General features: G+C 42.5%; 4 protein-coding genes across 8 annotated transcripts in view; all 4 read left to right on the top strand.

Moving 5' to 3' along the window:
* Positions 1–2072: 2072 nt before the first annotated feature.
* NUDT7 (nudix hydrolase 7) lies at positions 2073–12495 on the top strand. Of its 2 annotated transcripts, XM_084861319.1 has the most exons (4): positions 2073–2196; positions 5408–5561; positions 9968–10126; positions 11818–12495. In XM_084861319.1, exons 1-4 carry the CDS (start codon positions 2165–2167, stop codon positions 12184–12186), a joined length of 714 nt encoding a protein of 237 aa, XP_084717445.1. In that variant the 5' UTR covers positions 2073–2164; the 3' UTR covers positions 12187–12495. The 2 variants fall into 2 exon arrangements, with proteins under 2 accessions (XP_084717445.1, XP_084717446.1); XM_084861320.1 differs by lacking the exon at positions 9968–10126.
* A 33974-nt stretch (positions 12496–46469) lies between these two features.
* On the top strand, positions 46470–188048 carry VAT1L (vesicle amine transport 1 like). 2 transcript variants are annotated; one of them, XM_084861365.1, is made up of 9 exons: positions 46470–46829; positions 69945–70074; positions 74059–74274; positions 105317–105459; positions 115497–115600; positions 117670–117725; positions 121520–121714; positions 183665–183799; positions 185496–188048. In XM_084861365.1, the coding sequence occupies exons 1-9, from the start codon at positions 46603–46605 to the stop codon at positions 185592–185594; spliced, it is 1305 nt and encodes a 434-aa protein (XP_084717491.1). In that variant the 5' UTR covers positions 46470–46602; the 3' UTR covers positions 185595–188048. The 2 variants fall into 2 exon arrangements, with proteins under 2 accessions (XP_084717491.1, XP_084717492.1); XM_084861366.1 differs by having other exon boundaries at positions 46471–46829; positions 183665–183748.
* A 31812-nt stretch (positions 188049–219860) lies between these two features.
* CLEC3A (C-type lectin domain family 3 member A) lies at positions 219861–227457 on the top strand. The gene is made up of 3 exons (XM_084861372.1): positions 219861–220036; positions 224654–224737; positions 226368–227457. Exons 1-3 carry the CDS (start codon positions 219922–219924, stop codon positions 226757–226759), a joined length of 591 nt encoding a protein of 196 aa, XP_084717498.1. The 5' UTR covers positions 219861–219921; the 3' UTR covers positions 226760–227457.
* A 34451-nt stretch (positions 227458–261908) lies between these two features.
* The window catches only part of WWOX (WW domain containing oxidoreductase), a 914792-nt gene continuing 888342 nt past the window's right edge, over positions 261909–288358 (top strand). For 2 of the 3 annotated variants that reach the window (XM_084861369.1, XM_084861368.1), the window contains exons 1-4: positions 261909–262319; positions 266619–266683; positions 267469–267526; positions 269175–269353. In XM_084861369.1, coding sequence (XP_084717495.1) covers positions 262213–262319; positions 266619–266683; positions 267469–267526; positions 269175–269353 — 409 coding nt within the window. In that variant the 5' untranslated portion in view covers positions 261909–262212. The remainder of the gene's footprint in view (positions 262320–266618; positions 266684–267468; positions 267527–269174; positions 269354–288358) is intronic. The other variant, XM_084861367.1, reaches the window with a different exon arrangement.

Consider the following 288358-nt stretch of genomic DNA (forward strand, 5'->3'; position numbering starts at 1 on the left):
GAAAGCCATCTCCCCCACTTTGGCCTCTTGAAACCCCATCTGTTCCTCAAGTCTACCTGCGTGCCAACTGCAGCTCAGTGGATGGCATCAGCACCTGGCTCCACAATTCACCTGCTGTGTGGCCCTGGGCAAGGCCCTCGGCTACACTGAGCCTCAGTTTGCTATTCTTCAAACCGAGGATTCAATCAAAGGATGTCTAAAAGACAAGAAAATAAAATCCCCAGAAATAATTTTTAGTCCCCAATTCAATCCTCTGAATCACTTCCCCTCCCCTTCTCCTACAGAGCTGAGAATGCACTGTGCATTACTAGATTAAGTCATGTTTATTATAACCCCCAATAGATGAAGAGGTCTTAACGGTCAAGGCATCACCTTTTAGACATGCCTACCACATAGTAAGCATGCAATAGATATTAGAGGAAGGGTTAATTTATCTCCCTCATTCATAATCAGAGCCATATAATTCAGAGGTCAGTTGCTTCTGAGAGGTGATGTTGAAACAAATGAACTCAGAGGTCAGAATGATCTAACCTTGAACCTCTGCTGTGTGAACTTAAGACATTTTTTTTTTATTTCCTAATTTGGAAAGTGAGGTTGTTGATACCACTATAGAAATAACCCTACTTCATAGGGTTCCTCAGAGGATGAAGTACACAAATGTGGGTGCGGTGCCATCATTGTTATTATTAGGCTGTCATCAAGCTTTTGGTTTGGGCTCACAGCCTTGGCAGACTCGCTAGGGGAACATCTAAGCTCAGTGGTTTTAGAGATATTGGGAACTGTGGCCCAACTGTCCCACCACCCAGAGTCACACTGTGAATTTCACAGTCCCTAGGCAATTTTGGTTTTATGAACCCCTTCCTCCATAAAATAATAATAATAATAATAATAATAATAATAATAATAAATTCTATGTTATGATTGAATTTAAATTCTATGTATGAGCAGCATAAAATAATAAATCCAGCCTGATTACATTCATCTTTATGTAATCATAAAGATGAATGTAATCAGGCTGGATTTATTATTTTATGCTGCTCATTATTATATGCATTTTCTTCTGATTTTAAAAGAAATTAAAATGAAAACATTGTGGGTTTCAGGCATTGCACCTCCTGTAGAGGACAGAGAAGTCAGCCTGGCCTTAAGTCTCTGAAGTCTGACCTCCGAAGGGTCAGCTCCAACTAGGCTCCCTCTCACTGGCTCTTCTCAAGCCCTCCTCTCGGGTCTTTGCACACCATGGAGTCTTCGCACAAATGTGTCCTTCTTCCTAGAACTCTCTCCTCTGCCCCTTCCTTTCCCTTGTTCACTTTCCACACATACAGAATCTCCTCTGCACAGATCAGTGGTCCTGACCCCCATTTCTGATTCAGCAGCTCTGGGACGAGACTCCGGAGTCTGTATTTAACAGCACCCGAGTGGTGCTGATGCTGCGGTCCTGAACTAACCGCACTGGAGACAGCTGCCTTGGAGGTCTGTCTGCCCTGTTTCCATTCTCTCTGGTAAGCCGTCTCTGATCTGATTTGGTCAAGTTTCTCCCACAGATGTTCTCCAAGGACTAAAGGCCTCTGCTTTATCTATGTAATTTTCTGCTCCCAGTCTCTCTCTCCCATTTGACGGTAAGCTCCACGTGCCTTTTTGCCAGCTGTGGGATTTGTGCCCAGCACATAGTAGGTGCTGAGTAAATGCGTGACAGCTTTTCAGAAAAATGGAACCAACTTAACCTCCTAGCAACAGTAGTAAATACGAGTGTCAGAATCCTCTCAACTCACCAGCACTGCATTTTCCTTTTTTCTCTCCTTTTTTTTTTTTTTTTTTTTTTACATTTCTCAATTTCAGAATTCCTCATATGCCCTTTGTTCCAAGAACAGAGCAAGGAGCAGGGCAGAAACCACTCCCTGGGACCTGGAAGGCCCTGCATGAAGCTCCGCAAGCCCCGCCCTCACGTGTCGCCCCGCCCTGATGATCCGCCCACGGGGCCAGACCCCGCCCACTCCCCCACGCCCCGCCCCATCTCCATCTCTGGACTTAGGTCCCGCCCCGTCACCGGCTCTGGCCACAGGCCCCGCCCCTATCCCCTCTCTAGGCCAGCTGCCTTTGCGCATGCCCGGCCGCCCCAGCACCTCCGAGGAGTCACCCGCTGGAAACAAACTTTCCCGGAACAATGTCGCGACCCCGTCCTCCGGAGACAGTCAGGTAAAGCCTCCCCGGCCCCCGGCACTCTGAGCCGGCTCTGATGTGGGCGGGGCCGAGCTGATCGCGGGCCGCGGGTCCTAGGGGCTTTTTACCCACGATGGCTTTTGCCGAGCCCGCACTCGCTGCCCTCATCTACTTGGCCGCCGGCAGGGTCCAGGGAACTCTGCATCTTCTCCGACCCCAGGCGGAGCCTGGCTCTGGCATCTTGAGTGAACACCTGTCATTATGGGTTCCCCGCGTCCCCCAAGAGCAAGGCGTTCCCCTGCCCAGCCGTTTACGTCTTCTGCTCCAGGCGCCTCCAGAGTCCGACCTCTGGAACCCCAGCTCGCACTTGGCAACCCAGGGTTCAAGTCCTCCGGTGGCTACTCCCAGTCATGGCCTAGGTCACAATTACATAACCCTCTGGTTCTGGACTAGATTAGGCGCTCACCTCGCCGGACTGGTGTGAAGATGAGAAGAGAAAAGCAAAGCAAGAGTGTGGGATAAGCCCATGCTCAGAACCGGGTGGCTGCTACTTTTCTGTTAGTGTTTTTATGGTAATTATTCCCAGGATCAGCCCCTAATTTGGACAGACACATTTTTGCAAACTTAGCATCTGCTGGGGCCTTTTCAAAGCCACACTGGGCAGGCCCGTTTCCTCTTCTGGATGCCTCCCTTCTGATTCCTTTTAAGCCTTTGGTCGTTATTTTGCAGTTCACTGTGGTTATCCCACCACTTTTAGGGAGCATCTGCCAGTAGAAAGAGGCATAAAATAGCAAACACCTCCCACAAACAACTGCTCATTTAATGATGGAGACATTTATGACAGTAGTCATCATTCATAGGCCACTAGCTGAGTACCAGCCACCATATATGAAATATGTCATTAAATCCACATAAATACTTTCATACATGTCACAGATGAGGGGAGGGGAGCTCAGGTCATTCCTAAGCATTTTGAAACCAGTTCTAGCTGTCCTTCACATCTGATTTTGCCCACTCTGCAAAATTGCCTTTCCCATAGAAAAATTACAATTAAGCTGTTGGTTTATTGGGTTGTCGAGAACAATGTGCCACAAACTTGGTAGCTTACAAAACAGAAGTTCTGCTCTTCACAGTTGTGAAAACTAGAAGTCCAAAATCCAGGGGCTGGCAGGGCCATCCTCCCTGCCAGGTTCTCGGGAGGACCCTTCCTGGCCTGTGGCAGCTTCTGGTGTTCCCTGGCTTCTGGCAGCATCACATCCAGTCACTGCCTCTGCTACACCTGGCCTTCTTTCTTCTTAACTTTGCAATGATCTGACCTTACAATGTCTTATTTAGTGTATATTTGCCTCTCCGTATCCTCTCCTCTTTTTATAAGGACACCAGTCACTGGAATTAGGGCCCACCTTAAAACCAGTCCTAAACTAAATACATCTACAGAAATCCTGTTTCCAAGTAAAATCAGATTTGTGGTTTAGGGAGGACACTATTTAAGCCTCTACACCACATGTGTCAAACACAAGGCCCGCGGGCCAAATCCAGCCCGCCAGGCCTTGCAATGTGGCCCGCACCACGCTGTCATCACTGCACTCCGCTGTCAGTTTATGACATTGTCAGTTTATGACTGTTCAGTAAACCATTCGGCCCGCGATTTAGGCTGGATTTTAGATTTTGGCCCCTTCTCTGATTGAGTTCGACACCCCTACTCTACACAAACGAGCAACAAAATAAACCATTCAAAAGGACCCAAACAAATTTACAGTCATGGATTCAGAGCACCATTTGTGGTCATAAATCCCAATACTCTATATTCTCAAAGTGTGTTCCCCTGGTCTGCAACATCATCATCACGTGGGACTTTGATATAAATGCTAGGTCTCAGACTCCACCCCACACTTACTGAGTCACAGTTTGGGATGGGCCCAAACAACCCTCCAGGGGATTCCGTTGCTGTTAAAGTTTGGGAACCACTGTTGAATATTTGATAACAAAAGGAATGCTTGATAACATGATATAAAGGCTAGATTAAGAGAAAGTTCTTAACTTTACAATGATCTGACCTTACAATGTCTTATTTAGCAAACCTGTTTTACCTGAATATAGTTACGGATTTTGATAATTAACTATTGCTTTGTTAAAAAGTATTTTACTATAATTTAAATTTAGTTTTCAAATGAACTTGTGCACTAAACTGTGTTCTTAGTACATAGTTCCATCCCTCACCCATGGTGGATACGTTCCAAGACCCCCATGAGATGCCTGAAATTGCAGATAGTACCAAATCATATATATATATATATATATATATATATATATATATATATATATATATATATATAAATATATATATATGGTCATGGTTTTTTTCTACACAGAGTAAGACAATGGTTGGCAAACTCATTAGTTAACAGAGCCAAATATCAACAGTACAACAATTGAATTTCTTTTGAGAGCCAAATTTTTTAAACTTAAACTTTTTCTTACACCGCTTCTTCAAAATAGACTTGCCTAGGCCGTGGTATTTTGTGGAAGAGCCACACTCATTGAGCCAAAGAGCCGCATGTGGCTCGAGAGCTGCAGTTTGCTGACCACAGGAGTAAGAGGTTAACAATGATAACAAAGTGGAATGACTGTAACAATATACTGTAATAAAAATTATGTAAGTGTGGTCTCTCTCAAAATATCTTATTGTACTGCACTTACCTTTTCCCTTATGGGAAGCCCTTTACATCTCCTCTTTGGCATATCAGAATTGCCAGCATCATTACTCTTGTGCTCTGGGGCCATTGCTAAGTAAAATAAGGGTTACCTGAAACCAAGCACTGCGTCTGATCACCACGAAGGCTACTCAGTGACTAATGGCAGGTAGCATAGACAGCCTGGACACCTGGATAAAGGGATGATTCATGTCCCAGGTGGAATGGGGTTGGGCAGGGCAAGATTTCATTCCCCTACTCAGAACAGTGCTTATTGAAAACTTATGAATTGTTTATTTCTGGAATTTTTAACTTAATATTTTTGGGCTAAGGTGAATTGTTGTTTATTGGAAAGTGGAACTGTAGGTTTTTGCCTCATTTTATCTTGCCGAAAATCATGTGATTTTTATTATTATTTCTGTCATGTTATTGAAAAGTACACCGAGACTCAGAAATGGTAAACCTCAAGATACTCAACAAAGCAGAAACATAGGCAGGACAAGATTTTTTACTATAATGCTGGTACTATAATGTTTGACTTATTTCCCTTTTAGAAACAGTTTGATAGATGATGCTAAGGCCCGCTTAAAACAGCATGACGTTGGGACCAGATATTCTCACTTGTCGTCTAATAAATATTCCATCCTTTTACCATTGTTGGCTAAAGAAGGAAAACTTCATCTGTTGTTCACCCTCCGGTCAGAGAAGGTAGGTGACAAGAGGTTCTGCCATTAAAGTCCAGGGACATGTGAAAACCCCACGAAATGTTGTCACTTGCACACATTTTGAGGCCAGAGATTCCCAAATGGACTTTCAGAATCGTGATGTTTGATAACATGGCATTTTGGGGGGAAACTTTAGAAAGAAGAATAAGTAATTTGGAATACTTGTAGACTTGGGTTTCTTAACCTTGGTGCCACTGGCATTTGGGCTGGATAATTCCTTGTTGTGGAAGCCGCCCTGTGCATTATGGGATGTATGTTTTGCATAATCCTTGGCCCCTTCCTACTAGATGCCAGTAACACATACTCACACACCTTTGTGATAACCACAAATGTCTCTAGAGTTTGTCTCCTGTCCTAGAAGGAATGGGAGAAGGGGAGACAGTTTGCCACTGTTTTAGACCAATCCTGCCCCAGGTATAACGTGTGAAAGTTCTGGAAAGTTCAGTGAAGTTAACAGTCTGGGCCCTGAAGCTGTCTGTCCCTGTTTGAATGCAGGCTCTCCTTGTCAGCTGTGTGATTCTGTCTTACTTAGTTCTCCTCTCTGTGCTGCAGTCTCACTTGCAAAAGGAGGACAAAATATTAACACCTGTCTAATAGGGCCGCTGTGAGAATTTCACAGGGTAACAAATGTAAAGCTTCTAAAACAAGCCTGGCACTTAGCAAGGATTCGGTAAGTTTCAGATGTCAACATCATTAGCGCCATTAGCAGACAGACGTAGCTTGAGGTTTTTAAGATAACTGTTCAACTTAAAAAATATATTGGGCTGGGAATGGAGTTTCCCTGGGTACACACCCTGGGTATGGTCACTGTCCCTTGCTGTTAGGGGTATTTCCCAGGAAAAGTTGGGAAGCAGTAACTTCAAATTGTCCAAGTACAAAAAAGAAAATGGGCCATAATAAAGTATCTTTTTATGCAGAATAACCAAAAGTATTTCGAAAAAGCAAGTTGAAATATCAGCTGAAGTTTCCTGGATTTGGTATTAGACTTGTGTGGATTCTTTCCTGTCTGGGTCAGATAATGACAATCAAGTTTCCAAGGGGAGATACTTAACATGGAACCAGGGGATCAGGTCTGTTCCCAGCTCTGCCGGGAAATACAGCAGAAACTTGCTTTTTTTTTTTAAATTATCAGTTGAACAATCTTGTAGAAAATCTAGACAAGACCAAAATGGGTCTCTGATCTCTGTTTCACCCAGAGTAACTTTGTCTATTGACTATTAAGTGAGAATCATCTTAGACCATGAACTCTGACATGCAAAGGTCACATTACAAAAAAAGTATTTAAAGCTAATTAAATTGAACTCTAAGCCTGTCTGGCTGTGAGGGCAAGAAATTCCCTCAGGCATTACCTGAGCTTGTCTCCTCCCTGGAGTCAGGCAAGCTGGGCCCAGGGATTTCATCTCGGTAGATGGGGAAGGCGGTGCATGTCATCAGTCCCTCCAGCGCAAGTGTGAGCTCTCCTGCTAGCTCTGGAACCTGGAGCCAAATTCTCTCTGAGCCTCAGTTTTCTTCCTAAAATGGGACTGAAGACAGTGCCTAGTGTTATGAGGGTAAGGATATCGCTCTCCCTCCTCCTCATGCTCTTCGCTCTTCCTTCTCCTCTCTCTCCTCTGTCATAGTCTCTCCCCTCCCTTCTCCTCCCCTCTCTTCTCCTCTCCTCCCAGCCCTCTAGGTCTAGGACTTGAAACAGGCAAGAGAAAATTCAAGGGGAAAAAAAAAAATAGATGAAAGTCTAAGGAAATTAGGCTGCAACCTTATTTGACATTTGAGTAGAATTCCATAAGGTCTTACTTAATAAAAATACTATGCTTTTTACAAAAAAAGAAAGAAAAAAAAAAAAACTTATGCACTTATATAGGGCCCTTTCTGATCCGACAGTTTGTGAATCATCAGTTTTATGAATGTATTTCTTTGAAACAGCATGACATTTTCTTACGAGTATTTAAAATAGGCATTAAATCAGGCCTATATTTCTGTCAAGTCCGATGAGTCCCTGAAGGTGCCCCTGTCAGTGTGTCAGTGGCCCCTCGCTGCTGAATGAACTAACGCTATGGAGTCAGCTTCCAGAGGTGACATAGCATTAGGTCTCTCTTACGCATTTGGGTGGTGAATGGTCAAGGCAGTAGAGACATGTCCATCAACCTGGTTTTCACCTACACTTATATCTACAATTGATGTGAAAGCAGGTGAGGTTTCTGTGTATTGTAGCAACTCCTGATTGTTACTGATTTTTTAAATGTATTTTTGTTACTGATTTATTAACAGAGAGGAACTTTAAACTATTTTCTTTCATTTTTAAGAAGCTTGCCCAAATGGGACTTTAAACTGTAGAACATTACAAAATTTATAATGGCATCTTACATGGATATATTGGCCCCAGTGCTAAAAATGCCTGCATGACCTTTTGATTTAGCTTCTGCATGTCAAGAATTGTCCTTACGAGTTCTCATTAATAAATATTTAACATGGGCCAGGCGTTGTGCCAGGCACTTCAACCATCTGCTCATGTGACCGACTCCCTGAGGACAGACATTACCCGCATTGCACACTATTGAGAAGACGCAGACCCAGGACCCCTGCTGACCTTGAGATCCCCCCCTGGACAGTTCAGGAGAGAAAGGATGGTGGGCACTGGCGGGAATGAGTCTGAAACAAATTGAGATCATGTTTGCTTAGAAGTTTAGTCCTGCAGAGGAGAGAAGCGGGGGGTTGTGTGGGGGGCTGGTTGTGCTCCTCCATCCCAGGATAGGAAAGAAATCATTTTAAAGACAGAGCTTTTTAAAAGAAGGGAATTATTCAGGATGCTACAAATGAAGACACAGACGGTCCTCCTGAAGTCAGGGAGGCATGGGATCAAGGATATATGTGGAAGGGGCTTTGCAGGGAAAGAGGCTCCTGTTCCTTTAGTCTGTGCAGAGGTCAATGCTGATGACCACATGTTCTGTGTAATGTCTTAATAAATGTACGGTGCGATGCTTAAGGGCATGGTTCTAGAATTAAATCCTGGTTTATGTTCCAGCTCCATTACTCACCCTATGTGAAACTGGTCAGATTATTTAACATCTTTGGACTTTAGTTCCCTTATCTAACAGTGGAAATAATTCCCAGCCATCGTGGCTCAGTGGTTGAGCGTCAACCTGTGAACTAGGAGGTCATGGTTTGATTCCCAATCAAGACATATGCCCCAGATACAGGCTGGATCCCAGTAGGAAGTGTGCAGGAGACAGCCAATCAATGATTCTTTTCATTGATGTTTCTATCTCTCTTCCTCTCCTTTCCTTTCTGAAATCAATTTTTAAAAGTATTTTTTAAAAAGTGGAAATATTATAGTAGCCTATATGTCCATTAATGGGAAGATAAACCAATTACAATATACTGTATACGTACAGTGGGAAACTATTGAGCCATAAAAAGGAAAAAGGTACTGATATATGGTACAGTGTGGAAGAACTTCAGAAACATGACACTAAGTGGAAAAAAGCAGATGCCGAATATGCAGGAAGGTAAATCCATAAGGACAGAAAGTAAGGGCAGGGTGGGGAGGCAAGTGGGAATTCACTGCTTGGTGGGTATAGTCTCCCCTTGGGGTGATGAGAATGTCCTGGAACTGGATGGAAGTAGGAGTTGTATAACACAGTGAATATTTTAAATGTCACTAATTATTTAGTTTAATTTTATGTTATGAATTTCACCTCAATTAAAAAATAACTTTTATAAAACAGCTTATATAAAACTTCTGACGACTCAGTGAAAAAAAGTCCCTGTGAAGCAACATAGTAAGCACTTAGTAAAAGTTATCTATTGATAGCATCGCCCTTTTCTTTATCCTTTCTTTAAGCCTCCACCCCCCATCAATGTAAATCTGTTTGTGTGTGAATGGTATTAGGGGGAGGGGCAAATAGAGAAAAGTCAGAAGTGAGAGCAGTTTTTAGAGTTCATTTTTATAAAAATATTCAAGTACAACGTGTTTTCTGCTCCTGTTCTTTACGTATTTCCACTATTGTAAGAATTGTCCATAGCATAGCATAGAGCAGTGTTTTTCAACCTTTTTTAGGCAAAGGCACACTTGTTTCATGAAAAAAATCACGAGGCACACCACCATTAGAAAATGTTAAAAAATTTAACTCTGTGCCTATATTGACTATATATAAAGTAATTCTCTTGAATAGGAATCAAATAAACACAAAGAAAGTATTTTATAATTACTTTATTATGAAATATTAAGTAAACAAAATAGTGAAAAATTATAAAATTCTTGTCTTGTCTGCACCTACGGCACACCAGGAACAGCGGTTGAAAAACGCTGGCATAGAGGGTCAGTAAGTGCTTGTTGAGTGCGTGGTTCCCACATTGGAATCACCCTGTGCTGCTCTGTTTCTCACTGCCCAGTTGAGACGGTCACCTGGAGAAGTCTGCTTCCCTGGAGGAAAGTGCGAAACCACGGATGCGGATGATGTGGCCACGGCCCTCCGGGAGGCCCAGGAAGAAGTGGGGCTGTGTCCTCATCAGGTGGAGGTTGTCTGCCGCCTGGTGCCGTATCTGTTTGATGTAAGGGCTGGAATGGAACTGGGTTTCTTGAACTCGTGAGCTCCCAGTGCACCCACTGGCTTCAGGATGGCCAAACTTGACCTCTGAGAGTGTCGTCTGTAGAGTGAAGAGACTGATCCTTGTGTGGACTTTGCCCTTATAAGCTAAGAAGCCTTGGGCAAGCCCCTTTTCTTATCTAGTCCCTTCCCCCATCCAGAAATGAAAGGGGAACTTCATCAGTGGTTTTCAAACTGGGTGCTGTGGACTCCTATACATACTTCTACACTAAACCCCAGGCCTCCCTGCCAAAATTCCCAGTAGAATCTTTCAATTAACAACAGTCTACATTTATTTGCAAGCAGTTGTGAAGGTAATAGAAATCCCACCACATATAAATATATGAGCTATGTAAAGTAGTTCATATATAATTTTACATATATATATGAATATAATTTCCCATAAATGGGAATATGCCACAATATTATGTTATTTTTCTATTGATAAGATGACTTTTTCTATACTGATAGGATAAGTTATCGCATTTTTTAAGGGGCATATTATCCCACTATTAGAGGCCCTGTGCACAAATTTGTGCACCAGTGTGGTCCCTCGGTCTGGCCTGCAGTTCTCCAACATCCTCCGAGGGGTCTCAGAGTGTGAGAGAGCACAGGCCAGGCTGAGGGACCCCACCGGTGCATGATTGGGGTTGGGGAAAGACTGTGGGAAGGCTCCAGGGCGTGTCTGGCCTGTCAGGCCAGTCCCCATCGGCTGGACCCCAGCAACAAGCTAATCTACTAGTCGGAGTGTCTGCCCCCTGGTGGTCAGTGTGCATCATAGTGACTGGTCGAACAGTCCAGTGGTCAGGCACTTGGCATATTAGACTTTTATTATATAGGATATGGCTATACTCCTAATTGATCTACCCTAAATGTCTGTCAGTTGAAGGGTGTCACTTTAGAGTTTTGGGCTATTGCAAATAATGCTTTAGTCTAGTGCAGTAAGTCCTTACTTAACATTGCCGACAGATTCTGCAACTTTAAGTGAACAACATAACAAAACCAATTTTACCCTAGGCTAGTTGACATAAACCAAGTTCCCACAGCATCTCATCAATGTTATAATGGAACGAGATTATTAGAGGACCTGATGCATTTGTATTTTTTCTCACTGGTAGGAATATACTTACACAACTGCAATGGCTAAGTCAGTGGGACCACAAATTTATAATGCCAAATTGTCATTCCAAAATATTGTGCCTTTTTATGTTCACAAAATATTTACAAAGCTATCTCACAGAGGCTGTGGGTAAGGACCGGGCCTCCCCACATTTCATGGTAACATAAAATTTACAACTGTAGCAAGTTCCTCCTGCCCTGCCTATCTTATGTACTGATTACTTAAGCCTTTCTTCTTTTTTTCCTTTTTAAATATTTTTTATTGATTTCAGAGAGAAAGGGAGAGAGAGATAGAAATATCAATGATGGGAAAGAATCATTAATGGGCTGCCTCCTGCATGCCCCTATCCCACTGGGGATGGAGCCCTGACAGGGAATCGAACTGTGACCTCCTGGTTCATACGTTGATGCTTAATCACTAAGCCACGCTGACCATGTCAGCCTGTTTTCTTAGTTTACACGGAAGTGGCATGACTTTCACATTTGCAACAGTATCTCTGCACTTCTTAATTTGTGTATTTTGTTTTCTGCTTTTAGACAAATACATTTATAACGCCAGTTGTAGGGTTCATAGACCACAACTTCCAGGCCCAGCCGAATCCCGATGAAGTGAAGAAAGTGTTCGTGGTGCCTCTGGACTATTTCCTGCACCCACACGCCTACCACCAGAATCAACTGACACAATCTGGTCATCATTTTATTATTCATTGCTTTGAGTACACAAATCCTGAAGATGGTGTGACTTACTACATCAAAGGACTAACAGCAAAATTCGCTGTGTTCATTGCCTTAATTATTTTGGGGGAAAAACCCACCTTTGAGGTTGAATTTAATCTCAATGATCTAGCATCATCCTCGGAAGAAATCTTCATGAGGCTTTATAAACAAGCACCAAGCAAATTATGATTTATGAGACCAGCATCCAAATAACTATCTAAGCAACTTTCTGTGTGCTTATCCGCGGAACAACAATAACGCCAGCTGGTGGAATTTGACAGGTGCGAATATTTTCCAGGCAATATGAAGATAAAAACCTTGCCTTATTTCCAGTTGCCCTCTGTTATCTAAAAGAGTAAAAGTTTTTCAAAAGTGGAAAATGTGTTTATGGTATTGCATAATTTCACCCACAATATATTAGCCCCACTTTTCTTACACGGGTAAGAAAATGTATCTGGCACACAGTAGGCACTTAATAAACATTTATTAAATATATAACCATGTAGCATTTCTCTTATTTATAAGAGGTAATATTTCGTTCTGTCTGATGTTACATATGTCAGCAATTTCTGGCTGGCCATCAAAATCTATTGTCCCTTTATTACATGGCAATAGAGTTGAACCTGAGACCAAAGCGCCTAGGTAGAAATAGCATTTCCCAGAATACTTTGCAGGCAAATGTGGCTCTAGAACTGTCTAGGCTGATGGGATGTGAATGAAAGTTGACTTTGCAGGTCATCTCCAATTTAAGAGATAAGCCAGCCTCCCTGGACTCTTTTCCCCTTTCCATGAGCTGTGGCATGAATTTATCTGGACCCCAGCTTTGACCATACAGATGAAGACAATTCCTAGCAAAATGGCACCACCAAAAGATCATAAGAGCTTGGATCTCTGAATGAGTGGAGCAAAGCAACTTGCCACCTTGGACTATTCACGTGGGAGTTGGGACTATTGTATGGGAGAAGAATAAATCCTGTTATCTTTCTGCCACAATAATTTGTAGTCACTTTGAGCAGAGCTATAACTCTAAATATAACGCTTGAAAATGACCAGGTAGAGAGTCACCCAAACTTGAGGTGTTATCCAGCAGTTAGAATTGGGATGAGTTGTGACATGTAACATGGGCTCTGTGACAGGCACAGGACACCCTTGGGTGTTGGTGGGGCTCAGCAGGCATCATCCAGAGCAGCTGTAATGAAGGGTATGCCTACCAATTGGGGGACATGATGTGTCTATCTCAAGATGCTGAGAGCAGGAAAACACTGATATGCCCCACATCAAAAGTCACAAAGACAAACGTTCTGAACTGCATGCTTTGAGATCTACCACTTTTTACCCAGGCATCCCCATGTATCATGCCTTACATTTAACAGGAATTTCTTAGTTTATGGTATTAACCATCCTGCACAAGGTCAGAAAAGCAGGTGAGTAAAGCAGCGTAACCTGGATTGTCTGCTGGCAATTGCCCATCTTATTGACTTACTACATTTTTAGAAAGCCAAACCATTTTTAATAAGACTGCAATTGCTGAAAACAATCATGTTATAATAATGCCGTAAGCCCATCAATCAGCCATGCGACTGCCCAGTGCTGCTGAGCTTTTATTTTCTGAGAATTGGCAGAGGAAAATATCTGAGCTGCTGTTTTAGACCCATAAGTGTTGAAACAGCACAAATCTGGCTCCAACCATGAAAGCAGATGTTGGGTAAGGTTCCCATTAACAGTCTGTAACAGAGGCCTGCATGCACAGGCCTAAATTGTCTCTGAACAATTACAGAGCCATTTGCAAATGTGTGCTTACAATCTGACAGCAGTGTAATTGCCGGGCAGATTGTTGACCTCTCGAGCGGTGCAGAAAGTTGCCTTTCTAAACTGCTGTGAACTCCACAGACCTGCCTGGTTTCTAGGAGGAGTTGGCCTAGCCGAAGTCTACAATCTGGATGACACTCGTGGCCACTCAATTTAAGGAGCTAAATATTTAGTGATGGAGGTATTGTCTTCCCCTCCCCCCTCCCTTTTTAATGGTGTATTTTATGACATCTATGTCCAAGGTCCTAGTTAAACATCCTCTGGTTAAAAGGAGCAGAAGTCTAGAAAGTCTGGCTCAAATAAAAGAAAGTTATTGGTAGAGTGCTGATTCCAGGGAATCTACACAAGTTGGTCTCTAGAAGCATAGCACTGGGCAGTGACCTCATCAGCAAAAGGTTATGAACCTCCTTCACTTTTGCCTCCTGTTACATTGTGACAATAACTATCTGTTTGGGTTGATTGAGGTGGACATTGAAAATCAACAGAAGCTCATTGATTCAGTCCTCAGCTCCTTGGCAAAAGCTTCATTGGGCCTTGTTTGGGTCACCTATGCACACATCTCCCTGAGTTACCTGCGTTACCAGGCTGTGGGGTTAGAGCATTTCTCAAGTCAGTTAGGAAGACAACTCAAAATATCTATTCTCTCCCGTCCCTAAAATCTGTGAATTCTGAGAATTCTGCCATCCAGAAAGCTCAAATCTCTCCTTTGCATCCCCACAGCCTCGACAAGCAGGTGGTTAAGACCCCTGCATCTGCAGTCAGAAGGCCTGGGTTAGAATCCCAGCTCCAGCATCAACCTATTCATGGACCTTAAGCAAGGTACTCTTCCTCCACAGGCCTCGCCTCAGTGTCCTCTTCTGTAATGTGGGAGAAATACACTTTTTGTTTAGGAATGTGAAGGGGGGTTAAAGGAGCTAATATATGTGACTCCTTTAAGCATGCCCAAATGCTCAGAACAGTGCCTGGGAAATAGGAAGGGCTGAATTACATGTTAGCAAGTGGCTATGACATTATTATAACTGTGGCATTTGTTATAACAATAATAATAATCACTGTCATTTCTCTAGTTCAGAGCATGATCATTTTCCTATACACAGGTTCCTGATCGCACTTGGTTCACAGTAATATTTCTCACAGCACATCCAGGCCAAAGAAACACATAATTTTTTTTTGTTAATGATATTATATTCAAATAATTTAATGAGTGTTTATGTCATACTAACGTGATAGTCCTTTGAAAATATATTGCATGTACATTGAAAGAAAAAATATTTATTTCAGTCTTAAATAACTGCAATTTCTCATTAGTTGTGCACCCCAGGTGGGCACACAAGTAATGGAAGATTCAGATACAGCCACGTGATAGGGATAAATACACAGTCAAAGAGAGGTGGGACACCTGCACAGATTTGGGACTCAGGGAAGACATCCCAGAGGAGATGGTGGTTAAGCTGAGCCTTGATGCATAAGGAGATGCCATCCCAGGTAAGTAGGATGGTGGTAGTGATAATGGGGACTATTACACATCTGCTTCTTTGCTTTCATTATTTTATTTAACCTGCACAACAAATCTCAACAAATAGTGAATATTATTATTATTCCCATTTTTAGATGGGAAAATCTGAGGATCAGAGAGGTTAAATATTTTCCCATAATCACACAGCAGAGCCACATGTATGCATTTCAAAGTCCATACTCTTTCTACCATATCGACTTATTCCAAAATCAGGCTCTTTTCATAAGCACAGAGGCAAGACTAGAAGGTTAAGTGTATGTTTCTCCAGAATCACTATGGGTGCAAGGAAAAACAATTCACACCCTCATCATGTCCTCCAGCTTATTCAGCTGGTGTTGCACACAGTGAAATGAGTCATTAGCTAGGATGATTTTAATTAAAATGGACCATACCAATTAATAATTTAAAGTGCTGGCATACTTGTTAATTTAACAACTTTGTGCATAGTGCCAACTTTCCAGTTAAAGAACTGAGATGGAGAAATATCCCTCCATCCCTTAGACAAGATGATTAAATATAATTCAAGTCTTTTCCTTGTTTCCAGTTGGCTTCTTATATGAGAATAGCACAAGGTTTTGATAAAATCGCTGGAATGCTCATCCCAGGTCCAGCTGTCTTACTTGAAGTCCTTAATGGGCTCTGTGTGCCTCTTCCATTCAGAATTCTTGATTGCCCTCCCATCATCCCTCAGCAACCTCCCTCTGCTTTTCACTATTGAACACTACTCAGATTTTAAGAGTCAATCCCTCTATGCTCACTTCTCCAATCATCCCTACATTATAGCATGGACACTGCTCCATTCCACCCCTCTGCTTATCTGTTTAATATATGTACAATTTTATTCCAGCCATGACCCTGGAAGGGACAGATCCACAAACCATGAGACCCCTCAGTCTGACTTCCCCTGACCTGTGGTGAATGGGCCAGGGATCAGTGGTCAACCCAATAAACTAGATGCCAGTAATCTATGACTTGTGTGGTCCACTTAAATAATTGAGCTTAGCCTATTAGATTTTCCAAAGAATTTGAACTACGCCCAAAGATAATATGTGTTTGGGAACTATTTTGGCCATGTGCATGCTGATGAGGAAGCCCAAGAAGTCAGTTTCAAGGTTAGTTGGACAATAATTGGTGGAAGTGTGTCTTTGATCTAGGCACTAGGTATACTAGAGATTCCACCAGCTACAACTGGAAGAAGAAGAAATATTTCCTGAAGCAACTTAAGGTCTCATATTCAAGTCCATAAATTTTTATTTTATTGGTGTAGCCTTGGTCTAGTACTCCCTTGACTTTAACTTTCCTCATTTTTCATTTTATATTTTCAAGACTTTATTCCTTACTTCATCATGATTGTCAGTAGCACTTTAGTTTCCTTTCTTTCCTTTCACTTATTTCCCATGTGAATCTTGAAGTTTCCCTTCTGCTTATTTTATTCTGCTTTCTTCATTCATTTGTGTCTCTATTACTTTGCGAACAGATTCTGCTCTAGGCTCATTTCATCTCCTTCCACCAGCCTGGGGTTATTCTTCTAAATCTCCTACATCCCAAGGAGCTCATAGAGCAATCTGAGACATAACCTACAGGTATTTTTTTTCTGACTATAAATCTGTGTGGCTTAACATCAGATCAAATAATAAACTGATGATAGTTTTTCTAGAACTCGTAACCTGTTGTAAACACATATCAATTAGCCCCCTGTAGTTAATTGAATAGTGGCCCCCAAAAGATATGTCCAATTCTAAACCCATAGTACTTGTGAATGTGACTTTATTTGGAAGTAGGGTCTTCATAGATGTAATTATGTATCCTAAGGAGATATCATCCTGGATTTACTGTGGGCGGTATATCCAATGACTGGTGTTCTTATACAAGAAAGGAGAAGGAGATTTGAGACAACCAGACACAGAGACACAGGGAAGAAGGCCATGTGAAAAGAGAGGACAAGATTAGAATGATGCTGCCACAAGCCAAGGAACACCAGGAGCCACCAGAGATGGAAGAGGCAACTCCTTCTGTAGAGACTTCAGGAGAAGTGTAGCCCTGGCAACACACTGATTTTGGACTTTTGTTGGAGAATAAATTTCTGGAGTTTATTTTTAAAATATTTTTATTGATTTCTGAGAGGAAGGAGAGAGGAAAAAAGATAAAACATCAATGGTAAGAGAAAATCATTGATTGACTGCCTCCTGCATGTCCCCTACTGGGGATGGAGCCTACAACCAGGCATGTGCCCTGACGGGGAACTGAACTGTGACCTCCTGGCTCATAGGTTGATACTCAACCACTGAACCATGCCAGCTTGGTAAATTTCTGTAGTTTAAAGCCACCAAATCTTCAGTAATTTGTGACACCAGCCCTAGGAAAAACTAATTTCCCTCACTTCTGAAACCACCTCTCATTTAAGGAATAGCTTTTTCATTTTGTCTCAGGATTAAGATGGGAACACTGCACTGTTGACTGTCCAGGGATTGACACCCAGCCCAAACTCAATGCATCATAGTTCTTACCTCAGTGGTTCCCTCGAGTTTAAAACAAGCAGCACCAGAGTCTGTCTCCCTACTCCTTGGAGAACATCCTTGGGTGTTCTCACTAACTAGCTTAGTTGCCATATTGTAAGTCCCATGAGGGTAGGGGCTGCTCTTTGCTGGCACTCCCAGGGCCTGACATTGTCTGGCATGCAAAATTTCCCAATGTTTCTGATCTCAGTAGTTCAACCCAGAAATCTGAGTTGTCCTTGACGCTAACCTTTGCCCTCTATAGCAGATACATTGCATTGAGATCTAGTCCATATCCAACAGCTATTCTTATATCTCTGTTTCTGAAGAATTTTTCTAAATCCATAGGTTGGAGGTGATCCTAGAACAGCCCATAACTAATGACTAGTGGAATTTGGTATGTCAATAGCACAGTTTCTTTGCCCCTCAGATGAAATAATTTTAAGGCACAATTTTTAACTATTATACCTTCAGTTGTCCATGTTGAAAGCTGGCTTAATACCTCACTTTTTAGAAGCTGCCTGCCCCACTCCCATACCAATATGCCCATGTATTCCAATACCTTACTTGAATCTTGTCTCAGAGTTTGTTTCCATATAAACCCAAACTAAGATACTCCTATATTCAAACTATCACCAAATTGTATTAAGTTTATCTTCTGAATATCTGTCAAATCTAGTTCTTCCTATCTCTGCTGATGTGAACTTAGTTTAAGTCATCACAGACTTCTGCAAAATATACATATATCTGGTAACTATTGTTCTTAATCATTTTCCTCTATAGCTATAGTTATTTTTTTCAACATTTATATATGATCGTGTTTTCTTTGAGACACCTTGATGGCTTCCCATTGTTCTTATTTTTTATTTTTAAATATGTTTATTATTTCAGAGAAGAAGAAAGAAGTAGAGAGAGAGCCAGAAACATCAATGATGAGAGAGAATCACTGATTGGCTGCCTTCTGCATGCCCCAAATGGGATCAAGCCTGCAACCCAGGCATGTGCCCTTGACTGGAATCGAACCTGGAACCCTTCAGTCTACAGGCTGATGCTCCACTGAGCCAAACAAGCTAGGGCTCATGTCTCAATTTTACCCTAGCCACATATTGCCATGCTTGGCAAAAAATAGGTGCTTAACAGATATTAAATGAAAGAATAAAACTAAATAAAAAGGCAGCTATTTTTCATCATATAGCCAATTCACTAGGCTGAGAAGAAATTCAGTCTCTTCCCGATAGCTTACCTGACAAATGTCAGCCTAAGGTGACCAACCTTGTTGTTAGTCATCTCCTACTTACTGCATAAGTTGTATAATGTGCTCTACAAAGAATGACACGAATGAGCAGCTTTTATCTTTAACCAATTTTGCCTTGTAACTTATTTCCATACCTAGCTGACTTGATGAGCTACTAGAGATAAGAATTCACCTGCAGTCCATACACAAGTCTCCACTTTTCTGAGTTTAGGGCCCATGCTCCTTCACATCTAGAATACATTGACTTAAATCCCTATTGTAATTTAGGGGGATTTGCATCTCTTCTAATCACCTCTGGTTGAATTTCTAGCTTCAATGAATTTTAGTTCTGTATTCTGTGTTTTGAGGTCTTCCCCTACCCCTTAACTCAAGTGCCAACCCAAATCCAGGACAGAACCTGCTTCTGATTTTTTCCAAGACTGCCTTTCATATAAATCTCTGAGTGATTTTAGTTGGAGACATAAGGGTGTCAGCCAGGTTAACTTACTTTGAAGCATGAAAGAGCAAAACAAAATTTAAATATTGTGCTTTCTTATTTTTCAAGGTTCTGTCCATTTCTGCCAAATCCGGTTCCAGGCTGATGCTGTATTCCTCAATGCTCTTGCCCTTGTCTTTCTCTTCACTCTTTGCTTGCACTACCAAAGTGGCACTCATTTATTTGCAAAAGAGTTGTCTCTACCTATTTGACTTCTTACCTCTCATGCCCACTAGGACTCACCTTCCACATCCAATAAGCCTTGCAGTGATGTTTTCTAAATAAGAAGAATTTATGTACACATGGTACATTGATTCCAATCATACTTTTCCTTACTCCACTGGGTCTTTTTTCGTTTGTTTGTTTTTGTTTTGTTTTTTAATGAAATGACAGTGTCAAGTGAGGACAACCTTGTTTGTACAAAACCCATGGGTGCTATATTGGAAACACACACACACACACACACACACACACACACACACACACCAAAAACCCTACACTTATGAAAAACACATTTTATATGTCAACTTATTAATCTTAAAGGAGATAGATGAGCCTGAGAAATGATGATGGGAGTGAATTATAAGATCAGAAGTTGAACTTGATATAAGAAGCTGTATTTGAGGAGTGGGCAAAGGAAGACAGGGATAGGCAGTAAGGATCAGGCTGGAGAGCAAAGCATGTAGGCAAAACAAGGTAGGAAGTGAAGAATTTATATTAAAGTAGTGTTCAGGACAACTTTTAGAAGAGGGGTAGTGAGGGGAATAACTTTGAAACAAATAAAGATAACATTGGGTCACCAGCCAGTGGAAGTGGGCATTGGCCCTGGTGTTGCACATTAATATATAGGTGAACTTGAAGACATAAATCAATCTTTATGAATTTCAGGTTCCTTATGTGTAAAGCAGATTTGAACTAGTTGGTCTCTAAACAACTTCTACTTCTGAAATCTCTACTCTGGACTTTTTCGAGACATATTTGAACATATACAAGTACTACAATTTAAGCAGTTTTGCTTAATGTTTTATAAAAGAAAAATCTGAGGAAATGAAAAGAATTGCCTATTTGTCTACTGTTTGAAGCATGTGGAGAGTTCATTTTGTGAAAATACCATTTTGGGGAGATTAATTAAAAATTCTGACACTCAAAGCAGGGATTTGGGGCAGGACTGTACAAGTACAGACCTCTGGGTAGAATTAGACAGGCGTTTAAACATTGAACCTTATTAGGTATATAGTTAGGCATTAAGAAGGGGACATTTGGAGCCAATATTCCAAACCCGAGTGCTTGGTTGGCTTTGTGTGTTTTGTTTGAATTACTGCATGTTTAATAGGATTTAGCTACAGTGCCTTTGCTTAACAATCCGTTTCCTTGGCAATGCAATCCTCGGAGGGACAAAGGCCATATGGAAAACATGGGTCATTTGTAATTTAGTAACTGAGATGAAAGGAATAGAATTTAATTCAATGTACATCTTTGTATTCCCCATACACACAGTAAGAAAAATAGTGACCAACACATGGTAGGCATTTAATAAATGAAAAGTACTATAATTATAAAAAGTACACAATATGTCTTGTATTATATGATGCCCAAACATTCTCTTTCAAAAAATTATTAGACAAAATAACTACTCTTCTCAGTAGTTTAATAGGCATCATCCTTGATTCTGCTTATGTTCTCCTCCTGCATTCACCTACAGTCCATATTCATTTAGCATCCAATTCAGACCCCAAATTCACCCATTTCTCCCCATTTCCCCTGTGACATCTGGACTCAGCTACCTCCCACTGAGATCTACAATAGCCTTCCAACTGTCCTCCCCTTATTCCTACTCTAGCCTGCTGTACTCCGTCCTTCAGTCAACACGTAAAATGATCTTTAGAAAACATGGGTAACATCCTATCACTTCATGGCTTAAAACCATCTAGTACCTTTCAATTGTACCTATAATAAAGTTCATCTTTCTTTCCTGGCTGGCTGACAAAATTAGCACATTCTGGACCCTGTCTACCCCTGACTCCTCTCACTCTGGGTCATTTCTCTGGTTTCATTCATAAACTGAAATGCATATGATCTTCCTTCTGTTCCTAAAACATTTTAAGATCCTCTCCAAGATAAAGCTTCTGCACAAGCTGTCCCTTCTCCCTGGATTTGCATGGCTGGCAGTAGTTTTATTATAAATTTTCAGCATACTTCTCTTTTCTGGGAGAGTCCTACCACAGGCCACTCTCTGTTACACACCCATATTTTCATTTTCTGCCTACCACTTCTGTATATATTTTTATATTTTTATCTGTTTGTTTATTTGCTTTCCCCCCCTTACCCATTAAAACATAAGTTCTGGGAGTGTGGGAATCCTTTATTATACTTTATTTTCTGCCATACATAGGTCTTGAATAGATAAATGAATTAGTTTTATTGAAAATAAAATGGTTATGTCATTTTGCCACACAGAAGTAGGTCAACACAATAATGAAATCACATCAATGATTAGGTAAAATAAAATATTCCTAAACACTTCAATATTTTTTAATATTGACAATTTCACTAAAAGATAATTTTGTAATTGTGTATGCATTCTAATTATGTTTTATAAGTATTAATGTTTTCCTTTTTAATGTCTAATTTAATCCAGCTAATTATCCCAGCTCTATATGTGCATACATTAGGAAAAAATGGGAACACCCTAAACACCCAACAATTTGTGAACCATTCATTTTTATTTAAAAAAATTCTTTATTGTTGAAGTCTTACATGTATCTCCTTTATCGTGAACCATTTAAACAAATTATAGTAAATGATAGAAAAGTATATACTTTTGTTAAATAATTTTATTCATACTTCTCCATTTAGAAGAATATTCACAAAAGTATTTAAAATTCTCTTATTGGGAAGGAGGTTGGGATTATGACTATCCTTTAAATCAAAAACCTTGAGTGGCTATAATATAAGCAAGGTTTGAGTAGAATGAGAGTTTTTCCCCCAGATAAAACAAAAACAAACTAATCCCTAGGTTTATAAAAGATGAAAAATAAAAATTTAAATTCAGAAACCAGGACTTTCAGCTGCAGGATTCAGCTGGGGTGAGGAGATAAAGGTAATCCTTGGTGCATCTTTGGCAGGCATTGGCTAAGCTGATGGCTAAGCATGCCTGCAGCACCATGATAGAATGTTGATGACCTTGAGACCTTCTTCCCTTTCATTCTCTCTCCTGCACCATTGCTTGCATGCTCTACTATAGCTTCCTTCAACATCCCCCTCCTCCCCAGTCTATTATTATATATTCAAGTACCTGCCTTACACATTGGTCATGTGTAAAACACTCAGAGAAGTTTAAGGAAAATTTCAAATATAAGGAAGGTCTGTGACCGCTCTCTGTCTTGGGCATTAATTCTTATCAACTAATTCACATGGGGGCTGAACCATGTCCTGGGAAAGTAAATTGAAACTTGCCAACAATAGGGTCCAGCAATGTGCTGGCATGTCAGAGCTTGGTGGGGGACCCCACTGCAAGCAAGCTGCCAGGAGAACCACAGGGTCCCTGGAAGAAAATCAGCCTGGAAGGAGGAAATTCTGGGCTAGCAGACTGAGACTGGACAAAAGCACCAGGAGTTCTTTGGAATTTTTGAAAAGGGGGATGGTGGTACAAGATGAACAGTGAGTGCTGCCTGGTTTCTGCTGCCACTTCACAGCGCCCAGCGTGTGCAGCCTCAGAGGAGAAACACATGCCCTCAGAGAGCCGACTGTACGAACCCTGCAGGTTCTGACGTGCTTGCCCCTCACTTGTCTTAAACAATGTTGATGTATATCTATCCCAAGACCATCCCCTAAGACTGGTTCACCAAGATGCGGGAAGGGGTGGGGGGAGAGGGGAGGAAGTACCTTGCAATCATGCAAAATGTCAAGGCCACTCAACAGTCACAAGCATCCTGAAGACATGGGTGTAAGTTATGGCCGGCTGTGGGTAATTATTTGAAAAAACTAATTATTGTAACTAAGGAAGAGTCTGAGACTTCACATGCAGAAGACACTTGCTTCTCATTCCAGAGATTTTTAATATGAGACTAAGAGCAGGTCCTTTTGTGGGATACATAGATGTTGAGAACCTTCATTCCTCTTTCCACATGGATGAGGCAACTCTTTCCCTGTGGCCTCCTCTTCCACCAACTCCTACTGGAAACAGGTGGGTCTAAAAGGACCCACATAACAATGGAATGAACAGTATGTGTATTTACAGAGCTCTTTCATACTGCGTAGTTGTCCTGGTAATGCTAGTGCGAGACTGGAACAGTCCCGCCATGTGAGTAAGGTGGCTTGGTGATGTTCAAGGCTTGCCTCAAAACACAGGGCTGCTTTGTGACTGAGCATCGACCTATGAACTAGGACAGTGTTTCCCAAAGTATGGAACGCGTACCCCTAGGGGTAAGGGAAGAGTTACGCATTGCACTGGAGTTTGGTGGGGATATGCACTGCACCGTGCTTAGCTGCGCCTAATTCTACGTTCTCATGAGTACAAGGGGTACTCAGTGTTACAAAAATTATAGAAGGGGTACACATATGTCAAAAGTTTGGGAAACACTGAGCTAGGAGATCACGGTTCTGACACATGTCTGGCTTGCAGGCTCGATCCCCAGTGGGGAGTATGCAGGAGGCAGTCAGTCAATGATTCTCTGTCATCATTTAATGTTTCTATCTCTCTCTCCCTCTCCCTTTCTTTCTGAAATCAATAAAATACATATTAAAAGAATACAGGGATACTTAAGCGAGGATAACTATAGCAGAACTGATTCTCCAGTTCCACCTACGTCAAATTTCCCATGAAAGAGGAGCGAGATCAGGTACATCATGGTAGGACTCTATAGTAGCTATGTTTTCAACATGCCTGGCATATTTTCCTATCTCCTTAGGCCAACTGTCATGAATAAACTTCCTGTCTACAGTGTCTATACCATTATTTCTTGCTTAAGCTAGTCTTTATTGGGTTTCTGTCCCTTTCAAGGAACCCTAACTTCAAATGTATTAACAACCAACATCTTTGACTTTTCCCAGACACTCCTATTGAGGTTCCTGTCATAGATCCCAGTGCTATTTTTCCTGCCAAGACACCAGAATTTATAGACATTTTAAAGAACATTATGAAAATAGGGGATATGCAATACTAGGCAATATTAAGTTCAGAAGACCCTTACGAGTAATGTTAAGCAAAAACACTAAGCAGATGACAAAGTGGGAATAGAATGTCAAGCATTCTATCCTTTCCTGTCCCACTGCAGGCAATCTGATAAAATTCATTAATTTTGCCTCCCAGCTAAGAACACATCAGGAGATGAGCTTGATGAACTTTTTCATTACGGCCATCCATATTTGTAGGGCAGGCAGTCCTTAAATTAACGCTCATGCTCTGCTAGTTGGGAGGAAATAAAGTTGTGTTTCTGGGACCAAGCTCATTAAATAAATTCTCTTGGCTACAAGAACTCAGACCCCAGGGAGAGCTAAAAATAAACAAATTAGATTATCATGATCGACTCGCATTTTGCAGTTCATTTTTCTATACTATAGAACTTCCCTCTCCAGCTCTGCAGTTGAAGCTTGGCTATGTTGAAGAGAAATGAACTATGCTGTCTATTATTTATTTCTCAATTTATCCTCAGTTACTCGAAGGTTTTATCAATAAAAATTAGATCATTAAGGAGCCAACATATTAAAAAAGCAATACCAAAATGCATGGGTTATAGCATTCTGTTGTCAGGTTTAAAGCACAGAGGAGAGAATCCACCCCCTCCCTCGGCATTTCATTTACATACTGCCTGCGGCTGCTCTGACTCTACTTGGATTGAGTTCAATATTGCCTCAGAGACAATCACAGGACTTGCAAAATATTGACTCTTGACCCTTTAGTAGAAAACGTTTGCTGAACCCTGACCTACATGCTTTTCCAGCATCATTTTCCTATTTAACCCTCTCAAAGGCTGTCAGGTTGGTTGATGCTACAGTATTTCCATTTCCACTTTACAAAAAAGAAATAGAAACCCAGAGAGGATTACCAGTAAGTAACTTCACCGAGTGAAGCTGGGCTCAATCCACTTCTAATGGTAAAAATTCATTATTCTTTCTTTCTTTTTAACAAAACCACAGCACCAGTGTAGCCATTCTCATGACGAGGAGATCACCAAAGCCACAGACCTGGTGGAGGGTAAAGGACACGGTCTCCCTCAGTGGCTGCTAGTCCCATTCTAGTTTTGAATCTGCACTTTCTTTTCCCATTTTATCCCCGTTCCTGCCCCTGGGACTTGCTGAATGCTCTTGGCTTTCCTGATAGAACTCTACAAGCATTTCTCAGTCTACTTTCTTCTCCACCTGCCAACAGAAAGAGGGCGCCCAACAGAAAGAGGGCGCCTTTACTTCTCCGCCTCTCAGCCCCACACTCTACGGAGGACGCCCTCGGCCCACTCAGCATTCGGACTGTCACTTTACCTCAAAGGATGTCCTGGCAAAAGCTCTCAGCCTGGGTCCTGGCAAGTCCAGTTTCAATCCCTGGTGACATGAACATATTTCATTGGGGGATTTGAAGATGTCCATTGGGGTGGACCCCAGACATTACAGAAAACAGAAAATCACTGCTCTCTCTTCAAAGTCCAGCACCACCTGTATATTATTGATGATAGAAAAAAGATGGTGGAGGAAAGTAGGAAAATCCCCACTGATTTTGGAGTTAGGTAATTCTGGCCCCATCATGGCTGACCCCATGCTGATGTGGCCAAAGTTCTTCAATCCCGTGAGACTCCACATTCTCATCTGCCAAAGCAGCATGAAGGTGCTACTCTGCAGGCTGTTGGAAGTGATGGGGGCAATGAAAGTGAGCAGCCTCTGCAGGTTGCCCAGGACCAAACCAGAGAGGGTCAGGCCTGCATTACCACCATTTGTCCACCATCCAGAACTGAAATACCATGGCTGACATGTACACATAAGGAACCGTTTGACATTAAAATTGGGTCTCAAAAGAACTGTTGGCCCAGAAAGAAACTCACTACAGACTGATTCATTTGCCTTTCAGCATAACTATTATTGCTTGTCTCATTTTTGGTTCTTATATTTTTAGTAGGACATGATCTCACTCAGCTAGGGGAAATGATGAACAACATAGACTGATGAACAAGAACAGACCCAGAGATAAGGAGCCATGGGTCAGACTGTAGGACCTCAGAGGGAAGGTGAGAATAAAAGGGAGAGATCAACCAAATGACTTGTGTGCATACAAATGAGCTTAACCAGTGGTCAAGGACAATAGGGGAGTGGGGCATGAGTGGGGAGGAGTGGCGGATGAGAATGGGGGATGAGGACAAATATATGATATCAATAAGAAATTTTAAAAAATTCATTTAAATGGTAACAAACAAACAAAAAGTGAGCAGCTTCCAGACCCCTGACCAAGCAGGCACTGAGTAACCACTATATTTTCCCCATTCCAGGTCCTCACTGCATGACTCCTGCCCATCAGACTTCTATCTCTAGAACAATGTGCCCACAGCGGCCTCTCTAAAACTCTACAGTTTGATCACTGTACTATTGCTTTACATCACTGCTCTCGAATCCATTGCTACTCAAAGCCTAGTCCCTGGGCAAGCAACATGGTCCTCTCTCCAGAGCTTGGGAGATACACAGAACCTCAGTCCCTTCGTGGAGCGGAATCTGCACTGTAAACACATTCCCAGGGATTCTTGTGCATACTGGAGCCTGAGAAGCACAGCTCTGCTTCATCATCTGCTGTCATTACCATCTGCAATGCTTGTTCTCTAGTATATGCTATCTGGTGTATTAGGTTTCTATGGCTGCTGTAACAAGTGATAACATATTTGGTGGCTTTAAAATAACACAGATTTATTCTCATGGACTTCTGGAGGCCAGAAGCCCAAGAGCAGTTTCCTGGGTTGAAACCAAAGTGTTGGCAGGACCTGGCTGCCTCCAGAGGCTGCCAGGGAGAAGCAGTACTGCTGCCTTTTCCAGCTGATTGAGCAGCATTGCTTGGCGGTGGCGCTCCTCTCCATCTTAGAAATGACCAGCGCAGCAACTTGCTTTAGTCTTCACACAGCTGTGTCTCTCCCTCTGCTGTATCCTGTGATTATACTGAAGACCTAGCAGTCCATCCATGATTCTCTCTGGGATATAATTTGAAGTTTCTTAACCTAATCACATGTGCATAGTCTCTTTTGCCATGTATGGCTATATTCACAGGTTCCAGGGGCTAGGATATGGATTTTTTTGGGGCCACTACAGAGTCTATCATGCCTTGGGTCTCTAATTTGGCACTTAGTAGGTTCAGTAAAGGTTGGTTGACATTTTTTATTTATTTGGTGAATGTCATACTTTACTAAGTATGTCATTCCTGGAGATGCGTTTATGGAGACAGGCAGCTAAATAATTGACTGTAATTTGTCATAATTATTTATGAGCATATCCCTTAGGTTCATGTGTTTTCAATGGAAAAGGTAATTAACCTTCTAGGGTTCACAAAAGAGGTTAACCGAGTCTTGAAAATGAATGGAAATGTGGCATGTGACTGAGATAGGGAGAGACAGTCGAAACAGAGGGGGCAGCATCTGAATAGCACAGAGACACCAAAACAAAGCCTATTCAGGGGGCTTTAAGCATGAGGGGAAACAGAGTGTAAATGTGAAGCCAGGAGATCAGAGGATGAAGCAGAGAGTCCATAAGGAGCATGTTAGGGAAGGTTTTGAGTGTGTCACTAAGGAAATTCTGCACATCGACATAACCAGGAAAGGTTATTTGCTAACAGTGTGGAGGCTGTTTTGTAAAAGCAAGGCACAACTAAATTACTGTTTCAGTTCCTGGTAGGTGTTTGATAAATATCTGCTCAATGTCTCTCATTTGTCCCATTATGCTTGAACTGCCATAGGAAAAGGGACCCAGAATAACAAGATGTTCTGTTCCAAGCAGATGCCACTCTGATCTGGGCTGGGGACACAGCTGCTCAGTAGTAATCAACATGCCAGTTGCTATTTCAATCCTTTTTAACTCGAGAGGGAACGCCAGGTATTAAATGGGGACAGAGCTCTTGGCACAGCATGCCTGGAAGGTACCTCGATTTCCTCCAGACAAGCTCAGCCTGTTCTCTGCTGGGCACTTAGGTTCAGAAGGTTGGTGCTGGTCTTAGTCAGCTGCCTTCGGAATGGGCATCACCAGGCAGTTCTGAGGTCAGCAGAATTAAGGAGCACCAGCCCAGACACCTGAGCTGTCCTTTGGTTGTCAGATCAGTGGACCATCTGTTTCAACATAGGCAGCCAACGATTTTCCTGGCTTGTCTAGAGATGCAGATGATGATGATAACAATGACCATTTGATCACTTACTGTGTGCCTAGCTCTTGCTTTACTTGTTTCTAATACTGTGGAGTATTACCCACACTAAGAGCTTATGCACACATATGCTTGTAAACATTCCATCAAACCACCCTGAGTGCAAGCACTATGGCACCTTCTATTACATTCTGCTCTGTTTTATTTTTTTTTTTTTAATGTTGGTCATCATGCACAAAATTGACTTAGTTCAAGAGTAAAAGGTGAGCATTATTTCTATTATCCTAGCAAAACAATAAAGGGTGAGGTGGATTAAGCAACATGCTCAAGACATCACAAATCTTAATCTACTACAAACTCCATGCTCTTCCCATCATGTCATCTCTCATCCCAAATCAGAGTCTCTGCTATTGGGACAAATGTCTCAGTGAAGTGATGACAACAACCACAGCAGTGACATCAATAGCTTAGTGATAACAACCGCAGCAGTGACAGAAAAAATAATAATAGCTGACACCTTTTAAGCTCTGATGACACGGTAGCCATTGTGCTAAGTGGAAATGTTCCGTGCCTACCTAATTTAAATGATGGAGAAATAGCATGACAGAGACAACATAATGAATGCAATGGGATGTGTACTGAATCAAGCACTGGAGGTTTTGCATTTGCTCAACACTCATCATTGCTTCTACTAATCGATTCTTGTCTCAGGTTACTCAACTGTATTCTCAGGTTACTCAACTGTATACGGAGATCAATGACTCACCTGACACCAGTTAACGACAACTGTCCCTCCCATTAGTTATATTAAGAATCAAAAGCACTAAAGCCCTTTGTAAACTATACAAATGTCAGTTCTTTACTTGTTTTGCCTTTCTTGAAAGACCCACTTTGCAAAGAGGTTGGAAAGATGCAAAGCCCTCAGCTTTGCCCTTTTATCAAAGAAGACAAATATGAAAGTCATAGTGTTCCCTGCTTCAGAAAAAGGACAAATACAACAGGGCATTTTGCCAAAAAAAAAAAAAGGGGGGAACTTGCTTCTTTCCAAGGTAAGTGATCTCCTGGCTATCATGTACCTTTCAAGCAGGGGCTTGTCGCTTCCATGCCTCTTGGGATGTCCATCCCTTAACTACTGTGCCACACAGGCCCTGATGATAAACTCTGGGATTTAATTTTGGCTGTAGCCTGTAGCAGCTCATAGAATGTAGTATATTTGCTATCTCACTAATCCCTCCAAGTCTCAGCTTCCAAAGCTATAAATTGAGAAAATGGTGGTCTCTTCTTCCTGGCATAGTTGTGAGGGTCAGCACCTTAATAGGACATATGTGATAATGTCATCGCTATCTGAGACTCAGTTTCCCCATCTCAGGGCTGTTGTGATGATGTCAGGAGGGGCTGTGTACACAGTCCCTAACACTGTTCGTGGCAGTAAGAGTGGCTCAATATCTCTTATCCCCCTTCTTGGCTGGGAAAAAGGGAACCCTCATTTCCTTTTGCTTATTCTTGGGGCTCTCTCTGTGCCAAATGATTTGCTTTGCACATAGTGGGCTCTTGGTTAGTATTTGTGAAGAGAAGAACACCATTTGAGGAGCAAGTTAACCAATATTCCAGAGGTGTGAGGGGCCGAGGCTATACCAAATCTCCTAAAGTAGGTTCCAGAAGAGGAAAAGATGTCACAGGAAGTCAACTTGCTGCTGGTGAGGAGTATTCAGGAGGCAAGAAGGTGGGATACTGCAACCAGGATATGAAAGGTTAAGACTCACCTCAGGCCTCCCTGAATTCATTCATTCATTCATTCATTCATTCATTCATTCACTAGTGAAACCTTTCTTTTCCTTCTTCGAGCTTATTAAACCCAAGGAGAAGTTTCATCTTTATTACCACCATCTGAAACATCACCTTGGCCAGCCTCAAAGGCCTTCACTCCAGCATTCCAAAGAACCAGTCATGAGGACTGGCCACCCTTGCCAGATAGACTGCAGAGCAACAAGCAGGGCCAGAACTAATGCAGCATTTCCTCTGCACACAATCCCATGCAAAGCATAGGGCATGGGGCCAGCTGTCTGCACTCTAGCCCCCTTCTTCTCACCCTTGCTATGCATCCAAGGGGAAGTCCTTTACCTCTCTGGGTAGACGATAGTATGCATGCTTGTTAATATGTAAATATGACACAGCTGTGGAAAAGAAAGGGAAAAAGGACAAATAATGTTTTCATGAAGTGACTAGTGTTATTTAATGTCATGGCAATATGCCCAAGGACTAAGTCTTGTGTGTGTGTGTGTGTGTGTGTTTGTGTGTGTGTGTGTGTGTGTGTATATGTGTCCCACACTTTGGGAAAACCTGCTGTAAGGTAAGCCACTGTAGGGACAAGACTAGAGGCAGGAGAGTGAGACACACCCCTCGAGATGCAAGATTTAAGGGGATGACCCAAAAGTGATCTAGGTAAATAATATTCTAAGGCGTGATTTCTAGAAATTGAAATGAATGAGAAAATCCACAGCTGGAACATCAATATGTTAGTAAAGACAGGATCCACCCCAGTGTTTGCACAACTCAGTCTGGCTTGCCTCATCCTAATCCTGAATCTTTATGTAGTAGTGTTTGCTCTTAGTACATATGGCAGTAGTAGAACTTTTCACATCTAGAAAGTACTCTTCAATTCCCAAGACATTATTAGCATCCTTCATCTGCCTTCATCTGCCCTGTGGCCTCCTGCACTGCCCCACCAATGCAGAGCCCTCTTTGCACTCATGGAAAGGTCACTTCTAGAAGTTGGAAGGGAAACAGCCCTTTAATTTAGACTCTTCATTTCCTACTAAATTCACTCACACTCATTCACTGTAACAGGTTTCTACTGGTTGACTTATTTCTTTCTTATGTATGAAAGGAACTGAAGGTCTAGAAATCATTGTTCACCATGTGCCCAGAGAAGCAAACAAAGAGGAAAGGAAAGAAAAGCAAATGTTCGGACAGAAGCATAGAGGAAACACCACAGTCTCCCAGAGAAGGAAAAAACACTGGTCTGGGTCCCAGACTTCTTCCATGTTCAGCTCCCCCATCTGCCCTGGTGTCCCTCCAAACACCACCTCGCTTTCTCCTTAAGCTTTTTGTTACAGGTTTTCATTTCCTTTCAAGAAGACAGATGCAATGAAAAAGCCAGGCCCACTTTCACAGTCAGTCTCATTAGCTCACCCAGCACTCTTCATGGCTTCTTGTCCTATTTGGTGTGAAATTGCCCCTCTCCCAACCAAGAGATGAAAATGAATTACGGAGTTTGTAAAATGTGCCAAATAAGTATCCCTCACTGCTTCCTCTGCTTATGCAAATCAGCCCAGGGCACGGACAGATGCACTTGTGCAGACTCCACAGCACAGAATCCTTGGGACTGCTCTGTGCTTCCTGAGCTTCGAACGGAGTGACAACACACACCAATGAGCATTCTTCAGCTCTGAGAGACTGTGATTCTCGTGACCAACTGACGCATCATTAGGGGCTGAGAAGTATTACTGTTTGAAGAAGATAAGTCTGGGGATTAGTGCTTCAGACAAAGGGTATATAAATCCCAGTTTTGCCACTTATTTGCCGTGTGTTGTTGGGCAAGAAACTTAGTCTCTCTGGATCATTTAAACTCGAAATGTTTAGAGTAGGAATAATGTCTTCCTGGCAGGAGTTCTGGGAGAATGAAATATGGTAGTGCAGATATGAAAGGGAAATGAATTGCGCTCCACAAACTGGGTGTAAGAAATGTCACATTTGTTTCTCTGAATAAAATTGGGCCTACTAACCAGCCTTCTGCATCTCAACAACAAACAAGAAAGTGAAAACAGAGGAAAAAAATCTATGGTGATCCCTCTCCCCAGTAGGATGACAGGAACACAACCATCAGATTTCCCTCAACATGTGAAAGCCCTAGAGGTCTTCCAAAGGGCAGAGCATCACTTGGGAGGCTCCTGTCCTTGCTGATAGTGCACTGGGAGGAGTTCTTTATTGCTTTCACCGCATGGCTGAGAGCAAGGGCTTTGCAGAGGCTGAAGGTCCTGGTGCCTGGAGCTCAGCCTCTTTATGAGCTTCCTCCCCATAGCCACTTTCTCTGATGCCTGTCCCCTCTCTGGTGCCCAGTGAGGACATGGGATGAAGGACCCATCGCCCCTCCCTCCCTCCCTCCCTCCCTCCCTCCCTCCCTCCCTCCCTCCCTTCCTTCCTTCTTCCTTTCCTGAAAAGGAGCCTTGGCCTCTCAAAGCCAATCAAAGGACTGAACTCTGGGGAGTGAAAAGCAGGGGTAAAAGTGCCCCCCAGAAGATCCCTGGGCACCTGGGTTACTGCTGGTATGGGTTTGGAACCAGCTGATGTGGTGAACCCCAGGTTTTTCACTTCCTTAGTGAGGTGCACCTCAGTTTCTTGTAAACAGAAATAAAACAAAGATAAAAGTACACTTTCTACCTCACAGGATACCATGTCAATTAAGGAAATGATATATATAAAAACATAAAAACATCATACATCACACATCTATTCACTTAACAAAAACAACTTCTTTCTTCTCCCATCAATAGAGCTGGGAGGGAAGATGTATGCTGGAATATATATTTTCTTAAAGTATGTAAGTATAAAAGCAATACATATTATTGGTAGAAAAATTATAAAGTACATATCTGCAAAAAGAATAAAATTTTCAGGATATTCATAAAGTCACCAACCAGAGGTAAATCACCATTGAGACCTTTCTTGGTATTTTCGGATCTTAACATCAAGTACAAATGCACACGTGTAGGTAGCACTTATCCATGCTCCTCAACCTGCTTAAAATATCCTGGTCTTGGTAATATTTTCAAAGGCCCCCTGGTTTTCAATTGTATGGCTATGAAAAACAAATCTCTTATCCCGTCTCCTGTTGTTAGAACTTTAGGCTTAGACTATTATAATTAATGCTGCAGTAAAAATGCTTAGAGCAGAAATACTTGCACGTCTTTAATTATTTCTTTAATATATCTTTCTGAAAGGGAATTGCTGAGTCAAACGTTTACATCTTCTAAAGGCTTTTGTTTCACTTGCAGAAATTCCCCTCAAATGCTTGTACCACTTCCAAAAACACTCCATACAGAGCCTTTGTCCCAGGCCTACAACTGCACTGGGTTGTAGTACCAAAGACACACACAGTGACACACAAATACATTCTCACACACTTTTCAAATTTACTTGCAAAAGAAAGGAGGTCAGTATATAAGTTTGTGTTTATTTCAGCCTACCTTTTCAGATGCTTCTTGCTTACCAACTGGAACATTCTTAAACTGCTGCCCTGCCCAGATGCTCTCTCTTGGGCCTTTTCTATGAATAGGAATGGTCTTGTCTCTTGAGCCGTGTCTCTCTGAAAAAATGACTTTTACTTCTGAACATATGCCTTCCCATAAAATCCCAGGTTAATCCCCAGATGTCCAAAATTATAGATGGAAAAGTCTTTAAAAGATTATTTAGCCCACCTGTTTGCAATACTCTTCTTATGGGAATAATTTGCTTTGTACACAATTAGATAAATTGACCTGGAACCCTAGAATCTTTTTATTAAAAATAATTAAGCCTTCATTAAAGTCTAGAGTATTAACTGAAGTCAATGAGAGCTGCTGCTCAAACCGTCTTGATTAATAGATTTCCTCTGAGTTTCATTTCTGGGGCAAGACTGTGGAAAGCCAAGTTACCCTTGAATGTTCCCCGGGCTTGTATTTCCTGTAGAATGCTTGGTATTCTGATAAACGCCGTGGTCTTATGCCGACATGTTATTTCTCCAAACCATGGCTGAAGCTTCAAAATACCTTTGCTCGGTCTCTTTCTCACAATAAGTGGAAATTTTTCTGCTCTATCCTAAAACTTGTACTTCTCTCCTCATTCCTGCTAAATCAGTGTCCAATCTATTCATGTTCAGGAGCTGAAGACCTAATGTAAACTGTTTCCTTTCCTCCCTTGCCACCTACTTCGAGCATAAACTCAATGCCTGTTCTTATTCACAAGTAAACAAATAAGACAGGACCCTGGCCTTCTAGAATGAGATATAGCAACAGGCACGCAGAGATAAGACTACACTGATTTCTGTACTAAGCACTCTCCATTTCCCTATTTTTGGAACTTTAAAATACCATTTTAGTTGAGCACCCCACTAACTTTCAGGGATACGTTCACTAGACTGTGACCCGCCCAGCAAATGTTCCCTTTGCTTCTTTAGTTGTGAAACCCTAATGAAAAAAAAAGCAAAGGGAAAGACCAAATGGGCCTTAGTCACCTTTTCTGGTTGCCCAGCATCTCAATCTTCTGCCCATGTCTGGGGGATGCCCCACGTTGAACCCAAGTCCCACGCTATAACCCATTGACAAGATGTTGCTTTGCCAGTTAGGATGCAGGCTCATGGTCCAAGCTCCACTAATCAGATTCACACCCAACCTGGGCTTTGCAGCAAGGTAGCAGAGAATTGATTCTGGTGATGGGTGGCTGGAGCAGTAGTAGCGTGTCAGGATTTTAGTAACAACAGGGCAATGGAGTAGCAATGGTACCCAGTGTCTGCTCTTGGTGATGGAGCACAAGCTGAAATGTTTCATGTTTACTAGCAGTGTCCTCACCTCAAGGGTTTCATGCATAATTTTGCTGTGGTCTTAGCTGCTTCCTAACCTCTACGGTTTCTGCAGGACAGCAGAGCCTAGCTCTCTAATCTTCCCAGGGCCTCTGTGAGCTACTCATCACCCCTCCAGTAAACTCCTTTTATATGTTCAATCAGCCAGTTTCATGAAGAATCTTGACTGATAAAAAGACAATACAAAACGAGACATTTATGTCATGTGAAGACCAAATAACCTCATACCTATACAAGTTACCTTTGTAGCAGCTGGAATATAGGAAAGTGAGGAGAAATCCAGTTATAACAGGATATTATGGGAAATCTGGATTCAAAATAACCTGCCCCTTGGAAGTGAATACCATATTTATGTTACGAAAATTGACTTTGTTTAACCGAACAATACTTCCCATCACTTTGAGCTATTGTTGTAATTTTTAATTTTATTGGGGTTTTTCACTGCTTAAAAATGTAATATGTGTGTTTTGCTTTTTGGGGACTGTTTATAAGAGCTGTAAGTTTAAGGATATTGCAGTTGAATTGTGCTCATGTAATTAGTATATGACAGCAATAGTTTAAACCAATATGCTACAGCAGGTGCCAGCCCTGTTCAACCCAGATATCCGCAACACTCACCTCTGCACTCCTACAGCCTCGCCGAGAGCACCTGCTACTCCCTGCCTGAGGGCCTTTGCCTCTGGGAGCCCTGTTGGCCAGACAGCAGGGCAAGCTGTACCTTCTGAAACGTTAATGCTCCTGAAAGCAGAACAGCCCTCAACAAATGACAGAGGGAGAATGATTGGTGCATAAATATCCTGGCTTTATCAATGCCCACGTAGGAAAACTGAAAAGCATATTCTACACCAAGCTTGTCAAACTCATGGCCTGTGGGCCACATGCAGTCCACGGCATGTAAGAAAACATTCATTTTATCACTGCTCTTGTTCTATTTTATACTATACTTTTCAAAATAAACCTATGTTTCTAGGAAAATGGAAGCTTGTGTTTTTTGTGGCTCACGTACACTTAAACCTTGTTTACTTGGCCCATGTTAGCCTTTGAGTATAACATGCTTGTTCTACACTCTCTGCTGGAGTTTCCCATGGGGGTGAGTCCCAGGTGACTGACCACTTGCTTACAGGTTCATCCTTCAGCCATTTCCTTTCATTCCCCATCTAATGTTTCCACGCCACTACCAGTGCTTCCTGGGATGCTCTCCCACATAAACCCTATGGACGCACATCCTAGTCTCAGGCTCTGCTCTAGGGGAAGTCTTTTTTTTTTTTTAAAGATTGATTATAGTATCACATAATTGTTCTCATCCCCCCAATCCTATCCCAAACCCCTCCCTACATATGCCCCCACCCCCTCGTTGTCCATGGCCACTGGCCAGGCCCATATGCATGCACACAAATCCTTTGGTTGATCTCTTCCCCTTTACCTCCACCCTCCCCTACTTTCCCTCTGAGGTTTGAAAGTCTGTTCGCTGCTTCTCTTTCTCTGGGTCTGTTTTTGTTCATCAGTCTATGTTGTTCGTCGTTTCCTCTAGATGTGTGAGATCATGTGATCTAAGAAATACCCTTGTAAGAACCTAAACTGAGACAAGCCATAATGGTTATGCTGAGAGGCAAATGAATCAGTCTTCTAGGGGAAATCTTAACTGAGACACCTGCACACCTAGAGCAGCACCCCCTGTGTTAGGGGCTGACAGGGATTGCCTCCATCGCTCATACACCTGACATACAATTTGATTATTTCCAAGCTCCATAGGCTAAGGCAGTGGTTGGCAAACCATGGCTCGCGAGCCACATGCGGCTCTTTGGCCCTTTGAGTGTTCTAACACCACTTCTTCAAAATAGACTCACTCAGGTCAAAAACCGACTTCTGGGCATGGGCCACGAAGTTTCAGTGACACTGTACATGCACGCCCGCATGTGGTATTTTGTGGAAGAGCCACACTCGATGGGACAAAAGAGCTGCATGTGGCTCTCGAGCTGCGGTTTGCCGACCACTGGGCTAAGGGTACAAGAAGCTATTGGAAGAGTGATTGCTACCCAGCTTGGGAGCAGAGCTAGCAGGTGGGTGTGGTTCCTCTGGGCCCCTGACCTGCTATGGACACACCTGCTATGACACCGGAACACAACGTCAATGATTTGCTTTGCTGCTGCTCTTGTAGCCTCAAACTTGCACCTAGCATCAACATGCGCTGCGAAAGCAAATGCTGTGAACACCTGGCTCTGCTGGATGAAACTCAGCAGCCCCCAGGCCACAACCTCCTTCTGGGGATGAGGGGGTCAGGATAAGGTCTGCCCAGGAGTCCCTAAACAACGTCCCTGCCTCTCCCTCCCCAGGACTGCAGAAAGCTCCTTCTCTGTAGCAATTTGTTTCAGCCTGCTACAGGTCAAGGGAAGGAGGAAGGACGGCACAGGAAGGCAGCCTGAGTGAGTGGTGACTCCCACTGCCTAGAGATAGGGTGAGAGTTGACATTTGCAGTGATGTGCTGAGTATTGGAGACTTTTGTCTTCATTACCCTCATGTAGTCTCTGTTCTGTTCACCCCCTCCTCCATCCCTGCTTGTGCTGCTCAGAGAATCAGCCTCTCTCCACAGACCTCATCCTATAGCCTGCCTCTGTGGGCATGATTGAATTGAATCTTTAAGGTTAAAAAGAAAAACGTTGCTCATGATAACCAGGCGCATCAGGATAAACAGGCGCATGCAATGCCAAAACTCAAAATCAATATCTGAGAGCCTGTTCCTATTTGGAAGGGCTGTGGTGAATTAAATTAATGCGCATCCTTTGATTTTTCCTTCAACAAAATATGAATGGTCTCTAAAACAAAATCACCCGGCATGATTTAGTAGCCTTCTAAAACCAGCTCCAAATGTATGCAACTGTCTGGAAGGAGGCCCACACGACACAGCTTTCGAATGCATCCAAAGGACACACAGTCCTGCAGGTTGGAAACATTCTCCTTGTGTGTGCTGTCATCTCGGTAGTTATCGTTTCTGATCAACGTCATTTCTGCAGGGAGAGGAGCCCTTGTGCCAAGCCACTGCCAACATTGATGGCTGATGTGACCTCAGCTCCGGGCTGGAAAGTCCCCTGAGCATTAATTAGTCCAAGTATCTGCTTTTGCCACCTAGAACAAGGACATTTCCAAAGTCACACAGGCAGCAAGTCAGAACTAAAGGCTGCCTTCCTTGCAGGATCTGAGGATCCCTGGCTAAGAATAGGATACCTCAACTTGGACATCATTGACATTCAGGGCTGGATAATTCCTTGTTCTGTGCATTGTAAAATGTTTAACAGCATCCTGCCCTCTGCTCATTGGGTGTCTGTAGCACTGGTGCAGACAACCAAAAATGGGTCGGTAGGTTGGAGCATCTTCTCATGCACCAAAGGGTGGCAGGTTCGATTCCAGGTCAGGGCATATACCCAGGTTGAGGGTTTGATCCCCTTTTGGGGCTTGTGTGGAAGATTGATGGTTCTCTATTTCTCCCCACTTTCCTCTCTCTTTCTCAAAAAAAAAAAAAGGCAATAAAAAGATTTTATAGTTTTACACAGTCATTACTCTGAAACAGTCTCAACCAACTAGATATGGGCCATTAAAATAATAAAGGAAACAAAACTCTCAGGAAAATCAGCTCTTGGCCCAAAACACAGACATCAGGGAAATAAAAGACTGGGTTAGCTGGAGGGTTCTTTCATGCTGATTTGTAGTATTATGATGTGTCAGCTTATAAGGGGGGGGAAAAAGTGATGGTGATGGGATGGGCAGCGAAATTCTCCCACTTTCTGATTTCTCCTGGACTCCACCTGAGGAGTAAGTGCTTTGTTTACTTCTGAACCTGAATTTTACATCCCCATCCATCCCATTACTATTATTCACAATGATGTATAGCAAAGTACTTTGGGGAGAACACAGCTCTCAGCAGCATTTGAAAGAGGCAGACAGCACCATTGTAGAGATGATTCATACAAGATATCATATAGCTGCACACTAGGGGGAAAACCCCAGATAATATTTAGGGAAGGGGGGTAAAAGAAATCACTCAGAAATTATCTTTTAACATAAACAAAGCTCCAAAAACATAAACTACTTGATTTAAATCCCCCCTTCAGTCCTATGTGGTATCTTCTCCTTCTCACTTGATATGTTTACCAAATGACATTAAACAATTGACAAGATTATCTCTCTATGGATAACAGCCAGTTATGGATAAAAGAATAAGAGCAGGTGCAATGTTTCTGATTCTATTTATACACGATCGGGTTCCTAGAGAGCTGAGGCAGTTCTGAGTGTCTTTAAGTCATGAAAAGAGAACTGGGGGTTTCCTGTGAACTTGTTAAGAAGTTGAATTCTTGCAGAAAGAAAATCCAATAGTGTGAAAACTTGGAGAGAGGAGAGAGAGAGAGAAAGAGAGAGAGCAAGTGAGCGCAGGCCACCCCGGGGCACAAACCTGCAACCTAGGTAAGTGCCTTGAACAGAAATGAAACCTGCAACCGTTTTGGTGTGTGGGACAACATTTCAAGCAACTGAACCACCCACCCAGTGTGGTAAAAACTCTCTTTATAAAGTTGTTGAGAGGGTGGCATTGAGTCCCAGAGGTTGAGATCTGTGGATAATTTTGTGCTTTCACGAGGCACAGGAACTAGCCTCCATTCTCCACACAGTCTAACATTCATTTGTTAAAAGCCTCTCAGTGGCATCTGCTAAATGGCACTGCTATACCTCCCAAAAGTATCTCTCCTCTTCTACATTAATTATAGAACCCTGATTTTTCCTGGGAACATTGTCACCACATTTCTCAGCCTCCTCTGCAACAGCATGTACCATGAGAGTTTTGTAGATGTACTATCAAGGGGGGAGGGTGTGTGTGTGTGTGTGGGGACTCCTGAAGTCGCCTTTAAAAGAAGGTGGTGGGCCTTTCTCCACCTCCACTCATCTCCATCCTTCTACTTGAAACATGGATTATGGCTTTATTTTGAACCATGAGAATGAGGGTCGATCCTCTATTTAGTTGATGTAGCAATGGAAGGAATATTGATTCTTTATGAATTTGTGGGGCTTTCATACCATCCTTATGTCATCTATCTTCTTTAAACCACTTTTTAAAATTAGTTGCTGAATCTAATACTTTACCATCACTTGCATAGTGAAGGCTCCCCTGACCCTCCAGATAATACCTAATATTTCCTCTTTCTAGCACTTACCATCCTAGTAAATGATTGATTGATTATGTGAGTTTTTGGTTTAACATCTGTCGCAGGGACTGTTGATGCTCTTGGAACTCACCATTGTCACACACAAAATCCAATGGCTCTCAACTGAAACACCTGCAACTCGTTTCACACAGCTTGGGCTAGATGTCTATTTTCAAACAGCCCGTGTATAGGACAGAGCAGAAGAGGTAGATGAAGGACCCTTCAGAATCATCCTTCAAGCCAGTACTGACAGAGTTGATGGATACTTCATTTACCTTGCCTCTTTCTATTGTTGTTAACCTTCCATTGATTTTCAGAGAGAGTGAAAAAGAGTGACAGAGGGAGGGAGGGAGGGAAGTTTGGGAGAGAGAGAGAGAGAGAGAGAGAGAGAGAGAGAGAGAAATTGATTGGTGCTTCCCACATGTACCCTGACTGGGTCAGGGATAGGACCTGCAACCGAGTTATGTGCCCTTGTCCGAAATTAAACCCATGACCCTTCTGTCTGCAGGCTGATGCTCCACTGAGCCAAATAATATGTTGACCCTTCATTGGGGTACCTTTGAGGTATGCTTTACAGTAGAGCCATCTAGAGTTATCCTACAGGATTTAACCTGCGAGATTATACACCTTGTGTTGACTTCTTTCCCTCTCCTGTCTCATTTCCACAGACTCCTGCTTCCTGGAATCATCACACAAATAACACTCAGATCCTCGAATTAAGAAAGGGTTGCTTTTGGGGAATCCAACCTAAATTGATATATTGAGTGCCCCCAAAATGAACACACACTTTTTTCCCCCTGATAGTTCAATTGATTTTTTTTTTTCAGATTTAACCCATAGGGTTCATAATTATTCAAACTGTGTATACATTTTGGGGAACACCCCATACATCTACTTGATTAGAAAACTATCTCCATGAGGACTGAGAATATGTTTGTCTTTTTCACCATTCTACCGCCAGTACTTAACAGTAAGTAACCCAAGGTCAGTATTCCAAAGGTGCTGGATACCTTCTGGTTCACATTATTCCCACTCTGACACATCTGCAGTTCGCTGCTTATGACTGGTCCTACGATATCAATAGACAGTGTATTTCAGCTCATTCAGCATGAGCTGCACACCTATCCAGTGCTTCTCTGAAGATAATGCTGTGCTCATGGCATTCATGCTCCATTATCTCTTAAATTGCATCAACACAAACTATAAGAAATTGTGCACACATCCTTTGATATGAGCCCCTGGATTTTAGTAAGCAGTTTCATTGCCAGAATCTGCTGCCTCTCTCCATTACTGACCTGCTAAATGTGTCTCCTTCCCCTTGACCTACTCTATGTCATTTCTTAGAGGTATAGCAGAAAAGACATTTTAGCATGGTGGTTAAGAATCCACATGTTAGAGTCACTTCAAAACCCAACTCTGCCACTGAGTAAATAGGTGACCCTGGGAAAGTTACTCAGTTTCTATTAAATTTCTGGCTGTGTAAACTAGGCATGATAGTGTCTATGGTACAGGATTACTTTGAAGATTAAGTAACATATGTATATGTATAATAAACAATTCTCATTGTGTTCAGTAAACTACAATAGGTTTATAAGTAAGGGATATAGTTGAAGACACTGAGTGTCTGCCCCAGGTAATATATTTCTCTGGAAATTATTCAACCATCCTAAGTTATTTAAAATAGCATATGAAAACTGTTTCCTATATATTCTTATTTAAATACCTAACCTTTTTTTGGTGACACTCCCCTAAGATGGCCAACACCTCGAGGGATTCCTGAATTTGACCCTCTACACTCCTCTCACAGGCACTTACACCTGGTCTCTGATCATATACAAGTTAATCGAGCTGAGCTTTAATGCTGTTTCAGGAGGAGTGGCCACCGTTTCACATCGTCCTACATGTAAGATATTTTGCAACTGAAGCTCCAAGTGAATGCCCAAGGAATCAATTTTATAAATGGAAAATAGATTTATTGTGTTTGTTTGAAGAGATGCCTTGCAGTGTGGCTCTTACCACATTCCTCTAGAGAGGAGCAGATTTGGGAATACTTAACCATCCAAATAGTGGTATATGGCGCTCAGAAGAAGTATTCCTTCCCAAGCAGCACAGACTGCAATGTGTTTCCTTTCGGTTGTCGTGACAATCAGCTGCATACCAATTATAACTGGGGGTTTGTAAACAGCCAGAAGATTCCCTTGGAGAGAGCAATTACTAGTATATTCCCTTTAACACACTACAGGGCAAACACTTTCTCTAAAACATGCTGTGTGCTGTGTGCAAAGTAGATTTACTTTACTAATGCTGAAGGAAAACCTTCAAAACCAAGGCAAGGGATCTTGGGGGGACAGAAACATGAGAAGACCAACATAAGAGCAGAGGACATAAAAAATACCATGGAATATTATCAATCAGGGGAAGAACTGATTTGGCCCATCCAAATAAACATGCGTGGAAGTTGTTAAGAGCATCAATTTGGAGTTGGTTTTGTATCTGTCCTACTACAATCCCTGTGTTCCTTGGAGCATGAAAACTCGCCATGCGAAGGCTCAATTTCTTCTTCTGAAAAGTGGGAATGATAATGCTTACCTAATAAGGTTATTCTAAAAATCAAATTACAAAACAGTAGACGCCCCCAAAATAGTACAACTGGTGACCCCATATCCCCTTGGAATTCACCATTACCTATATAGATAGATAATGGCTTCCTACTGAGAGCACCTGTAGTTCTCTGCTTGGGGGTTTTATTTAAAAAAAATATATATATACACACACACACACACACACACACACACACACACACACACACACATGTCGATTTCAGAGAGAAAGGGAGAGGGAAAGAGAGACAGAAACATCAACGATGAGAGAGAATAATTGATTTGGCTGCCTCCTACCCGCCACCCCCCCAACCCCCTGGGGATCAATCCTGCAACCCAGGCATGTGTGGAACCATGATCTCCTGGTTCATAGGTTATCTCTCCACCACTGAGTTACTCTGGCTGGGCATGCCGGGGGATTTTCTCATCCCAGGTACATGGGGTGGGGAGAAAGTGCCAGGGAGTTAACACTTCCACAACAGACCTTAGCCAATCATGCAGAAAATATAGTGATGGATACCCATTTCCTCATTCCTCTCGCAGGACAACTCTGAGGCTTGTTCCACTCTGCCTCTCATGGGTCTCCTGTGGGTCTGAGCCCCGTTTGTTCCAGTGGGAACCTGCTCAGGAGTGCACCTGCATTGGCTTCTGTCACTTCCCTGTCTCATGGTCCTACTTCCTAGTGGGAGCTCCTTGGGATTACCTCCAAAATAAGCCTCTGGCACTCAAAATCTTGATCAGGATAAAGTCCAACCTAACACAATACTCAACAGGCTTAATAATTTGGACACTTGGGTTTACAGTAAAATGTTCAATTCGTTAACCAAGCCTTGTCTATTCAGCTTCCTTTCAACCCCTTCTATCCCATCCCACAGCTACTGCCTCCACTGAGGCTCTTCTTGCTTATTTATTTTTTCCTGCACCACAGTCTCTGATCGACCTCCATGCTTCCAGTACCTCTACCATCTAATCCATCACCCACTTACTACCAAAGTTATTATCCTAAAATACAAAAGTTATTATCCTAAAATACCAAAAATATTATCCTAATGCCAGTCCCTTGCTGTTTTAAAGACTTCAGTGGTGCTCATTGCCTCCATGATTATGTGATATCCTATATAATAAAAGAGTAATATGCAAATCTACCAAACAGTGGAACAACTGGTCACTATGATGCACATTGACCACCAGGGGGAAGATGCTCAACACAGGAGCTGCCCTGTGGTCAGTGTGCTCAGCCACAAACCAGGCTGAAGGCTGGTCAATGCAGCAGCAGTGGCAGGAGCCTCTCCTGCTTCTGCTGCAGCGCTAAGTATGTCTGGCTTTGGCTTAGGCCCTCTCCCCATGGGCATTAGTCACTATCCTGAGAGGGCTCCTGGTCTGCTAAAGGCACAGGCCAGGCTGAGGGACCGCTCCCACTCCCTGCAGTGCATGAATGTAGTGCACCAGGCCTCTAGTATTTTATAACATGGTATGTAAAATCCTCAAAATATGGTTTTAAACAACCTTCCCACTTCATCTCCATTGATTGCTACACACAGGCAATAACTCAGCTCACACAGAAAAAGCCAGTGTTGTGTCAAAGCCCTATTGCTGTCACCTTTTGTTGTGTTTGAATGTACATGTGATCTTCCCTGTCTGAAGCATTGGGCTCAACCTTCGTGGTCAGCTCAAACGTCCCCTCCTCCATGAAGACTTCACTCCCTGGGCAAGTTGGTGGTTTTCCCCTCTGGGTTCCCACTATAGCATCTGTATTCACGGACTCATTTGTTCATATAACGGGCATTTTCTGAGCATATTCTACTATAAACCAATCATGCTCTAAGTTTCAGGGAAACCATGCTGGATAAAAGGCAGAAATATGCACGAAGATTACAGATGGGAAAAGGAAATAGACCTTATCAGGAAATCATATAAAAGTTTGTTACTCACTGCCATGAGTTTACCATAAAGGATGCTAACCCAACCTGGGGGTTGCAGAGTCTTCCACAAGGAATGGGCACTTGAGGTGAGAGTGGAGTAGGAGTTATCACCAGATGAAGGACATGGAACATAGGTCCCAGGCCTGGGGACAACTGGAGGTAGGAGGAAACACAATACATGTACTCTTTGAGGAATAGAAGGTCAGGGTGTATAAAGCATAGAAGCATCAGGGAAATGGAGAGAGAAGAGACACTTACACCATTCATTAGGAGTGTCTGTTTGTGGGCTGTGTCATCCCTGCCTCACGCTCCCAGAATGAGCTCCTCCAAAGTAAGGACCATGTGTCACTGAAAATCATACCCACCCAGCACTTAGCACAATGCAATGAACAAAATGAATGTATCCACTTGATGGATGAGAGTTGAGGTTCAGAAATGTTGAATGCCTCGCCTAAGATCCCAAGGCTGGCAGAGGCTACACAGTAACCAGAATATGCATCTACCATTCCTCAAGTATGTTTCTTATAAACTGGCACAAAGCAGCCCCCCAACTTTTTTTCCTTGAAAACCCAAGTTTTTCTGGGAGTTCTTTTTCGAAGGGCTCTGTAACAAAAATAAAGCATAAAGCCAGTTACTGGTGTGTGTGTGTGTGTGTGTGTGTGTGTGTGTGTATGTGGGAGGGGGAGTGAGAGAAAGACAGGGAGGGAGAGCACAGGACGCTTTTTATAATGGCCCGAGATGATGCGGGGGGGGGGGGGGGGTAGGGGGGTGAGAATAAGACGCTCTTAGTGATGCTGAGTAAAGACCACCCTCACTGACCCTGGATGTCCTGAGCGAAATGTCTGAGTTTGAACTCTTCACATGGGTGAGTGGGATCTCTTGCCTCCCGCTTCCAGAACCTCTCTGCACTTCCAGCCGGGACCGGTGGTGTGGGAAACAGCCCAATTTCCCGTCTCTCCCGCAGATCCCTGGGAGAGGAGGCAACCTCCTTTTGGGAGGCATCCTCCAGGCCCAGACATTCATCTCTGTCCATTTCAAGGCCCCGAGCCTGAGCCGTATATAACCAAGTACTGAGCCTACAACGAAGGACACAGTGGCTTTTCTGCGTGTTTTATTCACAAATATTGGGGGGGAAATCTGGCTCTGGTGCTGCAATCAAGATCCTGATTTGAGACTGGTTCAGAAATTGGAGTTGAGACTTCCTTTGGCAGGAAAGTAAGGAGGTGAGCAGGTGCGGGCGCAGCTCTTGTGAGGATTACGGCGGAGGCTGTGGACCGCGGCGCTGCTCGCGGGGGCTGCAGCCATTGCACAACCGAGCACCCCACATTCAACAGGAGGGACCGCGGGAGCGGACCTCCGAGACCCCGCAGCCGCCGCAGCCCGCGCCCTCGCGCCCCTGCGCCCCCCGCACCATGGCCAAGGAAGGCGCGGAAAAGGCGGAAGAGACGGAGCAAATGATCGAGAAGGAGACAGGCAAGGAGCCTGCGGAGGGCGGCGGCGGCTCGCACCGACTCGGGGACACCCAGGAGATGCGCGCCGTGGTGCTCGCAGGCTTCGGGGGGCTCAACAAGCTGCGGGTCTCCAGGAAGGCCATGCCCGAGCCGCAGGACGGCGAGCTCAAGATCCGCGTCAAAGCCTGGTCCAGTATCCGCGCCTTTCTCGCTTTCTCTCTGTGCGCGCTCGGCGCTCCCGGGAGGCGGTGGCGGAGCATAGTGGGGCCGGGGACCGGGGGGCCCTGCCGCGGGCGCCCCACTCCGCGCCCTGACCCTGGTCTCAGAGTCTTTCGGCGGCCAGCCGCCGCTGATGCTGGGGAGGATGCTGAGAGGTGGCCCTTCTCCTCCCCAACCAGATCCAGGGGTGACCAGGGGAGACAGCTCCCGGGAGGGGACGCGAGGGTGGATGGTGGCATCCGGCACTCTGGGTCTTTCGCTGCGGGGGAAGCAGCCAGGATAGTGTGTTTGATGGTAACATGGTTAAAAAAATAACTGTAACCGTCGGCTTACTGTGCACCAGCTATCGTTTTTAAGTTTTATGTGAGCAATTGCATTTAATACTTCCTGGGACCCAGTGAGTTAGGTGCTTTCAGCATCTCCCGTTACAGGTGCGGAAACCAGGAGGGAGGGAGGGAGGGAGGGAAGGAGGGAGGGAGGGAGGGAGGGAGGGAGGGAGGGAGAGAGAGAGAGAGAGAGAGAGAGAGAGAGAGAGAGAGAGAGAGAGAGAGAGAGAGAGAAATTTGCTGGAGATCATCCTGTCTCCGCTAAGTGCCATGGCCAATCTTGGTCATTGATCCTTGTCATCTCTATGTGACCTGCTGATGGGGCTGCTGACATGTGTCCTTTTTCCTGCTCCTGCACACCTCCCTCCTTGAGGCCTGGGATGGGAAAAGGAACTGGGAAGCTAGGGGAAAGGAACTGGGAAGCCAGAGTTAGGTACCAGGCGTCTAAGCTTGGTGGTAGTGGTGCTGGTATGTGTGTGGGGAGGGGGCGGGGGGAAGAGGGCATTCAAGCCTGAAGCATAAGCCTCCCTCTTCCCCCGCTAGCATCTTCTGCCTGTCTCTGAGAAGGGAAAATCCCAAACCTGATTAATCTTCCCTGAACGCCCGCTCCTGTCTTGGATGGACTCATCAATCTGAGTGACCTTCCCTTCCCCACTCCTCCTGGGGGAACTCCTTGGAACCAAAGGGATGCCAAGTGGTGTGTTTAAGACTCTGGCTGCAGTCACTATAGGATCCTTCCGCTGCAGTTCTAGGGGGAGGGCTCACCTGGAATGTTTCCTGGCCCCAACCGAGTTCCATATGCAGCAGCCTGGGAAGCTCTCAGGGGAACTTGCTGTTAGCACAGTCAGATGGCATCTCCCTTCCCATCTACTAGTATGTGTTTTAAATCCCGCAACAGGCACTGCTTCTTAACACAGCAGCCAGCTCAACGTTCCCAGAACCTGGGACCATGTCTACAGGCAAAATAAGTAAATAAATAAAAAGGGAAAGGAGATTCCCCTGCCTTGCTACTTGGAGAGCAGACGCAGGTTTCATTTGCCAAACTGGAAGGCAGCCGGTGAGAGAAGCAGGGGACTGGTCTCTGGTTGGCTCTGCATACATGATGCTGGTCATGCCTGATTCTCAACAGGACTCTTGGGTTGGGCCTCTCCCTGGGGAATTCAGGGCAAGGAAAGCAGCTTTTGCAAACTGGGACTCCTATATAGTTCCATTTTGTTAACTCTTGACTTGACCAAACTGATTGATCCCTGAAGACAAAGCTTATGTGTCTGACCTTTTCACAGAGAAATCTCCAGTGCATGGCACAGTACATCCTAAATAAGTTATCGCTGAATGAATGGATAGAGAAAAAAAAATGCTTGGAGGGGGGTTGTTTCATCATTACTTTTCTTCACTTGCTGATGGAAGAATGTCTGCTTAGTAAGATTAAAATCATGTATATTGATAATTCACCTTCCATAACCACCAATCAAAAATATGTTGTGTGTGTGTGTGTGTGTGTGTGTGTGTGTGTGTGCGCGCACGCACACGCACGAATAGGTATAATTTATGACTCTCCATCCAAATTGAGATTGGTTCTAGGAATCCGTGTATGTATCCAGGGAGTGAAAACGTTGAAGCTCCTTTTTGAAGAAAAGGCTGTCATCTGTAGTGTCAATAGGTCTGGGTTCTCCAGCCTTATGCTAAGTGCATAAACACTGACAGGCGCTGAAGCATTTTGAGATAATAAATGTCAAGATGAAAGCTAGGAGATTGATTTTTCAAAGCCAGATACACAATCCTGTTCTTCATTAGAGCTGTATGCATGTGTGTACACACACATACATACACACACACACACACACACACACACACACACACAACGGCAACCACTGCAGATCCTTCACCCCAGTTGCTCAGAAAGCCAGCCAGGGCTGGGGAGCCTTTGGAATACAGGATAGCAAAGGCCCCAGATTGATTTCCATTTCACTAAGCTGGAAGCAGAGTTTTGCAAGGGGGGGTGGGAATAGGTTTTTGAAGATTGCCTGCTAGGCCCTTCCTCCTTTACTGGGCTGGGATTGGCTGGCCAAAGATGCTCATTGATCGTAAGTTTAGCCTTGAGAGCCAAGATGACTCATTCTGTGTTTTTATGAATCAGTGGATGGCCTCTTGGTTGAAGGTCCCCCTTTTATCTGCTCTCTATTTTTAATGGATAAGCTTTATGCTTGGGAATAAAGCCTAGTTCATCTGAACTAGTATTCAGACCTGGTATTCAGAATGAAGGTCCAAGTTGGTTTCTGTATAAATTTGATGGGCATGGAAGAGAAGGGGTGGGGGAAATACATATTATATCTCACTTACACCCTCTCACTTATGGTCCAATGAGATAGGTATTAATGGTAGAGCAAATTGGGGCTTGGAGATGTTGAGTAATTTGCCCAAAAAAAACATCACACAGATAGTAGAGTTAGGATTTGAACCCTGGTCTGTCTCTCCTGTTATTTTCCTTTTATTTTATCTCTCTCCACGGTAAAGCCACGAGAAATGTGATTTACTTCTCCCGACCTCTGGCATGTAAGCTTGCTTTCCCTTTTTCCGTGCATATAGCTCCTTTGATCTTTTTATGTCTGGCTTAAGGGAATGCTCTGTGGCTGTTTTCAGAGCAAAATGGCTTTCCTCTAAAGTAGAGACATGTGGTCAAATACAGCTCAAAAAGAACCAACTCAAGGAGCGTGGGGTAGGAGGTATAGGAGAGTTTTCTGTCTAAATTGTTACAAGAACATTAGCTCTCATGGGGAACTCATTTTATCAACCATTCATTGAACAAGCTACATGGCGAGTGATTTAAGCACCAAACTAAAGCAGCACGATGCCTTTGGAGGAAGATGGGCCGAACGGAAGGCAAAGCCCCACCACCTTCTATCTGTGGACCAATCTCTTACCTCCTCTGAGCTTTCCATGCCTCGACTGCAAAATGGGGATAATAAGATGGATTTCATGGTATTGGCTGGATCAGATGCAGGAAAGAGACTGACCCACAGTTGGCACTGAAGAACCGTAGCTATTGTGACTGTTGTCATTTCTTGGTGCCTTGATAACTTAGAGGCTATCATTTTAATCACGTATATAATTAGGCAACATCATGTCACATCTGCTTAATGATTAAGAGTTAGATCTTTCTAGACATGAGTCCCAGCTCTGCCACTTGCTAACGGGGTGTCTTAGGCCTGGTCCCTGGAAGTAGAGCCTGTGACTGGGATTTTTTTAAGTGGCTGATTGAGAATGGGAGCAAGAGGAGCAGGGCAGGGAAAGAAGCTAAGTAAGGATTTGGTTTCATCTGGATCCCATTAGGAGTTCTCCAGCATGAATTGTACCACGGAGCTAATCTGACCTAGAGAGCTAATCTGACCTAGAAGCAACAGAAGCATTTTGTACCCTCCACTGCTTGTCCTTCCCACTTTCTTCGGTTGGTTTTGGACTGCGGGCTACTTCCTGAGTCAGGGGTATCCTTTCAAGCAGAGGTGGCTTCTGTTTGACCAAGGGCAGTCCCCCTTTGAAGTGGGAAAGCGGGGAAGAGGACTGCTCTCAGGGAGCAACCAGCACTCCCAGCAGGTGGATGGGTGCACTGCCTAGTAAAGGGGATGGGGTGAAGCACAGACTGCGTGCCCTCTACACTGATGGTTAACCTTGAACAGGTTGCTTACTCCTCTAAACGTGAGTTTTCTATAAAATGGAGATAAACATAGCACCTTCCTTTATAGTGTTGTAATGGAGTTTAAATGAGATACTATGCATAAAGATCTTTCTGATGATGCCTAGCACATAGCAAGTGGTCAATAAATGATAGCAATTAATATTTCAACTATTATTTTTTGTTTCCATAGACACCGTCTATAGTTTATCATTCACGCTGGGACTCTTTTGGAAGGGGCACTAAAATAATTGTTCTGGGACTACAGGAGCATGGTCCCTCCTAACTGATAAGGATCAGATCGATGCCTTTGTTCTGAGCAGTCTTGTCACAGGAGAGCTTCTCTGGGGAAGGAGCTGGTAGGATCTGGGGCAGAGGGTCCCAGGTGGGGCTTCAGGAATGTTTTTAAGTGGCCATTAACAAGCCTTGTCTGGTTTGTGGCTCAAATTGGCTTGTGGTGGAAAGGCACTAATGGATTGGGGACGTTTATTTTCCCAGACTGATTTACAGCAAGAGGCTCCATGAAACCGCTGGAATGAGACCAATTGGATGAAAAATGGTTCCAGCCAGTCATGGCTCCATTGGTTGATCTGAAAATGGGCTGAGGGCAGCCCACGCTAGAGGAAAGCCAACAGATTGATGGGACCCTATATATCATGAGGGTAAATTATATTGGAGATACGAGAAAGAACTAACATTTATTGAACCCTTGTTATGAGCCAGGAACTGAATTGCCTGTTATATACTCTTTGTTTCATTTTATCCTAATGGCAACTCCATAAGACCGGTACTGCTATCTCCATTTTAAAGATGGGGAGCTGCCATTCAGAGGCATGTCAAGATTGCTAACTACTAAGTGGACAAGTGGCATGATAATCCAAGTCTGCCTTGCTCCTGGCTGCTTTACATTTGGGAATTGGAAAATCAGAGACAGTGACAAAGGCGAGAGAGAGAAAGAGAGAGAGAGAGGACACAGACAGACAGACACAAAGGCTGGAATCAGGAATATATAGAGAAAAGTGTTAACTAATAAGACTCAGAATTGTACAGTGACATCTTGCCTCAACCCTTCAAAATGAAATATGTTTTTGCCTGGACAGCGAGGCTCAGTGGTTGAGCATCTATCTATGAACCATGAGGTCGCAATTTGAATCCCAGTCAGGGCATATGCCGAGGTTTTGGGCTTGATCCCCAGTGTGGGGTGTGAAGGAGGCAGTCGATCAATGATTCTCTATCATCATTGATGTTTCTCTCCCTTCCTCTTTGAAATCAATAAAATATGTTTTTTTTAAAAAAAGGAAAAATGTTTTAAAAATATATTTCTGCATCACATCCACTTTTCCTCCCTTCATTTCTTAGGTATGGGATGTTCCTGGGATTCATCAAGGATCAAATTGCTATGCCTGTTGACCCAGAATACCCATGCTGATTAAACCCAATCACCACTCCTGAGATCCACTCAAGACATTCGAGCTCCTTCCTCTGCCCCCTTGGCCTCAATTGGGCTATTGCTGCACTGGCAGCCTGAGCACAAAGTGGCCCCAAACAACACAGCATTAAACTGTCACTGCTAGGTCAATCCAAGGAAATGCAGCCAATATGATCTTCCCCATGTTTATGAAATAAATAAATGCAGTACATGAGGTTAAGTGGCACAGAGGCTGTAAAACTGAGAAATTGCTTGCAGTGTGTCTAATACCCAACCCAAGCCAGGAGGAGCCACCCTGGCACAGAGATGGGAAGAAAGTGTTGGATGGAGATGTCAGGATTTGACAGGAAAGGATGACTATGCTGAGTCACACTGAGCCCCATTTGGTGATGGGAAGATGGAGATGCTACCTTATGGTTCTTTCTTATTCATTGAAGTTTGATGCTCCCTTTAACTCTGTCCTCACTGGTGAGGGCTGGGGATGGTGACAATGTCTGGTTCTTTAGCCAATAAAGGATGGACTTCATCAAAAAGGAAAGTAGAGAATAACAGACAGAGAGTAGGTTCCCATAAACATCAGTCTGATCTAAATTATCAGGCACTAGACGGAAACCAAGGACAGGTGGCTCATGATGGGCAGAGGGAATGATGACGGATGATCATGCTCACTCTACCTGCCACTTGCAGCATCTTTGCAGGGACAGAGCTAATATTCTTGCCCATTTTTCATCTGATTTCCTCAAATCCATGAGCATATTATCCTTTCTTCCTAAAAGATGACATTGGGACTCAGAGATGAGAGCAAATAGTGAGAAGCTTCAACAGATCTGACTGCAGACTCACTCTGCCTCACCATGCCTGTGTGATCATAAGCAAATAACACTTTCTACTTGCCTGTATCACCATCTTGGTAATAACACTTACTTTTTGGCATCTTTTTTTTTAATTTTAATTTTTTAAATTAATTTCAGACAGGAAGGGAGAAGAAGAGAGAGATAAAAACATCAACGATGAGAGAGAATCATTGAATGGCTGCCTCCAGTATACCCGCAATGGGATGGAGCCCACAACCTGGGCATGTGTCCTTGACTGGAAATAAACCTGGGACCCTTCAGTCCATAGGCTGACTCTCTATCCAGTGAGCCAAACCAGCAAGGGCATGGAGAGTCAGCCTGTGGACTGAAGGGTCTGTGAAAGTCCTGACTGAAGACCAAGAGTCCATGAAAGTCCTGACTATTCCTTGCACACTGCAGGTACTCAGTAAAGGTTATTTTCCTTTCTTTTAAGTCACTGAGCTGTAAAAGACTGAATGAGGACTTGATGCCATCCACTTAATCCTTGTCCTCCCAGCAAACTGCATAGGATGCTGGCTTTTGAATTGCATTCCCAGGGTTGGGAATGAATTTGAACTGATCTCTTGCTACTATCACACCAGCTGCCTGCATACCCACTGATAAGCAGCAGAGGTTTCTCTGATACCCGGGTGTGCATACATAGGCCAGCCGCTGGACTTTGGTTCACTCTCATTCAAAGGAACCAAAATTACTGACTTTTTGGCACATCACTGACATTCAACACTGACAACAGAGCATGGGAAAATAGCACCTCATGGCCCCAAGTTCATGGCACTTCTCATTCTTAATAGATATCTTTTATGACATCTTGACATTTGTCATAGAAGAAAAAGTTCAATTTGAAACAAGAAGAGACTCTTCATAAAAAAGGGCAGCAGGAGTGCTATTTCAAATTAGTTTGATTCCTATGTGTGTGATCTCACACAGAAAACTGGCTGGAGTCATGGTATTAAAATGAGTAAATTTAATGTCTGAAGGCCCAGGAGACAAAAATAGATACTCCAGTCAAAGGGGTTGTTTCATCATTGAATGTGATATTTTCTTGATGAAAGCAGGCAGTGAGCTTCTGACTTCAATCTCCTTCTGTGTGTGAGTCTTGACCCCCTAGCCAAGCCTCATCCCCACTATTTGGTCTGGAATCATGAACCCGCTTGGCAAATAAAAGCATTGGGTCCCCTTCCTCTTGACTTCTCTAAATAGATGTAGTCACCAGAGTGTAGTGCAAGATAATTCTCTTCTGTGAGAGGAATGATAATGATTTATTTTTTGGACAAGACTATACATTCAACCTGGATGGGAGGCAGTATGCTTTTTTTATTATAAAATAGTTAATGTTGGAAGTGAAATAGACTAGGATTCAAATCTTGGCTCTGATAATTTTAGCAATTATTAATTACTAGAGGCCTGGTACATGAAAAAACTCAGCTTGACGTGCAACCTCTCCAATCTGGGACCCCTCAAGGGATGTCCAACTGCCAGATCGTGCCTGAATGGGCAGTTGGACATCCCTCTCATAACCCAGGACTGCTGGCTCCCAACCACTCGCCTGTCTGCCTAGCTGATCGCCCCTAACTGTTTCTGCCTGCCAGCCTAATCACCCCCTAACCACTCCCCTGCCAGCTTAATCAACCTCTAACTGCTCCCCTGCTAGCCCAATTGCCTCTAACTGCCCTCTGCTGGCCCGGTAACCCCAAACTGCCCTCCCTTGCCAGCCTGGTTGCCCCTAACTGCCCCCCCTTGCTGACCTGGTCACCGCCAACTGCCCTCCCCTGTGGGCCTGGTTACCCCCAATTTCCCTTCTCTGCCAGCCCAGTCACCCCTAACTGTCCTCCCCTGCCAGCCTGGTCACCTCTAACTGCTCTCTCTTTCAGGCCTGGTCCCCCCAAATGCCCTCCTCTGCTGGCTTGGTCTCCCCCAACTGCCCTCCCCTGCAGGCCTGGTCCCTCCTAACTGCCCTCCTCTGCAGGCCTGGTCACCCCTAAATGTTCTTCTCTGTCAGCCGGTCACCCCTAACTGCCCTCCCCTGTAGGCCTGATCACCCACAACTGCTCTCCCTTGCAGGCCTGATCCTTCCCAACTGCCTTCTGCAGGCATGGTCCCCCTAACTGCCCTCTCCTGCAGGCCTGGTTGCTCCCAACTGCCCTCCTCTGATGGCTGGTTGCCTACAACTGCCCTCCCCTGCTTGCCATCTTGTGGTGGCCATCTTGTGTCCATATGGGAGTGGCCATCTTTGACTACATGGGGTGGCCATCTTGTGTGTTGGAGTGATGGTCAATTTGCATATTATTCTTTTATTAAATAGGATACCCATACTCTGTGGATATAATAATGACTAAGGGGCACATTTTTTTTTGTGTGTGACTATAAAATATAATTTATCTTAAGTACTTAGCAATGATGTTAGCCCATTTCATATTTGTTGAATGAATGAAGACCTCTGTCACATAGTATATGTCCAATATATATTATGGTGGAGAGGAGATGCAAAGAAATAGGACATTAGAAAGTTACTCTCTGCTTTATAAAGTTTTCTATTCAGACCCCATTTATCTTTCCCAAAGGGTATAAGATCTTAACATCAAAAGAGGCCCAGACATGGCCAGATGGTTCAGTTCTCGGTTGGTTGGATCGTCATCTTATACATCACAAGCATACAGGAGGCAACTGATCTATGTTTCTCTCTCTTTATCCCTTCCTCCCTCCCTCCCTCCTTCATTCTCCCCCACCTCCCTCTTCCTCTTTCACTAAAAAAAAAAAAAATTAATAAAACATATCTTCAGGTGAGGACTAAAAAACAAACATGCGGTCCAGATAGGATGTCCCACTATATCAAGATATAAGCAAAAATATCCAGATGAATTCCTGAAAACATAGGAGATGGAAAAAAATCCCAAATGAATTGTGCTCCTACTGTGTGACACTGTGTGACAGAAACTGGGCCAAGCTTAGAGATATTTAAACAGAAGACCAATCACTTCTGTCCTGACTTCTTTTTTCCTTATTTTGGCTTTCCTGGCCACCATGATGCATTTGTTGCTGGAATTCTTGGCTCTCCCCCTTTTTTTCCTTCCATATTTTTTTTCTTTTCTCTCCTCGCAAGTTAGCTTCAGGTGCCCCTATGCAATTGAGCTTCCTTCTAGGCACTAGAAAAGGTGGTGACCTTTAGGTCCAGCTGCCTGGGGCAGGTGTAGTAAAACCCAGTGCAAAGAGAATTTTTTTCTTCCAATATTCATATATCAAGGCAGGAATCTGATTGGCCCTTTGTGAATCACATACCAGTCCCCCTCTCCCCCTGCCCCATCTCTTTTTTCTCTGGCCCAAGAAAATGAAGTGCTGTGATTGGACATGTGTGTCTAAGGAACTCCTACCCTGACCTAGAATGAGGCATCATGATTGATAGCCACATGAGGAAAGCATGAAAAGTGTGTGGTTGTGTGTGTGTGTGTGTGTGTGTGTGTGTGTGTGTGTGCGTGAGTGCGTGCATGTGTTGTGTTGGGGTGGTGGTACTCCAAAAGGAAAGGAGAACAGTTAGAAGAAGACAATAGTAAGAAACACATAGGACTGATAAAAAAAAAAATGGTAGCCACCCTGGGGGATAAGAGTATGTCTTATTCACCAGAGAAAGTAAAGAATCAGAGAGGGGACTGGAGGAAGACACCTTCATTCTCTACCCTGGGACCTTAATTTTTCAGCACAATGTTATTGAGTCATATTAAATAACATGCACAATATTTTCAAATTTGAGGCCCATCATTTTTTCCATTTGCAGAGGGTATTTATAAGCATCCTGGGAAGGGGTATAAAATGCCTTGCATTATGATAGAAAAAATGCTCATTCTCCCATCCCTAAGCCATAAAAGGTTTGTGTGTGTGGGTTTTTTGTTTGTTTGTTTATTTTTTAATCCTATTGATTGAATGTATTGGGGTGACACTGGTTAACAAGATTATACAGGTTTCATGTGCACAGTTCCACAACACATCATCTGTACACTGTGTTGTGTGTTCATCACCCCAATTCAAGTTTCCATCCATCACCATTTATCCCCCCTGTACCCTCCCCTCCAGTCTTGGAAATTCCAGAAACATTCTCTATAATCGTTTAACTGATGAATGGCAAGCTTGGTGCTCAATAAATGTTTGGAAACTGGGTGAATATGACATTTCCCAAAAGTTTAGCTGTACATTTCTGCAGAGGTTGCCATCTCACTTGTAGATAAGGCTTTCTTAATACAAACAGTGGCCATTCTAAGCCAATGTGGCTTCCAGCTCCCCTCTGTCATCTCAGCTTTCACTGATAAGAGGCCTATATCTCTCCAGCATGCTATGTTTTCAGGGAGACTTACCTCTCCTTTACATAGTCTGTTCTCTTGAATCTCCAAGTTTATCTCTAATAACTACTTTCCCTAGGCTGGGGAAGGTGGGTTTCGACTTCTCAAGATGCTCTGTAATTTTCTCCTTATCGACATCAGCTCTATGGAGTGCAGGAGGCCAGGGCTCTTGGAAAACACCCACTGTAGGGCTTCTGATGATTGTTATTCCAAAAGCTTGCTTGTATACCTGGGAACCCCAGAGCCCACCAGCTGGATATGAGAACAACGCTTACCTAAAAACACTGTGCTAACTATTTTGCAATATATGCAAATATCAAATCATTATGTTGTACACTTGAACCTAATGCAATGTCAATTATATCTTAATCAAACTTGAAAATAATTACTTTCAACTCTTGGAGGGAAAACGATTTTCAAACAAACTGTATGTCCATGACTCTGCCCCTATCTTTCTTTGTAGGTAATAGGACCCCCACCCTTCAATATCTCCCAATAGTTGCAAGGGTTTCCCAGGGGCTATTGCAGGGGGCTCAGAACAGTTATCCTGGTTCCCCATTGCTTCTGGCCCTCTCCTGTTGCCTGTTCTGCTCCTCCTTCCTTACCCTGAAGCCATGAGCGACTTTGCCACTTCCTCTCCACTCCAGGTCTGGCCCGCTACTTGGGCTGTGGTGCCCTTTCCACCCAACACAGATTGCAAAGCAATGTATATTTAATAGGCCTCCTTCTTAGGCTAATCAAATTAATAATAATGAAAGCCTTGGCATTAATTATTTATCATCATTATCATCATAATGACCTTTATTGAGTACTCTCTGTGTGCCACAAGTACTGAGTTAGGTGTTTTAGGAGAATTTCTATGATACCAAACCTTTTACAGCTAAAGAAACAGGATCAAAGAGGTGAGGGAGCTTGTTAAAGACCACACAACTAATAAGGCAGAGAGCTGTGATGTGACCCAGGGTTTGTCTCTCCTCTCCAGAGTCCACATCTTCCCTCACTGTACATCCACCTTTTACTGCTCTATCCTAGACACAGTCCCTGGACTGACCGGTGACCTGAGTCATGGCAACTTCACACCCAGAGCCAAGCTTTCCTCTTGTTTTGCCACGAGCTTCTTCATTCAGGCTCATATTCTCCAACTCACACTTAGGATGAGTTTTGGGTTTTTCCTTTCCCTAAGAAGGCTTCTCTGCTCTTCATGCAAATAGATGTATATGACGGGGCAGCCCCACTGGCTGAGACAATCCGAATTCTACAGTGAACTCTGATGAGGCTTTCCAGCTGCATTCTACGTAGCCCTCTGCCCTTCCTCCCAACACAGACACACTCGCTCCTTTAAATAGACTATCCATCAAGTTAGACATCCTTTAAAAAAAAAAAAAAAAGAAGAAGAAGAAGAAGATCCCTTGTCTAAGATTAGAAAGAATTGCTTTACTTATCTACGCCACATCTAGTTCAATCAGCTAATGAGATGCTATTAAACCTGCAGTTCCTATGATTCATCTGAGCGACTTTGTGATTGGATCCTCTTTATCCTCCTGGCTAAACTTGCTAAAATTGTTCTGATCAGGGACCTTGTAATAAACTCTGACTCAACATTTGGCAGCCTGGACTGGAACCAGGGGTGTGTAACGCAGAGAGCAACATGCCCACCTTCCCGCAACGGTGCTTTCAGGTTTATCTGCCTTCAGATCCTTGAGAACCTTCTCTGTCTGACCACAGAGGAGATGGCCCATGCCTATGGGACTGTTGCTTCATGGGAAAGAAAGCAAAGGCAATTTTCATCCTCTCCTCTCCTGGGAGCCTCTGCCCTCAGCCAGCAACAATTATGAGAGACTCATCTTCTTCCTTTTGCTCTTTTAACAATTTTTTCTTTTCCTATTTTCTCCCCTCCTGCTTCCACCTTTTGTGGCCTTGAAGTGGCTGGGCCTATTTGCTCTTGAATAGAAGCCCAACTTCCAACATACTTGAAAAGCACTGTCAAATTCTGTTTGGTCCTTCAGGAAACACAAAAGCTGGATCCATTCCTGCTTTGGAGGGAAACTTCTCAAAAATACACTTTCTGTTTGTATCTCCCCAGTGCCTCATATTACTGCCACTGTCTTCCCGCACTGTCTTACTCTCCCAGGCCCTCAGCCCCTGCCCCGCCCCCTCTTTTTATCTCTGCTCACCTTTCACAACTATTCCTTTCTTGTTCAGGATTAAATATTTACTCTTCCCAAAGCAGACCTTTTGCTCTTCCTTCTCCCCCTTACCACTCCCAGCATACACACAAGGCTACCAGCCAACCATGGCTGAAATAAGGTAGCAAGAAGAAAGAAGGAAATAAGCTTGAACTACTCCTACATATGTTCCCATTGACTCCTTTCGTGGAGGAACCTTGTTTGCAAGTCTGGAATGTACTAAGCAGTGAACTCTGAACAATGGGTTTTAAAGCACTCTGCCTCGGAGTTGCTTGTAGTGTATGGGGAAGACAGTAGGGTAGTGATTGATGACTGCCTCTTTTGTAGGCTAATTAAATGTAGATATAGGTTAACTAAAATTAAAAGTTCAGTCCCTCAGTCATACTAGTCACATTTCAGATATTCTATAACCACGTATGGCTGGCGGGCGCCACACATACACATTTCCATCACTGAAGTGTTCTATTAGGAAATGCTGCCATTTTTCCTATTGAGACAATTGTTTCACTAAACGCTTTTGTCAGCAGCAATGACTTATACGATAACTGTCATGTTATAGCAAAAATAGACTGTTTCTCTATGGGGACCCTGTCCCTCTAAGTCTCCAGTAAGAAGTCAAGCACTGTCAGACACTATCTTTCCCCTCCATGGAGAGGTGGGGTAAGCAAAGGACACACAGTTCCTAAGTGATACTTTCCTGTGGATGCCTCCATGCTTCCTGAGGTTCATCCGGGACAATTCTGATTGTTCTCAAATGACAGATGCCATTGGGGATTTGCAAAAAGGTGTCCTTGCTTTAGACAAGGAGAAGCAGATTTGTATCAGTCTATTCTCAGAGTCTTGAGATAACAAAACAGGTGTTTAAACAAACAACCCAAAAGGAAAAAAAAACAAACAAACCAGGAAACGAGTTTGGAACAAAGTCTTTCAAGATCAATGCCTATTGCCTTAGGCATTTTCAAGTTATCAGCTGTGATACAAACAACAAACAAAAAGGAAAACTTCAGTTCTGGGGAAATGAGGGAATAACTCAAACACCTGCCTCTCTTCCCTCCCTTCAATTTGGAGGTAAATGCTCTGATGAATATAGAAGCAGCAAGACTGAGAAGAATAAAGAAGGGTATACCTTCCCTGATGCTTTTACTCAGAACAAAGCATCACACCAAGCCCTCTCCCTCTATTACTGCGGGCAGAGGGTGCCGTGGCTGCTGGGTCATAGATGTTCACCAAACTGAGAGAATCCCAAATTCTGCCTTTGCAATTTGATGGTGTTCTCACAATGTCCAGGTCTCCTCCAGCATTCTGTGATCTCTAACTTCCAACAGACACAAAGAAAACCCTGTGCTAATATTTTTCATGGGTTTTCCTGAGCGATTTACCAATCCTGCATGGTTTTTATTTTAATAACAGAAAATTGTTTATAAAACCCTGTAAAAGGCCCGCCTTTTCTTCTCAGCGTTGAGATACAACTGACATATAATATGAAACTTTAAAGGGTAGAATGGTTGCTTTGATACTTTTATACATTGCAAGTTGATTACCACCATAGTGTTAGCCACCACCTCCATCCCATCACAGTTTCCATTTCGTTTGTGTGTGACCACATTTAAGATCTACTCCTGCATGCATTTAGACAGTTCATCTGCCTTTACCCTTCTCTTTTTTTGTTGGTCTCCATCCATCCCTTGATTATTTGATCCCTTCAATTCCTCTTTTTTACCTTTCTCTCATTCCTTTAGGTCCCTATTTAAAGATCTCATTCTCCTCTCTGCGTTCCCAGCATTAGTGATAAGATCACCCGGATCCTTTCTCATCAGGGACTACTGTGCAAAGGAGCTCCGTAAATACCGTCAGTTATAACTGCTCTGTAACCACAAGGGAATGAAACCCTGAAAGGGAGATCATGCCACCCTTCTTGTAGTGGATATTGAGCACACCACTCAGAACAGCCTTTTAGGACCCAGCTGTCCCTTATCCCAGCTACTGGGAGTGTTGGCTCCTGAGGGCTGTGGCTGCATCTCCCTTGGAGAATTAATTGCCTCCCTTGCCCAAGGTTGCATACCTTGCCCGCAGGCAGCTCTCATCTGAGGAGTAGCTGATGCAAGGGTACAAAGGTCCAGTCTCCTTGTCTTGATTCACGAAGACTTGAAGAACCATACTGACTCTGAATTTTCTGTGGATAAATTGAGTCCATTTTACTGCTACATCAATGTTCAACTTCTCCCTCTACCCAATCCAGATTCTATCACACCCAAACAGGGTGTGGAAGTTCCCTACAGCCCTCCCTTCTGTAGCCAAATCTCAGTCTCAGAATCTGCTTCTCAGGGAACCTGACCTGTGACACCTTCTTTGTGTGATGATGATGATGATGATGATGATGATAATGATGATGGTGGTGATGGAGGAGGTGGTGGTGATAGTAATACTCTGTGTGAGGCATTCTGTCTTACCTGTACTATCAAATGGAATCCACACCAATGCCCCCCCAGGGTGAGTGTGTTACTATTACATTTTAAGACGAGAAATTTAAGAATTAAGGAAGTTAAGCAACCTATTTGAGAAGCCAGAAAGCTAAAGCTAAGAATGAAATTCGGCCCGAGTGCTTGCAGAGGACCACTAGGACAATTCTTTGGGGGAAGTTCTGGGCGTCAGTGTGTTGCATTAGCACATCTTCTGATAGTTGCGTGAGCCCTCTGCCTACACTTCTCTAAAACTACTCATGAGGGCTTTGCAGTGGGCTTTTCTGGTTCTACTTCCCCATGAGAATTTTGAGCCCTGTTAACTTTGGATATCCAGTACCTAATCTGTGTTTAGTGTATAGCAAGTGTTCAATGTGACAGATGAGTTGAGAAGTCCCCTCTTTGCAACTGGGGAAAGAGTGATGGTCTCTCAAAAGGAGAGCAAAGTCCAGAAGTCAAGACCCAAAGCACCAGAGTCACATCACTTGTGTTCACCCCTTGGCTTTGTGAACCTCCATGTGCCTCAATTTTGTGCATAATATAATTTATCTCTTAGCATCATATGGTTGTCATGAAACTTAAATATTATATCATGCTTATAAAACACTTAACATGGTGCTTGGTACATAGTAAGCACTCCATAGATATTATCTATTACAATTACTAGCCACAGATAATTCCTTTTCTCCTGCTGGCCCACCTCAGAGAAATTAGAACGGGGTTCCTAGATATCGGCTGGCTTCCTGGAGCCCCTCACACAGTCACAGAGCCCTCTGTGAGAAAGGGCACATCTTCTTAAACATTCTTCATATGCACAGCTGACATTGGGCTACTAAAGCAGTTTTTTCTCAGTCCTAAAATGGCACATGAGAGCGTGTGCCTTGGCTAAAGAGACTCTCAGAGTTGGGGCCAGGATGTGCACATTTAGGAAAAAATAAGAATAAAATAAATACCATGAGGATCCAGACATGCATCCTGATGACTGCACTAGAGGCTCAGTCAGGCTGTGCCCCATGTGGTCAGCAATTATTGCTATTGAGGGAGAGGGCAATTCACTGCCATTACCCACCAAGAGTGAGGCCGCATGGTCTTACTACATACATTATACATTATACATAAATTTTAAGTGTCCTAGAGATAGTTCATAGAATCATAAGAGCTTATGAGTCAAGGAAACTTGAAACCTGTCAGTTAATCCTGTGTTTCAAATTCCCTCCATGACATCTCATGATCTTCACAAACATCCTCAGTAACCAGGAGCATGACAACCCATTTAATATTTTTATCAGCAATTTGGACTTACATGCCAATGGCCTGATAACTACATTTTCAAAGGATACAAATCTCAGAGAAAGAGCCAAGAATGAAAGAATTTAGGATTCAGGAAAGAGCCAGGCAATTTGGAATGATGAACCTAATCTAATAAGATCACATTTAATAAGGGTACATATCATCCATTGGATTACAATAAAAAAATTCAACTGCCCTAGTGGACATGAGAGAGCTTTTCATTTTCTTTTCTAATTAATAATCATCTATTAATTTTTATCTAGCCTCATTCCAAAAAGGATTTGAAGTAGCTTAAAAAGACATGATACAGCTGTGGTTCTCTGTGTGGTCTCCAGACCACCAGAGGCAGTATCACCTAGAAATTTGTTAGACATGCAGATTCTTGGGTCTCACCCCAGATGTAATGAGTCACGAACTGAGGGACCCAGCAATCTGTGTTTTAACAATCCCTTCTGGGAATTCTGATGCACAGTAAAACTTGAGATCCACTGTAATAGAGTTTAAGATTTTTTAAAATGGAAACTCAAAAGCATCCTGAAAGTTGAGAGGATGTTGAGTGTTAGGATAACATAGAGAATAAATGACTAAAGTCCTGAAATTTTTGGAGAGGGGCACTACAAATTTGTCTCAGAGCTTCCTAATAGCCAATGCAAAAAAGAAATATAATCTGTACTGGGCCTGTAAGATTTGTACCACCAATCCTTGTGCAGAGATTCAAAGAAAATTCCTCTGCATGAAGAAGCAAATATATATTACAACCAATGATATGCTTAACAGTGTCCCTTTAGTAAGCAGGACAATGAACTTCTGAAGGTTCGTTTTTTTGGCCATCGACCTCTTAATTAAATCAATGATGGGGCAAGATTTAATTTCTACTGAGTGTGAGATCAAAACGCTCTATGGTCTGCATCAATACAGAAGTAGGCTGCTTGAAGAGGAACATTTTTCTGATACTGTTCTTTGTTCAGGTCTGTCAGTGTTTGGATTCCCAAGGTCACTGCTGAAGATAACCTACAACCTGAGGAAGGAAGATGGCAAGAGATCTAAAATCCTTTCATTTGAACAACCCCTGCCCTCTGTGGAAGAGTGAAAGACAAGGAGTCCTGTCTATGTTCACTTGTCTCTGCTTTGCTTAACTCCTTTAGGTCAATTTTATCTCAAATTGGAAAGTTAACCAACTACAGCTGAGCTGAACTTCTGTCATCCACTTAGTGGTATCCTTTTAGAAATCATTTGTGTCTTCTTCGATATTACTACCATATCCAAAAGAAATGAACAGATCCCAAACCACAATGTTGGGGAGAATACCTAGCAGCCTACCATGGATAATAGAATGACAGCTTAGAAGTCAAAAATTCAAGCTTGGAAGTCGTATGAAAAGGGCTTGTATCCTAGGTTTGGTACCTACTTGCACAAGGTACTTTATCTTCTGTAGGCCTCACCTTTAACTTGCAGAAAAGAGAGATTAAAATAGTTCATACCTTAGACCTCACATGTAGCATCACCATCATGGGGGATGATGACTCCAGTAGATGGACTCTACCGGAACACTAGCAGACTCCAGTAGGACACAACATGAAGACAGCTAAGCAACCCTGAGACTTTATAGTGTTGACATCCATCATAATAGATAACAGAAAACATAGAGGCCAAGGCCAGCTTGCCTTACTTTAACTTCTAGATAGATATTAGTATCCCAAGTTAATGTCTTTTATGAAGGCCTCCAAGCATCTCTCCCTATCTAAACTTTAATTTTTGATATTTTACGCAGAGCTCACAGGATAAAGGACCATCAAGTGACCAGATTGTGGGAGCTAGGAGGGCTTCAGAGACTCAGCCCAGACCCTACAATTCACTGGTGGCAGCTCAGGAACTAACACCCAGGAACCCTACATCTGTTTCCTTTGACCATTTCCTCTTAGTATTCTTATCTCTGAACATTGAAGTGTTGATTTCAGTAACATTTACATTACTATTTGAGATGTCATGGTGTCCTAGAATATACAAGGAGCAAAGAGCTTGAACACCTTCATTCAAGTCTCAGTTCAAATTGAGTTATCTTTGACAAGTCAGTTTTCTTATCAGAGTCTCAATGTTCACATCTATTTAATGGAATAATTAATAGCTGCTCTCCTTATCTTTATGGGATTGTTACAAGGTTTAATGAGATGTGTGTGAAAGCACACAATAATCTGCATTATGCTTTGCAAATGTAAGAGTGCTATTGTTTAATCCTAAATTTCCTGTATATTCTATCATATCCCTCATCCTATAATTTGAGTTTTTCAGGGTCCCTATATCAAACCTCTGCCTCCATTCCTTTAGAGACTATGACTCAGTAATAATCCTTTAAGCCTAGCCTTTGACTAGGCTTTAGTTATAGGAGGAAAAAATAAAAGTCTTAGTAAAATTATACCAGTGTTTGAGAGAAATAGAATTACCTAGCAGAAAATTATGTCAAACACTTGCCATAATTACCTTTTTTTTGGCAATGATCTTAAATGTTTAAGAGCCATAACATCACCCTCTATGTGGATCTGAATCACAGGTACAGTCATTTGCCAACCCCCCAAAAAATTCCAGGTGAAAATCAAATTATCTTAGAGAATAATGGAAACCATAATTATAAACACGTATAGCTTGATCTGCCCTGTTTGTTTTTTTCTGATGGGGTGGAAAAGAAAAGTTTTAGATGGACACAACTTTAGGTTCATGGTTTCTCAATTCACTGTCTGTGTGGCCTTGGGCAAATGATTTATTATCTCTAAACAAAGATACTGATTTTGTCTGAAAACACAATGAGGTCAATGGGTAAGATTTACGGTTATTGAATGTGGTATTTGCTTTAATGTACATCTTTTGGTTTTATGAGACAGAGACCACATTCATAACCAAAACTAAGAGGTCCTATTATAAAGACGTGTGCAATAACTATTTAAAAAAACAAAACAAACAAACAAAAAAACTCTTGGAAATCAGAGAGCAGGAGGCACGCTGAGACTGGGTCTCACAATGGGTAGATATTGGTTCCTCCTGTTCTTGGTCACAACAGTGAAAACTGTAAAGCCTGACCCTGGTGTAGGCTTTTGGGTTGACTCTACTGCTCTTCATGTTCTTTCTTTTCTTTAATTCTTTTACCTACTGAGTTTTCACTTAGCTTCCCTAAAGCATAAGTCACTAGGTCTCTCAAGCTCAATTCTATCTTACGACATGCTTTCTGGTAACAAGTTGTTCACTTGCTGCATGTTTTTCAATTCATATTTTTTGAGCAAACATCCTAAGGAATGGGTTCCTTTATTTCATGCTAAGGAATGGGTTCCTGCTTAGATTATGTATGGCCACTCCTCCACCATTGGGTGAGCACTAGTATAATCATCTGTCAGAGATAAGCTACAAACATGGGTGTGCCTCTTCAGCAAGGACAGTGGGTAAAGTTCCCACAAAGAAGTCGATGTTATGTGTAATGGCTCAGGTTCTAGAATTTGCTTGAATTCTAATCCTGACTTTGAAAGTTTCTGAAGTGTGACCTTAAACAAGTTACGCAAGCTTGCTGAGTCTCAGGTCCCTCATCTGAAAAATGGGTATGATAGTATCATAGGAGTGTGGTTGAGTTATAAATAGCAAAAGTAAAGCACTTAGCACAGTTCCTGCTACAAATAAAACCCTCACTAAATGCTCACTATATCCATATCAGGAGGTGGTGTGGGCGGGCACCATGAGAGGGTCTATCTACAGAAAGGTACTCCATTAACAATTGTTCACCTCTCCTTTGTGCTGAGATAAACAACACTGACTCCTTCCCTGTCCCCCAGGATGTAACTGCTTCAATTCCCCCCTCCCCTCCCCCTGAAGATGGGTGGCATTCTCCACAACCCTGATGGGGTCACTGCATAACCCCGTGAGCAAATGGGATGATATAGGATTTCAAAGTAAATTCTCACTGGAATTGGGTAGATGGCTCTCAGTTTCCCTTCACCATGTCCATTTCATTCTGGATGGAGATAGAAGGAAACCCTATTGAACAGGGTAATGAGTGCCCATGATAATGCCTTCACCTGGGGGCTGGCATGTTTACTGAACTACCAAGTAACTTCTGGTATTTCTCCATCAGGGTCTGGGGAAATCATAGATTTTCACACAAAGGAAAAACAGTCTGCTGAGATGGAGTGTTTGATTTGGAACATAGAAATTCCTTTTAAGTTATGCTTTATTTAATTGGTGGTGTTGGGAAATGGGCTATTTCACAGTAATGAAGATTATAGACAGCTGATGTTTTTCCATTTCAGTTCTGAAACTATTTTAACCCTTGTTTAATAGAGTCTTCCTAAACTGTATCACATACTTCTGCCTTCTTAACAGAGGTTGCAAATTTCAAGGCTAATGTTTGAGTATTTTCTATGTATGTGGCACCATATTTATGTGACTAACTCTCATTAATTTTCCTCAGAAGCCTGTGAGATAGGTATTAACATAACCTTCATTTTACAACAGAAGACATTGAGGCTTAGAACTTATCAAAGGTTACACAGGTAGAAGGTGATGGACTTGGGATTTGTGCCCAAGACTCCCCAAGCCCTTTAGAAACCGACCATGTTATTGGAGAGCACTTTGGTTAAGAAATGACCCTAAAGACTATTCACCTTCAAAGTTAATAGCAAATCCTCATACACATTTCAGAAATGTGTCCATTTCTCTGAGCATCCCTTGACCATTTTTGAAAAGTAGTATGCAAACTGGCAACACAGATTTTTAGATATACAGGAATATTCCTCATTCAGCAGATGTTACTTGAATACCCACTATGTTACTATGCCAGGCATCCTGGAGGCAAAGGAATACGAGGCACACAGCTCCTTTCAAAGAGGGCATACACTAGAGGCACTCAGTGGGACAACATGTGAAACTTGTTTACTTTGTGAGCAGGAAACACTTGAGAAGATGGTGATTTTTGAACGTACCCATCAAGGCAATTGTCCTCATTAATACCTGCTCCATATGGATCAAACTGATGAGTTAAGACCAGGTGGAATTAGATGCTTCCTTGGCTACAAAGAGGCCAAGAAAGAAATAGGTGAGCCGTGTTTAAGAGATAGTTCAAGTTATCTTGCTTGGAAAAGAAACTATAGTCAGATGCTAACAAGCTTTGGGCCAGACCAAGGAGTTTGGTTTCTATAACCCAACTCTTTCTTAGATGGTGGTTTATAAAACCAGGGAGTCTATTAAAAACACATCTGGTGGAAAAAATACATGTTTAGTGGGATGTATTTTCTCATTTAGTTAGTAAATGGGTGTTAAATGCAACTCCCAATTGTAGCTCTTAAAAATATATACAGTTTAGACCTAGCTGGTTTGGTCAGTGGATAGAGTCTCAGCTTGCAGACTGAAGAGTCCTGGGTTCAATTCCGGTCAAGGGCACATGCCCAGGTTGTGGGCTCAATCCCCAGTAGGGGGGATGCAGGAGGTAGCTGATCAATGGTTCTCATCACTGATGTTTTTATTTCTCTCACCCTCTCCCTTCCTCTCCGAAATAAATAAAATTTACATATATATAGTTTAGAGCAGTGGTCAGCAAACCACGGCTCATGAGCCCTTTGGCCCCTTGAGTGTGGCTCTTCTACAAAATACCACGGCCTGGGCGAGTCTATTTTGAAGAAGTGGCGTTAGAAGAAGTTTAAGTTTAAAATATTTGGCTCTCAAAAGAAATTTCAATCGTCGTACTGTTGATATTTGGCTCTGTTGACTAATGAGTTTGCTGACCACGGTTTAGAGCATCATTACAATCAAGTATACGGTTTTCCAAGGTGATCACTTTGACATACTTTAACTATAATGTTCTTATCTTAAAAGTAATATGTTAATAGAAAATATGGAGTAACTCCTCTCATCCAGAGATACCTAAAAATTATGAAAGCAGCCCTCCATTATTCCTGCATCCAGTGGTCCATCCCTGTGATCTCTCTTCTTTGAGTCACCCTCCTCCATCTGGACATAATGTTATCTCTTGATGACTCATATTCACCATTATGGGTCCTGTTTATGGCACTGCGCTGATGTAAGTTTGTGTGATAGTTGGGAGTGTGACTGTTCCTTTGAGACCTTTTAAATTAGGTCTTTTTTCTCCTACTTTGGCCAATGGCCATTATGTCTGGCTGCTTTCCATGTGTCTTCTTATAACTTCTTCCTAGTGTATTTTCTACCCACGATTAAGTGCTAGAATGGCTAATGACCTGGCTAGTCAATGTGTATTTCTAAAAGTAAGAGTAAGCTGGCTCAGAGAGAGTGTAAACTCTGCAACGGCTATTTTAACTGCCAGGAAAGCATTACTTGTCTATAGAGATAATTGAGGTTTGCTTTATTGGTGACATTGAGCTAAGTGATGTTTCTATTGGGCACCCTTTTCCAGAAAGGAAAAGAAAGAGAGAGGAATGGGGGGAAGGAGTAAGGGAGGAGTAGGGAAGGGAAGAGAAGAAAAGCCATGCATGCCAGGGCTTGCTTTGAGATCTCATTTTGAATTTCTCTCTTTTCACATTTGCTGATCACAGTGGCTTAAACTTCATTGACTTGATGGTACGACAAGGGAATATCGACAACCCTCCCAAGACTCCTCTGGTGCCAGGTTTTGAGTGCTCGGGGATTGTGGAAGCTCTGGGGGACAGCGTGAAAGGATACGAGGTAACGTTCTGACTTTTGACTGAAAGAGTAATATCAATCTGGAATCCACTTAAATAATGAAAGATTATGCAAAAATTCTTGACAGAATCTATAATGTGCATTGTTATTGATGTCTTATTGGTTGGTTTTATTAACAATGTTTATAAATGACAGGACTTTCCAAAGGTCTCATGTACCATCTTGGTGCTCCTAGCAACAGTTTGGTGACCAGAGAAAATCTTGCCATTCCCTCTAGTCATACTATAGTTATTAAATAAGAGTATTTGGCTTTGTGTTAACTAAAGTGTGTATACCCCTCTCCTCCCACCCATGGATCACACTTTCCCATCACTTCTGGCTTAAAAATCAATTACAAAACACAAAAGTTGGGGAGAAATAGCCTCTATGTTTTTGTTCTGTTAACTATCTACTTAACTGATACATTTAAGAAATTGTTTATAATCATTATTTCAGACTGTGGGGATGTGGTCTTTTGGGGTGACATTTTTAAACAATATATTTTTATTGACTTCAAAGAGGAAGGAAGAAGGAGAGAGAAACATCAATGATAAGAATCATTGATTGGTTGCCTCCTGCACACCCTACACTGGGAATCGAGCCCATGATCTCCTGGTTCACAGGGTGACACAACCACTGAGCCATGCCAGCTGGGGTTGGGATGAAATTTTAAAGCCACATGGTAGCAGTACCTGAGAGTGGGATGGAGTTGGCTATGGGTTGATGGATTGGGAGTAGAGCAGTGGATAAAGAGGGTTATTATATCATTCTGACTATTTCCATACATGCTCAAAATTCTCCATAATAAAAAATTTAAACAGTGAAAAGACATAGGACTCTTTCTCCCATTATAATGCAAATAAAATAGAATTTGGTCTATAAAATCTGAAACTGTAGGCAAATCAATCACACAAAATTGCAGTAGTTTGGAGTCGGGAAAACCAATGGAAATTAGGTACAAGAGCTCTCTCTTATAACTAAGTGCTTCCCCAGAGAGACATGAATGCAGCTAGCATCTTAGAATCCACTATAACCAGAAATACAGGCAAGTTATCTTTTTTCAGCCTCGCCACAGCCCTGCGAAGTAAAGATTGTTACTGTCTCCTTAGAGATGAGGTTCAGCAGGGTTTATTACTTTTCTGTGGAGTCCAAAAGGTGGTACATAGTAGTAAAATCTGGATTCGGGTCACCAGAGCCTTTTCACTCCCCCATGATCTTTGTCCTTGTTCTCAACCTGCAAATGCTGCAATACTAAGTGCAGGAAGAAACATCCTATAAAATGCAATGCCAAGATGCCCTTAGAGTTGACTTGAAGCCTGTTGATCAGTGCATCTGAGCCTCAGTATACTCTGAAAGTATCAATATGCTCCAAATTCATTATGATAAATGTCTAGAAATATCTTCTCACCCCTCATTCTTTTTGTCCATGGTTTTCAGATAATATAGCAGAAAAGTGTTGAGCAAGAAGTGTGTGTACTTTTTCTTTTCTTGTATATGACTTTGCATTTTCTGTCCCCAGATAAGCAATATAACAGAGGCAGCAGCATCTCTCCCCAAAATTGCAGCATATAAGAAATATTATCTGCTCCTCACTCCTTCACAGGGTCCCAAAGAAAAAGATCATACTACTAACTCTATTAATTGAGCATTGGATTAATAACCCATTTTTTAGAATACAACAGCAGAGAGGGATGTTGTTGACTTTGGTGTAGAGGGAGGAGTTACTCTGCTTGATTATGTATATTTTCCCTTCTAAAGATGACCTTTCTTCTGCTAGTTAGCTCTGGCTTGCATATTCTCCAACCCATCCTTCACCCCCACTTCTCTCAAGTGACTTTCAGTGGCACAAATAAAAGACGTCACCTACAGGTTTCCAGTCAGGGGATGATTTGGGAGCAATCCAATACTAAAATTCCTTCTATAATTTTGATTTAAGATTTTCAATCCAGTTAGAGATGGAATTCCATGCAGCAGAACACTAATAGCTCTCCTGGTTGATCGATTGCAACAGAGGCTTGAAAAACTGTTGCCAGAGGCACAGCAGTAAAGGAATAATTCCGACTTCATCACCCAAGACTGTTTTTTTTTTTTCCTTAATAGAATCAAATAATGAAATGAATTGGATTTTTTTTTTAAGTTGCCTACCTCTCTTCTCTGGGACTGGGGCTGGTCTGATGGCTTAGCCACTTTTGCCATTTAATAATGAAATTGAAAAGAGGGAGGCAGTCAGCCCTGCTCTGGTGCTGTGACCCTCACTGTGGTTGAAATACTCTTCATTCCACTCTATGTTGACACTGGAGGCCATTAGCCACACTGTTTTGGGTTTTGGGTTTTGATGATTCTGTGCAGAAGAGGAAGCCAGTGTTAGACCACAGTGATCCTCTGGCCCAAGTCGTTTCATTTAAGGTGATATTCCCAACATTCGCCATTAAGTCTTCAACATTCTCAGGGATTGAGACACTCATTGCCAGTGGGACAGCCTCTTCTTTTCATCAGCTTCATAATTAGACAGCTACTCCTTCCATTTCATAAAGTTTTCTGGGTCTATATTTAGCTTTTGATCATTAAACAGTGAATTTCATGAGATCAAGAACCATCTGTTCTTTTTAAGTCAACACTGATTGCTCTTTCCTCATTTTACATGCATACTGCCTAGTGCATTGCATGCATATTATGTTACTTTATCTCATAAGGACCATTTCCTAATATTATACCCATTTGAGAACTGAGGAAACTGAGGCTTAGAGTTAAACTAACATCCCAGACTTGGTAGGTTCAACTGTTGGACATCCTTATATAACTTTGTCTTTTTTGTATCCCTTATCTCAGGTGTAATGAATTATTTTATCTGCAGTCAGCCTGCCTAGATTCAAATCCTGGCCCAGCTGCTCTCTAGCTACATGACCTTGGGCGTATTCTTTAATCTCTCTTTGCATTAATTTAAATGTCTGAAATCTACAATCATTCATCTGTAATATGGGATTCTTGTAGAAACCATCTCATAAGAGCCTTTTGCAGTTTGTTGAGTAGGGATAGAAGAGAAATGCTGAGCTACAAAGAAATTAAAACAGCAGTAGAATCCATTATAAATATATATACGACAACACACATATAGGAAAGCTATTAATTTATTGAGAATTTATTAGGACCACATCAATTTGAGTATTGCATTTGAAAGTCATAATACAAGCCACTAACATAAATAGCAGCATGGTTCGCTTTAGCTAGCACTTTGCAGCTCCTACAAGCTATTAGTATTGGTTCACTTATTTGGTTTTTCTTTAATAATGATAAGCTATGAAAAAAAAAAAAAACACTTAGCATACCATCATACCATCATAACTGCTTTAACAAGATGAGTGCTCTTTTCTTTTTCTTTCTTTCTTTCTTTCTTTTTTTTTTTTTTTTTTTGCATGGTAAAACACAGTACTCAGCCATGCCTTTATAAAGGTTTTGAAGATTACATGAGTTAAAACATGCGATGTTTTTAGGATAATTCCTGTCATAGAACATATGTCTAATAAATGGTAGTTGTTCTTACACCTGGTGGCATATTCTTATTTGCCTCTGAGCCTGGTTGCTCTTATCAATTCTCCACTTAATTCACATGGCTTTTCTGATGCACCGAATTCCCGTCCACAGTGATCGGTAACTCAGTGCTAACCAAAGGCCACAATGAACTAGCCTGTTGGAGCACCCATGTGGGTTGGCAGAGAACAAACAAGAGTAGATTTTACTCCTAGCCTTGGCCCATTAACCTTTCTTGTGGTTCAGTTTTTCTCAGTTCCAAAACAGAGAGGTTAGATGAGAGGTTGAGTGAGTAAAATGACCTGACGCTGACATTTCACGGTGTGCGATGTGCTCCACACTGTATATTTATGCTTTTCTGAGAAGGAATCTATAATTTTCATCGTATTATTGAGTATTTGAGAGACCCCCCAAAAAGGTTAAGAAAACTTCACTAACCCTGTGCTTCCCTATGCCCAGATTGGGGACCGTGTCATGGCATTTGTCAATTATAACGCCTGGGCAGAGGTGGTCTGCACGCCCGTGGAGTTTGTCTACAAGATCCCTGATGATATGAGCTTCTCTGAGGCTGCTGCTTTCCCCATGAACTTCGTCACAGCCTACATGATGCTGTTTGAAATTGCCAACCTCCGAGAAGGGATGTCTGTGCTCGTGCACTCAGCTGGTGGCGGCGTGGTAAGTTGGTGCTTGTGAGGCATCTTCCTCAGGCCATGATGGTGAAAGTGGAGTGATACCCACGTGACAGTGAGATTCCTATGTGAGCTACTTCCAGGAGTCGCAATGATCTCTGGTGAAGCTCACATCATGGACAGAAGAGATTGTATAGATGATTGTGTTTTAGATAGGGTGAGCCTCAGAGATGGTTTCTCTGGAGTTTGGGAAGGTCCCCAAGATGGCATGTTAGGACTCAGTGGGTCTCAGAGATGGTTACTGTAAGAAGCACTCTTGGTCTTGGTATGATGATGAGCTGTTTCTGTCAATCACTGTGAGATGCCTCATGGTCCTGCATTACTATTATTTGTAACGCCAAAATGGTGGATGATTTACTCTTTCAATACATTGCCATGAATTCAAGATTGTTCCTATATTAATGACATTCTTATTCATTTGTGTTCTGATGTATTTTCTTGAGTGGGAGAAAGGGAGACTGAGATTGTACTAGCACAATTGGAATTTCACATAAACCTACTAGTAAGTACACCCGTGAGAGTAGTTGCACATGCGAATGTCATCTATCAGGCATGTCTTTGACAAGGGGGAGAATAATTGCTGCTCTGGAGTTCAGAGATGACAGAAATTTCTTCCATGGCTTGGATGTGTCTCAATGACAGGTACTCAGAACATATTGCATACCTGCCACATGACAAGCCCTGTGTTCCCTTCATGGTCTACTGTGGTTGAGTAGAGCTGCAGTCTTTCTGAGAGTGAGAGGTATCACTCATTAATTCAACAAGTATTTGTTGAATACATACTATGTTCTGGAATCAATGGGTTAGAGATTAATAAGAGAAGGTCCTGATATCCTATCTAGTAGGGTTTGAGAGGTTCTCAGTGTTGGAGATTCTGTAGTTTGATGAACTCAGAGATGTGAACTCTTATGCTTGGGTCTAACTTGGAGATATTTTCACTGGAGGTCATGCTAACATTGATTTTTTTAAAAATATTGAGTTTTTACCATTACCAAAACCCTACAATGTATAAAGCATTTTTCCTTTCTGAGAAGACAAGTTCACATACAAAAAAAAACAAAACAAAACAGGAAAGCAAAGAGATGACACTTGAGAAATGCCTTAAGAGGAATATCTTCAATCACTGTAGCAAATTTGCTAATGGCTTTTGACCATAAATAAAGATATAATAAAAGCTAAACATCCCTTAGAAAAGAAAGAGATTTCAGTGCCAGCTAGTGTGTGAACAGCAAGCAAGCCATTTAGAATCCTGGCATTTATGATCTCAGTGTGCTCAGCATACAAAGCGTTGGAGACTTGTTTTCATATTATCAACAGAAACACCAATCTTTACAATGATGCTAAACACAGTTCTCCTGAGAGTCAGTTTCTAAACATTAGCACTGATGATGTTTCCTTTTGTGTTTTTAGATTTTTCATTTAAATGACCATATTCCCGGAACAAAGAGGCCACTGTCAGGAGCATGTGTCTCACAAAAGAGAAAAAAATTCTGCAAATGAAAGTTTTTACCATGCCATATTCTGGGCTTTACAGACATTACAATATAATAAGAACTAAAATGTGAAACAGATGAAGCCTCTGGGGGAAAGGGACAATAAGGGGAGGAAAATAAATTGTCACACACAATATAGGCTATGATGTCCTAATGCTTTGGTGAAGATGGACGGTAGTCTTGGTACTTAGCTTCCTAATACTGTGTGCAAATAGGGAAAAATGACCAGCAATGTGAATACATAACATGTATTCGATAGTCCACTTGGTGGGAATAACCAGTTATTATAGAGAATTATAACTGGTACTGGGTTTTGAGAACTGAGGAATATTTCTCAGTGTTTTGTTTTGTGTTTTTTCATAAAAAATGTATACAGAAATGTGATGAACATCCTCAACAAACTGTTACAATAAATGCCATTATTTCCTTGATTTTTTTTTTTTAAAAAAGGTGTATCTCTAGTATAATCTAGTAGCACCAAAGTAAAGCAAACTATAGTGAAAGAAAGCAAATATCCTAGAGCCAAAAGGAAGTTGTCTGTCTTGATCTTAGGTCGGTTTAAAGTTGTGGTTGGACTGCCCATCTCAGATGAGTACTAGGTTTCTTCCCCCCAAGACTTGATGGGTGGTGTGAATCACAGTTCAAGGTTACCATTAAAGGAATGACTTCTGGCCAACTGAACACTTATATATATGAACACTCAACCAAGCTGCAGTGAAGTTGACCCTGTCCTACAAAATCGAAGGAAGCCTCCTGAGAACCAAGACCTTTCCTCTGCCCCACAGTGGGAAGACCACTCAGTCACCCTCAGGTAGAAATAGATTCCTTCCAACCAGTCACTGCTTTTGTAGTGGAGAATGCTCCTTGGGAGCACTTTTAAAAAAAAAATATTTTTTTGTTGTTGATTTCAGAGAAGAAGGGAAAGGGAGAGAGATAGAAACATCAATGATGAGAGAGAATCATTGATCGCCTGCCTCTTGCACTAAATATTAAGTCCACAACCCAGGCATGTGCCCTGACTAGGAATCCAACCATGACCTCCTGGTCAATTATCAACCACTGAGCCACACCAGCTGGGCTCTGGGAGCACTTTTAACCTATTATCTGTGTTACCCTGGAGGGGAATGGAGATGCTTCCCATCACTGTTGGATCAATCTGGTAAGTGCAGCCATTGGCTGCATGGTTACTGTGGCAGGCAGGATAATACCCCGCATTCCCCTCGCAGCCATCCATGTCTATTTCCTGGCACCTGTGAGCATGATACCTTACAAGGCAAAAGGAATTTTGCAAATGTGATTAAGATAAGGACCTTGAGAAGGAGAGATTATTCTGGATTATCCAGATGAGCCCAATGTAATCACAAGCGTCATTAAAGATGGAAGAGGGAAGGAGGAAGGCCAGAAAGAGGTTTAAAGATGCTACTTTTCTAGCTTTGACAATGGAGAAAACACCATGAGCCAAGGGATGTGGGCAGCCTTCAGATGCTGGAAGAGACAAGGAAATGGATTCTCCCTCTGGAGCTCTCAGAAGGAACACAGCCCTGTTAACATCTTATTTTAGCCTAGTGAGGCCCATTTTGGACTTCTGATCTCAAGAACTGTACTATAATAAATCTCTGTGTGTGTGAGGGGGGAAGAGGGAAGGGAATGGTTTGAGCCACTGAATTTGTGGTAATTTGTTATAATAGCAATAGGAAATTAGTGCAGACATTTCTCTGGGCTGCCTTGAATTTCATTGTGGAGAGCCCACTGAGGCAAGTAGCAAGTAGCAGAACTAGGATTCATACCCTAATCCGGCTGATTTCTAAGACTAATTCTCTTTTCATTTTATAACCTAAAATGGTGGAAGAACCCAAGTCATTCATTCCTTCATTTATTCATGCATTTAACAAGTATGTGTTCAACTTCTACCCACTGCTAACTATAGGTTTTATTTTACTTTATTTTATACTGTGGATGAGAATCTTTGTTTTTTTTCTTAATTGAATTTGTGGGGGTTTCATTGGTTAATAAAATTATATAGGTTTCAAGTGTACAATTCTATAATATATCATCTGTGTATTCTATTGTGTGTCCACCATTCCAAAGTCTAATCTTTCGTCACCATTTGTCTCTTGTTTACCCTCTTGTACCTGCCCCAAACCCCTTTCCCTCTGGTAATTATCCTATTGTTATCTGTATGTGTGAGTTGTTGTTTTTTGCTTAATCCATTCACCTATTTTACCCAGCCCCCAGCTGTTGGTCTGTTCTCTGTTTGCTAGTTTATGTTATAAGTGAAATCATATGGTATTTGTCTTTCTCAGACTGACTTATTTCACTTAGCATAACATCCTTAGGTCCATCCATGTTGCCCTGAAAGGTAAGTTTTCCTTTTTTTTTTTTTTTTTACAGCTGCATAGTATTCCATTGTGTAAATGTACCACAGCTCTTTTATCTACTCACTAGGGGCCTGCGGGGATTGGGTGAAACCAGCAGTCTGATATCCCCCGAGGGGTCCTGGAGTGTGAGGGGGTACTCTGTAAAGTTGCTGTCGTTCAGCAGCTCCTCACATTGAGCATCTCCTCTCTGGTGGTCAGTGCACATCATAGCTACCAGCCAGTCAGCCAGTTGCTTAGGTTTTTATATATATAGATGTACTGATGGGTACTTGGGCTGCTTCCAAACCTTGGCTATTGTAAATAGGGCTGCAATGAACATAGGTGTGCACAATTCTTTCAAATCAATGTTTTAGGTCTCTTTGGATATATTCTCAAAAGTGGAATTGCTGGATCATAAGGTAGTTCCATTTTTTATTTTTTGAGGAAACTCCATACTGTTTTCCACAGTCGCTGCACCAATCTGCATTCCCAACAACAATGCACAAGGATTCCCTTTTCTCCATATCCTCACCAACACTTGTTTGTTGATTTATTGATGATAGCCATCCTGACAGGTGTGAGGTGCTATCTCATTGTGGTTTTAATTTACATTTCTCTGATGATTAGTGAGGTTGACCATCTGCATGTCCTCTTTGGAGAAGTGTCCATTCAGGTTCTTTGCCCATTTTTTAATTTGATTGGTGTTTGTTTGATGTTGAGTTCTTTATAAGTTTTGGATATTAACCTTTTATCAAATGTATCATTGGCGAATATGTTCTCCCATTCAGTGCATTGTCTTCATTTTGTTGATAGTTTCCTTTGTGGTACAAAAACTTTTTAGTTTGATGCAGTCCCATTTGTTGATTTTTTTTTCTTTTATTTCTTTTGCTCAGGGAGATAAATCAGGGGGGTGGGAAATTGCTACAAGAAATGTCTGAGTAACTATAGACATTTCAAAGAGCCAAAATATTGTGGCCTGGGTATATGTTTTCTAACTTGATGTTAAAGAGGTAACAAGAAGATTAAAGCTAATTAGAATAAAGTTTCCTAAATTGACTTAATAGTATGTGTGCAGTTCTAATGTCACCAAGATTTCTTTCTGATTTTTGTCAAAGTCTGGGATGGAGAATTTGCAAACAGAATATGACAAATGCCAGTTTTAAGCTATAATTTTGAAGGAAACTTTTAATATAGTATAGGAATATAATTTCATCCAGAGCATGTTACTTTCTCAATGGAATTACTCAAGTTTCTACACATCTTTGAAGATACTGTTTTCCTCTGACAACAGCACAACCAGACAGTCTGAGAGGGTAATACCTCTATTCAAATGGTTGAAATGGGTTTATAATCTTTTAAAGGAAAAATAACAAAATAAGCAACCAAGTGGGACTCATGTTAAGAATTTCAAGATGAGGGTTTTGCTGCTAATTCCTTTTCACAAGCTACTATGACTTTGAGCATCTTGATTGGTGATGTGCTCCATTTTTGGAGAGTAACATTACTGTTACTAAGTTTTAATTGCACTTGTGTGTGACATTTGATGCTTTCCAATTTTTAGAGTCCTTTTACCTTTTCCTCATCTCCTCTGAACAGAGACAGTACCAGCCTGATCTGGGCCACAGATCTTGGAAAGGAAAGCAGAACTTATTTTTTAGACAGAGTTAAGTAGCTACTGCTCAATTATTAAATTCTATTCAATATGGATGGGGCATCTCCAAGTGTCATTCAAATCACTTCAAAGGAGAAACCACAGAAGGAGGAGCGGAATCTATAAAACGGGCACTATGAGGCTCCCTGACCTCATCTATGGGCCCATGAGCAGATGGCCCTCTCTGAATGACTGATTAACCATACATTATCTTAAACTGGGAGAGCCTGGGTGAGTAGGAATACTCATTGTGTTGGAGGATTGGGACATAATAGCTAGTCATTCAATTTTAGCAGAAAGACATGGCCGTCAGCAAAATCACCATTGGAGAATATTTTGTTGAGACAAAATCATCCTTGATCATGGAAGGCACCAAGCTATCTAGCTACCCAAGCTAGCAACTCAAGAATTGTAGTTAGCTCTTCTCCAACATGTTACAAGTTCCCAAATCCTATGATCCATTTATTTACTCTTTCACTCATCCAACACATATGCAGTGAAGGTCTACTCCATTTAGGACATTGTATTATACACTAGGCATTCAAGATAATATAGCTAATTTTCTTCCATTGATAAGCTTGATAAATCAAAGGTGGGAATATAGTCAAATGACCATGTGAATAACTGAAAATGCTATAAAGGGATATACAAGATGATCTGAGTGTTTATAATAGGGACCTGAACTGGGATAGAGGTGGGAGATGAACTCAGAGAAGGCTTTTCTAAGGACATGGCATTTGTACATCAATCTGAGGCTTACAAGCAGGTAAACTGGACAAGAGCGGGGGTTGGGGGCGGGGCATGAGCACTCATAAAAATTGGAGATGGGAGCCAGGCAGGCTTTCATGTAAATAATTACAGATAACAGGGTATTTCTTATATCTTCCTACCTCTCCCTGTGCCATCAACCATTGTTTTACTTTTTGGCTCCAGTATCTCTCATCCAGATTACTGCTGCATACATTTAACTGGCCTCCTGCCTGCAATTTCCTGTCTAAATCAGCCATTTACTCACAGCAAAGTTGTTTTCCCAACACACCAATCTGCTCTGGTCATTCCCTGTTTATAATCAACAGAGACCCCACTGTTGTCAGGATAAAGTTCTGCTTGCTTCTTGGCACAAATGGCTTCATCATCTGGTCTCTCTCTCTTTCTCTCTCCTTCCATTGGGGGTGTGGCTGAGAAGGCTATCCATCCACCAAGCTCTGTGCTCTCCTGTAGATAGAGTTGCTGCTGGTAAGTGGCTGCCCAGCCAGGGACTGCATTTTTAAGTCACCTTCCCTACCTTAGCCCCGCCATTTAGCTGGGACTATGCATCTGTGCTTGTGCCAAGGAGGTAAGGGCAGGGCCATGTGATATATATCATTTCCAGGCCTGTCCCTTCTTATGAGAGCCTCTGCTCTCTCTTCTGTTTCCTGGCAGATGTTAAAGATGGCAGAGCCTGCACCATCCCAGGAACCTCAATAACCATACTTTCATCCCTTGTCCTGTCCCTGCCCCATTGCTATCTAGACTTTATGTGAGAAAGTAGAAGAAAGAAACTCCTATTATTTAAACTACTGACATTCCACGGTTACTCATTATAGCAGCTAGCATTCCCCTTACTCCACACACAGGGCATATGGTTTTCCACCTCTCCAGGCCACACCTTCCTTCACCCTCTGCTCTCCTAAGGGTAATGGTGGAGTCAGGGGCCCTGAAGTCAAGTACTTTGTGTCCAAAGCCCGCCTCCCTGAGCAAGCTACTGGACTTCTCAGTTTCCTCATTCATATCATGGGAAGAATAACTGTACATTTATTCCTCAGAGGGTTTCTATGCATGTTCAATGAGCTTATACTCAGGAAGCACTTCTCATTTAGGACCAGGCATAAAGTAACTGTTAGCTGTTAACATTATTGTTATTAATTATTGATTTATTCATCTTATTCTCTTCTCCAACTTGTATTTCCCTCCAACAGAACAATTGGTCTTGTTCATTTTGTGCCTGTTTCCTGGCACATAACAAATGCACTAAACATTTGTGAATCAACAAGCATTGTAAGCCATTTTTCCTATGCTCTAGAAAAGTTATCTGCGGAGCTAATGGGGGCCCTGTATTGCATTAATCCCAGAAGAAGAAACGCATTCCTAATGGCCTTGCAAGTTTCCATCTATCAAGCAGTGTTTGGTTCCCTTGCTCATGCCTTCCCACATTCTGAATATTTTTACCAGATTTTTTTTTTTTTTACCATATCTGATTGCATTATTAGTTGAATGAGGTCCCCTCTTCATGGCCCCTGTGGCTTCCCCAGCCAGCATCCCCTCCATCATCCCATGTCCAGCTATGCTCAGTCTGTAGCCTTCAGCACCCCAACTAGCAGTTGCACAAATGAGATCTAAGAGCAGAAAGGGAACAAAGATGGACACCAGCTTGTGTCAAATATAGTTCATGGCAGTGAAGAGATCAGGTGATGTGTTCTAGAGTGAGGCTCCATGGATTTAATCCCTCCTCCACCCTCAGATTCAATTTCCTCCTCTGTAAAGTGGGATGGTATTAGTGCCAGCCTTCGACGGTACTTAGGAACTTGGAGCATGCTTAGCATATGACAAACATCCAGTGAAACTTAGCTATTGTAATTTTCCAGGTTAATGAAGAGGTTCAGTGTTGTTTTAAAGGCTGCAGTGTTAATGTGTAGGGGTCAAATTTGAACCCAAATATCTAGTGCCAGGAAGTCCTGACCCAGTGTCCTAAGTACTAAACCACAGCAGTGGCTTCAGAAACATCTGCACTGCTCTCAATTCTTTCATTTGTCCCATCCTGTGCCTCTCGGTAAGGGGGACTTCACTATAGCAAGACCTCGTGGTCCCAGGGGCCAGCAACAATAGGAAACAGAACCTCTGAAAGTTTAAAGAAAACAAAGTGGCTCTATGTTACCCTTTGTGAATAATCATAGGGATGATGATTAATTGTACCTCAACATTCTTAGGAAAGGCCGTGGTCTGGGGACTCGCTGGAATGGATAAAATCCTCGTTCTCTAACAGAGACCCTGGTAAACACGTCCTCACCTTCCTAAATGTCAGAGATGCTTCAGAGACAAGTCATAAAGCCAGGGCCCACTTCTCTGCCTCTGGAACCTCTGATGCTCGTGACCAGTGGACTTTCACCTGACATGTGGACTTCTCACAAATCAGGTGAAGGTTAAGACAAACTACATCTAAAAACACTTTTTCCAAGCTATCTATGCCTGCAAAAGCCTCATGTAAATTTTTTTTCTAGATGCTTTTAACTCCTTTAGAGTCAATCATGACTGAGTCAAAGAAACAATCTTTATCATAAACATTAAAAAGGTTAAAGTTGACCTCTGAGACAAGATTCATTGAGTCAATATTAGTTGAATTAATAGATCAGTTCAGAAGGGGATAAGAACTAAAATAGATTGAGTCCAGCAATTTCCAGGTCTGTCTATGAGGTAAATGCTATTGTATCCTCATTTCAATGGAGGAAACAGGCACAGAGGGGTTAAGTAACTTGCTCCAGGTCTTGATGAAAAGGAAGAGCTGGTATTTGAACTCTTTGAATACAGAGCCCATGTTTTTAAGTACAGGGCTGTGCTGACAGGTGGGCAGTGCTGAAAGAAGTCCGGCTTCTACTTAGAGTGAGCTGGAATGGATTCCACTCCAATGGCTTTGTTAATGGGCTTTCTTCCCCAGTACTGAGGACAACCAGGGGTTTCCCCAGAGCTGAGGAATCCTTGGGAAGAGGGGAGGAACTTACACTGATACAGCCAACTTGAAGAGTTGATCAGATTCAGTCCTGGGGCTGCCCTTGATGTTAACTATCCAGCTGAATTAAGCCCCAGACTGCCATGTCCATGAAGGCAGAGATGGTGTGATCTCATTATCCCTGTATCCTGAGCACTGAACCTAGTGCCCAGCACACTGATGTTACTTGAAATACATTTGTAGAGGAAATGAAGGAAGAAAGAGAAAGGGAATGAAAGGGGCCAAAAAGGCAGCAGGTAAGTTATCGAGACAGCATAGAACTTAAGGGCCTAGATTCTGGAAACCCAAAGTTAGTTTTCATCGTACATCCTCTGGTTTCCATGTGAGAGAGCTGGAACAAGTATTTTAATTTCCTTGGGCCTTGTTTCATCATCTATGAAATTCGGTATAATACCCAGCTCATAGTTTTTATATGAGGATTATGTAATCAGCCTAGCATACTATCTGGCACAAAGCAAACTCATATGTCAGCTGCTATTATTACTATTGTTATCATTATCTGATTAGAAAATAGTATTCAATAGTTCTCTGGCATTTGTAGCCAGAATCAAAAGAGCAGCAAATAAGGACAGGCAGCTGGTTGTTGAAACTTTGGAGCAAGGGGCAGATGAAGTCAATCTCCGCTCCCTCTGTGCATCTTCCCTGACAGCCGGCTGCTCACTGTTCTCATATATTAGCTAAAACAAGCCGCTTTCTAAACATCACTTTATTCAAACACATAAGACATAATTAGATCTTTAAGGAAAATTTAACTCCATCATTTCAATCCTTGGATATGCGTCAAGAACTCTAAGCACAAGGACTAGTCTTTGCTGAGTTTATATGACCCTGAGGACCCATAACTTCCCCAGCCATACACCCGAAAGGCCACAGTTGCTTTTCAGAATATTATTGCCCTTATTAAGATGAAAAATCAGTTCAGCGGGAGAAGATGAAATGAGTAGCAAGCAGCAGCCAAGTCTGTTCTATGGGCACCCACTGGGGTATGGATATGACCCTGGGAATCCTAGCCCCCAGGCTGGCCACTGCTCACTCTGATTGTGTCCATCCTACAGCTTCACCATGAAACACTCAACAGTATCCCTTGTGATGTTGTCAGCTTACCTCCCTAGATCAAGCATGTCAAACTCAAAGGCTAACACAGGCCAAATAAACAAGGTTTAAGTTTTACTAGCATGTGGGCCACAAAAAAACAAAAGCTTCAGTTTTCTTAGAAACATACGTTTATTTTGATAGAGGTATGCTGAATACACAGAGCTGAAATAAATGAGTAATTGTTAATATAAAATAATAGAACGTTTTAATAAAAACTAATATTTTTTCTTGAACATTAACTTACCAGAACTGCATAAATTAATAAGGATAACTAACACAAATAAACCTATTTTTCTTGTCCTCCAAAAGCGAAATATTTCCTGTTGCACATACCAAACAAGTCAGTATAAGACTAATGATGTGGCAATTGGCTGCTAAAATATTCACTGCTAGTATTAGTGGAGAGAAATGGTGCGCCTGCACACAGGGCACATAAGCCTTATGCTTACTTACTTAGTTCAGAAAGTTTATCTTCTTTCTGAGAATTCTCTCTGCTATCTGCTGAGTGACCAGAAGAGGCTAATAAATGCTAATGGGTTGAATAAGTGGGTCTACAGGGGAGCTGGAAAATACTTGTTTCTAGCTAAACCATTGGCATTTCTCCTCGTATTAATAAACCCAGAATGTGTGCTAGCCAAAATAACTTCACAACATGGCACTAGGTGTTAGCCCCCTATGGTAGGATTTGATGGAATAAGAAGCAAAGTTATTTTGGGCTCGGCTTAAAAAGGAGAAGCTCAAATAAACGATTAAAGGTGTATTTCTCTTTACTTGGGCAAATTACTTAATCTCTCAGCTCACCAGTTTCCTCATCTTTATAATGAGGATTAAAATGTTAATGTGAGTGTTCAGTGAGTTAATTCATATAGAGCAGTGGTTTCCAAAGTGTGGTCCCTGGGCCATCAGCATCACCTAGAACTTGTTAGAAATGCATGTTCTTTGTCCCCGTCCTAGACCTACCATGGAATCTGAAACTATCTGGTACTATGGAATCTGAAACTCTGGGGTGGAACTAACAATCTGTTTTAACAATCCAACTAGGAGACCCCAAAGCATGTTCAAGTTTGAGAGCCAAAGATACAGAGAGCTTGGGAAAGAGTCTGATACTCAGAAGTTCACCAGGAATTAGGTGCCACTGTCATTTTGTGATGGTACTCTGTAATGCACATTAAATGCAGACTGAAGGAATATCTTTGTATTAATTTTCATCTTCTGTATTTGTAAGTACTCATTTATGCTTACTATGGCATAGAAATTTAGAGTCTTGGAATTCAGACCAACCTGCATCTGCATTCCAGATTCAACAATTTACTTGATCCTAATCAAGTTACTTTTTTAGAAAAAAAATTATTTTTCAATTACAGTTCACATTCAATATTATCTTGTATTAGTTTCAGGTGTACAGCATAGTGTTTAGGCAGTCATATATTTTACAAAGTGACCTCTTGACCTTTGAAGTTGTTTCACCTCTCTCTCTACGTCTTAATTTCCTTGTGTGTAAAATTGGCATAATAGCATCGCCCTCCTATGGTGGTTGTTCAGCTAAAAAGATAATGGAGACAATCCTTAAGGCAATGCCAGTTCCGACTGAGCATGCAGTAAATGGTGCCTATATGTCCAAATCATACCTACCTCGGAGGTAACAGGTAATGGAATAATGATCTTGTACACATTTTAATGTTTGCAACCCAGGTTATTGTGGGGAGGAGGGTGAGCTGGGAAATCTTTGTAAAATGGCACCTGTATGTGTCACACTAGAATGAATGGTTATTTCAAAATCTCTCAACACCAAACCTGTGGACTCATCCACTTAGGAACTTTTCTGATGTCCAACTTCTCTGGTTGCTCCCCCAACTGGTAAAAGGGCTGGCTTTTTGCTGGAGCATGAAGTTAGTAGTTAGAAAGTCTCAGTAACACTCGTTAGTATAAAATGCCAAGAAAGCCCCTAAGGAGTATTTGGACACTAAGGTTGCTATTTATCCTCCTTGGTTTAATTTTTTATTTTGTGTCCATAAAATCTGTCTGGCATTCATGCTCAGCCTGCAGCAGGCATTCAGGTTTGCATGCCAGGTTGTTGCCTCAGTTGGTAGTAGGTGCAGTGGTTAGGGCTCTGGGTGTGGCAGACGTGGTTCAAACCCTGACCCTCATTCTCATTTGTAAAATGAGAAACCTAATTTAACATCTATCAAGTAGTCAGCTCAGGGTCTGGCACATAATACCTACTTAGCTATTTTTAATTCTCTTGGAAATGATATTGTTAGACTATCCAGCATGGAGTTAGGAGGCATAATTCAAATTAAACAAACATGCTTGTTTTTGCATTATTTTTTCTCTTGTTCATTTTCAGGTTTAATTGGGGTCACGAAAACTCCAGTCGCAAACCTGAAGCAAACTACATAGATTTAAAAGTTAATCATTAGCCCAGCCAGTTTGGCTCAGTGGTTGAGCATCAACCTATGAACCAGGAAGTCACAGTTTGATTCCCAGTCAGGGCATATGCCCGAGTTGTGGGTTCAGTCCCTGGTGTGGGGAATGCTAAAGGCAGCCAATCAATGATTATCTCTCATCACTAATGTTTTATTTCTTTCTCCCTCTCTCTTCCTCTCTAAAATCAATAAAAACACGTTAGAAAAAAGTTAACCATTAAATCAAAGGCCCCCTCTACAATCATAATATGTTTCTCATGCGTATTGCTAAATGCTCTTATACAACTCTGATGTTGGGTAGGCATGCACATTTGTACTTTCTCCTTGCCAACCCATTGCACATGGCAAAATATCAGAGCCATTGACCCAGCTTGGAGCAGTGGAGGGATGATCCTCTCTCAGAGATGTCTAGGCCATACTGAGGCTGAATCAGGTGTACAGGAGGGGAAAGTCCTGTCACACTGCCTGCCGGCCTGTCTCTGGTCTCCAGGACTCCTTGCCTTTAAGACCTGGGGCTCCATTGTTCTCACAGGGGAAGGGAGACAGGAGGAGTTCCTGGGTGATTGCAAGAGCCTGGGAGGCTGGTTCTTCTGGAAGGCCATTGTCCTGAGCTCAGCATGGGGATGGGATGTGGTGTCAAAATAAGAGTTTCAGCTAAGGCAAGGACAAGCTTGGACCCTATTTTTTCTGAAAGCCATGGTGATGCCCAAGACTGTATCCATCAGAGGAAGCTTCTAAGGACTTTCAAAACCAGGCTGGCCACTCTTTTCTAAGGGAAAACGTTGAAAACTCTTTTGGAGGCCAAAGGAACCCTATATGCTATAGAGAAAGACAGGATGGGACAGCTGAAATAGAGCCATGTACCTGGTGTCCACTCTGTGCTGACATGTGCTCAGCCCAGGCAGACAAGGCTTGGAGGAGACAGTCATTGCACACCCCATGGTCTCTGGAGGAGAGTGTGGAGTCTGCTCTAATTGAAACAATAGAATACTCTGGAAAAAAATAATTAATTCTTCACGGGGAGGGATGATATGTCAGCAGAATTGTTAAAGATAAATGGGAGTTTTAACTTGCCAGTAAAAATGGCACAAAAGCTGGAGGAAAGCATGGAGCTCAGATGTCAGGGAGGTGGTGACAAGGGATAAACCACCGGAGCCCTGACCCACCTTAAATGTTAGCATCACAAGACTCTTCCCTCCCTGTCTCCTAGATCCCAGTTATTGATTTCATTTATAACTCTGGACAGATGTATTGATCAATGGATCAATGACAAGATACTATGCAGGAGCAATTTTTTAAAAAATTAAAATTGTCAAATTTCAATTTTCCAAATTCTATACCTAATGTGTATATGTCTTATATATGGGAAATTAGGCATGGAATGCATTTTTTGCTAATTTTTTACAACCATTCTGTCAGTGCCTTGCACTTATTATATTATGTATGCTCACAAGAACCCTATAAGGTATCAACCCATTTTGAGATTTAGGAAATTGAGGTTTGCTGAAGTTAGTTAACCAAGGACACATGATTGGCAAAGAAGATGGATGTGGAATTCATACTGGGGTGTGTCTTTCTCAAAGCCTGTGTTGTAAACTACTAAGGTAGGTCAGGAGATGAGGAAAAAGACTGCAGGTCCGGGTCTACCCATCTGCTCATTCTTTCTGCCTACTCGCCTATTTTTGGAGCATCAGAATGACCTTGCAACAAGCTGTCTTTCTCTATGGCATATAGGGTCATGCTGGCCTCTGAGGATCCAGATGGGCAGTGGGAGGACAGGAGTGAAGCTTGTGGAGCAGGGCAAGCTGGTGGGTATGCACCCAGCTTAGAGGGTGGGCACTTACTCCCCTCTCTCCAGAGCTCCACTAGAGGGCCAATCCCAGTAAGCTGGCCAGATTCAGCAGGTATGGATTTTATCTGTCAATTCTTACTTCCCAGGACCCCCAAGAGTTCTTTCACAACAATTTCTAAACCTTCAAGGGAATTAATTACCCTAGTGAGTCTGAAAAGCTGGATTTGGGGTGATCAGAGACGCATCCCGTCAGAATTGCATTAAGGAGGGCAAATATTTTAAACTTCAAGAAAAGCGATTAAAAGGAGTCCTGTTGTCTAGAGCCCATCCCCATGATGGGAATATGGCTGTGTGTTCAATGCCAAGACTTGGGCTCCCCTTCCCAGGGCCAAGCAGAGGCCAGTCCTACTCCCAGCTGCTCAGGGTTCTTCCCCAGCACACAACTCTGCAGCATGGAGAGGTGCTAGGACCTGAAGACTGGGGCAATGAAGAGAGGACAATGGAGGAGACCAGCCTTCCTCAGCCAGAAAGTGCATGAGGCAAGTGATCGACTCTGCTAGTCACCAGACAGGCCTTTATTGAGCAATTATAATAGTATGTGCAGGCAGTAAGCTAAGTGTCTAGAATGCAGTGATAAGTAAGGGAGTTAGACACATAGCCAAGTAAATATCAAACAAATATATATAATGCACCGTGTATATGTGTACAGTTTATAAATACCTATAAATAAGAATGTATATATATTATAAAGAATCAAGGATATCTATTCTTTTGAGATGCGATAACAGGGATAAACAGGGAGAAAGACACACTGCCTATTGAATCATCAAAGATGACCTCATTGAGCGGGTGACATTTAAGCAGAGACAAGGAGGTAATTATATGAAAAGCAAGAAAGAAGCACATTACAGGCTACAGATCAGCAAGCACTCCAGGAAGGAAGTGCTGATGGTATTAAGCCATTGAAAGAGAATTATTGTTCTTGTCTAGTCACAGAGTTGGCTGCTGAGTTCTAGCCTATTACCCACTAGGGTTTATGGCGGACACCCCGACACCCACCAAGCCCCCTTCCCTGAGGTCAGTGCAGACAGCCCCAGTTCAGCCAGCAGATTCCTGCAGCTCTCAGCCTGAGGTTGTTTTCTGCAACTTGGCCCTTGCTGAGGACAGGCCGGAAGCTTCTGGGAGTCACGCCTGTAAGAGCATCCCTCAACAAATGAGAGATGGAAGCTGGGGGATGAATACCTGAGCCTCCTCTTCCAGGTGGGATAATTACGAGGTGTGTTCTACATGGCCTCTCAGACTGACCCCACGAGACATGAGCTCCAGCTGTTCTCTGGGTAAGCCATTTTATAGGCTTTCTGCCTACCCCATTTTTTCATCTCACTTCCTGGGGACAATTCTCAAATAAAAAATGTACACTCAAATTTTCATCTTATGATCTGCCTTTGGGGAAACCCAAACCTTCTGCACAAGTCCTTTATGATCAGACAAAAATTAACTCAAGCATCTCTCCCCATCATCTCCTCCCCACCAACATTTTTATCTCCAGCCATGCCTGTCTATTCATCTTCCCCTTGCAACCACACAATTTTCAACCTGACAGCCCTTGATGGCTCTCCTTATTTCTCTACCTGGAAAATTCCTATTTATCATTTAACTATCACCTCCTCTTAGAAGCCTTTCCTGCTCTCCCATTTGTACATCCTCAACATTGTCTTATTGATATTGCCTTTCCAGCCTCCACCCACCCATCCATCCATCCATCCATCCATCCATCCATCCATCCATCCTAGAGATATGTTTTAACTACCTCCTTATGCCAGTCAGGCACCAGCAAGCTGCACCTGTCCTGCACAGGTCTTCCTGTCTGGATGGATCTTTTTGAGGTCAGAGTAGGTCTTAGACATGTCTGTGCTTCTAGTACACAGCATAGGGTTCAGGATGGAGTGGGTGCTTGGCGACTGCTTGATCAAATTAAATAGATGAGCTTTACCTGTTCCAAGCAGACAGCATCTGTGTAATGATAATGATGTTCTTAATTACATAGAGGTGGATACATTTATTGAGCATGTGGAATTAATAAGTGAGTATGTTATCATTAAAATGTGAACAACTTGTAGCCAATTTCATTACTTAAAATAGCTTGTAAGCCATTAAGCCAGTGACCATGCTTGATTTCCCAATACGAAAATTATTCTTCAAAGCAGAAATGGCTCTCAGCAGACTCTACTTCATCACTTTGTGAACCAGAGCCTGGAATTCCTGCGTTGCCTTCCACATTTTCTCATTAGGACTGTGCTAAGCTGTTTGACCTTGTCATTTCATACTAGTAAAGTTACCATATAAAATACAAGATGCAACCTATCTACTGGCAATATATTTTAAAATACATTTTTATTGATTTCAGGGAGAAAAGGAAAGAGAGAAAGAGAGAGAGAGAGAGAGAGAGAGAGAGATCCATGATGAGAGAGAATCATTGGCTGCCTCCTGCATACCCTACACTGGGGATCAAGCCTGCAACCCAGGCATGTGTCCTGACTGGAAATCGAACTGTGACCTCCTAGTTCATAGGTTGACATTCAACCACTGACCCACACCATTGGACACTGGCAATATCTTTTAAAGAAAGAATCAAACAGGCAACCAGTTTGTAATCAAACAATGAACATTTACACTTTGTGGTAGATACAAAATATGTGGTAGATACAAAATATACTGCAGGTAAAACTGATTTAGACTCTGCCTTCTAAAACTTACAAAGATTTATGTACCAAGATTTTCACTGAAATATGGCTTATAGTGATATGGCATTCTAATTTCCCATAAAACAGGGATTGGTAAAAAATGGAATTATGGTAAATCCACACAATTGAATATGTCCCAGCCATTCAAAATTATGACGTTAAAGAATTTTCATGACCCACAAAAATGTTCATGATATAAGTTTTAAAAAATTGATCAGGGTACACATGGCATATTCAGTGTGATTCCACTACTGTGGACAACCAAATATTGATACATTTTTCCAAGTTGAAAAACTACTGGAACACAATAAGCCAAATTATGTAGAGTACTTACTTCTGAAATATAACATTATAGTTGACATTTTTATAGTTTTCTGCATTTTCCAAATTTTATTCTTTACAATTGCCATGAACATATGTCATCTTCAAAATACTTCTTTAAAAAGACTTAGTAGGAGATCAGAACAGATCCTTCCATTCACTCTCTCCTCTATCAGGAGAGCTTACTGAAATGCTCAGAGTCTGTGCTGGCTTTGGAAAGTAATGGCTTCAGTTTTGCCAAGAGTTTTTGTGAATGAGGAAGCAGAGAGGAAACAATGAAACTATGAGTGGTTTACCTTTATCTTTTGTGTTGATTGTGATCTATAAATATTTAATGGCCAAAAGCAGTGGGTATATGGGCAGAAGATAGGAGACAGGAGCCAAACCATTGATTGTGATCTATAAATATTTAATGGCCAAAAGCAGTGGGTATATGGAGAGAGGATAGGAGACATGAAACTATGGACAACAGCCTGTAGGGTAAAATTCCTCTTAAATGTGGCACAGTGGGACCCTCTCCCTCTGTCCCCCATGCTTCTGACCTCTAAGCACATGGTCCTGGTATTGTGTTGCCCCAATACTCTGTCAGCAATGCACCTCAGGGCCTTGGCAATAATTGACCCATGTGTACACCTGACTTTTGCTACAATGGAGGACACATATATGCCTGTCCACTAGAGTGTGGCCATGGAAGAGCTATAAAATTCAGCATAGCATGTGATTCAACTTGATGTGCTTAGATCGAAGCTGTTGCCTCAGGAATATTGCCTATTTACTGGGCCTTGTGGGAAACTTGTCTTATGCGTACATGTAGAGAGCCTGGTCAGGCCACTAAGCAGTTCTAAAATCAAGTGACAAAACCAAGGGAACAGTAGGATGACTGGTGTTGCCTTTACAGACTGTAAAGATAATTGCTATGCTATGGTTATGAATTGCAACCTCATCTTCCCTATTTTTTAGCACTGTTTTGACATTTTGATTCATATAGGTGTGCTAACCAAAATTCTGTTACATAAAAGTAGGCTGAGAACACTGAAATATCTATAAAAATGCTCAGGTGGAGGGAGAGGGTCCCACTGTGCCACATTTAAGAGGAATTTTACCCTACAGGCTGTTGTCCGTAGTTTCATTGATCAAAGAGAAGAGATTGAATGGACTGACCATTGGTCAGGCTGGAGAAAAGAAGAGTCAGGATGTGGAAGTAATAATAAGAGGTATGAGACACATGTCTATTTTTGTGTGTGCCATGTCTCCTTTGGACAAAACCTGCGGAGAGGCTACTCATAGCACATTATAAATAGAACCACTGAAACAATTAGAATTGGCACCAAATACAACGGGCTAACTTGGGAGGCAATTAGTTCACCATGTTCACGTCATTAGTTTTTCTCCTGGAAGTATACAGGAGGGAGCTGAGTCAGGCTTCCTCCATCAGGAAGGAGAGGGAGTGCGTGACCCAAGAGCGCGTGGAGGTCTTTGGAGTCTGCAAATCTATTTCTCAGTGCTCCTTGTGTTCCTCCCTTCCTGTCTCACATGTGTGAATGACTGGCTGGAGATCTTGTTGGGGAGACAGAGAGGAACTGAAGTCCTTCACCATAGTATTAGCTGGTGCCAGGCAGGAGATCCAATCATGAGATATCACCCTTCACTCCTTCTGCCACCTTGAGGAGGGCACCATTGCCACACATGTGTGCAAATACTAATGTTCTGAAGGCTCACTCATGTGACCTGCTCAATTCCAGATGGCTAGTAAGTGTAGTTAGTTGTACTCCACAGGCCCTTCCTGTCCACAGCCTACCATTTAGTATTCCTATAACCTAGTACAGTGCATGTGCACAGAACACAATGATTTCTGTGTGTGGCACATACATTTTTACTGAATGGGAAAATAAACACATTTTTTTTTATTTGCAGGGCAGTGAAAAGGATACCATGAAAGGAATAGGGTGTGGCCCGAGATGTGTCAAAGAAGGAAAAAAATGTGAAGAGATTTTCATTCACTCATTCCCACATTTTATGAACATTTACTGTGTGCCTGTTGTTTTACAGGGAGGTGGAGGTGGGTGGGGACTTCAGATACAGAGATATTAACCACAGAGCATTGGACCTGGTGCTATCACTGTTTCAGTAAGGGAGACGGCTTGATAAACAATATTAAGAGTATAATAATTTTGCACATGTTGAATTTACAAAGGAAGTCCGTTAACTGAATGTTAACATTCCTTGGGAAATGAACTGCTCTTCAAAGAAAGCGGATATGGGGAGAAGGTCAGCGGCTAGCTCTGAACATCCCCATGGGAACGCCCATCTAGAGACCTGCTCTGCACCCTCCTTTCCTAGAGGACTGAATTTTAAAGGCACTCTCATCTGGAAGCTTTCGATGCTGCCCTCCAGCTGGGAAGGGTTCTGCAGCGCTCAGTTCAGAGTCTCAGCCCTAGGGTTTGAAGCTGCAGAAAGAGTCCCAATGTCTGATCTCTGAGGGCTGGCAGGGGCCAGCAGTGATTTGAGAGCTTCAGTTTCCTGCCCAGGGAGGGTGCTTCCAGTGAAGTTGTTAGTCACATCAGACAGCTGTTGAAACCAAGGCCAGGCTCCTATGGAGAGGCCTGGTGAGGACGCTCCTTCAATGGACAGGGACACACTCAGAAAAAGGCAGGAAAGTCAGAGCGCTGAGTGGTGAACACCATCCTTCCAAGTAAGGGCAGTTGCATCCGCTGGGCACTATTGCAGGTTGGTCTCACAAATCCCAGTGTTTAGGGCTCAGGAGATATAATAGATGGGCAAAGACGGTAGTAGAAAGTGAGCGTATACTTCCTAAGCCCCCACTTTTTGGACAGTGCATTTCAGACCCTTCTCTAGGTGTGTCTATTTGACAACCCTATGAGGTAGGCAGTATTATCCCACCTTTCAAAATAAGGCTATCAGTTGAGAACAATTGGGCCATGTCATTCAAGTGATGAGTGGTGGATCCAGGGTCAAAATTCAAGTCCCACAATGCCTACATTTATGCTTTACTCTCCTGGCCACCATATTGGTTCCTTTCATTAACTTATATTAGGATGGCGACACCCTAGTCGATGGGATGGATGACTCTATTTGTCCAGGGCACTTCCAGTTTATGCCTGTTGAATGAGCAAAATTAACAATAGCATCCCCCCTTCACTCTCAAAGAGTACCCCGATGTAGACAGTGATTACCTTACCTATTAAGTTTTTGGTTGAAATAGATGCATTTATCAAAACCACAGCTCCAGAATGTGGGGACAAATCATAATTTGGCTGGAAAAGTGAATCCGGCATCCCACTATGCAAACATAGTCATCCAGGAAATTTACCCGGATGCACTGCGTGGAAGGCAGCCAGCCTGGAAGTGGCAGTGCCCCACCATGGTTGAGAGCACTGGTGAGGGGATTGGGCCATCTGGTGGACTGGACTAGCTTCCTGGCTAGGATTCCAGCCACATGGATGCTGGAGTCCAGCTCTTGGGCAATGTGGGAGTCTGTGGGTAATGGGTTGCTCTGTGGCCACCCATGGTCTCGGTTACTTGGAAAGTGGTACTGATGACAGACACAGACTTGGCATGATCCCCATGAGGGCTTGTTACAGTAGCGTACCATGTGCATTTGGGAAAATTATACACTGCAAAAAAAATCCTTCACCCTGGGGCAAACAGGGGATGCTGTTTTGTATTCTTTTATGAGATGGTCAGTCATATGTGGTCACAAGGAGGTAGAAGAGAGGGTCAGGAAAACCATCTTTATTCTGTTCTTGGGTCCTAAAGACACAAGGCACAACACACCACTCAGAGCCACCTGGGACCACACCAGGTGGTCAGGAGGCAGAAGACAGGAACAGAGAAAGGCTTTTATTAGGGTTTTCTGCAGAAAAGGCAAGGCAGTTGGACAGGTTAGGACTGGCTTGTCTGAACAATTGCAGTGGGGTTTGGGCTACAGGGATGGTCTCTCCTGCCTGGTATGTGGTCCTGGGATAATTAAGGCAGAGAAATATTCCCTCTTGGGTATATGGGACAGATTGAGAAGTCTGGCTCTGGATCGGTTAGTTTGCACATCAGTGGCATGCTCCCAGTTGGGCACTTAGTTATTTCTGAAAATTGGCTAACCCAGGGAAAGGCAGTCTCTCTCCAGCCAGAAAGGTTCTTAAGATGTCAAAACATCATTAATATATAAATTGTTTTAAACAAACAATATAGATCCTCCTATTTCAGTTGCCAGGGCTCGCTGTGGCTGCCAGGAAGTGGGGATTCCTAGCCATAAATTGAACCCTTCCACACCAGCTACCTGCCTTGCAGCGTAGTGTCACAAATCCCTGGGGGCCTGAGAAAAGCACTTAATCTGAAGGAGTAGGGTGAAGATCATAACAGCCTGTGCATTCTTTAGCAGAGGTGGGAACCATCTTTCTGCCAAGGGCCATTTGGATATTTATAACATTACTAGTAGCCCTGCACACGAATCCATATGCCAGTAGCTCTATGTGGGGCCTGGCTGCTCTATGCCCACTGCTCAGAGGCTCTCCACAGCCCAAAGGCCCTCCTCTGTGGCCAGGGTGGGACACTTGCCTTGTCGCCACGGCAATGAAGCAAACATTCCGCCAGGCTATTCACTGCTCACTCTCAGTGGCCGTTCCCCCAAGACTGGGGGACTCCAGCCCAGCTGAAGGGACTGGGGAGCAAAGTAGGAAATATTAACTTCTCTGGGGATCTCCAGGGAAGGTTTCCCAGAAAGGTGGCTTTAAAGGTGTTGAAGGAGAAACCAGTGTATTGAGCACCCACTTTGGGTCATTTCTTCTGAGTCACATGTTACCTCCTTGGACCCCTATATGTCCTCGTTGGGTAGACACTAACCTCCCTGGTTTAAACAAGAGAAATCTGAGGCCTGACCAGGTTAAGTGACAACTCCAGAACTGAATCGGAATGGGACCCAGGAGCTTTCCTTTGCTCTGTAGCATCTGCTGTGTCTCATTCCCATGTCACTGTTTTGGTGCTCAATAACAAAGAACAAAGAAATTAGGTTCAGCGACACGGAGGCTGGGGTTTAATCCCATCACTTCCAGTTGCTAGTACTTAGCCTTTTTGAGCCACAGTTTCCAATTACTAGCAGGATAACCTTGAGTCAGGTCACTTGATCTTCCTGAGCCTGTTTTCGTGATGGGAAGTGATGTTGGGAGGGCATAAGGTGCTAGCACAGTGCTTGATGAAGAGTAACCAGCCAGTAAGAGATGGCTCCCCTTCTCTCAGCCTCCAGACCCACCACTGTCTTGCAGCACAGGGCAGTGTTTAAGAATGTGAATGCTGAAGTCAGATCATGCGGGTTCAAATCTTGCATCTGCTGTTTACTTGCTGTGTGACTTTGGGCAGTTAGACAACTACGCTGTGCCTCAGTTCTTTCCTCTGGGAAATGAGGATGAACTAGTATCTACTCTTCACCTCTTGGCCTTGCTGCTTCTCAACTGAGTGACTGTGCAATGATCTCAGCACAGTCTGAGCAGGGGAAAGGTTTAAATGCTCACCCTTGCAGTCAATGAATGGGCAGAGCTAAGAGTGACTGGGAAAACCTGGGGTTTGGCAGCATAGCTGAGGCCCAGGGAGCAGGGAAGCTGAACTCCTCTAGGCATCAGAGCCTCAAACCTTACAAAAAGGGACGGGGTTATTTCTCTCCTTGCTTCTCTGACTCACAGAGGACGGTGTTAGTCAGGCCCTGATCTACCGGATCCCATGTACTAAACCCACGCACTGTGATGTCAACCTCAAGTAGGAAAAGAGTACCGTCGCATTGCCGAAAATGACCAAATTAGAAGAAGGGAAACTTTATAGACTGCCAGATCTCAGCACTGGCTGTGCATTAGAAATACCCAAGGAACTTATAAAATACGTACTAATACTCAGACCTCACCATGGTTTTAAATAACATATATGATATTAAGATATCCTGAGCATCTTGAGGCCTCAGCATCTAAATCACATGGAGGCAGCAAGGCCATTTGAAGGTCAATCTGTATGATAACAAACTGAGTTGCACCAGAATTCCCGGAGGGCTTGTTAAAACTCCTATTCCCAGGCTGTACCCCCAAACCCCTGAATCTGTAGGTCTTGGCAGGGCATGAGAATCTGCATTGCTAACAAGTCTCCAGACAGTGTGGCTGCTGCTGGTTCCAGCTCACATATTGAGAAGTACCAATCCACATCCTAATATATAAAAACCCAGGGTCCATAACATCCAAAATGACCAAAGTCTCAACCCACCGTAAGTCAGTGCTGGGTTGCTGTGTGCACTGTGACTCAGCACTGACTGCAGAGGGGGTTACGTATCAGGCCTGAAGAGAGGCCTGGAGAGAGAAGCAGCCTGTAGCCTCCGTGGCAGCTGTTTATCAGCCCTTGCCTCTCTCTCTTTCTCTTGGGGCCTGGCCAAGAGCCGCACCTCTCTTTCTCTGGGGCCTCCACTGGGGCTGCTGATCAGCCCCACCTCTCTGATCAGGCCCTTTGATAGGCCCAGAGATGTTGACTGGCATAGAAACCAACCAATCAGAACCAAATCTGGGTGAAGTGCAAGGAGCCAATGGCTGCCTAGAAGGTGGAACTTTTGATGTTGACTGGCATAGAAATTGACCAATCAGAACCTAATCTGGGTGAATTGCCAAGGCAGAACCTAAGGTGGGGGCTGAGGAGAGATTTTAAGTGCAACAGCTGTTTGGTGTAAGGTTCAATTTTGTAATGACTGGTTTGGCAGTATAATGCCTATGGCTGTCTATCAGTCCATATATAGGGATTATGTATTTTTGTCTGCCAAGAGCATCTCTTCCTGATGAAAAAGGCTCCCCCACCTCCCATATTTAAGCAATACTATCCTATATAATCTATCTATACGACTAAAAGGGTAATATGCTAGTCAGACCGGGTCAACCAACCGGTTGTCCGACTTCCGGATGTCCGACTTCCTTCTGAACAAAATCATGGTGTTGGGGGCCAAGGTAGAGTCCATCAGGCTGGCAGGGGAGGGCAGTTGGAGGTGAGATCAGGCCAGCAGGGGAGAACAATTAGGGGTGATCAGACAGGCAGGAAGAGGCAGTTAGGGGTGATCGGGCAGGCAGGCAGAAAGGTTAGGGGTGATCAGGCAGGCATAGGGGTTAGGGGCAATCAGGCAGGCAGGCAGGCAGGCAAACAGGTGAGCGGTCAGGAGCCAGTGGTCCCAGATTGCGAGAGGGATGTCTGATGATCTGTTGGACATCCCTCAAGGGGTCCCCGATTGGAGAGGTTACAGGCTAGGCTAAGGGAAACCCACCCCTCCACCCCCATAAAAATTTCGTACACTGGGCCACTAGTAAGGATTGAAAGATACTGTCTACTACGTCTTCCCAAAGAATGTGTCTACTGCTTTTTGGATTAAAAATTGTTTTCCCTACTTAAATTTCAAGCAGTTGAAAAATGCCTGTCCCATCTTCACTTTCCCTCCTTTTCTCTCTTCCCCTCAGACACATATCCCTGGAGCTTCTGGCTGTTAAAGTTCTCAGTATATGTGTGTTTCAGGGAGGGACTGGCATTTTGCAATGACAAACAAGATAAAGATAAAGGCTGGCTGATTCTTCATGTGTAGCAGGCAAGAACAGAGAATGTTCTTTGCTGCCTTTGATGGCAATCACATGGATCAGCCCAAACAGTGGGATTTGAATTTCCTCTTCTTACCACAATCAAGTCAACTAAATTATTGACAGGCAAATGACAGCCCTGATCTGAAAAAAGTATCCTACCTGATGTCTAAATTCCATCGTGGGAGTTTGTATTGTCACAGGTAAAGCACAAGTATGGCTCCGGTATTCAGTGTATGAGAAATGATAACATCCAGTTATTTTTTCTAGTCCAAGTGCTTCTGCTTTAATGAAGATGAAAGAGTAAAGTGACAGTTCTTCAGAAGAAAAAAAAAAAACTCACCTTGACATTTCCTCCAGGCATCCTCTCAGGATATTCACATGCTCATTCTGCTCATTCTTTTCCCTTCTTTGACCACATGAATGGCCTGTGGTTTCCATGAGCTGCTGAAAAGTGGAAACAACTTTCAGAAGAGTTCTGTTTTAAAAGTGATCTCAGAAATAGTCGAGCTAGCAGTAGAGGGCTTCATTTCTCACCAAACTTGGGGAAATGAGTAAACTTTCCTTCTCTATGGGAGCTTCTTCAAATAGACTTCCTTTAGCCGGGATAAAGAACCAGGCAATGTGACCTACAAATTTGTACAACCAAAGAGACCATCGAGATCGTCAAGTCCAAGTTCTCACTTATCTGGTCTCTTCCTTCATGTGTTTTCATGACTTTAGTGCTTATTTTCTGCACACTTGTAAGAATGTAGTAGTGCACCAGTGTGGTCTTATCCTAGGGTTCAGTGGTTGGAAGTGGTATTTGTACTCTACTGGCATAGATGTATAATTGTACTTTCAATAGCATATTTATTTTATTAATATCTGTTGCCTCTATTAGAATACAAGCTACAAGATAACAGGGACCACATATGACTTTATCTACCTTGGTATTTTCAACACCTTGCTTAGTGTATAATCTATCAGGTACTATTCAAATAGTCCTGTCGTGATAGAATGGATGACTCAATGAAGTAACAGAGGGGCTAAGATTCAAAGGATGACTAGCAATCAGCCAGGAAAAAAGAAAGGGAAGAGGATTCTGACCAGTGAAAATTGCATGTGCAAAGGTCCTATGGTCAGAGAGTGGGTGGGCCTTAGGAAAGACTGAGTATTTTTCCATATGTTCAAAACTAGAATACTGTTATATTGTGAGAAACAGCATAGTATCTACATTATAGAGGCCCTTTTAAGACAACCATTCTTTGCCCCTTACTAAGTTGAATCTCTGATGCAGAGTCCTGAATCTCAGCACACTGACAGGGTCATCTGTCCAAAATTCCCATTTAGAGAGTAACCAGACTTTCAACCAGGCTCCGTCCTATGCTTAGGGCAGTACAGCTAACCACTTGCATTTATGGAGTACTTAGGATGTAACAGGCAGTGCATCAAGACTTTTGTGGAAATTTATTTGCTCCTCTAATCATTTATTCTCTGTGCCCAGTTAGAGATGCAAATCAGCTCTCTTGTAACTACTGTTCCTGGATCCCCACAGTGCGCTGCTTGAGGGGACTCTAGCCCTGGAATTAGGGTTGATCTGGTTAAAGTATGTTCACCCAGGTGAACCTGAGGCATAGCCATCCAAAGAGCAACTCAGTGAAGGGCCACAGACCATGCCAAGGACCAGGGCTTTTTTCTAAGACTCCAGTCCCATGGCAGCAAGCTAAGTGCTTGCTGGATAGGAAGACTCCTAGCAGAGTGGCCTTGCAGCTGAGTTGGACTCCCAGCTTTATCATTTACAAGCCAAGGGCAAGTTCCTTTCCCTCTCAGAATCCCCATTTTCAGGAATAAAAGGAAAACAAAAATAGTCTAAAAAGTGGTTTGAGGATTTAGTGAAGCACTTGAGCTCAGTACCTAGCACATGTTGAGACAAAAGGCACCACAGCTGCTGTTACTGCCACACGGAGAGCCATGGGGAGGAGGAGCAGAGGCTAGCTGCAGAATTCTTCATCCTAAGGAGGGAAAGGAAAATCAATTAAAAACAAGTACATGCATATCTCCCTTTATTGCTATTGCTGGGAGAATGGATTGTCTTGTTCATTTTATGTTTCGGGTCTGCAGGTAAATTGCAAAATCCTTTTTATTGAAAATTCATTCCGCCTTCCACAAATGTTTATTGAGTCCGTGCTGTTTACTAGGCATGTGGGAGAAACAAGGATAAATTAGGTGCTGCTCCTGCATTCACCTTGGGAGTTGGGGGAGTGAGAGTACAGATTTTCTATAAATGTGAGGGGAAGCACTGTGCTGCTTAAATATAGAACTCATAGCATTATTTCCTTTAGGAAATCATTGAGGATCTTGCAAGGGCCTCTCATCGCCTGATTGATGCGTTACAGAGCTAAAAGGTGTGTGTGAGTGGGGGTGCTGCCAATAGATGGGCACTAAATTTGTATTTTCCACCAAGTATCTATACTAATAAAAGGGTAATATGCTAATTAGAGTGCATCGACCGGTCATATTCTGGACGTCTGACTTTCTTAGGACAAAGCCATGATGGCTTGAACAAGGCAGAGGCAGTTAGGGGTGATCAGGATGGCAAAGGAGGGCAGTTGGGGACAAGATCAGGACGACAGGGGAGGGCAGTTGGGGGTGACCAGGCCTGTAGGGGAGGGCAGCTGGGAGTAAACTGGCCTGCAGGGGAGGGCAGTTGGGGGTGACCAGGCCTGCAGGGAGGACAGTTGGGGGCTAGATCAGGCCATCAGGGGAGGACAGTTGTGGGGTGACCAGGCCAACAGTTGGGGGCATTAGGCAGGCAGGCAGGTGAGTGGTTAGAAGCCAGTGTTCCTAAATTGCAAGAGAGATGTCCGACTACAGAGTAAGGTCCAACCCCACCCACAGGGATTTGGCCTAAACCAGCAGTCGGACATTCCTGGAGGGGTCATGGATTGGAGAGGGTGCAGGCTGGGCTGATGGACACCCCCATGCATGAATTTCATGCACCAGGCCTCTAGTTATTTATATAATAATATAAGTTATTATATAGAACACTTGCATATTATACTATTGTAATTACATTACATATTATGTATGCCTATATAATAATGATATTATTACATTACAATAGTCCTCCCTTTATCTACAGGAGATACATTCCAAGACCCCCAGTGCCTGAAACTGCAGCTGGTATTGAACCCTATATATGTTATGTTTTTTTACTACACGTGCATATCTGTTATAAAGTTTAATTTATAAATTAGGCACAGCAAGAGCTTTACAATGAGAACTAATGATAAAATAGAACGATTATAACAATAAAAAAAGTTACTGGAACACAAGCACTGTGACACCACAATAGTCAATCTGACAACTGAGACAGCAACTAAGTGACTGGCAGGTGGCAGCGGATATATCGTGGATACAGCTGGATCACAGGATGGCTCACATCCTGGGCAGGATGGGGTGGGATGGTGCGAGGTTTCATCATGCTACTTAGAACTGTGCAATTTTAAAATGTATGAATTGCTTATTTCTAGAGTTTTTAATTTATTTAAGTCTTCTAACTGAGGTTGACCTCAAGTAACTGAAACTGTGGAAAGTAAAATTGCAAATAAGGAGGTAATACTGTATTATTATAAGAGTTATATATTATAAATGGAATATTATGTACTAAATATTAATTATATATACATATACTGTATATACTATTAATAACTTATACATATAATGCTAATTATGTTATATAATATTTGTATATATATTATATATTACATATATAATACTCATATATTTTATATTAAATAAGATAAATATATAAGTACCTCAGTTACTTATGTCATTTTAAAACCACGTGTATCTTTTAATTAAAATGAAAATGGTAACATTATGCTTGGGTCAGAAACTAGATATGTTAATTAAATCTATGCTTTATGCCCCCTCTGCAGTACTAAAGACATAGAAATATGCAAAGTGAGGGGACAGAGGGCAGGAGGAACTACAGAGTGATTAGAACTCATTCTAATTTCCCACCACAGCAGTAATGAGCCTAGCTCAAGCCCTATTGAATTTGAGAGGATTGCTATGTTGATTACTCATATTTACACTCATGAGTGAGTAGTAAAATCCCCTCTTTGTTCTCTAAAAACAGAGGATAAAAACTTAACCAAATATCAAGCTATTCTAAGAAATGACAGCCACATAGCCTCTTTGTAGCCTTACATTCACATCCATGTTCCGAAGTGTTGGCCTTCAAGTATCTGCTTAGCTTAAATGTCAAAATTAGTTGACAAAATGGCATAATAGAAACTGGCAATAGCTGGAAATCAGGAGACCTTGCTTTAAATCTCAGATCTCCTCGGAAGAACTGGGTCACTCTAACCTTCCTGAGTCTCCTCCCCTCGTCCATAAACAGTGATGGGAAAGGTAATTGGATGATCTTCCAAATCTGGCATTCTGATTCTCACAATGTTGCCTTTAATTGTAAATGTTGGAAGAATTAAATTTCCACAAATTGACTTGCCAACCTAATTTAGTCCACCAATAGGAAGAAGACATGTAAACAAAGTGATAGGCAGAAACAAATATCACAGATGACTTTGGTAGAATAAGTTTCCTCCATAATAATTTATGGCTCCTAACAATGGCAGATGGAACACTGAAAAGAGACAGTATTTGGTTGTAGAATGCAACTTATTTACCAGCAAATTTTTTGGGCGGGGAAGGTTTCTGAATGTACATGGTCACAGTATTTTTTCCTATGGTTTAAACTTCCAAGCATACTGAAAAAGGGCATGGAAAAATCCATTTTTAGCTGTTTGTGATTTTTCCTGGATCACTTCATAGTTAAACCTCATACATTGCCTTTACTTTATATGCCTGGAGTTCTCTGCCCTGGATATAATAAGTGACTAAAGGGTACAGATGATTAAGATTTACTGAGTATCTATTAAGTGTCCTGTTTTGTGGCAGGTGCTTGACCTGTGTTACAGATGACTGTATTTAAACCTTTGTAACATATGCTATCAGCCACACAATATCTTCTTGACATGCTGAAGGTTGCTTGCTTAGAACTTCTGTCTGTCTGTCCAAGAGGATAAGCCAGACATGCACCAGAGTTACTGCTGCAAGAGCAACCCTCAACCAATATCAGATGGAAATTTGGTGGATAAATATTCCAGCTTCCTCACCACTTGTTTGGGATAACTCTGAAGCATATTTTACACTTGCTCCCAGTCTTCAGAGGGCCTGAGTTCTGGGTGCCCCTGGGGAATATGGGCTTGATAACATACCCTTTATGGGCTGCCTTCTATGTCTGTTTTGACACTCTGGTATTTCCTGCAATTGTATTCTGATACAGTACTAACACTAGCATCTTTGCCTCAGTGTGTGCTTCTTGGGTATCCAAACTAAAACATCCCCCAAGGTCCTTGTGGAGTAGGTACCATTATTGCTAACTTACAGAGAGGAATCTGAGGGTCAGTATGGTTAAATAATAGTTGTTAAGTCATGATGCTAGAGTTTTGCTGGCTCACAGAGACATTCCTCTACACCAGTGCTTCTCACCCGAGGGAAATTTTGTCCCCCAGGGGACACTGAGATGTCTGCAGACAGATTTGGCTCCTAGGAGGTGGAGAGAAGGGAGGCTGCTAAACATCCTATAATGCACAGTTCAGCTCCCTACAGCCAAGACTAATTCAGCCTAAAAAAAATGGCCAATAGTGGCAAGCTTGGGAAATGCTGCTCCTCACCCAGCAAGGCTGGTTGTTGGATGGTAGCTCTCCCATGTGACTTATCTATTGCATTTCACTTCCAGGGCCAAGCTGTGGCTCAGCTGTGCTCCACTATCCCCAATGTGACTGTATTTGGAACAGCTTCTACTTTCAAGCATGAAGCCATCAAAGACTCTGTGACCCACCTCTTTGACCGAAATGCAGACTATGTGCAAGAAGTGAAAAGGTAAGGTGTTTGCTCAAAGGAGCACCAGGTTGGCCCTTGCTCTTCTCTCTCTCTGAAAGAACAGTTGCTTTCATCTGGAAGGAGGCTAATACTACCATAATAATAATAGTAAATATACATTGAGGTCCTAGTATGACTAGCTCTGTGCTAAATATTTCACCTATATTAGCTCATTTAACGCTCTTAACAGCCCCCTTGTGCAGAAGAAAAAATCCAGGAATAGAGCAGTTAAGTAGCTTGCAAAGCAAATGTATAACTTGCAAAGCCGTTATGCTAGCTCAGTGGTCAGCAAACTCATTAGTCAATAGAGCCAAATATCAACAGTACAACAATTGAAATTTCTTTTGAGAGCCAAATTTTTTAAACTTAAACTTCTAACACCACTTCTTCAAGACAGACTCGCCCAGGCTGTGGTATTTTGTGGAAGAGACACACTCAAGGGGCCAAAGAGCCGCATGTGACTCGAGAGCCGCAATTTTCAGACCACGGTGCTAGTTGCTATAACACTGCCTTAACTCAGAGAAGTTTATTTCTCCTTCATTTATACAACAGCCTAAGGAAATGCAGACTCCAACCTGGGTATGACTGAGAGCCAATGAAGGACCAGAGTGGTTACATGATCAGATTTGGGTTTGGGGCAGTCACTGGTGGTACGCAGAGAACAGATGGGAGACGGGAGGCTGAAGGCAGGAGATCAGTCTGCTGGGTGTTGCAGTCATCCAGGGGGACATGGCTTCTAACCTAATCCATTTCCACCGGTGATCCCCTGAAGCTATTGATCATGGCTATGTGCATGTGCATCAAGTGGAAAACCCAGCTGCCACCATGTTCTCAGATGATTTGTGCATCTCAGCCCTCCTGATGCTCAGCGTTTGAGGCTGGTCCTCAGGTTATATTCCTGAGGAGGGTTTAGGGATGTCCCAGAGCATATTTCTGCATTTTCAGTTGATCAGCACTAAATTGCAAGGTACAAAGGAATTAAGTTGTCCAGCTAGCATCCTAATAATAGGATTACAATTTTCTGCTAATCACACAGTAAGATGGAAAATCGAAGGACTAGAGGGATGGAAGACCTGGTTATCTGAGATGGTGGATTTAGATCAGATTAAGTGAGAGTTTCTTGGAGAGTCTCCTGATATTCTGAATTTTCAGATTTGTTATTAAAGTTTAAACAGAGAGATTTGCATGTAATTTAAAATTGACCCAATATTTCTGGGGTGGGGGTTTGGGGGGCATGAAAAGAGAGCTTTACAGGGAGATACTAGAAGTTCCTCATCTGGTTCTCCGAAGTCTGTAGATTGCAGGCATAGTTTAAAGACTTCCAGGATTTACCTATGCCTATTTTTATAACCCTTAGGTAGTCCTTCTTTTACCTAGCGTCTATCAAGTTGTGGTGGAGAAAATGAACTACCATGTCCCTTCAGCAATCTTTTCTTTCATCCTCTTAATGATATTTTTGTGAGCATCCTTTCCTTTATTCACTTCATAAATATTGAATGTCTCTGTTGGGCCAGATATGAGCCAGGGCGGGAGACACAGCCAGATCACTTTGAGAGATCATTTACGTAGAGTTCGAGTCTAGTTGGGGAAGAGGAGACAATTTTTTTAAAACTCCTTGATTTACAAGTTCAATAAGTGCCCTGCTGGAGAAATGCAAGGTGCCAGTAAACATATGCAGTTGGGGAAATCAGACACATTTTCCATCAAAGGGTGAGATTTGTGCTAAAATCTGAAAGATGAGAATTTGGCCAAATAAAGAGCATTCCTGACTTGGGGAGTGATATGTGCTAGGGCCCAGTGTCAGAAAAGGCTTGGGAAATTTGAGAATCTGAAAGAAGACCGGTGCAGCTGGAGGCGGTAGGATGTGGAAAGTAGTAAGAGAGTAGCCGAAACCGATTTGGCTCAGTGGTAGAGAGTCGGTCTGCGGACTGAAAGGTCCTGGGTTCGATTCCGGTCAAGGGCATGTACATTGGTTGCGGGCACATCCCCGGTAGGGGGTGTGCAAGAGGCAGCTGGTCAATGTTTCTCTCTCATCGACGTTTCTACCTATCTCTCTCCCTTCCTCTTTGTGAAAAATCAATAAAATATATATTTTTTAAAAAGTAGTGAGAGAATAGACTCAGGAGGGGCAGCTCTTCTGAAAATGTGAGGGACAGACTATGGCCAGGGAGCTCCTGAAGTTCCCATTTCCCATGTAGCTGCTCCATCTCCTTGTCCCTCTCTGTCCTTGACCTGTGATCTTTAGCCCCAAATCAGTGATTTCTCCTGATGTCAGCAGAGCAGAAGATAACAGCATATGAGATTCCTCTCATCATCACTTTCAAGTGTGACTTCCAGCAATTCCTTATGAGTTTAAATAGAGACTCCGGAATTAGTCTAAAAATGACTGGGAAGCTGCAAATATATGTATGCCCTCTGTCCCACTAATCCTACTCTTAGGAAATAATCCAAAAGAAAAAAAAGACAACAGGTCCCTGGTTGCCTACTGCAGAGCCAAGCACCGCTTCTGATTCACGGCAGGTGTGCAGCATATGTCCCGGGTGAATTATAGCATCGTCTGTAACAGTGAAGATGCAGAAGCAGCCTCCGTTATCAACAGAAGGAAAATAGTTCAGCAGATTACGCTACACCCACACACTTGAGTATTATGCAGCCCCTAAAAAAAAAGATAATTATGGAGACTGTCACAAAATGAGAAAAATAGCCGTGGTAGCATATTGAGTGAAAAAAGAAGAATGCCAAATTTCATCTACACGGTGATCACAGCTTTGTATACATTCTCGACTCAAAAGGACATAAAATGAAAGGAAAGGAGGGATCCAACTGCTAACACGCAATAAGAGGTGGATGCAGAGTATTTCTTTTTTTGATCACGGATATTGTTTATTGCACTATTATGTATCTGATAAACTAGAAAAAAATAGTAACATAAATTCTGTGAGATGAGAACTCTCTTGTACACCAGCTCATTGGTAAGGTTCTCTGGAACACATTCTCAGCTGTGAGCCAGGCATTGTGAAGGAAATAGGGGGAAGTTATTTATAATATAGACCTAACCTGCACATCACTTTCTCCTTCTCTGCTTGGGAGGAGAGAAATGACTATGCTTGAAACCAAGTGTAAGAAGAAGATGCCTTGAATCGTGTCCATCTGACTGTAGAGCCATAAAAGTAAAAAGGAGAGAAAAACCAGAGAGAGCACCAAGGTGGACAGCCCCAAAGCGGGTGTCTGAAGGATGGGAGGGATTTCAGAAGGTAGAGGGAGGAGGAGAGCCAGTCCCAGGCAAGGCGAGTGAGCCCAGGCCAGGTGGACAATAAATAGCCCCAGATTTTGTTGGTCTCCTTGTGCTCTGCTGAGCATTGCAGTTAGACTGTTGTATGTGTACCTCAGACAGACCTGCAAGGACAATTCCTCACTTACAGGTAAAGAATCTGAGACTTAGTAGAAATTAATGAGAGTCTAATCACCTGGATGGGACAGAAAGTGATCCAGAAAGGATTCCTGGATGTGGTATTGCTAAGTCCATGTGGGAGCCATTAGTAGTAAACACTTCCTAAGAAGCACAATCTGTGCTCAGCACCCTGTAAAGCAGGGGTCCTCAAACTTTTTAAAGTGGGGGCCAGATCACGGTCCCTCAGAGAGCTGGAGGGCCGGACTATATGAACTACTAATTCCTACTGTAACACCTCGGCTGCGCTCACTGCCCAAAAAACCTGGCGGGCCGGATCAGACTCCTCTGCGGGCCGCATGTGGCCCGCGGGCCGTAGTTTGAAGACCCCTGCTAAAGAGTCTATTGTGTACTGAGTGCTAGCTTAGCCCACTGTTTTCAGTCCTCTATGAGTGGCCTACTGTGTGCCAGGCACTGTGCTGGGCACTCTGCAATAGCCTCATCTCTCTGTCATGAACTTGGAGGTGACAATTAAAGCTATGGCACAGGTGAGTTCTCAGAGGAAAGGAATTCAGAAAAAGAACTGAGTGAAGTGTCAGGGGTCCAACTGGACATGAAAGTTACAATAAAGTGGAATTAACTTCTTGGCCAAGTAGAAAGGTTTCTGTCCCAGTAATGACTCTATGGGACCTGCTACCACTCAAGAGAAATTCTTCACTGATCCATGTGAGTGCGAAGCATTCCCAATAAAGGTGTGAGGAGTTGAGGACCAAGGAAGGAAAGACACAAAAGTCTCAGATCAGCAATTCCAAAATATCTTGCTGCTGATTCTGGCCTGGAGAATCCTGAGCTGGGGCTATTTGTGTTTGGATCTGGAGAGATTTATGACAGCAGGAGAAAGCAGAAATAGCAAATGTGGCACTTGGCTTTCTGCCCTCACCCTTTCCATGTTTATGTCATCATGATTATGTATATACACAATGGAGCACCCCCAAGATTGGGGTCTAATGCTGGCCTGTGCCTCTGGGAAGTGACCTCACTCTGCTTATGCTTCTTATGATTATTTCATTAAAAGGAGCTGCTTGGTGCCTGGTAGGGCATGGCTCAGTGGTTGAACATTGACCTATGAACCAAGAGGTCATGGTCCAATTCCCCATTAGGGCACATGCCCAGGTTACGGGCTCATTCCCTGGTGCAGGAGGCAGCCGATCAATGATTCTCTCTCATCACTGATATTTGTATCTCTCTCTCCCTCTCCCTTCCTCCCTGAAATCAATAAAAATACTTTTTTAAAGAGGAGCTAGTAGGGTGTTTTTTGATGTGGGTATAATGAGGGAGGGGCCAGCAGCATTTCAAATAGACCCAACTGGGTCCAGCTTGGTTGATGGATTGGGCTGGTAATGATTGAATGAGGGATTGCTTTGTTTTCAATGAAGGAGCTTTGCTAACCTCAAAAGCAGCCATGTCTTCTTAGAAGTTTGACCGAAATGGCCAAAGTATCTTTCCCTTGGGGCCCAGGAATGACATCTGTCTCTACTTGCTTCTCTTCCTCAGAATTCACCTCACCCCACCACACCATGGCCTTCAAAAGGATGCAATGGTAGCAGGGACTAATGAATTTGTGGCATATTTGGCATGTGTAAACCCAGATTTAGCTGATTCGACTATAGAAATGTCGAGAGAGGTGTTGGGAGGAGCAGGTGGCCTGAATACACAGGAGACCCATGTGAAGCCAGGAAATAGCCTCTGCTTTGCTCTACCCTTGCTGGAGACTGTGTGGCCTAGAAGTGCCAGTACTGGTCACCCTGGGGCTGGCCACAGCTTATACTGTAAAACCCTACTCCACCTCTGGGGCCTTCACCTTGTATGTAGATGCAAAGGCTCAATCCAGTGTCCTTCCATTGCCTGTAGTGGGCCTTGGGTTAGTCACCTGAACCCATTCAGTCTCCATTTCCTCATCTATCAAATAGGGGTTATGGTCCCCAAGTCACAGGGCTGGCATAATGTGTCGATGAGATGAGACATAGGAAGTGCTCAGTGCTGTGCCTGGCACATAATAGGTGCTCTTGAATATGGGACATCCTCTGCTAAGAGGGCCAAGGTCATTGAGCCTCTATTTTAATGGTTTCTGGGTTTTCGGATACTTGGGTAGATGGTTGAATTGTTGAGGTTTTGCACAATCTTTCATGCTCTTTTGCCAAATCAGAACTCTCTTTAAGTTAGACCACTCTGAAAAATGGGAATAAAAGCTACCATAGACCCAGAGCTACCATGAGTGGGGCCTGGTGCTCCATATGCATCAATTCATTCAAGCTTCACAGAGAAGCCAGGGGCAGGTGTTATCACCATGATCTCCTTCCACAGTTAGGCACAGAGACACTAAGTAACTCAACTGAGGTCACACAGCAACAAGGGGCAGAACCAAACGTTTAACACTGAGATGAAATTCAAGTTCCTAAGCCCAGTGCTATGCTGCTATTACCCCACCCGCACAGCTGCCACTGCCCTCACGGTTGTGGCTGCTAGTCTTGAGTCCTTCTGGAAGGAGATAGTGGCAGGGCCTCTCGCTACCATGTTTGGGCTCCCACAGCCTGCCTTGGGACTACTCTGTGCTAATTGCCCTAAGTCAGGGTGTTGCACTGTTCTCTGTGAATGCCTTCTTCTCATCCCCTGACCAATTCCTGCTCATCTATCAGTGCTCAGCAGAGGATTATCTACCACAGCCCCCTGGGTCAGTCTGTTGGAGCTGGGATCATCCCATGTGTGGGTCGTCCATTCATAATCTAACTTCTGAGTAGCAAGGATAAAGTCAAGCCTTCATCTGCGTATTCCCAGATCAGCACACACAGAGCCTAGCATGTAGTCAGCACTTGCGGAATCATTGTCCAGTGGCTGAAAATTGAGGGCAAATGTGTAGGACCCTGATCATCGGTGTTTCCTATAATCTAGGATGAAAAAAAGCAGCTTGAAAATAGAAATCTCTTGACCTTCCTGTATAGAAAAACATGGCCTACCTCTAGATATATGTATACTCATTTTAAATGACGAATTTTAAGCCTGAATTCTTTGAAGACTAAATTGACCACTTTTCCAGAGCTACTTGCTAAAACTGTCTTCATAATTATACTGGTTTAAGCATTTATTAAGTCTTAAATTCAGAGTGGTGGAAAGGCCATCAGCATTGCACTTAAACTAGACTGACATTTGAAATTCCAGCTGTGCTGGTTAGATCTGCTTGGGCAAGGTGCTGCAGCTGTGAGCCTTCATTTCTTCATCACAGCAGGGGAGTAAAATGGCTGCCTCACAGATGGGTCATGAAGATTAATTATGAAATGCCTGGGGTATAGGGAACTCAGAAAATGTAAGAGAGATGTGGAATATCAATCTAAAAAGTTTTCTTCATTTCTTTTATTTATTCATTGACTTATCCATTTAATCATTAATTCATACAATCTATCAATATTTCTTGAGAACCAGTGCTTCGTCCAGCAGGTTGAAAAAGGCTGAGGATTAGCAGCACAAACATGGTTTTATGTTTGTGTGTCATGGGGCTTATGTTTTGGTGGAAGAGGCAGTCAGTGAATAAGTAAACAAATAAAATAATTACAGCCCACAGTAGATACTAAGAAGTATCCCTTGTGGACACTAAAGCATAAAGGGAGCTAAAGCAGAGATAATTTGGGGGTGGAGTGAGGTGATTAGTTACAGCTTCTCCGGTGAGCCACATGTGAGTAAGGCCTGAAGGATAAGAAGGAAGGGGCCACTTCTAAGGAGAGCTGGGGAGAAGGTTTTCAGGTAGAGATTACAGCACATGCAGAGGCCTCGAGGTAGGGGTTTTAGGGATAGCCAGAAGGTTAGGAGGCCTTGAAAAATTAGTGTGATGTAAGGTTGGGAAAGTGGGCAGGAGCTCATAGGTCACCTCTTACCAGAGTCCAGGGGACAGAGCAATAGGCCTCTGTGGGGCAGCTAATATAGGAAGATTGATTGGCAGGATGTGGGAGGAAAAGTGGATCTGCGAGTAAAATATAGATGTGAGAAGCATCACCCAGGAAGTGAGGATTCAGGGCTGGGCAGGTCCACCAGGAGCATTTGGGATGCTGCTCCTGAGCACAGCCATTCTGCAGGCAAAGAGAGAGGTCTTGGGAAAACTGAGTTCGCAGGGAGGATCTGATGGCCCAGGAGGGCTGGCTAGAGGCAGAGCAGGATCTTACTGCCAGAGGAACAAGCAAACTTGGCAGGAAATGGGCCTGGTGGGGGTGAGGAAGATAGGAGCATAGTTACTCATCCCAGGATGTAAGGTGGAGACCTGATCACCAGGTGTGAGGCACCAGCTCAGAGCTCACCAACAATCTGTGTGCTTCACCTCCTTCCTGACCCTCCAGCCTCACCTTACAGCAAGCTCCCTCCGGTCCGGCCCTCACTCTCACTGCTTCTCTGACTTCCTGCTCATCAGGCTCCTCCATCATGGGGCATTTGCACATATTGTTCCCTTGGCCTGGAACACTATTTCCAGCATTGTTTACTCAGATAACTCCTTCACCCTCCACTCATCACTTCCCAAGTGACCTCTTTTCTGGCAGCCCTGATTGAGCAAACTCACAATTTAAATGGTCTCATAATGCCTTTATGACACTAGGCCCATTCTGTTTCCATTTAATTTTATTTGTGTAATTATTGGTTACTGTCTGCCCAGTGTAAGCTCCAAAAGGGGAGAAATCAAATCTGTTTGTGCTCACCTGTATATCCCCCAGTGCCTAGTGCAGTGCCAGTGCTAATAATTAATACAGTAATTAATGAGCAAATTAATTACTAATTTACCAATTGCTGGCGTGGTTCTTGAGTAACTACCCTGTTTCCCCAAAAATAAGACAGTGTCTTATATTAATTTTTTTCTCCCAAAGTTGCGCTAGGTCTTATTTTCAGGGGATATCTTATCTTTCCATGCACAACGTCTTATTTTCAGAGGATGTCTTATTTTCGGGGAAACCCCGGTAGCTTAGACCACAAGTCCTCAAAGGGTGGTGGTAGAATCAGCACCATCAGCATCTCCTTGGAACTTTTAGAAATGCAAATCCTTGGGCCCCACCCCAGAGCAACTGGAGCTAGAAGGAGAGGGGGTGGACACCTTATGACACGTTACAATTTGTGCTTTAATGAGCCCTCTGGGAGATTGCCATGCACACTTCTGTTTTTGATCCACTGTCCTAATGCCCTCGATCTGAACTTAGGGATGGGACTTAAAAGAACACATCTGGGTAGATAAAAGCTATATTAGGCTGAAGCAAAACTGATAATTTTGGATAAGCCTTTGTAATGGGATGGCTTTTAGGCTGAGGGTTTTGAATGGCATATTCACATTAAGGTTTGGCTGCCCATTTAATGTCTGAACTCAAGCGATGCCCATGAAATTTCCTAGTTAGTGACATTATGGACACAGCTGTTGACATGTCCTGCAGTGCCTAAATTTTGCTAGGGGTGAGGGTGGTGACAGAAAAACTGAACCGTGTGTGAAAACAAGGCAATCATGCAAAACTCACACATCTGAGGGAACACTATTCTTTTCTGAGCAGAGCAGGGCCCAGCCACAATTGGACGCTTTGTGAGCATAAGTATTTTTCCTACAATCTTCAGAGTTCCCTCCTGCATAATATCTTCTATCGGTGGAAGCCCAATGGATGTTTGTTAAATGCATGCATGAGTGAGTGAATCTGTGAAGGTATAAATAAATGAATGGAAGAAGGGATCTTCTTCCTACCGTGTTTCCCTGAATATAAGACATCCTCCGAAAAATAAGACCTAGCACATAGAAAGATAAGACATCCCCTGAAAATAAGACCTAGAGCAACTTTGGGAGAAAAAATTAATATAAGGCACTGTCTTATTTTCGGGGAAACAGGGTAATAGAGTACTGCCTAATAGAGTACAAATGGTGGATTCTCCCTACCGCTATAGGAAGATCCTCTCCTTTTAATTCTCTTCCTCCAAGACTATATTTTAGATTGAACCTGGGGATTGGACAAATGGAAATTTGCAAATTAAATTAACATGATTTTTATAACTTCACTGAAGAGAGAGGGGTAGAGGGAAGAAAGCCAATCCCCCTGAGACCAGAAGCCCCAGGAAGACAGAGAACATGGTTTTGTTCACCACTCAATGTCCAGCACCTTGGACAGAGCATGGCACATAACTTAAGGTCCACAAATATGAATTGTTGACTGACTGACTTATGGGGTGATCATTATGTGGCTGGCAATGGGCCGAACATTTCATTGGTCACCTCATTTTATTTTTACCACATGCCAGCTCCACTTTACAAAGGTGAAAGCTAAGGCACAGAAAAGCTGAGGGAGGCAGCTCGATACAATGTAGACTGTCTGACTGTGATGTTCATGCTCATTCTCTAGCCTAGGTTGGTTTTCTGTATCAGCCACCAGCCAGATTCTAGGCTCTCTCCAGTTTTACGAAATTGCATAGCTGGACTTAGGAGGATAAATGCATCTCTGGGGCTTCTGCCTTATTTACTGCTATTCCCAAGAGCTCTTAATCTTCCTGATTCTGGGAGTAATCAGTATGACACAGGAAGGGAAAAGGATTGACAGTTTGGTCCCTGACTGGTTACGGTACTGTCCTTTGTGTTCTCGTCATTCAGAATCTCTGCGGAAGGAGTGGACATTGTTTTGGATTGCCTCTGTGGGGACAACACCGGAAAAGGTCTCAGCCTTCTCAAACCCTTGGGAACCTACATTTTATATGGTGAGTGCTGAACAGTAGTGGGGGACATGCTCACCAAACACTGCTCAGGTGCTTACAGACAAAGGCTCTAAAAAATGAAATGGGTTGCTGTTAGGGCAATGCGGTTGGGGTATTTACTTTTTTGATGTGTCCCAAAATACTGCTGTTGGCATTAGTTGTTTTCAGTGATAAAAGTGACATATGCTCTGTTACTCCCAGGAGTACTTCTTATTCCAAAAGAGATCAAGCCAAGCCAAACCAATGTAGTCACTGAAATGGGACTTGACTCACAGAAAGTGGCACAGGTGGGAAACCAAGAAAGGACCCACAGTAGGATGGAGGAGTGGCTGCTATGTTGGGGTTTTAAAGGCAGTTCTTCAGTATTAGAGATGAAGCTACAAAAAGAAAACAAACAACAGACTATCCTTCGTCTAAACTACCTTTGTATGTCCCAATCAAGACAGAAGCCCTGGGTAGATGGGGAACAGATCTGCTTCTGCATCTTGTGTTTGGGAGGATTTATGAAAGACAACAGGGAGGTTTTCTCTAACAGAGTGAGACCCCCAGAGCCCCTCCTCTCTTCTTCTCTTCTTTCAAAGCAATTTAAATATTAGTCTCCATAAAGTCAGAAAAGTATATCTGAATCCAGATGTTATGTTCCAAAGACAAATGATATTGGGTTAACCAACAGTTGAAATTTTTGGTACTTCTGTGCCCTTTATGTACATCAGAAAATTGAGCCTTAGTTCTGTATAACTTAGAAAAAATACAGTTTCCTTGCTATTAGCTGAGACACTTATAAAAGATAATCAACAGGTATAAATATGCAAGCATCTTTTTGTTGTCATGCAGTCATTATGTAAGAGAGGGAATAGGTTTTCCATTGCTGGTGTATTTTGGTATTTTCAATAGTGTCCACATATTTAAAAGCTCTTGGAGGTGGACATGAAATTTTTTAATTATTACTATTGATAAGAGAAGCACTGAGCATCAAAGCACAATGTAGGGAGATGGGTATGACTCACATGGTGTGACTAAAATGTGAGTCAAATGCAGATGGACTGTTTTTGCATCTTTTACTTATTTACTGACTCTATTTTTACTCCAGTTTCATAAATTCCATGGAATACAACTGAATTGTATTGTAGTGTCTAATTTATTACATTGACTACTTGATTACTAAGTAGTTGAAGCCTAGTACCATGAAGCCTGGTGATAGTCACCACATAAAATTAGAAGCAGTGATTAACTAGCTGCCAACCAGTTTAATCAGGCCAAATAGTTAAGTTTAAAACATATATTGTTTTTTCATTAATAACAGTTCACTGAGAAGAATTTACTCTCATTTCTATGAGGACAAGAGAGAAAACTCCTTGAAAAGGCCCCAATATGATATCTGAACTTGTACGAGTTCTCTCATCTACCCCTTCTGGGAACTCACAGCCGTCTTTTCTCTGGAAGAGCATCGTAGAGAATCTTTCCCAACTTCACCTCCCGTCTTCCCTCTAAAAGTGCTAATTCCAATTTGCAAAGCTCAGTTTCTCATACCAATTATCTCAAGTGGTTTTTTACATTTCTGCCTAGACCTCTCTGGAGCTAAGGCATTGGCCACACTATTTTCATGGCTTCTGAACTTGCTCCTTTGTGGGACAGTTTTTCCATCCACCTAAATTCTAGCTCAGCCAGTCTCTTCCTACCTCTATGTGCCCGCCCAAGGCAAAGCCCCAAGCCCCTCACTTGCTGAGGAGCCAACTTCAAGCCACAAAGGAGTCCATTTCTCAGTCTCAAAGAATGAAAACCAACCAGACATTTCAGCAATTCATCATTTTGTTAGAATGTTAGCTGAAAGCACATGCCCAACTTTCCAAAGTAATGACATGGTCACCTTGAGAGATGCTACTTCCTCTTTGATCCAATGTAACTTGGTTCAAATCAAGGCACCTTGTCACCACCCACCCCTCCCATTACCCCATTTCCCCAGGCGGACTCAAGCTCCTGACAGTTCTGGGCTGAACAACTGCCATTCTTTCATCTATAACAAGGGATGGTGATTTTCATTAGCAGTGATTTTGGGAATCTCCCATTTTCAGGTTCATCCAACATGGTGACTGGAGAGACCAAGAGCTTCTTTAGCTTTGCAAAATCAGTAAGTATCCATGCACATGCACGGCTAATGTACGACAGTGGTGTGGTGGTTTGCATGCTGTGAGCTCTCGCATCTAAGGACATTGACCTCATAACCTAAACCTTTTTTGCTCTTCACCTACATTGTTCATCTTCAGTGCAGCCTGAATTCCCACCTTGCTCACTACACGTGGGCGGGGCTGTAACTTGGGCTGCTTTTGTGTAAACAAGTCAGCAGAAGGGGTGGGGCATGTGTATGAAACTTCAGAAAGCTTTGTTTTGATTTCTATAGAGATTGCTTATGTGTTGATATTTTACATCATTGGCCGAAAAGAAACTAGTAGTGCATTTTATTTGCTTCATGGAAAGCAAATAAACTTTTTGACCAGGTTTCTGTGGGTACTTGAGATGTCTCTGAATCCTAATTTTACAAGTTGGAGATACAAATGGGATCCTTTTGAGCTAGTTTATTAGCCATTGACTTAGATAAGCATGATCTGAATACAGTGGTTACTTTGTCAGCAAAGGAAAAACCATATCCCTGGGCATTCACCCCATTGTGCTCCTACTGGGCCTACATTCCCATCTACAGCTACACTTGGGTGACTTTCCCCTACAACAGGGGGTTGCTGCTTCTCAAAAGAGCTTGCTTTTGTCTTCTCTCCTCCCAGTTCCTGTGAATTGCCCTTATTTTATTTCCCTTACTTTGCAAGCATCTTCTGAGCACCTGCTATTTCCGACTCTGAGCCAGTCACTGGGTATAACATCGAGTGAGATAGGGGCATGAGGCCCTTGTGATTCTCATGAGAAAAACAACTGAAATAAGTAAAACATACCAATAACATGATTGTAAATGGTCATAAAAGCTCCGAAGAAATGAAAAGCAGGTGCTGAAATAGAAAGCAGCAGGGTAGGCTAGAGGCATTTTGAATAGATGGTCAGGCAAAGCTTGGTAAAGGGTTTAAACTCATTCTAAGTATGGCTACAGAGTATTCATATGCCATTTAAGTGGCAACATTGGCTGCCAGAGGTTTCATCCCCAACGTGCCCTGATTCTAGAATGGTTACTACAGTACTTCCTGCCCCATGAAATGAGAATTGAAGGGTCTCTGTTTTCATTTGAACTTTAAATTTCAGCTACAGAATAAACAGGGAGCAGGAAGAGTCTAATGAAGGATGTGTCTGGAGCATGTCCCCTGGAGACAGGCTTTGTGTCACTCACAGCTGCTTTGTTGCTTTGGCAGTAATTACCGTGATGCTGACAGCCTGCTGAGGGTAACCAAATCGGTCCCAAATTACATACAATTGTAATAAGTGTTTTCTCTTTCTTCCCCAAATGCACAATCACAACACACAATTTTAATGAAATAATTGCAGGGTACCCAGGTTTGATGAAGGCGCACACAAAAACACAGCCAGGATGCAGGTTGACATTTTCCTGCCCAAACCAAGGGTGGCAATTATCAGAACACTACTAGCTGGAGGTCAAGAATAAAGGTTTTCCTTTCAGAGGCCTGGCACAATGTCAATTGGTCAGTTAGAAGCAAATTGAAAATAGGGCATGCCAGGGAGTGGAATGATAACCTTTGTTCTGGAAGATTCTAGAAAGGATTTTTGTTCTATATATTCAGGAGAGGCTTGGAAATGAAAGCATGTTTGTAATCACACCAGAATTTTTCAATCAGCTATCTTAATTACATTCTACCTTAAAACTCACACAGAGCTTGTGCACACTCTTTGTCAAGCATGCCATTTGCTTTCAGACCATAATGATGACGCTAATAATAGGTGAACTTAGCATTGACAGAGCAGTCTGACTCCAAATTCAGAATTCCTGTTCACTAAATCAGATCCATTCCTTCCAACATTCAGTGATAATAAAGCTAGTTCATATTTATGGAGTACCTAAGCACTTTGTACGTATTAACACATTTACTCCTCAAGATGATCCCATGAGGAACCACAAGGAAACTACTCACAGAGAGGTTAAGTGACTTGCTTAAGGTTGCACAGCTAATAGGCGGAGAAACCTGGATTTGAAACCAGGCATTTGGCTCTAGCATTCAACCATAACTGTACAGCTATTGTAGAATCAGCAAGGATTCATTTCACAAATATTTATTGAGGCATTGCAGATATAGTGAAAATCAAGTCATAAATGATGTTTTTTGCTTTTTCTTAATAATTAACCAATGGAAATAAATGGCTCTCCTGGAGCTGGCCCCCAAGCCCCCGGGAATGTACTTTGGTAACGAATTTTATGCATGAACCTTATCCTTATGTAAGCTTGTCTTTCTCACACTTATTTTCCTAACAATATGATTTTTTCACTTAAAAATAATCAGACCTTTTACTTTTTTGAGCCTCTTCAATCCTGGAAAGAGGCAGAATGTAAATAAATAGAGCTATAATACAGATATTATAAATGCTCATAAGTGCCCACCACATTCCTCTTTGTCTTCCATATTAAACTGAGAGTAACCATCTCATTTCTCAGAATCCTCAGAAACTGGAAGTTGAACTTCTAAATTTAAACTGACACCAAAGGAAACACAATTAAATCAAAACAAAGCAGTTGGATAAACATTTCTGTAGTTTAATGGGTGGCTTGCTTATTTTCATGTCTGATTGGGAGATAGGCAGCCGTATTTGCCAGTTATGTGTATTCCCACAAAGGACTGTAAGCTAGGGTTTCTCACCTTTAGTGCTATTAACATTTTTGGGGTGAACAATTCCTTGGTCCAAGGTGCTGTCCTGTGCATGTAGGATGTTTAGCAACATCCTTGGCATCTATACACTGGAGGACAGTTAGATTCAGTCATCACAACAAAAATGTCCCTAAACATTACCAGTGTCCCATAGTTGAGGGCTACTGTCTTAGTCTCAACACTATGTTTTATCCCTCAGTCCACTGTTCCTTCTTCCTGGATGACACTTTCTTCCTCTTCCTTATCTGATGCATTTCCAATCACCCCTCCAGCCTAGTCATTACTCCCCCAGGAAAGCTGCACCTGCAGTCAATGTCATCACTCCTACTTTGTCCCCCAGCACACTTTGTAAACCTTTATGCCACCTCACTCCCTTCATCAACCCCGCCCTTCAACAACCCCTTACCACCACCACCATTCACAAAGCCAAGTGCTTTACATTGAATTCTCCCAGGGAACATCAGAGGCAATACCCTGCCACTGTATGTAGCTGAGAAAAATGAAGCATGGAGAATAACAGGGAGCAAGCTGCATAGCCAGGATTCAATTCCAGAGCTAGTAATCTTAGCCATATTCCTTCACATTCCAACTGCACGTGGCCTAGTGGCTGATTTCAAAGGGCTCTCTCCCACCTTGATTCTGAGCTCTTCTCATAAGCACCACTGTCTGTAGTTCTCCACACATTCACCAGATAGATGTTTAAAAAAAAACAAAAACCCAACAACCTCACATGTGGAATCTTATGAACAAAATAATCTCATGAACAAAATAGATCCAGAGACATAGGAGTCTGGAGCAGACTGATGAATCTCAGGGAGAAGGTGGGATAGTTGGGGATGGGTGGTGAGAGGTTAACCAAACAACTTGTATGCATATGTGCATAACCCATGGACACAGACAAGAGTGTGGTGAAGACCTGGGGTGGGGTGTGTGTGGAAGGGAGTCAATGAGGGAAAAAGGGAACATCTGTAATACTTTCAACAATAAAGATAAATTAAAGAAAAAACACACACACCAACCAGATCTACCTCTTAGCTAGAACTGGACCCACTGCAGCCCCGTTTTGCTGAGAATGAGTCCTTGTAACCTGGCACCTCTCTCTTTCCAGTGGTGGCAGGTGGAGAAAGTGAACCCCATCAAGCTATATGAAGAGAACAAAGTCATCGCAGGGTTTTCCCTTTTAAATCTGCTCTTCAAACAGGGCCGCGCAGGCCTCATTCGAGGAGTGGTGGACAAACTCCTAGGGCTCTACACCCAGAAGAAGATCAAGCCCACCGTGGACTCCCTGTGGGCCCTGGAGGAGGTAAGAATGGTGCTTTCCCTCAGCAAATAGTCTCTTTTTAGTCCAGGCAGGTTTGGGCAACCAAATACTATTTTTTTTCCCACTAAATAATTTTTCTCCAGGTTTGTTTGTTTTAACTGATAGTCTTAAAGGCATTGTCCCATAGTATGGTGCTTTGAATATAAAAAAAAATATTTTAAATTCTCTAGTGGTTCTTTCTTTTTTTAATTGTATTTATTAGGTTGACATTGGTTTAAAAAATTATACATGTTTCATGTGTACAATTCTATAACATATCATCTCTATGTTGAATTTTCACCACTCCAACTCAAGTCTCCTTTCATTACCATTTATCTCTTTTTTATGCTCTCCTACTCCCCCCACCCCCCCTTTCCCTCTGGTAATCACCATACTGTTTGTGTCTATGAGGTTTTTTCTTTTTGCTTAATCTCCTCACCTTTTTCACCCAGCCTTCCAACCTCAACCCCCTCTGACAGCTGTCAATCTGTTCTCTGTATCTATTAGTCTGTTTCTATTTTGTTTGCTAGTTTATTTTGTTCATTAGATTTCATAAGTGAAATCATATGGTAGTTGTCTTTCTATGCCTGGCTTATTTTACTTAGCATAATACTCTCCAGGTCCATCCATGCTGTCACAAAAGGTAAGAGTGTTTTCCTTTTTGCAGCTGAGTAGTATTCCATTGTGTAAATGTACCACACCTTTTTTATCCACTCATCAACTAATGGGCCCATTAGTTGTAACCTGGGACGACTTCTAAATTTTGGCTATTGTAAATAACACTGCAGTGAACATAGGGGTCATATATTCTTTTGAACTAGTGTTTTGGATTTAGTTGGAAATATTCCCAGAAGTGGAATCTCTGAGTCATAAGGCAGTTTCATTTTCTGCCCAGATCTCAGCAGACCAGAGCCAGCAGGACTCGATAGAGTGGGGCTGCCAAGGTCTGGAGAGTGGAGATAATGGATCTCCTCTGAGAGAGAGGTGCCAGTCAGGTTCACAGGAATGTGGTGGGGATGGCCCCACCGCAAAGCCACATAACTCAATCACCAACACCTTCTGAGTGCCCTCACCTGTACACCCCTGCCCAAGCAGCTGACTCCTCAGCAGGGCACAAGCTCCGGAGGCTGGGACAAGAGGGAATCCAGAGGATGGGGCTATTGCTTTTCTGCAAGCTGATGCCCTAGGGAGGGTAGTGCTCCTCCCCCAAAAGATGGCATCTGTGGTGTGGAAGAGGGTCTCAGCATAGGGATCTTGGTGGCTGTGCCTTCAGCTCTCTCCCCAGAGCCACAAACTCTAGTCTCTTCTTACACTACTCTAGTCTGTTCTGCCCTCCCTCCACTGGAGCCCAGGATGAGTAGCTGCAAGTGAAATTTTTGTGCACTGGCCCTTTAAAAGGGCACCTGTGTCTATAGTAGACTCTCTCTCTCTCTTGGGTGGACAGAATCCCTGATTTTATTTTCTCTTCTCTCTCTTTTTTTTTTTAAAGACTGTTATATACTTTTATTGCTTTCAGAGAGGAGGGGAGAGGGAGAGAGATAGAAACATCAATGTTGAGAATCATTGATTGGCAGCCTCCTGCATGCCCCCATAGGGATCGAGCCTGCAACCCAGCATGTGCCCTTGACCGGAAACGAACTCGGGACCCTGCAGTCACAGGCTGACACCCTATCCACTTAGCAAAACCAGCTAGGGACCCTTGCTGGTTTTCACAGCCAGATATTATGTGTGCACCTCTTCCTGGTTCTGATGCTCTGGTCTGGGAAGCCTCACTTGGGGTTTAGACCCCACACTTCTTAGGGGGAACCCCCTGCAGCTGAGATGTCCCTCCAGAATCTTACTAGTAGCTGCTGCCTGAAGGAGTGGGGGCCAGCCCTTTTTGCGTCTCTGCTCTTCCTACTAATCTTATTGTGGCTTCTGTAAATCCTTGGTTATAAAACTTTTCTCCAGCTAGTCTTCAGCTGTTTACTCAGATTGCTTGCTCTATCTATATTTTAGTTGTTAATTTTAGTTGTAATTTGAGTGTAACATCCACCTACAACACTGCCATCTTCAGTCCTTTCTTCCCCGTAGTGGTTCTTAAATCACTTCCCTCACCATACTATTTGTACCATAAACCTTTCCAGGTAAGCACCAAATTTTAATTTATATATATGATTCATCTTGTGTACAAGAGAGCATGTATTTTGTTGCAACATCATTTATATTCACCTTGTGGGTATATAAAAGACCAAGAAGATCACAGCTCAGAATTGAAATGATTTGTGTGCTAAGCCTGATGCTTGGGGCCCTTGTGAGATGTTAGCTGTCACAATAAGGCATTGCAATTATTGATTAAATTGTTGGATCTATTGTTGGACTGTTTTCATTAATTGATCTACCCAAAGTTCCAGTATTTTAAAACCATTCCTTGATCACGAAAAAATTAAGAGCCCCTAATGTTATCTTTACAGATATTGGAGTGTGGCTGGTTGTTTGGGTTCAGGTGAAATGAGCTAGGAGGAGGTAAGGTCTAGAAAGTCTTTCAGGAGAAGGAAAGTTTGAGATATTTGGAGAGCCAGTCACAGCAGTTACCTGTGAGGATAAAATGGAGAAATGTGGCCTAGGTTTCCAGAGGCATTTTACTAAGAAATTTTCTTAAGTCAGAATTTCATAACCTTGGCTTCAGAGAGCAATGAAGCCACAGAGGAATGTTTTAAAATATATTGGAATGTGTGTTTTTTGTTGGTTTTTATATTTTGCATGGGGAAGTACCTTGTAATACACTTTTTTTTTATACTTTTGGGAGTCATGGTCACCTTTGAAAAGTTAACAAATGCAAAACTCTGCGGTACAGAGAGTGGGTATCCTCCTGGCAAGAAGGCTGGTGCTATTTGCCTAATGGAAGAGGTCGGCCAAATCCTATGGCTTCCGTAAACACAGAATCACTCTGACACCCTTTATAGGGATCATTGTATAATTAAATAGGACTGGTCCTGGTATGCACCACAATACCTCTCTGTTCCTGCAGTATTGTGAATAGTCTTAAAACACCCAACCACCAAAACCCTTGTTTCTTATGATAAAAGACACACATGCTTGTTGTAGAAAACTCCTAAATTAGCCAAAAGCATAAAGAGAAAATGAAATAACTTCAAGTCAAGAAATGGATAACATTATTAACATTAGGTTTGCTTCCTTCCTGTCTTTTTTCTATTACAGATGCTCACTATGATTCATTTTATTGCTAAATCAAATCAGATAATTGTTCATTCCTTCTGCTGTGTAATTTCCAAGATGGTTAGCCTATCATTGTGCTTTTCTTGAAAACATATTTATTTCAATCCATATGGTATTCATTATGATATCTCAATGCTATAGAGTACAGCTGGATGAAACCATTACCAGATTCTCAGTGGACAGGAATGAGAGAAAACTAGAAATAGTGAAGACCAGAGATAAGAGATTAACTTGACCATGGGACAAAAAAGGTAGCTTAAACTTAGACCCAGTGTCCAAAAGAGACACAACAAAACTGGTAGCATTTAAGCAGAGGTTGAAATCTGAGAGGGTTCCTGTTGGCCCAATGATTCCTTTTCTGATAGTTGAAATCAATACTGGTCATAATGGTAACTGAATTATCAAATATGTATTGAATAACTACTACGTGCCCTATATTTATTTATCTACTTCTCTACTTCTCTACTTATCTATCTATCTATCTATCTATCTATCTATCTATCTATCTATCTATGTCCTATATGTACATCTGTGCTTTATACTTTAAAAGAATAAGATTTGAACCAATTTTTTACCCCTTTGGGGATGGGGTCACTCCCACTGGGAATGTATGCTGTAGAATGACTTTAGAGAAGAAAGTTTAGATGTCATAGGATATGAAAGAGGCAAAAAACAAAACAAAACAAACAAACAACAAAAAACAGAAGAAGAGCATGCAAGGCAGAGGGACAAAGAAAGAAAGATCATGATGGATTCCAGGGAACAGTTTCATGTATTGGTGTGACCAAAGGAAGGAATGGCTTAAGGAGAGCCTGGATGAATAGGTCATCAGGGGCCACATGGAAATCTAGATCTTACTCTAAGCCCCATGGGAGGCCACTAAAATGACAGGGTTAGGAGGTGTTACAACATGATCCCAAGGGAAGAAGTAAAAATTATTAGGCTCCAACTGCAGAAGTCTGATGATATTCAAAGGAGATCTCAATCCAGCTCAGAATTGGGAAGGGGGCACCAGACTAATCATTAAGGTAGGTAAGGCAGCTAGGGGAATGAGCAGCTCCATGCATGCTGGAGCTAGGTCAGGATTGGCTCAAGAGCTGGGTCAACCAAGGATGCAGAGCAAAGCTTCTCAGGACCCACACCAAATAGAGATGGGAAAGCTGAGGTTGATAGCTGACTGAATAATTGATCACATAACTCCAGGACTTTACTGCAAGTGCTTCCAAATTCATGCACTTCCTTTCATCTTCACTGATGGCACCCCATGTAGCCTAAGCTGGACTAATCTTGTAAGGAACTCCTGATCAGTCCCACTCCCACACTTCCATCTTGCCCCTGTATAAGGCATTCTGTACCCAGCAGCCTCAGTGAACTTATCACTACCTAACTTAGATCATGTCCATCCTGCTTTAAAACCCTCCATGGCTTCCCATGGCACCTGGAATCCAGGTCTGTACGGCCCTGCCCCGTCTAAAATCTAGACTTCTCATCAACTTCATACTGTCCACCTCGCCTCCTACATCCAATCTTCAGTGGCTTTTATGTCCCTGGTGCTTGAGCCCACTCAAGCCTTTCTGCCTTGCACTGTTGAACCTGTTACTTCCTCTCTTTTGAACATTCCTCCCCCAGATTTTCAGAGCTTCCTTCCCATCATTATGTTTCAGCTTCAGTGAGACCTACCTAGTGAGGCTTTCCCAAACCGCCCTCCCGAAAGCAGCATCCTGCACAGCCAACCCTGCCTGGGTCATCCTCTCTCCCTTTACCTTGTGTGATAGCTTCCATTGTATTCATCACTAGTTGAAATGATCCTGTTCCCTTATTTGTCAACTTATTTAGACTCATGTCTCCCTTCCACTAGAATATAAACCCTAGATGAGGAGAGACCCTGACTATGCTGTTTAAGACCCCAGGACCTGGAACAGAGTAGATAATAGTAAACTTGTATTATATAAACAAATTAATGAATCCACCAACACACAAAAATATGGCTACTTAGAGATTTTCCATGTTTAACAATAAACATTTTTGAATGGATGAATGAATGTACAAGCTATCTATATAATAAAAACCTAAGCAATGATTGATTATGACGGAATGACCAGAATGACCGGTTGCTATAATGCACACTAACCACCAGGGGCAGACGCTCAATGCAGGAGCTGCCCCCTGGTGGTCAGTGCATTCTCACAGGGGGAGCACCGCTCAGCCAGAAGCCAGGCTCATGGCTGGCGAGCATAGAGGCCATGGTGGGAGCTTCTCCCGCCTCTACAGCAGTGCCAAGAAGCAGCGGACAAGCTGTAAGGAGCAATGAGCAGGCGGCCGGAAAGGAGCGAGGGGTCCTGGACTGTGAGAGTGTGCAGGCCAAGGTACAGGGTGGTCCTAAAATAAGATGTTACTGTAAGACAACTTGGACACAGGTGACATTTTGCTGAATGATCCTTTGGCGGTGGCAGGGGGTTGGGTGGGGTAGGGAAGCTGCCTGGTGCATTGTAACATGTTTAGCAGCATCTCTGGCCTCTACCCACTAGGATGCCAGTATCTGAGACAATAAAAAATATCTTCAGACATTGTCGAAATTGCCCCTAGTTGAGAACCACTGTCTTTAAAAAAAGTCATATTGGTTAAGACAGTCATCAGGAAAACAAAGGAAGTGTAAGTGCCCATAGCAAGCTAGTCATCCTTAGAGGGGAGACAGACGGCTGCTGCATGTTTGCCAACAAAAACATCCACAGGCACTAATCACAACACCCACCAACTTTCTGAGGCTCTTTTCTGCAATATTTACAGACATCTGTTGAGAGCTCCAGTTGGGCCAAACTCAGCTATTTATCAAGCCCACGCAGCTCTTCTGGGCTTGAAGAGAGCAGAGCATGCTTATTACTTGGGAACCTCAGAAGGAGGACTGTAATCATTTCTCCTCCCCACCCCCTCCCCCACCCAACCTCCCCTTTGATAAATGATTTCACAAAATTGCTTTTCAGGCTGGCTCTATAATTTCATCTATGGAATATAAATCCCATAGGGATTCAAAGAAAATTTTCTTGGGCTCTCTGAGCTCTCAGACTAGATTTAATAATATCAGAGATGATTCAGGTTTCTTTTTAGCCATCTGTCTCTGACTTTACTTTAAATTTAATACACAAAGCAGAGTGGATAGAATTCATCTCACATTTGCCTCCAAATATTACATGTGCAGCTGTACATTAAGTTGGAAAAAAGTTAATCTCTCCAAGGAGTTCTGAGGTGGGAAAGGTATGAAACCACAATTGTAAACCAAGAAGTAGTGATACCACTGAATACCTACTATGTGCTAGGACAGTGGTCGGCAAACCTTGGCTCACAAGCCATATGCGGCTCTTTGGGCCCTTGAGTGTGGCTCTTCCACAAAATACCATGGCCTGGGCGAGTCTATTTTAAAGACGTGGCATTAGAATAAGTTTAAATTTAAAAAATTTGGCTCTCAAAAGAAATTTCAATCATTGTACTATTGATATTTGGCTCTGTTGACTAATGAGTTTGCCAACCACTGTGCTAGGAGGATGTCAAGTTTATTTTAGGATGTCAGGTCTATAGAACGGGTAGACCACGTGTCCCCTGACCTTTGAGTTTATGATTCCATTTTTGAGACAATTACAAAACAAAGAATAACTTAGGGTTTGATCCTGGGGTGTTGGGTTCAAGTACAAGTGGATTCAGAAATGAGAAAGAATGCTGTTAAGGAAGAATGAATGTTCAGAGATGGTTTCAAGAACGAGATGGGGCCTGTTTTAGATGGGAAGGATTTATTTTCTTCGGATGATGTTGAGGTTAAAAAACAAGGTGTTACAAGCAGGAGGGACATGGACCACAGAAGTAGGAGTGAGAATGGGGTAGGGGGGGTTGAGAAGTCTAAGCTAAGCAAAGCAGAGGTTGCTGACTCAGGAGGAGAGAAAATAAGATTGGTTTTGGGCAGCGGAGTCCAATATTGGCTTTTGCTGCCAGGCAGAGGAGTTGGAGTCACATTCTGAGTATGGGGCTTGCAGTTACAGCATGGCCTAAGCAAAGCATACCACGTGATCCTCTCAGTTCCTAAAGCCCATCTGGTCCCAGGTATGACACTAGAAAGATTGGGCACTAGTAATAATAATACACCTGGGCTATAGTATAGAGCTGTGGCCTCTGATTAAAAATGTATTTTCCCATCTGCCATTTAATAGTATACAGAGGGCTCTGTAATGAGCTCAAAAGTGTCCTCCTCAAATTCATATGTTGAAGCCCTAACCCCCTGTACATCAGAATATGATTGTATTTGCAGACAGGCCCTTAAAGAGATAATCAAGTTCAAATGAGGCCTTTGGGTAGGCTGACTGGTGTGCTTATAAGAAGAGGAGATAAGGATACCTAGAGGCACCAGGGATGTGTGCATAGAGGAAAGACCACGTGAGCACACAGTGAAAAGATGGCCATCTGCAAGCCCAGGAATGAGACCCCAGAATGAAACCAACACAGCTGGCCCCTTGATCTTGGACTTCTAGCCACCAGAACTGTGAGAAAATGCATTTCTATAGTTTAAGCCACCCAGTCTGTGGTATTTTTTCTTTAGGGGAGCCCTACGAAACTGATAGAGGGTTGCACAGAGATCTTGGTAGTTTTAAAATCTTCAATGAAAAGCATTATCTATAGCATTTTACAACATTGCTTATATAAAGGTCTATGACTGTGCTCTCTATGATGGTACCAATAGCCACCACAAGTTGCTATTTACATTTAAATTAAGTCAAATTAAAAATTCAGTTCCTTAGTTGTACCAGCCACTTCTCAAGTAGTGAGAAGCCACATGTGGCTAGTGGCTACCCAACTGGACTGTGCAGAGATGGAAAAACGTACCTATCACTGCAGATATTCCATTGGAGCTGGTTTTAAAGATGATGTCATCCTTCTGTTGGAAGGTAGGAGAAAATGTGCCTTGACAGCAATCTAGCATGATTACCTTTTAGTAAATTATGTTAATTATGCGCATCCCTGTGTATCTCTCTTTGCCTTGGCTGCAGTGGAGTTCATTGCCCAAACGCAGTTCATCATTTAAGTGTCCCTAATCCCTCATTATGTGTCTACTGCATTTTTGCCTTCATGTTAATAATTGTGGTTTAATTATGTGTGTCTTTCATTCTATGCCATCCCAAAACCCATACAGAGATAAGTCTGTCTAAAGGAATGAATGAAAGGAAAAATAATGTGAGGTAGAGCTTGAAAGGGACCCTTATCTGTCTCGGCGCAAGAGGGTTACTTGATCAAAGGAAGATTAATGTTGAACTAACAAGAGGGAGGGAACAGTGATCCAAGACACAGGGGTGAGTGGGTTTGTGATTGTCAGTTTTTTAAAAAGCTACAAGCTTCAATTCCAACACCAGACTGGGAAGTGAAGAGAAGCTGAAGCTAAACATATGAAACAGAGGCTCAAACCTAAACTAAGAGGCAAATACTCAAGGAGAAACCATGGAAAATTCCACTTAATGATGGCAGGAGGCAACTGGCTGGCATAGACTTGCTTTAAAGATTTGAAGGATCCTTCTGAGACACATTTGGGGAAGGGGAGAATATTTATAAAGAATCACCAAAAGCAGGCAATGTGTGCTGTATCACATGCATGTTGATATGGAGAATAAACTGGAGCCAGCTAGTCTAGCCAGGAGCCCACTGCAGATTTTAGACATGACCGTTAGATAAGCTCCTGACTAAAGTGGGGCAGTAGAAAGGGAGAGAACAAGCAAATCTGAGTCATCCTACCTAATAAAGAGTAATATACAAATTAATCATCACTCTGCTACACCCACAAGCCACGACAGCCAGCCACACCCACCAGCCAATCAGAGCGAGTATGCAAATAAACCCAACCAAGATGGCTACAGCCACAGAGAGTAGGAGGGAGGCTTGGGTTTCCCAGGCAATAGAGGAAGCCAAGCTTTCCACCTGCCCTTGCTGGCCTAGGCCTCCACTCAAGGCTACGAAGTTTCAATTATAGAAGGCAAACAAATCAAAACAGAAATGGCTGTGGCCACGGAGCAAGCAGGAGGCTTGGCTCTACTCCAGGCTACAAAGTTTCAATTGTAGAAGGTAAATAAATTCCAGATACCAGGGCCTCGGCTTGGGTCACCAGGAGGCATGGCTGGCCTACAAACCACCACAGGCCCCTCACTTAGGCTGCCCCATGCCCCAAGGGAACCCCCACCCTGATCCAGGACACCCTTCAGGGCAAACCAGCTGGCCCCTACCCGTGCACCAGGCCTCTATCCTATCTAATAAAAGAGTAATGTGCAGATTGACCATCACTCCAACACACAAGATGGCTGCTCCCATGTGGTCAAAGATCCTGCCCCATGTGGACACAAGATGGCCACCACAAGATGCCAGCAGGGGAGGGCGGTTAGGAGGCACCAGGCCTGCAAGAGAGGGCAGTTGAGAGGGACCAGACCTGCAAGGAAGGGCAGTTGGAGGCAATCAACCCTGCAGGGGAGGGTAGTAAAGGGTGACCAGGCCGGCAGAGGAGGGAAGTTGGAGGCAAACAGGCTGGCAAGGGAGCAGTTTAGACATCAATCAGATTGGCATGGGAGTGGTTAGGGGGTGATCAAGCTAGCAGGCAGAAGCAGTTAGGGGCAATCAGGAAGGCAGGCAGGCAAGCAGTTGGGAGCCAGCAGTCCTGGATTGTGAGAGGGATGTCCAGTGGGATCAGGCCTAAACAGGCAGGGGTCGCAGATTGGAGAGGGTGCAGGCTGGGCTGAGGGACACCCCCCCTCCGTCCCATGCACAAATTTCATGCACCGGGCCTCTAGTTGAAAATAAAGGGCAAAGGAGAAATAAGAGACGGATGACCAATGGTCTTACAACCTGGGAGAGTGAGAATGAGGTGTCAGCAATACCATTTCAGTTAACAGTGCTATGAGCTGCCATGAAGAAGTTGATGAGCTGTGATGGGAGTTTAAGTTTATGATAGAACAGGCAGGTGGAGATGCATGTTCTATCATATCTTTCTCTCATCTCAGTGCCACAGGCAATCCAGAGCCACCATGGCACTGAAATGAGAGAAAGGGCTGGATAATTATTACCACTACTGATATTTATAGACAGTGTGCTCTGAGTCAGTCATTGCTCTATGTGTTTTGCATGTAATAACTCATTTATATGCTCCAACAACCCTAAGACCTAGCTACTATTACCCCCATCTTACAGGTCACAAAAATGAGGCTTTGGGGAAATTGTACTTGCCCAGATTCCCTGCTTATAATGTCATTTAATGGAAATTTTAACCCCAGGGAAATCTAATGCATAGAAGTTGCTGAAAGAAGTACACAATGAATAAGCTCATTGAACAAAACAATAAGCAAACTAATTATATTAGCAAACACTTAGGATAGCATGTGCCAAGTACTTTTTCCAGGCACTTCCCCTTAATTAACTCATTTTCTTCCCACGATGATCCCACATGGTGGGTACTGCTGTGATACATATAAGGAAATTGACTTTTTAAGAATTTTCTTTATTGATTAAGGTATTACATATATGTCCTCATTCCTCAAAAAAATAAATAAATAAGGAAATGGACTTATAGTAAGGTGAAGTAAGTTGCTACAGGTCACCCAGCTGGTACATGGCAAAGCTGGCATTCAGACCAAGACAGTGCATGCCATGGGCATTAACTTCTTTACTGCAGAAGGAAGGGCATTAAGGCCAGAACTCTAGCATCTTCCACCCTTCACACAACAGGCAAAAGAGGAGGCATGCACAGACAGGTCAGTGGTGAGGGGGCCTTTGTGGGTATCTGACAGGTCTTAGTGTTGGCTGCTGCTGACAGGTCAGGAAGTACATAGAAGAACAGCCTTTGGCCTGAGGGTAATTGTCCAGAAGGTGCTTTCAGTAGAATGTTGAGGGCAGAAGTCTGAACGCAGAGGGTCAGGTAGGGAATGCAGGTGTAGGGCAGGCTGACAGCCAGCATAAGTCTCTTTTAGCCGTGAGTGCAACAAAGGCCTGGAAGCTGGCCAGAGGAGCAGTGTTCAGAGAAGGGCTGTTTGGAAAGTAGATTAGTGGTTGCCTACGGAAGGGAGGGTGTGGATTGGGGAGAAATTGGAAGGGACTGCTAATGGATAGACTGTTCCTTATGGAGGCATAAAAATGTTCTAAAACTAGTGATGGTGATTGTTGCATAATTCTGTGAATATAGCAAAAATTATTGCATTGCATACTTTAAATTGAGTGAATTACATGGTATGCAATTATATCTTAATAAAGCTGTTGTATACAGAAAGACAGAAGGACAGAGGAAGAGAGGGACGCTGCTTATTGTTGGGATAAGAGGACTTGGGAGATTGGGGAGAAGATACAGCTTGCAAAGTCCAGGTGCCTGGCCTCAGTCCTCACTAATATTCAAGCTACATGGCCTTGTAAAACCATTTACTCAGCCGGGTCCATTCTCCCAGTTTTCAGACAAGGAAACTGAGGGTCCAGAAGTGATGGCTATATTTGCTTTATGTCCCTAGTTTCTTTTTTCCTTTGCTGCATATACCCTTTTTCTTGAGTGGAATCCTAGATTTTTCAGTTCAACATAATCACCCCCCACCCCAGCCCATGCACACAGTGCCAATTTCCACACACACTTTCCCATCTCAGTATGCCCAAGTCACTGTCTTTTCTGCAGGTTAAACCTATTAGCACCATCATGCCCCCAAACCCTGAGACACATCTGCCCTCACCCCTGCTCTGATCTATCCAGCATATCAGATAAATTGAGGCACAGCTCTGGTACCACTTCTCCATATATGGGAGGCTGAATGGCGGCCCTCCAGATGCCCATATCCTAATCCCTGAAATCTTTGCACATGTCACCTTATATGAAAAAAGAACCTTGCCAATGTGATTAATTTAGGCCTATAAAATGAGGAGATTACTGTGGATTATTTGGGTGAGTCGGATGTAATACCGGAGTCCTTATAAGGGGGGGACAGGAGAGTCAGAGTCAGAGCGGTGATGTGACAGAGGATGCAGAGGAGGAAAGGTGACATGATGCAGGGCCACCAGCCAAGGAATGCAGGAAAGGGCAAGGAAACAGACCCTCCCTTGGAGCCTGGGAAGGAACCAGCCCCACCCACACCTTAATTTTAAACCCACGACCCATTTCAAGTGTCTGATCTGCAGAACTGTGAGAGAACACATTGGTGTTGTGTTAAGCTACAAGTTTGTGATGGTTTATGGTAGCAGCAATTGAACAGATATTGGCAGAGGCTGGACTTTGAAGACACACTAGCAAGTGAGAAGGCCTGGTCTGAGCTCAAGGAGCAGCCAGAGTGGCAGAATTGAACAGCTAGACAATGACACAAGCAGGGAGTGCAGCCTAAACTGTGAGAGTTGGAGGGGCTGTGAGTTAGGCTTGTGTCACTACCTGGGCAAAAGCCTGGAGAGAGAGAGAGAGAGAGAGAGAGAGAGAGAGAGAGAGAGAGAGAGAGAGAGAGAGAGAGGAGGGAGGGAGGGAGGGAGGGAGGGAGGGAGGGAGGGAGGGAGGGAGAGAGAGAGAGAGGGAGAGAGAGAGGTGTGTGCATCTGGCTTTATACAGGGAGAGCAAGCCTTGATTGGGCAGGCGGGGGGGGGGGGGGCGCGGGGAGAACCAGTAAGGTGGAAGTCACCACCAATTGCTCAGCTATACGCATGTGGACTCGGTTGCACAATAACCATGAGGTCCTTTGCAGTAACAGGGGACGTGAGTGGCACCATTTCAGTGGAGGAAAGTGAGGCTGAGGGAGGAACGTGGGTATGCCTTGTACTTGTACAACCTCTGATTTAAATGTTTCAGCCCCATTGGAACATTGTGGTTTTTCAGAAACCAGAGCTGCTATTGCCTCCTGGCCTTGATTTATGCTGTTATCTCCATCCATTTTGCCTTCCTCATCCTTGTCCTCCTGAAAAAATCCTTGCTCTCCTCTCAAAAGACAGAGATTCTGTTGGCTCCTCTGCAGAAACACCCCTAACATCCTCCAATCTTGCCACGACCCCAACTCTCAATTAGATGTACAAAAGTTGCTGGACGGCTATTATTCTTTCAGTGCATGGCAAATGCATCCCTTCCCCCTCCACTCACACCAGAGTTGAGGTCTTTGGGGTCAGGACCTCAGGCAACACAGCAAGCAGGGAGAACAGACATGTGTCATGCAAGAGACATTTCTGGGACCTCAAGGCACCAGCCTGGTGCTGCATTTGCCATCCAAGCTTTAACTACCCTGTATCCCCTAAAATAAGACAGTGTCTTACATTAATTTTTTTTCTCCCAAAGTTGCGCTAGGTCTTATTTTCAGGGGATGTCTTATCTTTCCATGTGCTAGGTCTTATTTTCGGAGGATGTCTTATTTTTGGGGAAACACGGTAGATAACCTCGTCTCCACCAGAAACCACATTGAGCTGCAGGATTAGGTTTATTCACAGCTCAGCACTCCCTGTTAGCAGTCTGGATGCTCAGCTCTGAACACATTTCTGCTTTGAAGAAAATGATCGCTCTTGCCTTCCCTCTTATCATTTGGTTGAAAATATTTCAGAAAATTGGATTTCCTTCTGAGCCAGAGACAGTGGATGCAGGCTGCTCTTGGGTATGTTTTTTAAAGTCCCAGGTGGGATTCTGCTCCTTCCAAAGGCTGGAAATGCCTGTTCACTTCTGTTGGCCTTCCAACTCAGTGTCGAAATCACTCTATATGTCTTACTTGCAAGGTGGCAGCAGTAAAATCGGTTTCCAATATTTTCCAAGGTATCTGTGCTGATGTGTTCATCACAGATTCTGACCTTTTCTCTGGACCTTAGATAGGAGCAGTAGCTGAGCTGCAGACCAAGGTCACTTGAACATTAGAACAGACATTTAAATCAGAGGTTGTACAAGTACAAGGCATACCCACGTTCCTCCCTCAGCCTCACTTTCCTCCACTGAAATGGTGCCACTCACGTCCCCTGTTACTGCAAAGGACCTCATGGTTATTGTGCAACCAAGTCCACATGCGTTGAACTCTTATAAGCTCTAAGCCACTCTGCCAGCAGGACACATATTGAAGAAGCAGCTCCAATAAGCATTTGAGTAGGAGACCCACGCGTTGGATTCTTAACCCTCCTACTTCTTTTCAATTTGGCCACTAGCACTTCATTCCTCTGTGCCTCCTTTCTCTCACCTAGGAAGCGGGAACAAAGCACCCCATTTATCAGAGAAGTTGTGCATGAGTTTCCTGGGGCTGCCCTACTAATGTTCCTCAAATCGAATGTTTTAAACAACAGAAATTTATTGTCTCACAGTCTGGAGGCCAGAAGTGCAAAATCAAAGTGTTTGTAGCGTTGGTTCCCGTGAGGGCTGAGGGAGGAGGATCTGTCTCATGACTTTGACCCAGCTTCTGGGGGGGTTGCTGGTCCTTTGATGTTCTTTGGCTTGTAGAAGCATCATCCACCCTCTTTCTGCATGAGTTTGTCTCCAAATTTCCCCTTGTTTCAAGGGCACAGTCATATGCCATTAGGGGTCTTTCTAATCTAGTGTCCCCTCACCTTAACTAATTATATCTGCAAGGATCCTATTTCCAAGAAAGGGCACGTCCTAAGGCTCTGGGGTTTAAGACTTCAACCTGTGAATTTGCTGGAGGTACATGGTGAATCAGATAAGATCAAATTGGAAAAATATGTTGTAAGAGCTGAGGAGACAAAATCTAGCATAAGGATGAAAGGCATAGGCTCTAGAGTAGTTCAGGTCCTCCTCCCTCCACTTATAGCTGTGAGTCCTCGGAACAGCTCTTCCCTTTCTCTTCAATGGGGATAACGGCAGCGCCCACTCCCTGAGATTGCTGTGAGAACACCACGAGGCCATGTGGGCACATAGTCAAGTCAGCCTCCTCGGTAGCCCTCTTGGAAGGAGTAGGGATAACTATCCTCTTGCAGTGAAACCTCCCAGGGCTGGTCCCCTCCCTCATGCCAAGATGCAAACAGGCTGCTGGTGCTCCTGCCGTATGCTTTCATTCATGTCCAAAGACATTTGCGGGAGCTGCTTCGTGAACAGAAGCTCTGAGCAGCACAAATGATAAACACATGCTGCTGTTTGGATCCCCCATCCTCCAGCCACCTCCTTGCTTAGTAACCACTAAAACTGTCTGATTACTAAAATGCTAGCTTGTTTGGGGAGGTGCTGCTAGGAAAGGGCCATGCTCCGGTTAGTCACTAAATGAACTCTAAATGACCGGCTGCCTGTGGAGTCCTGGACAAGGGACAAAGTAACAGGAGTGGCTACACTTTAGTGTTTACGCCAAGCCAGGCACTGTCCTGAGCACTTTGCGTGCCCTGGCTCATCTAGACTTAGAGCAATTCTGTGAGGAACTATTTCCCCATTGAACAGGTGAAGAGGCTGAGGCTCAGAAAGTTAAGGGGCCTGGACAAGATCATACAGCCAAAGAAGTGGTGGAGCCAAACTGGACTCTCTGGCTGACTCTCCTGAAGCTGCGCTTGTAATCAAGGCTTCAACCCTCGCCATGAGTGGGGACAACTTGGTCCCAGGCCCTTCACTCTGCTGCCACATCTCCCTGATTGCACGCTTCCCAGTTCAGGGGAAGGAGCCTGTGGCTCATCAGTTCCTAACTTCTATGATTGTAGGCAGGTGACTCTGCATCCCAGGCCCTATTTTATGTATCTATATAATGGGGCCGATAAGCCTTGCCATTCCTGCCTGTTTTAAAGTGTGTTGCAAGCCATGTGTGAACTGTAACATAAATACTGCAAATGCCTGAGTGAGTGCTTAATACTTCACAGTTTTCCTTTCTTCCCACATATCCTCCCAAACATGTGTCATTGCCCTAGCTCCCCGAGCACATTCACACACATTAGCATTCCGTGAGTTTGCTCAACGAACACCAATAAGGAGAAGGTAGGGACGTGGTGACTAAGCTGACAGCCATGGGATGCTCACCATCACCCTCTTGGGTTGGTGTACTTATGAGAAGACTGAGGAAAGGAGAGCAGGTGCCTCCTCAAAGACACAGGCCTCTAAGTGGCAGCACAAATTCCCTTGAATCCAAGGCCAGTATTTGAGTTTCACAACCTTCTTATCTATCTTACCCCAATGTCTACAAATTATAAACTAGTTGGGTTCATGTTTTGCTGCATTTTTATTGCTTGGCAATTGGACATGCTCCAAATGATCATCTTTACCATCCTAGCCACTGAATATAGGGCTGTGCTCGGAGATAAAGAGGTGACAATTCACAGAGAGTCACCCCCACCATGCACCTTCTATTTGCACAGCATTTTACTTGCTTTGCAGGAATCCGCAAACCCACAAAGATAGGTAGAACAGGTGGCACTGTGCCTGTCGTACAGATATTTAAAATGAGGGACTGAGGTCATTTGTACCTGGTAGTAGAACCAGGAATCCAAGCCAAGTTTCTTATTCTGGAGTTCACATGTGTTTGTGAATATGTGTGTACTTTGCTTATGTGTTTGTTTCACCCTTTTCCCCAGCACATTTTCTTTCTTGCAATTTAAAGAGTAAGTTAAATAAATATCATATAACCACAATACACAAGATTTTAAAAATAGGAGCAGCCATAATTGTGCCACGCTAAACAATAAAACTACTGTTAATTGTGTTAATGTACTCCAGTCCTGGTTTTATTCTTACAAATCCCCTCCTCCCCTTGCCTGCCCACAGGTATAACTGTAAGTGCCAGATCTGCTCATGAGCATGTGTGAGTACCTGAGGAGTGTGTTACGATGCTTGTTTAAGGAGGGACACGGGGTCACAGCAAAACAGATGAGGAGTTTGCTTTGGACCATTGGGGATGAGGGCTTCAAAATATGAATTTTTGGGGGAAAATAAACAGCCACAATACTTTCTAAATGCCCTAGAAAGACTTAAAATAATCCTTCTTTTTCTTTTCTTTTCTTTCTATGTGATGTAAGAATTTTGGGTGAAGAAGTATGCTTTCAATATTGTTGAGGCTGCATATGGATTCGTTCCTTGACCATTTTTTTAATTTACGAAAAGTTTTTTCTTTCAATTTGCATGTAGTGGCATGTAATAGTTTTCAGTTTAGTTGTAAAAAAACAAAAAACAAAACACAAAACAAAAAGTAAACAAACAAAAAAACCTTGCATTTATTGAGCATTTACTATTTACCAAGCCCAGCACTGGGCCCTAGAGAGTCAGAAAAGCAATGTACCAAAGTAGACATGAAAAAATGATTAAAATACAGTATTGCAAGCTTAGTAAGAGGGAGAGGCTCATAAGAAATACTGATGGCAAATAGGGGAATTCAACTTTACTTGAATGGTTATGTGGCTGTGAAAGGCTCTTGTAAACCATCCTCTTACCTGTCAAAGTACTGGGCTTTAATTTGTTGGCAACTTATAAAGATGATTGAATAGGTAGGTGCTCTAGACCTTGAAATAATTTTCCACAAGCAACATTAAGCGTGTTGTCGTGGCTTCACTATCTTTAAGGCAGAAGAGAATACGAAGCAGAATCAAAAGAGCAAAAGCAACAACGGAGAGGAGACACCTGCTGTTATTCTCACTGCCTTTGGCTCTTTGCCAAGATTCTAACCTTATTTTTCGCGTTTAAAAATTTGACAAGAAGCTTTGTTCAGATTTTCCTGGAGGAAGCCTCAGAGGGCAAATGCCAAGCAGTCCCTGCAACCCCTGCTGAGAGCACTTCCCAGCTCAGGTCGATGTTTATAGTGTTTCCTTGCTTCTGTTTCCACTTGGCTGCCATTTTTCAGTGTCCTCTGCTCTCCTGTGATTCAGAGGTTGACTTCCTTTGTTCTCTTTTCTAGGCTGGCAGGCTTTCCCGCATCATTATTTTCTGTTTATATCATTAGATGCAGTTTAGATTTGTTGTGTTACAGGATCTTTCCTTGATGCTTTGCAAATATGACTCACCCTTTATAACTTTCATCACCCATGTTTGTGCCTCCCCTAAAGTGTTTATAAGCTTATTACGGTTCTGCAGTGTTGAGAAACAAGCCTTTTAAAAAATAGTCATTAAAACTTTGTCAATAGCAGTGGCTACTGCTTATCCAATGATTTTGTTGGGTCTAGGAGGCTCTCGCTTATATTTATTACAGATTTAAGTTTTTTTCTTTTCCTCGCCTGTTCTTGTTGGGAGTTTCCTCTCACCATCACTCTGTGGTTTTTGGATGGCCTTGGCAAACAGGAAATTACTTCACCATCTTCCCCCAACACGGCGTCGAATGAATGGCTCTTCCCAGGTGTACTAAACAATTCTTTAAAGTGCTTTCTTTATTTGCTCTTCAAAATTAGTATTGCTGCCTACCCTGTGCTTGGGGATGTTGTAAGGTCAGGACAACATCCCACTGCCTTAGTATCCACAGTCTGGCAACTGTGGTGTAAATACATGAATTCCAGCACAAAGTCGTTTCCTTGGAAACAAAGCATGACTATGTCTGGGGGAACAAGGCAAGGCTTTATAAAGGAGGTAGCACTTGACCTGGTTCTCCATCACTGGGCCACTTCCTACTTAACCCTGTGGGTATGACAGCAGGACAGTCATTGGATTGATAGGCAGGTGTCCACAGACTCAGAGGATATGTTAGGCTGGGATCCTCTCAATGCAGAGCCTGGGATTCAGGCTTCTATGCCAGAAATGTCTGTGGAAAATAATCCGAGGGAGCATGGATGAGGCAGCTAGAGAGAATTTAACGAATGAAGAAAGGATGTGTTGTGAGAGGCAGCTACTGCTAAGATAAGTGGTTTCCAACTGGGTTCTTCCAAGAGCCTGAAATGTTCTAACAGGAGCCGCCCTCAGGGGGCTGGAGGGGAGAGTCAGCTGGCTGGATGGGGTTGAAAGGCAGAGGCAATATATAGGCTTGGAAAGATTCAGCGTTTCATTGATGTGGGTTTAAGTCCCATTTCCTCCATCAACCAGCTGCATAATCTATTATGGACAAGTAAGTGAGTCTTTCTGAGCCATTATCTCCTTTCCTGCTAAAGTCAGATTGCATGAGAAAATACAGGTAGAGTGCTCAGTCATTAGGAAGATTTAGAAAATGCATCTCAAAACTGTGTTCCTGGGAAACCAAATGGGGTGGCATTGTCAGTGACTGTCATCTCCTGTTAGTCAAGGTGGCCCCACAGGCACCAGCTCTCCAGGACAATTGGGCTTGTATGTGCATGTGAGTGGGCTCCCCAGTGTCAATTCAGCTACATCTCAGGGCAAAACACAAGTACAAGCAAGACCTAAGGCCTTATCAGATTGTATCTGCATGTGTGTGGTCCCAGAAGCAGTAGTAAGAGTATGACAAGGACTCAGAAGATTTAAAGGGGCATGTAAGTGGTGTCTGATACAGCAGAAATAAAATTGCATTCGCCAGAGGGAAATTAGATATAGTGACCTATAAAGTGGTGACACCTTGCAAGAGGCAGCATAAAAAGCTCGCAAATGGGGGTATACACACAGTGGTATGCTGGTAAATGTTTTAAAAACCAGCCCTGGAAATGAAAGCCCTGATGTTTCACACTTGCCAATTTTCATGGTGCAAATACTCTCCCCCATGACTAGTATGAAGTTACCAACATGATGTCACTGAATGCACAGTTGGGAAGAGACACACACCACTGCTGTGGGAGCCAGCCCTCTGGGACACATTTCTTGGCCCCACATTCTATGGGTTGGCAGATAATAAGATCATTTGGAGGGTGAGTACCATCAGGCATCAAGTTCACTTTTGCTAGCTTCCTATGAGGAGAAACCCTGGCTCTGTGCCTGCTCCATTCATCACCTGGTATGGAATAATAAGAGAAACAATCTCAGAACAGTCCAGAATTTTACCATGAAACTGTATTAAAAACCAACAGCCAGGCAGAACTTCCCTGAGCAGCCCCAGGCCTCAGGATCATTTCTGCATAATTATTTAGGCCTCTGTTTTTCTCCCATTTCTGGGACACCCTCCACCAGTTCAAGCCCTTCCTGTGTGCCCCCAGCATCCTGTACTTCCAACATTGAGATATATATATTGTCTTTTTATTGTCCACAACCCCCATAAAATCTTAAACTTCCCAAAGGCAGGGGCAGACTTGTGATTAGTTTTACAGCCCCAGCATTTAATTTATGAGCACAGAACCTGAAACCATGAATATTTGTTTTCTTCTCTCGCTCAAAGAAAAATACCAAGTAATGCCAAGAGTTGTGTTTGCTCACTGAGCTCTATGAAAAGCAAAAGCCTGAAGCTACGTGTCTTGCCATTGGCGAGGAGAAAGCGGGCATGTAATCATTGTTCAGTGCTTGTGTAGAGACAATGTGATAAAAGCATTGAGCGGCAATAAAAGATTGAAGTAACAACTCAGACAACAGAAGAAAAGCCATCCTGAGGTTCTCCAGAATTAATTGTCCAGTGAAAGCCCAGATAATAGAAGCTGTGAGTGTTTAGAAAAAGCCAGAAACACTTGCAGAAAGGCAGTTGGTTATCTTCTGACAACCGGATGGTCTTTCAATGGCTGAAAGCAAGCAGAGTAGAATAATGAGAGAACAAAGGAAAAACAGGAGGATGTGGGCAAAGAATGATGATAATAACAGCAATATATAACCATCACCAACAACACTCAATGAGTACTTAGTATGAACTGTCCTAAGCACTTCCTATGCATTAGGTCTTATTTAATCCTCACAATAACCATAGGAAATAGATGGTATTATTTATCCCTATTCCACAGAAAGAAAATGAGACGCAGAGGAATTAAGTAACTTGCCTAAAGTCACACAGTAAGATATGAAAGATAAAGCAATCACTTGTTTTAAAAGGGTTTTTAAAGATTAGTTTCACTTTAATTCATTTAAATTTTTATAGCAGTTCTTTCTCCATACCTTGTATACTAGAGGTCCTGTGCACGAAATTTATGCACAGGGATGGGTGTCCCTCAGCCTGACCTTCACCCTCTCCAATCAGGAAGCCCTCAGGGGATATCCTACTGACAGCTAAGGCCTGCTCGCAGTGGTTATCTGCTCTCTGCGGAGCCTGCCTGCTCCACACCACACCGACAGCCAAGCAGGCTGTGCTGGGAGCTGCTTCCTCCTTGCTGTCAGTCTCCATGGAGGCAATGAGGTTAATTTGCATACTCACTCCTGATTGGCTGGTGGGTGTCACAAAGTGATGGTTAATTTGCATATTTCTCTTTTATTAGTGTAGCTTTTCTCCAACCCTTACTTTCTTCTCTGCAGTGAGGACCAGAAAGACTTCTTGATCTACTAAGTGCTTGGCACTCTACCTATATTGTCTCATGCAGTCCACACACAAACAAAACCACTTTGGCAGGTAAGGTGGTGGAGGCTCAGAGAGATTCAGTAATTTGTTCAAGACTAGACAATTATTCAATGGAAGAGCTGGGATTTGAACCAGCATTGCTGGCATGACTAATTCTTTCCATACCTGCATGCTGCCTCTGTCCATCAACCAGTTCTGCTAGCTCACCCTGCCCTCCTTGTCCCAGAATGGCTCCTACTGAAATACCACAGGCTCCTGGAAGAACACAATTGGAAACCATTTACCATGAATATGTCTGCAGCCAAATTGCTAGAAGGGAAGTCTTAAAAGATTCCTCTTCTGATCTCTTTTAAAAAACAGGAATGACCAGTAAGGTAAAATGTAATCAGAGTTGAAATATTTCAGGCAATCATATGAATTCTCCCCATAAGAATAATGTGGATCCTCAAAACTCCTCTTGAGTCCCTGGAGCTCGGAGTAGGCCCCAGTAGCTGCTGTGTAGGCACAAATAATATTGCTGCTTTAAGGGAGGAGAACATGAAGAGTGGAAAATAGCAGCTGGTCTTTTCTCCTGAAGGGAAATTTCAAAGATTTCCAGATAAAGCTAAAATGGGCTTCTCCCAGCGAACTTCACAAACATGAATACCAGAGGTTTTGGAAATTCAACATGCAATATCACTTCTTAGGAATACACTGGGCATTCTGAATCTTAAAAGACTGAGAAGTCCTGCTTTAAAGAGACCTCATTAATACTAAGTAAACTACCATTTCCCAAAGTCAAAGTGTATTACTATTGTAATTACCATCATGATTCTCTCCCATTATTGAAACACACACTATGTGACATTGTGCTAGCAGCTTTACATGAATTTTCACATTGAATCCTTACAAGTCTAGAAGGTACAATCATGATCCCAATTTTATAGATGATTTAGCTTAGAGAGCATAAACCATTTTCCTGAGGTCACATTGGTAATAACTGGCATCTGAACTTGAACAGTCTGACTCCAAAGCCTTGCTTATAACCATTACATGTGAACATTTACCATCATCCCACATGACAGAGTCCCAGACAGGACAGGGTCTCAGAACTGGCTGGCAGTAACCAGCCAGTGTCTAAACCAGCCTGCACCACCCAGTAACACCAGCTCCCAAACCAGAATGCCAGCTTATTGACTGACAGTGGGAAACATACCCTTCATCTCAGATACATGATATGTTTGGAATTGTCTATGGTGTACCTTTTGAGGCCAAAATAGGGAATCCAAATGCTAATAAGCCAAGGTCCTTGGTTAGAATAAGGAAGTAACCAAGGGGTAATTGGCAGCTCCCATCACTCGCTCATTTTCCCCACTATCACCTCAGGTACCAAACACTCCCATCAACCTGGCCAGTGTTGCTCAGTGATTGAGCATTGACCTATGAACCAGGAGGTCATAGTTTGTTTCCTGGTCAGGGCACATGCCCGGGTTGCCACCTCAATTCCCAGTAAGTGGTGTGCAGGAGGCAGCCGATTAATGCCTCTTTCTCATCATCGATGTTTCTATCTCTCTCTCTCCCTCTCTAACTCAATAAAAACATATTAAAAGTAATCCGCTGTCTCTGAGCAGTTCAGCAACAACATTTACCAAAGCAATGTCTGAGGGGTGCCTTATTTTCTCAATTCCTTTAGTCATCTGCTTTTTTGAAAACTAAAGTCACTCACTCACATAGGAAGTATTTAGAAAGCTTATTGCAACTCAGAACCATGTTAAACACTCTGAGTTACAAAGTAGATGCTGTGGTATGCTGAGGCTGGCTCACACCAGCTCACAGGAGCCTGTTGTTAAATACTTAGAAATGTGAGCCCATCATTCAAGAAAACTATTATAGTAAATATTAGAGGCCCAGTGCATGAAGATTCATGGCCTAGGCCCTTTCCCTGGCTGCCAGCACCGGTTTTCCTCCAGCACCTGGGACCCAGGCATTCGCTCTGGCTGCAGCCTTCTATCTTCACTCTGGCCAGAGTCTTCACTCTGGCTGGCCTGAGCCTTCAGTGTTCGCTCTGGCTGGAGCCTTCAGTTCTCTCCGGCTGGAGCACCAGTCCTGTAGCTCCCTCCACCCCCCACCATACCCCTCATAGCAGGCATCCTGCCCCACCCAGCTGCTCCGCATCTGTGTATGCAATTAACCTGCCATCTTTGTTGTGTTGATTTGCATACTCGTTCCTGATTGGCTGGTGGGTGTCATGAAGGTACAATCGATTTGCATATTTCACTTTTATTAGTGTAGATTAAATTATATAAACTTACTATTTAAAAAATATAAACAGAGGGAGAAACCAAGATGGCGGCATAGGTAAGCACCTAAACTACTGCCTCACACAACAGTTTCAAAATTACAACTAAAATACAGAATGGACATCATCCAGAACCACAGGAAAGCTGGCTGAGTGGAAATTCTACAACTAGAAGGAAAGAAAAAAGCTTACAGAGAATCAGAGGAGCTGCAAAAAGCTGAGGTACGGAGACATGTGCACAGAGAGAAAGGGCGGCTGAGCGCCTGGCTGGCTTTCTCTGGCAGGAGGGAGAAGGATGCTCCCAACTGCACTGAACCCTAGTTCCTACTGCACTGAACCCCAGTTCCAGGTGAAACCCTGTGGACCCATTGTAACCGAATGGACAATGACCAGGCAGTGTGGGACAACTAGGCTGGCAGGGAGGTTAGTGAGGGAAACAAACGACTGAGCAGCAAGCTCAGGGGGCATTTGGAGGTGACCAGGCTGGCAGGGGGACAGTAAGGGGCAACCAGGCCAATGGGGGGGGCAGTTAGGGGTGACCAGGCCAGCAGGAGGGGGCACAGTTGGGGGCAATCAGGTAGGCAGGCAGGTGAGCAGTTAAGAGCAAAAGGTCCCGGATTGTGAGGGGGATGTCTGACTGCCAGTTTAGGCCCAATCCCCAGGATCGAGCCTAAACTGGCAGTCAGACATTCCCCAAGGGGTCCCGAATGGGAGAGGGTGCAGGCTGGGCTGAGGGGACACCCCCCACCCCCGTGCACGAATTTCGTGCACCAGGCCTCTAGTAAATAATAATACAAGAACAACTCTTGCATACTCAAAACTATAAACCTACTTTTGCCCCCACTCTATATGTTCTTAAACAAAGCATTGTCTTTGGAAATACAGCCTAAAGAACTTTCCTTGCTATGAGATCCTTATGACATGATGACATGATACAGAAGACAGTGCAGGGGATGTGGGTTCAGAAGATCAGAGTTCAAGTCTGAGCAGTGCCACTTAGCAACTGTACGGCTATGAAATTCCACAGGATCTGTGTCCTCTTCATCTGTGAAATGGGACTATTACTACCTTCCAAAGAGGTTGTTCTGAGGATTAAAACTATACACGAGGGTGCTTTGTACCTTAGTATTTTGTTCCTGTAATCACATGTAGAAACTTCAAAGAAAGGTTTCAAAAGCATGGATAGCAGAGTTGTTGTTCTTTTAATCTATCCTTAAAGAGATCCTTTTAGGATATAGTAATTTTGTTCTCTTTTTTAAAGGCCCATCTTCAAAGAGAGCTCTGTCACTTCTCCACTTTGTTGTTGGCATTCTGGGCAAAGAGTGTCCTCTGATTAGTGGTGCTTGCACTTATGGAGACATTAGTCATTTCCACAGTACAGTCGTGCCCACCGGCAGAGTCCTAACAGACATTGCTTTGATAAAAAGTCATCTCTGTGTATTACTTCAGTGAATCCAAGTTTATTATCCTTCCACCAGTACTTGAAGTATTTGGATAAGAGCTATTCTGGAATAATTTGTCTGCTTGGCCTACTGGAGCCTCTGAAATATATAACCTAGATTCTCAGTGTCGCTTGGAAGCCTCACTTTCACTAATTGAGGGCCAATTTGGAAGGGTGATGAGATAACAATAAAGGGAGGGTTTAGAGGAAATTTAGGTTTATCTTCCCAGTAAGTATAAAGATGGAAGGTGGAATTTCTCAGAAGGGGAGGAGAACTGGGAAAAAATTCAAAAGGGAAGGGTAAGCCATATTGAGCTCTAACAGATAGTAGCATAATCCACACCCCCACCCCCTTATCCATGGGGGATACATTCCAAGATGCCTGAAACCGCAGATAGTACCGAACCTGACATATGTTGTATATTTTCCTACATATACATACCTATGATAAAGTTTAATGTATAAATCAGGCACGGTGAGGGGTTAACAGTAACTAATAATTAAATAGGACAATCATAACAATATAATGTAATAAAAGTTATGTAAATGCGATCTCCCCCTCTCAAAATGTCTTATTATACTATATCCTCCTTTTTACTTAAAGGAAGCATTTTAAGGGATCTCTTTGGCATATCAATTGCCAGCATCACAACTCTTGCACTTTGGGACAATTGTTAAGGAAAGGGTTACTTGAACACAAGCACCAGGATACCTCAGCAGTTAATCAGATCATGGAGATGTCTATTACATGACTAACAGGCAGGTAGTGCATACAGCATTGGGTAAGCTGGACAAATGAATGGTTCAAATCCCGGTTCGAATTTTATGGTTCAAATTTAGGATTTCAAATGAAGCAGGGCGTGAGAGATTTCATCACGTTACCCAGAGCAGCATTCAATTTAAAACTGACAAACTGTTTATTTCTGGAAATTTCCATTTAATGTTTTCAGACCAGGGTTGACCACAGGTAACTGAAACCCCAGAAAGTGAAACCTCAGATGGGCGGTGTGCGGTATTCTGTGGAAAGTCAGATCTGTGCTTCATTAAAGTATTTCCTTTCATCATATCACCTTTAATATTTGATAATAAAAATTGCTGAAGGGACTCAGGTCCCAGTGCACATTTAGCAGAGATAATTAAATTCATCCCAGTTCAGCCCCAAAGATCCCTGTTCAATTTGAAATCATTGCAATTAAGGAGACACTTTTCAAATAAAAAATAAAATAAAAAAGAAGACACTTTCAATCCAATTCAGCACCCTCATGGCATTTTCTTTGGTTTGCTTTGTCTGTAGCTTCCATTAATAGGCAGTTTGCAAGGATACAGATAGGGGAAATGAGGCTCAAAAGAGTGGTACAGGTTGGAGAGAGATTTGGATTCTATCTGTCTAATCTAAGGTCCCTCCACTTTGAAGAATTTCATGGTCCAGTAATTGTGTGAATAGGGGACTATGCAGAGCTATGCAAAGGGAAGGTATTAAGGAATTTGCTAATTGGCTCCAGAAACTAGAAGGTTCTCTCACTAACCTCACACCAATTGGCCCAGCAAACTGTATGTTGTCTCAGAGGCCAAGAAGCCAGTTACTGACTCAAACATTTGGAAATGTTCTCATTACACCCCAATTAATGGTACTGCCAACCACACAGGCAGCCATGGTAGGCATCTCTTCTCCAAAGATAGCTATTCAAACATATATTTCATCCACTCTTCCCTTTGACTTTCTCTTGAATCTAGTCCTTTCTCTTCACTCCCAACTCTGCTATAATTCCACTCATCATCTTCCTTAAGTTAGATTACTTCCCTGACCTCTTGTCTCCCTGTCCCCACCCCCAGCCTTATGGCCACACTGGAACATCAGCTGAGAGTGTGGCTACTCACGGTGCACTTGTTTGACCTGGGCTCTAGGGAGGATGGAAAAAACTTCATTTTCCTTTTTTTTTTTTTTTTTTTTTTTTTTTTTTTTAACATTCAGCTCCATCCCTGAAAATATAGGATTAAAATGGGAAGGAGCCCAGCTGGTGTTGTTTAGTGGTTGAGCATCAACCTATGAACCAGGAGATTACAGTTTGATTCTTGGTCAGGGCACATGCCTGGGTTGCAGGCTCAATCCCCAGAAGGGGATGTGCAGGAGGCAGCTAATCAATGATTCTCTGTCATCATTGATGTTTCTAACTTTCTGCCTCTCCCTTCCTCTCTGAAATCAATAAAAACATATTTTTTTTTAATGGAAAAGAAATGCATCAGCCTGCCCACGCTAATCATGAGCATGCCTCTCACTGGACAGGGAACAGAGCTCCTTAAAAAGTCTGTCTATAAGTAGTTTACTTGGTATAGAACTTACAGAGGTTCCTTGTCTTTTATCCTCCCCACAGTCGTTTGGGTCATTCCCTTCTCTCAACATTCTCCAGCGCCATGGCTTCATCTGGTGGAGCACACATGGGCATCACCCCAGGCTCTGTCCTGAGGTGTCGTCAAAGAATCATATTGCTGCTCTAGCCGGCTTGGCTCAGTGAGTAGAGCGTCAGCCTTCAGACTGAAGGGTTCCAGGTCTGATTCTAACCAGGGGCACATGCCTGGGTTTCGGGCTCAATCCCCAGTGTGGAGCGTGCAGGAGGCACCAATCAATGATTCTCTCTCATCATTGATGTTTCTATCTCTCTTTCTCCCTTCCTCTCTGAGATATCACATTGCTTTCCACATTCTGCAAAAGGGACATCCATAAGCCACACTTACCTTTTCCTTGCTGATCTTGACTGCATCCTACAATATGGTTTCAACATATTACTATTCTAATAAGGTTGTACTAGGAATTCTTTCAGACTCAAACCAAACATCACCTCCTCCAGAGGGCCTTCTTTGCTTATTCCTCAGCAAGAGCCAACCATCACACTGCCATGCTACCAGGACCCCTGGGGTTTCTCTGCCTCACCCCTTACCACATTCTATATAATTCTTACTTTGCCTGTCTTTCTCCTCCATCCAACTTTGAGCTCCTTGGAGAAAATAATCTTTCTTTATTCATCTCAGGGTTTAGACTATATAGCACAATACCTGGCCCAGGACAGGCGCCAGAAAATGTTGGACCAATGAAGTAATCTCTCTCTCTCTCTTTCTCTAGCATGACTATTAGTTAAAATTAAGTTGCTCAGGAAGTGGGTGTTATCCATCATTCCTTCCTATCTAGCTTCTTGTTTATTCAAGAGAACCTTGGCTAGATAAACAATATTGAAGCATCTATATTTCTTTTCAGTAGAGAGGCTGTGCCAGTAGGGAGGGGGAAGGGCATTGAAACCAACCAACAACTAAGAAAGGCTAAAAGTCCCCCAAGAGCTTTTAGGTGTGTGTGTGTGTGTGTGTGTGTGTGTGTGTGTGTGTGTGTGTGTGTGTTGGGATGCTCTGCTTGCCATCTGGGTGTCCAGAAGAAACAGAAAGCTGTGCTTCCTGATTTGTAAACCCAATTAGGCCCTTCTTTGATGGGTGTTTTACCTAAACCAGAATGTTGTTTTGATTGGAAAGGATTCTGGGCTGATTAGTTGAAACAAAACATTCTCCAATTAACAGAAATCGAGTCTGGAGCTGGAATAAGAAGTGTTCAGCAACAACGTTGCCAGGCAGCCAATTTCAAAATAATTGAAGGTGAAGATATGTAGAACCAAAGAACCCTCCCCGCACTGCCCCACCCTCATCCCCTGCTCCACAGAACTGGGATACTTGGACTAGAATGTGGGAATATCAGAGTGTTCACGATTGAGTCTGTGCTGCTTTTTCAGATACCATTTCTTCATGTTGTGGCATGAGCTAAAGTGAGTCTCTGATGTGAAATAGAGAAAAGATGACTGTGACAGAAAGAATTTATATTAGCAAAATATCCCTTACTATCTAAGTCACCTTGGCTCCTGGATTTGCAGAGCAAGAGTTCAGAAAGCAAGAAATACCTAGAACTATTAAGACAGGCTCAATGATCCCATTTGACCAAAAACAAACCATGTATGGACACAGCCATAATTCCAAAAGGAAGAGTAAAGTGGTCACTGTTGGGACCGAACAGAGGTACCGGTACCCAAAACATATGCCTAGTCCAGCTCCTGGGTACTTTTACTTTTCAACCAGTTCTAACCACTACAAACCTCGGCTGCTTCTCCCCTGGTCTGGTATGGAGTATGAAGTTTCAAAAGCAGGTCTGTGACAACTGCCAGAGTGGTAGCCCAGCAAGAGGGAAGGAGAAGCTGAGTAGACCTCCACAAAGCTGTCCAAAGGTCCCACCAAAACACAGCTGCCATTTATAATAGGGGCAAAATATTCAGCATACCTAGTGCTTGAAAACCCCCACTAAGTTCTAGTTTAAAATATTACCCAATGATGGCTTTATATTGTGTCTTCTAAGAAAGAATATCTAAATGTATGTATTACTTAGCAGACTATCTAAATATGTGTGTGTATACCTAATTTGTCTGTGTGTGTATATATATATATATATATATATATATATATATATTCCATAAATGTACACAGATATCTTATCTAATAAAAAAGTAATATGCAAATTGACTGCACCCCCACTATACCCACAAACCATGCCCACCAGCCAATCAGGAGCGAGTATGCAAATAAACCCAACCAAGATGGCTGTGGCCACCGAGGGAGCAGGAGGCCTTGGTTTCCCCAGCAATGGAGGCCAAGCTTTCCACACACCTGGACTCCACTCAAGGCTACAAAGTTTCAATTATAGAAGATAAGTAAATCAAAACAAAAATGTCTGTGGCCATCAAGCAAGCAGGAGGCTTGGCTCCACTCAAGGCTACAAAGTTTAAATTATAGAAGATAAATAAATCCCAGATACCAGGGCTTCCACTTGGGTTGCCAGGTGGTGTGGCTGGCCTGCAAACCACCACAGGCCCCTTGCCCGGGCCACACCATGCCCCAAGGGAACCCCTACCCTGATCCGGGACACCCTTCAGGGCAAACCAGCTGGCCTCCACCCAAGCACCAGGCCTCTATCCTATCTAATAAAATAGTAATATACAAATTGACCATCACTCCAACACACAAGATGGTTGCCCCCATGTGGACACAAGATGGTGCCACAAGATGGCCAGCAGGGGAGAGAAGTTGGGAGGAACCAGGTCTGCAAGGAAGGGCAGTTGTGGGTGATCAGGCCAGCAGGGAAGGGCAGTTGGGAGGAATCAGGCTGCCAGAGGAGGGAAGTTAGGGGTGGCCAGGCCTGCATGGAAGGGCAGTTGGGGGGAGAGGGGGGGAACCCAGGCCTGCAGAGAGAGCAGTTGGGAGGGACCAGCCTGCAGGGGAGGGCAGTTAGGGGCAAACAGGCTGGCAGGGGAGCAGTTAAACATCAATCAGGCTGGCAGGGGTGTGGTTAGGGGGTGATCAGGCAGGCAGGCAGAAGCAGTTAGAGGCAATTGAGAAGGCAGGCAGGCAAGCAGTTGGGAACCAGTAGTGTTGGATTGTGAAAGGGATCACAGATTGGAGAGGGTGCAGGCTGGGTTGAGGGACACCCCCCTCTCATGCATGAATTTCATGCACCGGGTCTCTAATATATATATGGTGTGTGTGTTTGTGTGTGCGTGTGTGTGTAAATACACAGAAACACACATTCATATAGGGAATCCATCAAAAACTAGTACAAATATCCATTCTTCTAGGTCAGCAGTGGCAAATCAGTTTTGTCTCAGAAACCAATTTCAGTGGGTTGCCAGTGGCTACCTGGAAATCTGAGCTGGGGAAGATTCTGAGGCCAAACCCTAGAAGAAAGAAAGGCTATTACTGATAGGTGGTATGCATGTTCTGGGATGTGGGAGGGAAGTGAGTGATGACAGGCTTCCTACACTTTCCCTGTTGAAGCAAGGAGGAATCCAAGACACTGTAATCCAAGACCCATTTGCTTAGATTCCTCATAGAATTGCTTTTACTGAACCATGTTGATATTTTGCTTCTTGCACTGAGAGGTACTACAATTACAATAGAAGAAATCTGTGTGCATCTCATAGGGCTGTCTGAAGTCCATTTCAGAGACTCCCCTTTATGCGGACCCTTGGGAGAAAGATATCCAGTGGGAGAGAGAACTGTGTTTGTTGGAAGAAACTGGTTGCTTGGATCTCCTGGGACCACAATTCCTGTAATGAATTACATTTCCCTCTGCAATGCTCTTCTTTCAATTTGTGTAGGACCTGTTGCATTTTACCTGTTCATCTTCCCCCTAACTTAATTTTATGTCCTTACTAATATTTTCCTTTTGTCCTAATTTGATCACTTTATTTGAGACTTTTGGGCATTTATATCTTAAGTCACCTCAAATCCTTCATGAATGTATAACAATAACAACCAGGAAATCATGTGCACCTTAGAAAAGCTTTTTTTTTTTTTTCCACATCAGTGCCTAAAGAGACAAGTCGTTACTATCTGGAAAATTCAAGCTCATGCAGCACTGTGTTTGATAAACGAAGAATCATCGTGTGTGTGTGTGTGTGTGTGTGTGTGTGTGTGTGTGTGTGTGTGTGTATAACGCACATGACTGAGGTCTTGGAATTAAAAGGCATAGTGTTGGAGCTGAGCTACCCAGAGCGACGCAATTATAGTAATTACCAAGGCCAGTTCTATCAAGGCAGCTGAGCCAGACACGGTCCAATTGAACAGATAAAGGGAGCCTAAGATAAGCCATTGTTAGAAATGTACTGCTTATTGATGGCTGGAAGGGAACATTCTTTTCCTGCCTTGGTCTCCGAGTGAAAGGAGATTAATTCCTTACGATGCAAAGATAGGCAGCTGCTGCAGGCTTGTCACAGCTGGGAAGTGATGAAGACAGAGTGATTTGGCCTGTGCTGGGGATGATAGACTTATATAGGGTAGAAGCAGGAAAGGAAGCCTTCTCTCAAAGAGAGGCAGCAGGAGAAAGGTGCTGACACTTGTGAAGCTCCTACTATGTGCCAGGCACTATATTAGGCACTTTTTAGAAATTCTGATTAAACTTTCATTCTCAAAATACTTCCCATTTGATGCATGAAGAAGCTTAAAGATAATCAGCATTCTTATATCTTTTTATAGTATAAATTATTTTACTAAATTTAGGATTTCAAATGGGATCAAAAATGAATAATAAGCAGCTTAATTAAGCACAAAGATCGACCCCTTCCCCACAGCCATGTAGCTACTATGAGGCAAAGCCAGGATTCCAACCTCAGTTTGTCCAGCTTCCAAGCCCATGTGATTTATACTGTACCCATGCCCACGGAGTGTGGTCTGTGAACTGCCTAAGTTGGAATTCCTAGGAGCTTCTAATGCAGATTCTTGGGCCCCAGTCCAGACCTCTTTATTCAGAACCTTGGTTGATTTCTAGTGTTGTGGTTCTCGAGACTTAGTGCATGCAGAACGGCCTCATTGCTACAATGGTGGGCTTTGAAAGGCCTCCACCCCAGCTCACTTCACCCTCCCCAGTAGCAGACCATGGAGCCTGAAACACCCCCTTCCCCAGGAACTCAGCTTTTAGAGGGTAGTTCTGTGAAGTAGGGCACATGTGCGTTTATCACTCAATAGCATCTATTAAAAGAGCACTTGCCGGCTGGCATGGCTCAGTGGTTGAGCGTCAACCTATGAACCAGGAGGTCACGGTATGATTCCTGTCAGGGCACATGCCCAGGTTGCAGGCTCGATCCCCAGTGTGGGGCATGCTGGAGGCAGTCAATCAATGAGTTTCTTTTATCATTGATGTTTCTATCTCTCTCCCTCTCCCTCTCTGAAATAAATTTAAAAAAAATATTTTTATTTCCATAATACACCCCGTCAACCCAGCACACACACACACATCAACTATATTGAGCTTTAGCAAAAGTTGCTTGAGACTCAGGGGGGGTGTATGAGGGTGGGGATAGGGATCCCAACAAGGTGCATGAACCCTCAGACTTCTCTAAGCCTCCACCAATGCCCTCTTTCCAACTCCTCTCAACCCTGTCTCCCAAGACAGTCAAACTCTTCCCTGGGTCTGGCTAAGTAATGTCTTTTCCCTCAAGATTTGGTATCAGCAAACATTGAAGCCCTGAGGCAGGGAGAAGGCCATCTCATTCTCTGTTCCTTTTTCTTTTATCAAAAATTTTATTCCAAACATATGCCCTCTCCACAAGAGGAATTCTGGTGCATAAAACTCTCTAAACACGTGTACGCTGAAGGTAAATATATCCTCTCGAGGCATTTGAGAGCATGGGTGATCTGAACTTAGAGCTCCTGGCCGGCTCCCATTCACAGTAGGTCTCTTATATTGTAGTTAGCAGTCCACTCCCCCCACCCCGAACAATGCTGACAGCAGGGCAGATAGATGAGGCAGATGAGGCCCTTAGAGCACACAAAATTTAAGGGGGTCCTCACTCTCAGATTCATGTACAACCTTGAGAGTGAGTGCTTCCTCAAATGCTGCCTGACCCTGGTCCTGGCCCAGGTGACAGCACTGTCTGCCCCTGATGGTCTGACAGGTATGAATTTGAATCTGACAGGTGTGAATTTGATTCTAATTTACCAGATACTATCTGAACTTAATTGAGATGCATAAGCTTTACCTATTTACAAAATTTGGCTCCTACCCCTGAATGTAAAGGGTTTTTGAGGCAATTAAAGGTGACCATAGAGCCCTAACCGGTTTGGCCTCAGTGGATAGAGCATCGGCCTGCAGACTGAAAGGTCCCAGGTTTGATTCCAGTCAAGGGCATGTACCTTGGTTACGGGCACATCCCCAGTAGGAGGTGTGCTGGAGGGAGCTAATCGATGTTTCTCTCTCATCGACGTTTCTAACTCTCTATCCCTCTCCCTTCCTCTCTGTAAAAAAAATCAACAAAATAAAAATAAAAAAGGTGACCATAAAAGTAGAGCTACTTCCCCCTGCCCGGAAAAAAGGGATAATATCAGATTCCCAGGTTTTGATATTTTATTTGTTTCATTTAATAAAGTGAACGAAGCTGGAGATGAGACTAACCCAGAACCACTTTTCATAGTTCCCCTTCCTAAAATCGATTTTTCTTTTTCCCAGCACTGCAAATGACATGAAAGCCTAGAGGGGAGACAAAAGGATATTGAGAGTTATATATAGATTGTGGACTTGGGGAGTTGTTGCTAGATCATAAGGTAGTGCCTTTTGAGAAATCTTTAAAACAACATAAAAAGCCAGTCGCATCATCTTTCTTTAATTTCTCCCCTCTTTTTGCTTTGAAAGTCCTTGACCATGATATTGACTACATGCTTTATTTAGTCCTTTGATGATCAGTGGTACATGTTCATTTGATCCTTTCCTGCTAATGATCCAAAATTAAAGAATAATAGAAAAAAATAAAACTCAAAGATGTGGTAGTTGATAAAGTCATAGAAATATGGTTAGATTATATATTTTATTGATTTTTTTTATAGAAAGGAAGGGAGAGGGAAAGAGAGAAACATCGATGAGAGAGAAACATTGATCAGCTGCCTCCTGCACACCCCCTACTGGGGATGTGTCCTTGATCGGAATCAAACCCGGGACCTTTCAGTCCGCAGGCTGATGCTCTATCCACTGAGCCAAACTGGTTTCAGCTAAAATGTATTATTTTTATTGATTCCAGAGAAGAAGGGAGTGGGATAGAGAGATAGAAACATCAATGATGAGAGAAAATCACTGACTGGCTACCTCCTGCAATCCCCCCCGCCCCCCACTGGGGTTCGAGGCTGAAACCCAGGCATGTGCCCTGAGAATTGAACCATGACCTCCTAATTCATAGGTTAATGCTCAACCACTGAGCTAAACTGCCTGGGCTAGTTGTTTGTTTGTTTGTTTGTTTGTTTGTTTGTTTGTTTGTTTAAGAATATCAGAATAAAAAATGAAGTTGGCTTCACAGCCCTTCCCACACCCACTAGCTTTTTGGACTGTCCAAATTACCAACCTAGAGCTCTGCCTGAGGCTTCGCCTTCAGCCCAGAGACACAGCATATCTTATTCTTCTTGCAGTCTCCCTTTGTGGGGACACTTCTCCCTCCATGTGTGCCCTAGAAAGGGACTCTACTCCAGTGTGGCTGTCCTTGAAGATCAACCAATCACTTCCTCCAGATTTTCGGAGGACCAATACACATTTACATATTCTACCTGTCTGGTTATGGATATGCAATACAATAGAAAAATTACAGGCTATTTATTGAAAAGCTCAGTACCCATCACATGGTTAGGAGGGCCTTGCATGTAGTAGGTATTGCCGTAGTTTCCTTTTACAGATCGAGAAACTAAGGCTCGGCAAAGTTAAATAACTGTATGAAGGCTGAACAGCTAGTAAGAGTAGAACCAGGATCAAAACAAATAAGTCTATCTCCTTAATCTGCACTCTTATGAATCTGTGTTGTCTCCCTGTAACCACCCTACCACACCCATTAATCCACATCAGTCCTGATTTGCAGTTCAGAAAATAAAATTGCCATAGCCATCAAGTTTTCAAAAAATTTTTTCAATTCTTACAACTAAGTGCTCCTGATCTCTGGAGCTGACTCCCTTTTTTCATGGGAATCAAGTCCTTTGGCCTCTAGTTCAATCCTTCTCCTTTACCACTAGATGCACCCTTTTCACAATATCAGAATAATAAAGCAATTTAATATCTTTGGTGTCTTCTTGGCTCAAGTGGAACATTTTCTCGGCAGGGATTGTTGACAAGGTTATTTTAATGTAGTTGATTCCAATCAGAGACCGGACCATTGGCTACCTGTGAGATGCCAGGGAAACCTTTCTCTCTCTGATCACCAGACTCCTTTCTGACAAATCCGTGAGTGGGTAACTCTGAATGAGAAAAATTATAACACCACTTAGCACAGCGTCATGCCCTTACAAAAGCTCAGTAACTGTTCACTAATCCCACTATTGTCACTGTTATTATTTCTCTCTATTATTCCATTGTGGATGGGGGCAGACTCCAAATGGCTTATATTGATAGAGAAGTCAGAGAAGTAAGTTGGTTTTTTCCCTTCTTGTTTGTTTTTAATGAGCATTTAAAACCTTCCAGGTTGCCACACCAGGATGCTCTGGTGTTTTCATGCTGTGCGGTACTGATGTACTTTGAATGTTCTTTATTTGTGCTCTGAATTCTCAAGATGGGTGGAATATGGCATCCTTCTTTGTCTAAAGAAATTCCCGTCCCTCTCCTTCAATAATTCTCTTGGCTCAGTGCCACCTGAACAATGGGGCACTCTCTTCCAGGCAAGGAGCATTAATGAGGAAAAGATCAGCAACCTTTTTCTATGCGGATAGCGATGGAGTTTTATGAGGTGTGTGTGTGTGTGTGTGTGTGTGTGTGTGTGTGTGTGTGTTTCTAAAACCATATATTTATATTATTCCCTAAGGAGTTTCAAGGCATGCTGAATTTCCTGCAGTGTTTAATACTTCATAAAAAAAAAAAAAGCCTTAGTAGCAATTCTCAGCTCTAGCAAATCATGGATGTGTTCCAGAGAACATGTAAAATATTAAAGTCAATTCCAAATGGAAGAAAAGAGCCCCATTTTCCCAAGTAGTCAACATATCTCAAACCACTGACATTTCCAAAACAGGAAGTGTGGCAGATAGGGAATCAGACAGGGACTGTTTGGTGGGGCAGAGACCTCTCACAGAATGAAGCCAAGGCCACCCTTACTAAGTGCTTTCATACTCAAAAGATGGCCTGACATAGGTTCTGTAATGTCCCCAGTTTTATAGTTGAGGAAACACTTAGAAGTTAAGCAAATGGTCTGATGAGACCCCATGGGTAAGTGATAGAAGTGGGATTTGAAGCCAGCAGAAGGATTCCAAAACCCCCTCCATGCTACTATCCTGTGACACAAGGCACTCTGCTTCCTGCAGGCCTGTTTGGATGAGGCACGGCATTTCCAAACGAACCTCCATCCCACATCCATAGCCTATATTCCTCATCCTTTTTGAAATGAGCCACCAACACAGCCTCTCCCTCATCCCCTATCCCTTATCCTTCTTGGACTGCACCACCAATAGCACCCTAGTCAAAATTCCTTATCTTTCTTGGAATGAATCACCAACACCCCCAGCTCATATTCCTTATACTTCCTGGAATGAATTACCAACACCCACTCCTGAACCCATATTCCATATCATTCTTGGAATGAACCACTGAATTCCACCCCCAGCCCGTATTCTCTGTTTCCTGGCTATGCATAGCCTCAGTGGCAGCCCTTAGGTTTTCCCCACTGTTACCACTACTGGTGTTCTTTGAGGTGGGGGCACTCCTCCACTGTTTCGTGCACAGTGGCCACGCCCCTACCCCACCCATTTGTTCTGTCTCTCACCACAGTGAGAAGGACCAGCAGGAGTTTAATCTGACCCAGACCTTTGAATGAACACTTAAATTCGATTTCCTCACAACTCTAGTGAGTAGGCAATGCATTATCCCCATTTTGCAGATGAGGCTCAAAAAATGATCACTTGCTCAGGAGCATACAGCCAGTGAGTGATGGAACTGAAATTCAAACCAAGGCCATTCTACTCCAGAGGGCAAAGGCTTAATCCTTTTAAAGCATTTAAAAACATATTTTTATTGATTTCAGGGAGGAAGGGAAAGGAAGAGAGAGAGGGAAGCATCAATGATGAACAAGAATCATCAATCATCTGCCTCCTGCACACCTCTTAGTGGGGATCCAGCCCAAAACCCAGGCATGTGCCCTGACTGGGAATCAAACTATGATCTCCTGGTTTATAGGCCAATGCTCAACCACTGAGCAGCACTTAATACCTCTGGGGAACAAACAACAACAGCTTACATAGAATTAACTTTTACAACATGGGAGAGTCAGGCCTGTGAGATGTTAAAAGATAGATCAAGGAAGCAAGAGAGAAGAGTCCTGGGGTCAGTTACTGTATTTGCTGCTATGAAAAATTCATGTTATATGAGACATATCCCAATTTCATAAATTTTGTGCAAAATAGTACCTTTCATCATGCTTTTTGGACAGTTATTTCATAGAGGGGGAAAACTTAAATATATAAATGCAGAATGTGATAGTGGAATCCTAGTTGGAAATCATAAAGTCTGGATATGTTGCAATATCTCATAAAGTCAGAGGGGATAGCTGAAAATCGCATAGCTAAAAGAAATATATTGGTCTTAGTGAATGCTGACACATGGTGGGCTTACTAATAATATATTTAAATTCAAAATATTATTTAAAAAATCTAATTCCATACCTAAGCACTATGTCAACTTTAATTTGCTTTTTGTTTTTTTTGTTTGGGGTTTTATATATATTTTAAAAAACCTTCCATATAAAGGGGGGGGGGGGGGGGATAAGAATAGAGGGTTAGGCAAAAGCAGGCTTACAGTTGTTCATATGGAAAAAATACAATAATAAATAGTAATGCAAGAATAAACTGTTGTTTCACATACTCAGAGCTGTAAACCTACTTTTGCCCCTGTGTATCTTGAATGTGATGTTTTTAGACTGCCTGTCTTTCCATTAAGGGAATCATCGCATATTATTTTGCCTTGGGTTTTCATTCATTCTTCCATACCTGGGCCTTCAGTGCAAAATAATTTTTTTATTCTTATTCTTTTGTTGCAACTTGGGGAGAAAAAATGCAGGAAATACACTGTATAAACTAGAAATAAACTACCTGTAAGAAACCCAAATTAAACAAAGTTCTTCAGGTTTCTTTCCTACAGGGCTTTTTGTTGATAGAGTATGTGCACTGTCCTACTTGTTTGTGTAAACATTTTTTCTTTGTAGCTCACTTAAGAAAATTTCCTGAGAAATGAGTATTCCATGGAACATAGTTTTTAAAATTAGCTTCTTTACAAACCTAAGACTTTGTCTCTGCCATCAGACTGTCAAATCCTAGCAATGCACAGTTTGAATTTGGGGGAAGAACCGGGCAGTGCTTCACTGTTTAAAACCCACAGAAACAGAGTGTCTGGGGAAAAGAATGTCACCTCCTACCAAGGAAGCAATCCCTGAGATATCACCACTCATTATTTATGTCAGCTACAGCACCCCCAGGCTTCTCCTGCTCTGCCCACAGACCTGCATTCTTGTTTGCCTCCATGAATTCACAGAAACCCAAAGGGAAAAAACAAAGAGGGTCTTTCTTTACCAGGAGTGCAGAGCTAACACACAAGAGAAGAATGCTAGGGCTCAAGTATGCTAGAATTCTATGCAAATGGGCAATGCAGTGAAATTCCAAAGACTTGGGGAATATTCTCCCACACAAATCTCATTGGCTAAAACTGGCCACATGGTCCCACTTAACCTAATGAGGCTGGGAAATGTAGTTTTCCTAAGTATCTAGAAAGGAGAGGAGAACCAAATATGGGTAGCACAAGTGTCTCTATCCCAAGTCCTTAAGCTCTGGATAATTTCAGTGTTCTAGAGAAGCAAGTAAATTAATGTGATAGAATACTTCAAGTATCACATCATGCAGTTTCATCACTCTGTCTGATTTGAACTTATACTAAACCTGTAATATATCTGAGTTTTTCTTTTCAACTGTGGAAACTGTAGCTCAGAATGGTTGAGAAACTTGCCCAAGGTCCTTCAGCTAGTAAGTAACAAAGCCAGAATCAAACCCATACCTGCCTGACTATACAAAGTTATTTACCCCATAGGCTATTGTGAAGACTGATTAAATAGAAATATATTTATTCCTTCAAATATGTATTAAACACTTACCTGTGTCATTTACTATTCAGTATTCTGGGGACTCAGGAGACACTGTCCTCATACGTTTTAAGTTTATATTAGGTTAAAATAATAAATAAGAAAATAAGCGAACAAGTTCGGTGAATGACATATTCCAGGAAGAAAAATAAAACAAGCAAAGGGGATGGAGGTGGGGGTGATGAAGAGGGCACTGTTTTAGAGAAGGAAGTCAGGCAAAGCCTGAAGAAGTGATTTGTGGACCGTAACCTGAAGGAAGTCTTTAGCAGAGCAGGAGGAAGAGGGAATTCCAAGTGCAAAGTCCCTGAGGTAGGAATGGGCTGGGTATATTTAAAAAAATAGCAACAAGGCAAATATGGCTAGAGTAAGGGAATGCTATGGTCTGAATGTTTGTGTTTCCCCAAATCCATATGTTGAAACCTAACCCTCAAGCTAATGGTATTAGGAAGTGGTATCTTTGGTAGGTGATTACATTGTGATGGCTCTGCCCTCACGTGTGATATCAGTGTCTTTATAAAAGAGGCCCTAAAAAGTTTCCTTGCCCCTTCCATGATGTGAAGACACCTTACAAAGCATCTATGACCCAGGAAGTGTGCTCTCACCAGACACCTAATCTGCCTGCATCATGATCTTGGACTTTACAGCCTCCATAACTGTGAGAAATAAATTTCTGTTGTTTATAAGCCACTCAGTCTGTGGTGTTTTGTTACAGCAGTCTGAACAGACTGAGACAGGAAAGGAACAGTAGGTGAGGTAAGAGAAGCAGGCAGATGATACACAGTGAGTGGGGCATAGTATAAAACCTGGTGATTTTCTAACTATGACGGGAAGGAAGCCACTGGAGTGCTGTGAGCAATGCATTGATATGGTCTGATTTTCTTGTTCTTAAAAGTCCTCTGGTTCCTTTGTGCAGAATAGACTGTTCTGAGAAGGAGGGAATAAGAGGAGTGTAGGGAGAGCAATTAGGAGGCTACTGAAGTCATTCAGACAAAAGATGGTGGTAGATTGGATACATTTTGAATGTTGAATCAACCAGACTTATTAGTGAATTGGATGTGAGATTGACGGGAAGAAGGGAATCAAGAAAAATTCCCAGATTTTTGACCAGATAAAAACAGATGAATAGTGTTTGTCTTAGAATAATCGCCCTTCAAAGGTGTTTATGTTCTAATCCCTGGATCCTTTGAATATGTAATTTTACCTGACAAGGAGGACTTCACAGATGTGACTAAGTTAAAGATCTTGAGATGGGGTGATTTTCCTGGATGATCCACACGGGCCCAATGTCATCATACAGGCCATTAGAAGAGGGAGCAAGAGGGTTAGTCAGAGAGAGATTTGAAGATGCTGCTGGCTTTGGAGATGAAGGAAGGGCCCCAGAGCCAAAGGATGCAGAGGAATCCAAAGAAAAGATCCTCTTGCAGAGCAGCCAGAAGGAACACAGTGCTGCTGACATCCTGATTGTAGCCTGGTTAGCACAATGAACTTCTGACCTCAGAACCATAAGATAATAAAACTGTGATGTTCTAAGCCGCTAAGTCTCTGATAACTGGTTACAGCTACAAGAGAAAACTAATACAGTGGTGTGTGGAAAAGTGCTTTGAAAACTGTAAAACACTAAACAATGACCACCACGGAAAACTAGGAATTACAGCAGAGAGGACAGAGGGAGAGAGGATGGGTTCAACCCTCAAATGGAAGCATACTTAATTGTATAGTAACTCAGAGTTTTCAAGCCAAGCAGGAGATGCCAGTTTATGACTGGTCCTGCATCAGATGACTGAGGAACAAGGATGAGTAAGAGGCAGGGACAGGTCTCGGGGACAAATTTAATGAACCAGCCTCTCATTTTATTGCTAAAAGGAACTCTGATATAGTTTGCATTTTTCCCTCTTTATTTCAATTTTTATTTATTTATTTATTTATTTGTTTGTTTGTTTGTTTATGAGAGAGAGAGAGACAGAGGAGAGAGAGAGAGAGAGAGAGAGAGAGAGAGAGAGAGAGAGAGAGAGAGAGAGAGAGAGAGAAACATCAATATGAGAGCAAAACATCAATTGGCTGTGACCAGGAGTCAAATTTGCAACCTTTCAGTGCACCGGACAATGCCCAGCCAACTGAGTTACACCATCCAGGGCTTTTAGTTTGTGTTTTTGAGTGGAGTGGAAAATGCCTTGTGATGCTCACACATTTCTTACAATCCTTTATGGTCCCACATAATGTTTCTTCAGGCAGGTCTTTTCTCTTAATTCTGCCCCCCAATGAAGTTTATTCTACTTGGTTCTAATTCAACTGAAATCAGCAACATGATTCACAGTGTGTATGGCAACCCTGAAAAAATAATAAAAGATTCATTTGAAGAATGAATTTTCTTTTCCCTTGTAGGAGTTGTCTCTTCATCGGATCTGATATAATTTTAAAGTGATAATTGAGATTTTGATTAAGTGCAATTAAGATATGGCATCACTGCTTATTATAGATAATGAAATAAATTGGCAGTGCAAGTAACAGAATTGATATTCTACAGAATTACAACTCTTTGGGAAAGGAGAGGTGAGCAGCCTCTCAGGCACCAGGATTTATTTTAGTACCCCATACTCCCTAAACTGTTCATTCAATGAAATTTATGAGGAAATCTTACCCTTACTCTAAATCTCAGAGGGAGATCAGAAAAGGAAGTGAGAAACATAGGAAAGAGGTTCAGACTCACTGGACTGTCTACAGCCATTGCTGGAGACAGAATTGCTCAGTAAAATCAGTCAGGTTGTAAAGTTAAGCTGACCGGAATTTAAAGCCCATCTCCTGCATAAATTACTTGTGTACCATGGACAAAACACCTAACCTCTCTGAGCTTCAGTTTTCCATCCATCGAAGGAGTAATAACACCAGCTTTCAGAGCTGAGGAGGATTCTAATTTGATAATGTATCTAAAGTGCCCGGCACAGTCTAACAGGGGTCTTCAAACTACGGCCCGCGGGCCATATGCAGCCCCCAGGGGAGTTTGATCCTGCCCGCCAGGTTTTTTGGGCAGTGAGCGCAGCCGAGGTGTTACAGTAGGAATTAGTAGTTCATATAGTCCGGCCCTCCAGCTCTCTGAGGGACCGTGATCTGGCCCCCACTTTAAAAAGTTTGAGGACCCCTGCAGAACTTAGTTGAAGCCTAGTAAATATTAATTTCATTCTTCAGAGCATCCTGCTTCTCTCTCTTCTTGACACCCTCTCTTTCTGATTTTTCTCTTCCAAGAGTCAGTGGCATATGCCTGGGTGAGGTGGAAGCAGGTAGGAAGAAAATGGGAGACATGATAAGGTTCTGAGACCAGGAGAAACACCTGTTTGAAGGGGTGAGTTGGAGCTCTACAGTTACACAAATGGAGGAAACGAGTTAAGCCTTCAACCCAGTAGCGATGCCCCTACTAGGTGAGCATCCATAGGAGGCTGTTAAGCCAGAAATTTAAAGAGAGTTGACAATCGCCTAAAGAAATGTATTGATAGACCTGAGATAGTCTTGTGAAGGAAGATGCTAAGTCACTGAAGGTTTGGGACTGGGAAAATGTGCAATTCCAAGAATAAAAAGCATTGCTCTGAACAGGTCACCAGCAAGTCTGTTTGATGCTGGCATCAGGCACTGGAAAAGCCACTGATAATGAAAGTGGGTCTACATCCACCCAGAAGGAAGACAGCTTGGCTCTTGTCTCCACAACTGGGCAGTGCCTGGCAAGGCCACTCAGCCTCTTACCATCACCTGGAAAGGGTGACTCTAAGAGTAGGCAGGGCAGAACCCTAGCTCATATGAGCAACAGCCACGCTGCCTACTCCCTCTGACCACAGAGACCCAGTTTCTTTAAGAGTAGGCCACCTGAGGCCGATTCCTGAGCCTCCCTCTGAGCCTCTCTCTGATCAGAAGTTATTGGAAAAGGGTCCAGGTCTTACATTTTATTTTTTTGTTGTTTTTCCCTAATTTATTTATGCTCAACTGGCTACCCCAATTCCCATCTCAACTTGGTCACCTCAGTTCTAAACTGCTGATGTGTGTCTTTCTTCCTTGCCTACTGGACCATGATTCAACAGATATTTATTGAATTCCAAGTCTTTGCCAGGCTCTGTTTTAAACACTTTAGCTACATTTGTAAACAAAACTGATTTTTTTTTTTTAATCTCTAGAGCTTGCATTCTATTGTGTGGGGTGGGGGAAAAAGCAGTAAATATAATGAAGTGAATTGTTTTTCACTTTATGTTAGAAGGTGACAGATGCTAAGAAAGAGAGACAGGTAAAGTAGGAACATGAGCGTGGGGATGGGAGAGAAGGGGTGAGTTGGCCCAGGCATGACCCTGGATCGTTTCCTACTCTTGGTCCATGATGGTGTGCCACCTGCACCATCAGATCTGGGCTTCCTCCCTGACAAAGCTGTCCTGTCCCCTCATAGTTCCTGTGGGTTCCACTCACAGAGGACGGGAGTAACCCTTCCCTGGCTGGTTGGAATTAGTTACCACCTTTCAAAGCCAACTCTGGAAGAGTACCTGCTCTGTAGGACTGAGCACTTCCCAGTTCTCTGAAATGCTGGAAGGACTGGGAGCTTATGCGAGCAACGCTCAGTGGTCTGCTGCAGCCACTGCGTGTACCCCTGTTAAAGCATCAGTGTCATTACATCGTAGCTTACTAGTAAAATCAGCTGTGGTGAGAGTAGGTGCACCAAGTGCTCCAAATCAGGGCTCCCCCACCCCAAAACCAGAGATTACACACACACAAAACATTATTACACACTTACCATCACACCAGTGGTAACACTATGTGCCAGATACAGCCACACAGCAACTTCATTCCAAAGCCCCACCCTTCCCCCTACCTGGGGTAATCTGGGGGTGGTCCTTCTCATGCTTCCTGGATAAGTAAGATCAAAGGGTTTGAGTTTCTGAACCAAACAGTACACAGAAGGGCTTCAAATAAAACAGACAGTAGTGACATGAAGGAATACAAAGGGTGAAAAATTCCTGCCCTCAATTTATTGCCTTACATCTTATTTATTTTTTGTTGTCTTTTTTTTTCCCCCCCTAATAGTCATTACACCCTCTGAAACTGATGAGTTTCCAGGGTATAATATATTTTAAAACATTTATCAGAGTAAGCACTAAAATGACTCATTTAAGAGTATTGGTTGGAAAGAAGAATTGTCAGCATACTTTATGTACAATAATCAATTACAGTTCATTTCTCCACAGTGGTTTCTATTACTCTTTTTTAAGATGCAATAATGAAAATGAGCTCACCAGATTTGAGGACGTTACTCGGTGAATCTTGAGTTTTTCCAAGGCAGGAGAAAGGGAATAGATATCCCCAGAAGTCTAAGGCTATAGCCTAAAGAGATTTAAACAAGTATAATTTGGCATGGAAAGCTTTAGCCAATGGCATACTAGTAAATGTTTTAACAATCATATCTTGGAGTATGGGAAGCTCAGATGTGTAGTATTTGCCAGTTTACATGGTGTAAAGATTCCCACCATGGCCAATTTCATTCTACAAACGTGCTGTCAAGTAACTTGCTAAATTCCTGAAATTTTAACCATCAATTCTCATGAGCTCATACAAGCCAAGTCCAACATACTATTGACTCTAGCTTTAAAGTTAATATGAATTCGGCATTCAATGATACATCCATGCTGATTTAAAAATAATGATGGTTTTCTTTCTGCCTTTAAAATGTTTTAGTGTTTCTAAACACTAAATGTGAGATGACTTGGGATAGGGCATGAACATGAAGTAGTCTCACATTGAACCACCCAGTGGAAAGGTATTTCTGTCTCAACCTCCTGGTTATGTCAAAAGTGTAATCTCGCCGAAACCGGTTTGGCTCATCGGTAGAGCATCGGTCTGTGGACTGAAAGGTCCCAGGTTCGATTCCAGTCAAGGGCATATACATTGGTTGCGGGCACATCCCCGGTAGGGGGTGTGCAAGAGGCAGCTGGTCGATGTTTCTCTCTCATCGACATTTCTAGCTCTCTATCTCTCTTCCTTTCTCTCTGTGAAAAATCAATAATATATATATATATATTTTTTTTAAAGTGTAATCTGAGGGCGCTAATGTACTTTAACACCTCTTGCTCCTCTCCTTTTTATCAAAGAGGGAGCAGGCCTCAGGTTCCAGTCTTCAGGCAGGCAATGATATCAGTCTAGAATGTAATAAAACATTGTTTCTTTTTATTTTACTTGCTATATTTAACAAATAATATTGACTTCTCTCTACATATGGAAGTAGCACAGGGTTTACTTTTATATACTCCTTGTATTTAGATTCTGCAGGTAACTGGTTGAGGCATAAGTCACTGGGAGCTGGGAATCTTCAAAAGATGAGATGCAACCTCTTGTGAGGTGTGTTTGCAGGGCCCTCTAGGGGCAGAAAAAGCCCGGAGGCAGGCTGGTTGCATTAGCAGTAGATTCCCTATCTTTGGGACCTCCTGCTCCCATTTGTCTAAATCAAACAGATTTAGATTCAAGCAGTGGTATGCTATCATATGCTGATTTGTAGCAGCTGCCAATTTCCATGGTGTAAATGTTCCTACCATGGCTAATTTCAAGCAACCAACATGACACCACTAAACTCAGAATTGGGAAGAAATGCATGCTGTCAACTTTTACAAAGCAGTAGGAGCTGTCTCCAGCACACCACTGGATTACCACCCCTATTTGCCTTCCACAACTGCAGACCCAGAGAAAAGGAGAATTGTGTAAAGATGATATACCTTCAGAGTTCTGATTCCACCTGTATTTGCTCACCTACTACATCATCACAGACCTAGCTCCCCTCCAGCCTCTCATTTCCAAGGCAGTGGCTCCCACCTTAGAATGACTCTGTCCTCCACGGCATAGTTAGCAATGTGTGGGGGCATTTCTGGTTCTCATAACTAGGGGGAATACTACTAGCATTTAGTTGGATAGAGGCCAGGGATGGTGCTAAATATTCCACAATACATAGTACAGCCTCCCACAACAAAGAATTATTCATTCCAAAATGCCACTAGTGCCAGAGTTGAAGAACCCCACTCTAAGGATTTAGTGAGGTGGGTCATTCTGGAAGATGCATTTATTCTGCTGCAATATTAGAAATCCCTTGAATACCCATCCTGAGAAGGAATGGCATTGCCCCTGGAGTGTAATAGGTCTCACACTCCCCAGACGCAGTTAGGGAGCACCTTCCTGGGATGCAGCAGAGCTTCCTCCATCCCCCATAGGAGCTCCCACGGCACTTTCCCTGGTGCCTGCCTACACACACCCTTCAAAGACGCCTCACAGCAAGGCAGCCCATGGAGCAGCCCCAGTTTCCAGAAGAGCAAATCCAATCACTCAGAGTATGAAATGTTTTTCCCTCTTCAGCCATTCGCAGTGGATGGACATCCTGGTACCTAATGCACTGCACACCTTTTTGTTTGGTTGGTAGATTATTCTGTTTAGAATGGATGGATGCACCGTGAATTCTGTCTCTCTCACTGCCTTGCTTAGAGATTCTCAGCATCCTGCACACCCCCTACTGGGGATGTGCCCACAACCAAGGTACATGCCCTTGACCGGAATTGAACCCGGGACCATTTAGTCCGCAGACCAACGCTCTATCCACTGAGCCAAACCGGTTTCAGCACCCCTGCCTCTTCTTGTGCCAAGACTCTGCAGACTGATGAACAGGGGGAAGGAAAACAAGCCAGGCAGATGCACAGGGCAGGTTTCTAGTCATGTCACCTGCACATGTGCAGAGATAAACCACACTCTCCCAAGCTTTCTTCATCCGTGAGGTAATTTCTTTAACACCGGCCTGGAGTCCCAAGTAATAAAAAAGGATGAAGCTAATTACAGACTCCATGGGGCACACAGGTCCGCCCGGTGTGTGTTCCTGCAGAGTATCTAGGTTGAGCCAAAGTCCATTCAGAATGCACAATGGCACAACCATCCAAAAGCTGACGGGCTTCGTCTGTCCAGTCCATGGGGACACAGACGCCACATCATTCGGTTTTGTAACTCCTACAATGCCTAGAATTGCTCTGACACATAGAAGAGCCCCACCCCAAAAAAAGTGCATTAAGTGGCTTGTGGTGTCTGCCTCGTGAGACCATCGACTCACTTGGAAAAATAACTGATTTCTGATTGCAGAATCTATTTTTTAATTAGGAAATCTTCCTATAGTAAAAATATTGTAACACACTTAAAAATATTCTCCTTGAAAGAAAAAAATCTATATTCTCATTATCCAACAATAACCTTCATGTATATTTTGTTGATTTTTTTTCTTCCAATATTTTATCTGTGTGCATTTGGGGGGTTTGTTTTGCTTTTCTTTTGTTTGAGCATTTGACAATTTAAAAAATTATAATCGCATTGCATAAAAAAAATTGTAGGCTGTTTTCCTCCCCTCGTATAGATGTTTTATAAGCATTTTAAATGATCATGGCCCCATAATATTCCAACATTGGTTGTATCAGCTGTTCCTGTTCCTGGACAGTGAGATGATATTTCATTTTTATTGTTGTAATTATAACAAACATTTTGGATATAAAGCTTGTGTTCTTACTATTCCAGATGTAAGATTATTCCCTTAGTATGTATTCCCAGAAGCAGAATTACTAGGTCAGAGAATTTCAAAGATCTTGCAAGGCATTTTAAAGACTTTTGAAAGCCTCTAGGAGTATGTTCTACACCAGTAGTCGGCAAACTGGCTCGCAAGCCGCGGTTTGCCACTCTGTTGACTAATGAGTTTGCTGACCACTGTCCTACACTATCTGTTCTGGTTGTGACTTCAATTTCTTAGTGTGAGTGAACTGCCAGCCATCTCACTTCTCCCAAACTCAGTCTGCTGAGGGGACCTTCTCAGACCCACCCTTCCTCACGACTCTAGGGGGTCTAACTGTTCTCCAAGCTGCCCCTCAGGAATCAGTCCAGTTTGACCTCCCAATGAGCCCAGTTCGGAAGAAGAGTGGTCCAGGCTTGCTCTCTCCTCATGTGGCCCAGCCGGCTGAGGCAGTGAGCCTGTGAATAGCTGAAAGATAACATCTCATCTACTTACTTTTTCCCCCCTATGTAAAAGCCTGGGTTTTGTCTTGTTGCTATGGCAGCACAACCTCAAGACAACAGCTATTAGCCATGGTGCTTTGAGGGAAAAACTCAGCTAACAGAAGTGAAGGAAAGGAAAAGGTTAGCAACCTCTGTCTCCCCTCCCTCCAGTTCCCCTCTGTGCCTCTGCCAATGGGCAGAGATAATTAAAAATTAAACTTTGGAGTCACACAGACACTGGCACCAGGAAGGTTCCAGGTCATCTGTTTCCAATGCTAATGAATATGGGTGAGGATAAATCAAATGTGTCCACCTCATCTCCACTTGCTGGAAAGCCTTTCAAAACCAGTCGTTTTAGAAAATCTTCCCACCCTTTAGGGAATTATATGGCTACCAAAAAGTCTGAAATGACCTTAAAAGGTGAGATGGGGGTTGACAGCGTCTATCTTTATATTCCACCTTAAAATCTTATCAGTTCCACTCCACATTCCCAATTCCCAGTTCTCCCTGGTCTCCCAGTCTTTCCTCCATCAGTGCCCCACCTGCCAACATCACTGGCTGGGTCATCTTCCCAAGACACACCTCTGATTGCGTCCAAGTGAAGACCTCTTCTAGCTCTCTATTTCCCCCCGAAGAGAGCCCAGCTCACAAAGCTGGGCACAGGGTGTACCCCAGGCACATGGTGCCCTCTCCCTAACTCTCGCTCCCTGGATGGGCCATCCCTTCCGGTTCAGCACTCTGTTCTTGCCTGAGGTATATGCATATGTTCCCTCCCTGGAAAATGCTTTCCACTCTTAAAAACAAAATGTAATGCCATTTTTTCTCTAAATGAGTCATTTCCTCCCCAGGGTTCACACGCCTCTTCTTTCATATATAGACTATAGCTCTTCCCACACTCTATTGCAATTACTGTTTAGTGGCCTCCCCTCTGTGGCAGCCTATGGGCTTATTCAGGGGCAGGGGCCGTGTGGGTTCATCCCCATGAACGGACCTGGCGCATGGTAGGAGCTCAATACTGGAAGCTATTACCCTCACAGAGCTGGGTTATCTGGTAAAAGGATACATTTTTGTATCTGGGCAGAAGAGAATAATACCTTGAACTTCTGTAGCACTAAGCTTCTAAAGAACCCAAATCCTCTTGTATAACACCATTGTCAAACATATGCTGGAGTCCTAAAAAGGGTGTAACAGTTGAGTATTGGGTGCTGAAATTGTTGTTATGGTTGTTGTTTGGAGAACAAAGCTCAAAGTTCACATTAATAAACTTTTTGGAAAATTCCAAACATATTCTAAAGTAGCAATAATAGCATACCACCCTTCTCTACCTCCCACCCCTACTCTCACAGACACATACCCATCAACTCAGATTCCCCAGTGATTGACATTTGGTCAAATTTATTTCCTTTATTGCCTCTCTTCTCCCATTATTTTTTCTGGAGTGTTTTAAGGCAAATCAGAGACATACTATCATTCCATCTGTCAATCCTATATAATAAAGCAGGAATATGCAAATTGACCATCATTACACCACAAAGATGGCAAGCACCCGCGGCGGGGGGGGGGGGGGGGGGGGGGGGGGGGGAGAATGTTCCATAACACAAGATGGCTGCACCCACAGCGGAAGCTGAATTCCTGTAACGAGCCTTAAAAAGCAATCAGCAGGGACCTGAGGCCATGCCCACTGCCTCAGCACCAGGCTAGGGGACCTGAGGCCCCACCCCTGCCCGGTGTGGCTTAACAGGGGACCTCAAGGTGTGCCCCCCCACCCTGGTGCTGGGCCAGAAGACTTCAGGCTGCTCTCCCAGCCCCGGCACCAGGCTGGGGACCTCAGGCCACACTCCCCAATGGCGGGGCTTGATGGGGGACCTCAAGGTATGACCCCTCTCCCCAGGACCTCAAGCTACTCCCCTCACCCCAGGCCAGGAACCTCAGGCCATGCCCCTTGTTGGGAGACCTGAGGCTGCACCCCCTGCCTGGTGAGGCTTGACAGGGAATGTCAAGGCATGCCCCCCACCTAGCAGGGCTTGATGGAGGTAACTGAGGCTGCAACCCCCACCCTGGGGTCCTGAGGCTGTGCCCACAACCTGGCAGGGTTTGACAAGGGTGGGACCAGATGGGTCTGGATCTAGCCCAGTGGGGGGGGGGGTCTAGTCTCATGCAATTTTGAGGTTCAAGTGGGTGGGTAGACGGGGACTTGACTCTGGATCCTGTGGTGTGCCCCAGACACTGACAGAAGGATTCATATACATTTTACTAATTTTGTTTCATCTCTGACACTTCTATTATAGAGAAAGAGCAAATAGCAATATTAAAATATTTCCTCTAATTAATCCACTTTTAATGTGCACAAATTTCATGCACCAGGCCACTAGTATTTCATAAACAGTTTGATTCAAATTCTAGCCAGTCTGCCTACTTTGCCTGTGACCTTAGGCAGGCTAATTAACCTCCCTAGTCCTCATTTTTTGTATGTGTAAAATGAGAATGATTATAGCACATGCACCATGGGATTCTAATGAGGAGTAACCTGTTAAAAATCCGTGCCCAGCTTATGTGCTAAGTGGTCATTGTTAGTCATCAGAAGCACTATGTCATCATTATAATTTCTAAATTTATAGCACAATCACAAGCATTTGTGACATAAAATATTATTGTATCAGCAATAATGGCTCTGGATGCAGAAGGAGAGAAGATTGGAGTGTGGAAAACATAAGCCTTAGAGAACAAATAGGAAGCTGGGGAAATCATGGAGGGAGATGATGGAGTCTTGAGCTGGGCAGTGACCAAGAGTGGAGTCAACTCAGGAGATGAGACCACACACACACACACACACACACACACACAGGAATTGCCAGCACCACCAGAAGCCAGGAGAGAGACATAGAAGAGATCCCCCTCAGAACTTACAGCAGGAATCAGTCCCACTGACATCCTGATTTCTAACTTCTAGCTTCCACAACTGTGCAAGAAATTTGTTGTTCTAAGCCACCCATTTTGATGTACCTTGTTTCACAAGCTCTAGGAAACAAATACACTATCCAAACATACCAATGAATTATATATATATATATATATATATATATATATATATATATATATATTATTGATTTTTTACAGAGAGGAAGGGAGAGGGATAGAGAATTAAAAACATCGACCAGCTGCCTCCTGCACACCCCCTACCTGGGATGTGCCCGCAACCAATGTACATGCCCTTGACCAGAATCAAACCTGGGACCTTTCAGACTGCAGACCGACGCTCTATCCACTGAGCCAAACCAGTTTCGGTGAATTAGTCATATTTTCTAATGAAAAAAATCATTAGTTTAGCTGTATATACACTGGGTGTGATTTTTCAAGGTATCATTTCCAGGTTCTTATCCTTATGCAAACAGTTATTCACTTGATTGTAGTTACAATCAAATACAGTTTTATGTCTGGACTTTTTGTTTTCATTTGACAGAGCACTAATTTGTGTTTTGTTTTTTGGTGTATATTTTTAAAAATATATTTTTATTGATTTCTGAGATGAGGGGAGTTAGAGAGATAGACATCAATGATGAGAGAGAATCATTGGTTGGTTGCTTCCTGCATACCCCACACTGGGGATCAAAACCCAGGCATGTGCCCTGACCAGGAATCAAACTGTGACCTCTTGGTTCACAGGTCGACACTCAACCACTGAGCTATGTCAGGCTAATTTGCGTTTTGTAATGCAAGGGTGCACATCTCTACTAGCCAGTGGCTCACACTAGATCCTACTGTTTCGTTCCTCAAAATGAAACAGGCCTTCCCACTGCATTTCCAACATGCAACTCTGCTAATTTTTATGCTCATGTTGCAGTAAGATCTGGCTCATTACATCATGGCTTGTGGGTTGCCCAAGTAACCTGCTGAGTCTAACTTAACACACACTTCCTCTAGCCCCACCACAGAGATCATCCCCTTAAACCATAATCAGATGAAACTCAGATGCTAAGTCCTTTGAGGGGCCACAGAGAGACACTGAGTGGGTTTAACTAATAGTCAAGCAATATCCTGCAGGTTTCTTAATGCACAGAGCAGAATTCAAGTTTAATTTCTACACAAACATGCAGAACCAAAGCTGAGAGCTGATTCCTCCTTAGGTGCTGTAGAACGGGCGGGGCTGAAGCTGTGGCTCCCTGCCACTTCCCAACACAAAATGATATTAAGCCATTAATATTAAGTGTTAAAATGGGTCCTATCCAAATATCAGCCCAGCTTCTTGGGGGCTCTTAGCCAAACAGGGGCCTGTCCTTCCTGTCCCCGCCGTGAGTCAGCCACCCCAGTGCCTGACTCATAGTGCACGATCAATTATATTTATTAAATGAAGCACCAAATAAGTTCAAGTATATGAAATTCAAAGCCTCTGAATCACAGTAGCTACAAATAGGTGTAGGATGAGGCCAATGCATCACTTTTAAAGCCCCCATGATGGTTTGATGCATGCAGTCTCCAGTCTGCACTTTGAGAAAACTGAATCTAACCAATGAGCAATTTGAGGTCAGAGACTATACTGTGTGTTCCTGTTATTGAGTATATGCTGTGTACCACATACTCTTCCCAGTCCTGAGGATGGAGCAGAGCTCAATCTCCTGTGGCAAGTCCAAGGTCCCCTGAGGGTACTGAGGTGAGGCAAGTGCCTGCCCTGAAGAGCCCACAGATGAAGATGGGGGATTTGCTCACATCACACTGTACGTCTCATCTGGAGTCGATTTTGCCTTCCCAGGGACCATTGTCAATGTCTGGAAACATTTTTGCTTGTCACCTGGGAAGTGCTATTGCATCTAGTGAGTAGAAGCCAGAGATGCTGCCAAACACTCTGTAATGTACAGGACAGCACCCTCGCCCCCAACCAAGAATTATCAGACCCCAAATGTCAATAGTCCCTAGGTTGAGAAATTCTTTAAAAGAGAATGAAATAAGTGTCATAGTCAAAGAGGAAGCAAAATGCAAATGAAATACAGAGGGAATAATGATCTACTAGCTGTACAGGGCATTTACTCAGAACCCTACAGCCTCCTTCCTCTCTCCTAACCCTCACCCTCCCTGGTCCATCCTAGCCTTGCATACCTAACAACAGTGCATCGAGTTCTGGAGTTATACAGGATTCGGTTTGAAGCTTGATTTCTCCATATTTCACTCTTTGACCTTGGACACACCATTTAATTTCGCTGAACCTCTGCAATCCTCCACGAGCAACAGGGATTCAAGAAGAAAAGGGAGAATATTTTTATGTATTTCTGATTGACAGCCTGACAACCTCCCACGTACCTCACAGGGTTGATGCAACACAATGCGATCAAGCGTGTAAGGTGTTTTGTTCTGTGACAGCCCCTGCTAAGCATTCGTCATATGTCAGCTGCTGTGATGAAAATTAACTACATCCCCCACCACCCCTGCTTCAACCTTTAAGTTTACCTGATCCTTAGATTCAGCTTTTTGAGAGTCTCACCTTCTCCTAATATAATTTGTGAGCAGCTAATGAATCTTATAGCCCTATGGTCAAAGGTGCAGAGCCTATAGCCTCCCTGTATCCTTCCCACTATGGGGGAGGATGCATGAGAAACCCCCCTTCAGTAAAAGTGGTGGAGGAACAGCTTTTCATAGGCATGCTGCTGGTAAATGCCTCTTAGGCAATCACTCTATTATTTCCACTCCTTACTTTAGACCAGTGTTTCCCAACCTTCTCTCATGGTGAGAATCACCTGGTGGAGTTGTTAAAACACAGATTCCTGAATCCCAACTAAGAAGTGCTAAACTAGAATTTTTGAGAACATATAGGTAAAATTGCATACCTAACTTAGTGCTCTGTATATAAAATCTGTCTTAGAGCACTAGTTAAGTATACAATTTTACCTATATGTTCTCAAAAATTCTAGTTTAGCACTTCTTAGTTGGGATTCAGGAAGCTGTGTTTTAACAACTCCACCAGGTGATTCTCACCATGAGAGAAGGTTGGGAAACACTGCTTTAGACCATTCCACGGGTCCCAGACAATTTGTCTCAGGCATAGCTGCCTCTGTTGGCGACTCCAATTTTGCATCCTTGCCACCCTAGCACCTGTCTAAGTTACAGCTATGTCTAAATGGCATAGTCAAAGTATCTCAATTCCCTTAAGGCACTAAAAAAATGCCCCAAATATCTTTCTCTCCAAGCCTAAAGAGAGACAGCCTCTGCCTTCTAAACTAGACTTTTCTAAATGTCAGCAGGTCTGGCTGTCTTCTGTTTGAAAGGATGGCTACCTATAAGAAAACTTTCAAGACTTTGAAGGGTCTTTGGACTCCTTATAGATCTAAACCTCTTCCACCAGCTCTCATATTTGGTGATCCTCAGTGAAAATATTCAGGAGGCATGGAATGGTATAATTACCCGTGAATAAATAAATCCCAAAGTATCTGGAGGAAAGGTAGCTACATCATTGATAAGGTACTAGAGTGCTCCACACAGAAATACAGAGTATCTCTCCCTGGATGGAGGATTTGGGTAAAATATTCAAATAAAGTTCCAGCTGACCTTATATTTTGTAAGCTCTGCCACTGTCGAGTGGAATTTCAGGAGCAGTGGGAGCTTGGTTTATTTCTTAGTCCATGTCTGGCACACTTGAAGAGCTTAAGCGATTCATGAGATTTTCAAAGTGTAACTCACCATAGTCACCCTCAGTGCTCTGTGCCTTCACTGACTTATTTTATGAGTAGAGCAATATTTAATTAGATGATTTATTTGTCCTTCTACTTAGCTGAGTCACAAACTTCTCTTGACCTTCAAGTCTCAGTCTAAAAGTTACTTCCTCTCAGTCATTTTCCCTGGTTTTCATCCTTCCCCCAGCCCCAATAAATTCCTCTTTTGTGCCCCATCACAACTCAAATGTCTTTTTCTGCAGGAAACAGAGATCATCTCATGCACCTTTTTATGTTCCTCACAGGCATCACTCACATCTGGAATAAGCATCCTTTGCGTTTCCCCTTCAATTCTATTCAACCATCCAAGTCCAACACTGGGAAACATTGTTAAATAAAATAAAACAAACAGTGGAGGCAATTCACAATTCATTATATTTTTTTCATCTTTTGTTATAGTTCAAAATATAGTAGGCTAAAAAGATACAGTTTGGGCTTGATTGTGGAATGCAGATTTCTGCAGAACATGACCATGATATATATTTAATCAAGAGGGTCTCTGTCAACCAAGTACCCAGGGAAAAAGGATCAGCCACTCCATTCAGCTTTTTTTTTTTTTCTTCATTTTCCCCTTCCTCACTCTTAAAACATTCTTGACCTCTTCTAAGCTAGTGTTCATATTAATGGCCTCTTTAAAAATCCTCTTGGAGCATCCCCATTGGCTGTCCTGTAGCCAAGCAGATTTTTCTTTTATGATAGCAACTTAACGTTTCCCTTCCTGAAAAAATAATAGCCATCCTTACCGGGCTGACTACTTTGGGGCAATAAAGGTGACAAGGGTACAATATTTAAGGAGGTGCTCACTCTCAGGTTCTGACCCAGCACTTGCACGAACTTGAGAGTGAATACCACTTTAAACTTTGCACCCATGACACCTCTCTTGTCTGATCCTACTCCATGCCAATCATTATTTTTTTAGCAAGAGAATAAAAGCAAATTTAATACATACATATTTATGGGAACTCCACAGTCATGAGAGAGTCCTCTCTACATTACTGCAAAGATCCCATATGCAACTGGTCTAGACAGAACTTGAGTGTTAAAATCTTTTCTCTGTCTTTTCAGTGGGAGAGCCCATAATCCCTGATGTTTCACTTCTCCAGTCACTCTTCCATTGATGTAACAATCTCTAGGGCTCACTCCCTTTCAACTCCTGCAGTGACTTGACAGAACACAGAAATCAGTTTCCAAGTCTATGTGCAATGAACGTGTTACTTTTCAACACCCGCTTTGGATTTTATATCATCCCAAAGATGGCCATTGCTAATATCATAGATGACTTTGGTAGATGTGCTTCTTAATTGCAGTATTACTCATTTCTTGTTTTAAATCTTTTAATTTATCATCTAATCAGCACAGTGATCCATGGAATAATCCATCTTTATTTTATTTCTATTTTAGGTGGCTAGGCTTATTATTATTCATAGCACAAGCCCAATGCTTTGATTATTAAGTGGTGTCATTTGTATCCAAATGACTTTTACATGTCATTCAAAAGGAAATTGAATATTATGAAACATTAAATGAGACCCTCTTTACCCAAGTGTGAAGGAGCTAACAATTCAGTTAGAAGGTGACTGGAAGATATTCTAGAGTTATATGATCTGGTGTGGCAGCTGCATCCTTGGAAACTTTGGAATATAGTACCAAAGACCTCAACCAATGTTCCCAGCATCTTGCCCCACTTTCCTTTTTGCTCCTTGTCCACATACCCACTAGCCTCTCTTCAGTCTCTCCTTTCACATTCTTCTCCCTGTGCTTGCAATGGTCCTCTCTCCCTTCTTATCTTAGGTACATCCTGTGCATCCTCTAAATCTCAGCTAAATTATCACTTTTTTAGAGAAGCCCTCTCTAATCTTCCCAACCAGGTCAAATCCCTATCCACATTCTCATAACACCATTGTAGAATTACCAAGTGGCAATCTTACATTTATTTGAGTCATTCTTTGGTTGATTAAAGCTGTGTCTCTTGTAAGATCATAAACTTTATGAGGGCAGGGGATCTTGTAGGTGTTTGCTCACCATCATTTTACCAGGCTTACAGAAATCCCATCTCTTCTAGTAACATTGCAGACAGAAATAAGAATGATAATAACTACTGCTCTTCTGCAAACATGGTCTGAGCCAATTATATCTTCCCTGTGGGTCATGCTTACATGCCATCTTGAATGCCAATGGATTTTGCTGTTGCATGAACCCATGGTACAGGATCAACTCTGATAGGTTGGGACCCAGGTGAGGGCAAAATAAACAAATCAGGAACACATTTTTTAAAGTGTGAAATTTTAGCCGAAACCGGTTTGGCTCAGTGGTAGAGCGTCGGTCTGCAGACTGAAAGGTCCCGGGTTCGATTCCGGTCAAGGGCATGTACCTTGGTTGCGGGCACATCTCCGGTAGGGGGTGTGCAAGAGGCAGCTGGTCGATGTTTCTCTCTCCTCGACGTTTCTAGCTCTCTATCTCTCTCCCTTTCTCTCTGTAAAATATCAATAAAGTATATTTTTTTAAAAAAATTAAAGTGTGAAATTTTATTATGATTAGTGTATTTAATAAATGAAAATGGGATTCCCTTAGGATAGAAAAAGCATATCTGTTTCACCCATTACTCTATAAATAGATCCTGGGATAGGGCTTTGGCACCTTTGACTGAGTGATTGACTGACTGAATAAGTGAATGGATAGAATAGCAATTATCACTTAACATATGAAAAAGTTGAGGGACAAAGTTATGATGTGACTTGATGGAGTGACATTACTGAGTCAAAGCAGAGCCTAACACTTAGTGATGCTCCCACTGCCTCCTGCCACCATCCACTTAGGACAGTATTAAGGTGGCCGCCACAGGACAAGAAGTGTCAGAAAAGCTCAGATGGCCTCCATACTCAGGATTTTAGCCTGTTAAGGTGTTTGAATGACTTGGCTCAAATTCCTTTCTACTGTCTAGATTGAGAAACCACCTCCAGTGGAGATGGCCTGAGTATGCCCAGAATCCCAGTACTGGAAAATCCTGCTACTAAGACCAGATCTAGCCAGCTGTGCAGCTGGCAGTGAAGTCTCAGACTGGGTGTCGGGATCCACACCCTGATTCTGAGCAGACTCCACTAGGCCACCCAGGCAGCACTCAGCAGGCCACCAAGGGGGCCAGGGACTCTGGGATACAGGATAGACAAGAGAGAAACCTCTGGGTTTCTCACCTGTGAATCTGTAATGCCAATACTCACCTCAAAGGCTTGGTGTACAGATAAAATGAAGCAGCATCTGTAAAATGCCTCGTACTGTGCAGGATAAAGAATTGATCAAAAAATGGTAGTTTCTTTCTTTTCTAAGTTACCATCGAAAGGACTCTTTCACGTCTACCAGAGCAGCTAAGATGATGTAAACTCAAGCAGCTTAGCTGGGAGTCAGACTTCTCTTGGAAAAATTCCTAACCCTCTCTCCATCCCCCACATAGGAACCTTAAGGACTCAGTTCATTTCAAAAAGAAAAGTATAAAAGAATAAGCAGATTACAGCCAACCCTGGAGGGGGCTTTCCCCCACCCCCCATCTAGTATCACAATAAGCATTATCTGGCAAGAAAACAGCCTTTTCTGCTTCCCTGGGGTCTGTCTTATTGGAGAAGCAGCCTAAAAATTGTTCTTAATCTCTAAGGAGTTTCCAGGTGTTTAATGACTTGCTGGGGTAATAAACCACTGAATTCTGGGAAATCATTATGGGAGATGTTACCTACCACTTTCTTCTGACTTTGAGAATCAAACCAAGCTATATGGTCTGGGCAGAATCAGGAAAAGCATCAGTTTTGAAATCTGACAAACCTGAGTTTGAACCATAATTCTATTGTTTTTGTTTTGTCTTGTGTTTTTTTTTAATATATTTTATTGATTTTTTTATACTGAGGAAGGGAGAGAGATAGAATTAGAAACATCGATGAGAGAGAAACATCGATCAGCTGCCTCCATAATTCTATTGTTGATAGCTATAGAATCTTAGGACAAATTGCTTGTCCCTTTGGCACTGAGGTACTTATCTATAAAATGGGTATAATATACTATATCTTGAAAGGTAAGAATTCTTATGCAAGATAAGAATGTATTAGTTATCAATTGCTGCATAACAAATTACCACACACACACACACCAACATTTATTAGCTTAAAACAACATTTACAATCTTACAGTTTTTGTTTGTGAGGAATCTGGGCATGGCTTAGCTGGGTCCTTTGGCTCAGGATTTCTCCCAAAGCTGTAAGCCAGAGTTCTGGTCTCATTTCAAGGCTGAATTGGGGCAGGACCTTGCTTCTAAGCTCTCTTACTGGCTGTTGGCCTTGCCATGTGGATCTATGGAGATAGAGCAGCTCACAACAGGGCAGCTGTGTCATCAGAGCAAGAAGGCAAGAAGAGTCAGAGATATAGAGAGACTGCAAGACAGAAGTCACAGTCTTTTATAACCTAATCTTGGAAGTGTCATCCCATCACTTTTGTTGTATTCTTACTGGTTAGAAGCAAGTCACTAAGTCTAGCCCATATTTACCTGGGTGTGTCAGGAAGTGACCGGTAGAAGCTGTCTGCCACGATATTCAAAGATTCTCAGTAAATGGCAGCTGCTGTTATGACCAACTATGAGGGTACTTTGCAAAGCAACGTTCACCACAGAAATAGAAGAAATCCACTTGATTATGTATTATGATCAAGAAATTTGGCAATCAGGGAGTGAGGGCATGAGTGGGGATGAGAGAGTGAGGGACAATGGAGGGAATAAAGACTCATATGTAATACTTTAACCAATAAAGAAAAAAAGAAATTCAGCAATCATATGACACTATCCGTCTATTACAGATGCTGATTCTATCCAAAGATTACATTTAGAGATGCATTTAATTTATATTGAATACAGATTTGATTACTTTTACCAAATGACAATGTTTGGACACTAGTTAAAAGGCACACATTTCCCTTACATAATGTTTTAGCATATATCTAGTTATTTTCAGATGTCCATGTTTTTATGGGGATGCAAATACAAATACTGTATGCATCTTGATTTTCTCATTTAGCAATATTATAAAGGCATTTTATCCTGCTGTACATTCTTTGTAATTAGCACTTCAACAGCTACTTGACATTTCTATTCAGTAGAAAAATTTAAGAATCATGATTTACTTAACCCTTTCCTTTTTCCGTGACACATAAGTTGCTTTAATGTTTTGCCATTAAAAACAATGCTGTGATTGAGTGTCTTTTGTGTGGTAAGTTTCCTCCCCGATAACTTGAATTATCTCTTTAGGATAAAATCCCAAGAAAAGCAATTAGAATGCACACATTTTAATGGCTCTGTCAAGTTTTACCCAAATGAGAAAATGGCTTTGGGTTTTATATAAGCAAACACTGTTCCATCAGCCCCAGATTGAGTTCCTCAATGGCAAACACCCTCACTTAGTTTTTAATTTTTTTAAAAACGTGGCCTCTTGCCTCTAAGCAACATTTAGTGACTATTGTAGGCTAAATGGATGAACAAAAATATTTAAAAATTTGAGACTTTAGGAAAAATATTTAGGCTAAATCTATTGAAACTTTTTTTTTTTCTTAATCAGGAGATGTTGAATTTCCATTTAGAAATCACTAAGAGATGTGAAGGAAGTACCCATGCCAAGCACTTGGCTCTCTTTTGCCCTTTTCTTATCTGATTTAATACTCACAGCACCCCCTACAGTTCATTTTCCACACAGCAAGGGAATAAAATACATAAATCAGAGTGTAAAACCCTGCTTTTATAAAGGATCCCAGGAAATATCTGTTGGCCCCCATCATTTGGGAAAAAAACCTAACACAGTAGGTCTTCTTTTATGGAGAGAATACTAGTTCTCTGGAAATGTCTTGTACACAGAATTTTCACCCTGTACTAGGACTCATGGGATTTTTTTAAAAAACGTAGTTCAGCCCAGGGAATGAGTCATTTAACCAAACTGTATGCAAATTGAAAAATATTTAGGTAAGCATATAACAAATGACCCTCAAAAATAATTTTATTGATCAAAATTTACTCCGGCTAAAGTACCCTGCCACTCTGCAGCACATAACTCAGAACTCCACAGTAAACTCTCCACCCCCTTCACACATGGCCCTTTTTTAAAAGGAAATTTTAATTTACTTATTTTAAGAGCAATTATCCTCATATTTTAGACCCAGGAGACCAAGTTGCTTGTACAGATCAGAGTGCACGAGTGACACAACCAGAATTTATTTGCACCCAACATCCAAACCAATTTCAGATTTTGCCGATAAACTTGAACCACAGCGCCCCCTGGTGGGAACATGGTGACTTGGCTTTCCAGGCCCTCTGCCCTCGGGAGACATCGCACTTAACCTGCGCTTCTGTTTTTCTTCCGCTCAGGTGAAGGAGGCCATGCAGCGGATCCACGACCGAGGGAACATTGGCAAATTAATTCTGGATGTAGAGAAGACCCCGACTCCACTGGTGAGTCAAAAGCAGAGGGAACCTTCAGTTCAACACAAGAGGTCTGATCAGGTACAGGCACAGATGGGGCAGGGGGAAATATAGCAGGCCCGGGACTGGTGGAGGTGACCAGCGATAATCAAAGGATGACGCAAATAAGGGATGCTACAAACTGAGATAAATGCTGAGAAGGAACGGAAAATTCTTCAGTGAGAGCATTCCAAGAGCAATCCGAGGCCAGTCAGGAAAGGATAGAAACAATGACCTGTGTCTATGACAAATACCATCTATTGGCTGTCACGAACAGGAGGAATTCCTGGCAAAAAAAAAAAAAATCTAATAAATTCACACGCACATACTCGACAGATTGATGCCAACCGCCTCTGAGATGGCTTCTGATGATTGCGTTGCTTTGGTTTTCTCTGATCAAGATAAAACCCTTATATCTAGGGATCTCACCAGGAATGAAGCATGTCAATCACATCCCATACACTCTTCAATGGCCACTTGAGGTGGGGGGAGGAGCTTGGTACTAGTGTGACAATCAACACAACAGCTTTCACCAGACGGCATGATTGAAAGTTCAGCTCTGAGCTCCTGTGTGTGACCTGGGCAATTACTTTGCCACAATTACTTTGCTGCAATTTACAGTCCCCTTCTGTAAATTGGAAATTGATAAATTCTCAATTAGAATGATATGCTAAAACTGTCTCACACACACTAAATTCTAGGAAAAGGTTTGACAAAGAAAATACTTAGGAAGGGTTTCTGTTTTCTCACACGTTTAATCTTGGAGCTACTTCAGTCATTTATGAAAGAGCAAGACCTAAAATGTCTTGCATGTTTTACTGGAAAGCATGTATTTTTTAAAAATGTTTACTGGGCTTTCATGACCATAATGTAGTTTAGGTATGATGGCCATTTTTCTCAATGAAGGACTGTTAAATGAGAGGGCATTTTACAACGTGTAAGTCACTGATGACAATATGAATATAGCTTATTAAATGCTTACTAAGTTCCAGGTCTGTGCCAACAAGTGTTTTAAGCAGATGAGGGACCAGGTTAAGAAGGATAAGATGGCTTGTATCTGGGTCTTCTGTGCACCTGTGCTGTGTTCTTTAAACATGTAACCAAGTCTGTTCCAGCCCCATCAGTATAATGCAGACTGGTCTGCTTGGTGCTTTCAAGCCAAGTCGCTGGCACTGGCTTCCCACCCCTCTCCTTACCAGTGAGGTCCTGCTGGGCTCCAGGGCTGGCGGGAAGGCTTGTTTGATGCCAAAGGTGTGTGTATGGTGGGGGTTGGGGGGTGTCTTATCAGAGCAGAATCTGAAAGGCAGACCATTCAATGTGAGAACTGAAAACCTGCCTTTGCTCATATATCATTGCCCTTGTTCCTGGATCTCAGGATGACTTTTACCGTGGGACTTAAGGAAACAGAGATGATGGAGAATAGGCCAACTCAGATCTGTATTTGGAGCATCTCTAGAGTGGGTGGAGGCTACAGCCCAACTGGATGGAAGAGTAGGCTCAAAGGAATCATCTCCCAGATTCCAAATACAGGCACTCAAATTCTTAGCTTAGAGACGGCTTCTTGGGGTGCCCAACACAAGGCAGCTAATACCACACTGCCTTCCTGGGGAAGCAAGCGGTGCAGGGTCTCCTAGCTCTTGGCCTTTAAAGAAGTCCTTCCACGTGGCTTCATCAGATGCTTGGAAAAGGTGGGGGTTAGGTTGCAGAGCCCTCTCACAAGTCTACTGTTGAATTACAGATGGCCAATGACAGCACGGAGACCAGCGAGGCCGGAGAAGAGGAGGAGGACCATGAGGGGGACGGCGAGAACAAGGAGCGGATGCCCTTTATCCAGTAACCCAGGACCCGGCCAGAACGAAGGATGGTTTGAAAGAAGAGGAGCCACTGAAGAAAGCTCTTCTGTGCCCCAGTGAACAAATGCTGTAGTCCAGTGCGTGTCGTGTTTGTCTGCAGTCAGCTGAGCTAAAAAGCTTTGATCACTGTTGTTTTTTGAAATTAAGTGCCAACCCCATTCCATGCAGTGTTATGTCCCTCCTGGTCTATATTACACTCTCCTATCTTCCCTGTTTCAAAACCACCCATCTTTGACTCCTTCTCGATGGTTTTAGAACAGTCTGATTAATACAAGTCCACAGGCCCCATGCCTAGGAGACTAGACATGGGCAAAGACAACTTTGGATTGAAAGGTATCATCACAGAGCATTATCCAGATCCTAGAATTCTTCAGGCCAATGACACTTTTCACTGCCAACCACCCAGGCCGCTGCTGAGAGCACTTGCCGATTTGGCTGGCAGAATGAGAATAGGCCAGATGATTTCATGGCCCATAAATTTATGATCTCTCCAAACAGTACTTTCCCTCTCCCCCAACTTCCTTCAACTGCTTCACTGTCAGAAGGTTGAACTCTTGTTCTCTCACCTTCTGATGCTCAATCCCTTCCCTGGTTCTTATCCATAAGCACAGGGAAACTGAGGTGAGGTTTTCAGGATAAAAGATGGGTCAACAGCATGTGTTTGAAGTCCAGCCACAGAGATTTCTCTCTGAAACCACATCTCATGAGCAAAATCCCCTCCTCCTCCACTGCATAGATTGTATTTTAGTTTTAAGAAAACTTACCACATGTGGGTCTATATTGGAAATCATTACTGAGAATCACCTGTGTTTGCACACTTGCTTTTGGTATTACCAATTTTGCTACATTTATTTCCTAGAAGTGAACAGCCACATTTACCATGGATCCCCCAAGGAAGACCTTTGTGGTAGACCATTATTAAAAAAAAAAAAATCAGTGAGCATCCTTTTACTTGCCAAAGCATGTTCCAACATGTAACAAATTCTAGTAGTATAAGAATTCAGTTTCAGATGCCAAATATGTGGCTCCTCTCCTCTGAAATATAAAATTATGGTGCAGATTCTTTGCAGGGACCCTGCAATGGGCAAATTGGGGACCAAACCCCTTGATTACACACCTTTGTTCAATTTCCCAGCTCCTAAACTTCTAAGAAGCCCTGCCCTTTGCCCCACCCAACTTGGCATGGCTGAGGTGAACAGTTCACCTGCAGGAAGAGAAAGAGGCTCAATGTCTCTACCAGGGTGCTTCTCATTCCCTCCTCCCAAAAAGGTGACTCCATCCCTCCTAAACCAAGCTGGGAACACAAGAAGCCCACAGGGTTAGCACCACAGCTCACTTTACATTCTGGAAGATATTGGCGTGGGTCCTACATTTCTCCATCTCTCCACCAACGAGCCCTAAAGGTAGACCTTCCTCAATGTGATGAAAAATGCATTTCAGCAATTACCTATTTAATTACCTATTCAATATAATTACCGATTACAATAACCTATTTCATTTTCAGTCCTTTTGAACAAATGTCACCTCGTTAATCATATTCTTTTTTTTTTCTCACCCTAAGCTTGTGATGATGACTTATTTATGTCAAATATTTATTTGAAGGGAGGGTCTCTCGTTGTGAATGTCTGTGTGAAATATGAAGACAAGAAAGGGTGCTGCCATCTCATGTGCAGAGATGAGAGTATCTCAAAGAGGACACAACATCCTCTTCTCCCTGCACCCCAGGACTCCCCAGCATCCCAGTTCTGAAAGATGATGTTGAAGTGTTATCCCAATACCTTTGCCAAATGTATTATTGATCATTCTTTCCCCCACAACCAAGCTGACAATGGTGTCTTAAGAAGACCATTTCTCCCATTTTGTCCAGCTACCCAAGTGACATTCCTGGTAAGCTGGACAGAAATGGCTTTTCTAGAGTTGGGGGAGCAAAGAGCCACTGGCCTTATCAGGGCTCTCCTTGGCCAGGTGAGAGGGACCCCACATTCTTGTTACAACCAGAGGAGAAGCCTAAAAGTAATTCCTCCCCAAATCTGTTTTCTCAACTAGCAAGATTAATAGAATAATCACAAACAAGCCAGTTGGTTCAAGAAAACCCTTCTGTCCCCCCAGAATACAGAATGAGAAAGCTAGAATTTGTCCAATATGATTAATTAAGTGCCATGAAGAACAGGAAAACAAGAGAATCAAAACGATCTGTGTAATGCACTCTCATCCCAAGCACCTTCTTTCCTGTCATGTGATGGTTTTCTGAAGGAGGTTTAAGAAGGCCTCAGTTTGCCTTAAAGGAACTGTGAAGGCTTCTCTGTAATCTAAGCTTGATTGGAGAGAACTGCAACATTGTCTAATGTGTTTGTGGCTTTAGAGCTTTTGTTATATTGTGCCTACAAAGCAAATTATGTTTACACAAAAATATAAATAAAGTATTCAGCATAGCATAACCCTGCCTGGCATCAGTTACTCCACATCAATAGTTGATGGAAAAGCACACATTGAAATATAAGGAACTGGTGGCTAAAAGAGGATGGGGAGCTAGAGACAACATAGAAAATATAGGGTAGAGATGAGACAAGCCTTTAAAAAGACATTCAGATTTCCTCAAATAAGAAAATAAAACTAAATAAAAGAACTACTAGAGACTTCATATATAACTAGACGCCAGGTGCATGAAATTCCTGTGCCCTCTTGCAGTCCAGGAACCCTTGGGGGGTGTCCAACTAATGGCAGGGAGCAGGCCTAAGCCAGCAGTCAGACATCCTTAGCGCTGTCACAAAGGTGGGAGAGGCTCCTGCCACCACCACTGTGCTTGACACTCATGAGCCCAGCTTCTGGCTGAGCAGCACTCCCCCTGTGGGAGAGCACTGACCACCAGGGAGCAGCTCCTGCATTGAGTGTCTCTCCCCTGGTAAGTGAGTGTCATAGCACTGTCATTCTGCTGTTAGGTCAATTTGCCTTTTATTAGATAAGATAATAATAATTAGAATGGCATTTATAACGCACCTACTATATGCCGTTAAAAGAGCTACATACAACCCAGCTGGCATTGCTCAGTGGTTAAGTATCAACCTATGAACCAGAAGGTCACATGCCCAGGTTGTGGGCTCCATCCCCAGTGTAAGGTGTGCAGGAGGCAGCTGATCAATGATTCTCTCTCATCCTTGATGTTTCTACCTCTCTCTCCCTTTCCCTTCCTCTCTGAAATCAATGAAAATATTTGGGGATGGGGGAAGAGTTTATATACATATGCGTTAACTCACTTATCTTCCCCACAGTCCTGAGAAGTAAGGTTTATCAAGCCCATTTTATAGGTGATAAGCCTGGAGCATAAGAGAGGTTTTGTCTTTTCCTAAGATCAGACAGCAAGTACCCTGTTTCCCCGAAAAGAAGACAGTGTCTTATATTAATTTTTTCTCCCAAAGTTGCACTAGGTCTTATTTTCAGAGGATGTCTTATCTTTCCATGCGCTAGGTCTTATTTTCGGGGAAACACGGGGTAAGTGATGGAGCCAGGATTTTTTAGCCATGCTAGAATTCATGCTCTTAAATGCCCTACCATGCTTTCTTGTCTTAAATAAGGCTAAAAGATGATGCATTTCAAATTAACACCCTTCGGTCACTAGAAATACTTCAGGGATTCTGTTTCCTCTGACTTCAAGAATATGTCTGTCAATTCGTTTTTGCTTTGTAGCAAATAATATGCCTATCAAGAAGCACTTCTTTTCCCTGGCCTTCCCTCCAAGTGTTTGAGTGAAGTGCTGATTTTAAAACTCACATGTCTCCACCATTTTTATTTTCTTGATCCAATATCCTAAAGGCCATCGATGAAATACACAAAAGTAAATCTCCAAAGTCTAAGACTTCACAAAAGAGGAATTGTGATTAGGGAGGCTTTACCTTGTTTGCCATATTTCTCAGCAGGAAGCCAAAAGAAAACAGAGCTAGTCCCATGTCAATAAAGCGCCGCATGTATACACCTCAGTTTACAAAGCAGAAGAGTTAGTCGTAGTGTCAGTGAAATGCTTACAAAGTCCCTCACACAGGATTTTCTCCAACATTCTCACTTAATGCTCCTGTGCTCCATGTAAATCTCATGGCCTCTCAGAGCCAATGCTGGTGCACTGTCACATTTAAACACAGGCCAGCAGCAAACACTGGAGCCTAAACTAAAGCCCACATCTCTTACAACCTGAGAATGGGGAAGAGGTCCAGCAGTTGGAAATAAGTTACTTTCAGCAGTGTGGATGAGGTTATGGTAGTAATGGAGGTAAACTTTTCGAAAGCCGTTTAAGGCATGGGGAAACATTTGTGCAGTAGTAAAGAGGTGAGAACTTTTGAAGGACATATTGGAAGAAGGGAGAGTAGAAAAGTGTAGCTGAAATACACGTATGTGAGGTTTGAGGGGAGGAGACATGCATTATGGGAAGGAGTCCCAGGTTTGGAGATCTGAATGCCAACCTGATAATCTTAGGTTGGATGGAAAAGAAGGATGTACAATGGTGTGAGGAGGAAGCTTGGGGTGTGGAGGTAATTACTAGGGGTAAATGCAGGGTTTCATGGAAAGAGGGCTATGAGAAGGGCCTACAGGCGGTCTGAAGTTAGATATCAAGCACCTTGTACTAGTTTGGATCCTCCAGGATCAGACACTGAAACAAGGATTTGGATGTCAGCAGTGTTGAGAGGTGAAGGGAAGAAGGCACTTCAGAGTTTGTTGCTGAGCAGGTTATCACTGTGAAAGATCATAGACATGCCCCACAGCTGTACCACTTGAAAGGTGAGGAGTTGTCATATTTATCATCAATTCCCATGCATCATTGATTGAGGGCTACTCCCAGCAAGCATGTTGATTCCTTGGAACTCTTGACCTTCCCCTTGGGTGACCCACACACATTGCTGTGGCCAGACAGTGCCTTCAGACCATCAGATGATATCTAACAGCTTCAAGGAGATAACTCCTATAACTCTTCCAGGGAATTAACCCTTTATTCTGAAATTATAGGGTGGATACTCTTAAGGCTTTTCACAAACTACTAGAGGCCCAGTGCACAGAATTCATGCATCAGGGAGTGTCCCTAAGCCCAGCCTGCAGCCTCTCCAATCTGGGAACCCTTAAGGGATGTCATATCGGGCCTAAACGGTCAGTTGGACATCCCTCTCACAATCCAGGACTGCTGGCTCCCAACTGCCCTCCCCTGGAGGCTTGGGTCCCCCACAACTGCTCTACTTGCTGGCCTGGTCTTCCCCAACTGCCCTCCTCTGCTGGCCTGGTCACCCCTAACTTCCCACAACTTCCCTCCCCTGAAGGCCATCTTGTAGTGGCCATCTTGTGTCCACATGGGGGCAACCATCTTGTGTATTGGTGTGACGGTCAATTTGCATATTACTCTTTTATTAGAAAGGCTATTTCAGTCTTACTAACCATATCCCCATTCTAGTTATCCAATTAGTTCACACCATCCCTTTTCTGCTTTTGTTTCCTTAAATGGTTTCTTGAATTAAAGACTATAGTTTCTGCTCAGAAGTGATAGCCAAAATGCCTCTTTATCTCATCATGATGACTTATCTCATTGGATCTCGCTTGTCAAATTTCAGCTCTCTTCATCTGGGGCAAGAAAACCTGGGGTTCTATGTAGAGGGCCGCCTGGGAAGGCATGTGGGCATTTATTTTAATTGTTGCCAGCTGAGTCCGAGATGACTGGCAGAGCTGTGTCTAGGATACACATTTCCCCAAGATGGCAGACAGTGTAATCAGCTTGGCCTTCATATCAGCCCATGTGTCGGCAGGAGTGGGACTAGATATGTAAATCCAGGCATGCTAGGACCTACTTAAGAATGCAAATAAGTTGGTGATACTTTCTGATATTGGGAGTATAAAATAAATGTGTTGGGAGGGGTCAGGGTTGTTGTCTTCCTGTCTCTCTATGAGAGAGGATGGCGTCCCACCCAGCTCCCAGCTTTTAAATCTGTTTTTATATCTTCTTTCTTTCCATTATTTCTCAATCCCTGGCTACCTCCACTTAGAACTGGTTCATTCATCTCTCTTTTCGTGCTGGATGTGGAAAAGGAGATCCCCACCATGTCTGGCCCCTGCCGCATTCAGGCCCCTGCAGTTCTATGTTAAATAAAAATGCATGTCTGTTCAACAAATGTTAATGAACATTTACTGGGTGCAGGGCCCTGTTCTGGGTTCTAGAAATAGGAAAAAAACAAAATGCAGACCTTTTTTTCAAGAAATTTACAGTCTATGCCTGGCTGACATGGCTCAGTGGTTGAATGTCGACCTATGAACCAGGAGGTCATGGTTCAGTTCCTGGTCAGACACATGCCCAGGTTGCAAGCTGGATCCCTGGTGTAGGGTGTGCAAGAGGTGGTGGATCAATTTTTCCCTTTCATCATTGATGTTTCTACCTCTCTCTCTCTCTCCCTTTTTCTCTGAAATCAATAAAAAAAATATTTTTTAAAAGAAATTTACAGTCTAGGCCAGTGTTTCCCAAACTTCTCTCATGATGAGAATCACCTGGTGGAGTTGTTAAACCACAGATTCTTGAATCCCACCTAAGAAGTGCTAAACTAGAATTTTTGGGAACATACAGGTAAACTGTATACTTAACTAGTGCTCTAAGACAATTTTACCTATAAGTTCCCCAAAATTCTAGTTTAGCACTTCTTAGGTGGGATTCAGGAATCTGTGGTTTAACAACTCCACCAGGTGATTCTCATCATGAGAGAAGTTTGGGAAACACTGGTCTAGGCCTATGTTATCCAATAAAAATATACAGGATGGGGTAAAAGTAGGTTTGCAGTTGTTCATATGGAAATTAATATACAAGAATAAACTGTTTCATGAACTCACAACTATAAATCTTTTGCCCCATCTTGTATGTGAGTCACATGCAAAGTGAGATTTTCTTATAGCCACATTAAAAAAGTTAAAAAACAAACAAACAAGGAAATTTAATTTTAAAAATATTTTATCATATATAGAGAAATATATACAGAATGTTATTATTTCAACACAGAGGTTACTAATGAGATATTTTTATATTCTGTTTTTCATACTAAGACTTCTAAATGTGATGTGCATTTAGACTATAAGATATAAGTTTAGACTATAAGATATAAGTTTCTGTTGTTGGTAAGCCACTGAGTTGATAATACTTTGTTAGAGCAGCCTGGACTGTGTGAAGCATAAGTGTTTTTGAATTCTCTGACATGAGCAAAATTAGCAGCGCTCTAATTAGCAGCCAAGCAAAGATGCTGGGAAATATGCCCCATGAGTTATTCAGATTGGCACCCAAACACCCAAACAAAGGAGTGACTCAGACAGGAGCAACTGGAACCTCAACATAACACAGGCATATGCACTCACACATGTGCAGTGCATCAGCCTTGGAATCTTGCAAATCAGGGATCAAATTTGGGCAAATTGGTTGGCATTTGAGTTTTCCTTTACTAAAATGGGGATGGTCATATTGTTATTTCCTAGAATTGTTATGAAGAACAAATGTAACAGTGTATATGTAACCAAATTGAAACCATGACCCATAATTTCCAGGCTGGAAGCCAGACAATGAATGCTTTCGAAACAATTTTTTTTCATTCATTCAACAAACAGTGACCCAATACCTAGCACATTTTCTACACAGTATTGTTAATGTCTCAGTAGGAAAAATAAGAATTTATAGCCTCTGCCATCTTATAGTTTAATGTTCTGATAACAATAAGTTTTTTCTCCTGTGAAAACAGCAATTTGTAGAGCCTGCTTGGAACTGAGAGCTTATTTGGGTGAAATGTAGAGTGGCATCATTGATGAAAACTATGAGCAGGTCAGAGGAGCTGTCTAGGAGAAGTATCTATATTTAAGCACACCAGTGGGAAAGTATTATACAAGGTAGGTCAATGGAATGGTCCATTTAACTATTGCATGTATCAAGAGAAGAGACTAAGTTTAGGAAGACTGGCTTATAGAAATCCAAAAATGTCCCTTCAAGGCTTCTGGATTTTGTACTGAAAGCAAAGGGACTACTGGAGAATGACCATGAGAAATCTTCCCAAAATGAACTTCACCATTTCACTTGGTCCATTTTGGGCAGGTGGAACATATAGATGGACCATATTGGAATAGTGGTTTTGGGGCTAGTCCCCAAGGTCCAATCATCGTCTATTTGGTCATGAGTAAAGCACATGTGTCAAACACAAGGCCCGCGGGCCAAATCCAGCCCGCCAGGCCTTGCAATGTGGCCCGCACCGCGCTGTCATCACTGCACTCCGCTGTCAGTTTATGACATTGTCAGTTTATGACTGTTCAGTAAACCACTCGGCCTGTGATTTAGGCTGGATTTTAGATTTTGGCCCCTTCTCTGATTGAGTTCGACACCCCTAAAAGGTGACCACTACATTGGCATGAGCAGGAGGAAAGGCTCGCCTCTCCCTTTCAGGAATGGGAAACCAAGAGGGGTTGGCGTGGCAGGCTTTCCTGAGGAGCTGGGAAGCTTGGCCATGGAGGCTCCCAGAAAATAAATCACCATCTATCAGTGCTTAGAGTCAAACCTGACAGTGTTGCCATGCCAGGCTTCACTGCCTGATGTCCCTTGAGGTCAATGCTATGTCACCAGCTTTTGGTGAGGGTATGTGTAACATTTCTGGCAAACAGCAAATCTTCAGCAAATGTTAGTGAACCAAAACAATACCTTAAAAATTAGACATCAGCCCCACTTACAGTTAAGGGCACTGAATTTCAGACAAGTTAGGTGGCCTGCCCGTGTTTACCAAGCTAGAAAGTAGAAGAATCCTGTCTAGAACACAGGACTCGCTAAGGCAGAAAGGTTTCTTTCCAGCAGCTGGGAAAGATGGGAGACCCTGGTTCCAAATTAACATTCTCCTGGCAAGGTGGTCACTCCCACAACTCTCCGCATTTCCTACCTCCTTCTCCACCACCCACAGAGAAAAAAAGAACTTCCTCTCCACCAGCTCTGGTGTAAATCAAGGTGCTCTCAGGAAGGCTCTAATTAGCCCAGCTTGGGCCACATGTCCATCCTAAATCAATTACTGAAGCAGAGAGACAGCTATTCTGATTGGGTAGCCTGGGTCATGTGACCACCCCTGTACCTGGTCATGGTAAGTGCTAGCACCCTGATAAAGAATCCTAGAGAACTACATCAAGTGACAGAAGGATAGATCCCCAAATGAGGGGATCATGGACATTTAAAACTATGTTCACTATAGTATACTGAGCACTCATAATGAGAAGGCTAAAAAGGGCTAATTCCAATGTAACCTTGATATTTGAGGCTAGTGATATGGATCCAAGCCAGTAGCTTAGTGTACATTCCTGATAACCTAAATTAAGTCACTACCTCCTTCTCAGATACTGGTCTTGCAGAACCTGTTACTGTGAACAGTACATGGTAGATCCTCCCTTCCTCCAACTGATGGGTGGAGAATGACATAAACTCCACCTGCAGCCAGACATTCCATAACAAGGCACTTTATATGGACTGTACATTGAACCACCAATCAGCACCTGCCAAATACCCTAAGCCCCTGAATCCTAAGTCTCTCGGTCCCTAATCATATGCCTTACAAACATGAAACCACCAATCAGCGTGTGCTGAGTGCCCTAAACCCCATCCATTTTCTTTCCTCCCCTTAAAAGGTGCCTGCACCCCGGCCCTCTTCCTCTTTCCCCTCTGGAAGGCAGCCGGCAGTGGTCTTCTCCACCAAAAAAGCCTGTGTCCTGGCATCTTGGTCTCCGGCCCCCTCTGTTTCATCTTTCAGTACACTGCCCCAGAGGGAGGGTTATTAACACTGGCACCAGGCCAGACCATCAGATATGGCCTGGAAACCCCCAACACCTGGGGGCCCTCTCGCAAGGCCCGAGAAAAGGACCAGAAGCATAATCCATATTTGCGGGACAAAGACCATAGAGGGATATAAAGGAAAGCCCCCATGCATGTTTCTTCACTCAGATTTGGAAGGCTGTTCCCTGAGTCCGACTGTGTATTAAACAGTGTCCCTCCTCTTCTTTGAAGCATCCTTGGTTTTCTTTGGTCTTCTGCAACAATAGTGCACCAGATACTGTTTTAAGCCCATGGCAGTCACCAGGGATGCCCCACCACACATTGTCTTGGTATACCAGAGTTCCCCTGCCCCTGTCGACAGTTCCTGGCATGCTGTCAGCTTTCCACCTCAAGCACCTGCACTTGTCTTTCCTCTTCTGTGCCTTTAGGCTTACTCCAGGACCACAGGGCACAAATGCACAAAGGTAACCCAGAATTATCATGGTGGGGTACAAGGGATAACACCTCCTGGGGCAGCCTCAACCCGAGGTTGGGAACCAATGGATAAATGCCCAGATTCCCTTTCCTCTGGTGTCATGATTTGAACCACATTCTGCTGGTATCTCAAGGGTCCTCTGGTGGTGTCTTATTTGCTCACAGTGGTAATTTATTCATTAGCATGTCCTTATTGGCTTTTCTTCCTTATTTCATTATCCCCACTCCCCCTCTCCTGCTTCTTGACACCACCTTCCAAATAAACTATCTAAACCCAAATCCTTATCTTGGGGGCTACTTTGGGAAAACCCAAATGAAAATTAGCATTTTTGTGTGCATTAACTTGCCAAATACTCATAACAAATTATAAAGTATCTCCCATTTTACTGATGATAAAACGAAGCTCAGAAAAGTGAAAGAAAATGCTGCTACACATAGCAACTGAGTTTCCAGACTTTGGGCCCAGAAATCAAGCTAAGTTCTCTTGAATGCCCAAGTCACTGAAAACACACACTACCAATTAACAACTTGGAAAAGTTATTCAAAAGTTAAGCTAGTGTCAATTAAAATGACTTCTGGGGCCAGCCGTTCTGTTTTCCAAAGCCCACCCAGGGAGTGAGAAAGGATTATTACTGTTTTCCCCGACTCCAAGGCCAGCAGGAGGGGCCCAGCAGCCCTGAGGAGTTAAAGGGCTATGCTGTGAAACAGGGAATCAGATCAACACACACAATCACAATGCATTTGATCTTTTCATCCTTTGCAAAAATATGCATAAATACCTATTTACAGGGTCCAGGCTAATGCTCAGGTTGACTGCTGATGTTAAGGGCTGCTCTGACTACTGTCTGGATATCACAATGATCCTTTGAGATTAATCAACGAGAATGGGAGGAAATCAGTGCACTATCACATTGGCACTTACAGAATTTAATTATTAACTAGATGAATTAAGAGTATATCAAAACTCCCCTTCTCATTCAGGGTCAATTGATTTGTCTATCTATCTCTGCTAAAGTAAATATTATCAAGGAGATTAAATTCAATTCTACAAATATTTCCTAAGCTTTGGCTATGTGCATGGCCTGTTTTACTTGTAAAGGATTTAGAGATAAATATAGCCTGGTCACTGCTGGTGATTTTCAACCTTTTCATCTCATAGCACACATACATTAATTACTAAAATTCTTCAGCACTCCAAAAAAACCATGTATTTTTTGCTGATCTTACAAAAAACAAACAAACAAACAAAACAAAAAAACAGGTATAATTTTGACTGATTCACAGCAGGCGGCTATTGTTGTGTTGGCTGTTTTCATTTTTTTATTTGACAAGCTAAAGGAAAAGAGGTCATTCAGGTATGGCATGTTTTAAAGATTATTGCTGTACCCCAATGTGCCTCATGCAGCACACAGATTGAAAATTGCTGATCTAAAAGACAAAGTGAGACAGGAACATGAATTACCAGAAGCAAAGCCTGCAGCCTAAAAGGGAGAGGTACATGGGTCTCTAGGGTCTCAAAATTGGGAGAGGTGTTATTTGGCAGAGAGTAAGACAGTCTCTGTGGGATGGAAGTGGGGTGGATACCTGAGGGTTTGCCTGCCAAGAATTGACTACCCTCCTTACACCTCAGTGGTCAAAAGCAAGACTTGGAAGACAGAGGGACCTGAGTTTGATTCCTGACTTTTGTAATTAATAGTTGCATGACCTTGATCAATCTATTTAATAGTTTTGGGCTTTTGTTGCCTCCTGTGTAAAGAGGGACAATAACACGAAAACTCTATCAGGTTGTGTTATATATTTAATGAATCAATAGATGTCAGATGTTTGCGTAAATGTCTGACACAGAATAAGAACTTGTAATTATGAGGCGTTTTGTCAACTGCATCTCATTTTCCTTTGGGGAATGACCCCACCCACTGCACGTTGGGTTGGGGATCCTGTGAATAAAAGTGCTCTGTCCCCCTCCAGTCAAATGGGACTCATAACTCATGGGAGGAAAATGGATGTTCTCCTAGTAATGCAAAGCTAAAGGGGGATGCAAATACGGGAAAATGAATGGAGCCCATTTATCCTGATGGCATTGCCTTAAAAAGACTTCCTATGACTCCCTGCTACCCAGATTCCCAAAGCTGCCCATGTTTCCACCTTTCCCAAGCCTACATCTTCAGGCTTATCATAGATTATTTGAGCAATCCACTCATACGGTTTATTTAGCCAAACCTGGCCTCTATTGTACACAACTAAGAATATTACCTGATATAAAGAAGGACTCTGAACTGGGCCTTGAATTGCTTGGTAGTGCTGTTACTAGAATAGTTCATCTCCCTGGTTGCATCCATATATAGACAGCACCTTTATTTCCCAAAGGAAGGTCAGGACATATATCCTGGAAAGGATTATCGCTGTGCATCAGGGTTAAGAGGCAGTGTAAGAAACAGAGTGTGCATGCCAAAATATAGGCATTGCAGAAACATGCCAGGTTTTTAATTGGGACACAATGGTCAAATATTTGTAATACAAAAAACATAGAGCCAACCATATCCACTATATAAGAGCAGTATTTTGCAAATTTTAGAGGACCTCATGTTCATTATCTTGTTAATAAAAAAGAGATTAGCAAGATTTAGAAAGACATTGAAAGACCTACCAACATCACATTAAAACTGCCTCTTGGACACTGTGATCAGGATTTAAAGAGAACTGGACAGGGAAGAGCCTTCTTCTCACTGTGTGACCCGTGCTCTCTAATATATGTGCCCCGGTGATATGACTACCAGATTCAGGGAAACCTGCTCTCAAGCAAGCAAGGCTTGTAGAAGCTGTGGTCTGTTGAACAGCTGGAAGCCAGGGGAGGTGGGAGGCAGGAGAGCTGACTTTCCTGTGAGCACTTGGCTGAGAAGACACACCAATGCACATAACTTAACACCCAGGTTTCCTCTGCCAGAAACCCACTTTGTCTCAACATTTTTAAACAGATCTTGGTTCTGGGTGGTGACAATAGTTTCTTCAGCCAGCCGCTTCTATTTAAATGCTGGCTGAAGCCAACTTCAACAATGAATCATCCACAGAAGTTTGGTTTCCTCCACCCCAGGAAACTCGGGTGGAAAGACAAATCACCCGTCAGCCACTTCTACAGCCCATTTCTGGCTGCCAAGCACCTGCAGTCCCAAAATGGAGACAGAACCACCCCCCTGCCTTGCCCCCCCCCCCCCCAAATGGTCCCAGTACTTTGAAAGGGCTAAATTTGGTGGTTCCAGGGAGTGCTGGAAAGGAAATCCTAGCTATTTCCATCGAATGTTTAACTGTGTCTATGGGGAGCTTAGGGGTTCCCAAGAATATTTACTTATCACTTATCACAAGGGAGCACCCTGTTAAGCACTTTGCATATGTTATTTCATTTAATCTTCTCACTGTATGCTCTCACTTTACAGATGAAGAAATTGAGGCGAAGAGAAGTTAAGTAATTCACCCTGGTTTTGAGGCCAGCTATGTGGTGCCAGGATTGGGGCCCGTTCCATCTGCTTGCAGAGTCCATGTGCTCCAACACCATCAGCCACTATGCTGCTGCCCCAGGGAAAACAAAAGAGGGAACTGGCTGGTGGGTTGCCAGAACAAATACAGGATGCTCAGTTAAATATGAATTTCTGACAAGCAATAAATTTTCAATAAAATATGTCCCAAAATATTTCTTGAGACAGTCTTATACTAAAGTATTATTTCTTATTTATCTGATATCCAATGTAACTGGGCATCCATCCTGCATTTTGATTTGCTAATCTGGAAACCCATTTCTTGGTAGGACCTGCGCCTACAGCCTCTGGCTCAGAAGAAGGTGGCTTAACTATTAGGGCCTGGGCTCAGCTACACCAGTGGGGTCTGGATCATTGGAATCTTCTATAAAAGTTGATATGCCCAGAGCTCTTCTAATCATTTCAGAATTTGGGGGAGGGGGGGGAGGAAAAGGAAGGAGTTGTTGTTATGAGGGTGTGGGGGGTATATGAGGTCTAAAAAGATGCCAAAGAATCCCACAGGTAATTATTATCAAGAACTAAGATGTGTCTGTGGGCTGAACCTGCAGTACTGGATCTGGTGAGAGAGACAGAGAAGGCTGAGACTCAAGTATCAAAGCCCAGACAAACCCTGGACCTAGATTTGTCATCTGTGTGACTTATGACAAGGCTTTCCTCTCTGAGCCTCAGCTCCCTCCTATGCAGAATGAGAGCACTGGTCTAGGTGGGGGGGTTTTCAAGTGTGGTCCCTAGGTTGCCTGTATCAGAATAACCCAGAGAACTTTGCAAACAGGTACATTCTTGGTCCCTATCAGAGACCAACTGAACTAGAATTTTAGGGGAAGAGTCAGGAAAAGTGCATTTTTATAAGATTGCCAATGGATTCTGATGCATCATGAAATGTAAGACCAACTGGATTAATTGATGGACCTTGAAAACATTATGCTGATTATAAAGAAGACAAACACAAGAGGCCACATATTGTACAACTTCATTCATATGAAATGTCCAGAAAAACAAATCTATAGAAACAAAAAGTAGATCAGGGTATGGGGTAAGAGGAGGGAATGAGGAGTGACTGCTTAGTGGGTGTGGGCTTTCCCTTTTCGGGGTGATGAAAATGTTCTGGAATTTGATGGCGATGGTTGCACAGCCTTATAGGTATACTAAAAACTGATAAATTTTATACTTAAAATGGTGAATTTTATGACACTGGCCAGGTAGCTCAGTTAATTAGAGCATTGTCCCCATACACCATGGTTGCAGGCTTGATCCCTGGTCAGAGCACATATAAAAATCTACCAATAAATGTATAAATAAGTGGAACAACAAATCTCTCTCAAATCCATAAATAAATTTTAGAATATATTTTGATTTTTTTTTACAGAGAGGAAGGGAGATAGAGAGTTAGCAACATCAATGAGAGAGAAATATTGACCAGCTACCTCTTGCACACCCCATACTGGGGATGTGCCCGCAACCAAGGTACATGCCCTTGACTGGAATCAAACTGGGACCTTTCAATCCTCAGGCTGACACTCTGTCCACTGAGCCAAACCGGTTTTGGCCATAAATACAATTTTTTAAATGGTGAATTTTATGGCATGTGAATTATATCTCAACTTAAAAATATACTAAGAAAAAAAATGGTAATAAAAATCCTACAATGGGACTATATGACCCTAGACCAGGGTCCCCAAGAGTGTGCCCCACAATTCTCTGATAAAGACCTTTATGAGAACTCAGTGTTAGAACCCCTTCCAGAAAGTCTTGAGTAGCTACTAGTGGGGAGGGCTCTGTCACTAAAAGACAATCGTTAGCCCAACTATTTCTACATTTATCTTCATCCCAAGAAACACATTACTAAATAGTCACAAAGTGGCTATATGTATGTAGGTGGATCTATACAGTATATGCGAGACTTCACACCCTCAGCCCACTGCCAATCTATACGGTTGGTATACAAATTTGAGAGCCAACAGCATTATTGTGCATGTAAAATAAACCAAAACACAATCTGTGTGTATATGCATGTATCTATGCGAGGATATGTATGTGTAAGAAACTGGAGGTGGCTGGGCATCACTACACCTCTGAGAGGGCCCATCAAGAGTCCCAAAAGGCTCCCAAGGAAGCCTAAGGAACTGGTTCTCACAGTTCAGTGCCGATGAAAACAGAGCTTGTTAAAAGCCAATGCAACAGCAGACTATGGCACTCGCAGGACTCCTGTTTAGATAGTCCGGTGGCCCCTAGGAATTTGCATTTTTACACGCACCAGCCCCGGATGATTCCATTGCTTTATGAAGGACCCTTCTGCAATGCAAATGAATTCTGAGTCTGATCATCTAGCATCACTGCACAATCAGGAGGCCTCTTCCACGAGTGGTGAACTTGTCAGGTGTGTGTGTATGGGAGGCGGGGTAGAGGGGATGGAAAAGGATAGGAAAAGAGGAAGGAGGGCTTGCCACTTCTGTTTTACACTATTCATATATTTATAGAATTTCAGAAATGCTAAATTTACAAAAATATACAGATCTAAAATTGCATGAATTTTTCCCATTGTCATAGAAATTCCATGTGAAGGTCTTTGTGAAGGAGGCCTCCTTGTCCCCTCACTTCTCCCCATGCCAAGCCTTAGCCCCTAGAAGGACATTCAAAGCGCCCCCACCTCCACCCAGGGCAGCTGGGCATCTGAGCTTGATCCTCCTGCCACCTAGTGGTCAATAAAAAAAATGCTCCTTGATGAAAAATATTTGTTGGTTGATTTTGGAATAGTGTAAATAATAAAATAAGGCTTTTTTTTTTTTTTGTAAAAAAAGAAAACAAAACATGCTGCTAATTTATTTTCCTATTTTCCACTCCACTCTCATTCACTGATCCAGCAAACGTTGATCAAGCTCCTATGGTGTTACCTGGCACTTTGCTGGGCTCTGGAGGAAAATAAGTCTGTTTATAGAGCTGAAAGGAACCCTACCAATTATTTATAAAAGTCAAGTCATTTCCTATGGTGAAAGTGAGGCCTGGGGCCATGAGGGACTTACACAAAGTCCCACATCAACTCCTCTGACAATTCACCTCAAACATTCTTCCCTTCACAAAACAGAGGTGCAAGTCTGAATTACCTGTGGGCTTTAAAAAAAAAAAAAAAAAAATTCACCCAGGGACCCATTTCTAGAATTTCATATTTGGAAAGCCTAAAATGGGATCCTTCATGGTAAATAAAATTTTAAACTTCACAGATATATCATACTAGTGCCGGAGTGCAGGGATTTCGTGCACACTGAAAGGAAATTAATTAGAAGTTGGCTGGCAGGGTGGGACTGGGCAAACAGGCCAGACACACCCTGGAGCCAACCTCCCGCGGTCTCTCCCTGGCCGTCCCTACTTGGGGCACCATGGCTCAAAGGGTATCTGCATCTTGCATGGATATAACAGTTAACTACACAGAGTGAAAGGGTCCCTCCAGGGTGGGGACCCTCAGCCTGGCCGGTGGTGATCAGGCTGAAACCAGCTCTCCAATATCCCCCCAGGAGTCCCAGATTATGAGAGGGCAGTTCTCTGGTGATGTACCTTGGAATTGGACTCCCTCCTCTCTGGTTTTGGTGCGTCACCTGAGAACTGCTGCTGCCAAGTCACTGCAACTCGGAAACTCCTGCATTGAACATCTGCCCCCTGGTGGTCAGTGTGCATCATAGTGACTGGTTGGATGGTTGGACAGTCGCTTAGCCAGATAGATAGATAGATAGATAGATAGATAGATAGATAGATAGATAGATAGATAGATAGATAGATGTGTACGTAGACACACACACACACACACACACACATCCAGTTGAAAACATGATTTTGTATCACAAGGCAATTACCCAGTTTTCTATGTGATAATGATATCTAGTTATATGGCATTTTACAGTTTAAACTTTCCTTCACACCCATTTCTGGGTTTGACCTACACACAACAGTGTGCAAGCATAACTTACATCCTGCAAATAAAGAACTTGTACTTCTCAAAGGCTGATTCTTCAGGGTCACATAACTAATAGCAATAAGGCCAGGTCTCAAATACAGGTTCTGACAGATTCCAAACCCCACAGTTTTCTGCTATATTGGGCTGCCCCTGGATGGTTAGTTGGACAATACTATGCATGAGGCCAAGACTGGAGGACTGATCCCATGTAATATATTTTACAGTGGGAACCCACAATGCCACAATGTGCAAAGCATTGGAAGGGTTTTAGAGATGAACAAGACTGACCCATGCCTTCAAGGTCCTTACAATGTCCCTCTTCCTCCCTCTCTGAAATCAATAAAAAAAAAAACCCATATTTTATAAAAGAAAAAGGTCTCTCTCTCTCTCTCTCTCTCTCTCTCTCTCTCTCTCTCTCTCTCTCTCTCAGGAGGGGGAAGGGGAAAGGGGAAACAGCATGTGAATCTATGGCTGCTAGTGACTATCTTCAGTAATCTCAGCAGGGGAAAATCAAACCTTGCTGATAGTTCTGGTAGCCTGCGCTGGAGAAAAGACTCCCTGGTCACTCATATCTGGTTTACTTCCGTACCTCTGGAATACTGGGATAGGAGCTGTTCATCCCCACCCAAAACCAAAGAATGTGTTTCTCACAGCAGAAGTTTTGAAACCAGGAGGAGAAAAACATGCTAAGGCAGGGGAAAAGCTATACATGTTCATCATGGGGAATAATAACATATATCATGGGTAATTGTGAGCATTAATTAAGAATACATGTTCTCAAGATAGTAGGTATCCAAAAACATTGGAATTTAAATCCTTTGCAGGAAGAGTTTTATCTGTGTAGTTAACTGTTATATTCATGCACCTAGAACTCTACCTGGCACATAGCCGGGCCCAACTGATGGATAAATCTGACATAGGGATGCAGACAGGGACCATATATTTTTAATTGATTTTAGAAAGAGAAGAAGAGAGATAAAAATCAATTTGTTGTTCCATTTATTTATGTATTCATTGGTTGATCCTTGTATGTGCCCTTGGCGTACCGAGATGACACTCCAACCAACTGAGCTTCCTGGCCAGGGCATGGAACCATATTCTAGTCAAAACTAATCAGTGATCTTCCCATTCGTGGCCCAGAAAACCAGGTCTGACATGTGTCATCTTCTCAACCCTCTATATAGATTCTCCTTGACTTGACTAGCCTTGGCGGGGGGTTGGGGGGTGGAGAGGGGAAGGGAGGATGGTATTAGTATTCCGAAGCATTAAGAAGCATGAATCCTATGTTATGAATATGAGCCACAATTATATCACTATACCCAGGCCGTTTCCAGGAGAGTCTGATTAATATTTAATCAAGCCTTGTCAGTTATATAAAGTAAAGAATAAATACAATTCCCTCGATGTGAGACTTCTCATAGTAGAACATTACCTTTGTTAAATACCCAACATCTTGCTTTATTAAACAGTATGCCCAACAAGTCATTGAACATCCTGGGACAGATATCAAATAAAAGTCAGCAGAACAACTGAAAATTTTACTGCTCCCAGTGATTTCTTTTTTAAAAAAAATATATTTTATTGATTTTTTTACAGAGAGGAAGAAAGAGGAGATTTTTTTACAGGGAGGAAGAGAGAAGAGAGTTGGAAACATTGATGAGAGAGAATCATCGATCAGCTGCCTCTTGCACACCCCCTACTGGGGATGTGCCCGCAACCAAGATACATGCCCTTGACTGGAATCGAACCCGGGACCTTTCAGTCCGCAGACCGATGCTCTACCACTGAGCCAAACCGGTTTCGGCTCTCCCAGTGATTTCTATTGATCAGAAGTAACAAAATAAAACAAAAGAACAAAAGAGGCAGAATGGGAGAGGAGAATAAAGTTCTTGGAGTCATCTATGCCAAAATCTTGCATCCTCAGGCATAATTCATGAGATGTGCGGTCTAGCAAGAGATACAGGCACTGTTAAATAACAAACTATCCAAAATACAGTGATTGTTCTTCCAAAAAGAAAGTACACAATGCTCCACAACCCCAAGAGTTTAAAAGAAAGTTTTGACATGGAGAAGTTCTTCCTAAAGGGCTGGAAATATGAAAGATAAAAGGATTTTGGCATAGAGTTTGTGGCAGACCCCATTGGTTGTTTACCCAAAGGCCATCCTCCCTGCCCTTTTCCTTGTTTTGTTCAAGTATCTAGTAAAGCACCTATCATCTTAGGGAAAGTTGGCATGGCCCATGTGTAGGGCCTCTGGGTCCCCATTTTGATCAATGACACATTAAGGGGAAATCTTCCAGAGATCAGCTGAGTGTGTTTGCTTCCCTGAATAAAGGGAGGCATGTGAGGACCATAGTTCTGTCCCACAAAGCCCGCTGCTGTCAGCTTTCAAAGAGATGCTGTGAAGATGTGATGCTTGGGAGCTACTGCAACCATTTTACACCTGAATAGAAGGCCTAGAGAATCGCAAAGAGCCTAAAACTGATCACCAAACATTGAGCTGTGGAGCCCATGCTGGAATATGTCCCTCTAGATTTCTTATTACATAAGAAGAAGGTACCCCCCGCCACCCGCCTCATTTGTTCAAGATGCTGTTACTTGTAGGAGAACATGCCCCTAACTGATTCAGATTTGTAGCATGACTGTCAGGATTTTAGAAAGGATTTTTACAGCTGTTGCTAGAAAACAAATCATCCCAAAACATAGGAACCTTAAATAATCATTTCATTTACTCACAGTTTTGTGGGTCTACTGCTGTATAGCCAATTACCCCCAAAACTTAGCAAATCACAATGACACTGTAAATGTATTATTTTACATAGATTTTGTGAGTCAGGAATTTGAGAGTGGTTGAATTGGATGGTTCTGGATAAGAGTGGACCTTTTCATAGGACTGGCTGAATGCCTTCATGATATGGCAGCTGGCTTCTCCCAGAACAAGGAGTCCAAGGGAGAGAAATGAAAGTTGCAATGTCATTTATGATCTGATCTGGGAAGACACATACTACCACTTCCACCATATCTTATCAGTAGCACAGGCCAATCTTGCCCATAGGAGGGGACTCCACAAGTGGTGAACCGCAACAAGTGATGCTAGGAAATCATCTTGAAGACTGGCCAGCGTCACCCACCTTCTAAAGCTAATATCAGATAGGGTTCAATCAGTCAACAAAACCATTAGAAGATATACATGTGTGCATATGCATACACATACTAAGGAGTTTATTAAGAGATTTAGGCTGATGTAATTGTGGAAGCTGGTGAAACTGTCCCTGTAAGGTTGTAGTCTTCGTGTCTGAGGCTGGAGCTTGAGTTCCACAGAGCTGGCTGTGGAAAAGGGAACATGGAAATAAAGTGGAAGAAAAGAGAGATGAGCTACAACCCATGAATATGAGCTGGAACTCTTACCAGCCTCTCCCTGACTCCTACTGTGATGATGTGGGAGTCTTGCAGGGAAAGCTGGTGCCTCAGCATAATTTAAAACATAAGGAAGGATCATAGTTGGGCCAGGCTGAATTGACATCTTCCAAAGTCACTGCAGTGGCTTACTAGGAACAATTACTAGGACAGGGCACAAAAAAGCTTCTGGGTGCTGGGGTTGTTCTTATTTTATTTTGGTACCAGTAGCACAGCCATATTTACAATTTGAGCATGTTTCCATATGTGTTAGATACTTCAGTCAGTAAAATGTTTACATTTAAATTATTCATGTATGTTTTATGCAGAAGACTTAGGAAACTAAAAATAAAAAAATCTCAGCATCCCCAATGTAACCATGTCTATTTTTATCTATCCCTAATCTATGCAGATACCCACACATACACCTGTTACTCCCCAACCCATAAGTTCTATTTTATAACTTCTTTTCCCTCTTTAGAAATATACTATGGTCCTTTTCCATGTCAACCAATATTCTTTTACAACAGAATTGTAATCATGGCATAGAAGGTTAATGAGCACTAGATTACTCTCCTTGTAATAATCCTCTTTCAATTTTTGGTTGTTAGAAACAATTATTTTGCTTACTCCTTCCAAACTACTATCAATAGACCCAAGCCAGGACCATCTGCTTCTTTATTTCCAATAAGGGATACTTAAGGCAAGTACTGGATTTTCAACAACAATCCCAGCTATCTGGTATATATTTTGGAGGATGGCCTAGTCTCCTTAGACAGAAATAAACTACAGAAGGAAGCGGGCGTGGTGAATGTGGGTCTTTCAGAGACATTAGGCTGTCTCCTGGACTTGCTGTCTCCACACCCAAGTAGCCAAGCTCTGAGAATATTTCCTGTCTGGTTTCCACTGGAGGGAACCCTTCAGCACAAAAAGAAAATGTATCCAATGCAAACTGGATGGCCCTGGCTCATCAGAGAAAAGGAGAAGCTGAAAAAGGTTCCTGAGATGAAAAACTAAACATTCATAAAACACTGACTCCTTCACTGTTTACCAGACACTCAAAATGGATGTGCGAGTGGTTTCCTGAAGGAAAAGAAAAGCTGGTTCATATTCCAAAGCTTTCACCTGAGAAAAAGAGCAGTGTTTCCTAGGCACCAGCCCAGCTCTCCATTAATCCCACCATCTCCCTTCTTAACCCAAGGGACCTCTCCTCAGCACTAAGAAAAGGTCTAAAATGAAAAGCTGCCTTTTACATATTTTTTTTTTCCTGGTGGGAAAATGGGTACATCCCTTTTCAATGGAGTTATGTATGATGATGGCATTTTGGGTTGTTATTAGATAATATTATGGTCAGGGAGCACAGAAATACCTGAATCCTGCCTTGGCCCACCCAGCCCTCCTTCTCCATGCACAAGGGACAATGAAGAGTGGACACACGGACCTACTGGTTAGTACAGAGCTTGTTTCCCAAACTCCACTAAGAGCATTCTGCAGTATATGGGGCTGGAACACAGAAAACTGCCCCAGAGTTAGGAGCTTCTAAGATGAGACCCACATCTCAGGGCCTTAACCCCTTCCATACAATTGCATATTATAGAGGAGCAACAAGATGAGCAGAAATGTTTATGGAGAGAGGCACAGAGAAAAAACTAGCCATTTCCATGTGGCACCGTTTTAAGAATCAGTGACCTGCCTGCTGGTCCACAGCCCAACCTGTGTCCTATAAAAGTTATCCAATCTAATCACTATGCCTCCTCCTGGGAAGGAGACAAGCTAAGACCTTCTTCTCCTCCCCATCAAATATAATCAGCATTATGTATCAAAAGCCTTAAATATTCATCCGCCTTAGCCCAGTACTATTAATTTTACTTATTAATGCTTACTATGGACCATGCATTGCTTTAAATGCTTTACAAGTATTAACTTATTTAAGCCCCACAATAACCTTATATTTTTTAAATATATATTTTTATTGATTTTAGAGAGGAAGGGAGAGGGGGAGAGAGATAGAAACATCAATAATGAGAAAATCATTGATCAGCTGCCTCTTACTAGGGATAGAGCCCACAGCTGGGCATGTGCCCTTGACCAGAATCAAACCCAGGGCCCTTCAGTCCACAGGACGACACTTTATCCACTGAGCCAAACCAGCTAGGGCTAACCTTATATTTTAACTACTATTACTGTCTCCTATTTTGGAAACCAAGATGTGGGAAGAGTGATCCATGATCTAAGATCTGGTGGCAGAGCCTACATTTGATCCCAAGAAATCCAAGCTCAAGTCTCTGTTGTTAAGCATTTGACTACAATGTCTTTCAGGAAGTCCACTTATAGAACAGTGTGTCCTAAGAAAATAACCTAGGATACATAAGAAAAGAATAACACACAAAGGTGTTTACCTAATCATTATTTATAAGGAAAGAATTGGAGAAACTAGTAAAGTAAGGTACATGGAATATTATGTATTCATTAAAACATTGAATAGCCCTACCTAGTTTGGCTCAGTATAAAGAGTAGAACTGCAGACTGAAGTGTCCTGGGTTAAATTCCAGTCAAGGGTATGTACCTCAGATGCAGGCCCGGCCCTGCCCGGCCCCAGTTGGGGTATATGTGGGAGGCAACCAATTGATGTGTCTCTCACACATTGATGTTTCTCTCTCTGTCTCTCCCCCTCCCTTCCACTCCCTCTAAAAATCAATGGAAAAAAATATTTTCAGGAGAGGATGGATAAATACATAAATAAAACAATGTGTAATAACTTTGATTGTTACAAAGCTACTATAGACCTACCCAAGGCTTCTACATGGTAAGAGAGAGCAGGGTTCCTCTAAACTAGGGGTGTCGAACTCAATCAGAGAAGGGACCAAAATCTAAAATCCAGCCTAAATCGCAGGCCGAATGGTTTACTGAACAGTCATAAACTGACAATGTCATAAACTGACAGCGGAGTGCAGTGATGACAGCGCGGTGCGGGCCACATTGCAAGGCCTGGCGGGCTGGATTTGGCCCGCGGGCCGTGTGTTTGACACATGTGCTCTAAACCATCAACCAGCCCCTTTACTGCCTATCATTAGGGAAGTATCGGGCTGCCAGGCTCCCAGCAGAAGCTTTGGAACAACTCTCTAACTGGATAATGAGCCCCACCTCTGTGTTAGAACCACTCAACATCCCCATCTATTTCATAAGCACTGTTACATTTGCTATTGGACAGGCACTGTTGCAAGCTATCATGTGTACTCACTAACTTAATCTCCACCTAGGAGGTAGGTACTGTTGTTATACCTTCTCTCCCTATAAGAGATGCCACAGCAACAGCACACAGCTGAAAAGTCATAAAGCCAGGATTCAAACCAAGGTAGTCTGGTTCCAGAATCTTCAGCTTTAACCACCACCCCACCCAACCATTTTAGCACAGAGCCTGTGGTGGGAGCCACCTTCTGCCCACCAGCCTGTGGGTGAAGATGTGTGTGGCCCTGTGGCCAGCATAGCCCTGCATTAAGAGTGAAGTACATGCAAGATTGTGGGTCTGGACCTGAGTTTCTAGGGAAGGGGCAGTAGCAAGGACTAGATCAAAAGACTGCAGAGGGAAGATTGCCCTGCCCCCTTGCACAAAAGCACACCTTACCCATCCACCCCCAAAATGCAAGCAGAGACCTATGTGTAGTTGCAGTGGGTACAGGGAATCTCTATACCTTCCTCTCAATTTTGCTCTGAGCCTGAAACTTCTCTAAAAAATGTCTATTAAAATTTAACTTTATAATCTCTACTTACTATTTTCCTCACTTTCATGCCTAATGCATTACAGAAATTACTTGAAGTCATTTTCTAACTCCTAAGATAAATTTTAGTATTTTACTTCTTTGACATATTTGCCAGTTCTGTTCTCCCTTCTCCCTATGAACCTTCATCTTAGGTTCAAAAAAATGTTTGTTGAATCACTGAAAATAAATGCAATTTTTCACTAGTTTTTCCAAACACTTAATCCATATCCTGTCACCACCCACTCCTTAAATATCTGGGAACCCATGGATTTGTCTCTGATCTTCCCCTTAATTCTCTACTAATAAATTATTGATTCACTCATTCGACTCTTTTTACCTCATTCAAGTGTCCAATACTGTTTCCCATCATCAACTAGACACATCCAACTGAGGGTCTCATGAACACCTTAAGACCAACTTGTCTAAATATCAAACTTGCTTCAATCTTTCCATCCTCCCCACCTCCTGATTCTCTTCCTCTCTTTATTAAGCTCAGATTCAAGAGAAATGTTAAGTGCATAGTGCCTTGTACATACAATTTATCTAACTATTTGGTTCCTTTTCCTATTCTCTATGAGGAACAGAGATCATGGACACAATATTGTTGGTTTACCCAGTAGGGTCAATTTCCGTTTCCCCATTCAGGCTTTCAGCTGTAAGAAGCACTTCCTGGAAAGGTGACCAAAAGGCAATCCCTCCTGATGTATCTAAACCAAAGGAATAGCTTGACTGTTCATTTGAGCCAGATCAAGGGGAACACAAGATGACTTTTGTTCTGTCACTAATTTTCACTAAAAAGGCCATGGATTTAGAGTTGGAAAATTTGTTAAATACTCAGAAAGGCAGACCTTCTCAATGGTTTGCTCTGCAGGCTGCAGTCCTCGTGCTCCAAGCACAGGCAGAGTCTGCAAGCCTCTGAAAGCCAAGGAAGAACAAGGAGCTCACTGTCGTCACCTCATGGCCGAAAACTCTTTCTACCGAGTCCAACCTTCGGAGGCTCACAGAGAGGAATTATGAAGGTTTTCCATGTGGGCTGCCCTTGCTCTCGGTAGAACGGAGGTGAATACTGACTTATTTGTATTCTTGGACTATGTTGGCAGCAGGGGCTAGGCAAAACTCACAATAAATTGGGAAAGCTGGTATACCTAGAGAAAACAAACCAACGGAATATTTGCTTTCCTTAAAAAATGTACTGTTTACTGCAGTGAGTACTTGGAGGACAAGGTCCAGGGGGACCAGAAAGGCCAGTCGGGGTGGCTGGAAAGGAACAATTTTATGGTGAAATCATTAAGAGTTAGGGTCTTATTATAACAACGATGGTGATAATGATGGTTCATTTTATTAATAGTAAGTCCACATACGAAATATCTGTTCTCTATCAGCCACTAACTATACTGCTTGCTTTTAGGGCATATTTTTAATCTTCCCAATAATATTGGCAAATACTCACTATGATGCCCAATTTATAGGAATATTGGAGTTTAATTGGCTCACTCAAATCACATAGCTGGCAAATGAGAGCCCCAGTTCAACTTCAGATGTGCAGAATATCGTTTGTGCAATTCCCATTACTGCAAGTTGCTTGGGATGTAAGGACTTAAGTGAGGTGTCTGAATGTCTACAGCCAAGGATGCAGTCGCTGCAGCCACAGTCTGAGTGGCTCTACAAGAAGTCAGGGTTGGATGGTGCCAGAAGAACACTTGAACCTAGAAAAAAGGAGGAAGCAAACTCAAAATAAGACCACACACTAGAAACCAGCTCAGAGAAGTAACTACCAAAGGCCTAAAGCAAAAGCAGGGGGACTCAGGCAGAGGCCACTATAACTACCATCAGGAAGAGCTCAATGAAATTAGAGCAATGATGGAAACAGTGTAAACAGGCAAGTTAGACACAGCAATGTCAGGGGGCATTCATGAATTAAACCGGAGCAGAAATCCCTCCTTACAGGCTGCCAAGAAAGAAGCCTAGTCACAATAAGAAGGGAGAAGATGTGAAGGAGAAGGAGGGATGTCTTCTGGGTTAGCCCAACTTTCTCGCAATTAAACTGGCTGCCTTGCTGGGGAGAGGATTCTTCATCATGGGAAGTGTCGAGAAACCAATTCGAGCATGTAATAATTACAAGAGTTCCATCAAAAGGTTGATGGGACTTGGGAGGCTCAACAAGGGTGAGCCACATAGGTAATTTACCTGTTGGAAACGGCTAAATGGCACTTCCCCAAAAACTGAATAGGACTGTCTGCTGCCAGACAGCTCAGGGCATTTTATTGTCTCCTGTTGGCCAAACACGTGAACAGCTGTAGGCTATTCCCCAATCTGACAATATCCTTTGATACCTTACCCTTTGAAGTATATATCTCCACCTTGCCTTAGGATAAATTGTGTTAATAAAAGTAGGGATAAATTGTGTTAATAAAAGGAGGAGAGTCTTTAGCTACTTTAGCTGAAGATCCTCTGACCCCCAATGCCTTTCAAAATTATCTTTCGTCTTTGGACTCCTTCTTGAATCTACCCGTTTCCCTGAAAATAAGACATCCTCCAAAAATAAGACCTAGTGCATGGAAAGATAAGACATCCCCTGAAAATAAGACCTAGCGCAACTTTGGGAGAAAAATTAATATAAGACACTGTCTTATTTTCGGGGAAACAGGGTACATGCAGCCCCTTTCTCCAGAATGCTGAATCCTGGGAAAGGCTGGGAAAAGAACCCTGGGAAAAGAACTGGGAAAAGAAGGCTGGGAAAAGAACCCTGGCACGAAGTGTTCAAAGTAGAGGTTTATCTCTCCCAAACTTGGGATTCCGTTGTTCTGATCCTACAACCCCAATTTTACCAGAAATATCCACACCGACCTCTTTTAGGGGTGTCGAACTCAATCAGAGAAGGAGCCAAAATCTAAAATCCAGCCTAAATCGCGGGCCGAATGGTTTACTGAACAGTCATAAACTGACAATGTCATAAACTGACAGCGGAGTGCAGTGATGACAGCGCGGTGCGGGCCACATTGCAAGGCCTGGCGGGCTGGATTTGGCCCGCGGGCCTTGTGTTTGACACATGTGTTTAGGTGAACCCATGAAGCTCCAAATCCCCTTTACCACCAGGTGGGCCTCATGCCACAGCTGAGCTCCAATGTGGGAGACCCAAGTCTGACCAACACTTAGAAGTAAAGAAGCCTAAGTCACTTCACTCTCTAAGGCTAAGTCTCATCTACCATCAAACAGAGATAACAATGCCCTCCTTACTGGACTTAGATAGAAAAATCCTAGCACAGTAGTTGGGAGGAGATTAACTGAATCTAAATCGCCACTCTCTTTACTTCAAATCCACATGAGTGAATCATTTTATGTAAAACGTATTTATTAAATGTTCATTAAACATTAGTCATTTTGTTAGGCACGAAGACTACGCTATCCAATATGGTAGCCACTAGCCACTGTCAGACAGCACTAGCCCCGCAAATCAGAAGCGAGTAAGATAAGATCACGTCCACTGTAACAAATGTGTGAAAACAAATATAAGTATATGGTGTTTAGAAGTTCTATGATAGAAGTATGTTCAGTGTGGGTGCAAATGAGACCAAATCTCCGAGTTTTGGGTCAGAGCAGGGGTGGTTCTGAGGGTCTTATGTGGGTATGGATGTGAGGGAAGCCCTGGTTCCCTTTGATTATCTACTGTGACAGGATGTAACTTGAATGTTTTACAGACATGCTCCAATTTTCCCAAACCATTCCACAAGACAGATACCCAGGTACAGAGAGATAACAAAGTCTGACCATTGTCACAAAACTAATAAACAACAGATCTCAATTTTAGCTCCAAATTATCCTAGTTATTGCTTTTTACCTATATTCAATGCTGCCCCATTTTAGCAGAGTCTTTAAACCTGATTCCCTAAGACCTGTCCCAGCCTTCTATTCAAAAGCCCTGATGTCTGCCAGTCACAGCTACAAGCAATAGCCCTAAGTAGAAAGTGGGCGACTTGCACAAATACCATAATCCATCTTGCCTCCAAATATTTCAGGTGGTTTGTGCCATATTCAAATTCAGTCCTATCACTTCCACTAAATGCTGCTCATGAATCCTAAACTTATGAATAGCCTCTAAACATAGTCAGCCTTGAATATTAACAGACAGCAATGAAGCCAGAGAGACTTGTTTTTTAGAATTTGACACTGGAGAACTGCTTAGAGCAACGTTAAAATAGCAACTGGTAGAATAAATAGACCAATTACACAGGATGGTCAGGGGATGTGTTGTAAACAGCAATTCATTAAAGAAAGTAAAACCCTGGTGACAGTTTTTAAATCCTTACCAAAACACTTTTGACTAAAGGCAATATTTTTATAGTTCCTATTCCCTGCCTATAAATGTGTGCTTCTTCTTAAATAGCCCTTTCAGAAGCCCAGGTCCAGCCCAGCAGAGGAGCTGGTGACATCATCCTGCAGCACAAAGAAGGGATTATTCTGCCTCCAAGAAAACCCGGTGAGGTCTGCCTTCCCTAAGGACAAGGTGGGGAAAGGACACCCATCCCCATTATCACTGATGTGTGCATAGCTCTTGATGTGATTTTTTTAAAAGATCATTCCAATTCTTGCTTTTCCGGTTGAAGTTTTGGGGGTGGGGGGCTCAATCACAGGGCCATATCTGATGGGGAGGCCCTGTCTGATGTCACTGGCATTTGGGGCAAAGACAAAAATTCCTTACCTTGAAAATGTTCTCAGATCCAGCTCTATACCTGATCCCCACCTCTTCCTCCTCCTCTTTTAGCCAGTCCTGTAGCCATTTGGTTTCCATTGTTTTTTCCCCTGAAGGAGTAAGAACTGAACTTGGGATCTCCACAGGAGGAAGAGAAGTTAAAGGAAAGTTCCCATCCCTGTCTAGATTCAGGGCCAAGCACCTATAAAACCATCAGAACTTCCCCAATGCTAAAAGTGATGGTTTTTTAGCATGACTCCAAATGTTACTATGCCAAGTGAGTCTTGGTCTCTTTACTCTTCCATGAGTTGAGTTGCTATTTCCTTGGTCAAGTACCTTATTGCTGGAGCCTCAGAGGTGGGGAGAAAGGAAAGCAAAAGCAAAACTGTCCTGCCACATATTAGTAAATATTTATTGAGCAAATACTATGTGCTTAGTGCTGTGCTATATGCAGAATTGAGCTAACCTGACACAGCCCTGGCCCTCCAGAACTTAGAGCCCATCCAGAGAGAAGGAAATCAATTAAGCACATACATTTGTAAATGAGTCCCAAATTATGATGAGGGCTACAAATGAATCCGTATACTTTGATGAAGAAGACAAAATAGGACCTTCCGAGATTATGCAGATAGAGAAGATATGTCTGAGAAGGTGGCCTTTGAATTCAGACCTGGAGGACAAGAGGGATTTAATCATATACATAAGTATTAACTTCCACACACACAATGAGTATAAGTTTGGAAAGAAGTGGGGCATAGTAACAGAGAAAAAGCATGTGGAAAGACACAGTGTTGGTGGAAGGAGATAATTCAATATGACTCAAAGTTGGCAAAGGTCTCTACAACCAGAAAAAGTCATGAGGAGTTTGGGCCAAGATGAAAAAGATGAATGGATTAATCAGATTGGTAGTTACAAAATAGCCCTGGGGATATAAAGTACAGTCTATGAAATACTAATATAGTCAACAGTGTTGTAATAACTACATATGGGGCCAAATGGTACTTGAAATATCAGGGGAACACTTTGTAAAGTATATGATTGTCCAACCACTATGCTGTACACTTGAAACTGACACAAAATAATAATGAATATAAACTGTAATTGAAAAAAAATTTTAAGAGCAGGCTTCAGCAAAACTATTCTGTATGCTATTGTAATGGTGGATACATGACATTACACATTTATTTCCTAAAACCAAAAGAGTGTACAGCACAAAGAGTGAAACCTAAAATAAACTATAGACTTTAGCTAATCATAATAATAAAATAATATTTATTCATCAAATATAAGAAATGGCTTTGTCCACACAAATGCAATATGTTAACAATAGGATAAATTGGGAGTGGGGGGAGACAGGGAGAGGAGATATCAGGGAGCCCTCTCTACTTTCTGATGAACTTTTCTATAAATCTAAACTGCTCTAAAAAATAAAGTGTGTTAATTTTTAATAAGAAAGCATGGGCTCTAAAATCTGGCTAAAAGAAAACAAATCAAAAAAAAGTGTCAGAGGCTTTCCTAGAAAGGAAAAGGAGTTTAAAAACAATATAGATGAAAAGAAATGAGAAATACAAAAAAACAATATAGATTTATTTTAAAGAAAAAAAGATACCTTGTTCTTATAAGTTCAGTTTGAACACAGCACGTATCAAAGGTCCAAGAGAAATAATTAGTTCTCTACCAGTATTCTGTAACTTTGAAATCTCAGAGCAAAGGATTTGAGAAGCTGGCAAAAAGCATTTTTGATCAATCATATGATCAATTGTAAAACATTAATCCTTTTTCTTATTCAAATCAAAGCACATTTTTCACAGCAAAAGAGCAAGCAGTCTTCTGGGGCCAATCAAAACTAGATTTTAATTTCTACTCCTACCCTTGGATCTGAGTGACACTGACCAAATACTCTTAACTTTTCTGAGACTTGGTCAGTTTCAATCAGCTGTCATATGGAGAGATTACTTATCCCATAGGCTTGCTGTGAAGACTAAAAAGAGACGGCATTCCAGAAATGGTACATATTATTATAATTCATGGTAAGAATATTACAGCTATTATTATTATTATTATTATTATTATTATTATTATTATTACTAGTGGCCTGGTGCACAAAATTCGTGCATGGGGGGAGGGAGGGTGTCCCTCAGCCCGGCCTGCACACTCTCCAATCTGGGAACCCTGTGGGATCGGGCCTAAACTGGTAGTCAGACATCCCTCTTGCAATCCTGGACTGCTGGCTCCTAAACACTCACCTGCCTGCCTCCCTGCCTGCCTGATTGCCCCTAACCACTCTGTCTGCCAGCCTGATCGCCCAACTGCCCCTCTCCCAGCCTGATCACCCCTAACTGACCCCCCTGCTGGCCCAATTGCCCTCAACTGCCCTCCATGCTGGCCTGCTGGCCCCCAACTGTCCCTCTCCTCCCTCCACCCCCCACCTCCCCCAACAGCCTGATCGCCCCTAACCACCTCTGCCTCAGCCCTGCCACCATGGCTATGTCCGGAAGGACATCTGGAAGGTTTCCCAGTCTAATTAGCATATTACCCTTTTATTAGTATAGATTAAGCACTGGACATTGTGCTAAGTGCTTATACCTATTATCTCATTTAATCTTTCCCACAGCCCTGTAAAGTAAGCATTCCTAGCCCCATCACTGAGATAAGAGAAGACTCAGAGAGGTTCAGTGATTGCCCAAATTTACACAGCTGATAAATGAATGAGAGTAGAATGTAAACCCAGCTCAGCTTATTTTCAAATGCTTTCAAATGCCTATTCATAGATTGCCTATATCAATATAAGGACTTCGCATTATAAGTAAAATCTTTACTTTTTTATTTCACGGTTACATTGCTATATTATGTCTGATTTTCCCACATCAGTGGCCTTCCTCTGGTGTAAATATGTGGGTAGATTACAACGTGACTTTAACAGGGAGAAAAATGAAGGTGCATTAGACTATGATTTTCCTTACTAAGATTCAGAAGGAATCAATCACCCCTTGAATCTGCAAGTTCTGCTGTCTTCCCAGATAACAGCATGGTAGGGTCAGCCCATAGAGGTATTTCCCTGAGTTCTAACTCACTCCAGCTTGGTCACATCTGTTTGGCAGTCCCTTGCTTTTGATACAAAAGTCTATCGGGGCCCTAACTGGTTTGACTCACTGGATGGAGTGTCCACCTGAGGACTGAAGGGTCCCAGGTTCAATTCCAGTCAGGGACATGTACCTCTGTTGTGGGCACATCCCCAGTGGGGGTATGCAGGAGGCAGCTGATCAATGTTTCTCTCTCATCGATGTTTCTAACTACCTGTCCCTCTCTCTTCCTCTCTGTAAAAATCAATTATATATTTTTTAAAAAGTGTATCTGGCTCCCAATACTTGTCTTTATAGCCCACTGTTAAAGTTTTTCATTATATTTCTATTATTTATATATTTCACTCGAAAGTATTATTTAAGTGGTTGGGATAGTTTCAAGAAAAAAAGTATTGGGTGGTTGGGGATCCCCCATAGGTAATTATAGTTGATATTTTACATTAATTCTTATGGAAATAATTCACTATTTTAATTTTCTTTTCACTCTAAGAATGTAAGTTTCAAATTTTTTTTTATTATTTTAGAGAGAGGGAAGAAGAGAGAGAGAAACACATCAACTTGTTGTTCCAGCCTAACCCGTTTAGCTCAGTGGACAGAGCATTGGCTGCAGACTCAAGGGTCTCAGGTTCATTTCTGGTCAGGGGCACATGTCTGAGTTGAGTAGGAAACTCAATCCCAAGAAAGGGATTGTAGGGGGTGTGCAGGAGGCAGTTGATCAATGATCTCTCTCATTATTGATGTTTCTATCTCTTTCTCCCTCTCCCTGCCTCTCTGAAATCAATTAAAAAACACACTATATTTTTTAAAAATTTTGTTGTTTCACTTATTTATGCATTTATGTATTCATTCAATCCTTACTGAACACACCACCTTGGCATATCTGGATGATGCTATAATCAACTGAGCTTCCCAAACAGGGCAAGGATATAATTCTTGACAAATTCATAGAACCCTTATAAAGGGAGGCCTTATATTTTATCATGAACTCTCCACTTCAACCATCTTCATTATTTCCTGTAAGCAAACCATCCCCAAGCTGCATGTGGGCTGTGTACACGCACAAATAGGCATAGACACAGGTGGTTTTGTGGTCTCTCTCTCTCTCTCTCTCTTATACACACACACACCCACACACACACACACACACACACACTGTGGGATAGGTTTGGGGAGAAGGGAGTCATTTTTTGCCCTGAAAACGAAATTAAACACTTTCCCAGAACATTTTTTAAGTGCACTCCAGAACTCCAAATGAAAGACTTAAATGTTGGGGTTTCCCCAGAGACCCTCAAACTTCCTGGAATTTAAATTTTTTTAAAAAAAGGAAAAACAGGCAAAACCCTTCATCTCTCCATCCATTAACTCTAACACACTCTGAAAAGGCAAGTCAACTAGGAAGTGTAGCACCAACATTAACACAGAAAACGCCTGCCATGAGGAAGGAGAACAAGGGCCCACCTCATGCCGTGGCCAGCCGAGCCACTCAAACATTTCGTCAGCAGGACGGCCGCCAGCCTTCCCAGCTCTTTTATAAAGCTGGTCCCTGGCACTCCAGAGCAAGATGTAGCTGTGCAGTCTGCTTGTCCCTTAGCTACTTCAGAGGAGCTGGCAAAGTGGCCACCAGACCTGCCCGGGAGCCATGGCAAAGAGTGGACTTGTAATTTACGTCCTGGTTATCACCTTACTCCTGGACCAGACCACCGGCCACCCGTCCAAATTCAAAGCCAGGAAGCACAGCAAACGCCGCGTGAAAGGTAAAATACTGGGCTTGCTCAGGGTGGGGAGGGGCTGGACAATGTTTATTTCCAAATCCCTCCAGGAGACTGTCCCTGGAGAATGGCATTTCATGGGACTGAATGAGCTTCTAATTCTCTGGAAAGTTTGATAATTATAGGAGTCATGTAATAAGGGTGCTTTTTGGTTGTTTGTTTGTTTTTTACAGTGATAAAAAAAAAACCTCCTATAATATAAAAAGAAATTCTATATTGTATATCCTTTGTCAAGTGGGTTAGAGATACAAAATGTTCTTTAGAGGGAGTCACCGGGATATGTGGACATCTGGTATTATGAATGAGGAATCAAGAACATATTGATTATAGAGTACACTGTTTCACTCGCAGAGATTGTGTGACATTATTCAAAGGTAACTGTGAAATAATTAAGACCCTATTAAATGTGTAGAAGATAGAGCTATTGGTAATTGTGACTTCTGTTTTGTCACTGGTTACTATGTAGACACATTTTCATATTTTGCTATAGAAGGACAGTCTATAATATATATTTAAGCTTTTTCCTGTCATAGAGAAATTGAACCTCTCTTTGATTTAAACATATTTTAACTAGCAAAGTCATATAGTGTTTGAAGACATTTTAATGCAAAACTAAATCTAAGAGCAATCTCAAATTTTGGGTGGATTGAATTAGGTTGTGAGATAAAAAGTAAATGCTGCAAAGAACAAAAATGATGATAATTTATTTATAACATACTGAAACCAAAGCAAAAGGGAAATGTTTTATCTCATCCTGAGTAATTTTCATATCAGGATATTTTAAGGTAAATATTACGATACTATTTCCTTATCAGTTGAACTTAGTTATTAACAAAACACACACACACACACACACACACACAATACCAACAAGGTTGGTTTTGATGTGACACAACACAGATGACTGGTGGGCAGAAAGGGGGCTTGTGTTGTGTTGTGTTTTGATTATTATAAAGTGTACTTTTCTAGGGGAATTTATTTATACAATTTAACTCTGATGCAAGATTTCTTAAGTGGAATCTTTTTTCCTTATAAAATATTATATTGCCCTGGTACCTTATTTAATGAAAGACTGAAATATTTCCCATGTGTAGGTACAGTTTATTCAGTATATTGCTGAAGGTGAGGGCAGGGGAAGGAGGCAAGAGAAGGTACTGAGTGATGTGGCACAGTTTTGTTGCCAGAATTTCCTCACCAGTGGGAGGGAGTGCAAAGTGGTCACCACCCAATAGGGATGTGAGAAGGGGTGTGAGTCTGTGAGAGAGGAGGGGAGAGAGAGAGAGAGAGAAAGAGATGGGAGTGTATGTGTGTGTGCGTGTGTGGTTTTTCTGGAGTAATTGCAGTTCAGGTCATAGAGAGCTCCTTCTTCAATCCCCACAAACACACACTTTTTTTTTTTTTTTTTTTTTTTTTTACTGACTGAGTACACATCTTAAATATCATCCTCTGAAAGCAGTTCTTGCTAATTTTGCCATCAGGGCCCAATAAGCAAATGCTACAGTAGGTGAAGTAGTAAGCCTAGGCTTGCAGAATAGTTTGCTCCCCAACCTCTCACACCCTTAAACTATTTTAAGTACCTGTAAATAACACTTTATGAAATCAAAGTGAAAGCTATTTCTCTCTCCCAATCCTCTCCACAGAATTAGCCACTATTAACTGTTGCGAGGTAATATTCCCAGTTTTTTGAATGCACAATTAAAAATTGATATTTTTAACAAAATAAGAATTGGCTATGCAAAGTGTCTGGCAGGCAAACTTCTTAATTTCATCTATTAACACTCAGATAAATAGCTTACCTCAGTCATTTTAACAGCCACATAACATCACTCTGTGTAGAAGGGTCATGATTTATTTACTGTTCTCTTGGTGAACTTTTGTGTTGTTTTCAATCTATCTCTGATTCAGTGCCTCAGTAAACTGCTTTGTACACACATAAAGATACTTGCTGACTTGTGATGAAGTAACATTCTGATAAACCCATCATAAATTAAAAATATCACCTGGCCAGTGTTGCTCAATGGGTGAGCATCAACCTATGAACCAGGTGATCACAGTGTGATTCCTGGTCAGGGCACATGACTGGGTTGTGGGCTCAATCCCCAGTAGGGGTGTACAGGAGGCAGCAGATCAGTGATTGTCTCTCACCGTTGACGTATCTATCTCTCCCTCTCCCTTCCTCTTTGAAATCAATTTAAAAAATGTATTTTTTATAAAAAATAAAATACTGTAAGTTGAAAATGCATTTACTACACCCAGTCTACCAAATATTGTAACTTAAACGACCTTAAATGTGCTCAGAACACATAAAAAAAAAAAAAAAACCTCGCTGGCAGCACAGTATTAAATATCTGGCTCTTCCCAGCATCACAAGAGACAATGGTAGCACATAAGGCTCGCCCAGGAAAAGATCAAAATTTAAAATTTGAAGTACAGTTTCTACTGAAAGCATATGGTTTTCACATCATTGTAAAATAAAAATCATAAATTAAAACATCCTATCAGGGACTGTCTGTAAGTATATTGATCCCTATGAAAGGATGTTAGGGTACATTTCTAGAAGCAAAATTTCAGGCTAATCACACTTTCCAATTGGCTCCCAAAATGACAGCATCAATCTATGATCCTGTCTTCAGTGTACATTATTGCCCCTTCTCCACATACCTTGACAGTCCAACATCACACCATCAGTTTAAATCCTGCCAACCTAACCAAAAGAACAAAACCTTTTAAAATTTGCATTTATTAGACTGTTAATGAAGCTGAGCTATTTTTCATATGTTTAGTGGTCATTTCTTCTGGGAATTATTTTTGCATCATTTCCACATTGTACCTATTTTGAAGAACACTAATAATAAAGTGAAAAGGAGTCTTTTTAAAAAACTCAAAATTGCAATTGAGTGATTTATTCCAAACAAAAATTTTTTGATACTTACTATATATATTTCAAAAAATTATGTGCTACAGTAATGAATAAAATATAACTTTTACAGTGAAATAGTTGATCCCTGTCTTCATTGTAGACAAAACATTCATATTTGTCACAAAAAAAAGCAGAAGCCAAGCCATCTGGATAATGACTTCCATAATGATCTCCCAGGGGCCTAATATTAATTCTTACATCTTTATGTTAATTACAATGTTTACAGCTTCTCTGTAGAGGTCAGTTATTTAAAAAAAAAAAAATGGAGCAGGAAGGTGAGAGGGATGGGAGATAACATGTACAGAGTTGACAATTTGTAACTTGAAAACAAGTCTTCAGGTCTTTACAAGCCTGGCCCCTAACAGCCAATGGTTTTGTTCTCTGAACATATTTAAACTGGACTGAATGGGCCCATTGAGGAAATGCTTAGGCTATTTATTATATTTCTGAGCTGAGCTAGTGGATGTTTTGGGAACTAATGAGCAGTATGAAGTGAAACAGAGCTGGGAGCCACCTCTGCATACCGCATTTTCCTAACCCAAGGCATTTTCCTAACCCAAGTGTGGAATACCTGGCTTGCAAAGCATATGTTTAAGGGGCTAGAGATCAGTGTGTCTGGATTTGGGACTGATTTGAAAAACCCAGGACAGAGAATAGATTCTCTATATGGCATCTCCACAAGGAGGCATCTGAGGACAGTCCCTGCCAAGCTTTGAGCATCTTCTCTGACCGAGACCACATGTTAGGGACCAAGCAGGTGAAGGCAATCACTGTGCAGAAGTAAATGGGAGGGATGAGAAGAAAGGGAGTTAGTGAGTATCAAATCCCAACTCTGTACCTTACCAGCTGGGTAATCTTATGCAGGTCAATTCAACTGTCTATGCCTCTATTTCTTGGGCATAGTAATGGTGTCTATCTCACAGGTATATTGAAATAACGAAGCTCTTAGCACATAAAGTATGGTGGCTTTTAATACTTTTTAGTTTAGTATGATTTATTACAATTCTTGCCTTTGAAGAGCTCACAAGCTGTCAATCTCCAAGACTGTCCCCATCAGTCCTGAAATCTTGCTGATTCATTCAACAAACATTATGTGTACCTATTATGTGCCAAGGAATACTCTGGATAATAAGGCAAATAAAATTAAGTAAAGTAATTATAGATTGGAAAAAGTGCTTTGAAGAAAAATAAAGGTTCAAAGAAAAAGATTAGCCAGAGGGATGCTAAAATAGAGAGGATAATTAGAAAAGTTTTCTCAGAAGAAGAAATGTTTACACTCAATAAAAAGATGAGTAAAAGTTTCCAGGCATAAGGAACCCAAAGGAAAGGATCCCAGGATGAGATAGCCTGCTGTAGGATGCATCTGAGAGCCAAGGAATCTGAAGACTGGTGAAGTAAGGGTCGCATGGGAAAGGGCTAGAGAGATAGATGGGAGCCCTATTGCACAGAGGAAACTTCTAGTATTATTGGTATTATTATCTCAACCAAAACCTATGAATCTTCCTGGCCAACTTATTTTCATGCTTTATTTTTCATGTACACTGAGTGCAATTTCATCAAAACTACCCATGCCTTAGGTTTTGGATTTCAAAGCTTTAGTTTATTTTGTTTTATTTTCATATTATTTTAATCATATGCTTTTTTTTATTTCTCCCTTACCACCCCACCCTAAAATATCCCAGAAAAGGATGGAGACCTAAAGACTCAAGTTGAAAAGCTCTGGAGAGAAGTCAATGCCCTGAAGGAAATACAGGCTCTGCAGACAGGTAAGACCCCATCTCATCGATGCCTGTCTCAAAGGAGATAGGGGGGAAATTGCGATTTCCCAGCAATTAGGTGACATATTTTTAAAAGAGACACTGACAAGCCAGATGTGTTTTGGAGAAAGGATCCAAAAGCTGAGGAGATGACTGTTTCGGGAAATCAGTTTGATTTTCCACTCCCTTCTTTTATATATGGGTAGTATAGAAATAAAAATAGGCATTTCAATAAAAGATTTTAAAAGTCTGTTCATAAGTCTTATCTTATAATCAATGAAACAGAAGTGAAGTGAGTATTAACTACCTTGAGTAATTAGTATTCATTGGCTGTTTACTAAGTGCTCATTGGGAGATCTGCTGAGATTCAATTAAACTAATGGCCACAGGACTCAGGCCATGTACATCAAATGCAAATGGAAGGACATTGGTTAGAACCACAGTTTGCCAATAGGGGGCAACATTTGGTGTTCCTTACTTTCTGGAGCAGAGCTCCAGGGGTGAGGAAATGAGAGTCACACTGGGTGGTTTAGGAACAGCCTAGGCTTGCAAAGCACATACCACAGAGAACAATACTCACATAGTAACTCAAAATAGAGCTTTGAGGGTCCCACAAGAGACCTGCACAATTTTAGGAGTTACAGCCTTCAGAGAAGACTGAACTTATAGCTTTCAATCAAGTGCTTATTACTTCCAGACCATACATGTTACCAATTCAAGGTCATTTTTTACCCTAAGCAATGTTGCCTAGCAACACTGGTGATATATCCCCATTATCAGGTTTCCAGGGAAACAGAATTAGAAAGTTAAAAGAAAGTCAAATGTGCATGCAGAAGAAAAGTTTTATTAATGCTTCACCTACATTAGCACATTAATCTCTAACAATTTATGAGATACCTGCTATAGTGATTATCCTCATTTTACAGATGAGAAAACTGAGGCACAGAGAAAATAAATAATTTGCCCAAGCTTTACAAAGCTAGTAAATGTTAGAGCCTGATTCACCCATGCTTTTTGCCTAATCTATATTTAATGTTTGATTTATCCTGGGCAATCTAAACAATATATATAGCAGGGATGAGTTATCTGCATAAGAAAAACATTGTTACTCTCTATACAAACTCTGGCCTTTGTTCCTGTTTTTAATAATTATGAAATATCATTCCAGTTTCAAAAGTCCCAAAGAAATTTAGCACAAAGTGGAGCTATAATAACTAACAACCATGTGTATATCAAAGCAGCATGAGGGTAAAGGCCATATTTTAAGAGAGGGACAGACCTGGGTGTGCACAGTTGTAATCTCATGCTAAGTTATATTTTTACATGCTAAGTTGTTGCGAATCACAGCTTTTTCTAAGCCTTAATGTCCTATATGTACAAATGGGAGTAATAAAATCCTACTTCATGGGACTGTTGTGATTATTACATGAGTAAAGTGCTTGGAAAAGATCAAAATTTATCTTTTTGTTAAGTGTATATACAATGTCCAACACATGCAAAATCTCCAGTAAATAAATGTTAATTCAGCATTACCATCACATATTAATTCCACAAACATATACTGGTACTTGCCAGGTCTGGTTCTGGATGTCTTAAACTCAACAAGCATTTTAATATATCAAATCTCACATCTTTACAGTCTGTCTCCGAGGCACAAAATTTCACAAGAAATGCTACCTTGCTTCAGAAGGCTCGAAGCACTTCCATGAAGCCAATGAAGACTGTATTTCCAAGGGAGGGACCCTGGTAATCCCCAGAAGCTCAGATGAAATCAATGCCCTTCGAGACTATGGTAAAAGGAGCCTGCCGGGTGTCAATGACTTTTGGCTAGGCATCAATGACCTGGTCATGGAAGGCAAGTTCGTTGATGTCAATGGAATTGGCATCTCCTTCCTCAACTGGGATCGAGCACAGCCTAATGGTGGCAAGCGGGAAAACTGTGCCCTGTTCTCTCAGTCAGCTCAGGGCAAATGGAGTGATGAGGTTTGTCGGAGCAGCAAGAGGTACATATGTGAGTTTATCATCCCTTAATAGATCCTTCTCAAATGCATCTTCCAAGCATGATTTATAGGCCGAAGGTTCTTAAGAATAAGTTAAATTGTCCATAAGAATAAAAGAATTAGCCAATTTTGCTACCATGTTTCATTGTGATTTTTCACTCCATGGGACATGAGGGATCAGAAAATAATGATCCAGCAATGTACACACTGTTGAAGTGGCTTCTGCAAAATGGGCTTCAAATCCTTCTTTCTTTCCTAGTCCCTCTCACTTGTATAGACGAGGTCTGTATTAAAAATACAATAGCCAGAAAAGCAAGCTTCTTTTGAAAGATTAGTATGTATTTTGTTAACGAGAATTCTCTAAATCAGAGATTCTAGGTGCTATATAATCCGAAAACTTTTCAGTCTGATGCTCAATTTGTTCCATTTTTTGGCCTTAGTGCCTTGTTAGCCCATTCCCTCTTCTTGGAGTTGCTACATTGCCTGGTAGAACTTGTATCTTGTCTACCATATCAGAACATGAATGTCTCAGATTCTCATTCATTTTTTTCTTCAAGACCCCTTCCCCATACACTTTTTCTTTTTAATTCCCAATCAAGATCTGCAAGGAAATGATAAGGCAGCATATTTGGTCATTTTCCCCTTCCAGCATTACATTACCACTTCCAATTTGAATGGCTAACCTTAAGGCAGAACGAGAGCATCAGACTATGAAAAGATGGAAAAAGAAAAAATGTCTGATTTTTCATTGCTTTAGCATCCTATTGTCCTTTATGAAATTGAAGATGGATAATCTATATCTATTGGTATATATATAAATGTGTATATATATATATATATATATATATATATATATATATATATATTTGTTCCCCTTTTTACATTCATAATATTTCAATGATCAGATATTTAAGTCTATAAGGGGCAATCTATCTTTGGAAGTTAAAAGTTAGATTTAAATAAAACTATTTTGGAGTCACATCTCTGTGAAATTTTCTATTCTGCCAAATGCTATTCCTATTAAATTATTTAACTAGAGTGTGTAAAATAACTTCATTGCTTACTATGAAATTACAATGTTTAGGCTTATGGGAAATGAATTTTTAAAAGCAAACCATTTTAAGTATATTCTGTACTTCAAAAGCAAACAATTTTAAGTATACTCTATTCTTCAAATATCATTTTTTCTTTAAATATTGAATTTATTTTGTATTATCATTCTCTGCAAAGTTTAACTACATGTGCTTGGAATAATGTTTTGGATCTTTCAATTGTACAATAATAAAGCCTGAATTCTGATCAATCTGGATGTATCTGGATATTGATTATAGTTATTCAAACTATGTTGGTTTTATCAAATTTGACACAATTCAGGTTATACTCATGATTTACATAAACTAGGAAAGTATTTTACCTGACAATAAAGAGGAAATGTCTGTGGGGAAGAGGGGCACTTTAAAAAGAAAATTATACCTGCAATTGTTTTTGGTTGACCCTGGCCAACTCACTACTCTAATACAAGATGATGACAATAATGAAAATGACACCATTATAATTAGCTAGTTGTTAATAATAGGAAAGGAGTGAAAGGGAGGCCAGACATTACAAGCATGACTACCAGGAAGCTGCAATTTCACATTCTTCAGGGAACCATCAACCCATTCCTCACAGATTATTGGGGGAAGGGTATCCACAAATGGGAGATAGATACACACCCAGTGAAGTTGGGGTGACTAGGGAAGGTGCCTGTCATTCAAACCTAGGAACAAAGATTATTGGCCAGAATGGGCCACTGTAAACCCACAAAAATCGGGGGATACATAACCCGCCAAACAAAGGAGTTTACTTTTTTTTTTTTAATGTATTTTATTGATTTTTTACAGAGAGGAAGAGAGAGGGATAGAGAGTTAGAAACATTGATGAGAGAGAGTCATCGATCAGCTGCCTCTTGCACACCCCCTACTGAGGATGTGCCCACAACCAAGGTACATGCCCTTGACCAGAATTGAACCTGGGACCTTTCAGTCCGCAGGCCAATGCTCTATCCACTGAGCCAAACCGGTTTCGGCCAAAGGAGTTTACTTTTATTGTGACTCTTGGTTCTTGGCTTGTGAGGCTTTCTTGCTCCTGCTTCCTTGCATTCACCCATGTTTTCTCCAAGCTATGTGGTCCTGTGAACCCCACATACAACAGACTGATGGTCTGAAGCTGGGAACACACACTCAACTAGCCTAATGTTGTATTGGACTGTGCAGACATGGAATGGAAGCTCTGGATACTGGCTTTGATTCTAGCCCTATTGAAGCCATAGCTACACTTCTTTCTTGGGGGAATGAAGGGAAATTGGACCTTGGAAACTTCAGGGTTTGATTCCACAGAAAGAAAGCTTTTTACAACATCTCATCCTCCCATGTGAATCTCAGAAAATTCTTTTTTGGGGGATATCATGAGAAGTCCACTCCCACAAGCAACAGGTGGGAACATGGACCTCTCTCCACTGATAACAAAATTAGTAGACATCAATGGTCGCATATTCTCATCATATTCCAGGTATTGTCTGAGAGAGCAGGGCAGGGTGAGGTGAACTCCTGACTAGAACCCTGTCTCCACTATGGGGCAAGGCGGAGTTATCCTCCATTTTGTGTAACTGGACCCTAGCCCTCACCCAACCAATCAGGGTCAGCCAAAGCAGTGACATCACCACTGGTGTAAAACCCCGGGGCTTGGCGAAATTTGCCCTCTCATCCGCCATGTGTAGGACAGAGCCCATGTTAACATGGAAGAAGCTCTCTTGTTAATTGCATCGGACTTGGCTCCCTGCTGGTCTTTGGGGGTCATGGAATCTCACGGAATCTCGGTACAACACTGCCCTAATTTTAAATAATTATTAATCTCTAGAACAACTCTGGGAATTAGGCTCTGGAACAATTCCATTTCATAGAAGAATAAAACTGAAGGAGAGAGATATGTTATCTGTCCTATAAGTCACAGGACAGGAAGTAGTGAAGTTGTAACCAGAACTCAACAAATTGCTTAGATCCTACATCCTTAGCAACTATAGGGGAGTTATGACAAGGTCAAGTTTGTTCAACGAGGCACTGGAAGTGGACTTGAACCTGTTCTCCCAATTCCCTCACATGGGGTAGCAATTTGGGCAGACAGCTGATCTTGATAGGGCATTCAGTCTGAGGTTGCTTCCCAAAGGGCTGAATAAAGACAACCATGGCTCACACAAATCAGCGTCAGAATTTGAGTTTCTAGGACATGGGGCTAAATAATATCATCTTCCCTGAGTACCCCAATCAGAAAGCTACAGAGAAGAAGCTTTATTGAAAGGAACAGATGAAATTTAATGAGGGGAAATCAAGATGAGTTAGCAAGACAATGAGCACTTGGATGAGGGACACAGCAGGAAGGGAGGAGTGGATTAAGGGATTATCTGGCTGGCCCAAGATGATTCTCATGACCTTGACTTTATTGTTTAGCCAATCAACCAAAGTTCACAACCAACAAGATTCACTAATGCTCTAGGTCTATTTTGCCTGTTAGGCATTCTTAAACAAACAATTAATCTTTAAGCAAGATTGAGAAGTGCGTCTTTACTCTTAGGCCAACTTTTCTGTCTCCATGAAAGCTGCCTGGACTATAGAGTGGAGAAACATTCTGAAGGTTGGTGGATAGAGTTCCAGGAACAATTAGCAATGTTTCTCACAAGTTCATAGTTTCTCACAAATTCACTTTTGTACCACATAATTGTTATCTCTACTGTAAATAACTGCAGATATCAGTTACATTCAAAGCTCAACAAGCCTTCCCAGGAAGCTGATTCTGATCTCTAAAGCAGTGCTTTTCAAACTTTTCTGTGCTTAAAACCATCTGGGGACCTTGTTAAACTGCAGATCCCATATGTCTGGATTGAGACTCCAGATTCTGCATTTGTAAAAGCTTCCAGTAGAAGCCAACAGTACTAGACCACACATGACAAGCTGATAGCAAGGGCCTAACTGTTACTTGCCTGGAGACAGTTTCTGATGGATTCCTGCAATTTTGCTTCTCTTTAACTCAAAGTCAAGTTACTGTTTGAGTGAAAAACAATACTGAGCAATTTTTCCCACAGATGCTTCCATCCATACCATTAAATGAGGTACAAAGTAAAAATCAATTAGTTAAAGAAAACATCAATAGAAGAGACTCAAATTAGTGATTTGAAGGAGGATTTATTGCAAGGCTCAATGGTTCCTTTCTCTTCCCTAGCACTGCTGAACAGCATTTCTTAAACAAAAAAATAAAAAATAAAAAATAAATAAAGATAGTCTTTCTTACATTCAGATTATTAGGTCTGATCAAATAATTGAATTGATATACCTTCCCCTGGGAAATTGACCTTCAGATCATTGCCAACTGGCATTCCCTTTGACTTAGACCACATTCCATTTGCTAGGACCAGTAATTTTCCCCTCCGACTTGCCCAGGATCCAGACCCGCCCAGAGAATTCCCGGGTGAAAAAGCCTGCCTAGAGTCCTTTAAAATCTCTGAGTGCCCTTTTTTGGGGGCTCAGCCCACTGCTGGGGCACCCACAGCAGATTGTGCTGGACCCCGAAGCATCAACTCCCTCTGGCCACTGAGAGTGGACATCAACAACACAAAGGGCTGTTGGCATAGGGGTCACTTTTTCACTGTTTGGCTGAGTCCCCTAGAGAGGAAGGGACAGTGACTTGGCTTCTGCCTTCTGCTGGGCACTAAGGTGACAAAGAGTCTGGGGAAATAGACTGTCCCTTGTCTTAGCCTCTTGAACCCCAATACCAGCTGACTACCAGGATCCAGTGACAACTAATGGCCATAACTGCCTTCCCTCCTTGCCTAGTATAATGGCAAAGCTAAAGTTACCCTACCAGCTTTTTTATTTTTTCTGCTTTTTTTTTTTTAACAGGAGCAAGCAATTCAGAAGATAATTTTTTCCCTCATTTGTAAATGGCAGGTAATATCTGAGACCATCTAGAAAATGGAATAATACTCCCACCTCATTTAAGATTTTATGACGATTTTATGAGATAGTGCAGCTAGAAAGGCACTGCACAGTCTGTTGCTCATAGGAGATGCTTAGAAAATGAAAATGATCATCACCAGCTGCAAAATGATTTCCAAGAACTGGGGGAAAGGACCCTCATGATTTTAGAAGGAACTACTCAAATATAAAATATCAGGTGGCTCTGAGAAAAGAGAAATTACCTGAGTACCTCAAAGAATAATGAGAAGATTAAATGACAGTAATTTTCCAAGGTGTAGATTTAGCCAGAATGTGCCATCTAAGTCAGCCCTAGAGTTTCCCTGTGGAGAGGGAACACTCTCAATTTTAAAATGTGTTATCTTTTAGCAAAGTTCATTTTCAAAAAATCTAGGTTACCATTTAACCTTATGACACTGTGGGTTTTATTTATAAAAATACACATGGCATAATAAGCCATGATTTTTAAAAATTTTCTGAGTCTCACTGTGTGATAACTCAAATTTATCAAGTGATTTTTTTCTTTATGCATATGTTATCTCACAATAAACATATGATGTGGATTTTTACTGTATGTCACTCTGGTAATGAGCAAATTAAGGGTGAAAGAGATCAAGTCATTTATTAAGGCTACAAAGTTGGGAAGTTTAGAATTAGAATCCATATTCAAAAGACTCTGGGGCCATTGTTCTTTCTAACACCCCAGGCTGCCACTCCCTTGCCATGCTGTACTACAGGTTAAAATTAGCTTGCGGCTAAATTATCTAATTAATCTAATAGCACTATTAACATGTACTATCACTTTTATGTAGGTAAGTCTAGAGAGCAGACTCTCAAGGTCAATCACCCAAAGGAGGAGTTCCAAGCAGGACTAACTTACAAAACACTGATGTTGTGCACAGCCGTAACTGACAGAAGTGTCACAGTAATAAAATAAAATAAAAAAATAAAAAACGGACTCTGGGCATTGAAATGCAAAAATCATCTTACCTACATATTTATTAAGTTTATAATATATCAGGCACTATTCTAGATTTTTAGGCATACAGCCATTAACAAACACACACGATTGAAACTGAATTAATTAAACTGTTAATAGCTGGATGATAAAATTTTATGGGTGAATTTTACTTTCTTCTTTGTGTTTTTCTTATTTTATTCACTTTCTAAAATGAGCATAGATTACTTTTAAACCTAGAACAATGTTTTATGTATATGTAAGTAGATTTTTGTGAATCAGCTTATTTTGATATTCAAACACATTTTACAACTGTCTCCACTAACTCATTTAAGAGTTTAACATTTTCATAGCCAAGATGTCCATTGACTTATGTTGCAGCCTACTTTGTAGAAAAAACAAAGACTTTTTAAAATATATATATATATATGTTTTTATTGACTTTAGAGAGAGAGAAAGGGAGAAGGAGAGAGAAATAGAAACAGATTGGCTGCCTCCTGCACGACCCCTCCTAGGAATGGAGCCCACAACCCAAGCATGTGACCTGACTGGGAATCCAACCATCGACCTCTTGATGCATGGGACAATGCTCAACCAACTGCCTAAGTAAAACAAAGTCATTTTTAATAGCTAGACTTTGTCCACCAATTCAAAGAAAGGAGGTGTGAGGAAGAGAAAAATAATCATGTGAAGTGGAGACCAAGTCTTGAGAACATTTTCATTCGTCAGAAACATGGATTCAGTACCCAGAGACCATATTTCATCCCAAATTATAAAGTAGGCAGTAATTTATGACTGCCAAGACTCAACCTCAGGAGAGTGGGGCAAAAAGCAATCCTTACATGTGCAAATATTGTAGGGAAATTTCTACCAGCGGCAAAACAATGTCAGACTTATATTTACCTCATTTCACTTATTTAAAATATTTTCTCTGACTTACTTTTGCCTAGCAATTTGTACGGACTACAAAAGAACAAAAGCTCAGTCAAGAAATTTAAGTAAAGAAGATGTGGAAGGAAAACTAAAAAATTCAAAGGATTCTTCCCCTGAATTCGAAAATTACCAGAGAAGAACACAGGCAAAGGAGGACATTCTTAGTAAATAATGTCTTTCCAGCTTCAGAAAAAAATCCTCTTTTATGTTTAATCTACACTCTCTCAGCCATCTTTGAAGCCCTCCTCATTCAGCCCACTCTGAAAGGTTTCTGTTGCTTTTCTGAATTTCAGAGTACTAAGTGTTTATACTGTTAGCCTCTTAAAAGCCTCTTTGCTGAGAGAGAGTGTGTGTATGTGTGTGTGTGTGTGTGTGTGTGTGTGTGTGTGTTATGTGTGTCTCTGAAGTGGGTGAGATCTGTATACTACCAGCAATGCAGAAAATGTGAAAATCTTAAGTAGCTCTTGCCAGTGGAAAAGTCAAAGCTGATGGTCAAGTTAAGATTGATGTGTCAGCAATAACCCAATGATAGCAGACTGTGTTGGAGTCATAATTATCTCTTTACAAATGCCAAGGGCACAGGCAGACATTTTTACGAGCTCTGTGGATATTTATTCAAGCATGTCTGGCTTGGTTTATCTAGAGCTTTTGGTATTTGCTGGCAATTTTCTATGTTAAGAAAATATTTTTAATCAGATCAACTTTATAGTGGTCAAAGGTCAAACAACTAATTAAAATTAACAGCAGCCCCAAATAAATGAATAACTTCCAACAAACTAGAGAGGGAGGCTATCTCAGGTTGGCAGCTCTCTAAATTAAAGAGCTGTGTCATTTTAAGCAGTCAATCTTACTTGGCCGAAGTGCTCAGAAATAAAAGGTTTCCGTGGTTTAGCTGTTGCTGAATTGTTGGGTAGAAGGAGAATAATCATCCTCTACATATTCAATGACAGCAACAAAGTAATTAAGGTTCTGAGGTCAGACAGACCCAGGTAGAAACCAAGTTTCTTTTACTAACTAGAAAACCTGTCTGAGTTAACTGGGCACATTAACATCTGCAAAGCTCATTTATCATCTGTAGATGAAAATTAAAATAGCACCTGCTTTGCCGAAACTGGTTTGGCTCAGTGGATAGAGCGTCAGCCTGCGGACTGAAAGGTCCGGGATTCAATTCCGGTCAAGGGCATGTACTTTGGTTGCGGGCATATCCCCAATAGGGGGTGTGCAGGAAGCAGCTGATCGATGTTTCTAACTCTCTATCCCTCTCTCTTCCTCTCTGTAAAAAATCAATAAAAAAATATATTTTTTTTAAAAAAATAGCACCTGCTTTTCTGGGTTATTGTAGAAAATGAGTAAGATGATATCCGTAGGCTCCTTAGCAGATACCATTAGTATGTAATAAATTCTAGCTACTCTTGTTCTTTTGTCATCACACTGTGAGCATATTTCCCCAAATCTATTCCTCTCTCTCTCTCTCTCTCTCTCTCTCTCTCTCTCTCTCACACACACACACACACACACACACACACACACACACACACACACTCCACCCAAGGCAGATGCTAGATTCTCCAAGAAGGCCAAGGAAAAAAGCCAGAACCCTAGAGAGTATTCTTAGCTGCCCTGTGGCCAGATTCTCAGACCCCAAATCTTGTGTGCTCACTTGCTATGACAAACGCTGGAAGGTAGTCTGAACTAGAGAGGAGTAACAATTAGTCAACCTGAGTTCATATATGGGCTACTCCAATAACTCAGGGCCAGATGAGATAAGGCAAATTTCTAAATTTCTCAGGTACTCAGTGTCCTCCCTTAAAAACTGCATATTCTTGCTATGGTGAAATGGATCAGTTGGTAGAGCATTGTCCTGTACAACAATGGATCAGTTGGTAGAGCATTGTCCTGTATACCAAAAGGTTTTGGGTTGGATTCCTGGTCAGGTCATAATGCTTAGGTTGCAGGTTCAATCCCTGGTCAGGGCACATATCTAGTTTGCAGTTCAATACTAGGACAGGGTACATCTCTCTCACAGTAATGTTTTTCTCCCTCTCTTTCTCTCTCTCCTTCTCCTTTCCCCTGTTAAAAAAAAAAAAAATCAATAAAATTATATCCTTGGGTGATTATTTAAAAAAGAAGATAAACTTAAAAAGACATTGAATGTACTTGTCAAAGCTCAAAGGATTATTGTTGAAGATGAAATGGAGTGAGGAGGTATGTGGATGTGTCAAGTACAGTGCATGGCACAAAGTAGATGCTTAGTTAGCACTGGTTTACTTCTTGGCACTGACTTTGAGGTATCCCTGTTCTGAGGGCTCCCTAACCAGACCACAGACCTCTGGGGTGTTTCTAGTATAAGCTCATAAATGGAAACATGCAGAAGGTAGTCATTTTATCCCCACAAACAGAGCCTGTGTGCTTATGACACAGCAATTAATCGTGTACTGAAGAGGCAGCATGGGCAGAAAGATGCTTTGGACATGTGACTAAGCATGAGGTGAGCTGAGAAGGAGATAGGAAAGGGATACTTTGATTATTAAATATTTAAGTGGCATTCATAGTCAGTCCCTTTCTCTCAGCTTCAGTTTTATTCCTAGAAGAAAAAAAAAAAAAGGAAATCTATCCTATCCTTTGTGGCTCAGTGGTTGAGCATTGACCTATGTACCAGGAGGTCACCAGTCCGATTCCAGATCAGGGCACATGCCTGAGTTTAGGGCCCAATCCCCAGTAGGAGGAATGCAGGAGACAGCCCATCCATGTTGATGCTTCTCTCTCATTGATGTTTCTATTTTTCTTTCCCTCTCCTTTCTTCTCTCTCTAAAAATCAATAAAATGTATTTTATAAAAAAGGAAATCTAACTAGAGTATTTTTCACAGATCTTTCAACTGAAAATTCTGCCATGCTAGTCAGAGTTGACCTTTTCTTTCAAAGTAAACGGAGTAGACTGGTGGGAGGGAAGAAGCTGAGGGCCATTCCGTCAGCCCTCTCTTATCTCCCTCACCCTCCTCTGATGGCTCCCTCCTTGAGATAGGAACAGTCCCCCTCTCACATGCTTAAAGTTAAAATGAATTTCTAGTGTCTTCCTTGACCATCCATAGAGAATTTTTTGAGAGGGATGAGGAAGAGCCTCACTGTATAAACAAGAACAAAGCACCCCTGGTATTTGTTAAATAAATGTCACCTCTTATTTTCTCTGTGACCAAGGATAAGTTTTTCAAATTTCCTAACCTTTAGTTGTCCGGTTTAATAAAAATAAAAGTCAGTTGAGAGAATGGATAATACCAACCTCATAGTATAAGAGGTAAATTGGGTAATACAGGCTTTTAAGAACCTGACACGAAGAAAATGCTCAATAGATATTTACTTGCCTTCCTTTAATATTTTTTTCTTTTGTGCACTGGGGAAAGGAAGGGGTAGGGAAAGGGAGTGGTAGAGAGAGAGTCTCAAAGGTAAGAGGGTGGTAGAGAGAGATCTCAAAGGTACTATTGGGCTATTGAAAGTATTGATGCCTTTTATTTTAGTTTTTAACTTTATTTTTATTTTTGACACTATTACACATGTACCCACCACTTGGCCTCCTTCCCTCTAGCCATCACCTCATTTTGGTCTGTGTCTATGGTCTGTATATATATATTCTTCAGCTAATCTCTTCGATATTAAAGTATTAAAGTATTAAATATATATATATTCTTCAGCTAATCTCTTCGATATTAAAGATGTATCCATTTCCTCCTCCCCTCCCCTCTGACATTTGACAGTTTGTTCCATGCGTCCATGCCTCTGGTTCTATTTTGTTCATCAGTTTATTTTGTTTATTAGATTCCACATATAAGTGAGATCCTGTGATACTTGTCTTTTTTTGACTGGCTTATTTCACTTACATAATATTCTCCAGGTCCATCCATGCCGTTGAAAAAGGTAAGAGTTCCTTCTTTTTTAAGGCTGGGTAATATTCCATTGTGTAAGTTTATCACAGTTTTTTAATCCACTCATTTACTGATGGGCACTTGGGTTGTTTCCAGATCTTAGTTACTATAAATAATGCTGCTATAAACATAGAGGTATACCCCTTTTAATTTTTAATATCCCATAAAGCCATAGGGCTTACACATAACCTGGTATAATATATGATAGAAATATTTTCAAGATGGATTCAAACACAAGTAGATATTTTAAATATGATGTTTCTCTCTCTCTCTCTCTCTCTCTCTCTCTCTCTCTCTCTCTCTCTCTCTCTCTCTCTCTCCTTTCCTCTCTGAAATCAAAGCTCTTGGCATAATATCAAATGAGCAGAAAAGAACAGAACTGGGCCACGGAGATCTGGTCCATTTGCCAGATGTGTTATCTTATGAGGGATGAAGATTTTTCAATTTAGTTATCTAGCTGACATACCAAAGTCCCCTGATAGATATTAAGTAACAACCTACAATCACTTTTTAGCAAAATCAGGAGGACATAAGAACATGGGCCTATGAGTAACAAAAGAGAAGAAAATAGTTTGTGGGGTTTTCTTTTTAAACCAGCTAGCTAGCCTGTATTTTATGGGGGTCACAAAGCCCATCAGGAAAGCATAAACCTTCCTTTCATAAAATGCATGTATGTACGTCCATAAACCACTTGGTGCACAGTTTCAGGGGCCTCACAGGCTCTATTTTAGAATCCTCTATTTCAATCCATTTGAACTTGAACTCTGAACTTTGTAGCCATTATCTGGTTTGTCAACCCATTATGAACTTCTGACAAAACATGTGCAAAGAGTTAATCTCCATTAATTTTGGAGATTGAGTTATGCCCTAAAAAGCCACTTAAAGTTCCCAAAGTATAAGATTTACATACTTGCCCATTGTCAATCTAGGAAAAAGTCCTTATTAAACTGCTCAGAAGGCCCTGTGCATTTTACAGCTTCACTGCTGGGGAAGACACTGTTTACAGACCTTTCTCCTGGTGGTGGGATGAGCTGAAGAACCAGGAAGCATCCTCAGAAAAACTAACTCTGTGAGCCCAGACCACCAAGATAGAGTCCACACTTCTCATTAAGCAAAGTTAAGAAGTTAAAAGCTTTCTTCTCTATTTCACAGAGTTGTGTTTTTTTTTTTTAAATATATTTTATTGATTTTTTACAGAGAGGAATAGAGAGCTAGAAACGTCAATGAGAGAGAAAAATCAACCAGCTGCCTCTTGCACACCCCCCACCAGGGATGTGCCCACAACCAATGTACATGCCCTCGACCAGAATCGAACCTGGGACCTTTCAGTCCACAGACCAACGCTCTACCGCTGAGCCAAAACCGGTTTTGGCAACACAGAGTTTGTTTTTTAAACTCTGGATCCTTGAGATCCAAGTGTAAGATTTTCTCCCCAAGGCCTTAAGCAAAGACACTTCAGAAGTCACAAGTCTGATGTGGGGAGGGACTAGAGCTAAGGCTTTAATTACGGTATGTATGTCTTTGTCTATTCAAGTTGCTATAACAAAATGCTTTATAAACTGGGTGGCATATAAACAGCAGAAATGCATTTTTCACAGTGGTGGAGGCTAGAAGTCCAAGATGAGAGGGCCAGTATGATTGATTTCTGGTGAGAGCCCTCTTCCAGATTGCCATCTTCTTGGTGTAACCTCACACACTGGAAGTGTCTAGAGATCTATCTGGGGCCTCTTTGAAAGACACCAGTCTCACTCATGAAGGCTATGTCCTTATGGCTCAGCCACCTACCAATGGCTCCTCCTCCTAATACCATCACATTGGGGGCTAAGATTTCAACATGGATTTTGATGGGCACAAATATTTAGCCCATAGCAAGGGATGTCTGGGATAATTCCAACACTTGACTGAATCTCTGCAAATAAGTGAATTTGGCATGAACCTTAAGAGTAAAGAGTCTGGAGTGAGGCTGATGGGGCTCAGATGTTACCCTTTGTCACTTGCTATCTGCATGACCTAGGGCAAGTGATCACTGCCTAGTACAGAGGCTATGGTGCAACCAGATCCCCAATTCTAGGACACAGGCACTCATTTTCCCCATCTTCCTGAAGTGTTGCCTCCTGGCTGCTTGCTGATGTGGCCTTCCTGAGGAACTGCCCTTCACTGAAGGGCGGTGCTTCGCTGCAGGTTATGCACTGTCCTGGGCAGCCTACATTGATGATGAGAGAGAGTGACCTGGGCCTTTGTCTTAATTCTGGACCTCTCTGAAGGGTCATCCTAGCTTTAGCTCTTCCTTTGGGATCAGCAGAGATCTACTCTATTGTAATTGCATCCCATTTCAGCTTTTCCCTCTGTCTAATATCATTTCCATCCTGCCCTGCAAATGTTTATCCTGAGGATACTCCTCAATAAACCTGCTGCATGAAAATCTTGTCTCTGAAACTATTTCCCAAGAAACCTGACTTAGAGGAAGGAAGAGATCAACGAAAGAACTATATGCAAATATACATAACCTATGAACACAGACCATAGTGGAGTGAAAGCCTAGGGAGGCGATAAAGGTGGGGAGGAGGGTAGGCAAGAGGATAAAAGGGAGAACATCTGTAATATTTTAAAGAATAAAGATAAATTTCAAAATAATATATTAAAAAAACACCTGACTTTGTCACATTCTAAAAGCCTCATCGTCCTTATCTGCAAAATGGGCATGGTAACTGTACTTGCATAATAGGATGCAATGGGATGATGGCAGGACAGTGTTTAGCACAGGTATGACACAGAGTAAGCCCTCCCAGAATCCCCAGATTGATCAAGAGAATCAATGCAATTAGGATAAAAATCCAAGCTAGTTTCTTAGCAGAAGAAAAAGGACATAAAACATATAAACATTGACCAGCTGATCCTAGCATTCATATGAAAATGCATGAAACCAGAAAAGACAAAACAATCTGAAAAAAGAAAAAGACTGGAGAAGTACATATCCCAAATTCAATAGTTAGTACAAAGGCCGAGTAACCAACATAGTGTGATACTGCAATAAGGCTATACATAGATCAATGGAATAGAATCCAGAGTCCCAGCAATAAACTTGCATATTTATTAGTAACTGATTTTTGACAAGGATGCCAACATCATTCAACGAAGGAAAATAGTCTTTTCAATAAATGATGCTGAGACAACTGGGTAGCTATTAGAATCCATTTGGAGCCTTTCCTCACAACATACCAAAATTAACTCCAAATGGATACAAGACATAAACATAAGAGCTAAAACTATAAAACGCTTATAAGAAAACCTAAGTGTAAATCTTTGTGATTTTGAATTAGGCAATGATGCTTCAAGCAACAACAACAAAATGATGTATTGGATTTCATCAAAATTAAAACTTCTGTGCTTGATAGAAAAAAAAGAAAGAAAGAACAGACAACTATCAGAATTGGATAAAATATTTGCAAATCATGATACAGGATTTGTATCTACAATATTTAAAGAATTATTTACAATTCAGCAATAAAAAGACAAACCAATTTTAAAATGAGCAAAGGTTATATTCTACTCTAAAAGTTATTTCTACACATGAGTTATCAAACCTTCTATGTTTGAGGGCATACACTGTGTTTTATTCTGTTCTGCATCTCCAGCACCTACCAAAAGAATGGCCAAAAACATGGATTTTGAAATAGGAGACCTATATTAAAGTATGACTCTGATACTTACTTAACAAGGTTGTTGATACTGGACAAGTTACTTCCCTCCCTGTAAATGGAGTGCAATTCACATTTCTGCCAAGCATATTTTTGCCATCTCCCCCTTCCACTTGACAGTTGCCAAAACAATTTCTCAGAACACAAAATGAAACAATCAAAGAGGCAATAGCTGTTCTAGGAGATTATCTCAATTTGGAAAGAAAAGGACAGTGAGGCATTTTAATTTCCATTCTTCAACAGGCATAGAGATCTGGAAGAGCTGACATTAGTAACAATTCCTACCCTTTGCTGACTTCTGCCATTTTCCCCAAGATGCCATTTGAAGGCTCTGAAGTAAGTGGGGTGTCCCAGCAGGTCTCATCCCAGTCACTGGAAACTGTAAAGGAGAAAGATTAATTTTCCCTTTACCCTTTTCAGTGAGTACCTGGCTAAGATCCCTAGGGCACCTCATAAGCTTATCTAAGATGGTTAAAAGTTCTCCACTGAGGCTACTCTTACTCAAGATTATCTTTGGTAAATTTAATCTGCTTGTTCAAACTTCACACTCTAATTTAATCATTTTTGGCCTCACACTAGATCCAGTCTGGTTTCTAAGTCACACCTGGCCCAACCCCAGATCCAGTGGTCCAGTTTCTAAGTCAGACCCAGTCTCACTCCACCATTTTCCAGACCCTGTCCAGAAAGAAAGTGATCACATAAAGTCTGAAACTATGTCATAATAAAATATAGAAATGTTTAAAAAAAATGCTTAAAGAATGTTAAAAAAAAAAGTTTTAAAATGCTTGAGTTAACTTTCCTTAAAACTTAAAGTGTAATATTAAAGACACATTCCCCACTGCCTTGAAGTGTATATGTACCCCCAGAGATAAGGATTTGAACTGACGCAGAGTGACTTGTCAAGATAAATACTTGCGTAAGTGACATATTCTCCCTAGCCTCCTCGCCTTATTTGAGATTAGCATATGTGCATTGACATAAATTATTGATTGCCATCTGGGCTGCTTTGAGTATGAACAAGCTTTAAATATGGACCCTGGCCAGCTAACGATGCTCGCCTTTTGAGATATCACAAAGACCCTTCCCTTTGTTGGTCTGACAAGCAACGCTGCTGCTCCACGCTCCTCTTCCTGCTAGATGATAGAAGAACGGCCAGTAATACCCGATTGAGATGCAACCGATTTCTCAGGAGAGGAACGCGAGGTCCCCTGCACCCGGACCAGACCAGCTCAGCTGCTGGAGCCCAGAGAACAGCACCACCACGGGGATCCCTAAGCTTGTACCCGCAGCTTAGGAATTTGTGTAATAAAAAAGCTGTGTGATTTGCAACTGCATATGTTTCATGTGGTATAATTCCTCCGGCAGTTAATTGAATTATTTTGCGTACACTTAAAATTTAAATGAAAGCTTCCGGTCCCTCTGGTCCTAAGCCTGCCACTTAGTCCTGCTTGCATAGATTGCATAGTCTCTTTGCTAGCAACTACTTGAATGTCCCACACCTGCACAGTTAAAGTTTATCTCAAGGGATGCCTTAAATCCGTGGTCAGTGAACTGTGGCTTGTGTGTCACATGCTGCTCTTTGGCCCCTTGAGTGTGGCTCTTCCACAAAATACCACAGCTTGGGCGAGTCTATTTTGAAGAAGTGGCATTAGAAGAAGTTTAAAAATATGGCTCTCAAAAAAAATTTCAATCGTTGTACTGTTGATACTTGGCTCTGTTGACTAATGAGTTTGCCGACCACTGCCTTAGATAAACACCCCAGATCCTTTCCTGGGATCTACTTGGGTCAAACTCCTCAGGTAAAGCTGGGGAGCTAGGATCGAGGGTCCGAGAGGGCCTTGCCCAGCACCTTCTGACACAACTATAAAGCAGCCAGCCAGTGGCTCAGCAGGTACCTTCTCCTGGTTGGTCATTGCTCCTGAAGATTGTCGGGGGTCTCCTCTGGTTCCCTCTGACACTAGAACTGTTAAAAGATAAACTGGGGCATACTAACAATTTCAAGAGTTTATTTGAGCAAAAATCAATTCAGATCAGGCAGCACATAACCAGAAGTGGTTGGGAGCTCTCCGCCAACACCAGCTCTGGGAGAGGCTTTTATAGAGTGAGAGGAGAAACCAGAAACAAAGTAAGACAATTACTGATTGGCTCTGGCTTAAAGCCTAGCTGGTGGCTGTGACTGGTTGTCCTCAGTGCTGTGATTTTTATAATCTTGAAGCATTTGCAAGCTTAGATTTTGGGTTGCTTTTGCAGACTGCACTAATATGAGAGCCAACTTGTTTAATTAATTTAACATCAGTAAAGATAAGTAAAGTGTTCTCAAGAGCTCTAAGATCATTCTAGTGAACACTGAACCTGAGAGGGGGCCATGAGAACCCCCAGTTCCGTAGTGGGTCAGGAAGGCGGGTGAGTAGCCTGGGCACCCTATTGTTGGCTGGTGTCTGCAGTGGGCACAGTCTCTGGGACCCAGCCCTTAACTTATGGATCCTGTGTAAATTCTGGGTAGATGGTTAGTGTCAGAACTGAGTTGAATTTAGGGGGACCCCGTGGTGTTGGAGGGTTAGTGGGTGTTGGGAAAAAACCTAAGAGAAAAGCCTACAAGCTGTCAGAGCAGGTGGCCCAGTTTCCCCTCCTCTAAGTGCGGGAAACCAATCACTGTTTCCCTAATAGAGAGATGTAGACAGGAAGCCGGGAAGGTTGGTCAACAACCTTAATTGCTCTAACCACTCTCTGTTTAGTTGAGGCATTGTTAGCTGAAGCAGCCCCCACCTCTGTTTGTCTTATGTAAATTTCTGTTATTTCCTGCCTACGGGCTATGGGTGTTTCCCCATAGCCTCAATAAAAGGGATAGCAGGGCCAGAGCAGTGTATAGTCCTCCCACTAGAGGTGGGCTCCTGCCTGGCTCCCAATGTTGCCAAATCCGTACATTTTCTAGTATCTTCATTTGTGTGCGGCCTTCTCCAGAACCCGAACCCTGAACCGAAACCCTGAACCACGCGGGACATGAAAGGGGCTCCCACATCTAAGGAACAGCACCATTGCTGTATGTGAGAGCCTGTAACTCTCCTCTTGGGCTAAGAAGCTTTCATCTCTCTCCCACTGGGTCTCAGGAGCAGGAGATGTGGCACTCAACATGGCAGCTTCACTCATTTTACAGGGAAAAGAATCTGTTTCGAGCTTCACCTCTGGAATAGAAAGTGACCTGCTAAGGTGATACAACCCAGGCAGCAGAGGAATTAGGGTGTCAGTGACAAGTGTCTTCCCCTGTTCGGGCTGGTTTGTGGGGTTGCTGAGGCCCCCTCATGTGTGCAGAGCCAGCCAGAGGGAGGGGGTTCAGCAGTTGCCACAGGGAGTGAGACTGAGCCACCTGGAAACCCCAGCAAGGCTCCTCCATCAGAGACGCACCGCACGGCGCTTCTCTGAGGACACTGGGGTTGCAGTTCTTGGTGTTGAATTCTTTCAGGTCCCATTCAGTATCACCCTGGAGAAATATACAATAGGTTCTAGTGCCCAACTCTAGTGTCAATCCCACTGCTCTTTTCTCAGGGGCTTTACACTTAGGAATTGGTCAGCTTTTCCTTTTTAAATCCTCAAATCTCAAAGGATCTGATTGATTATATTCCCTTCCTCAAACAACGGGATACCAATCTCCTTCCAAAAGAGAATTACAGTGCTGAAACAGCCAGGGGCAATATGCATACAAGTATGGCTATGTCACAGCAAAACATTCTTCACAAATTCAGACAGCCAGCAGATTTGACCTGTGGACTATAGATTGCCAGCCTCAGATTTACACAGAAGCCCAAATGACTGCCTTTGTGCCATTCTGATTATTATTTGAGGCTGTCTGGGCCTTTGTCTACTTTAATTTATTTTGGTATGCAGCTTGTTAGTCATAAATTACCTGTTCAGTTAAAATTCTGTGTATTTACTGAACTCTGTTTTTCTCTCCCTGCCCTTATATGTGTGTACTTGGAAAAAAGAATGTAGTTCCTTAGTTGCTATTTGAGTTTATTAGCACAGCAGCTACAAAATGCAAATAAAGAAAAAGATAATTGCTTATTCTTAATAATTATCTTCATTCTAGTAAACAGATCCTATAAATGCTTATGTAGAACTTCCAAATATCACTGGTAGTCACACCAATGTATTAGGTTCCATCATGGATAACTGCATTTTAAAATTCTGTTCCATGTAATTTAAGACTACAGTGGAATCTTGGTTCTCGAACTTACTGCATTCCAGAAGGCTGTTCCAGAAGCGATTGAAATAATGTAAACTGAATTAATCTGTTCCAGATCCCCAAATGATTCCCTGTTTTAACCTTCCTTATATACAGTACATGGTACTTTTAATCTATAAATAAACATTTGTTTTCTTAAATTTATGGAACCATTCCCAACTAGCCTGAAATTGTATCACTGCCTCCAAAATACTATCATCAGCTAACTGCTTTTCTTTTATCCAATCATCAACCGTTTTTCTACCTACTCAATTGCTTGGGATTGTTGTTTTGTGAGCACTTTCACATCCTTAGCAACAGTAGCATTCTTGATGGCCTCTTTATATTTTAAAATCCTGCTAATCATAGATTTCTTTGTTGCCTGAGAGACATTTTTTGTCATGCTGAGGTATCAGCATGAAAGGGTTGTCAAGTTGAAAACTAAAGTTTTGATCAACAACAAAGACAATTTTTCTGTAAACAATTTGTTCTAAATGAGAACCAAATTGATCTAAATGGAAGACTTTTGAAATCAAGTTTTGACTGAATAAGATCTCTCTTGTCCGGCTGGTGTTGCTTAGTGCAGTGTTTTTCAACCTTTTTTGGGCAAAGGCACACTTGTTTCATGAAAAAAATCACGAGGCACACCACCATTAGAAAATGTTTAAAAATTTAACTCTGTGCCTATATTAACTATATATAAAGTAATTCTCTTGAATAGGAATCAAATAAACACAAAGAAAGTATTTTATAATTACTTTATTATGAAATATTAAGTAAACAAAATAGTGAAAAATTATAAAATTCTTGTCTTGTCTGCACCTACGGCACACCAGGCAACATCTCGCGGCACACTAGTGTGCCGCGGAACAGCGGTTGAAAAACGCTGGCTTAGTGGTTGAGTGTCAACCTATGAACCAGGAGGTCGCAGTTCGATTCCCAGTCAGGGCACATGTCTGAGTTGTGGGCTCAATCCTCATCACTGTGGATGGTATGGACCAGCTGGTTAGAGGAATGAAGGTGTCCCTCCCCTTTCCTCCCCTTCTCTCTCTCTCTCTCTCTCTCTCTCTCTCTCTCTCTCTCTCTCTTCCTATCTCCCTCCTCCCATCTCCTTTCCTCTCTGAAATCAATAAAAATATTTTTAAATCAAATATCTCTTATGATTATGTCTATGAAAATGTCTCTTAAAGCAAGTCAGAGCTTTTCAGGACCTCGGTTCAAAAGCTGTTTAAACATTTAATGAATGCTTAGCTAAGACATAGGGATTGTAGAATGAGACATTTCTATCATTCAGAAGTTGGACAGATACTATTCCCCACTGTAACATGGAAAGGAAGCCCCGGACCCTGGCCTGCTCCTGGAACCCTCAATAAATTCTGTCCTGTTCATTATTTTTATCCTAGATTCCAGTCTTTGATGTTTCTATGGCTTCTTTCTGCCAACTTGGGCTGGCACTTATGTGCGTCTCATGAATGAAACAGGTGCTTAACATCCATTTGATAAATGCTTGTTTGGAGCAGAGGGTAAATTGGAAGAAGTAGTCATGGTCACCGATACTACCAGTTAAGGTGCTGGGCCTGCTCCAAGTTCAGTGAATGACTCAACGCGAATTGCACCTTTCTTGATCTCAATTTTCTTATCTCTCAAATGAACAAACAGGACCAGATCTATTTCTTGAACACTTGTTTTAGCAATGTATTCTACTAAAACTCAGAGTGACCGTCACTTATTACCCACCAAATATTATCTGGGAACAGTGTTCCTCAACTATTTCTTCATTATTACCCGCTAAGGAGTATTTTTTTAGACATTTTATTTTCCTGATGGCAACTCCCCTCCTCCACCATGTAAATGAGAAGACAAAAGAAGCTAGGTAGAGTTAGGTCGCTGAAGGAGGAACGCACGAGGCCAGAGTGGTGAGGGATTATGAATTTATCTGATAATCCTCAGAGCAGGTGGCTGAGCCTGGGTGGCTCTTGCACCCAGTGATGGGAGTCAGTGGCTTTTAAAAGACCTTTGGCAGGCTTTTTTCTGGGTGGAGATTTCATTATGCATATTCAAAGGAGAGATAATGTCACCACAAGTGAAATGTGGTCTCAGCAAAGGGAATGTCCATAGTGAAATGACCCGGAAAGCCAGTTCCCCCGGTAGGGGTATCAATTCAATTGCTCCAACAAACCTAATAGACAGATAGGGTTGGGACCACGGGAAAGGACATAGAGCCCGGAGCACAATTTGGTGGAGTTCCTAAGTCACCCAAACTGGGCAGGGAAGAAAGGGCACTCTCTAGCAAGGCATGGACTTTAAAATGTATGGATATTGCCAAGAAAGACAGCATTCAGATAACCAACCACAACGCAGGAAGACAAGCAATCCAAAAGGCAGAATTCTTTGAAAAGACCAATTAGGAGCTAGCAAGACTACCCAATCCCTAAATAAAATGTGCTCACTTCCTGTCACCCTCTCTTCTCCCCGGCACAACGATGGTTTCCTAATGTTTGTTACGATGGCAGGGGATACACATGGCTTATGGCCACGTGGGCCTCCACACATGGACTCTTAGACTTTAATTAAGTCTAAGATGCTAAACTGTTCCTCCCTGTAACATGGAAAGGAAGCTCCGGACCCTGGCCTGCTCCTGGAACCCCAGCTGCCCCTTTTCCAGGACTGGCTTCTCCCAATAAATTCTGTTCCTGCTCACTGTTTTTATCCGAGACTTCAGCCTTTGATTTTCGCTAGACAAAAACTCGGACTCGACACCCACATTTCTTGGTATCATTAACCTTCACTCAGTTTATAGCTTACATAACTATAGTACACTTTAAAAGCCAGAAAACTGACTAATGGCCAAATGTAAGCTGAAATGCCACACATTTTAAAATTGTTTCTAGACTCCACATTTTCCATATGCTGGACACTACCCCACCGAGAGAGCTAAGCCTGGCTATTGCTCTGAAGCCCTATAGTGTCATGAGGTGTCCATAGTTCAGGGGGAAATATCTCTCTCTCTCTCTCTCTCTCTCTCTAAATATATTTTATTGATTTTTATTATTATTTATTTATTTATTTATTTATTTATTTATTTATTTTACAGAGAGGAAGGGAGAGGGATAGAGAGTTAGAAACATCGATGAGAGAGAAACATCCATCAGCTGCCTCCTGCATACCTCCTACTGGGAATGTGCCCGCAACCAAGGTACGTGCCCTTGACTAGAATCGAACCCGGGATCTTTCAGTCCACAGGCCGACGCTCTATCCACAAAGCCAAACCGGTTTCCGCGGAAAATGTCTCTTATGTACAGCAGTTCCCCCTCATCCTCGGGGGATATGGTCCAAAGTCCCCTCCCCCTGCCCCTCATGGGTGCCTGAAATTGCGGATAGTACCAAACCCAATACATACTGTTTTTCCCTATATATCGGGTCTAGTAATAATTAATGTCGATTTTAAACATTTGTTTAAAATCTTGCTTGGCGTTGACTTGTATTGACATAACCTTCAAACACGTGGTATCTACAGAACGTGTGAAGTGCAATTAACAAGTTTTGCTTGAAAAAGTTTGTGTTTGGTTTGGTTTTTGTTGCAAAACTAGGGCTAAGAAGATGGCGGATGAAGAGCATATTCGGCACTGCATGCTTTATGAGTTCCAATTAGAAAGAAAAGCAAGTGAGGCTGCAAAAAACATCTGTAGTGCTCTTGGTCAAGATGCAGTTAGCGCCAGAAAATGCCAGCGTTGGTTTGAGAAATTTCGCGAGGGAAGTTTTTCGTTAGATGACAAGAGTGGTCGAGGCCGTGTGTCCAATTTTGATCAAGAAGCTCTTCAAACTCTTTTGGTGCAAAATTCTCAAATTACCCAACAAGAGCTTGCGACAACTTTAAATTGTTCACAAAAAACAATTTCCAATCAATTGCGTGCACTTGGCAAAATCCAAAAGTTTGGAAAATGGGTTCCTCATGAGTTGACCGACAACAACCATAATCAAAGAGTCACAATTTGCAGTTCGCTCCTCTCTCGTCAAAACCGTTTGCCGTTTTTAGAGCAAATTGTTACCGGAGATGAAGAATGGGTGCTCTATGTTAATTTGAAAAGGCGGCCTCAATGGTTGGACAAAAATGAGGCTCCGCAGCCCATGCCAAAACCTGACTTGCATGCGAAAAAAGTGATGTTGTGTGTTTGGTGGAATTTTAAAGGAATTCTTCATTATGAACTTTTACCATCTAACCAAACCATTACAAGTGCAGTGTATAGTGCCCAATTGGAAAGGTTAGCCCAAGCTTTAAGAGAAAAAGAACCCGCGCTGATTAATCGGAAGGGCGTAATTCTTCACCACGATAACACACGACCGCATACTGCAAGAATCACTGCTGAAAAACTGCGCCAGTTGGAATGGGAAGTTCTCCCTCAACCTGCATATTCTCCTGATATTGCCCCTTCTGATTACCATTTGTTTCGTTCTTTGCAAAACTTTCTTCTTGGAAAAAAATTTAATAATGAAGAATGCCTCAAAAATGCATTGACAGATTTTTTTGCATCAAAATCACAAGAATTTTACAACAGAGGGATTAAAATGCTTCCTGAGCGTTGGGCACAAGTAGTAGAAAACAACGGCAACTATATTGTTGATTAAATTTTGTTGTATTGTTTAAACAAATTCGATTTAAAAAGTATTAGAAAACGACATTAATTATTACTAGACCTAATATATACGTACATACCTATGACAACGTTTAATTTATAAATTAGACACAGGAAAAGATGAACAGCAATAATGAATAAAATGGAACGATTCTAACAATACACTGAAATAGCGTTTTATATGAATGTGGACCCCCTCTCTCTTTCTCTGGAAATATCGTATTCAACTGCACTCACCTTCTCACTTAAAGGAAGCACTGGATGGCTTCTCGCTGGCACCTCCCGATTGCCAGGGCCACTACTCTCGCGTTTTGGGACCATTATTAGGGAAAGTTTATGGTTACTGGAACGGGAGCACGGCCATGCTCCACAATCAAGATGGCTGCTGAGTGACCCACGCAGGGGGCACGCACGCGTCCAGCGTGCACGTCCAGCGTGCAGCGTCCAGCGTGCAGCGTCCAGCGTGCAGCGTGCAGACGCAGGACGAAGGGGGGATCCACGCTCTGGGTGGCACTGGACAGGAGCCAGAGGCCACGCGAGATTTCATCGCTCGCGCTACTCAGAAAAATATAAAACGAGATTTCAGCGGCCCACTCAGAACGCCTCCGGGATGTCACCGCGCTCCTCAGAAAGGTGTGCGCATTTTAAAAGGGGTGCATTGTTTATTTCTGGAACGTTCCATGGAATCGTCTTTGGGCCGCCATTGACAGCAGGGAACGGAAACCCAGGAAAGCCAAGCCGAGGAGAAGGGGAGACGACTGTCCTGTTGGCTCTGGGGAAAGGAATGGGTGGAGGAGAATGCTATCCTTAATAACGTTTCCTGGTGGTTTTCATTCGGAAACATTGAACACGCCTTGATTATGCTCAGGAACTACAGTCAACAAAGGTATGTTTTAGAAATGTCCACAGTGGTTCCAGATAATGCCCACACATCCTCTGGCCTCAAGGAGGTGGGCCGTCATTCCCATCACTTGTGGGCCCACGTCCTTTGGGGAATCCGGTTTGGAGGGCGTGGTGGAGGGGGCGGGGTAGCTCTGCATGAAGAAACCTGACAAACGGGACCTCAGCCAGGTGGTCAAGGCCTAGAGGACCCAAGGAGACATGCCAGCGAAAGGTAATGTGGTGTCCTAGATGAGGGTCCCAGGAAAGAGAAAAGACATTAGGGGACATTTGAATAAATAGGAATACATTTTGGACTTTAATGAATAACATTGTCTAATTTTGCTTTGTCTAAGAAAAAAAAGAGAGTTTCTCTAGAAACCTGACTGCAACAACTCTTTCCAACATAGGAATGTATTCCTGCAAACTTGCGTTTTCTCTCTTTTATCAGGTGTGAAAGGACTCAGGGATAACATGGGTGACTGCCATTTAGAACAAACCAAATCCTTATTAACAATTATATTTATCTTTTGTCATCACTCGTTTTTCCCCCAAAGTGAATAAAGGAAAACAACAACAACAACAAAATACCCCAGAGTGGAGAAAAGATTCTAGAACCATGCTGGTTCCACTCTTTACTGGGTGTGCAATTTCCTCAAATTCTCTAAGCCTTAGTTTCCTGGTCCTACACTGGGAATAATTATGCCTTGCCTATAGGCTTTTATCTAAATGTATGGTCAGTTCTTGATCTATAGTGATAACTCGATCTACTTTATCTTACTTTGCTGTGTCTCAGTTTCTTCAACTGTACCATGTGACACTAATATTAGTATCTGCTTCAAAGTTTAGATAGAGTAATATATACAAAATGTTTGACAAGTGCATAGAGTCTATGAAATATTTAATGGATATGAGCTTTCCTTAGTGAAACTCCATATTCGAAGCCCTGGGTGGAAATACATATTAGTAATTGAAACCAAAGTCAAATAGCAGAAGAAAATTCTGTAGAGCAGTGCTTCTTAACCAGGGATGACAATAATTTGGTGACATTTGGCATTTAGTTGAAATAGAGAGCAGTGACCATGTGAGTTAATCCACGCCAGACCTGTGGTCAGGACCAACCAGAAAGCTCTGTCGTCAGTATTCTTGTCCTCCACAATTTTCTTCATCTGTTTCTTCCTCCAAATGCCTACACCAGAAATCTGAGCCCACAATCTCTATCTGGATCTCTCTGCTTATGGGAACAAGATTACGTCTGCAACAGAGGAATCCCTGAGCTTGCATCTGAGAATCAAACATTCAGGTTTCCATGTGAAAAATCTATGAACCTTCTGACACCAATTGATGGCTTTGGCATGTCCAGCTTGTGATTCCAAAATTGTTGAATTTCTCCATCATACTTTCAGCAGCTCAGTAACTATAGGGAGAACTGGGTCAGGATTCATTTATATTTGATCATCTAAGAAACTCTATAGTATCTTCAACTTTACTTTGTGTGGTTTTATTTTCAAATAAAGATTGTCATCAATGCTGCTATTATATAAAACTATGTAAATAGCATTTATTGATTTCTAAAAAAGCAGTTCTATAATTCTACCCCAGAATTTAAAAAAAAAATGTTTTCAGGCACAGTATTGGTAAATCACACAAATTGTCATATTCCTAAAGGACAAATTTGCTAAGATTTGAATGTAAATCTTTATTATTAGTAATCTGTGGCCGTGTAACAAATGACTCCCAAATTTATCAGCTTAAAGCAGCACAAATGATGTCACAGAGTTTGTGGGTCAGGGATCCAGGTGTGGCTTAGCTGGTTTCCTCTGGCTCAGTGTCTCTCACCCAGGTTGCAATCCAAGTGTTGGTCAAGTCTGCACTCATCTCAAAACTTAACTGGGACGTGTGTGTGTGTGTGTGTGTGTGTGTGTGTGTGGTGTGAACTTGTTTTCAAAATCTCTTATGTGGCTTTGACAGAAGATATCAGACCTTTGCCACACAGGCCTCTGTGTAAAGCAACTCATAACATGGCAGGTGGAAGGCTCCCTCATCACGAGTGAGCAAAGAGGGAGAGGCTAAACATCCAAGATGGAAGCCACAGGCTTTTTATGCCCTAATCTCAGAAGAGACACCCATTTTTTCTGCCATATTGTATTTATTAGAAGAAAGTTGATCAATCAAGTCTACATTCAAGGGGTGGGTATTATACAATAGCATGAAGACCAGGGGATAGGGTCACTGGGAGCTGTCATAGAGGCTGCCTTTTATTACCTGCAAGTATTAAGTCAGGAATGTCCTTAATCAACATACCACATGTGACTCTAGAATAAATAGCTCAAAAGCATCTTGGGTTATTTTTCCAGGCTTATTTAGATATCAAAAAATTATATATTTGAGGGGGGAAATTATATAAAGAGGAAGAGAATCAGCCCTAATTCTCCTATGTAAATACTTTTATTTTGCCTTCAGTTTTTAACCAAATATATAAGTACTAGAGGCCCAGTGCATGAAATTTGAGCATAGGTACGGTCCCTAGGCCTGGCTGGCGATCAAGGCTGATCTGTGGGGGGACTGGCGGGGTGATCAGGTATCCTCCGCTGGCACACACCTAGGCTGGCCTGCGGCTGCCCACTCACCACTGCTGCTGCCAGTCGCCTCCCTCTGCAGGGTGAACTGCGGGGCAATCAGGGGGCCCCTACTACACCCATCTTGGTTGGCCTGGCACCTATGGGCTGGAGACAGCTCCTGCATTGAGCGTCTGACCCTGGTGGTCAGTGTGCATCATAGCAACCGGTCGTTTCTCCGGTCATTCTGCAGTTTGGTAGATTTGCATATTAGGCTTTTATTATATAGGAGGATTTTTACATGGTTACAGTGATCTTATATAGTCTTTGGTGCCGAATTTTTTTTGTGTGTGTGCTTAGAAACATATCATAAAGAATAATGCATGTTTCTAGAGAATCTTCATAATCATCCTTTTAACATACACTAGGTCTTTATTATCCCAAGATCATTTGTTCTCTGAAGCGAGGCCTTAAGCCAAAACTGTTATAAATGGAGAGAAAACAGTAGCTACAAATTATGAGAATGAGTTTATTTATCCAAATTTAGGCCTTAATAGCAACTTTGCTAAATCTTAGAATAAAAAATGAAGCAAATGTTAACTTTGGGGGAAAGGGATGGTTCATTTTTCCTGCAAAATTATATGATAGCATTATAGACCATATCCTTCACAATTGATCTGCATATTAGGAACATGAAAAAGGCCTCATTGGCAAAAACAATATTCAAGAACTTCATGAATTTTTAACAGTGGCTTTTTCTCTACCTCTTAATCCAAATATATATTTTAGGTGCTCATTATCATCCTTTATCCAACTCAGTTGGTAACTGGTGTATTTCTGTGAGTTCCTTTGCTTGCAATTAAAGTGGTTCTCTGAAATCACATGTATTGATTTTATGAATGTCCACACTTTGGAAAAAATTTGCAATTCTGATTTGTAATTAACTTACATTGACTGTATTTGCATTTTATTGTTAAGTGCTCACTAGAGTTGACTATTACTCAGACCAATCAAAAGGATATTGATGATGGGTGGGCATAAATTAGAAGTACTGTTAATGAGGAAGAGATGCTAATAGGTGAATATTTTATAGCTGTAGAATTCATTATTGAACCATTTCCTATCATACTTTTTTCTTCTGAATTACTTCTCTCCTTAGACTGCAAACAGTATTTTGATGCTGATATTTCTTCTAATGGACTTCCTCCTGAGGAAGTACAATGAGAGTGGGTGGCAGGTGTTCTTGGAGGCTTAAAAACTTCTCACTCTGAGTATTAGTACCTCTCAGGCACATACATCCCACCTCCCAGCCTTCTTCCTTGCTAATACAGTCATGGTCTGTTCCTGGTTAGAGGCAACTGGTTCCTCCCTGCCCTCAGGCGAATCTCCTTTGTTTTGACTGGATAAACAGAATGCCATTTTCCTTGCAAGTGATCAGTTCAAGGATGGTGTGTGCCACAATTCAGGCCAATGAGCTTATCCTGGAAGATTTCCCTCATTCTTGAACACAGACAAAAGAAAGGGACTTTTCTGCCCTGGCCTTTGTGATCAGTTGTTTGGGCATCATCTTGTGAACCAAAAGGTTGCTGGTCTAATTCCCAGTCAGGGCACATACCCAGGTTGCTGGCTTAATCCCTGGTAGGAGGCAGGCAGGAGGCCGCTGTTCAATGTTTTACTCTCACACATTAATCTTTCTCCCTCTCTCCCTCTCCCTTCCTCTCTCTCTCCCTTCCTCCTTCTTTCCCTTCCTCCTCTATTTCTCTCTCTCTCTCTCTCTCTCTCTCTCTCTCTCTCTCTCTCTCCCTCCCTCTCTCTCACACACACACACACACACACACACAGCAGTGAGGAGCAGATCTAGTCCCTCTCTGTGTTTTTTATTTTAAGAATTCAATCATGATTCCATGTACCTAGCCTATAAGGAAATGAGATGGCAGAGGAATGACTTTTGGGGGTATGATTCATTTTATTTCTGCTAGGTCAACAAAACGTGCATTGTTGCCTAGAGGAACTAAATCAGGCTGATTAAATAACCCTGTTACTATAAATACTCTCTTGATTTATGAAAAAATAAATGTGTGTTGATTTAGATTAGTGCAGCTACAAAATATATACATGGCACAGGTCCTTTTGTTTCAGTTTGCATTTTAGTGTGGCCTTTAGATGTGAGCACCAGATTAAGCATTTGAAATAATGGCAAGAGTAATAATGATAATGAGAGAGCTAAATATAATAATGATGATTGTTTATTGAGTGCCTGACTTGTGTTGGGCATTTTACTGGGAGCTTTCTATGCATTATACTGCTTAATTTTCTCACAAATATTATGAGGGCAGACTTCTGAATTGGGGAGTACTTTGTAAATTATATTATTGTCTAACCATTATGCCCTATACCTGAAACCAAATGTGAAATATTGAATATCAACTCTAATAGAAAAAAATAATAGTGAGCTTTGTGCCTGGCACTGTGCTGACATTTTTTTGGTTCCCCCACCCCCCTCTGGAACATTTACATGAATATGTCTGACAGAATCTGGGCTGAATCTTGGACTCCAGGGCTTGGAGTCCTTGAAGAAATTCATTTGCAAAAATGACAGCTGAGGATCAGAGTGAGATCTTGAAAGCTTTGGTTGCCCAAATAAGACACTCTAAACAGGTGGTGGGAGACTTTAAACCAAGCATATTAAATTTTGGCCTGGGGGCTGCATGCGACCCACAAGGAATATTTTTGTGGCCCACTCAATATAATGGTATGTAAGAAACATTTTAATAAAAATTTTGTAACTTAATTTTTCCAATATCATGTTATACATAATTCTATATAGTAAAAGCCTAATATACAAATTGATGGACGGAACTATTGGTGAAATGACTGGTCGCTATGATGTTCACTGACCACCAAGGGACAGATACAGAAGCTGCCCCCATCCCGCAGGCCCTAGGCTGGCGAAGGCAGGTGCCAGTGGGGGCCTCCTGATCACCCTGCCTGTCACTCCACAGTTTGGCCCTGATTGCTGGCCAGGCCTAAGGAACCTACCTGTGCATGAATTTCATGCACCAGGCCTCTAATTATTAGTAATGAACTACAGAACTACAAGGTTCACTAATGACTAATTACTATAATCGTGTTGCAATCATTTCCCTTATACGCCTTATGCGCAGGTGCACCATTTCTTCTCCACTAATATTAGCGAATATTTTAGCAACCAATTGCCACATCAGTAGTCTTGTACTGACTTGTTTGGTGTGAGCAACAGGAAATATTTTGCTTTCAGAGAACAAGAAAAATAGGTTTATTTGCATTATGCTTATTAATATGTGAAGTTATTCAGTGTCTGGTAAGTTAATGTTCAAGAAAAAATATTAATTTCTATTAGAATATTCTATTTTATGTCAATGCTTACTCATTTATTTCAAGTTCTTTGTACTCAGCATGTCTCTATTGAAATAAACCTATATTTCTATGCAAATTGAAATTTTGTTTTTTGTGGCCCTACATAAATTTAAAACCTTGTTTGTTTGGCCCATGTTAGCCTTTGAGTTTGACATGCTTGCTTTAAACAGAATGGGTTCCTTAACTAACTGGGGGCAACAAGACTGCCCCCCTGGAGGGTGATTCTTCTCTCTATAGGGCAGAACGTAACATGGAGTGAAGTTAGTCTGGAAAAGAATTTTGTGAATGTTGTCAAGTTAGCAATTATACACTAAAGCTACATTGAGGTCTTTAGATATAAATTAAACAGATGAAATCTCAAAACTTAAGTGTCTGATTTCCAGAAGTCACTGCAGTGGATGTGATGAGCTCACTAGGTGAGAGGGCCTCCTTGTGGCCCACAGGAAAATAAGCATAACTGTTAGACAAAATCACTCCTAATGCTTCAAGGAATCAGGTTCTTAAAGCAAACATGGCAACAGGCTGTTACATCTAGGTGTGTGTATGGGGAGGGGTGATATGAGTATTATTTGTACCGTTCTCAACTTTTCTGGATGATTGAAATATGTCAATCATCCAGAAACATTTAAAAAAAACATGTTAAAAAAAACATTTAAAACATGTTAAAAAAATAGGTTGTCAGAGAATAAATAAAAGCAGAACAGGTATAATCACACAGAAAACAGAAGGACAGTACTTTAAGTGGAATATATTTAGCTTTATGAAAAATTCACTTATTTTACCTTATTTCTCTCTCTTTCCCCATGGGAGAGTGAAAACCCTTGGGCATCCACTTGAGGATCAGCACTGAAAACCCTCTTTCTGGAAAGGTAGACCACAGGGCATTTGGTTGAAAAGATGAATTTTGGGGGCAGTACCCTTGTTTGGATTCCAATCCCAGCTCCCACTGGCTCTTCCTTGCTAAGTGACCTTGGACAAATGACTTAAATTCCTTGTGCTCTGGTTTTGTCACCTGTAAAAACTGGGTTGATAATGAAACATAATGTTAAATGACTTGGCCACTGTCACACATTTTAGCTGAATTTGGTACCAATGGTATTAAATCACAGGAAACCACCCCCTGTCTCTCCATAACTCTACATCTTGGTTCAAACTTCTCTTAAAAGCGTCAATCCATAGTATATCTGTTGGTCTTACCGTAATTGACTCATACTTAAGTACGGGGTGTTTCATTTTCTTTGATTTTTCTCAGAGACATAGCATAATTATATTTTCACTTATTGTATGTTTGAGCAAATAAGTGAAATGCAAACACAGCTTCCTATGTAAAGTCACATTGACTGGGGGAGAGTTTCCCCTAAGAATGCCACTTAATATTCTTCCTTATTGGTTACCTTCCATGAGAAGTTTATCAGAAGAGCCAAGAAGCTTCCGAGGTCTCCTTAGCATAGTGAGTTTGGCAGCAAAACACATGGCTTAACTTCCCAAGAAATGGTGACTTAAGTTAAAATGGATTTTGCAGAATTATTGGGTTATTTGTGTGTCTGATCAGGAGGGAAATGACCATCATTGTGGTAGTGATAATGAACTAAAGAAAAGTTGCTCTAAAACTTGACAAAGGCCACGTTGCTTTCAGCAAAAACTGATCAACCGTATGCTCATCACTTGTCAGTTGTTGCAGAAGTGATCAATCAAGAAGAAAAGGCAGTTTAAGCATAGAAATCCTTGTCAGGAATTAGACTTTAGTCTTGTAAAAGCGTGGGCAGATAGGGCCATCTGGTGTGCAGTTGTATAACCACACAGGGAATTTATTTTATTTTATTTTTAGCCTCCTCACAAGTAATCCATGTGACTCAATTCACTGTACAAAAACAAACCATTCTTTAGTCTTCTTAAAGGTTCATGTTAAAGACCTAAGCTCATTCCCAAACTTAAGGCACCTCAAATCCATAATAATCTTACAAGTTAAACAGGGCTTGTCCTCTGATAGATCCTTGGAAGACCAATGTCAAAGCCATGTGTAAGTTCAAGTCAAAGGGGCACAGAAACTATGAGTAAATAGAGGAAGCCAAGGAGAGGGGGAGCAAGAGACCATGAAATCCACGAGAGAATAATAAAACACACACACACCAATAATGGCCTCTCCTTGGGTCCCTCAGGCCCTTATAACATATTAATTTAGCTCATTTGCACCCTGGTCAAAAACTTTGGAATTAATCTCTGTTGCTTTCAGTCAAATCAGCATGAGTTAAACAGTATCAGTTTGTGCAAACTCAAAAGGCATAAATCTTAAAATCTGGCATGCCCACTCTAACAAGTCCCCAAATGCCTACATGTCTTATTTCTTCAACCTTCTGATAAGAGGCCACAGGCAAGGCATGGGAAGAGAGGGATCAATTGAGGTTATTACAACCATTTGGGACTATTATTGGTGTCTGGGCCACTCAGCCAGACTTTTGTCAGTTCATGTCTCTCATCTGATGAACAAGGAATTGGAGTAGCAGGTGCTCTCAGACAAGGCTGGAGAACTCAGCAATCAGAACCAGCAGTGTTTGAGGACCACCTATGAATCTCTGGCCAAAAATGGGCTTTTCAATACTTGATTTACGAGTTAGTAATTTCCTGATTAATTGTCAGTGTAGATAACTGGTTCTCAACAGGGGGAACAATGGTCAATGCTTGGAGACATTTTTGGTTGTTACAGCTGTGGGAAGGGAGACATACTGGTATCTAGTGGGTGGAGGCCAGGGATGCTGCTAAATGTCCTCCACTGCACAGGAAAAGTGCCCCACAACAAAGACTTACCTGACCCTAAACATCACTAGTGCCGAGGTTTGAGAACTCTGGTGTCCATGGCAGGAGAAGCAGAGAGGGAACTGTTAAAGTGGTGGAAAGAACAGAGGGTTGGCCCAAAAGTTGAGAATTCTACCATGTGGACCACTACCCATTGTGGGGAAGATACCATATTCTAACCCTACCTTTGTGCCAAGTCACAGGCAATAGGTGCCAGTAGAGGTTCTGGTGAGGGTAACTCAAGATAAAAATCTAAGTAGTCAGTCCTTGAGAAATTAAGCAGAGAAACTGAGGCTAATCAGTTTGACTCCATTCACCCCCCTTCCTTTATCATTTGGGGACTTTGTCACTTAATTTCCTATTCATATCTACCAAAGGAATAAATTGGCTTGGGTGACAGGGGCAAGGGGTTAAATTGGGGTGAGCAAAAGAGCAGCAATTTAATGGTAGCTTATTTAAATGCACGCATATTTGGAAAGAGTGATGTTTCCATAGGTCTGAGATGAGATAGAGGACCTGTTAAAATGAAAACATGCTTTCATTAAGTTAGCTTTTGTTTTTTTCAAAGTTAAGTGAGTCTTCTAAACTTCTAAAGAGTATGTAAATCAAGAACCACAAAGAATATCAGTTTTAGGACTTGAAGAAAACTAAAAGCAAGACTGATGACCACCCTCTCCGTTAAAATAGGTAGTTCTTTTGAAGGAGACTTGCACTCCTCTGGTGATGTAGGCCAGAGAAATCATGGTCAGTAGATTTCCTTGTAATGCTGGCCTGTGTAGCAAGATCCAAGGAGGGAATGTTCTGGAAAATGCTTTGGGTGAGATCAAGTTGAAGATATGCTTCTGGTTTTTGACACAGGACATTAAAGGATACTTATAAGTACTCCAGGAGGATTTCAGAACATCCACTTTGTAAATTTGAAATTTTGTTTCAAATTAGGTTTATAGAAGGCCAAACCTAAGGAATCACATTCATTCATTCGTCTGTTCATTTCACTTAATAAACCTGTTGGTCTACCAGTGGTCGGCAAACTCATTAGTCAACAGAGCCAAATATCAACAGTACAACGATTGAAATTTCTTTTGAGAGCCAAATTTTTTAAAATTAAACTTCTTTTAACCCCACTTCTTCAAAATAGACTCTCCCAGGCCGTGGTATTTTGTGGAAGAGCCACACTCAAGGGGCCAAAGAGCCGCATTTGGCTCGCAAGCCGAAGTTTGCTGACCTGGGTCTAGGCCAGGAGTGGGGAACCTTTTTTCTGCCAAGAGCCATTTGATAATTCCCGAACCTACAGAATTATCAATTAAAAAAATTAGCCTGCTATATTTGGTCAAACATTTAATTAACTCACCCTAATGAATTGACAGGGCCAGACCAAATTATTTCCCTAGGCCTTACACTGCCCGCAGGCCTGAGGTTCTCCACTCCTGGTCTAGGCATTTTACTAACTGCTAGTGATAGAAAGAAGCATAAGATGTGGTGCTCTATTAGTTTAGTCAGGCTTATGCAGATAAATAATTCTTTTTAAAAATATATATTTTATTGATTTTTTACAGAGAGGAAGTGAGAGGGAGAAAGAGTTAGAAACATCCATGAGAGAGAAACGTGGATCAGCTGCCCCCTTCTCAACCCTACTGGGGATATTCCTGCAACGAAGGTACATGCGCTTGACCAGAATCGAACCTGGGACCCTTGATTCCACTGAGCCAAATGGATCAGGGCAGATAAATAATTCTGAAATGTTAACCCCCCCCCCCCCTTTTTTTTTTAAGTCAACAGAACCATGCTCTGGCTGTAAGAGTTTTCTGCAAGACTGGTTTATCAGATGAGTGTGAATTTTTAACAGTCCTCAAGTTTTATAATATTGTGTTTACACAGGCATAAATAACTTTCTGAATCAGCCTGGGTGATGGAAAGCGCTGGAAGCTTTCTGAGCAGGAACAGTCACTCTTTCAAACGTCTTAAAACAAGAACAGGCGAGACTCCATAATATCAGCATTGAGCCACCCTTTCTGCTCCACTGTAGACTGACTGGGCCTGAACTACATTTCCCAGGATGCCCACTTGCAAGAGCACCTCTAGGATTGGTCAGGATAATGCGGACGTGATTACGGGTCGCCCAGCAACGTGCGAAGTCCTGGGCCCTAATTGGATGTCCTCTCCCCTTCCCCACGGCTGGAGTGATAACGAAGCTCAGCTCCATTCCCACCGTCCTGGAGCTTCTCCAGATTTTACTTCCAGCTGAGCGGCAGTGCCATCTCCTCCGCACTCTTACTACCGTTCTTCTCAGGCCCCGCCCCTTTTACCCTGCCAGCAGAGTAAATTCCGGAAACTGGATTCCAGCTACCGGATCGGCTGAGCGGCTCCGGGCGGCGCAGTACGCAGGCGCGAGCATTTGGGTCTGGACGCGCGCGGTGCACGGTTGAAGCGGGAGTTTCTGGGCGTGAGTCCCGGTAGCGGGCGGCTGATTGCACGGGTGACCCAGCTCCGCCATGGCAGCCCTGCGCTATGCGGGCCTGGACGACACGGACAGCGAGGACGAGTTGCCCCTGGGCTGGGAGCAGAGAACCACCAAGGACGGCTGGGTGTACTATGCCAAGTAAGAGGGCTGCAGGGGAGCCGCCGGGGGGCCGCCAGGCCTGGGAGGCACCTGCAGTGGGACGCACCTGGAACCTGACGGCCTCACGGGCCCCGGACGCGGCTGCCCTCGAACCCCGCCTGCGCGGGGTGGGGAACCGTCTGCGTTCCAGCTCGGTGAGGTCGGGCGAAGTGGCAGTGGCATTGAGCAGCGTCCAGGCTCCTGAGAAGGGACCCTCCTCTCTCTGGGGCCTGGGTTGAGCTGTGGTCACCCGGGGGCGTCCTGGAGCGCCCTCTGCTGCTCAGGAAGCAGCGCTGCACAGTGCAATGATGGCAAAGGGCCTGATCAACCCTCCTCCCCCCAGAACAATAAAAAAAAAAAAAAAAAAAAAAAAAAATGTAGGTGTCCATCTCTCCCCTCAGCGGTCTGGGGTGGGGACCTAGCAGTGTGCGTTTTTAACAGCTGTCCTACTATATCTGTGTATATGTGTATACATGTGTGTATGCACATATAGCTAATATAGCTTCATTATACTAGTTGCACGGGAAAGTTTTAGAAACACTAGCAGATCCTTTCTCCCTACACTTACTGTATGTACGACCTTGGGCTATTGACAGAACTCTCAGTTACAGTGTTCTCATCTGTAAAATGGGTTTATAGGAGAGTTTTTAGTTCAGGCAGTGTACATAAAGCACTTAGCGCAGAGGGATTGATGCCAGAAAGTGGTACCACTGGGCTAGTGTCTTCAGAAAGATGATTTCTGCTCTGGAGAATGGAAGGGACAGTTCAGCAGCAGGGAGTCACGAGGCAGCTCCTGAAGGAGTACTTGCTGTTCCCTGTGCCTTTTCCTCAAGGGCCCTCTCATCCCTCAGAGCTCCGCTTACTGCACTGCCCAAGGCCCCTTCTGCTTTTGTCCCACCCGGTACACTCCTCCCAGCACCTTGATCTCTGCCTCCTGGCACTTAGCATTGTCCCGCGTGGCTCTGTCTCCCTCCCTAGACTGTAAACTTGCCGCGGGCAGGGGCTTTTTCTGGTTTACCTCGGTGTCCCCCGTGCTCAGCGCTGTAGCGTAACTCCACGGGGAAGGAATACAGTAACTCATGAAGTGAGGGTTTACCGTGGGCCCCCGCGGGGAGGCGGTGGAGTAGGCCCTGGGACGGAAAAGATGCACACAACTGCTTCCTGCTTTCCGGCCCTCCTCCTGCTCTTCTGTGGGGCCTGTCCCTGTCCTGGCCCCTTCCCTCAGGTTCCTGGCTTCCCTTCTGGTTTGCCTGGAGCCCTGGGTTAGGTCTGCAGGTTCCCCAGGTGCTCACCCTGCCTTGTCCCCTTGCCCCTTTCCCTGTGGCCTTTCCCACGTGCTTCCTTCCTACATGGCATCCGGTGTCTGGACTTGGGGCTCTTCTTTCATGAAATACGATCTGTACCTGCCAGGCAGCTCCTCTGAGAGCATCCGGGAGCCCATGGCGGGGGGCCTCAGGGAACACCTGCGTGTTCTCTGAAAAGCCACCCCCTAGCCCCCACCATTGTTCTAGGTCTCCCACTGGCCAGTCTGGCCCCAGTACTTACCCTGACTGGTGACCAGGCATGGCTGGCTCCCAGCTGGGGGGCCCTTCTCTCCAGAACCTCTTTTCAACCCTCTGTTCCTTGGCTCTCAGGGCTGAAGGATGTCTCGGACCAGTCCTACCCCTGGATTCTCAGCAGTCCCCTTGATCTCTCCTGACCTGCAAGCATCCTGACTATTATTTCCCCTCTGAACTCTGGGTCACTTGTCTTTCTCCTGGGGTTTGGGAGCCTTCACTAATGGGCTCATAGGAGCCTGCCCTTCAGGTAGTTCCTGTTTCCCAACTGTCTTCCTCCCATTGCAACAGGGCCATGCAATATCTAAAGATAACTGTTAATTATCTTTTTAAATGACAAAAAAAGCTTAATGAAAGAAAAATAAGAGAGGGCTTCTGTTTAAGGGAGAATAAGATAACACATGTGTCATAGTCTTTTTGGGCATTAAAAAGTCACTTTAGGTTATCGTTAAAAAGAACACTTTAGTTTTTATATGTAAGTATTAATTTAATACTTCTGTGTGAAAGGTATGGCTCGTAGGGGTTAACTCATTCAGTTTACTTTAACCCCAAGAAGTGGGTGCTGCTATTATCCTCATCTTACTGATGCGGAAATAAGGCACAGGAAGGCTAACTACCCTCCACGGGCGTGCGGCTGGTGCATGGGAGAGCCAGAACACATGGGCCTCTGGCTCTGGAACCCTCACCACCAAACCACACTGTCTTCACCTCAGCCGGACCCAGGGTCCTCCCTCAGGTCACTGTGCCCGGCAGGAACGGCAGGGACGGTTGGCGGTGTCTGGAGACAGTTGATGTTTTCACAGTTACTGGGAGGGTGTATTGGCATCTAGTGGGTGGAGACCAGGGAAGCTGCTAATCATCCCACAATGCACTGGACAGCCCCACAGCAAAGAGCCATCCAGCCCATGTGGCCAGAGTGTGAGTGTCAGAAGCCCTGGCTTAGGCATTTTCTGTCAAAGTGGAGAAGATGGCTTGATAATGTTTATTTTATTTTATTTTTAAAAAATATTTCTCAGGATAGGTGTTTTGAGTGAATGTTTCACCTTCTTGGGAAAGGCTTTGTTCCTTCCACATGCTTACATTTGAGCACCTCCTATCAGCCAGGCGGGGCTGGGTGTCTGAGGGGTCATCTGGATGCCGCAGAGTGTCTGCATTCCTCTCCCGAGGGCAGATGCATTAGAGCCGGGTTCTGGGCTCATTTAATGTCAGACAAAGGAAAATGCGATCCCATCTGTAAATTTCCCCAAAGAAGCATGAAGTGGGCAAAGCCAAGAGCAGAAAGGTTTTATATTGTGGCCAGTGTTTGGTTTATCTGATTGCCGTTCCCTTAGTTTGCAAGAAGCAGGGGTCCTGTCAGAGAGGGGCAGGTTATCCTTACCAGGGAGTCCGGGCTTCCGTTTTTGCAAGGAGGATTTGATGATGCTCCTGTACAGACAGGTAGGAGCTGGTCCTTGATACTGATACCCTTTGCTTGTACATTAGATTAATCAGTCACCACTCAATATTGCGGGTCTGGTGTCTCCTTGACATGAGCGAGTGGCCAGGGGGCCTGGCTGACTCGATGCAGGTGGCACAGGAGCTCAGGTCTGCCTCTGAGCCCAGAGTCCATGCTGTCCCTGCACCGGCCACACAGATTTTATACCAACAAGGCCTGAAAAGAACTTGCTTTCGCCCTGTAACATTTTACAGCAAGTTTATGCTCTCCATACTTATTCTCTTTCAAAATAAGTGATAGGGAAGGAATATTCTAACGTTAAATATTTTCTCCTTCGGCAGGGGGATGTGAACTTAGCAAATCCTCCTCCCCTTTGATTGACTCTTGAAACATCCATCTGTTTCCCTGATTAAGTAATTTTGTGTTTTCCTTTATACTTTATCACCTGATGACAGGTGTCTTAGTCTGTTGTTGGCTTTTGATTTTAATTATAACTTTGTGTGCATTTCCGAGATGAAATACTAAATTTGACACAGAGATCAGACTAGTTTATATACTTGATTTGTTTAAAATTGTAGCTAACACTTTTGAGGGCTTCTGATATGCCCGGTACTGTGGTTAACCCTTTGTATGCAGGATAACATCCCCCAGAGCTCAGTGCTGGGATTATTTCCGTTTTGACGATGGGGAAGTTGAGGCACCGAGGCTGAGGAACTCTGACCTAAGGCACACAGCTCGGTGACCTATGCACTCTTAATTACCTCTTGGGAGCAATTAGGAATCAGTAGTTAAAAAACACTTTGAAATTATATCTGTGAGAAGGATAAACACTAAGGAGATTACAGTTATATCTAAGTATCTAAATATCAGCGTTATGGATTTGATTGAAGTTTGTCAATCTACTCTGGAATAAAACTAAAACAAATCTAAAACAAAACTCCTCTCTAGATACTTGGAGTGACTGAGCTGGCTTCCTAACACTGAAGTTGTGGTCCTCCCTCTCTCCCTCCTTCCTTCCCTGCCTCCTTCCCTCCTTCCCTCCCTCCCTCCCTCTTTGCTTCCCTCCCTTGCCCTCCTGCCAGTGTGTAAGGCAGGCTTTCAGGACATTTCCACAGATCGCTGCTTCTCCCAATCTAGGGAATTTGACTTGATGCAAACAGTAACATTTATGTTCTATTTCTTCCTGAATGTAAATTTCCTGCTCTCAAGAGATATAGTATTATCTGGGAGAGAAAAAGTTTAATGCAATGAATTAATTTTTAGAAGTATAACTTTTACTTATTGTTGTTTTGTGAATTTTTTTAATAGCCACACTGAGGAGAAGACTCAATGGGAACATCCGAAAACTGGAAAAAGAAAACGAATAGCAGGAGGTTTGTATTTTGAGGTCATAAAGCAAAGCCCTTTGTATGTAAAGCTTTAATTAGATAAGAGAACATCCCGGGCAGGGAGGTGACAGGTCACTGTGTCATTCTGGGAAGGTCCTCTGACAGCGAGCCAGCAGGAGCTTCTGGGACTTGGCAGAAGGAGGTGATGAGGTCTTTGGGTGGAGTGGTGAGGATGATTTCTTACCGGACTTAAATTAAAAAGCATAACAACAGTAGAGGCCTTTGACTCACAGTTTATTAGATTTTCTTATAGCTGCACTGGTTGTAAACTTGTTCTTGGTGCCTGTTGTGGAATTACATATACCAGTGTTTGATGGGGTTCCATCGAGATCGCCATGACTTACGGGTGCTTTTGAAGAAGTGTGTCACCCACGGAATAGAGGTATAAGAAGGTCTAGTTGAAGAGGTAGTATGTACCGATGGGAAAAAACAATGGAACTCATATTTATATTGAATAAGATACATTCTGTGAATTCATTCAAGGGAGAATTCACATTGACTGGAGCAACCAGTAAAGTCCTCATCAAAAGCAGGAGCTGAAGCTGAGTGGAGAGTTTAAGAGTTTTATTTCTGAGCCAGAGGCAGAAACGTGGAGTCCCCTTGGGCAGTTGTGCCTTCAGCATCTGCCACCATGGGAACACGTGACCCAGGTGTGGCCCGATGGCATCAGCTTCAGGGGCATGGCCTCTCTCCGGACCAGGAGGACCCTGCCCAGTTCACCCCCCCCGCCCCCCCACCTCGTGTAGACCTCAGTCTTTCCTGTGTTTCAGATTTGCCATATGGATGGGAGCAGGAAACGGATGAGAATGGACAAGTGTATTTTGTCGAGTAAGTGTCTACATAGTAACTGTTCTCAGCCATTTTATTTTTAAATATTTTTATCATAAAAATAATATACATTGACTGTAGAAAAATATGGCACAGTATATATGATGCAATCTTAACAGGAATAACTACTTTTACAATTTTTGCATTTATTCATCCGCTCTGTTTTATATACACACACACACCTTCTTAAAAAAAAAAAAAGAAATGGAAATGTACTTTGTGAACTGCTTAGTAGCCTGTTTTTCCACGTAATGTATTTGTGAGAATTCTCACATATCCTTATATATTTTTCAAGAAAATGTCTAATGGCTATAGAGTATTATTTTGTAGAGAGAGTGGGCAGTGGTGGTGTTCAATTCCTATTACTGGGCAGCTGTACCTATAAAAAATGTTTTGCACATTTCTTATCTGTAAAACTCTCTTTAGAGTAAATTCCCATAACAAACAATAGCAGTAACCACCGGGGTCTAGCACATTGTGTGAGCCAGGCGTGATTCTCGTCACCTTATACCTGTAGTAGTGGCTCATTCAATCCCCACAGTGCCCCAAGGGAGGCGAGCCGGCCCCGGGCTGCCCTGGCTGGTCATCTTACCTCCCTGGGGCTGCTGGAGTGGTGTGCTGGCTCATGTTAACACAGCTCTCTGGCGGGAAAGTCCAGATTTGTTACCACGGTATAAATACTTTCACCGCAGCCTGGTGCAAGCTCCCCAGTTGAAGTCACCGAGGAGCTGGGGAGAGAGATTTATGCACATTGGGCTCTTGCAAGCCCATGTGAACTGGGTCCAGCATAGCACCGCTCTGCTGTCTGCGTGCAACATTGGAGTGCAAACGCTTACCTGGCAGCTATGGCTATAATTACAATGAAAGTTGGATTATTCTTGGGCCTTAGTATTTATAGGATGATAAGTATAGTTGTAAAATTATATTTACTTTTACAAATCATGAAATCTCATCTCTTTCTGAAAGTTCTTGCTAGTTTTTACGGTTTTTGGGGTCTTTAGCTCAAATCCCAAGAATTTAAAATGCAATAAATACTTTACATAAGGAGTAACCTGTTAATCCACGTGTCCCAAATATATTTTAATATTGTTTCTACAATATTGAGATCAATTCCAAATCAAAATTAGAGTGCTGGTAGGAGGCATGAGTACAGTTTTAAAAGGAAAATCTTTAGAAAATTTAGTAGTTGATCAGTTTCACATTTACTGTTGAGACTTACCATTTTGTGTTTTCTATTTCTCTGCCAATCTTCTTAGGCCCTTTTACAGGGCCAAAAGATTTAATTGAAATCTACTAAAAAGAGTGACTGACAGATCTTATAGCCACATTTACATGAATTAAAAACAAACCTACAGCCTTCTTCTCTTGAGATTTTAAGGGTACAAGGCAACACATAGTGTGTGTTACAGCATATTTTATAGGCAGTTCTGAAGGAAAGGAGTAGATGACTCTCTTTCCAGGAGGGATGTAGTTGTTCTTGAGGCCAGAAGATAGACTACATGTACTTCAGTTCTTTCTGAGCTTAAGAATAAGCCATCTTAGAACATGAAGAATGGGGTTTTTCTAGCCTAAACTGTAACGTTATCTTATACTTACAAATGCCTGTGGTCACTGCTGTGGGGTCACTGCTTTCTCCCTTTCTTTGCAGCCATATAAATAAAAGAACTACCTATCTGGACCCAAGATTGGCATTTACTGTGGATGATAATCCTACAAAGCCAACCAACAGACAGAGATACGATGGCAGCACCACAGCCATGGAAATACTCCAGGGTCGGGACTTCACTGGCAAAGTGGTTGTAGTTACTGGAGCTAACTCAGGAATAGGTAGGCCACTAATTTACAGTTGTTTTTTATTATTATTATTATTATTGCTTTAATGAAATCTTACATAGTGATTCTATAATTTTAAAATGTATCTATAGCATTTCAGCTATTGCTTAGTTAAAATCCTGCTCTCTTTTAAAGTCCCAGTGTTACCACGAAAGGCTGTGGAGGGGCTGACCTTGTCTTCTGTGAAAGATGCACACTCAGCCAAAGATCGTGGCTAGTTTGGTGTTCAATGGTTAGAGACAAGTCTCCCCCTGAGAGTTTCTGGCCTGGTCTGTGTGGGGTACGGACATATTCCAATTACTTGAGTTGTTGAGACCGAAATTAATTGGCTAGTGCAGTGGTTGGCAAACTCATTAGTCAACAGAGCCAAATATCAACAGTACAACGATTGAAATTTCTTTTGAGAGCCAAAGTTTTTAAACTTAAACTTCTTCTAATGCCACTTCTTCAAAATAGATTCGCCCAGGCCGTGGTATTTTGTGGAAGAGCCACACTCAAGGGGCCAAAGAGCCGCATGTGGCTCGCGAGCTGCAGTTTGCCGACCACGGGGTTAGTGGAGTAATGGGGAACAATGATGTATTATGATTTTGTTACTAAGGATACTGCAGGTTTCAGTTGGTCATTGAGAATATAATTTCCCTTGGGGTCAAGGATGTCATTTCTTTATAAAGTTGGACAATTAGTGCATGTCTTAACCTGTAAATTAACCCTCCTAATTGCTGGTGTTTAACCACAGTGACCATCATGAGGTCGGTGGCTGAAGGGGTGTTCTGCCCTTAGCATCACGGGCGGTTAGGGAAGTAGCGGCAAAGCAGATGCTTGTACAGTAACTCTCCATAGGATTTCACTCCTACTTTGTCTTTGTCCATTTACGTCAATATCGGGATCTGTAAGAACCAACTACTCTGAGTAAGGATATGCATCTTAATTTATGGAGACAAAAAATGGGATTGCACTCAGCTGTCTTCTGGCAGGTTCTTTCTCTCTGTCCTTTGATCACTCCTACGTCCAAAGCCCCTCCCTTGTCGATTTTCTCTTTCTTACCCCTTTGTTCATGTCCTGCTCTCTCCTTCCTCTTTCTTCATTTTCAGTAACCCCTTCTTAAACCCCCAGAACCATTCCCTAGCATCATCAGCTCACGCTCAGGAGGTGAAAACATGAGTTAGAGGATTAGTTATTGTGCAGGGTCTACACTCTAATGAGCTACAGTCTCCGAGCAGAACTTGTGACTGCACTTGTCTGTGAAGGCAAAGAAGCAAATGGAGTTTGTTTATTTGAAAGAATTTATTTAAAATCAAATCGCAGGCCTCACCCTGGGCTCAGAATATGTTCAGCGCAATTTTCTGAGTTTGTTTTGGGATGAGTTCTGTATAGTTATCATTGGTAATCAAACTGATGACACTGTATTAAAAATAATGGCTAGATCCTCAGTCATCGAAGAAAAAATACATTGTGTTTATTGCACTGACTACTGTTATGTGAGGGTGATGACGAATCAATTCATGTAGCAAAATTAAGAAAAAACAAGCACTTAAGTAAAAAAAAAAACAAAACCTTTTTAATTAACACTTAGTTAACCAGAAAATTGACTAAGAGGTTTCATTCCTACACTCTTCTGCCTAGTCTGCTTTTTGATTAGTTAGATGTGTGATTACTGCTGATTTTTGGCCTGAGTGTTTATACTTTGTCTGATGTTTTGTAATAGAACTTCTGATACGGCTAATGCTCTGTCAGGGATTTGCATCAGGCTTATGACATTGTAATCCTGGACTAATCGAGTAAGTTCATACAAAGAGCGATGTTGAGTTGGATATTTAATCGTGATTGAAGAGGAGGAGGAGAATCTAAGCAGGGGGATACGTGTGGTGTTGATCAGAAGGGACCTCGAACCTCTTTGAGGAAAACCCTGGACCCTGTGCCTCCTCACAGCTCCCATGTCCCTTTGAAGACTCTTCTTTCTTGATGTCCATAACCCATTTTGTGGACATTGCAAGCGGGCGTCTGTGGTCCCGACAGATATGGTGGCCAGTTGTGAAGCTCGGGGAGGAAGGAAGGGATGTTAGGGAAGGTCGTAGGTACACCAGTGCGCTCTGTTCAGTCACGGCTGCTATTTCCCCAGCTCCACCCTTCCCTCAGACATCGCCTTTAACACTGCCATTCCCTTCTCCACTCTTCAGAAGCATAAATCTAGGTGAGCGCTGAAGGTTTTTATTCTTAATTTTTAAAATAATATTGTACCGAGCATCCCAGGCAATCAAATCCTTGCAAATTACTTTCACTCTGCCGCAGTGGTGGTATCAGGCTTAGAGAAAAGAGGCCGAAGACAGGCGCAGGGCTTTCGTCGCTGCTGAGTTAGCCTTTCTGTCCCACGCGGCTGTCTTAGAAAGTGCCCTTGCCCAAGTAGGCTGCGGCTTCTAGATAAAGTCCTTCCTCCTGCCGCCCTGTGAAATAGGCCAATTTACAAATTGCTATCACCACTTTATTTCTGCCCACGCCAAATCAAATAGCTGAATGCAGAGGGAACCGGGCATCTTCATTTCCAAGATTTCTGGGCATTCAAGAGTCATCTCTCATCAGAGCTTTCCTTAGCCGCTCGGGGAAGCCTGTTTTCTAAGTCCGAGCTGTGCGTGTCTGTTCTCCCCGAGGCAGGGTGGGCTGGAACAAAACACACCAGTATTTATTTGCAGAGTGGTGACTCTGTGAATGACAACATAGGTAACCTCATTTTCTTTTACAATTCTGGTGTTTCTAGTGATTAAAAAAAATAATAATAAAATTTTTTCCCCAGAAGGCACTGCTCTGTTGGAATTGCTGTTTGTTGAAGTTCTCTCTCTTGTTGATCAGAGTTTCCTTCATGAACTCTGTGTTGTGCCAGGACACTGCCCCTTCCAAGTGGCCTGTATGCAGATTTTTGTCTCGTCTGCTTCTTCCCCGGCTGTAACTGATACACATTCATATTTTGAATTTTTGATGTTTGACTTTACTAAGGCAATGGGAGGGACTCCTAGTTAATTCCACTAAAAAAAGATCAGGGTGACTCTGGAAGGCAGGAGAAGGATTTTGAGGAGCCATCAGAATAAAACATTATAACTTCCAGTGCTCTGACACTTGAAGTTTGTAGCCAGGAGTCTCTGCTGACTGGATTCAATTGTGTAGATTCAGGGCTGGCAAACTACAGCCCCTGGGCCGAATCTGACCCGCCGCTTGATTTTATTAGTCAAGTTTCATTAGAACACAGCCATTCCCACTCACTTCCATGTTGTCTGTGGCTGTTTACATGTTCCAAGCAGAGATTGGTAATTATGTCAGAAACCATACGGTCCGCAAAGCCTAAAATAGTGACCGTCTGGCTCTTTACAGAAGAAGTTTACCAGCCCCTACATTAGGTGATCTAATTCCTTTCAAAGTACAATCACCCCAACAGTCTCTAAATCCGACACATTTTAGGTAAATTTTAGATACATGGGATGTCCCCAAGGTCAGAGGAAGATTGTGGCAACACATCGCATGTAACTGCTGGGGACATCCCACCAGTGTCCTGCACCCCTTGCCCCAAGTCTGTTCCCCCCTAGTTAGGGAGCTGCAAGCTTTAGGATGTTGCCTCCTCAGAAACTAACACTCTTCTCTCCTTGACCTTTGTTTAACCAGCGTTCTGAACCCGGAGACCTTTGTAGGTTGAAAGCTGTAGCTTGTGGACCTCTCTGTGTGGAGCTCAGCATCTCAGTATCCAGGGGGAAGCCATCTCTTCACCTAAAGCTTCTGCTAGACCAAGAGGCCCGGACCCCGCAGTCCCAACTGCTAACCAGTAGAGGCAAGGGAGGAACTGTGTTCTGTTGGTGCTCACCTGGGACTGAGCAGGAAGGCCAGGCGGTTCACCCCTGTCTGGAGTTAGGGGCTTGAGGACTCTGATTGAGTGAAAATGAATGGAAATGGCTTCAACATGGTGATCATTACATACAAGCATTATTGCAGAGTCCCAAGAGAGAATTTTTTAGGCTAGGAAATTTCTCATCCTGGAAGATCCCGTAGCTTCTTTTTCTAGACACAACCTGTCAATCAAGCTAATCTGGCCCCGCAGATAAATAGTTCATATAAAATGCTGCCTTCTTGAATCTGAGGGCCGATATGCCCACTGAAGGCAGGATCCTTCTAATGAGGGGTTGATGAAATGCCTGAATGTGGGACAGGCCCGCCCTGTTCACTGTTTCTTAGCGGGGACAGTTGCTGAAACTCATTCATTATCATAATCATATTTAAGGCATGAAATCCAGGTTTTGTCAAACATCCATTTTAAAACTATTAATTATGAGCAATTGAGATATTTTCAGTCTAATGTTCATTGGTAAGGATGAGAAACTTTCTTAATTGTTAATCTTACATCAGTAGTGGATAAAATCTGATTATGAAGTCTCTTTCAGAGTTTAGACAGGGTCAGCCTTCATAACGGGGCTATGTCTAATGTCGTGGCTTTAAATCTAGAATAGCCGGGGCTGGTTTTGGTGTTTGAGTCAGAGGATCCACTGAAAAGAACAAAATTTTTTTCTCCTTGAACAAATACAATCTGGGCACCTTGTATATACCAGTAAAAGATATTTTAGTACTGGCACTTCACTTTTCTATGTAGTCACCTTCCTAAGGTTTATTATAGGGATGTTAATGTGTGTGCATATATATGCATACATATGCATAGGTATACATACACATACTTAAATTTCAAAATTTATATATTATGAGAGGTAAAAAGTCCATGTGCGAACTATCAAAGCACCCCTAAATTTATTCCCTTCAGTGAAGGTACCAGATTTCCCATGCATGAAACCCAACATGTTGTATAATATAATTTTGAAATTGGTGGTTTGGGCTTAGAGAACCCATTTGTTAAAGCTCAGGGTCTCGTTCCTAAATCACATGTTGTAGTTACAGTGTGAGGTCTACTTGCCATCTTCTTTAATCCTGCAAATCATCACCATGATGAATTCATATCTAGTGTACATTCTACCAGTTCTATAGTAATACAAGAAAGTTACTTTTCCTGTAAAAAAGTGTATTCCCAAGATTTTTAAACCCACACTTAGCAGTTATGAACTAGTTTCCTTTATACCTTCAGTTCTTTGTTTTCGTTTCCACGCCTCCTGTTCCTGAACTTTGCCTTTCAGTTTCTCCGAAAGATCCCTTGAATTTGAGGCTAGCGCTAACTTAACAGTCCTTTTCGTGGTTAAGACTTCGCTGTACGGGATCCTTTACACTTGGGAACCTCAGCTGTCTGATTACAGTATCTTTTCCAATTGTCAACAAAACTGAAACCAGTGGGATTTTGGCATTTATCTTCTTTTAAAGAACCCGGTGCTCATTAAGTAGAGGACAATTTTTGTAATAATCTAACCTTTTGGTAATTTGAACTCCCATTTTAAATTAAAAACATTTGTGACCACTTTTCTTTTATGCTAAAACATATCTGTTTATTACAAGTAAAATTATTTCGAAATTGTTTTGTTCTGAGTAACTATTGAGATTTTTTACTATCTTGGAAAAAGTCCTTGAACAATTGTACATGAAAATTGAGATTTATTATCTTAAGAATTTAGCAACCGTTTTGTATTTGCTATACTTGAACATTGACTATGTATGGAAATAACATGATCAGAGTATTTGAGAAGCTTTATATGCTTCTTTCTAAAAAGACCTATTGAAGTATTCTAATGAGCCTCATCTCATAATTTGGACAATCTCATAAAAAACTTATTTAAAAATATTAATAAGTAATATATAGAGAGTAATGTCTATATAATATACCTGATCTCAATTGAAACTTTTTTGTTTCATGAAATCGGTTGAATTTCATACTTGCATGTAGTTTCAGATTTTAATTTATTTGTTATAGTGCCAGCATAACAGATGAGAGTTATATAAGCTATTGTTCAAGGACAAAATGGTTCAGAGTCCTAATTTAAAGAGGATCTTTTTAAAAATATAATTTTTATCCCGATTGATATTACAAGGGTTATATAAGGTTTTAAAATTTGGAAATTATTTTACATAATACCTAGTTTAAATATGATCTTTTGCTTTTACGTAATACAATGACATAGTCATCATGAAAGAAAAGATTCTACATATTTTCCCTGTAAATTAACCTGAAATAGAACCATCTACTTATATGTTTTCTCCACTAGAGGGCTCTGTTGCCCTTTGGTATAGTCACACAAAAGCTGCAGCATCTCTATGGAGTTTTCCTCCTCTCCAGCCAGACTTGCTTTCATTTTTGTTAAATAATGTCTCTTACTTTCCTAACATATCTTTTAGGTCTTATACTTCTTGGTGAAACAGTTCAAACTGAAGACTGTTACTAGTGTCATGTTTGTTTCTTTTCATTTCTCACCCCCCCCCCCTTTTTTTTTGGGGGGTGTTTTTGTGGCATAAAATGCCAAGGATGCAGAGATCCATTTAATAAAAAGGTCTATTGTATTCAGGGAGCAGCCTCTCCTGCCAAATTACACAAGGGCATGTGTTTTCATGACATTATTGGTTTTGAGTGTGCTATCCTATCAATAATGTGATTTTTTTTTTCTAAGTGGAAATTTAAATATTTAAATACCGATGCCTCTGTGTAAGATCATTTAGAATGCCTTGGCGATCTTATACTTTTTTCTAAGAATATAGAGTTTCCCTGCCCCTGCCAACCTGGCCTTACCACCCAGTATTATATAATTTATTATATTTAGATTGTTTATTAATGATATGTTCTTGAATTAGAAGAAAATGTGCCCTTTTGGGCTTAGTATATATTTCTTAAGTAAGAGAGGACACATTGAACCAAATGCTTAATTTGAACCAAATAGCCATTATTCTACACATACAAGATCTTAAGGAGAGTAATTTTTATCTTGGCTCCATAACTGAAGTTTGAGGCAGCCCATTAATTGCAAGCTTCAGTTCTCAAACAGAAATTTGGCCCAGAAAAGAAAACACTTTTGGCTTTATAAAACTGCTTATTTTCAGATTTTATATGGGGATAAAATGAATACATTGTACCATATTACATTTATTTATATTACTCTTTCTCTCAGCAGCCTACTTTTTCTCTTTTGAAAATGAAAGGGCCTGAAAGCATTGTGACTTTACTTTTGTAATATTGCAAAACTATTTAATCAGAGTAAAGAAATTTTGGTCATTCCTGTACAGATATATTTGTTGTTTATCAAATAAAAGTTGTTAAAACTAGATGGTTATTCTGGGAATTATTACAGATTTTATAGTAAAAGACGTGTTGACAGTTGAAGGTCACTTATTTAACGTGATGCAGCCCACATTCTTTCCTGCACTTTCTGAAGCATATACACAAACTTCATACGTGAGTCCTGAGCCTTTTGCAGAATAACATTTCGGGGCCAATTGGAGGGCCTTCTTGCAAAAATTTCTTAAATAAAGGGCTCCCGTAGGTTGATCCAAAGCTAGAATTTCTTGCCTAAATTCATTATCTTCCTTTTGCTAAAAACCCTGCCTTTCACGAAGTGCCAGTCTTTATCTGCACAAGCCTAACTAAATGAGGTAAATAGGGAGTAGCCTCCTCTTTGATGATCTGGGTGACATGGTTAGAATCTCATTTTTTTCTAATCTGTGAGTTAGTTATTTGTTTACCCGGCTGTGGCACTTGGTTTTCCAGATCCTTCTTGTTAGAAGCCATATTCAGATTGTGCCATCTCTGAAAGCAAATCGAGGTTTCCTCATTGGACCCCGAGAGGAGATCTAGCATTGTGTGCATGTGCCAGACAGAAAGAGAGAGTTTATGAGGGTGAGATGGAGGGGGGGTTTATTCCAGTGTTATACTATTTCTTCCTAGGTTGGGGGAGGGATGGATGAGTGGGGGGTGGGGGGGAGGGTAAGAATTACAAAGGAACTAGCAAAGTGGATAGAGCCAGTCCTTACATATCAACAAATTATCTCATATAAAGAGAAACGAAATCAGAACCAAAGAAGTTTCTTGTGTAGTCATGTGGAAACAAGTTAAAACTAACAAAACATTTTCCATTTATCATTCCTACCTCTAAAATTTGCTTAATGATTCTGGAATAATTAGTATTTACTGTTCACTGTAAGATCATTTTCTGCTGCTAGCTCTTTTTACAGAATGTAAAATCTGAAGTTTAAGCTACAATTCTATCTTACGCCGAGATCACACAGCTCCTGAGTGATGGGTGCCTGCAGAATTAGAGCAGAGGATTTCTGACACCATGTCAGGGGCCCTCTTTGTTCTATGTGCTGCCTCCTTGTTCCAAGGAATAGTGCACACTCCTGACCAAGCTCTTTCCAAGCAGCTCATCCAATCTGAAATCAGCAAAGTTACTTTAGCATCAGTAAAAGCCCGCTCTCTGCCACTCTGTGTGCTGGTTGTGGTGTCTGTAGGGAGGGAGGCAGATGTAATCTCTGAACTGCTGGGCGGTCATGAATTAGTACAGACACTTTCTCTACCCAGTTCCCCTTTGGTGTTCCTGTGAAATGGGTGGGGGGTGGGGAGTGAGGAGAGGAAGAATTACAGAGGAACAGGAGCCAGCATTTGTCAAGTTCATGTTTATGCCAGGTGTGAGGCCGGACCAGCTTTACATGCCTTCTCATAACGTATTTTAAAATTATATGTTATTGTTATACAACATTAATTTTTTTCATCGGAACCTTAGAAAATGCAGAGAAGTAAAAAATAAAGGCTAATAAGAAAATCACATACTAACCAGAAATAACTTAATATTTAGAATATTTGATTCTTAGCATGTTTCCTTTCTTTTCCTTTGTGATTTTCCTACTCTGCTGTGGTTCAGGAGCATTCTTCCCTGCTGTTGACTATTCTACATCCTCTTAAGAGGTTACATAGTATTTTCTGATATGTTTCTATCCAGTCTTTTACTGTGGCACATTTGGGTGGATTTCAACATTTTGATATCGGTAGAGTGGAGATGAACATTTTGTAGTTAAGTGTTCTTACATATCTGTGACTATTCTATAGTTTTATTTCCTGGAAGTGGAGTTGCTGAATCAGGGGATTTGTTCCTAACCTTAATATCTTGGCTGATTTTTGTCCAACCACACCCCTGGGAGCTTATACCAATGGAATGCCTCGCATCCTTGCCAACCTTGGCAATTAAAACATTTTAAAAAAGTATCACTTTAATTTTCATGTCTCTTGATTGTTCGTGAGATTGATCAGCTCTCCCTTCGTTCCTCCATTTGTATTTACTCTCTTATGAATTGCCTGTTCATCTTCCGTGCAGTAACTATTGGCTATGTATTGATTGCTAATTGATTGCCTGATTCATGTCGTATAATTTAATTTTCAAAATGTTCCTTTCTCTTAGAAGTTAATTTATCTCCAAGTGTCTATTACTTTAAGTACATATTCAATCTTGTGATCGAGAGGAAATTCATTAGGAAGAAGTTGGCCCACCTTCCCCGTCTGCTCCACTGAAAACTTTTAAGCATAGAAGTCTCATCTATCACGCCGGCTACACCCTCAGGTAGATCATGGGCACTGCTGCTTAGTGCCTGCATTGAAGGAGGAAGCACCCAGAAAACGCACACAGTAGGTCAGCTTGCAATGATGGTTGAGTCCTGAGATAACACAATAGGTGGCAATTGGTTATTTTGGTTTTGCAGATTTCCCCAGATCGTCTATTAATGGCCATCGCCACTCTTCAGAGCTTTCCTACGCATTACCTCATTTGAGGAGCCTGGCTCCTGCGTGGTGAAATTGTACCACGGCTGAAAATAGCTCTGCTGACAGTCAGGGGAAGCTTGATAGGTGGCGGGTTTCTGTCTGGGGAGGCGGCAGGGTGCAGGAGAGGGAATACTGACTCGGGAAGCAGACGTGACCTAGTTTTGAAACCTGGCCTCACCACGTCCCCTCTGAGTGGCTTGGGGCAAGTTACCTTCCTTCTCTGAGCTGCGGTCCCACATCTGGGAAACATGGGTGATATTTCAGCTCTGCAAAGATGGGAACTCCAGGGTGCCCAGGGGACTGCCTGCTCAACATTGCAGGCACTTAATAAGGTGTTGTCATGTTAGGGACAGGAGGCCAGGCTATCTGGTTACTGAAAGTTAGTTTGGTGTTTTCCTAGCTTCCTGGTTCTTGGATCCGCCAAAGGCTGCCCTAATATCTGTGAGTGTGTCCTAAAATGACCTTTCGAAATCACTGTTTTAGGCATTGACTTGTCTTTAGTAGGAAAGGAAACATTTTAGACTTTTTTGTTTTGTTTGGAGGTTAGTAGCTTCATGTAAAAAAAAAAAAAGACTCAGTAGAAAGAAAAAAAGGGACAAGGTTAATTTTGTGGCAGTCAAGAAAGAAAAAAAGATAGTTAAACCTGGGGATGGGGGGAAAGTGGGAGGAAAACTATTATATCTTAAACAAATGCATCCTAGTAACATCTTTATTGTGAGCGTGTGGCATCAGAGCACACGCTCCCTTGAGTTTAGGGTGGTTTATAGGACTGCCCGGGACATTAAGCATCAGTGTCCAACTTGGCTGTCCAATTTTTCTTGATCACGCCAAAGAATGTGTCATCGGACAGAATCTTATCAGCACTTGCAAAGGTATGACGAGTTTTATTGGACACCACTGGGACTTGTTAGAAGACTGGGCTATGAGACAGAGTGTCATTAACTTACGTGACCTAAGGCAAGTCACTTAACTATTTTGAGCCTTCCTCTCCTTATCTGTCCAATCCAGAGAATCATAATTTCTGTCACCATTTTGTAAGGATCAACTAAAGCACGGCGTGTGAATGCAGCCTTGGAGAGGGTACTGTGATTGCTTGCAGTTGGGGGAAAAATAACCCAACAGTTGTCAGAAAGGAGGAAGAGGATGGAGAGAGGAAGAGAGTCCTTTACTCCCTAATGGGCAGAGTCAAAGAGGTTCTCTAGGTATTTTCTGTCAGGACATGCTAGCGTCAGGTCACTTTGTTGTGCATTAGGCAATTGATTCAGTGGTGATGACTAGACGTATGGAAAGGATGCTGTCCCATCCAGAGTTGCCAGGCTGCGACTCTAGCCAGATCCTTAGGGGCGGAAACCTTCAGAGGCAGAGACGCCACGGTCGTCGTCGTGCTGAGGTTTCACGGGTGGAAACGTCAGTTCTTGCCCAGTACATTTTGTCCCGGCTGGCTCACGTTCCCACTGGCCAGGCCCTTATCCCCGCGTCCACGGCAGACCTAGTAGGGATGGACATGGGAAGCGTGAACCCCGTGCCTGTTTCTGTATGTGACATCCAAATTGCCAGCGACATCTTGATTCTGGAAACGGCTTTCCTGGCGATCACACGGAGCGGAAGAATGAAAATAATCCATCTCTTTCAAACGGAGAGACTCTGCTGCGTCAGCCGCCAAAGGCTGGGAGGATGAAATCTCAAAACTTTTTCCATCTTTCGCTCTAGTGCCTTCAGCTTTCCTGCACGGCTGTGTCGTCCAGCGGGGCTCCTAGGAGCCAGCAGCTGGGCTGCGGAGGCTTCTCTCGGCCGAGGGATCGTCACTGCATTCCAAGTTGGCATTACAAAAAGAAACAAAAAATGCCCTTACAACTTTATCTGTTAGCACAGGAAGTCTCCATTCTAAGCTCCTGTACAGTTACCAGACTGCACGTTTGACAAGGTGGAGAGCACTATAAGCGGTCCACACGGGGAAGCATCTCAGGCAGCGAGAGAGGCAGGTTTTTGCCAACACTCCCCGTCCTCTGGGCCCGAAGAGCTGACTGGGGCCTTTCCCTTCCAGACGTAGCATTTGCAGCTGGCCCGGTGTTTCTCCCGGTCTTATTGCCTGTTGTCCTGACCAGGGAGGGACTCACAAGAGGAGAGAGCGGTCGTGTGTGTGTCATTATTCTGGCAGTCTCAGACATACCTTCCTGCACACATGTACACCCAACATTCACATGCTCCTTACACGTCCCTTATGTATTAGGACCACATGCATTAATTGGTTTCATAGAGGTCAGACATCCAAGATCAGTTTCATGGGGTAGAAGTCAAGATGTCAGCAGGGCTGGTTCCTGGGGGCTCTAAGGGAGAGTCCATTTCCTTGTCCTTTTTGAAGCCTCTAATGCCCATCCGTGTTCCTTGGCTTGGGGTCCTTCCCTCCACCTTTACCTTCATGGTGCATCACTCCACCTGCTGCTTCACCATCACATCACCTTCTGTGAAGTCAGATCTCCCTCTCCTATGGTCCCTTGTGCGCTTATATTTAGGGTCCCTCTGGAAAAGCCAGGATAGTCTCCCCATCTCCAGACCCATGCCTTAAACATGTCTGCAGAGTCCTTTTTGCCATGTAAGGTACCCTCAGGATTCCTGGGATTAGGTTGTGGGCTTCTCATGGGGACCAGTCTTCAATCTAAGCCAGAAAGTGATGCATTACCTCCAAGAACTCTTTCCGCGTTAGCAACAGAGTCTTTGGTCCCCATTCTGCCTTCTCCCTCCCAGGCTGGTTCTTCAGGCTGGGTGGTTTTGTCTAGAAGAACCCTGGTTCGTGTGTGTGCCTCCATGTTCTGCCTCTGGGAGCAGCCCTCCCTCCGCTGCCTCCCGTCCTCCCGTTGGAGCTGGAGCTTCACGGTCTTGCTAGTGAGTAGCTTGATATCACGGGAGAGGGATTAAGGGAGGGGAGCGTTTTCATTCTGCTCATTCCTCTAACCGGGGGCCATCTGGCCAGGAGCAGAGCTACGCAATCAGGGCAGAGGTCTGTAGCCTGGATCTGGCCCTCAGATGATTTGTTGAGGCCACACCATAATGGCCTGTAGTGTTTCTTGTTTTGATTTAGATTACTTGCCAACATGTTAAAAATCTTGACTTCTGACTCTTGAAGGTTCAGAGAGCTGGGAACACCGAGTCCCTGTGTCCACCCAGGGGAATTGCACTGAGCCTGAGCCATGCTGCCCCCTGCAGGCTGATTCGCTGCACGGAGGCCAGAGTATCTCACGTGGTCCTGTTCCATTACCTGCCTGCCTGGTCCTTTTGGACCAGGCTGAGCTCAGAGCCCTGTTTAGGGTGTGCAGTGAGGGCTGCCTGGAGGGTGTGGACTGGCTGGCTCACACCCACAGACACACCCTTTATGTGGTCATTTGTGTAGTTAGACACTAGATGACTACTGATTCCATTGTTGTGTCTCTTCAGTGTTAGTATCAAACAGAATTTACACATTAACCTTATAGAGTTACACACTAACCAAAATGTTAGCAACTTTATCTTTGTGCTTCTGTGTTCTTTATAATATATATATTTCTTTTTGTACATGTATGCCTCTGAGTACAGTATAATTCTGTATTTTTTAATTCATATTTAAAAAGTACAGAACATTAAAACCTTTCCTCCTCATTCTTGAGAAGATATCTACACATGAACCACAAGACATGTTCCTATAAATTAAAGATAACTTTTTTTTTTTTAATCTCCACTGATGCTTTTTAAAGTCTTACTGATAGTCTCTGGCTTTTCTTAGGGTTCATTTGCAAGAACGCAGCTTCTGAGTAACCATAGGGAAGGCAGGGTGAGTGAGAAGTCGCCCTCACTAGAAGAACAATGTGTAGATTCTTGAATTTATATTAATCACAGTTCCACTGCTTGCCTTGTGGTAATAGGCACGCAGCTGTATTATGATTCTTTGAAAGCTCATGCTTTCAGTCTTTGAATGCTCATGCTTACAGTCTATGCAGTAATGTACTGTTCAGATAATATTTGCTGGAAATTAGTGGTTAGTTTGAGTGGCATACTTACTCCCTCTTTTTATTCTCTCTCTCTCTCTCTCTCTCTCTCTCTCTCTCTCTCTCTCTCTCTCTCTCTTTGTGTGTGTGTGTGTGTGTGTGTGTGTGTGTGTGTGTGGACAGATTTCTCTTGCAGCTCTGGCTGGCATTCCATAGCTGGCATCTGCGCTCTGCTCCGAGTTGTGCCTTAGCCTGGAGCTCTCGGCTCTCCGTTCCTCACGCTGCTGACGGCGGAGCCGAGCCCTGCTAATGCTGGTGATTAATCTGACAGTGTATACCAGCGAGATTTTATAATTGCCATAATTCTTCTCTGCTCCATTCCCTTCCTCGGCTTCTCAAATGGCGCAGCAGCTGCAAAGCACAGCGTTTCAGCGTAAGATAGAGAATGGTAGCTTCAACTTCAGATTTTACATTCTGTCAGGCTGCAGGGAAAGTAGTCACGCTTTTTGCAGGGAAAATAGTTTTGATACTATTTGGATCAACAAAGTCCACGCAAACTTTTTATTGCCCAGTGTGTACAATGTAAAAGCTAATGTTAAGAATTTTAAAATTTTAGGAAGGCATACCCAGTTTTTAAGAATTGCTTTCTAGCCAAAACCGGTTTGGCTCAGTGGTAGAGCGTCGGTCTGCGGACTGAAAGGTCCCAGGTTCGATTCCTGTCAGGGGCATGTACGTTGGTTGTGGGCACATCCCCGGTAGGGGGTGTGCAAGAGGCAGCTGGTCGATGTTTCTCTCTCATTGACGTTTCTACCTTTCTATCTCTCTCTCTTCCTCTCTGTAAAAAATTAATAAAATATATTTTAAAAAAAAGAATTGCTTTCTAGAGTTCATATTCTAGTTATTACAAAGCTCGGACCTGTTTGCGTTGAAGAATTTAATAGCAGATACTTTCCAAAGGGTACTTTCCAAACACACACGTGTTTGGTTTAAACTGTCCCAGAGAAGTACCTGAAAGTGAAATAATTTCGAATTAACCTTCGAAGAACAAAGGCTGATGGCTTTATATGTCTATGAAACTTGAACTACTGACCCTCCCAGGCTGCTCGCCAGGCGAGGCTAATCACAGAGATGCCAGCTCACAAAAGCAGGGGGTGCACTTGGAAGGCCGAGAGGGGCCGGGAAGGGAACAAAACACCACAGAGCTGTCACGTGCAGAAATGAGGCATGCAACCGCACAGTCTGTAGAATGCTTCTACCTTCCCAACGGATTCCGAGGTCCCTGTGCAGGCATTTGGGAGTCACACGCTCCTGGGCTGTTTTCATGAAGAAGGGCTTTACGTTGTAGGCTCTGTGTGTGTGTGTGTGCATAGGTGTGTTCATGTTGGTGGGGAGGATTCACTCTTGTGACAAATACGCAACAGCAAACCTCGTTCATGTTGACTCTACAGTTTGCGCAAATATTAGTATTGGATTTCAGAGTCAACATGCGAGCAGGATGGCTCTGTTGTGAAGCCCGTGTTAGAAAACCAGCGGCTATGACTGATGGCAGCTCTGGACAGCCGTCAGAAGTCTTTCTTTAGAGATTTAACCACCTCTCCAGCGCTGGGCATTGCAGCAAACAATAGTATGGATGTTGCAAAGGCTGCTCTGTCTGTGCACACGGTTCTTGTCACGCCTGCTGAATCTGACCTCTACTCTGGGTCGTTTGGGAACCATTAAGCTCTCTTCCCTTCGTCCCCTTTAACCTTTTTTTTTTTTTTCCTTCCCCCATCATGACAATTGAAATGAGATTTTTTCTTCTTCATTACGTCTGTTCTTCAAAACACATCTCTGGCTCACATCTTCATTCTCTGGTTAGTTTCAGATCTTACTTTAATCTTTCTGTACATCAGTATCTGTCATGACGGTATTTAAGCTCTTGGAAGAATTTGGCAGTTGCTGACTTTTTTGAGAAAATAAAGCGCTCCGCTGCCATAATGCTCTGCTCGTGCGGAGTTAAAAATCCAGATCCCCTGGCGGAGCCTGTGATGATTTAGATGCTGTCCGCAATGAATGGCCGGGCCTCTTTCCCTTGTTGTGAAGAGGACAGCTCCGGTTTCAGAGAGCCTGACCGTGCCTCCGTGATGGATGCGAGAAGAATCAGGAGAGGGTGAGGACGTTCATGGTATTGTCATACAGTGACCCCTCGACCCGGGTGCGAGAGAGGAAATGTAGCAGAAACCATTGCGCTGAACAAGAGGGAGTTTCTGGTGCCTTGTGGTGCTGGAGGCACAGAGAGTGGGAGGGAGAAGGAGGCACACATGGAACAGGGGTTGCCTGCATGTCAAAATGTCCAAATGCTGTAACAGTGCAGGCACTGCCGTATGGACAAGCCTGGCTCCTTGGCGCTCTGTAAGTGAGGACAGGGCCTGGCTGAGAACCGGGGTGCAGGCTCTTCCTCGGGCTCCCCTCCTGGAGAGAGGACCCCCACAGTTCCTCACCCAGGGCAGTGTTAGCACGGGGCAGTGCGAGAAATGTGCAGCGTGACTTCTAGGGTTTAATTCAGAACGTGATGCTACCAGCTCCCCTGTTGGTTGACCAAATGTGGGGACAATTTCTCTGTGAGAAGGGGAGGCTTTCGCTTCCTTACAAAAATGAACATTTCAAACAGTGTTTGAGTTTCTTTCAGAAGCATCGAAGAGGGCAGTGCAGCGGGGGGAGTTTAGCTTTTTAACCCTGCAGTCATTCAAATTTTGCTGTCCCAGGAAAGGAAATTTTGTGAATGGTGTTCATATGCCCGAGGCCAGCCTTGTTGATTTCTGCATATTCAATGATGGGAGATGTTTCTGTTCTAGCTCTGGGAGTTCTTTCTTCCATCCATGACTTCCATCTAACTCAGGCTTTCTTTTTTTCTCTGCTACAATTTTCAATTATCAGTAGGCTAAGAGAATAATTGGAGTGAAAGCATTACTGAAAAATAAAGCACAGCCACTAACACTGACCCCCAGAAGATAATGGGCAGGAAAAGGACATTTGTAGGCATGGCTGTCAAACTCCCTTCCTACCCGATCTGAATTCTCTCGGGAATTGGGCCTATAAGCCCGTGTGTATCGATGCGGCTTTTGAGGTCTCTGATGTGGAGAATTCACCTTTGGGACTGGGATTTATTCAGCATGCATATGAGGGCCGGTGATTGTTTTATATATGCCTGCTATTGAATGATGAGTAGGTGCGATAACTATATATAAAATTATATTACCGTCCAAGAGGCGCTTTTACGAGGCAGCCTGGAAATGGCATCCGATTTTCTTACGGCTTTTTCATGTCCATTTTGATGAATCTATTTATTACTTCTATAATGAGTCGTACACATGGTTGGTTAGCCAAGTTATTGAACTTGATCAACCTTGGCTGAAATTCACAACGCGTGCCAAACTTGTTGTAACATGTAAGAAATTACATCTGGACTAAAAGGTTCAATAATGATTACTCTGATAATGGAATCTTTTACAAAGCATGGGATTGCAGGATATGCCTATGCTTTTTAAAAAAATTATGGCAATACAGTGAAACAAGGAATATCACAGAGCTAGAAAAACCTGTTCGCTTGTAGTATTGATTCAAATTTATAACAAGCTTGATTCGGATTTATAACAGGTTTACTGGGCTCCCAGGGTATGGTGGAACCGGCTTGTTTCCCGTGTGTCTAGGTTGGTGTGCTTTCTCCCATCTCTCACTCAGAACTCGCTGGCTCTAGTCTTAATCCCGTGACTTGAAAACCCTTTTGTGCCTTGGGGACAAAAACCTAATAATGTGCATCTGTTTATAAGTTCTAAGCTGTTTTGAGATGTGTGGCTACACTCAAATTATAGAGACTTGAGGACCATGGAGCTTTTCACTCTAATGAGAGAATTCTAAGCTCAGATGGGCCCATTAGCACAGAAAGAGGTGTTGGGGTCCTGGCTGGTAAGCTCAGTGGTTAGAGCATCAGCCCTTGCACCAATGGATCTCGGGTTTGATTCCTGATTAAAGGCATGTACCCGGGTTGCAGGTTTGTTCCCTGGCCCTGGTTGGGTTATGTGCAAGAGGCAACCAATTGATATGTCTCTCTCACATCAATGTCTCTCTCTTTCTCCCCCTCCCTCCCTTCTTTCCACTCTCTAAAAATCAATGGGAAAAATATCCTCGGGTAAGGATTAACAAAACAAACAAACAAACAAAAAAAGGTTTGGGGGTGTGCAGGGCCCCCAAGTATAAGCTAATTGAGAAACAGGACCAATGATAAGGCTAGGACATCACAGTAATGACTGATCAAGTCGATATTGGAGAATACGGTTTGCATGTGTGAGCTAGGGGGCTCTCTCTCCTGAGCACCTGAATCGGACAGGGAAATGGGTCAGTGCTGGGCCCCTCCAGGCCATCCCCGAGGGCAGACCCAGCCCTGCGCATGCTCCACACAGCAGTGCAGAGCAGGGCATGTGCTGTCTGTGAGAGGAGAGGGAGGGCAGTCCTGTGTGTGCCTGGTTTTCACGAGTAGATCTAATCATGTAAGCCGCACCGCCTCCCGGGGGCAGGAGTAAGTGAGGGGCAGAGGGAGGGACCAGGGATCTGGGGCATTAACACAAATGGAGACACATCTGAAGGGACAGCTACCTCCCCCCATCCCATCTCTTCAACAATAAAACACGAGCACGGTTACAATTATTAAGCCTTAGGAAGATTAGGCCACAACATAAATGTCTAACTGCTGTATATCTACAGTAGTAAATACTGTAGACAGTAAATACTGTCGACTACATAGTGTTTAGATTGTGAGTCCTTATTCTTGGATAACTAGACACAATTTTTTTTGGTCTTTTTTACTTTAATGCTGTCCAACTTGATAGCGGTGGACCTTGGACTGAGTCCTTAATCCCCAAGTGTCCGTTGCCTCACTGGGAGGTGGGTGCCGTGACCCCAGCCTCACGGAGCCATGAGGACTCAGTGGGATGAAGTGAAAGCCCCCAGCGTGATGCCTGTCACCGTGTATTGTCCACCATGAGTCCCCCTGTCGATTATTCTGTTTCCAGGACTGAGTTTCAAATTTATTTTCTTTTTTTTTTCTTTTTTTAAAAAAAAAATATTTTATTGATTTTGTACAGAGAGGAAGGGAGAGAGATAGAGAGTTAGAAACATCAATGAGAGTCATCGATCAGCTGCCTCCTGCACACCCCCTACTGGGGATATGCCTGCAACCAAGGTACATGCCCTTGACCAGAATCGAACCCGGGACCTTTCAGTCCCCAAGCTGACGCTCTATCCATTGAGCCAAACCGGTTTCAGCTCAAATTTATTTTCTTAACTTTTTATGGTGGA

Source organism: Pipistrellus hanaki (genome assembly GCF_964339955.1).
Source record: "Pipistrellus hanaki genome assembly, chromosome: 15".
NCBI lineage: Eukaryota > Metazoa > Chordata > Mammalia > Chiroptera > Vespertilionidae > Pipistrellus > Pipistrellus hanaki.

Bases quoted from the DNA above. Each gene is read 5' to 3' on its own strand.
- NUDT7 (XM_084861319.1), top strand. From the start codon at position 2,165: ATGTCGCGACCCCGTCCTCCGGAGACAGTCAG. The intron at 2,197-5,407 runs GTAAAGCCTCCC...TTTCCCTTTTAG, and splicing joins CGTCCTCCGGAGACAGTCAG to AAACAGTTTGATAGATGATG. The intron at 5,562-9,967 runs GTAGGTGACAAG...CTCACTGCCCAG, and splicing joins TCACCCTCCGGTCAGAGAAG to TTGAGACGGTCACCTGGAGA.
- VAT1L (XM_084861365.1), top strand. From the start codon at position 46,603: ATGGCCAAGGAAGGCGCGGAAAAGGCGGAAGAGACGGAGCAAATGATC. The intron at 70,075-74,058 runs GTAACGTTCTGA...CCCTATGCCCAG, and splicing joins ACAGCGTGAAAGGATACGAG to ATTGGGGACCGTGTCATGGC. The intron at 117,726-121,519 runs GTAAGTATCCAT...CTCTCTTTCCAG, and splicing joins TCTTTAGCTTTGCAAAATCA to TGGTGGCAGGTGGAGAAAGT.
- CLEC3A (XM_084861372.1), top strand. From the start codon at position 219,922: ATGGCAAAGAGTGGACTTGTAATTTACGTCCTGGTTATCACCTTACTC. The intron at 220,037-224,653 runs GTAAAATACTGG...AAAATATCCCAG, and splicing joins CAGCAAACGCCGCGTGAAAG to AAAAGGATGGAGACCTAAAG. The intron at 224,738-226,367 runs GTAAGACCCCAT...ACATCTTTACAG, and splicing joins AATACAGGCTCTGCAGACAG to TCTGTCTCCGAGGCACAAAA.